Genomic DNA, 285708 nt, shown 5'->3' on the forward strand with positions numbered 1-285708 from the left:
TGTTCCGCTTTCCTTCTTCAGGATAAGTATTCTTGATCCATCTCAAGAACTTGTCCAAGGGCCAGGAACAATGGGTGAGAGGAGCTGGGAAAACCAACTCTGACAAACTCCTCTCGACTAATAGAAATTTCATAACAGAAGAGCTCAAATGAAAGGAACATTGGTGTTAAGAGCTTATTAGTCATTTTCTAAACTAGTGTGGGATGAGAGCTGGAAAATATTTCTCTCCAAATTTGTATGAATAAGATGACTAAATAAATCTGATTTTGGTTATTCTTCCATGGTGATCCTACTGGATGAATGTAAGAGGAGCAAAGCTGGGGATAATATTGGCTCTTGGTGGATGGCTGTGGAAAGTTTGGTATTCGTATAAAAGAGATGATTTGATTGACTGAAGGATTAGGCATCTTCTTGCATCAGCTAGGTAAGGAGTCTGGGTGAACACAGAGCCCACTGGCTGTTGGAAACTGAGTGATGAATGGGACACATTATGGCTGTCTTTGGATAAACCAGTGATGTCCTGAATGAGATTTTCCTTGATTACCTGCATTTGTGAAAATTTTATCATAAAGACAACTGAGTGGACAAACAGCTCACTGGAGTTTTACAGAGTGGCTGAAATAGTAACCCCAGCACAGACTATTCAGCCTTGGGGGGCCCTTCCCTGTGGTGGATCCCCCTGTCACCTTCAGCATCACTGTGACACCCCCACAGCCTCTGCCCCTGCAACAAGGCAGCTCAGAGAGGACTCCACGTCCCCAGATCTGAGGATATGGGATAAAGTGAAAAGTCACTGACAGGGACCAAAGCAAAGCTGTCACTGCTGTGCCATGGCACTGAGGGTGCCCCGGGCAGGTCAGGGCACAGGTAGGTATTTTTAGGTGGGCTTGCCCTTCTTTTAAATGCATTTCTCCTAGCAGCAGCAGCAGGCGAGTGGGTATTTGAGGACCAGTGGGACATATGGATGTACAAGTGTGTTGGAGTACCCCTGGTGCCTCTCCTCTCCCTGTGGGAGAGGAACAGGCAAGTTGGACCCATTACCAGCCCCTTACCAGCCCTCAGCTTTCAGCCGTGCCTCTGTGACTGCCTTTGTGAGGGATGGATAGGAGGGGCAGTCCCAGTGGTGAGGAGCTCTGCAGCCCAGCCCGGGACCTGCTCCCTCGCTCCTTCTCTCCCCCCCTCCCTCTACGGGCCACATTTTGGGGACACAGCTGGGGTTACAAAGCTCCCGGGTCCGGGGGAGGCAGCGGCGGGGCGGGCAGGGGGTGCGCGGTCACCGGCGGGGCGGCGGCTGCCGGCGCGGCTGTGCGGGGCGGGCGGGCGTGTGTGCGGGTGTGTGTGTGCGTGTGTGTGTGTGCGGGTGTGTGTGTGCGGGTGTGTGCGTGTGTGTGTGTGCGTGTGTGTGTGTGCGGGTGTGTGTGTGCGGATGTGTGCGGGTGTGTGTGTGCGTGTGTGTGTGTGCGGGTGTGTGTGTGCGGGTGTGTGTGTGCGGGTGTGTGTGTGCGGATGTGTGCGGGTGTGTGTGTGCGTGTGTGTGTGTGCGGGTGTGTGTGTGCGTATGTGTGCGGGTTTGTGTTTGTGTGCGGGTGTGTGCGTGTGTGTGTGCGGGTCTGTGCTGGCGTGCGTGTGTGCGGGGCGGCTCCCGCGCTGCCAGGGCACATCTGGGCGCCGTGGGAGCGGCGGGGAGGAGGGAGCCGGGGCTGCGGGCGGCTCGCAGGGCGGGGGACGCGTCTCGCACACGCACACGCGCGGCAGCCCCGGGACCGGCGGCTCCTCCCGCCGCATTAAAACGAGCCAAGTTCCCCGCCGGGGGCAGCGGCGGGTCCGGGCGGTGCGGCCGGTCCGGGCGGTGCTGCCCGGCCCCGGGGATGCACCCGAACGCCACGGCCCCGGCCGTGCCCGCCGGGCCCCTGCACCCGCACCCCAGCGGCTATGCCAACGCCTCCAACCGCTCCGACCTGCTCCCCAAAGTGCCCGACGAGGAGGATCTGGACGTCAACACCGACATCTACTCCAAAGTGATGGTGACCGTCATCTACTTGGCTCTTTTCTTGGTGGGCACCGTGGGCAACTCCATCACGGCTTACACGCTGGTGCGTAAGAAGTCGCTGCAGAACCTGCAGAGCACCGTGCACTACCACCTGGCCAGCCTCGCCTTCTCCGACCTCCTCATCTTCCTGCTCTGCATGCCCATCGAGCTCTACAACTTCATCTGGGTCCATCATCCCTGGGCTTTCGGGGGGGCCGTTTGCAAGGGCTACTACTTTCTCCGGGACGCCTGCACCTATGCCACGGCGCTCAACATCGCCAGCCTCAGCATGGAGCGCTACATGGCCATCTGCCACCCCTTCAAAGCCAAGAGCATCATGTCCCGCAGCCGCACCAAGAAGTTCATTAGCTGCATCTGGATCGCCTCCTTCCTCCTCGCCATCCCCATGATCTTCACCATGGGGCAGATCTACGCCAAGGACCAGGATCCCGACTCCCTCATCTGCACCACCATCGTGGACACCTCCACGCTGAAGACGGTCATCCAGGTGAGGGGCCGGGAGGGTCCGGGCAGCCGCCTCCTCCTTCCCGGGTCGGCCAAACTTTGCGGAGACGGGCGGGGCAGGAGGGGGAGGCTGGAGCGGGGGACCGGCTCAGGAATGGGGATGTTCCGGGCAGCCCTGACGGGACGGACCGGCCCAGGGTGCGGCAGGAGGGATTTGGGGGCGTCTGGGCTCCTCCTGTTGCGCCCCATCCCGCACCCCCTCCTGCCCCACCGCGCCGGGTTGAAACCTTGCGCCGGCGTAAATCCTGCTCCGCGATTAATCCTCCCCGGGGCCGGTGCAACCCTCCCGTGCCCCCCTGAGCCCGGGGCGTCCGGCTACGCTCCGCCGTGCCGCTCCGGGGACGTTCACCCAAAGGTGGCAGTTCATCGCCAGAAAACCCCAAATCTCCATCCTTTCTCTGTATCTTCTGCGTCTCCTTCCCTTCTGCTGGAAAGCGACCAGAAAGATCAGGGGAATAAACCCATCTCTCCCTCTCCCCCAGTTCCTTGTGTTGATCCAGAGCCCGTTTCCTCAGTGTAGTGACAGCTCCTAATTTCAGAAAGTTTTGGACACAGGGTGTAGCACAGGCATCTGAAAAGGAACTGCATCGTCAAAGCCCGAGGCTGCTATTTTTGCTGTTTTGGGGAAATCCATAGCTGGTTTAACTAGCAGCCCCTCCTGACTTCAGCAAGGCTTTGCTGGTCTCCACGCACTGCTAAATCCAACACGCCCATGCGTGGAACGGATTTCAGCATCAACACTTGCTGTGCTCCAGTGCTTTGACAGGTTGAGGCATTTGTTTACTGAAGCATTAGGCTTGAAAAATGTAAGAGACACGGAAGGAGGGACAGAGAGAGCAAGACACCAATCTCCATAGTCCCTTTGCTGCCAGGCTCGCATGTGATAGCTGCTCAATCTTTTATTTGGAACATGAATTTCAGGTGGGGTTAATCAGCGGGCAGCTGGAATTTAAAGCTGCATGTGTCCTGGAGTGGCTGAGATGTTCCCAGAGTCAGAGGGAACTTAAAGGGAAAGGAATCAGAACGTTTTCTCCTACTAAAAGCAGCCGAGGGTACATGCATTTAGATTTAAGCCCAGAGCCAGTGAATGTTTAGACGTGTCTCTCCCAGTTTCCCTCTGTACTATTCCAGGAAACCAAAATCTATCCCCCACAGAAGCCCTGGATTCCTTCTGCATTTTGTTGTGGTCCCTAAATTTCGTCTGAGGTGGTGGGGCTGCATTTCTCCTGTAAATGCTTTGAAGGTTTTGTCAGCAGCAGCCCAGTGTACTTAACCCAAATTCTCCACTCTCTGAGGAGACATGAGCCATCTGATTTGAGAACAATGGGACTGAAATGCATTATTTCCACTCATCTTCCTCTTAGGATTAAACTGATGCTCATTGTTACCATGGTAGGGCTAAAACCAGCGGATTACTTCCTATCCATATCTTTGGAGATTACAGTTTAAACAATTCTCAGTGTATTTTACAGTCTTGCAATTCAGGCTATACCTTATCCCATTAGCCAAGTAAGGAGTAGGCAGACGTGAATGCACAGTATGTGAAGTTCACCTGTGGGCTTTCCTCATATATATATATATATATTTAACTAGTGAATTAATTTAAAAGTAAAGAGGCAGCTGCTGGGAAGCGAGAAGGAGCAAAACCCCGAACCGTGCAAATCTGTTCTTCCTTGGGGGATCTGGCTGCAAAAGTAGATTTGCCGAGATAGGAAGGTCGTTTAATGGTTTCACTCCATTCCCCCAAGCACAGGGAAGCAGCACACAATGTGATGCAGGGCCCTGGACTGGGGAAGGCTCCAGCAAAGCAGCTGCAAGTCAGGTTGGAAGTGCGTTAATGGAAACCATCGCACAGCGTGTGAGCCGGCATTCTCACGTCGTAAGCTGTGCAGAGGTATAAAAAAAGACAAATGATGGAAGATCTGTGACTGAAAGGGCAGTGGTGATGTGGAGAGTGACGTGCAGATGTCTTGCTGGTTGGCAGTCTGGAGCCCTGGTCTTTCGTGGTGGGTTCATGCTGCTTTACAGCATCTCTTTGCATTCGTTTTCCGAATGATGCACTTGCTTGAGCTGGCAAATCATTTGTAATAAATCACTTGACAGTTTTCACTCCTCTTCCTGTTTGGCAAACTGTCTAAAGTAAATTGGGAATTTTTTTTTTTGGAAGCCATTAGTTCTCCAAGTGGTTTTATTTGTTGACTGATTGAAAGTCAGTCCCAGAATAGGGCCACTGTAACCATCTATATCATCAGAGCCCACTGTGAGCTCTGGTTCTGCTGGGATCATTGCAGGAGAATGCTTCTCCCTGGACTGGAACAAGCTTCCCAGACTGAATATTTCACAGAATCACAGAATACTCTGAGTTGGAAGGGCCTGTTTTTTTGTAGCAATTTAACATTTCTGATTTTCAAAAAGTTCCTCTGTATTTGCTTTGAGTATTTAAATTTTAATGGGCATTCCTGAGTGAAACTAGACTGAGTGAACAACCAGGTTTCCTTGTAATAAGAAAAAAAAATTATTATTCAAACAGCACTCGGCATATTTGATTCTTGCACATATTAACTTGCACCACTTAAGCTCCATAACAACTGTAAGAAGTAATTACTGATATTCCTCTATCAATTACAAATTGTTCAGGGCAGCACACACTGCTAATCAGGAAAAGCAGTAAGTGAGATGATCTTCAGGGTGACACTGTGTGTCACCATGCTCTGTACTCCGAGCACATCTCTCCTCATGCCATCGAGACTCTGTGTGGCCCCTGACACAGAATCCTTTAGAACAGTACTATTGCCCAGTTTTGTTTGTCACTGTCTCTGCTGCTGCTTAAATCAGCCTGTGAATCTGGTTTATTATATATTCTTCATTGCTAAGCTTGCCTGTTGCTTCTGTCAGTCAGGGATGTCTGGTTTGGATATTGGCATCCACATGAGATCTGGTAACAGCAGTAAGTCCATTATAGCCACATTATTCCGGTCTAGTCAATGCTTTAGCTGGCAGACATCCTCTGAAACACACTGTAGCCAATTTTAGGTTCTTTTTCCACATAGATTAAACACCTCTTAAAGCCATACGAGTAAATTCATGCTTTCATGGTTGCACTTAAAACCTCCTCCATTTCAGCCGGAGAGGTTTTAAAAGCTCCTCGTTGTGGTAGCAACAGATAAGAGAGTTCTGAGGCAGGATGAGATGCTTCCCCTGTTCACTTGTGGGTCAGTACCTGTGGGTTTGGTTCTGGGACCAGTTCCCTTGAAACAGGAGACTGCTGAGTGTCCTGTCCCACCACGTGCAGCCCTGTGTGCCATTAACATTGTACACTCTCAGCCCTGATTTTCATCAAGGTCTGAATTTTAATGGCCAGATGCTGTGCAATTTGATTTTCCTTTTTCACTTCTTACTTTCTTACCTTCGTGCCTGTTTTCTGGAGAAAAAATAGTGGACCTGGGGAAAGAGGGAAAGCTGAAAGAAACACCTACAGTCTTAGTGCACCATCAGTTCCAACACACGGAGTCGGCAGCCCCTCAACCTAAAAGCTCGGAATTTTATCTGAGCCAGGACTGGGCACACACATGAGGGGAGCCTGGGTGTGGGCAGCTCTCTGGCACACCGTAATTCACAGGGGAGAGAGGGAGGTGTTTTCCCACTGTCATGGCACAGCCTGCACTTGAGTGGCTCTGCTGAAAAATGTCCCCTAAGTTACAGCAAGTGCCTGGGTAGAGTGTCTGACACATGCTAATGTTTTATTTGCACGGACAGCTGGTGTGAACCCATTTATTAAAACACATGGCAGCAGGCCCTGAGCCTCCAGAAACTGCCACAGCTCCACGTTACTCATTTGCTAGGGCAGCACATGGGGAACTGCTCTGGACCTCCTCAGCCATTTGGAAAGGCTGCTGTTCCACTGAGGTCCTGCTCTGCATCATCCCACCCTGCGTGGCTGCAGCTCATCCATCCCTCCAGTTCCCTTGTTTATTATGTTTTATGAAGCCTGCTCATAGTTTGGATGATTTGTACAATAAATAACTCTGCACATGAAACAACCGCTTGCCCAAGGGGCTCCTCTGCTTTATTCCTGCCTACATTTCTTCTTGCAATGCCTTCGAAGGAAGATGCAAAAGAGCCTCAGGTCTGAAGGGAATGGGAAAGAAGAACCAGGTGTTGGAGCTGGGAGACACAAGGTGCAGCCTGTCCTCTTGGCATCCATCACCATGCTCTCTACACACTTTTCCAAGGTCTTCTATTGAATTCCCATTAGTCTGGGAGGCTTACAAAGTTATTAATTCCGTTCATGTTGCTGTAGACACTCCCTTACACCTTCCTCTGGTGAGGAGCATCTTGGTGGGGTGGTGTGATGTGCTCACTGTTCTGGTGCTGTGGATGGCAGGGCTTTGCCCACCGTCAGATCTGTGGTGCCAGGTAAATAAATATGACAAACATCTCTCCATAGTACACAAAAATAGCAACCCATAAAACCAAATGGATGAATTCTCTCCAGGTTTGCTGGCAAATCCTATCCAGGATTAGTCAGTGGCTTCTGTTCAGGAATCCTGTGTTTATACTGGTATTGACTAGAGGAATTGAAGTTGATTTCTTTTCCTTAAGTCACAGCCAAATTCCTACTATGGCTTTTAATAACAGTGCTGTTCTAAATCACTCTCTACATCAGAGAAATCCAGGCTTGGGTGCACTCATCCCTGTGACAGCACCACAAACCAGCACCTTTGTGGCAGGACTGCACCCCATCAGGTCGTGGTGCTGCCACACCCTCAGGTAGACGAGAAAATGAAAACACTGGTGTGTAAATGTGTCTGGATCCATCCCCACAATGATGGTGAGAGACCAACCCTTGCCCCAGCATCAATGCCCATCTATGGTGTCGGGAGAATCCCTAAAAGCTGCCTTTTTTCATGGACTATTCAGGGAACTCAGGGCTTTAACTCAGCATATGCACGACAGCCCAGCCTGCCTAATCCCAGCCCGTTTACACTCTGGTCTGTCTCGCAGCTAGATCTAATTTAAATAAGCTCTTGTGTTCATTGCTTTACATAACCACTTGGCCTGCTGTGTTTTGCCAGTTCTTACATAATTTCTTCTCTTTTTTTCCCCCAATTGATTTTAATTCACTTGATTTCCTTTTCCCTCCCCCTTCCCGAGTTGTCAGCTGGAGGGATAATAAAAGAACTGGGGAAATGCGGCTGATCAATTTAGCTCTTAGGTTTTCCTCTTAACAGCAGTTTGCAAAGGCAGAAGAGGTGAAGGTAATCTCGTAGTTGCTTTTCCCAGAAAAAAAGAAAAAGCCCAAACCTGCAGCTGCCTTTAATCTTCTTCCAGATCATTTAAAATAGCTATTTAATTGTCATCTCCCTACTTCCCCCCTCCTTTCCCTTATAGGCTTTCGTCTCTGTGCAGCATCTGCTCAAGACTCACAGATGGCACTTTCTCTTCCCGACGTTTAGAAACGCTCCTGTGTCCTGCCCGAGGTGTGGACAATGAGCAGCATCCCTCTGTGGGACATGGGGGTGCCTGGGTGGGGGACAGAGGGGAATTTGGGCTTCTGTGGTGTCCCCATTGCCTTTTCCCTGCTGTGGAATTGCCCCGTTCTGAGTGGCACAGGACGGTGGGTGAGCAAAGGTGTCTGGAGGGGCTGAGGAGCGTGAGGGGGTCCTGGGCTGGTGAGGGGGGGAAGTCTGAATATTGCGACCATCTACCCCTAAAGCAGAGAGCTTAGATGCCAAACCCATCAGTCCCAGTGCTGACATCCCTCCTTTCCCTTGCATTAAGCAGATGAAGCTGGGTTATTCCATTCCCAATCTGTCTGGTTGCTCTTTGCCCTCCAGTAGAAGCCACTCACGCCGTGTGAAGCTGGAGATGCTTCCAATGCCCAGCTAACTCGTTGTGCTCCAATAACACCACCCCTGTGTCTTGCTTCCCATGGATACCACCTCTTCTATCCAATTTTGAAGTCTCTTAGGTGTGGGATTAAAAAAAAAGAAGTTCATGATAAATCAGTCGAGCTGATGAGTTATTGAGGAAACAAGTAGTAACCCTAACAGGGTAGCAAATTTCTGAGCTGATGGCTCTTTCCCAGTATTTTCCTGCATTCAGAGTACCAGTTTTTAAGTTTTGCATGGGTGGGAGGGAAATAGTAGTAAGACAAATTTGTATCCCTATACTCAAGGGCTATCCTGATACGTCTGTGTGTGGAGGTCCATCCTCCTCCCCCCTCCCTGGGGTACCAGAAGCCTGTCACCACCTCTGCTCCTGCCAGGACAGAGGATGCTGTGGGACAGGGCTGTACCTCGACAGAGAATGAAACTCTCATCTTTGACCTTCAGAGAAGATGAACCTGGAGGGCTGAAGGAGCTGGTCAACTGCAGATGGTTTTCACCATGTGAGATTTGCTCCTTATCTCCTGGCTTTTTCACTTCAATAATTCTCAATGCAGATTGCATTGCTGGGCACAGTTCCATGGGGGCTTTTCCTGTCCCAGGAAAAAAACAATAGAATGAACAAGGTCTTTTTTGCTGAACTTTTGAGAAAAAGTTCAGTAATGTTTCTTTGAAGCTTTTGAGTTCTCAGGAACTAAAGACAAGTGACAGTTGCAGACAGAAATCAAAGAGAAAAGATTCTCCTAGTAGAAATGGAAAAAAATAGCAAGGAAAAAATGTAAATTTTCACAAAGTCTTTAGCATCTGAAAGGGAAGAAAAAGCATCTCTTATGCAAAATGCCAGTGAAAAAGCTGGGAATACCTCTGAACTGGAAAGCCATGCACAGAGCTAAAAGCATATTCAGTATCAATAAATCAGGGAGGCATTGGAGGGGCAGCTAAGCTGGAGGATGTGCCCTGGGTTGAGTGATGTTGCTTGTGGCCGTGTTGTCATCCCCAGTGGAGCAGCTCCTCACTGTCCTGTACTCAGGTTTCTGCCTGCAATGGATGTATCTGTTGCCTTCTCATCCCAGGCAGCTCAGCCCTGCTGATGGGTCTTCTCCTGCCCCTGCAGGCTCAGCCTGATGGATGCTCACCACTGCCCTGGCTTTGTGAGATGTCTAGTAGATGAAGGAGCAATCTCATCCATTAATCATTTCTTTTTCTTCCTCCTTTAACCTTGAAAAAAGTGGTCTACCAACCTACCAGCTTCACCCAGACCTGCAGAGCAGATCAGCTGAGAGCACTTTGATTCAGGGTGGCATTTGGCTCAGCAGACCCCTATTTTTGATCAGGACTCCAAGGAGCTAATTAATATAGTCCTTGCAATGCCACATCCTATTAATTTTAACTTAATCAAGAACAAAGCAGGTCTTCAGTGCTGAATTGAGTAAATGTGGTATTAATATGTGGTAGGACTGTTGTACCACCTTGTTCCCTTGGAGAATTTGTTTAATAAGTATGTTCAAAAAGAAATAAACCCACTTTTCCCACCTATTCTATGATTTTTGCAAAACCACCTTATAAAAATGCAACTCAGCTGCTGGGAACATTTAGTTCATTGCTCACATCACTATTGATTACTCCTGTAAAGACTTGACATTTTATCCTCACAGGGATAATTTATACATTTCATTCAAAAAAGAAACTCAAAGGATTGAGTCCCCCTCACCAAAGTCCATGTTTCATTTTTATATCACTGTCAGTCATGGGCTTGTGACGCTGTCATACTTGTTCCTGAGATTCAAGTGTGTCAAGTTTCATAGAGCACAGGCAGAAAGAGAAATATAGGTTCAGACTAGTAAATAGATATTTGACCTCGAGATACAATGATGGGGAGTTGTGTATGTTCCAAACACTTAATAGACTGCAGGAGCAAACTCTACCCCAGCCTTTTGGCAGCTCACAGGTGTTTCCTGGCCAGCACAGGAGAGCTGTGAAATGGAAAATCCCTTGAAAGGGCAAAAAAAACCAGCAGGACTTTGGTCAGAAAGCATATCAGAGTGCAGCAGTCCAGAGGAGCAGGGCACATGGCCAGCCTGGCAGTCTGGGGCTTGCCTGGAGAACAAGTCATGCTGGGGAAAAAAAAAACCCTGTTATACCTGAGACTCCATGACGCCAAGAGGAGCTGCAGCAGAGAAAAACACTGAGGAAAAGCATCAATAAAGTAACCAAGAAGTTCACTGCCCCTTTGGGTTAAGCCTTTTCTTTTCCCTTTGAAAGTCTAATTGAATTTTCTTTGCTCCCATCCTCAACACACAAGAGGATGCTCAGTCACAGCCTCCTGCCTGCGCTGTTTTTGTGGGGAAAATCCATAAGCAGAACGTGGGGAGAGGAAAGAAAAAGTGTCCATAAAACAACCAGCACTCCTAGACCTTGGGCTGGCACCACAAACCTCATTAAAAAGACGTTAATTTTCCCCCAAAATGAGTTTCTCAGGGCACCAACAGTGGAACATGCCACTACCAGCAAGTCAGGCAGATGAACAGACCTGGGCAGTCCACTGTCAGGACTCTCATGCTTGGGTCTGCACTCAACAGGGGGATGGTGTTTGACTTAAATACCCCCTTTAATTTATGTATAACTGCATATACTCCACTCAGTATCATGTCTAATACAAATAACATTCAAGTGAAATCCCTACTGAGAGGCACATTATGAAGATTAACGGCCTGGATTTTCTATTACTCTGCTTTACACGGTGTTGATTTGTGCCCTGTGCTTTATAGGCAAGTGTTAACAATATTTGAATCCAGAAATCTATATCCAAGCTTGCTGTTTTGCAAAAATCAGTGCCTGAGAACCTGCTTGTGACTCCACAGCCAAAAGAAAGGGCTGGAGGCATAAAAACCTCTGGGAAATGCTGACATCCAGGCAGGTGAGAATCTCAAAAGGCAGTATCTGCTGGTCACGCAATGGGCCATCTGAGAGGGGTCTATTTCTTTTAATTATATAACCCACTTTTCTTTTAAACAAGCTGTCAGGAAAATTAATCTCGCCAAATTTAAGATCATACTGAATATATTTATGCCCTGCAATTATCTGGAGCTGTTTAATTCCTTGGTATCTTCGTGTGGCAGATTTGTGAGATGTAATGCCAGGGGCTCAGCACCTCATTGTGGAATTTATTAATAGGTTTGTGTAGGTTTCTGTCTGTTTTGGATCTTCTCCATCTCTCCCACTCTACAGAGAACAAAACACCCTGCTCAGGTCACTGTTCACCTTTCATGGAGGAGAAATGTAACCAACATCACACTGTGGAATGTAGCCAAAGTCATTAGTTGCCCTGGTCCCTGTACACTTGGTCTTGCACAAACAGCATTAAAGGGTGGTGCAAGGAGGTATTTAAAAGATGTGAAGATGTGGCACTTGGGGACACGCTTTGTGGTGGGATTAACAGTGCTGGGGTAACAGTGGGACTTGATGATATCTAAAGGTCTTTTCCAACCCAAATGATTCTTTGATTCTGTGTGCCAAAGAGCTCACAGAGCAATGCCACTCATTCCCTGTGTCATTGTACAGATACTGTCTCTGTTCCTGGTGTACTTGTTGCTTGCTAAGAGCTTGTCTCCTGTGGCAATGGAGAAGGGAAACCTCTCCCCCTGTTTCTCCAGGAGGGAGTCAGGCAATGATGATACTCCCAAGGGAGCTATTGCTTGAGGGAAGCACTGGGGTATCAGAAGGGAATAACCAGCCCAGCTTTAACTAGAGATGGGTCAATGCAATGGCAGCATGGCTAGAAGCACTGCCTGATCTGCTGGTTCTTTTCCAAGGGCATCCTGGAGCCAAGCAAATATGATTTATTCTTTAGCATCTAGTAAGAAAGGGGTTTCATGTGAAGGTAGAGCACTAGCAGCTACAATAGCCATTTTTCTGAGTCAAAGGAAATGGCAGAAGCCTATTAGACCTTCTGTCTCAGTGCTGAATACGCTCTGCTCGGGAGCAGCAAAAAGCTCAGAGAGTTTCCAACTGAGCTCCATTATGGATGCATTTTCCCTCGGTTTATCCAAGCCAGAGCACGAGGGTTCCACTGACAGCGACCCTCAGGGCAGTGCTGCCAGTGAAAACAAACCCACCATCACCACAGAAATGGACTTCTAAAAGGGGTCAGGGTCGAGAGGGGGTAATAACAGCAAAACACAAAGAGACTGTGGCACCCAGCGTCCAGCTGCCCACGTTCAGCTCTCAGCCACAAATCCTCCCTGCTCCTCCCAGATCCCACCAGTTCCCGTTGGTGCTTCCCACAGTCTCGTCCTGTTTCAACAAGGTTTTAGCTTGGTGCAATCCCTTGTCAACCTGCTCTTTAAAGTCCCCCTCTCTAGGGTGGCTCCCACTGCATTAGGGGCAGGCTGGAAGCTACAGGAGAGCTTGGAAGCAAGAGGAGTGTTTCAGGTTACAAACATGGATATGGGGCTTTAGGGTAGTGTAGCTGAGCTGTGCCCAAGGCAGCTGCTCTGCTCCTTTACGAGAAAGACCAGCATCTTGTTCACTAATGATATTAATGTTAGGGGTCCTCTAGGAAAAAAAGAAAGAAGATGAAGCATGGCAGGAGCTATTTCTTTTGAGAATGAGATGCCAGGTGCATTATTGCTTTCCAGCTCTTGTCTCTTCCACCAAATGAGTATCCCACTCACTCCTGTCACTCCCTGCCTAGCCCAAGTATCTCTAAAAAGGGCTAAAGATGTGATCTGCAGAGAATGGCTTTGTCATAGGGAGATGAGACAGAAGGTTTTCTGCTTTCATGAATGTTTTTTTTTCCCCTCTTTCCCCCATTATCAATGGAGATATTTCATGAAAGATGTTACAGCCAGAAATGAAGCTGGCTGGTGTTTTCATTCCTTCGAAACAAATGTGTTTGGGAAAGGGAAAATTGCTGGGCATACTCCAGAGGTTTTCTCATATCCTGCACTAAACACTATCCCTTAAATATTGCCCAAGCAAAAGCTGCTTTTAAGGGCCCTCAGGAGGTGCCCCCCTCATTGCAAGGTTATGTCTCTGTGCTCTTGAATTAACCAAGTTTAAATAATGTTTCTATTTTCTGTTCTGAAGGTTGCTGTTTTCTTCCTCGTGAAATAATGGAAAACTTTGTTAAACCCATCAGCTGTTTAGGGGAAAATGCAATTTACTCAGTTTCAATTAAAACAAAAACCTAAAAGCAATAAAAAACCTACTGGCAGTCTGTAAGAGGTAGAAGCAAAGAGACAAGGGCAGAAACAGGACAAGAAATGACAGTTTTATAAACCTCCTGCTGGGTAGGGATAGAAGAAGCCTTTGTGCCTGCAAAACAAAACTGTTTTTTTGTAAAGAAACTATTGACTGGAGCTCCACAACTACAGCTGGAGCCCTGCACAGAAGGAGCCCGCCTGCGAACAGACTGATTTCCTCACATCTGCTCACCCTGTGCCCCTGCCTCCCAGCTGAATTCAGAAAAGACAGGGAATGCTTTCCCTTGGTGCTGTAAATCAGAGCTGTACCTTCTAACCCAGCAAAACAAACAAACAAACATTCCAGGTAATTTTGTTCAGGAGGAGTTGGTTCAGGTGATTTGCAAGACTTTTCCTATTTTCCTGTTTTGCAGAGCTGCACCAGTGTGGCTCTGCCAGGTGGCTTTTGCTGGGGCTGTGTCTGTCAGGATGCAATCCCTGATTTCCCATGTGGATTTGCACTAACACCTTTGCTGAGCCAGCCTCCTGACAGAAGAGAGAAGCTTGGTTAAAAGGCCATATGTATCGATCCAGCTATAGAGATTATTTTGACTTGTGATCTGTGGGTACAGTTGATACAAGATAGAAATGCAGCTGAAAATCTTCTGGGCATTAATTCCTTTTCAGCAAAGGTCTTCTCTCCTCTTTGTGAGGCTGGTCTGCACCCCTATTCCTTATGCTTTTGGGGGTCTGACTCTTCCCCCAGGCAGTGATAGGACAAGGGGAAACGGCCTCAAATTGCACCAGGGGAAGTTCAAGTTGGATATCAGGAAGAATTTCTGCACCAAAACAGTGGCCAAACATTGATGATTCTGTGAAAACCTTAATAGATAGCAGATTTCTCTCTATTTCTGTCCTACAATTTTCACATGAGCACACTTGCAAAACCTGCTAGTGCTGCACGGAGCCATTGCACGGACTGGCTGGATCCTCCTCTTCAGACCCAGCATCCCTTTAGGAGCAGTGCTGCTCTCCTGCCAAGACCTAGCCTTTTCAGGTCCTTTCAGGTCAACATCTCAGCAGTGGGAAAGCACTCAGGTGGAGAAAGAGGGTTTCTGCCTGGCTGCCTCCACTCACAAACACACACGGGCCCCAAACACAGGGTTGGTGTTGCAGCGGGGTGAGATTGGTCTCCTTCCTCAGAGCTGGGTGATCCCAGTGCTTCCACCATCAACCCTGTGTCACCTTGTCAAGCTGCTTTTAGTGAGCACCTGTGTTACACCAAGATTTTCATAAATCACGGGCACATGGTGAACTGATAGGGATATTCTCGGGAATCAACCAGGAATGTGTTTGGCAATCAAAGACCTCTTCTCTAGTGGGGAATCATAGAATCACAGAATGGTTGGGGTTGGAAGGGACCTTAAAGACCATCTGATTCCACACCCTTCCATGGGTAGGGATACCTTCCACTAGACCAGGTTGCTCCAGGTCCAGGCCAACCTGGCCTTGAACACTGGCTGTGCCCGGTGTCCCAAGAGGCTGATGGGGAAAAAATCTCCCAACCCTTTCTGGCAATGAACTTCATGAAAATTATTACCAGCAAATATCAAGAAAGAAGACTTGAAACATTACTTTCCAGGCTGTGACAGTGATTGTTTTGACAGAATTGTGATGCCTTCATTCAATATTACATTGAAGCTTTGCAGGAGAAAAGCGATCTCGTAGAAAACAGAGCTTTTGTGTCTGGTCACAAAGAATGAATTGCAAAGACCGCTGCAGGAAGTAGAATAGTTATCCAAGGAGACAAGAAATTCAGCTGAAAATAAGCATGTTTTTTTTCATTTTTAATTCTAGCTGCAACGTGTCAGAAACGTGTCTCCACCCAAGATGATTGGGCTGGAAATGGGGCAAATCAGTGATGAAATGTGCACTGGTCACCCCTAAGAAAACAGCTGTGCCAAGACTTACTCAAAAAATCCTTCCAACTTCTCCTTCTGCTCACAATGTGGCGTGCAACAAAAAAATAGGATATTTTTTAGGAGCACGTGGTTATGGTGGTAATATAGATGTGAAATAGAGCTGCTGCCCTGCCAGCCTCTCTCAGCTGCTGGATGAAGTTTTATGTTTAAATTGTTTTAAGGTGAACAATTCAAACTTGCCTGGAGCACAAGCATCAATCCCAGTAAAGCCGGACTGATTAAATAAACAGAGATTTCCCTGTTATTAGTGCTGTTTAGATAACTTTGAAATGCTTATTTTTCAAAGTAAATGGATTACATAACCTTTTTCCCTATTTTTGGTTCAAGAAGGAGTCAGTGAGTTTTCTGTTTCGGAGCAGAACATTTGTGCTTCTCACCACGATTCAGGGAAGAGTTTTGTACTCTGAAACTGGTGTGCAGATGATTCACAGTGACACATTTTGTGTTGGCAACAGGCCTCATCTCAAAAGCCTCAATAAACCACGTGGTCTGGCTGTGCCTCTCCAAACTTTGAGCTTTTAGTTCCAGTGACTCTGGGGGAACCAAGTTTATCCCTGACACCAGAGTGCAAGTTGGCATCAGAGTTGTCTGTGACAGTCTTACTTGTTAGAGTCATTCTTGTGAAAAGTTTCATGGGTCACGTTATTACCAGGTTTTCCTTTCTTTTCTTCTATTTTTTAATTTATTCTTTTTTTTAAGCCCTGCCTCATACATACAGTAACTCCATTGCTTAGCCCTGGACAGTGCTGAGTGTGACCACCTCCCAGCATGACCCAGCTCCTCTTTTCATCACTGTGGCTCCATGTCAGACCATGACTTGATGATCTCAGAGGTCTTTTCCAACCTAAACAATTCTGTGCATCTGTGTTCCTGCACACGTAGATTTCCATCATGGTTTACATGTTGTCCCCCATTTTTAATGCTTTCTGGGCATCCTTTGGTTTGGAGTTGTGGGGCTTTTTTGCTTCTTTTTTGAAGCAACACAGGTAACTTGGCAGGCAGGGATGGAGTGAGGGCTGGGTCTGCTCCCCAGGAGGCTGTCCTTGCTGCACTGGAAGGAATATCATTTCCCACTCTAGCTGTCCCTGGCTTCTATCACTGTAAGTGAGAAGAGACAGAATGGTGCAAAAAGTGTTGTGGAAACTGTGCTGTTTAACTCTCCCTTTGGTGTGTTATCTATCAAAGTAGTTACACATGGCTCAGAAACCTCATACTGCTGCAACAATATCATTCTCCTGTAGCTTTTCTATTTCCATCTAATTAAAATGTTATTGTTTCATTCATGTTAGTTTGCATTTTAAATAAGGAGATAGGGACAGAGTGGCTGATTGGTAACTTAATCTCTGCGTGGGTAAAGGTAAGCATTAATCACCCTGTCATACTTGTACTTTCCTTTTCCTTATGCATCTCAGATATCAAATTGCAAATAAAAGGGGTCTTGATGACACCTGATTGGCTTCCTCTGTTGGGTCTCAGGGAGGGCCATGCCCTTGCCCGCTGCCTGCTTCGAAATTTAATGGGCTTCCACCTCCTTTAATTTTTGCCTTTAATTTTTGTTTTGTTTTATCACCTTCCTCTTCACTGTCTCAAGGGAGGGCAGGGAGGAGAGCAAGACTGGGCATGTACACAAACCTCCCTATCAGAAACATAACTTGAAATAATCTTCACCATAAATGACGTGGCACAGCTCAGCAGCCCCTCAGAGCCTGGATTTGCTCCTGAAGCAGCCAGCAGGCAGCAGGCACCATCCTCACCACCTTTGGGAGGCTCAGCAGCTCAGGCTTCACCAGCCTTTCCCACTCCCTGGACACAAAGCCCGTCAGCCACGGCGGAGACGCTCAACGGAGATTTGGGCACATGAGGTGGGAGCAGAGTTGTGATACCCAGCACAGCTGGGGTTTGGGGTGGGGAGCTGGAATCTGAGCATTTAAAACCTCCCCTGCTCCAAGTGTTTCTGCAGCCCTGGAGCACGTGTGCTTTTGTAGGGTATTTTTAGCAAACTTCAGTTTACTGAGGGTCACAGAGAAGTAGAGCATCAGCATCTGGAAGAGCTGTCACTCCGCTTCCAGTCTTGCAGGAGTAACACATTGACTTATTTATGAGAGCAGTCAGCTCCCTTCTCCCTGTGTGTAACAATCTGCTTTACCTCTCCCACCACAGAGAAATAATTTTATTGCCAACCACTCTGTGCCCTTAATAAAACCTTAAAACAAGTTAAGGAAGATTTGAGGGAAATGGAAATGTTCCCAGATTTTATTTTATTTTTTTGTTCTTTCCAAAAGAACCCATTCTTTCACTGTCTAAACCAGCAAACAGTAATCACTGCTCTGACCAAAAGGTGGGGGAGGAAATTGCTTATTTTGCAAGACAACATCCAAATACTTTGCACCCAGTAGGAGAAGCTGAATCTGTTAGCTGGAAAATGCCCGTGTCAAGAATGACTAATCTAAGACCAAACAACACCTGGAAAACAAAGATATTCAATGCTCCCTGCAAAGATCCATCAAAATGACAAGACAGACTGTTTCCTCCTCATTTGTTTCAGTCCAGATGAACTTCCTTTCTTCCAATACTAGATTTCTATTTGTTTTGTTTGGGTTGCTTTGCTTTGGTGTTTTTTTTTTGTTGAGGAGGGAGGAAAAAATATTCTGAAGGTGCTGTTGATTTACACTTGAAAACAAGGTTGTCTTGTCATAACTTCTGCCCCCACATGCTGAGCCTCACTAAAGCACTGGTGCTTTGGGAGAAATCTTGACCTTCTGTGTGATGTTAGGAGCCTGGAGAGATGTTGGATAAGCAGGCTCCACGTGAGATCAGAGCATGTTGCACAGAAAGGAGACACAAAAACCTGGAAGAGAGTGACTGTACAGGGCCAGGAAGACCTGTGACATTCATCTGCAATATCCAAGGAATTTTTGAAATCTGATGGTGGGTTTTCTGCCTGTATTTGTGTTTATAGGGATTCTGGCTTGATTTCATTGACAGGACTTTGATGGTGCATCAAACAATGCTTGCCATGAGTGTGGATGGTCCACAGCTGGTCATTCAGGGTCCAGTAGTTAGGACTGTCAACCATTAAGATGGGCTTGGCTGAAAAGCCAAAGACTCTAAGCTAAAATGTCCCTGTGCATCATCAATATAATTATTTTCATGAAAAATTCCAGTTGTTATTAACCCATTACCTGTCATGAGTGTCTCTAAAGCTGTCACTACTGAGAAGTCCTCTGTCATTTTTCTGAGATTTTTCTGCCTAATTCTGATGAAATTGCCCAGCAGAGCTACAGAATACAGAGAGCCCTGGGGCTCAGAGAAGGGTGATAATCTCTGCCCTGGCTTTCTCCAGATGCTGGTGTGGTCTTTCCAGGCTGCAGCAGCAGGAGAATTTGGTCCTCCCTATTGCACTTGTTCATTCATGAGTGCTTGTCGCAGGAAAACTGGGATCCAAGACTGTGGAGATGCAAGATGCAAATTCTTGCCCAAGCAAGAGCTGCTTTCCTGCTTCCAGTGCTCATGGGCTGGAGCCACTATTTCTCCTTCATCCTCCCTTTCCACTGGAGATGTTCCTTCTGCACTTGGGAGAATGATGGGGTTTGGGGTTTCACGGTGAAATAATTCATTTTCAAAAAAAAAAAAAATGTTTGGGTCAAGCCAAGAAGAATGAGATAAACAAAGCAGTTAATTTGGGGTTGACCTAAAGCACATTGTGTTCAAATAAAACTTCTAGTTTGAGCTGAGGTGGGTCACTTTGCTTCATTTTGGGCTTATAACACATCATTTTCTTCTGTATTTTTTAGCTTAGGATAATTCTGAAACAAAACAGAAGTTCAGCATATTTCCTTATTTAATATTTTGAAATGAAATGTGTTAGTGTTTCCAGGGAGAAAACGAGTGTTTATTTGAAAACACTGAAATAGTTCAACGTTTCCCTCTTTTTTGTCAATCCTGTATATTGAATTATGACAAGCAGCTTTTGGTTTCCTTCCAAAAATTCATTTTTCGTGAAATTCACCATTCTCATAAGAAGATTATTTGTCTGTAACTGCTGCATACCTAAGCAATGTGTATATATAGATATATATATATGTCTGTCCTCTACCACCCATCCCTCTGCATGAGCCTTCACCTTGTATGGGCTGCTGAAGCTTGAACCAGGGACCTCCAAAACTACCAGCCCAGCATGTTATCACTCACTTTAGAGGCTTCATTCTGCAGAAGGAGTCTGAAAAGACACAGCTTTTGCTGTGAGGGTGTGTACAGCAGCTACTCACAGGTCACAACACAGGTGCAAGAGGCTTCAAGGAGCACAACATCTGCTCTTTCATTGTTTCATGGCAAATAGAACTGCTTCAACCATTAGAAACTCCTTACAGGACAAAGACATTTTCCTGTTGTTTTAATTCCCTTACAATAGTGTGGAATATATCCCTAAATGCACAAAGCTTTTAAATTCTCCGAACAGATCTTGCTGGTAATATTTTTGTGGAGCTTTCACTGTCTCACTGTGATGAGTCAAAGCAAATCTGATTTGGCTTCATCACACCCTGAGCCAGGTTCCATTTCTTTTAAACATTTTAATTAATGCATAATAAATAAGGAAACTGATACACAAATTGTCCCCTAGAAGTTAGGTACAATGTTCTAGGCATTCTCTCGTGATTCATTTTGTGTAAAGTGTCTGTCTTCCAGTGTGTCTTTTGGGGTTTTTTATTTTGTTCTTGCTTCTTCACTGCTAAAGATCGAATGTTTTTCCTTGTCTGTGCCAGGTATGTTTCAGGGAGATCCTGGAGGAGGAGTGTTTAATAAGATCTCTAACTGGCTCTAAATAAATTAAACCAAATAGCACTCAAATGGCTGGTGCCTCTCCCTCTTTCTGTTTGGTTCAGGCTCTTTATTTTGGTTCTCAAGTTGTGAGACTGGCTGTATCATTAAAGATCAGACAAGTCCCTTTTTATATCTATATGATCCCTGCTTTACCAAGAGTTGTGCCACAAAGCAGAACTTCTGAATGCCTTTGCAACAACAGGCAGGTCTTCACCTGTAAAACATTTTGGCACACTTGAATTAGGTTTGACCTCTACCTTTGGAATTAAAGCTGGTCCTGCTATCACATGCATGTATTTATACAAACAGCCATTCTTCATGCAAAATGGTTTTACAATTCCACTGAAGGGGCTTTTGCAGAGGCAAAATCATCAGCTGCTTGTAATAACTGCAGCTGCAGAGACCTGGATGTACCTGGATGTCGATGGGTTTGGGGTGAGTGAGGAGTGACCTGCACTTCTCAGGTCCCTTTATAAGCTGTGAATCTGTTTGGTCAAAGTTGGCATCAACCTGTAGCTATGAAGTACCAGGAAATAGAAGGTAAAATGAATAAGAATTGTAAGTAATGGAGAAGAGAGATATTTTCAAAAACAGGCTGGGTACCCTCAGAGAGGGATTGTAGCATGACTGGAGCCGGGGACGGAAAGTTGCTGTATGAGCAAATTAGAAACAGAATATCAAATAGAGCCAGATCTGAAGAGAGAGTAATGAAGGTAACCAACTCAAAACCTGAAAGGTTCAGATGGTCAAAGGAAGCTGATGAGAGAAGGCAGGAGAAAGGCACCTTGGTGTGGAGATGTCTGGATCTAGGTAAGAGAGTCATGGTGCCTTGTCTGTGTCAGCAAGGAGAACCAGTGTGTTTAAACCATCCCCAAAAGGAAAACATCCACAGTAGTGATAAAGGGATGCTCAGCAATCCTCTGGGCTGGCTGACACCTGGCTTTGGCCATGGTCCTCAATTCTATTACTCACATGTTGATTGTAAAGAACAGCTCAGCAGGGAGTTGAGTTTTGGCAACATTTAATTTCTACCTTAAATAAGATCAAGTGATGCCTCTGAGCTGATAATTCAATACAATCTAAATGGAGGGAATGACTCACTTTGTGAGGCCCTGGCACAGGTTGCCCAGAGAAGCTGTGGATGCCCCATCCCTGGATGTGTTTAAGGCCAGGTTGGATGGGGCTTGGAGCAACCTGGGACAGGGGAAGGTGTCCTTGCCTATGGCAGAGGGGTTGAAATGAGACACTGTTTAAGGTCCCACCCAGCCCAAACCAATCTGTGATTCTGTGACTCCCACCAACTTTACCTGCAGTGCTTTACCTTTACCAGCTCCATTTAACTGTAGTAGACACAAAGGAAGCAGCATTTGCATCCTTGTGTACACCTATTTTTGAAACCACTTAAAAGACAATCAGAAGGAAATTGTGCCACCACTCTTCTTGCTTTGCCCACACTCTCACCTCTGCTGAGCCTGGCTTGCCTGAGACACTATGACCCATTGCTACACAAGAGAGCTCAGAGTTCAGGGTAAAATAAGCACTTCTGCTCTTGCACACTCCGCTTTAACATCCCTCTTCCTTCTTCAGCACTTTCAGTACCAGTGGAATAATTGAGAACATGGATGTCTTAATTTCCATGACTCAGTTTCTGAGTTGGCAACACACAGCAAATAGAGGAATCACTTCTCCAAGGTACCACAAATTCCTTTAAACAACCATGACCAGGCTAAATTATCTCTGCATCAGTGAAAAGGCAGGTTTTGTCCTGAAATCTAAATGTTGCTTTATTCATTTATAATATTCATGCACTCAGTCTGCCAGCCTGGCTTTTCAGGTCCCCTGTGGATGTTTTTATTGCCTTTAGTCAAGGCAATATTACACAGGAGTTAGATTGAGGTATGGAAAGTCAGACTCCCCAGGGTCACTTGAAGGCTTCATTTAAAAATAAACCTTGCTAGAAAACAGAGAAAGTCACTGTGAAAATGCTTGGTATGAAGAGGTTTAGACTAGATCTAGTCATTTGCTGCCTCCATTTATTTACCTGAAAAACAGGAATAATAAAAACTTTCTTGGACCCAGAAGGGAATGGACAGTTTTGCTTAGTGAATCACTTAATGTCTTTGTCCATAAAATGATGGATAAATGCATCATACTTCCACCATTTCAGTGCTGTGTATCCTATTCTCTCTCCATGAAAATTCATTGCTGTACCTGAATGCTGAGGGCTAATGAGAATTGTCTGCACTTAAAGGGCTGAAATTAAAATCACACAATTATCAAACTATCTTCCATTAGATGGAATTATTTATGAGAAGATGTCTTTTAGAAGACTCTCAGTTTTTACAGAAGTAGGTGTCTATGCTTAAAATTCATTCCTTGGTTCAAGGGTAGCAAGGGTCACTGTTTGTCTTGATTTTTTTATTAGCCTTTTGCAAGTAGAAATGATTTTGAGACAGGAACAGTGATAGTACTGGTTCTCCATCCCTGCCTTATTGTTGAAGGGAGAAAAAAGACTGGAGATATTAATTACATTTGAAAGATACCAGATATAAAAAAAGAAACTGAAGAAGTCATCAGTCACTGAAATGAGGAGAATATTTCATTTTGAAGCCAATATGCCCTTTATTGAGACTGACGTGTGCAGGTGCTTGCCTGCTGTATTGCTCAGCCTTTGGCTGTGAGGATCTGAGCCCTCTTCTTGACATATGGACTGATTCTGACCCTCTTCCCATCCCACACTGACCCACATTCTCACAGTACCTTGGAGAAAAATCGAGTATCTTTAAAACATTTTGAGGCAGAAATCAGCCACCAGAGAGACTCACATCAGGAATGGCAGGGGCTGGAGCATCTCACCTCTTCTGCTTCTCACCTGGATTCCTGCCAGCAGATGACCCTCTGCACAGGGAAGGTGAAGGAGGTTTGACACATCACCCCTGGAAGGCTGCCAGAGTCCTGGTGAAGGAACTCAGCTTTCTCCTTAGTCAGGGAAATTGTGTCAGAGACTGAATGAATGGCGGAGCTGGAGAAGAGCAGCAAGGGGACACTTTGCCATCACTGCCAGAGGGGACAAGGATCCTTCTGGAGCTGGGAGCCTCCTGGCTTTAACTGGGGTAGTTGTGAGCAACATGCTTAGCCTGACATGCTGTCAGGGAAGGGTCAGTGAGCTCACAGGGCGAAAGCCAGGAAGCACCAAAAAGGCTCTTTCCCCCCAGTCCCTGGGCATCCTTTCAGCAGCCGTCTCGCCCGTGCCAAGCTGGGGTTTGTGCCCACAAGGGACAGCTTTCAGGGCAAGCCAAGCATGTTCTGTTTGTGTAACTGTGAAAGCCTAAATGCTCTGCCTGCCCGAGAAGAGAGGCCAGGCACAGCAATGCCAACGTTACAGCACGTGGCAGCGGATTGTGCCGGCAGCTGCCGGCCGCCCGCGGAGCTGCCTCTGTGGCTTGGAGTGCCCTGCCCTGGTTTCCTGCAGAGATGGACGTGGCACATGCCAAAACAACGGCAGTGCTGCGCGACAACTTCCACAGTAAAGTAGCTTTTTTGCGAACAGATGTAGGGAAAAGGATCAAAGGATGATTTCGCTGTCAAATTTTGTTCAGCAGCGTCAAACAGAAGCGTGATGTGTCGGTTCACTGTTATGTAGCAAAGCCAGATGCTCCTAGTGCTTCCAATGAAAGGTGCTTGGTTTCGCTCCTTCAGCTTGTTCCGAAACCAGTTTTTAGTAACGAATTAAAAATTTAAAAAAATTAAAAGGCTTAATACTCAATTTTTGGCTATGAATATTTATGGCAATATTGGACTTGCAAATCAAAGGTAATTTAAATGTCAAAACTGGTGTAAAGTCTTTCCTTTGGAGGATAAGTCGGAAAATTAAACTTGATTACAAGCCACAACATTGGGAAATTAGCATCTTAGGGTATCAGTGATAAACACTTCTGTACATCCCCTTTTTAAGTCATATATTTTAAAAAGATGAGAATTAATTTTAATTTAAAAAAATATCCCCTTAATTAACGGTGAGGTAATTAACAGGGGAATCCTGGTTGCATTCATGACACTGCGATTACTTCATCTCGCTAAATCACTTCCTCTTCTGCAAGGAATCTGCCTTCACAACTATTTGGAAAGGAATGGTTTTAACCTGAGACAGTCTCGTGTCTGGGCAGCCTGCCCTAGGGATAAAAGCAGCATTTTTTTCACTGAAATTCTTGTGCTTCAAAAAGGAAATTATTTCAGTTAATGCACGGCAAAGGCCAGTGTTAAGTAAGTGCCAGCAACAGCAGCTGCAACTTCTCTGTGAGCAGAGGGTGATGTTACCAGCAGCCAGGCTCAAATCCTTCAACAGGACCATGAGATGCCTGCAGAGATTTAGCTCCTGATCCCCTGCATTGCAGAAATCAGGACACTGGATACCTGCTCCAGGTCAACATTCTCAGCCATCCCTCCATGGATCTTTGTGGTTTTGAGAACTGCAAATCTGAAAACCAATCCTACTCTTGAGAGCCTGCGAATTGCACTCCAGGAATTTGAACTGCCATGGGGAAATAGTTAGAGGTTCTTCTAAACCTGTAATCAGAATTTTGATTTCAGGAATAGCAATTCATATCTTTGCAGGCAGCTACAGCTCCATACAGAATCCAAGGAGTCACTTAATCCTCAAACTTCCCTTATCCATCACAGTTTTAGCCAATCTCAAATGCTGCCTACAGACAGATGTGTACCCCTACCCTTTAGGGTAAGGTCCTAAGAAATTTATAACAGGAAAGAAGCCATTCCACAGGCAAAACATCTTCCTCATGCCAGTCATCTGCTGGCTGGATTATGCCTTAGAGCAAAGCAGGTTACATAAAGTCTGCATTCAGTAATGACTCCTCAGCAGAAACAAATCTGACATTTGGCCTATTAGCCTCATTTGCAGTCTGATCCGATAGCATTTGGTCTCACATGTTCATTTTGCACTTTAATTTGAAAAAAAGAAAATCAATTTTGAGAAATGGGAAAGCATTGAGGAGTTGTCCATGCCATGGTTTACAGTAGAGGACCACGACCTTCTCTATCTGTTCTGCCTTGAGTTCATTTTCTGAGAGATCATGTGGATTTGGGGTTATGGTGCCTTCCAACTATCCAGTTAGGCTTTGGACCTGCACCTTATTAGGACCTGACCTGTTCAATGCAGTGGGTTTTAATCAGCACACAGAGACACTGTCACCATGGATGGATGGCTCATATCTGCTTTGCTCTCTGTCTATGCTAGATTTAGGATTTCTCTCTCTGCTGGTCAGTTGAGCCAACATGTACTTCCATAATGTCTCCACTGCATGTGTATTTACCTGCTGATTTACCTTCCTGTCTCTGTGAGGTGGCAGGTCAGTAGCCTGAAACCAGTAGATCCCCTGAGCTCCTTGGAGATGTCAGATCTCTCTGCAGTCCCTCTGTCTCATCTCCCTGGCAAAATGGCTTTTCTCCAAAAATATGTTCCCCCCCCAGGATGACACCTGTAATTCTACAGTAAGAGCAGCAGAGTGCACAGTATTACTGTAAAAATATTAAATAGGCCCTCTTAAGTAGTCTGAAAGCTTGTGCATGAATAATCCTCCTGGTTTCTCCTCAGGAGTTCATGGCTTTCCATACAATAATGTTTCAAGACCCCAGGTGATGTCTCCACAGCAGCCCTGAGTGCCCATGGTAGCCCTGAGAGCACAGGTAGATCCATGTGGAAGGTGGTATTGGCTGTGGATGGAGATGTCCAGGTGACTTGTGTCTTCCTGGGAATCTCTCACAGCAGCTGCTGTTTTCCCTGGAAGCCCAATTGTAGTGCCAAACTCTCCAGACCAGTGTCCACCCTCACATCCCACTGTGGCTCCAGGTCCTGGCTGATTCATCTCTTGTGTCTATCTTGAACAGAGAATGAGCTGTCCCAAAGCTTCAGGCAGGGAAATTGCTCCCTCAAATATAAATGCACAGTTTCATCCAGTTCTTAAGCCTCCTTTGAAAAAAAATTACTCTGAGCATCTCTCAGCATCTCTGGCTATCAAGCTTTCATTTGCATCCCTTTCCACATCCATTTGAGCCATTTGTATTTTTTCCTTACAACACAGGAAAAAAAAAAGGGAAAAAAAGTGACAGACACATCGACTGAGAGTGAATGGGATTTTTTTTCCACCCTCTGGATCGATAATCTTTACTTTCCTCCTCCAGCTCTTCACATCCTCAGTTCTCCATCTCTCTTTTGCTGAAAATATCCTTTACAATGGATGGACTCAGAAAATGTGCTGAGGAACACACAGAGCTGTGGATAAACCAACAGCCACACTCAGATCATATTGGCTGGGCTGAAAAAGCATCTAAAAATGATGCAGATTATTAAAGGTCCTTCCCAGAATGATAAGCTGTTCAGGATGGAGGCTGTTTCACAGCCAAGAGCTGCTGAGGATGCTGGAGCCAGAAGCAGGACCAAGCAGCAGCCACCACCTTGAGTAGGAGCCCTGGGACATCAAGGGGACACCGTTTCCTTCTGACCTCCCTGTCTCCCCCCAAGGAACAGTCTCTGGATTTGAGTGACTGTGATGTGCACAAATTTTCTGCTGCTCTGTTTTTTCAATAACAGCCATGACAAGTACCCTGCAAGTAAAGGACCTCATTTCAGCTGCTCCCAAAGTCAGCAGGAACAGACCTGAAAAAAAATACAATGACATCTCTGGTGATTTAAGTGGTATGAAAAAAGCAAAAGTATCAACACATTCACATTCAACTGGGAGCACGAGAGGACCAAGTTGCTCTCATTTCACATTGTATTTCTATTTTTTTCCCACTGGCACTCAGTTTAAAAGCTGGGGGTTGAAATGTAATTAGTGGGTGACACACAGCTAGTGTGTGATAAAGACAAATCTGCTTTTGTGTTCAATTTATGTCTTGCCCAATGCAAGAGTAGGAAAAACACAAGAGGATTCGGCCAGCATAAAGGAGGTGCTCCCTGAAATACAAATGCACTTTCTGAATTCAAAGATAGAAAAATGCAGGGAAGTGAGTGAGATTTCTCAAGTTTAGTAAGATCATGAAGAACCTGAGACCTTCATGAATAGTCCCTTAATCAGTAAAGTCCCTAAATCATGAATAGTCCCTAAATCAGTAAAAGAAGTCTATAAACAAAATGTGCTTCTTGATTTGCCTTGGTCATGCTGCTCGAGTGCAACAAAGGCAGATAATTTTAGTCGTTTCTCAAGACACTACCTACATGTTTTCTTGGGAGCTCATCCAATCATCCTGATTAAGAGGTGCATAGTTGGGTCTCTCAGAGCAGTAGGAGAGAGAATCAGGAGAGATGAGCCCACACTCGGCGCTACTTGACATCGCCTGTGTTCGAGAGGTCAGCTGCATTTCCAAAGCAGAACATCTTGAAGGAGAGATGCAGATCTCTCCAGCCCACTTCAAAGCCTGATGAGGAGAGGGACAGGTACTGCCTCCTGGGACAGACTGCTATGGAAATAGGCATGTCAAGAGGGTCCTACAGCATTAACTTACTCGAGAGAAAGCTGAAACCTCAGGCTGCTAAATGTCACCACTGTGCCAAAGCCTTTGTGTCACTCGGCTGTGAGAGTAGGAGAGAGGTGCTGGTTGCTGCCTTGGTTGTGGGGCACTATTTTAGACTGCAATTAATTTGTATAAACTGGAAAGAAAAAAAAAAACCAACAATCCAAAAGAAAGGAAAAAGACAGAAAATCCACACTGCAACAGCTTAATAAAGCAACTTGGGGAGGAACTGTAGCATTTTCTCTGTAAACTGAGGAATGTTCCACACTTCAGCTTTAAAGTTCAGACCCCCAGAGAGATTGTTAGATTTTAATTGCTACCTTAATCAACATTTATTAGTGCTAACCAAAGCTCCTCATGGATTTAAAATTCAACCCAATTGTCAACTACTAATTACTTTAAGTAGACAAGCTGTTATTTTACCAGCTGTATTAATGATACTTTTCAGCATATGTGAAATATTACAAAAAGCTTCAGAAAATTTGATCCTGAGATGTATTTCAAGAGATTTTTTTTTTTTTTTTTTGTCATGATGTTACTTGTCTTTCAGACACCTATTACCCTCTTCTACCTCCACCTCACCCGGCAGAAATGCAAAACCGGAATTGGGGCCAGTGTGTTTTTCAACAGGAGAATTATTTGTTCTTTCCATTTGTTTGGGGATTTTTTTTAAAATTAACTCTCCTTTGAATCCTTGTGCAGCGTGTGCCTCATGCATCAGGTTGAAGGCTGCGGTTGCTGGCTGGTTTATAACAAAGTCTCTGTCTTAAATCTTCAGTATCATCCTGGAGATGGAGCTGGTTTATTAATTACCCTGCACTCTTACTCTGAGGAGTGTGTGCTCGCCTGTCACCCAGCTGCTGGTTGCATCCTCATTTTTTTCCCCACAAAAAGCCAGAGGGTGGGGGCACTGCAGCTTTGCCCATCCACCCTCTGGCCCCAGGATGGGACCTGGCTCAGACACCAGCAGCAAAAGGGGAGCTCAGAACCCAACTCCTCCGTGCTGGTGCTCAGACACCGTGTTGCCACAGTCCAAGTGGAAAACCAGAGTCTGACAGGCACCACGTGAGCCAAACAGACCCATATTTTCCTCTGTCATGATCCACCTACCAAGAGAGTGTGGGAAGGAAGAACGCAAGCACCGCTTGATTTAACTGTTTACTGCTCTTCACAGTCATAAATCTTTGCTTATTGTACTCCCATGCTTGTGTCTTTGGCTTTATTTTAGTCATGAAACAGACTGTTTTAATTAGGTCCCTGAAAGTAAATGATTTCATATCTATGTAGGCAAAAGCTTTCCATTTTGATTACCAGGGGTGAAATGACTCAGTATTGCCAGAACAAGAAAAGCTGGGGGATAACTGACAGTCACCATGGTTTGATTTTTTTTTTTTTTAATGTTGTCTGTGAGTGAATCCATATATAACAGTCTCATTCATGACAACAACTATCCCCAGCAGGAACCAAAGAATTCTGGATCAAAAAGGACATGTTAGAGAACCAAGGATCTGGGTATTAGCTCACAAAATCAGCTGCTGTGATTTGTTTTACGTGGTGATACAGCCCTCAGACACATGTACAGTCTGTGCTCTCCTTAAGGCTGTGGGGGCTGCCCCTCCTACACCCACCCCAGGCTGCAAAACCCGCACAGCAGGAGTAGGAGCGTCAGATGTGCTGAGCACTTGCAGTTGTGCCCAACAGCACAGCAAAGAGGATGATTTTCTGGGTGGACAAGGAGATCATTAGCTACACTCAACAGAAGGCATCAGCCTGCACCATGGGAGGCCCTTGAGCCATGGAGACATTTTCTTTGGATGAATGTCCACCACGTGAGCTCCCATGGCTTGTGCAACTCTTGGTGGGAAAGGAGAAACAGAAGAGGACAGACAGAAAATAACTGCAAAATCTGGATTAGGATTACTCAGATGTCAGGACCATTAGGCACTGTATGAACATTTATTAAATTATTTAGAGGGCTGACAAGCAGCAGAACTGGAGAACCCCAAATATATTGTGATAGGAGATGGGCAATATCCCTTTGGCAAAAACAAGTAGGAACCAAAATACCAGCAGATAGTGAGAACTGAAGTCCAACTGCACTGGTAAATTATGTAAAGCTTATTTCCAACCTGTCATTTGAAGCTGAAGTATTATTTCCCCTCCAGTAGAATATAGCTGCTGGGGAGGGTGAGAGGGAAATAGTGACAAAGATCTGCGTGTTCAAAGGGAAAATCAAGAACATTATTCACTGAGTTTTTGTTCAACCAAAAATATTGCCCTAAATAGTGCAATGGATAACTAGATCTGAGGAGCAAGGCAGAGGCCAGCAAACTGACAGCATACAAATTGACTTTATTCTTTTTTGCAAACAAAATTGGGTAAATTGAATTAATTTACCTTGTAGCTCGATGTACCAATCACAGGAAATGAAGAAGGAAGATTTCCTGAAGGAGGAAAGGGAGAAGATTTGCAGCTTTCAGATTAATGATGACAAGATGGAGGGTCATCACTGTTGCTTTTTCTATCCTCCCTCACCAGGTACAGGAAGATGGGAACCAATCTGTGCCAAAATCCTTCCATTGTATATTCCACTTATCCTTCTTAAATCAGTGGCAGGAGGCCCTAGATCAACTGAAGAGAGATGTACAAGACCCAAAATCATCATCTTCATCAAACATAATCCTAGAGAGAATTTGCATTGGTTTAGGGTTTTTTGTTTGGGGTTGGGCTGTTTTGATTACTGGTTTACTCTTCCATTTTTCTAAATAAACATTTATCTGTCAGTTTTATCAAGGGAAACAGCTGAATATCCATGATATACATGGCATTTCCAGTGCACAGAGGTAAATCTTAAAGCCTTCTCATTTGCCCATTCTCCAGCCTATTTTTTTCCAGGATTCCTGAACTTCACAGCTTTTCTTTCTCTTTGGGGTCTGGAATCAGCAGAACCATTCAGATTTGAGATTGCTGGCCAAATATCAGGAAAGCAGGAATTTTCCTCTTAAGAATAGTTATGATGAAGTAGTTTCTCTGGCATTTAGGGAGGTAATGAAGAGCTCTGAGGTCCCTGGGGATTTCCATACTTAGGTATTACCCTTGTGTACAATTGGGAACAATAAGCTTTATATAAATCACTTATGGATGAATCATACCTTTTGCTATTACTTGTGATAAATCTTAAAATACTTTAGGCCACAGGATTGTAACTATGCATAGAAATGAGCTTAAATGGTCCTTCAGGTATCTAGTCAAACTCAGGAATGACACCATTATTCAGTGCTCTGACATCTTTGCCAACCCATCATGAGCAAGACACCCATTTAAGTTGTTCTGCATCAGATGTTGTTTTTTATGTACAAATGTTTTCTCCAAAGAGGGAAGTTTATGAATGGGAAAGCTGGTGGAATGTTTTTGCCATAGATATGATGGATTTTTTTTGTCTGTGTGCAATTTATTTCCATCTGTTCTGCATCTGACTAACTCCTGTGGAGTATGTGATTAACTCAACTTCTCGAGATCATTAGCTGCTCTGCATTTCTATTATAGCTCATCAGCGTGGGACCACACACAGGCTTGAAAATGTTACACGTTGGTTACTCTTAATACCCTAATCCACAGTGCCTGGTTATTCTCTGTGTGGTGACCATGGATCTAAAGAGAGAAGCCAGGAATGCAGCAGGCACAAAATGCTAATGAAAACAGAGTTTAAGCAGATCCTCATTCTGATCTCAGTGCTAGAGCTAAATTAAGCCCTTTGGAAGAGTTCATGGCTGGTGTTATCCAGCTGGAGACAGATCCAGAGGCATCCAGCCAGCACAGAGAGAGGAGAGGACCACTGTACTGCCCATTGCCACTTTGTACTGAGCGAGTCCTGCTTTCCACCAGGTTGCAGGTACTTGCACCTTGTAGAGCTCCAAGTACAGCACAGACTGCAAACAGTGCATGCTGTCACCCATGTAGTAACATGTATTTTCTTCTGATATAAATATCTACCAATACAAAACCCGAAACACCTTCAGAGCATCAAGCAGCCAGAGCTCAAGTACAAGTCTTTTGCATCATCCTCCGAGTTGTCTTTTAAGGGGTTTTCCCACAGTGAGTAAGGCCAGCAAATGGATGTGTCAGTAACAGATGCTCACATGCCCTTGCCATGCAATTAATTGAGCTCCAGTCTCATTGACATTAATGGCTGCAGGGCAGCAGCATCATGGGGACAGGAACTAGTCCAGTGACTTGGGATCATCCATCAGCTCCATCTAATAATTTATCTTCACGCTTGTCTGCTCTCTTTCTTCACCTAAGCAACGGTACCTGCAGTCCCCAATTCCCAGACCCATCCAAAACCAGAATAAAAATGGGACTCCTGCAGAGGTCTGAAATGCAGAGATTTGACTGATTCCAGCTCCTGTGGCTGAGGTCAGGAAAACCTACTGAATTATTTGATCAGTTATGGATTGGGCAGGATGCACCTGTGTTCCAGGCTTTTCTTTGGTTTTTTTTTCCCCCCTGAATGACACCCATTTGGTGTCCTGCTCATGCTGGTGTTTAGATCAGGCTCACACACACATCACTGCCCCAGCTCCCCGAGGTTGAGCCGCTTGTGACTGCCATCCATCCCCCTGCCCCCACACAGCCATGCCCTGGCTTCAAGCTTTGCCTCTGTGATTCATAGCTGATCACACACTTCGGCTGTGCGACCTCTGTGACTGACAACATCATCTCACATCATCGTAACCTTTCTTTGAAATGTCTGGGTTTGATATTCAACGCTTTTGAAAAGGTCTCCCTGAGGCAGAGGGAAGGTGCTCCTCAGTCTCTCTGAGCACCTACAGCTCCGGGAGTTGAACAGGGGAGGTCTTTGAGATGAGATTAGAGCAATTCACACGTCCACATTCTGTTCCCTTGGAGAAGATGTATGGAATGTGTACTCACCTCTAGCTGGATAGAAGAGGTACAGGGTGTACCGTGAGATAACAACCAGGGGGGTTTGCAGCCATTTCTCAGGGTGCTTTAAAGAGGAAAATATTCACTGCGTTTTGATATCCTGTCTTTAATTATCCACTGAGCTAATAATGGGATAGAATATCCTATCACCTGGATCTACACAGATATTTGCATACTGCCCCTAATTAGGAGGCAATGGGAAGGTCATTTCACCCAGCTGTGTGTCAGGACAGTGGGGTTTGTGTCACACTGTCTGGTGCTGTGAGGGCATCCTGCAGGGATGCAGGATTCAACCACACCTCATGCAACTGCCAAGTGAGGGCATCTAGTGCCACCCATCCACGTCACCAGCCTCTCTCCAAGGGTGACAGCTGTGTCACACCATATCACACTGTCAGGGCTGTTGGAGATTGCAGCCACCAGAAATAAAACGTGACAGGCAAACCTGCCTGAGTTAAAACTGGCAACGAGGAAAGGTCAAGCTCCTGTTCAAATACACTGTTAGAGCTCCAGATCCACACACAGGCTTTGGCACTTGGCCCTGTTCCTATTTATACAGGATCTGTGCTCCCGTATCAGGATGCACTTAATCAAGCTAAGGATTGGCACCAATACCCTGCAGTACAGGTCCCCTCAAAAAATTCCAGAAGAGCTGAATTCCCTTGTAGGCTGCAGTTTTCCAGCGTCCACATTTTTCCCTGTAACAGTTACTGACTCCAAAATCAATGGTTATTTTCTTCCATCACTCACAAACACAAACCTCTCCTGCCCCATTGGATCTAAGGAATGGTACTTACCTGATAACCACGAGATACTTGGCACGGAAATCTGGAGAGCTATGCAAAAATGGGGTTTAATTAGATGGTAATTTATGGGGGGGGGGAAGCCTTTGGATTTTTCATCATACACACCCTGTGTGCTAGTGCCTTTGCCAAATGCCCCCTTTGGCATCCCAACACTATGCACCTTCCCCTTTCCTGCTTTGTCTTCTGCAGATTGCCATATCCTGGAATGCAGTACTGTGCTTATTAACAATTGAAATTATCCACTGGGTGGTTAAAAAAATGCTAATTCTGGCTACTGAGTGCGATAACCAGTAATTTTGTAAAGTACATTTAGTCAAATAAGATTTTTTGGCAGCCAAATGTTGTTGTAGCAGAATGTGCTTTCCTGATTGACATATGCTAACAATACTGCCTCCCCAGTTGGGGGGGGGGATAATTTACTTTCCATTTCCATTGGAAATGAGGTGAAACAGAATGTGGTCGATTGTTAAAATGCAGCTCTGTGGTTTAATAGATTTGCTCAAAACCACGAATCAAACATTGCGCTGCACCCTCGGTCGTCTCTGTCATCACTTCCAGGAAACCAGCAAGGACACACCTCCTCCTGAGATAGTTTTCTGCTCCTTTGGGGTTTCTCAGCCACTTTCCCAGGCATTTCCCCAAGAGCACCTGCACTGAGAACCCTCCCCAGCAGAACATGGGAAGGCTGCAACCATCTCACAACATTCCCCAGGTGTGTCACAGGGAAATGAAGTATGAGAGAAGCTTAGTCAGACCAGGTGAGGTTTTACCAGCTCTCCATCATCCACACTTCTCTCCATTTTAATTGTCCTTCCCACAAGCCTGAAGAGGAAGGGGAAAAAAAGTTCCTCTGAGCATCCCAGCTCACTACTAGAAGGGGCCTTGTCTCCAGAGAGGTTGCAGTGACAGAGACCAAGGATTTGGCTCTGCTGTCACCTCATTTATCAGGCAAAAAGGGAACAACTCTGATCTCCGCCACAAAACCCAGGGTTAAAATTATCTCTAAATCTTAGTTGCCCCTGATGTCCACTCCAGAGGCGTTGCTCCTGCTGGGAGGGCATCCAGGCTGCTGCTCCACGAGAACTGTGCTGCTGCTGTGACTGGCTCTGCGGGATTTAATTTACTTATTTAGAAAAAAGGCACGAGGGAAAACACAAGACACATGTTCAAAAATCTTTTATGAATCTCGAGAATGGAACATTTTCTCATCAAAACTTTTTCAATTAAATTATCATGAGTGGTTCTCTTTCTTGGCTGTTTTTATCATAAATACTTCCAGTGTTGAATTTGCTCCTCTATCTCCAGAAGAGCCTTTAGCCTAACGTTTTGCATTTAACCACTTAAGTGCTTCAAGGCCTCACTCATCAGCCTCTCCAAAACCATGTACTGATGGACCATGGGAACAGTCAGCTGTAGGTGGCTCAGGTGATGGAGTTTTGCTGGGAGCAAAGGTTGTCCATAAATGCCTGTAACAGGTGTAATATTTGTAAATTTTCCCCTCCTCCTCTTCGGATACATCTAAGACAAAAGTCTGGGCTTGTAGGAGGGATGGAAAAACCTCTTCTTCCAAAGTGGTCTTCAAGTCTGTGTTTCTCCAAAAGTCAGCTTGGAGCACAAAAGAATAAATCTCCACTAAACTTCTGATTGACTGGACTTGTTTAAGCCCTCTGGGGAGTCCCTGTGAGAAGTTCTGTGCTCACCTTCTCTATCACGGTTACAAGTGAGCTGATGGCTGCTTTCAGTGGTAACCCAGGGAAACCACACAGTCAAATAATTTGAGGGACAGCTTGACTAAAGTGAATCACGTCAGCATGAAGCTTGGCAGAGCCAGGGGAGCAGTTTTCTGTACATAAGATTTAGGAAGAGTCTCAAACCTGAGAACTGAGTTCTGCTTTTGTGTCCCTTGGTTTTCTGGTCCTTTCCCCCCTGTCTCTCCCACGTTCCTGTTTGAATGGAAGATGAAAACTCACATCGTGCTGAATTCTCTAGTCTCATGCAATGTCTGATTTTTGTTGACTATGAGGCTGATAGCTGCATTTTTTTCCCTTCCAGGAGTTTGACTTAATTTCCATAAATTTCCATTTCCCACGAGCTTATGAAGCCCCATGCCCAGCTCTGCTCTGTCTCCTGTGTCCTGCAAAACCCTGCATAATTTTAATGATTCATATTTCATTTTAAAATCACCTTTGGCAATAGAGGGCTAACAGAAAGCTGGCACTAATAGTGCATCATTAGAGAGCCAGGAAGGCTCCATGCCTGGGTAGGGCAGGACCCCCACGGCCACTAAGATGGGGCAGCTGGAGAAAAATGATTCAGGCCTCTGGCTGTCACTGCTCAGGCAGTGCTGGAAGGGAAGGTTGCTGTTCTGTACGAGACAAAACACAATTTGGTCCTGAGGACTAATCCCATCCCACAGATTCTGCCAGACTGGTGCTTGAACGGTATTTAGGATTGCACTGATTACAGGAGTGACAGCAGCATGGAAGTGGGTTAGTGTTTCATTCTGTCCTGCCAGTGACAAACATTGTAGTATTGGATTTTCTTCTTTTTTTTTTTTTTTTTTTTTTTTTTTAATGAGGATTTAGCACTCAGTCATGGGGGTTGTGGTGTTGGATTTTTTTTTTTAGGCTAGAGAGCAGCCAGTGCTAAGCCTTCACATGCACAGCTTTGGGCTTCTGCACTGAGCTCATTCTGCTGGGCAGAGACCATGGGACTGGTGGGTTCACACTGATGCAAACACATCAGTTTTGAGGGGGAGCAGAATCAGACTGATCTGTACTTGGATAGGGCACAGATGAGGCCAGACCCCTCTGCCTGTGCATCCAAACAACCCTGAACACAGAATTAGTGTAGATCCAGCATCACACAGACTGTCCTTTCCATGGTGAGGCAACCTAAAGCCTGAGACTTTCAAGTCAAACATGAGCCTGCACACTGCCTAAATCCTCCTTCCTGGGGCCAGAGTGATCTGTAAACATACATAAGGACCCAAAGGCTCCCATGGCTGTTCACTGACAGTCATAAGGACCCAAAGGCTCCCATGGGTGTTCACTGACAGTTGTGGCCACCTTAGTCCACTGATGTTAGGAGACACTGTAAAAAATTCCATTAAACACCTCCACAAGTCTTCCTGCTCCTGAGCTTTTGCAAATGTAGTCCTGAGATCCCAGACCAGCTTCTCTTGAGCAAGTGGGAAATTTTCCACTGACTTTGAAGAGTTGTTTGAGGCACCAGCTCCAGCAGTGTGCAAAGTCACCTAAAATGAACTGTTGCTGCATTGATGTGCACAGTGTGCTGGGGTCTGGGCTCATGCAGCCCAGTAAGCAGCTCAGCAGAAAAACATGAAATACAAGGGGTTTGCAGGAGCAGGATTGGCTTTTCTAGTCTTTATGGCCCTCAGGAGTTTGTGTTTGTAAATAATTCTTTCAACAAATTAAAGCATTCTGCTACTGGGGAAAATATTGATTTTTTTTTTTTAAACTATATGAGAGCTGTGGTACAAATCAAGACAGGGTAAAAATCTTTAAATATAGTCTTTGATAGAAAGTATGCAATATTCACACTTTTACCGTAACAATTCATAAGAGGGAAAGTCAATGCTATTCTAGACAACTTCCCAAGCTCCTTAAAGACTTCCCAGTGCAATTATGGAATGAATCAAGGCTTTTAAGAAAGCTCAGGAAAGACTTTCTGAGTTCTGCAAAATTATATTAAGCAAGACTAATTTATAGCTAGGGCAAAGTTTTTTGAATGAAAACCAATAAACTCTGAGTCTCGGGTAACAAAGCGAAACGTTTACAGAGTTAAGTGCTGCATTTTGCTGATGTGCAAACATTGCTCAGCAGTGAGAAAGAAAGGCATTTGGCAGCTGAAGCCACAGAAATAAGAGTGAGAACTGCAGGGCTCATTTCTTAGTCTGACCTGGTAAGTCTGAGCAAGTTATTTTACCCCTGTGTGCACCAGCTCATCCCAGCTGCATCATGAAGGTTAAGCTAACCAAGAAGGTTCTTCACAAACACAAATTGCTCTCTTTTTTTGTACCAGCTGAGTAGTTGGTCCTTACTGCTTAATGATCTGTCTTAGCCTGTAGACAGGACTCCAAAAGATAACTCTTCTTTATACCAAGGAGGCTGTGATGTCTTTTGGAAGCTTAGAAAACTGCTTTATATTTAACAAAAGAGGTCATTAACAGCTTGTAATAGTGGGGTGTATCTAGGAATTCACTCAGTCCAGAGGAGCTCTATTATTAGAGGAGAGAAGATGTTCCCACCATGTGGGTTGTCAGAGACAAAACCCAGCTGGTACTTTTGCTTAACACATTGAGGTCTGAAGCACAAAGCTGTAGGGACACTTCATGCATCTAAAGAAAACTTTGGCAACAACAACACTACCTGTCTCCACCTAAAGAGGAGTGGCATCTTCAAATTTATGGATAGAGAAACTGAAATGCTTCTGATTGCCAGTGCATCAGCTCCCATATGCTTTTGTGCTTCTTCTTTCTTTCATAGATCCCCTGTAGCATCTTGGGGGTGTGGGTGGATTGTTTCTGTTCACCTCTGGCATTTCTGAATTCCTCCAGAGCAAAGAGAGCACAAATCTGCACTAGACACTGGGTGTACAGCAAATCTTGTCCACTCTGGAGATGGGTCAGCAGGGGTGGGTGGGTGGAGAGGGGTTGTCTCCATCCGAGCAGATGGAGCGCTTGTCTGTAGATGAGGGTTTGCACTCTGAGGAGGATTCATGGTGTTGGCTTGCAGTGCAGGGTTGCTTCTGTGGTTTAGATCACTGAGGTGCAAGATAAGTGGCTTGGGGAAGAAGTCAGAATGCTCTGGAGCCCTACCACCAGGCAAATCCCCTCTTGAGTTTGGTAGTTTTATCTTTCTGTCATTTTATCACTTTTAATACAATTGCTTCAACAGCAATTTGCAGCACAGTTTTATTCTCACCAATATTTTGAAATTTTAAATATTTAAAGGGCTTTTGATTTGTCCCACACTCATCTGAGCGATGTGTTAAGTCTCCTTCTGAGCCATACAGCAGAGAGGATGAGCCCCTGGGGTCAGCAGAGCAGCTCACCATCCCACCATGGCAGCTTTGCCACAGATGTGTAGGCAAATCCTACTCGTGCCTGTATTTCCCTGGGCTGCCATTTGTCAAGCTCAGTTCCATTGAGGTTTCTAGACAGCCCAAAAGGCCCTCACAAAGCTTTCCTGCATTTGACATGAACAGTGACTTCTACTTGATTCAATCACTGTTTAATTTGATCCTCCATTTAATTTTATCAAAACTGTAGTAATCAAATAATTTGTACTAAAAACATTACAACTTCCACTTGTTTATTCTGATCAATTTTAATCCTCTAAGGAACAAGGTTTATTGGATAACTTAGTTACGAGATAACAAAACGCTGTCATTAAATCTACAAGGAAAGGACAGAACACCAAAAAAATGAAAGTTAAGAAGATCACAAGGAGTGCTCATAATGCAGCAAAAAAGACAATAACACACTGTTATTTAGAAGTCATGCTACGCATGATGAAAGCTAAGCAGCATCCTGCTGTTTGTGAGATGGGAAGATCAATGGCATGTTTCAGTTGAGACATTTCAGGCAATGAGCTGCGCTGAAAAGGGAAAAGAATGTAATTGGATGTGAATGAATTTGCCTTTTTTGAGTGTTGACCCACATGAAAGAACATGCGTCAGTGATGTTTGAGTTTTCTCTCTGCGCAATAAACCTTCAAAAGCCAAAACCAGCTGAGTAAGAGGAAGGGAAAGATTTCCACTGCAGGCTGTTCCTCCATTGCTTTGAGAAATTAAAACACTAGAACCATAGAATCACAGAATCAACTGGCTTGGAAAAGACCTCCGAGATCATCAAGTCCAACCCTTGATCCAACCTCACTGTGGTTCCCAGACCATGGCACTGATGCCACATCCAGTCTCATCTTAAAAACCACCAGGGCTGGTGAATCCACCACCTCCCTGGGCAGCCTGTTCCAATGTCTGATTACTCTCTCTGTAAATAATTTCTTCCTGATATCCAAACTAAACTTGCCCTGGCAGAGCTTAAGATCGTGTCCTCTTGTTCAGCTGCTTGTTCCTGGGAGAAGAGGCCGACCCTCACCTGGCTACAAACTCCTGTCAGGGAGTTGTAGAGAGTGATGAGGTCTCCCCTGAGCCTCCTCTTCTCCAGGCTAAACAACCCCAGCTCCCTCAGCCTCTCCTCATAGGACTTGTACTCGAGTCCTTTCACCAGCCTTGTTGCTCTTCTCTGGACCTGCTCCAGCACCTCAGTGTCCTTCCTGAACTGAGGGCCCCAGAACTGGACATGGCACTCAAGGTGTGACCTCACTTGCACTGAGTACAGGGGAAGAATCACTTCCCTGGTCCCACTGGCCACACTATTCCTGATCCAGGCCAGGAACTGATGCTACCTCCTGTCCCGCTGATCCTTCTCATCCCCTGACGGTGCCGCGTCTCTCCCCTGCAGGTCAACACCTTCATCTCCTTCGTGTTCCCCATGGTCGTCATCTCCGTGCTCAACACCATCATCGCCAACCAGCTCATTGTCATGTTCAAGCAGGCGGCCCAGGAGAACCAGGTGTGCACCATCGGCGGGCAGCAGACGATGCTCAGCATGTCCATGGAGCCCAGCCGCGTGCAGGCCTTGAAACACGGCGTGAGGGTCCTGCGTAAGTACGGGCTCCTTTGGGCGGGGGGCTGGGCCAGGGGTGTCTGAGTGAACGTGATTCAGACAGGAACAAGCTGAATTTGGCGAATGCTTTCACTCAAAACGTCCTTTTCTTTTGCCTTCGCTCGTTGATACACAAAGGTAAAGAAAAGAACAGACCTGTTCGCATGCAGAGACTCTCTCTGAAAAAGCAAAACCAGCATTTTAATGATCTGGTCAACAGTAACTTAAGCCTTGCATGTGTCACTTCACTCCTGTTGTTTTTCTGCAGAGCTTTGGTTCAGGCAGAGCTTAAATAAAAGATTCTGCACTCAGGAATTGAGCTCTTTTGCAAAATACTAGACAGCTTGATTAAGTAAGCTGAGGAAAAGACCAAAGAATCTGGTAGCTTAAACTTACAGATGATAAAGCAAAAGCTGTTCTAAAGTAGTACCCAAAATAGCTAACAAAGTGTGTCTGTACTGGTTTTAAACATTACATGGTGAGAGTTTGTTAGCAGAAAGCTTTCTGGCTGCTGTTTAGAATGGTTTGGTTTGGAAGGGACCATAAAAATCACTTATTTCCAAACCACCTGCCATGGGCAGGGACACCTTCCACTAGACCAGATTGCTCAGAGCCCCATCTAACCTGGCCTTGAACACTTCCAGGGGTGAGGCATCTTGGTAGCAAAAGTGCTTTGCCCAGGGCCATATTTCCAACAAGGAGAGAAATCCCTAGAGAAGGCTACAAGAACCTTCATGAGATTTTTCCAGTAGTTTTTCACAAGGGATGCAGCCCATACAGCACTTTATGCCCATGCCATAAATGAGCCACCACATGCATCCCAGCTTCAAACACTGCACTGGGAAACACCTACTGAGAAAAGGGCCATTAAATTCCCCATAATTATCTTGTTGGACCGTGTTTATTTACTGTCTCTGCACCCCAATGGACTGTTATCCACGGGGGGTTGAGGAGGGAGCCTTGCTTTGGCTCAGAGCCAGCAAGGACCCAACTCCATGCTATCCTTTTCTGTTTCTTAACACTTCTGCCTGCTGCCATTAAGTGAGAAGCTGCCTTTTCTCACTTTGCTACAACACCTCACACCTCTCTCTCCTTTTAGCATTGAATACTCTTTGATCATCAAGAAGAGAGAGCTCTTCAAGAATAATAAGAGAGAAGCCTAAATTTACACCTGGCATTGCTTGGCAGTGGTGGAAGTGCACCCTTTGCCCACAGGTCCACGTCTCCTCCAAGGCACTGAAAAACAGCTCTTCTCTCTCTGATCAATGAGTGTAATTTTCTTTTTCGTCTTCTTCTTCTCCAGACAAATTTTTGCTTTTGTTGTGTACTGCAAAAGCTGAGAACAGGTGGCAAAAGCGAGAAGCCTGAAATGGTGCAAAAGGGTGCACCATGGGGCCCCCCAGGCAGTGATGCCCAGATATTCCATGCATCTTTGCATCTCTGCAGGGCCAGCCTGGCAGCAGGACTGAGCTCCCCTCCCTGCTAGGAAGGCAATGAGAGGGTGGCTGCTTGTTGCTTTTCTGTGCTGAGGAAGATCCAGCAGACGAAAAAACCCTTGCTCAGTTTTGTCTGTGATTCATTCCACTCTGCAGAAAGGCTTTTTTTATCCAAATGTGAGTGAAATCCTGCTGCATCTCATTTTTCAAATGCACTTGATTACTGGAGGTGCTTGATTCCCATTTACTTTTGTCATCTGTTCCTCACGACTTTTTTTTTTGATAACCCAGGCTTGTGAGCTGTCAGAAAAGTAGTAAAAAATACACAAGGATGCTCATGATTTATCTGGGCATCCATGGCAGCCAAAGTCATGTACAGGGTCTAGGCTCATTTATGGAAGAGGATGGGAAAAGAAAAATGACGCTTGTCCCCACTATTAAAACTGTTGGCACGAAATCAGAGCTTCACGGGGGTCAAAGTATTTTCCATTTCCAAAAGTGAACTTTGGCCTGAAGAACAAAGAGGCTGATTTTGGATTAATGGTGAAATGTTTCTGAACTTGTAAAACTAGTGCTTAAAAAAGAAATTTTTGCAGCTCATGGTGTGCAGAGCTGTTGGATGAGATCAGAGCAGAAAAAACTTCCTTGCTCCAAATATACTGAGAGTGGGTATTTGTTTACACTGAAACAGGAGCTGAAGGTGATCAGGCTAACAGCTTCATTTGAAACATCCACAACATCCTCTTTGGTAGCATTTCTGTATTTTCTTGGCTCTTTCTGACTTTAATCATCTATAAAATAATGAGGGTGACTGGGATCAGGGTGAGGAGGAGAGTGGTCATGTGTTAGCCCTGTTGCCTGGAAGCCACCTCATTAATTCAGTAAGTATGTGATTCCTGATTGTAATTCCCTCTCTGCTGTCAATGTTCACCAGGTGTGAGGATCCAAATTCAGTGAGTTGCAGGCACTGGCAGCTTCCCAGCTCTTTTATGAAGATAACAGGGCAGCCAGTTCTGCTGTTAAAAATACCTCACACCAAGAGATTTCACACTTTCCTTCCTCCATCCAATTCCTTCCATTTCTCCAGCTATAAACCACCTCCAATTTGTATTATTATTCCTTGGCTATATTACAGTCCTGGGATGCTGAGTGTCTCAGAGCTGTGTGATGCTTCACAGAAAGTTGAATATTCTCTGTTTGCATAGCCTGATATGCCAATAATTTGATAAAATTCTAAATAATTCTTAAACATTCACATGCACACACCCCCAACAGAGAATGGTTTGGGTTGGAAGGGACCTTAAAGACCATCTTATTGCAATACCCTGCCATGGGCAGGGACGCCTTCCATTAGACCAGGTTGCTCATGGCCCCATCCAACCTGGCTTTGAACACTTCCAGGGATGGGGCATCCACAGCTTCTCCAGGCAACCTGTGCCAGTGCCTTACCACCCTCACAGGGAAGAATTTCTTCTGGTCTAACCCTTCCCTCTTCCAGTTTGAAGCCATTCCCCCTTGTCCTATCACTCCATGCCCTTGTCCAAAGTTCCTCTCCAGCCTTCTCAGAGCCCCTTTAGGTACTGGAAGGCTACAAAAAGGTCTTCCTGAAGCCTTCTCTTCTCCAGACAGAAGAACCCCAATTTTCTTAGCTGTTCCTCACAGGAGAGGAATTCCATCCAACAAGCAGCTTTCAGTGGGTAAAACCTCATTTACTCTCTCAGGCCACTGCATTCTGTATGCAGACATAGAGAGCCATATAAACCTTCTCCACCTCACCACATTCCAAACAGCTGCTCAAAAACCAGGGTGTATTTGAGGTTGGCTCAGGATGGAAGCACTGTTCAGCCAAAATACCTTCGTGAAAGGGGTCAGTTTTATGACATGGATTTATATCCCTACCAACACACCTGCCTGGAGCCCGTTCTCCTCCGAGCAGCCCTCGGCGCCTCCCTGGTGCCTGTCAGATCAGTTCCCGCATGGATGGAGGGAAGGAGTTATTGAATGGCACAGCTGAGCTCTGATAACGACGTTGAGACAAATTGATGGACATCAAGGGGAGGCTTTACATGTCCCTGGATGGACGCTGGCTAAGCCTATTAAAATGTAATCAGTTCCAGGTAACGTTTGCTCTGTTACAGAAGCTGCTTAGTGAAAGCAATTATAAAGCACTTAGAGGTTTAACCAATTAAAAGAATATCCTTCAGTCTCCCACAGCTGGCTGGGTGATGCCTCAGTAAAATGCTTTTTAGCAGATGAAGTCAAACCATGTTTTTTTTACTGAACATCTATGAATTTTTAAATGATGATTTTGGGGTCTCTGCATCTCTTCAAGTAATACAGGCCAAGAATTAATGATGTATCCATGCATTTCATTAATTTGTGCATTAATAATTCCCCTTCTGAACAAATACTTTGAAGAATTCATTCCTTTCTCCTCACTGGTGCTGCAAGTCTGAGTTATCCATTTCAGAAGGAGAATATTACCATGAGATTTAGTATAAGCATCCTACAAACAGGAATAGTAAATAGCTCATACTTTGCAGCCACAATACACAGAAGAGCACCAGCCTAAAAATCATTAAACAGATGTGTTTCAGAATTCCTATATTCTAAGGGAAACAGATTTATTTATTCAGGAATAATATCTTTTGCAAGAAAGGAACAAAATTCACAAAATTCTCTAATAAAAGGTCTGAGCAGCTCCAAGTGGAGTTCAGCAAAACCCCCGTGGCATTAAGCATAAGTGGAAGCTGAGTTTTACAGCTGAAGCGTCACACTGAAATTTGGGAGGATAAATTACCTATTTAACAGTTGTATATATTTCCCGGAGATGTTTGTACTTGTAGGTTTACTTTACAGCCTGCCAAGTGACATAAGAAGAAGAATTGGAGCGCTCTATAAACACCATCCGAGGAGCAAAAAAAGGGGTGCATCTCTTGGGGCAGGGAGGCTCTTTTTTTCCCCTCTCCCTTTGCTGGCACCACAGCTTGGGCTGTCACAGCTTTCCTGCTGGGATGCAGGCTCTTGTGGCTGCATCTCTGCAGACATTTCCAAGACCAGTCATGCCCTGCAAGCAGATTTTCCAGGTGTTAAACCTTGACAATGTGAGTGTTTGAAAAGTTAACTAATGTGTTTTTAAACATAAGGTCTGGCCAGGACCGTTAGCCAGTGTAGAAGCACGCAGTGAACACAGCTCCAGGGTCCCTTTGGGAGGAATGAAGGAGATATGAAACTTAAAACTGGAAGGGAAAGAAGAAAGGGGCTGCAGAGGAAGCCAGTTGGGGTTATACCTGATCTTACCAAAAAAGAAAGAACCTTGAACCTGGTGAGGAGAAGACAGGAGCCCTTACCTATCTTCCAAAGGGGAAATTTTCTTCCTTCCTTCTTCCTTCTCCTCCAAACATCCAGACATCCCCAGGGGGAATGGCATGAATGAAGTTTAAATTAAATCAAGAAACTTCTTTAATTTCTGAAAAAGTAATTGTCTTAGAAGGAAACTTGGGAAGAGACCCCAATTTGCACTGGGACTGCAGATGTGCTGCTTTCTGGAGCCTGTTCTTGGGCCAGTTCTAACCAGTATTTTCTGCCTTGCTCCTGATGGATGAAAGTGGTACCAGGGCACGATTTAACCAGCAGCATTGAGCTGGGGCAGGAATTCACATCTATTTTCAAATCTGTCATCTGAAGCCATTGAAAATCAGGACTGGAGAATATAGTCTGAGTAAAATATGTTGATTTTGCACGCCAAAAGTTTTTTGCATTAAGTGTGCTGTCTCACTTTCAGTAGTAAAGAAGTACTTAGGGGAACATGGCTCCTTTCAAGCAAGATAGCATTGTCTACCCACCAATACAAAAAAGAGACAGTCAGACAGACACAGAAGAAAAAAAAGCAGGAAATATGCTAGAAATGGAAATTAAGGAATCAAATCTAATGTTTACACTTATCAATAATATATTCAAGAGCACTGGGGGATTGTATCCAGCAAATAATGTGTGTTTTCAGTGGTGTCTAAAGGAGCTGAGGGTTCCCCAGGCTCATTGCTATTCCCAGATTCTTTGTCTTTGCTCTCCTGAGCACTCATGGTGCATTCTGGTGATTCCCAATTTCCGCCAACAATATCAACTTTTATGGAAATCCTTTATGCCAGAGCCTTATGACCCAAATACCAACATAATTGGTTTTAATTTTACTGGGTTCATACCTATCCTTGCAGCCTCTGCAGTCCCACTTTGGGGCCCACTGATATAAATATTGCCTATGGCCTGTCAGGTAGAGGAACATCATGTTAACATAAACAGTGCCTTGAGGTTTAACTTGGCAGTGCCAGCTGTGTCTACACTTGGCCCAGTTTTAACCACCTCTCATATCAAACAGCACTTTGAGAGAGGTTCTCTTGTAATGGCATTGACTAAATAAGTATAAAAAAACTGGGAGCTTGGAGTATACAAGGATTGTTTCTCCAAAAATCAGGATTACCCTGACATGAGCCTCCATAACCTGTCATACACCTGTCCATAACCTGTCCATAACCTTATTAGTACCAGCTGGTGTGTGTGTGTCCCTTGGGCAGTGTTGGAGACACATGGCCCTGATGAGCTGAAAGACAGAAAAGACTGAGAGCTGTTGTTCAGGTGGGTCAGTACCTCCCAAAACAGCTCCTGCCTTTGCCCAGGAATTCCACCGTGCTGTTCCCCATCTCTGTGTGTCTCAGCTCCCTGTGAAATGCAGAGAAAAAGAAGTAAATTGGCCAAAATAGTCTGAACAAAACCATCAAAGAAAGATGGATCTGAACTTCTCTGGAGGCCTTAGGAACAGCAGAGCTGGTTGTAAGAAGGAGCAGCAACTGTTTTCTGCCTCTCCTGGAGAGACAGGAGAAGGGGACAGAGGGATACCCTCACTGAGGGCCACCACGGAGGCACAGGACTGTGACTCAGCACAACCCCAGAGGGGATAGAAGAGATGAAGTGAGGAGGAAAACACCAGCCAAGTGCTTTTTTGTACTGCAGCAGATCCCTGGGGTCCCGCGTGAGTCAGCAGCAGTGGCACCATACCCACCAGTGTCCCAGTGCTCTGAGTCACTCTGAGCCTCAGATGGCCCCAGAGAAGGGACAGGGGGATGGAAACCCCTCCCAAGCATCACTCCTGTGCTCAGTCAAACCATCCACCGAGCACTTGCTGTGGTTTTCTTACACATGATAAATTGCCCCCTGCTCATGCTGACCCAGCGTGGGTGTTCGAGACATTGGTCTTGGAGAAGGGCTGTCTCCCAGGATACACACAGGGTAAAATAAAATACTCAGTGTGAACTAATACAATTTAACTTCCAGGATTACTTCCACATCCAGTTTAGTCTGAAAATCAAAACTGGCACAGTTTAAATTTTCTTTTGCTCAATGAAGAAGATGTCACTTATAATTGATGGTTCCTTCTGCAGGACTTCCTGCTGGATAAACAAGCCAGAGCTTGTCCCTTGCTGCTCCTCCTTCCTCTCCCCTTCTTCCTTGGGATGCAGTTCAAACAGGCAGAGAATTATAAGGCAAAATAGAAAGACACAGGATGCAATAATCCAGGATTTAATACACATTTAAATTGGTAGTTTGATTTAGAAGGGAAATGAAAATATATTGGTGGAGGGATCATTCCCTGGCACCCACAGCACAATAGAGTCACCTTCCTGGGGCCCTCTCTCCACTCCCCAGCCCTGAGGTTTGGCACCTCATTTGCTCAAATATGGGAAATATCAGAAGCTCATGGAGCAGCTCTGCTCCTATTAAAACCTCATTGAATTAACTAGAAGTGAGGGATGGGTCTTGGTTTTTTTTAGTTCAAAAAATAAAGGCAGGAAATCTCTGACCTCACAAACACCACCCAAGACAGTCACCTCATCACACACTGGGTTGAATTCTTCCCTTGCAGTGCTCAGTTCCAGCAGGCTGACCTGACCCATTTTACTCCATCAAAAAAACCCTGTGTCAAGATTTTAATGACAGAGAACACATCCAAGGAGCTGATAACAATAATAAAAATTAATTTTGGCAGTCAATTTGTCTTACATCTCTTCCATTTTGATAGGTACTTACTCAGGGAGGAACAAAACAGCAGTAAAAGGCCCCAGATATGTGGGAGAAAAGGATACTTTTATTCTGTATTAGATTAAAGCTAACACATCCCCACATTTCACATTCCTCCCTGGGGAGGGAACCCAAGAGGGCAGGATTGCCACCCTAATTCTGCTTGATTCCTTGTACGATAATATGGAAACATAAGGATTAAGGGCGACAAATACAGGTCAGGTTCTCCTAATCTGCGTGGCACAAAACTGCAAGTGTGTTACCCAGCTGGGAACTTCCAAATCAGACCTTAAGTGCCTCCAGTGCACTTTGCTACATGTTTAATAGAATTTTAATTGCAGAGTGATTGGATGTGATATTACAGAATTACCACAGATTACTTAATTGCTGAGGCTAAGCAGATATTTCTCTCAATATGTGTTTTTGCTGCTATAGATCCCTGCCTTCATATTATTTGGCACAGCATTGCCTGAGCAACAGAAGCAGAGATCATTAACCAGGACAAAACCACTTTTATTTAACGTGTTGGTAAATTTAAGAGGCAGATGTGTGAGATTCTTAAAACTGGCTGTAGAAAGAATCCGGATCCTGCCGTTCTTAAAGAGCTGCACGCAGGGGTGAGCAGCTGAGAGTGCCAGTGCATGGAGATTTTTGCAAAAATTATGATGTGCCTGAATGAACTTGTGTTTGGAGCCATTTGGGAAGCTGCTTTCACAGCCTGAAAATGCAGCTAATCCTGTGCAGGCGCTGGGAAACCAGATGGGCTGGAGCTGTGATGTTGGCTCATTCCTGTTGTCCCGAGGCTGACGGTGGAGGAGGAGAGGCTGGAAAGTGTTGCTTCTCCTGTGGCCTCTGGAGGGACCTCCTGGAGAATCATGGAGGGACTGCTCCATCCAGGGCAAACCAAAGGTCTATCCAACAGAGAAATTAATTTCTGGAGGTGGTCAAAAGCAGGTGCTCAGAAGTGTGAAAGAGCAAGGCAAGCATCCACGGTCCCATCGAGCTTCCCAGTGGATCTTCTCACCTCTCCTGTGCCACACATCATGTAGGGCCTCTCCCAATCAGTTCCATCAAAGCTCCTCAGGGAAGGATAAGACACAGGTCAAATTCATTCACTTGATGCCATCTGAGGGGCTGCAGGCTGTCTAATGATGAATTACATCTGTGATCACTATGGCCATAGAGCAGCCAAAAATACTCAGTTTGAAAAAACACGTTCACTTGGACAAGAGAATAAAACCAGACCCTTCTTTCCAAAGCATGTCCCTTCAGTTGCCTAAATCTTTATTGAATAAATGGCTTTTGCAGCATTCCTGGAAGATGCTGTCATGCATCATGCAGGCTGGTGCTAAAGGAATAGAACCCTCTCCTTTGTAAGTTATGTGTTTAATAAGAGAGGGAGCACATGGCATTGTGCATGAAGTAGGGCTGTGATTATGGAGCTGGGCGCCAGGAATTATTTAATTTCTGTACAAATTAGGCAGTGACTTGACTAATGATGACACCCACAAAAATAGGGCACAGACTCTTCCCTCCCCACTCCACTACTAAAGCCTCCCCTTTGTCCCTTGGCTGATGGGGAGATGTGACCACAGCCTGACTTGTTCCTCCTGGACTGCACTCTTTGAGGGAAGCACACCTTCTGTACATCTTCTCCATGAGCTACAGCACAGTCCCTGAGGGATGACAGAGTCTGGGTTGCCGACATATCCACATAAATATTTTGAATCCCAAGGCAGAAGGAAAAGCAGCCTTTGGCTCCACTTGCCAAATCCACGTTGCACTCATGGTACCTCACTCTGCAGGAGAGCTTTGCTGCTTCCCAGGCCATTACAGGTCACAAAGAGGACAAGAGTTATGCAGCCCTTGTTGTCCGTAGAGAAAATTTGGGATAAAAAATTACCTTAATTATTATATTTTCTTCTTGCCTTTTATTGTGTTATGTTTTAACTGAAATTTCTTTATTTCCTGCTAGGATTCTGCCAGAATCCTGTTGTTCCATACAGCGGTTGAAGTGTATATTAAAAAAGGAAACAAATCTTTCTCTTGATTGTCTGATATATCTCCTTTTTAATCCAGACTGACAAATGCACTCTATCAACAGCACTTTTACCCTTCAGATTTGTTGCATTTTGTTTGCATTCTTTGACATCCCTCAGCTAGAATCTGGAAAGGAAAAAAAAACCAGTGTCTTTCTCTGCTTACCCTTTAATGAATCATTTTTATTATGGCAAAATCCAGACCCAAAACATGTTGTAATCTCAGGTATTGCACAAACGTAGAACAAAAGGACGAGCCCTGCCACCAGAAAGAGCTCCTGAGGCTGTTTAATGATCCTCAGCACCGTGAGGACTGCAGCCAGTGGCTCCATGTAACAAGCTAATGGGATTATCATGTCCCTGGCTCTCTGTCTACCTGGATGAAAAACACACACTAACTGTCTCTATGAGTACTTTGGACAAGATAGCCAGTGCTACAAGGGCATGAAACACAGGGGACAGACGTGAATAGAGTTTCATTTAAGCTGGTGTCTGAACCAGGCATCTGAACCAGTCCTTCATCTGCACCTTCTGTCATTCACCATGTCGCTGCCCCAGTGCTTTTGCTATTTTCTGTTACTCCTGTTATGCTTGATTTTGCAGGCTGATTGTCCCTCGGGGTTATTAAATTCTTTGCACAACGGCAACAGGAGAACAACTGGGGCTTTAGGAAAACAGTTTACAGCAATAAAACCCACACAGACAGGTCCCTTTTTCACCCTGATGATAAATTTCTCACAAAGCAAAGGGCTTTTTTTCCATGCCTTGCAGGTGCTGTGGTGATCGCCTTCGTGGTCTGCTGGCTCCCTTACCACATACGGCGCCTTATGTTCTGCTACGTCCCCTCCAGCCACTGGACAGAGTGAGTCACAGCGTGGGGGACAAGGTCCCCCCGTGCCAGGATGGGGTTGGGAGGGTCAGGCTGGAGCTGGAGCCGCTGGGGCACCCACGGATGTGGAGGTGGAGGAGGGGATCTGGGAGCAAAGGTGTTCTCCATGCCAGGGGTTAAAGCCTCAAAACCCTCATTGCTGTTTTGTTTTTTTTCTTTTGGATTTCTCGGTGTTTACCAGCCAGATTAAGACTCTTAGTTTTACCACATCGATCCCCCAGACACGGGTGAAGGAATCATTAGCTTGAACCAAAATGCATCATCAGCCCCTCCTCCTCCTGTGGGCTGCAACCACAGGCTCACCCCTGTTGGACACAGCCAGGGCTGTTCACCTCTGACAGCCCTTGATGAAATGACATCTGGACAGGGAGGTTTATACATCCCAAGTGGATTTCTGTCTCTGTGCTGGAGATATCGATCCTCAGCCCTAAGATGGATCACCTCCCATCAACACATGATTTAGCTCCACAAGGCCACATTTCTTCAGTGACAGGAGAGATCACACAGGTGGAGGAATAACTGTGCTGCTTACTGAGGCTCGGGCAGGTTGTTTACTGCGTTTTGCAGGGAGTGGATCAGAATTAAATACCAGCAGATGCTGCTGGTTAGAAAATGCCCAGATTGTCAGAGAATTCTGGGATATGTGCACACCTGTGCTGAACACACGTGTGCTGTTCACAGATGTGCAAGGGCACCCCAGGAGCTCCCTTTCTGCAGCACCAGGCCAGGTTCCTCAGCAAAGCAACAACCAAACCAGTTATTCTTTCTAAATATGCACTTTAACACTAATGCTGTCTGGGGAGCCTGAGATGCCGTGGGATGCACTCGTGTGTCTGCCATGGTGTTACATCCCTGTTCTCCCTGGGACCAGGTCTGTTTCCTGCAATGAACAGGAAAAGGAAAGATAATCTGCAATGCTAAAAATCAGAGCAACTATGAGACATCAAAATTTCACAAACTCCCAAACCAAAAAATAGTTATTTAGGATATAGCAATCTACTGAATGGAACTGTACATCCATCCATAGTAAAATCCCAAATCTATCTTCAGTGATGAAAACAGAGCTCTAAGCCCATACTGGGACAAACTGTTGTCTCTCCTTTGCTTTCCTATATGAAAAGCACTTAAAGCAGCATTCAATTATGTAATGACTGCATTTGCTTTGAGCAAGAGGGGTAGAGAAGTCTGTCTGCAGTTAGTGTGAATTTATGCATCCTGGTTGCATTCCCATGTTATTTTTTTCTCTTTTTAAAAGCCAAGGGCAATTTTAGGAAAACGTTGAATTTGCAGGCATGTTATGAACGGTGAACTATCAGTCTGGTGGTTAACTGAGAGTTTGCAGCAGCTTGACACATTCATTTATAAATGCATGTGCCTTGCCCCTGAAGAACAGAAATTTTTCCTATATTAATTCTTCACAACTACATGGAGAAACTCTTCTTGTAAGAGCTGGATGGGCCATGTAGTCCTTGGCAGTGCCAAGGGGGTGTGGAGGGGTGGGTGATGAAGTCCAGCACATGTCTATTTATCTTTTGTTAGACACTGCTCAGGCTAGCACAAAGTTCTGCAATTTCCATCAAGATAAATGATTCTGAGTAACATCTTGCTGAAAATGAGACCCACAGTATTTGTAAATGCTTTACCAGCTCAGGGCTGTTAATCTCAGTTGTCCCGAGGAAAGATATTTTCAAAAGTAAAAAAAGGTAATTAAGCATTTTCAATCCGTTCTAGTTGAAAACATTATATTGTGGTGCTCAGGATGTGTTTCAAAAACATGCTACCATCAACTTGCCCCCAGAACAGGGAATGCTATCCCAGATTACAGACAAATCCCAATCCAAGGACCCACCAAATGAGCTGATGTTGCTTTCACTGCCTGGGGGGGGGGGAGGACAGAGCTGCATCTGTCACGGGGGTTTGGCTTTTCTAAAAGCTCTGTAGACCAGAACTGCAGCCAAAAAAGTCAGGCTAATGTATATGTGTGACACGGAAACAAATTTCCATCTGGCTTCTCAGTTTCCAGAATGTCTATTTTCAAAGACAAAATGAACACATGAGGAAAATATCATCTCTGCCCCCAGGGCAGTAAGTTTTTAACTAGTAGTGATTGGGGTAATATCTTCAAAGTGGCATTTGATCTATGTTTGACCAGTTCCAGTTCAGGATATAGATGCTTTTAGGTGGCTTATACACCACTGGTAAGCTCATGTGCCCAGCCTGGAAAGGTTGGCTGAAAAGCAGCTCATGTTTTTCTCAAGTGTGTACATTTTACCTTGTGCCTTTGAATTTTTTCAGCTCTCCACACTCAGAATTTGTCTTTCATCTGTTCTTCCAGTTTCCTTTACAACTTCTACCACTACTTCTACATGCTGACAAATGTCCTCTTCTACGTCAGCTCAGCAATCAACCCCATCCTCTACAACCTGGTGTCGGCAAACTTCCGTCAGATCTTCCTCTCTACACTCACACTCGTGTGCCTGCCATGGAGGAAGAAGAAGAAACGACTGGCCTTCACCAGGAAATCCAACAGTATCTCCAGCAACCACACATTTTCCAGCCAGGTCACAAGGGAGACCACATACTGAAGCCAAAGGAGGAAGGGAAATGCAATTCATCGTGGAGTCAAAACTTGAGAGAGGCCTCTGTGACTCTCGTGCATGGTCTCCAAATTCACGTAACACAAATGTGTTTAGCAAAGTCGTTTTTGTTGGAAAAATAGGCTTTGTTCCGCCAGTAACTTTGAGGTTATTTTAAAGCATTGGCCTTGCCTCTTGTGAGTAATGTCTACACATATTGTAACTTCAGTCTGGCATAAATCCAGATGTGGTGTTAACTGGGAAGCCAAAATATGTTAAACTTAGGCAAAACCGTACTGCATTTCATCCTTTTCTCAGTGCAGAGATGCCGTGTTCACATCCAAGGGTTTTTGAGATCACATCTCTTGGTGGCACCAAGCAGAGAACCCAGTGAGGAGAAAGCAGTTTTGAACAGAGAGGGATGTTTTTGGAGAATGGACATGCTCATCTATGGGATGTCCAATGGACAAGGAGTGGTGGACAGGGAGCCGGGTGGTTACTTTAGAAATATATCTACACTTTGAGTAATATGACCAAGGTGCTCAAGAGAGCCACTCTGGCTCCTTGAAATCAAATAAGAACAGACGATGCCTTACCTAGGCTGGGGTGGCTGTGGCCTGGGGGAATGGGGGACATCTTTGGCTTTAGGGCATCCATAGTGCCTGGCACAGCAAACCCCCTCTCTTGCTGGTTTTGGTGTCACAACACCAATAAATAGCAGAGTCTCTGGCAAAGTCAAGAATGCAGAGGCTGTGCCCAGCTGGAGTGCTGAAAATGAACAGAAATGGAAAATCTTATTCTTTCCATACAGTCAAATCCTATTTTTTACTATGGAGAACAGTTTGCTGGCCTGCATTAAGAGGTGAGAAAACTTCAAGGTCATGAGTGCTCCGGGCTGCTGAGGTAAGAGCAATCTGCTCCAATTCTGTGAGACCTTCAGATTTTTCCCATTCTTATTCCAGTTTTACCTGTTTCCTCACTGTTTCCACACAGCTGATGTCTCATAGGTTATAGCAGCTGTAGGCAGCAGGGCTTCTTGTTTTATCTTTTCTTTTATTTCTTTTTACTGCCAGACCTGTTGGCACACTGATCTGTACCCAAAATCTTCAGGTAGTGCAAATGGAGAACACAAGAAGGTCTAACATGAGGAGTCTTAACTCTAAAACAACTTTTTTAACAAGAAATTTCTCAGTTCAGGACAGGTGGCATGAGCTTTTCTCCCATATGGTTCCACCTCTAACAGCCCTTTAACTATGTGATACAGCATGTTGTTCCAGAGTCTTTAATACCAGAAATCACAGGGCTCTGGGACAAGTTGAAGGGCTTTCCCTGCTGTCACATCACCAGATGTGGACAAACCTGGAAACAACCTATCATCCTGTGCAACCTTTGCTGTCAGTGACCTTGTGTCCCCTTTCACAACACAGTTCATTAGGAGAGCAGGACTTGTCTCTTTATGGTGACAAAGTAGAAGAGTCACTTGGCTCAATTCTGCTCTCCGGGCTTTGCCCATCCCATGTCACTCTTCAACTAACGATCACCCCTGGTACCTAACAGAAATCTCAGTGCTGGAGGTGTGGATCTGGCCCCAGTGAACTGTCACAAAATGATGGAGACCAGTTACTGAATCACTGGGTGCTGGTGACTTCTCCTACAGGTGTCATATCATAGAATCATAGAACATATCAAGTGGGAAGGGACACAAAAGGATCATTGAGCCAAACTCCTTGGAGTTGTGATTTTAGGCCCTGTTGGGCTCAGGACATAGAGAAAACACCCATGGGGCATTTCCTGTGAGTTGCTGGTGATGACTGAGTACTTCTGAGGCATTTTATAACCTGGCAGTTGTACAGAGCTACCATGGTAGACCATCAACCGACTCCAACCACACCAGCCAGGGATGGGAGAGGATTTTAATGCCTTGTACAGAACCACTCCAAAAGAAAGGGCTCAAAATAGAAATCAGTGGGGCTTTAGTTTCTTCTGATTCAACCAAACTGCAAGCTTGTTCTGTCATGCCTTCTTTTGATTTCTTGTCCTGGTTGTACCAAACAGAGGGCAGAGATTATATTTGACAAAGCACTTTTGTTGCTTATGGACTATTGACTCCTCTTTGACAAAGGAAAACAGGTAGTGGGACACAAATAAATAAATTAAAAAAAAAAAGGCAAAAAAGCGACATCTCTTTTGAAGGAAATCTGGGATAAACCAGCAAATATTATCTATGTGTTTGTTAGAAATTGTTTGGACAGGTTGGAAAAGGAATCTTTAGGCCTGTTCATACTGCCTTGTGGGAAAGTCCTGGTACAATGAATAGGAGAGGGGAAGAGTCTTCCTTGAGAGGAAGAGGAGTCAGTGTCACACACTTAATGTTGGCCTTCCATGCAAGACACTTCAAATGTTTCTGGACAGAACCCAGACTTTTTAACTTCACCTCTAAACAGAGTCAACATCTGGGAGGTGGTTTCTGAAACTTCCCACAGAAGCTGGAACTGTGTGTTGCTTTGACTTTCATCACACTTTAACACCCTGCATGTCTCAGTTGCTTCTGATATATTAAACACTTTTACTAGACTTATTCAACACCAACCTGCTGAAATGTGCTCGATTATCTTAGAAAACACTGTACAGAAGTTGTTGTTTCACATATGATGCTTGGCTTTGATTTTCATTACCAAGATAAACTGACAGCTTACAGAATATTTGATCACAGCTCAGAGAAACTGGTAGGTGTATTTTTGGTTTGACATGACAATGGGAAAAAGCTGGATTAAAAATGTACTTATCATAAGCTCTTAAACTCTCACTATTGTTGGGCCACTCAAGTGTTGAAGATCTGGGGGAATTTAGGGGATTTATCCAAGTGGTTTGCTGACTTCTACAGCTCTGTTCCCTCAGTTTAATAGGAAAGCAGAGCTGGGTCCGAGGCCTTAATCTGAGATTGCAGCTCAAAGCTACCTCTTCCACTGGCCAAATCTGACCACCTTGAGCTGAGCAGTGTAAGTCACAGCTGATTCCATTCTCTCTCCCCTCCTCACCTAGTTTTGGTATCTCTGACCTAGAGATGTGATTCCCTTGAGCTCAGAGAAGTGAGGATAACTCACTGCAAACCCCCATGCTTTTCACAGAATCACAGAGTGGTTTGGGTTAGAAGGGACCTTAAAGACCATCCAGATCCAACCCCCTGCCTTGGGCAGGAACACTAGACCAGATTGCTCAGAGCCCCATCCATTTCTTTGTAAAGGAAAGCACGGTACTTTAGAGAAGAAAGAGGTACAAACTGCGCCATGTGTACCAGAAAAATGGTTCTTTACACGCCTTTTAACAGTGATTGAACTACTAACTCAACAAGGTTTAGCTTTAAACCTAATGGGGTGTGAGTGGCTTTTGCCATTATTCAGAACACAAACTCCCATCCACTGTGTTCTTGTCTGAGCTGAACTCTTCACCAAGGCAGAGAGGAGAGCACTGGGGTGGCACACTGTTCATCTGTGCAAATTTCCTGTTGGGGTTTTGAACTGTTTGTTTTGACTAAAAAAATAATAAAATCTGTTGAACCCACAGATGTGAAGTGCTACCAGATGGGTCTTGAGAAATTCCCCTCTGAAGAGAGTCTATCAAGTGACCTCTTCAAATGTTATTTTGAGGTTTTGTTTCTTTTCACAGTGCTCTTGCCAGGGCCATCCATTTGTCAGAGTGTGAAATCAGGTTTATAAAGTCATTTTTCTATTCAGAAATTTCCCCCAGACAGGACTTTCTCACCACAGGCCCAGTACATCAGTGTTGGAATGCTCTGCTGAGCCTGTCTTCTTTGTAAAGTGCATGAGACCTCACTTCAGCGAGGGTTTCAGGAGAAAACTGAGTGGAAAATGGGTGAGGAGGGTTAGCAGGACACGTGCTGTAAACATGACAATAGCAGGATCTTTGAATTCCCAGCATCCAGCGTTCAGTGAAATAATCCCCAAGGTGTGCTGCTGCTGCAGACAGCTCGTGTGGCAGGTTTGAACCCATCATCTGTGCAGCTGCATCGCTCCTGCCCTCGGGGAGCACAGACATCCACGGGGCGTGGGAGCACTGGTGCTTCCCTGGGCAATGCCACGAGTGTCAGTCTGGTGTCCTCCTGGCTGTGTTGCTTGGTAGCTGTTTGACCAAAGCTGTATCTGCCAGAGCTCTGTCCGGTTCTTCACATTCCAGCTCAACCAGTTCTCCTGTTCTCAGTCTGGATTCGTTTAGTATGAAAACAGAAATTGCTGATCCAAAATTTCATGATGCTGCGTCCTGGCTTTGTGATCCAGAGTCCTTCCCCAGCTGTGCCACCTGATAGTCCTGCACATATTGTATTTATGGCAAATATTTTTTAAAGTGCACCTTTTTTATTTTTTCTTCTGAGATACAAAATGTTGGTATGCTTTATTTTCTGTGGCCTGTTGCTCAATGGGGAAAAAATGAATGTTAAAGTGTGTCAGTGTCTCTTTTGTAATATTTTCTGTGACAAAGGGAAGGAAGAGGGTGAGAAATCCTTTTGGGTAGCAATGGGAAACACTCTTTCAGTGTAACATGCTATTATTGATACTGTATGTACTGATCAAAGTGTAATGAAATTGTTTATTCCTGATATAGCCTTTGTACTGTATGGTATTTTATTTTGTTATTCATTGATCCTATGAAATAAATATCCAAATTTAAGGCTTGGACTGCTTGTACTTGAAGTGGCAGGTGTGCCTTTATCATACATCCTGCTTGCCACTATGGGCATCCTGGTTGGGGTTTAAACTGGTGAAATCCCAGTGGCCTTGAACTGGACTTTGCATCTCCACTGCAGCAAGGCCCTGAGTGCTCCTATCCTTGCACACACTGACTATCCAGCACAAACAGCATCCAAACATCAGCTGCTGCTTGTGTCTGCAGGCTGGCAAACAAATGGAGGAAAAGACTAGCTAGGTTTGAAGGAGACTCCCATCAGTGATGTTTGCCCTGAAAAAATCCTTCCTGAGACCTGGAAAAAGCAAAGGATCTGTGCTGTCCTGCTCAGCTGATGGGCACAGCAACAAGAAGTAGGTTTATTCTGTCTTAACAGTAAGATTTCCCTTCTTACCTTCCCATCTTTTGCATGATCTGCTTCCTCCCTGGCACTTATTTTTCTGACATAGAGGTAATTTTGTCAGAACAGAATACTTGGTTATTACCCACGATATTAAAGTGTCCTCACACTAAATGAGGAAAAATCAGTCACCTCCATCCTCTCTGCAGGTCCTGGTTAATGTTCTGCTGAGAAGTAGCTCAGCTGAGCTATAAAATCATCACAGTTTTTAGCCGTTCAACCCTTTTTTTGATTTCTGGTAGAGGCAAAGTTTGCTTGGAAAGCAGCAACAAAATAAAATTTAAATATTTGGAATCATTCATGCCTGGAAAATTCATCTTCTAAAACCTAGCTCAAATGCACTGCCTCTCTGAAGGCTTTTTGGTGCTGCATCCAGATGAGAAGAACAGAAGCCTCCGTTGTCCCCACATGATCAAGTACTAAAAAAACAAATCATTTATTTTATGGATCCTTTCATGTGGTCTGCTATGCTAAAAGGTTTGTTTTTCAGTTAGCTGCCTAAGGAGCTGCAGCTCATGTCTTCAGCAGTGAAAATCCCCAGCACATGGCAGCATCCTTGTTTTCTGGCTGCAGGAGGTTTCTGTGCTGGGCATGGTGCTCCCAGTGGAGCCTCCATGGCTTATGCAGAAATCCAGACCATGTTCAAGCCAGACTGAACAATGTTGCCCTCTGCTCATGACTTCTCCAGCTCAGGGCTGACTCCTTGACTCCTTGGGCAAAGATCCTCACTCCTCCTGAGCCACCTTCCCACCCGGTATCACTGCACCACATCAGGCCCCACCAATGCAAAGGAAAACAAAAGCCGTGGAGAGTCAAATAATTCTTTTTTTTCTTTGTGAAAGACACAAAGACTGTGCCTCCAGCAATGAGGAATGCTTTCCATTTGGGCCTTATTTCTCATTTCAATTATAGAAGTAATTTCCATAGTTCACAAGGGGAAAATTTCAGGCACCTTTCGAAACAAATGTTACATTTTGGTAAATGGCTTCATAAAACTTAATAAACATCCATCCAGAAGTTAATTTATTTAAAATGTCTTTAAATCCTGCTCTGCCTTATTGAATTTGTTTGAACTGTAGATCAGGATGGAGTATATTCATGAGGGTATTTAAGCAATAAGGCAGCGCATCACGGTTGTTATTCCAGGTCTCCTGTGGGCTGGCAAGTACAAAGTACAAATCACACAAAGTGATTTTGGGCACTCAAGTGCAAAACCATTCCAGAAGTGCACAGGCACAGCCCTGAGTGCTGCGGGGTGGCCAAACCACGTTGCTGGGGTTGTTTTCTGGAAAAAAATCATGCCAGGGGAGCACAGAGCAGCCAACCCAGCCTCCATCCACTGCCAGTCCAGTCTGGGGCTCACTCAGCCAAAAGCCAATGGGAAAGGCCTGTAGAGTTATAGAATGGTTTGGGTTGGAAGGACATGGGCAGGGACACCTTCCAATCCCTGTCTAATCTGGCCTTGAACACTTCCAGGGATGGGGCAGCCACAGCTTCTCTGGGCAACCTGGGCCAGGACCTCACCACCCTCACAGGGAAGAATTTCTTCCTAACATCTCATCTAAACAGAGAAGCAGCCAAGTAATTAAACATCATGTCACTGGTGATACAAACCAGCCAAGCCAGCCAGGACTTTCAAGAAAGAGGAAGAGAAAGACTAAACATTTTTAGTGAGTGTATGCACATGTGGGTGTTGTATCCACACCTGTGATGATGTTTTGCTCATCTCTGAAATGTTTAAGTTTCATTTAATTTTTTTTACTCTTCCCACTTATTTTCCTTTCACTAAGTCTCTCTTTGAGAATTAATAATTGTATTTTCTTTCGCTTTAGTAGCTGCAGTCCCTGGTGGGTTCAGCTGACCTGTCCTAAACTCTATAACCATCCTTTGACAGGCTGAGAGAGTTGGAGCTGTTCAGCCCGGAGAAGAGAAGGCTCCAGGGAGACCTTAGAACCCCTTTCAGTGCCTAAAGGGGTTCCAAGAGAGCTGGAGAGGGACTTTTTACAGGGATATGGAGTGACAGGACAAGGGGAGATGGCTTTAAACTGAGAGAGGGTAGACTTAGATCTCATCAGCACCCTAACATTACACAAACATAACCCAGATGTAGTAACCATTGTTATCAAGATTTGGTAGCATTAGCACACTGCTAACAACCCAGCACACTCCATACCTTTGTCACTGCGAGGGTGCTCTTTTTTAGGGATAGGTTTCAGGCCCTGAGAACTTCAGGGATTCACCCAAGGACTGCAGTGAAATCTTGTAGACCAGAGACTCAAACCCCAGTGTTTCCAGCAGTCAACTCTGCTTCATCCTTCCCTTCATGCACCCTGAGCAGGTAGTCCATGAGCTATATTAAGCCTTCGTTCCAAGACACATATCATCAAAACATGCCAACATTCAACCATTAAAAAGCAGCTTCTCACTGGTTGTCAGCAACAGCAACATCCTTGTCACAGCACTTGGCAGCTTTCAAAGTGTTCCTGGCGGTGCTGTTATCCTTGGTGTCTGCTCCATACAGGTCGAAGGAGAAGGTGAAGCATTTTGTGTTGAATTTAAAAAATACCCAAACAGCAACAAAGTCCTTTAGGTGGGAATGAACTTAGCAGTGCTATGGAGAACTGTAACGAAATCTGTGACACCTGACATTTTCAATGTTCTGGTCACCCTGTCCAACTGAAAAGCAGACTGCCAACAGCATTATTAGTACAGCTCCCACGCAGAGCATGAATTCTTACAAAGTTTCACATTACTGCAATAAGTCATTTTTTTTGGTCTTCCTTCAGACTGGCAATTGGAATAAGATTAATTTCTCTTTACCATCAACACAAGCATGAAATTACATTTTTCGTGACCCATCCAGAAAAACACCTTATGTTGCCATTGGTGTTTTCTGACTCAGAACTTTGAGACTTACACCTCTCCTCCCTCTGGGCTTGAGCTGGACTGGGGAAACCAAATGGTACAGGGATTTTAAAGCTGGTCACCAATGACACCACAGCAGGGGGGCCAGACTGGTTAATTCTTTTGCCCAGAGAAGTGAGCACCCTTCCCGAGGAGGCTGATCTAGCAAACTATGTAAACACAAGTCTATAGGCTTTTGGGATGAAAAAAATACATATCTGTGGAGCATTTGTTAGCCTCAGTGAAGGCCCACTTGTACAACCAGTATAAATCAGTTTGCATCTGCAAAGAAACCCAGGTTCTGTTTGTAAGTGACCAAATCTAGCTTTGTTTGTTTCTGTTTTCTGAGGCTTTTTTTAAAAAAAATATCATTTAGCAGGGGAAAATGAAGCAGTTTGTTATCTTCACAGCTCCTGTCTTAAATGCCAGAGGTGCTGATCAGATTAAAACAGAAATCGGAGTTTATAGCTTGTGTCTGGAAGGAATAAAGACTCTGGTCCTGATTTTCATTGAATATAAGACAATATCTCTTGCTTACTGTATATATTACAATGGCAGTGGGGGAGAGTGTTTATCCCAGATGCCTCAGTATTTTTTAATGTAGTGTTCATCATATGGAGCTCACTGGCATTCACAAAACACCCCTGCAGATTTCTCTTGGTATCCTAATAAGTTTTCATGGGATTTGGGAGACAGAGAATAATCCATGCTGCCAGTCTCACACCATTGATGCACCATTAAAATCAGCTCCTCATGACTGAATCACAGAATCACAGAATGGTTTGGGTTGAAAGGGCCTTTAAAGATCATCCCATTCCAACTCCCCTCCATGGGTGGGGGCACCTTCCACTAGACCAGGTTGCTGAAAGCCCCAACCAACCTGGCCATGAAGAGCCTCAAAGAGCAATGTCCTTGTCTTAGAATGGCTAACCGGTAAAAATTCCTCTCCCCCTGCCCCAAGGTGATATGATTTCTGTGATATCAGCCAAAAGCCACCTTGTTATAATCTGATCCTCGGGCAAGAAATGCTGTGTTCTACCAGGAAAACATTTCATTGGTAATGAACATTTCAACTGGCAACAAAGAATAAGTGTGAGTGGCAGCTTTACACTTGTGGTGAACAGGAAAGCCAAAGCTACCCATAGCTGAACACTGGAATAGAAATTGGGGAGGGCTATCTCTGCTCCACTTCTCAGTCTGGAAGGCAAATGCAAAATTAATGAATCTCTGTACAGGGAGATAGAGGCAGAAAAGGTTTCTGCAGAGAGTGGATCTGACTTTGTTTTCCCCCCATTGAAATCCGTGCCAACCCAAAAGCTCTGACTTTTCAATGCTCTCAGCTTTGAGGAAGATTGTGCCATATCAGCTTAACGATGTAGGATGAAAGGTACAAAGGATTCTAAAAGTCTTCAGAAACTGTGGGCGAAATAAGGACACAATGATAATAATTCTATTTGCTTTCTGTGTTTCTACATACATCATGTCATCAAAAGGATTTGCAGACGTTTTCCAGAGAGAAGACAGTTGTGTTAGCAACATCAGTGTGTAACGAAAAACACCGGAAAATGGAAAAGGAAAAAAAAAAAAAAGAAAACCTTCTGCTCCTGTCTGATTTTCGCATCTACAGATCAGTCAAAAGCTTTTCTCTTCAACCAAAACCTCCCTTCCACTTGTTTGTGACAATTCATCCCCCTGTGCTGTTCATTTTCTTTGGAGATTGGCTGCAGGGCTCAGGGTCTGCCTGGTTTTTTATATCCATCTCTCCAGCAGGCACCATGGGGTTTGAAGATTGGTTGTCTTCATTCACAGGAAAAGGCTGTTTTCTGTAAGAAGGGACCATGAGTCACAGCAAGACTTTGATGAGCCCAACAGACTTTCTTAGAAGTTGGCACCAGAGTGCTGGAGAATGAGGAGCTGTAGGACTGCAACGAAACAGTGAATCAGAGGACAGGATGGGAAAGATGTTTTGTTGTGGTGATGATTGATAAAGCTGAGGATATTGCATATTTATTTGAAATTGAGCTTATTTCTTGCAATGCACAATATAGAGTTTCTCAGGAAGCTGTTTAACTGTGCACAGAGAAATACAGAATAGGATCACGAAACAAATGAGGGGAAAGGGATGGTCAGGTGATGCACCCACTGCAGTGGGATGAAGGAGGGGCATGGGTATAACCCTGTTAACCTGCTCAGTAAAGCATCCCCCCCCCAGCATCAGAGTAAAGCAGAGAAACAAAGAGTTAAGTTTGTTCACGTTCCCAGCAATGCCTGTTCCCACAATCACTGTCAGAGTGATTGGCCAGAGTTCTGTGTTTTTTAGCTGTTCTCAACTCTCTTGTAGAGCAATTATTCCGAAGTGCAACTGAGGACATTTTCCCTCCTGCTCTGATGAAATTCACTTCTATTCAGTTTGGAAGTAGCTCCTTGGACCACCTAAAAAAATCACCTGCCTTTAGAGTCTTACCTGTACCTACCCAACTATGGGGAGCTGCCAAGACACTTGGGAAGTCAGTGGGAGAAGAGAGCAGAAGGGGAGAAAGAGGATTGGAGCTGGTGCTGCAGGCTGAGAAATGGGACACTCACCTGGCTTACAGGAGAAAGAGATGTGGGATAAAAAGGAAGAAGATAAACATCAAAATCTGGGAAAGTTTTCAGGATTTCCTGCTGCCCAATACAGCTCCAGAGCATGTCAAGCTGCATCTTTACCAGCACCCCACTTCCCACATCCATATTTTCAATCAAAAATGTTTTCACAGTCATCCTTATTCTCCAAATATTAAATTTGGAAAAAGCAATCACTCACAGACCCTTAAAATGAGCTTATGTTTGATTTGATTTGTTTCACCTCTAGTGCAAATATTTACATCTTTCCAACCAGCTCCTTTTGTTTAGGATTAACAAGTAGAAGTTTCACTTGAGCAGCTGTGGCTACACCTCATGAATGTTCAAATTGAGAATAATTTGTGTTTATGTTCATATCAAAATATCTGGTCTATAAAGTATCTTGGGTCAACTCTATATTTTCACTGTTTGTGGGCAGAAATATTTCTGGCTTATTTGCATTGTGGACAGCTTTGTTCCCAGCTTTGTTTTCTTTAATAAGACTGTAACTTTAGTAAGATTTTAATACTGAGATTTACACTATACAAATTTCAGATAAATTTGTTCACTGATCAAAGCACAAAAGAGAAAATATGTTAAATAAATTGAAGGTTACTTTCTATCTACTATTCTCCCAGCAATAATAAATTGCAATCTAAAATACAATTCAACTCTAGCCATAAATATTCATAGCTAAAAGTACTTATTTTCCCTTAAACTGTTCTGTGCTACTAGAAAACCTAATGTTTCAAAAGTCAAAACACAGAGACCTCGTCATAACCAGATGTACCCAGAAAAACTGTGATGCAGAAAAGTGGATTTCATTTCTAATAAACCAGGAGCTGTGGTGGCAGCAGTGCTGTATACTGATATGTGACATTTGCATAGACACAGAGAAAGCAAATCTGAGACAGGCAAAACTGGGATTGCACAACCAGCATTGGGTGAAAATACTGGGATACCACAGACAGACAGAGTAGTCCCATCATGGGGATTGTGAGCAGCCATGTAGGAATGCTGCATTTGCAGCTCATCTGAAGGACAGCACACAGGTAAGCAGAGACCAGCTGCTTTTCAATGATCATTTTGAAAGAGGAGCTCACTTTTTGGGTGAAAATGTTGCTGTCTTTACCACTCCAAGAGCCTCTAGTCTTGGTTTCCCATCCCAGACCTGATTCTGGCAGACCCCACTGAGTTTCAGAAGTGTCACAACCTCCCCCTCCAAAGTAGCTGTAATAGAGAATAAAACAGTCACAGAAAGCAGGGAAGATGCATCAGTGATTTGTAATTAGAAAAAGAGAGGTTTCAAGTTAATGTTCCCACACCTGTGTGTGAGCACTCCACACATACTGTGCCAACAGATTTTCCCCACTGTCAATAAACAAGGACCAGCCTTGCAAACACTACATTTACCACTGGCAACAACGGGGACTAAGCTGCCAACAGCCAGGGTTTTGGCCAGTGTACCTGCGGCTGAAGCAGACCTGCAGCACTGGGAACCACGAGGTGTTAGTGCCTGTGTTCAATGTCTGCATCCAAGGGCAGCATAAGCTCACATTCCCTGTGGCATTCCTGAGCCACCTCTGCCTGCTCGCTTACTGCGTGACAGCAGGGACATGTGGTGTCAGGAGTGCCAACCCCATCTGTGTGAGCCCAAGAGATGGAAAAATAACTGGAAAAGGCCAATTCTAGTTCTGTATCTCAGTCTTGTACCACCTCAAGAGGTGATCTATCCTGGTACATGAACCTTACATTTTTTCCTCTCTGCTCCCACCTCCTTGTCTGGCAGCTCAGCTTTCCTTCTAGACCACAGCAGGAACTTGCAGTTTGAGATGCCCAGGAAGCAGGTAGCTGGAGACCAGGACATCTTTGACCAACGCTCCCACCTTTGGATGCAGAGCCAGAGGCACACTGGGCACTATTTGCTAAGAGTGTTCATATTGCACAGCAACAAAGGGACAGGAAGAAAGGGTGTCTCATAAACCCCATGACAAATGGGAAGACAAAGGAAATTCAATTACTCTGCACAATGATGTTACCAAGAAGGATGAGGAACTTAACTAGATAATTGTTTATCCTTTGTTTTCATTGTTGATTCAAAACTAATACAATTATTTCTGCAGGTGATGTCTCAGTTCTGATTCACATGGGGGAACGGCATTTCTTGTGCCTTATGAACTGTTAATTCAACATGACAGGCTTGATCTGAAACACTAATAATGTTGTCGTCTCAATTGTCTGTTGGCACAAAGCTGAACTGATATGTTCTGTCTCACAGGCTCAGGGAATTTGGGGAATTCTGTGGAAGCAGAGATCTCTCAGGTGACAACTGAGTACAAGGGGAATTTCTTTCCTGTTTCCCTTTTTTTTTTTTTTTTTTTTTTACACAACCACATTCCCCATAACTTAAAGTTGTGGTCTTCTTTTGCTTTGGTTTCACCACTTAAGTCTTTCCTATATTACAGCTCCAATAAGGGAAGTCATATGAGCAGGGAAGTCACCTGCAGAGTAGGCTTTGGAGTTCAGGTAGAGAGCATGGCTGTGGCTGGGTTGTTAACTCCTCTGCCTTCTACTGTCAGCAAAAGGCAACTGTTTCCTTTCTCCCTTAATTATCCCTGTCACTTGATGGCAAAATCCTTGCTCACAGGTTTTCCAGTTGCTCCTTCCCATGAGAAGAGGCAGGGCTTGTGCCAGGGACCCTCCTCTATGAGCAGCCCCAGTTTAAGTTTCCAAACATTCCCACACAGCCCCTGCCAGGTGATCCCATTGTTCTAAGCTGCATCCAACCACATCCACCTACGGTACCTGATACCACAGACCAATGTTGTGGTTGCCAGGACTTTCTGGACATGGGCGGATCATCCCAAATCTGTGCAGAGCTGCGAAGCTGTTGTTAAAGCACCAGCACATCTCAGAAAGAACTTCAGCCTAAAGGCTGGGATATGGATCACAGCAGATTCTCAACAGCATCCCAAGGGAATGATTCCCAAACAAAGATCAAACACAAAATATCAGCTAGGAACCAAAGCCGTGGGATGTCTCTTCTCACAAACTCCTCCACTCCTGCTGACAGCGGATGCTGAAATAAACCTGCTCAGCTGTCACATTGGAGCCTGGAGATGGGCCAGTGGGGAGGGAGGACATGTGGAGGTGGATGAGGGAGAAGGATTTTTTTCTCTCTGTGAAAACATCCAGTTTCACCACTGACAAGTCTGACAGGTGGAAACCAATTAAAAAAAAAATTCCTACTCACAAGTGCCTGGCTTCTTTGGAGAGGTTCCTCAGTTTTCCCCCCTCCTTTGTAGTAATTGCTGTGTGCTGACACAGGGCAAGCCTTGCCTCCCTGGTGTCGCTGCCCTCTTGCTTGAACAGGGACTGGGATGAGGTCTTTGACAGTTAATGGGTTAACATGGTCACAGTCCCTCATTTGCACATTTTGTGGGATCATACATCAATCACCCCGTTTGGAACAACACTGCAGAAAGGTTGACTGCAGCCTTTGCTCCCATTTTCCCATGAGATACCAGCAAAGTGACTCAGAAACACATAAGCTATTTCAGTTTGATGCTTGGCAAAGCAAGGACGAGGATTAGCCTATCTTCAACGTTCCACTTTCTATCACATACTGGAAAGGATCTAAATTAAAATATCCATATCAGAAAGGCAGGTCCTGCCAATTCATCATTGCACAGGCTCGACAAAAGAGCAGGTTCTTCACCTCCAGTGGTCAAGTTTGAATTTAAACACATACATGCCTGACAATCTGCATCAGAGATGCAAAGAAGCTCATAACAGGACAAAAAAAATGGGCAAACAATGTTATTCAGATACATTTACAAAATCCCCAGGTAAAATAAATGTGTGTTTGATTACTGCTGCAGCATCTCTGAATTGCAGGCACCTCAATGTTTTAAAATTGCCTCATGAGCTTTGCTCTGAAAGCTACTAAGCAAGTTTCCCCCTGTACCCTGAAGTCACTAAGGGTGGAGAGCTGCCAACATTTTGTAGGATAAAGTTTTCCTGAGAAAAGCTTTTGCAGAAAAGCAACTTGCTTTTTGTCACTTGTGCTTCAGAAAATCCTCAGGAGATCTGCAGGCCCAGGCACAAGCAGAATGGGTTTAATGTTCCAAGAACAGATCAGACACCAAGAGTATCAGCTCCTCTTCAGCTCTGCAGCTTTGGGAAACCTGTCACCATGGGCTCTCTGATTGTGCTGCATTTCCAAGCCTAGCTGCAAATTGAAATGCAAAAACTGTCCACCCTTTTCCAAGGGAGTCTCCTCACAGAGTAAAGCTTGATAATGAACATGTGGGTAACCTCAGCAAACATGGTCAGCTGGCCAAGGCAGTGCACAGGGTTTGTTTTTTTGGTACTTAACATGATGGACTCAAAACCTTTAATGTCAGGAGAAATAAAGCCATCATTTTAATTTCTCTTAATGTTAGGACAGGAAGAACAATAGTGCTTGCAAGTGTGAGAGAAGCAACACCACTGTGAGTTGCTCCTTCTTCAGAAAGTGTTAAATTAGCTGTGGAGACCCTGCTGACAGCAACCACAGCAAGCAGCCACTGGCTTTCCTTGGCTGAGAGCTCACTTCAGTGATGCAGTCTCAAATCAAGCAGAGGAGGCCCTTTTATCTCCCTCCAATGTTCTTGTCACAAGCTCTTTTTTACAAGTGTTTACTCAGGGGTACTCATCTCTCAGGATGCTGCCCACTCGTAAATCCATGACAGGTCTCATGCTATGGAGCCTTTAAAAATGTTTTCTCCTTCATGAGAGCCACTTCTCTGCAAGGAGCCACTGTGCCTGGTGATCAAAGTCAACATCCACCATCAGACAGAGCTGCACAGTTGTATAACCCACCTCACTGCAGTGCAAAGATCATTAACACAACTTGCCTTCATCACTGGTCGTTACGTGAGGGTTGGCATTTGGGAATGCTTGCCAGATCACACAGCAAGGTCCCCTAACCCCAGCTTGCCCATTCCTTCCCTAAAAAAAGTATCTGCAGGGTAATGACTGACAGAAGGTCTTATTTGCCAACGTCTCTTAGGCTGCACTCATGAATTTTCATCCCGACTCCTTCCTCATAGGACTTCCCAAAAGTCAGGCTGATTTTATTGGATGTGACAGGAGATAACAGTGCCTTATAATAATTGTGCCTTTTTTGCCACAGTGAAAACTATATAACACAGCAGCCTCCAGCTCACTGATGAGCAAAGGGATACCTTCCTAAGTCACAGGCTGAAATGTAAGTCTACTTGCCCTCATTCCATCCCACGCAAAGAGGATGACCCAGGAGGTTAACGCTGACGTCCAAAGCATCTTATGATTCAATTAGTCCCCTTATGGGCAACAAAGAAGAAATTAGGATAGGAGCAGAAACACACTGGAAAGCACTTCCCTTCTGAGGGACATCCTGCTAAGAGAGGGAATGAATAAAATAGCTTGCCCTACCTTGTTATTTTAATTTATTCCTGGAGACAGGCAGTTAAATATTGAATAATGCCAACAAGGGAATCTCCTTCCATGGGCAAGAAAAAGCCTGCCTTCATTTGTGACACTCAAGGGAATCGGTTGCAAAAAGTTATCCAAAGTCAGAGAGAAGATTTCTGCCTGCAACATCTGTCTCTCTGAGATGGGCATCATCACCACATATCAAAAGGACGGGAGATGTAGCAGGCTGGAACCTGGAAGTCTTGGGAATAGAGGAACTGGATCCACATGTGCTCATATTGTGTGGTTGCCTGTCGGGCTCTTGGCTGCACAGTGGCTCCCAACAGTGGCTGCAACTCGTGCTGCAAGCACAGAAAAAAAACTGGCTGCACATTTTGCTAGAATAAAATCAGGCTGTTTGGTGAAGATGAGAGCCAGGGCAGGAAGCAATATCATTCCAAGTTCTGCTTTTTGCATAAAACCACTGGTGCAGAGATATGAGTATCCTAGAGGAACGCTCACATACTTCATTTCTTCCTTTCAGCCCCATCATTCTCTGATGACTCTCAGTTTGTCCCACTTGTAATTTTTTTCCTCCACCAATAATGAAATCCAAGCTATTTTCATTATCCTTCAATTTGCTGCACATGCTAAGTAGCACTCTTTGATACAGGGAATGAGCTGCTGTCATTTGAAAGCAAGAACTGATTAAGGGCCCAACAGCCTTCCCTCAGGTCTGGTCCTTGGCTTCGGGCAGCTGACATGTGACAATGGAAGGATTGCATTTGGAAAGGGGAACTTGGATATCACTCCTACAACCTACAGCACTAAGGCTGTAGAGGCACAGGCATGAATTTCGTGAGATTGGGTTATTTCATGGCAAGGGTTACGTGCATGCTTCAAAAAATACACATGGATTCTCCCAAAGGCATATGGCAGATTGGCTTTCTGACTTGTCCATGCCACAGCCTTGGCCTCTTTGCTCTTCCCACTTTCCCATCCTTTGCTTGATATGGTGGAGTTTCACCTTGATCTTAAGAAGGACTGGTGAGCTATGATGCTTTTTCCTCATAGCAGCTCTCTGCACCAGCCTAACAACAATAAGGCAAAGCAAAAGAGACATAAAATGTTTCTGATATTAGGCAGATTTCAGACTTGCAGCTGATTCCAGGTGCACTCATCCAGTAAAACATTTTATGATGCTGCATGTGAAGGACATTGTGTGAAATTAATTGTACTACATTTAATTAGCTCTCTGTGTCTTTTTCAGGTCTGCTACACATATATTTCCTTTCTTCCTGTTCAGTTACTCTACATGCTCTCTTTCAACTTGTGTTTTCATTTAGCGGTGTAGCTAATTCTGTAGCTGGTTGTTTACTTAGGAAAGTGGAACTGAGGCCATTTGTACAGGGAAAAAAAAAGCCCTTCTGTCCTACAATCTACATTTCTAGTGGCAGCCACAGACACAGACTCTTTCTGCCTTACCCTGCAGATCCCAAATAGCTAAAATTACCCCTGACTACACCAGCTGCAGCCCAGCTCAGTTCTGTGCCATTCCTACCCTCTAGGCAGCATTTTAAAATCAGGAGGAGCCAATGTCCATGGCCTTCTATCAAAGTCATACATCTGTCCACCTTTGGATAGAGAATATGTCTGACTAATTTTCAGCTAAATACTGTGTGCAGTGGAGCTGTGTTAATCCAACTATTTGGGCATTGTATCCTGGTTTGGATTTGCATAAATTCGTATTCCTGTGCTGGAATGATAACTATTCTCAATACTTGTTTTTCAGTTGTAAAGTGGTGTTTTTCCCTAGACAGAAAGATACCTTGGCAGAAGCAGAAGCAGACACAAATATAAGCATTAACACATCTCCAAACTGATGCAGGAACTATTGGCAGCAAAAGGACCAGAGAAGCAATAATCCAAAGATCATTGGTAGCCAAGGGTTTGGATGAGCAAGCTCCAGGAAGGTGGCTGATGAGATGATGTGTGCAATCAAGGACAATAACACATTAACTTCTACCATCGTGGGCAAATACTGGTTATCAAACATATCCCAGTGTCTATTATTACAGCCCTAGAAGCAGCTCAACCTGCAATCATCAGCATGATATTGTCTCATAAACTGATGGCAAGGAAACCTCTGCAGCTTTGTTTCCCCTCCACAGTGAAACAAAGGTCTGCCCCCCTCTGAGCTCTCCCTCTTTGAAAAATTATTTTGATGGGACCTTACCTATTTCTGCCTTCTCTCTGTTTTCTAGGATTTCTTAGAGATTTCTTTGACCCGTCCATACTGCCGTAACAACCAGCCCAATCAACCCTCAGTGAGCTCAGATGTAAAGCCAGGCTTCCAAAGTTAGAACCTGTGCACAAGGGCAACAGGTATTTGGAGCTGTTTTTTCTAGAATCTTAGCTCTGATGTGCACAAACACTGAGTGTATTTGTCAGTGAAGAAGAGAAGTGAGTCAAGGTAGCAGTACGTGAAATTGCATCGACGCTCTCTTTTCATTGCCAATAAGAATTAAAGCTTTGGCCCTGAGGTCTATTCTTCACCTGATTTCATTTTGTGGCCTGGATTCAATTGTAAGCATCCATTATCAGCTCTATTCATTCTCTTCATCAGGCTTCTGACACACACATAAGGTCACACACAATTGCCTCCCCCTGACACTCCAGCTGTCTCCAAAATGCCGAAGCACCAGTTTTCAGGGCAGCACCAGTGGCTCCTGGGATGCCAGAGGGCAGCTTAAATGAAGCTGGACAAAAACATCTAGCCAGTTAAAAACCTGCCACATGATAAGTCACATAAATAAATGTTGATGTGGCTGGAAGAAGAACGTGTCTAACATCAGGGTGTAGAGGAGAATTAAAAAGCATGAGGAAAGGATCTGTTACTGACAAGCCAGCCTGGGAAAATGATCAACTCTTCTTTACCCAGTTTCACCTACAGATCTGCTTTTTCACTGCTTATTTATTCCTCAGCTCTATTATGTACTTCCTGCCACATCCCTGGAAGTGTTTAAGGCCAGGTTGGATGGGGCTAGGAGAAACCTGGTCTATTGGAAGGTGTCCCTGCCCATGGCAGGGGGTTGGAACACAATGATCATTAAGGTCCCTTCCAACCCAAACCATTCTATGATTTTATGATTAATCCTGCTGCCTACACACCATCCCATTTTTTCGGGGTTTTCTCTCTCTGTGCCCTTACCACCCACTTTCTGAAGTCCCCATCACAGGCTGGGACCAAATGAGAGTGACAACGAGATTTTGTAACACACAGTTTCATAACGAGCCCCTTCTCCCACACCATTCCAAGCGTACGAATTCAGAAGTGGCAGCCTCAAAATAGCACCACTGCCACAAGTTTGTACCAAATACTGAGGCCAAATACTTAAGAGGTCTTTATTTATGAGTTCCAGTAACTGTTATTAAGCACTAAACTTCAAATCCAGAGTGTAAGGAAAGCATTTGGAATACATAAATACTCCTGGTCAGTGGCACTGACTGTGGTACAAATGTGTCTGTGAGAGACCAGCTTGTAATTCTGGGTTAGAGCCAGCTGAATTCAAAGGATGATTTCCTATCATCTCTGATAGGCTTTGGGATCAGGCCCAATTTGCCTTAAATCAAGCATCTGGCAGTTAAATAAACTAAAAGGTTTCTTAGTTTGTGGATTTCCAGTCAGGCTAGCAGCAATATGTTGTGCAAAGAGAAAGCTCTTTTGCAATATTCCTTTGTCCCAAGATGACAAATTGTTTCCAAATAGACTCATATTATATAATTCTATTGTAGATGCTCTGTGCATGTTTCATGATGGGTCTTCTATTTCTGTAAATTCCTTCCGGAGGCATATTTTCTATTAAGTATATTGATGTATATATGTCAGAAGCCATATGGTTAAAGGAAAAGGACAAAATAAGTTTCCTTCTTTTTTTAAAAAAGGAAAAAGAAACAGGAAATCATAGAAAATGACATAGTTGTAGTATGTTAGGGTAATTATCTGCTGAAGGAAGAGATAAAACCTGATCCAAAGAAAAGCTCAGGTTGATGGTAACATATTACCCACTCCAGCATGAAATTAGCCCTTGTTTTATCTACAGACATGTCCTATCAGAGATTTGTTTGTTCAGTTGAAATCTGGCTTCTGCTCAACCCTGGGAAAACTGACCAAGCATTTGGGCACAGATGGTGTGTTCATCTTGGCCAGGAGAAGGTTGTCAGCTGTGACATGAAATACACGGTCGTGGCTGACCTGACGATCAGAGACTCTACAAGTAGGAAGGATCTTGACAAACCCTCCTGACACTGCTCTTCCATCACCTTCTGACAGCCTCTGGGGTTGGTTCTTTCTGTTCTTCTACATGCTGGACATTCAAACAGTCCCTCAGCTGCTGTTGTTCTGTTAGGAACAAAATGGCACAGCCTTGGTACAGGAGGTATCCGCCCTTTGCTGCCAAGACACTCATCTCAGTTTGTGTATCAGCAACCTGCACTTACTGGCTGCAATTCTGGATTCGTTGGGATGTGTGGAGATAGAAGACAGAAGCAAAGCCAAACTGCTCAAATTTTCCAGATAAAGTGGTCTCTCCACCTAAGCTTTATCTCTGGAGAAAAAGGGATTATGGGATTGAAAGAGCTATTGACAGAGCTGGGATCTACACAAGCCATGTGACGTGTCAGTGGTTTTTACCACAACGACAACATAAAAAGTTCATCATCCTCTCCTTCCTGCAAAGTGAGTTTGTCGTTTCTTTGGTTAGGAAAGAAAAAAAAAAAAAGAAAGATGGAAATGCTGTTCTGCTCTTGTAGCCCATCTCCTAAAACATCACATCTGATGTGATAGCTGTGAGTGAAAGTGGGTCACTCAGCTACAGCAAGTGACTTTAATTAAACTTCTTGGCAGGATCCAGAAAGGCACTGTGTTCACACCTCTAATTTAATCTTTTTTGGGTGGTTGCCTATGGCCATAGGGTCTCCCTTTCTCTTTATCCTCTGCTGGCATCCTCTCTGCCCTTTGATCCCTCTGACTCAGTCAGCCCATTTTCATATAAAAGCTGTCAAGAGAAAAGCTCACTGAGCTCTCTGGCTGGGGGCTGGACTGTGGGGGTACTTTCAGAGTTCCCCTCTGGCAGCCCTTCTTTCCTTGCTGCTCTTCTTGTGGATGGTCAAGAGAGGACAGGGTGGCACGGAAGCCACCCAGCCTGCAGGCAACAAATATATTGGGCTGGGAGATTTTGGTGGGAAATGGAAGCTTTTAAGTCAGCCCTCTGCAAAATTTGGCAAGAAAGTCCATCCTGGTATGAAATACTGAGCTGTGCCGTGGTGCCTCCTCCCTCACGTTGGATCAGATTAAGCTCAGCAGCAGGACAGTGCATTACACAGCATCATGGGGTATTAACCTGAATTTGTACTCAGTGTATGTGCATCATATGATAATGGTTTGCTGTCAGCACAGGTTGTTGGGGAAAGGAAGACTATTAATACAGACATAATGAAAACGGAGAGAGTGGGAATAATTACATTTCCTAGTTCTTGTTAGAGGTGTAGTGGGGCTCAGGGAGTGGTATGCACAGCCTGAACATGGCAACAAAGGAACAATTAAGGGAATTCAGAAGTGGGGGGAAAAGAAATATTGCCACAGAAATTAAGACCTTAAGAAATTAAGATAGATAGCTTTTCTTCTTTTTAAATTAGGAAGGATCCTCATTCTTTTCTTTTCCTTTTTTTTTTCATGAAACTATATACCACCCAGTAAACAACTACTCATGGAGCTCTCTAAGGAAACAGCCTTATTTAGAAGCTCTGTCCCTGATAACAGACAAGCATTTGTTGTGTTTATAGGAAGAATGAGATGTTTCTTTGGAAAGGTCTAAAGTTTCAGCCACCTTATTTATGTCTTCCAGGCTTCTCATCAAAGGAATCAAACCTGATTTAGCACTGTATTGCTGTCCATGAATCACCTGTAACTTAGCCATCATTGATTCAGAGAGATATCAAGCATAAATGGACATGGAGTAAAAGCCAATGTACAACTGAGACTTTTTCTATCAAAGACAGTAATTTATAATATAGAAAACAGACACAGCTGATTTAAAAGTCATCTCACTCTTGGAGAAGTAGTGAAAAACTTGTTAAACTCCATCTTCTGCAGATATATATTTTCAACATATATACTCAGAAGTCCCTGGAGGAATGGATTAAATAGAACAGGGTTTTAGGATGCCACCTGACAAGTGAGTCTTGAGATCAAGACATTAGACTGGGAGTTGGAAGAATGCTTTAGTTTCTGGATCTGCAAAAAGTGATTCCTGTGACGTTTTAAAATCTCATTTATTCTCCTGCTCTCTCCAAAAAAAAAAAAAAAAAAAAGAAAAATCTTAATATTGTTGCCCAACCAAAGGTACTACAGTGATAAATGCATTTGTGCCTCTAAGGCACTCAAGCAGTGCCATGACTACAGCCTAATTAGAACCAAGACAGATGCTTCATGCCCATCACTCACCTGTGGGTCACCAAGTCAATCCATACCCTCTGAATGGAAGTGACAGTCCCACGATGAATTGCAGGGCTGTGGGAGGGATGAATGTGCTGTGTGCTTCTGACCCCATCGCTTGCCCTCTGCCCACAAATCCATTTGTTTCCTCCTTCCCCATCTTTGCAAGCTCCAACCTGCCAGCATTTGACAGCTGAATCCTGGCTTTGATGCAAAAATATTTAGGAACTGCTTTGTGGTAGCTGTGAGATGAGCAACATTCTAGTTTAAGGGTGCTCAGATATCCATGTACATGGATCCATGGTGGGAAGTGTCTCCCATCTTCTCTTTAACTCTAAATTATTGCTTTGCATTTGTTAACACTCCACCCCCAGCAGTGTTCAAAGCCAGGTTGGATGGGGCTCTGAGCAACCTGGTATAGTGGAAGGTGCCCCTGGCAGAAGGGTGGAAATAAAGGGATCTTTAAGGTCCCTTCCAAACCAAATCATTCTGTGATTTTATGATTTAAAGAATATTCAAATGAAAACCCTGCAGTCACCAACAACCAATTTAATTTCCAGTGTCAGGGAATAAGTTACCACACATTACCAATAAATAGAGGGAGAGGGCAATAATTCTAGTGAGAAAAGTTGTTCCAAAGCAGCTCGAGTGGACTCAAATGGAATAATACAGCACAAAAACATCACTGTGTGTACCCTCATCACCAGCTACTTGTAGCAAGCACGACATCAGCAATAGCACCCCAAGGCAGTCCTGTCAGGATCAATGACATCTTTAATTAATCCAGCCAAGACAAAAACAAAGAAAAGAAATCTCTGTATTCGATATTTTCCTTGCACTTTCTATACATCACCAAAACGAACTCTAGGGAGGGCAGCGTAATTAAGGCATTTTGGTACCCAGACATCCATCAGCACTCCCTGCACTTCCAACTGCTTTGCAAGTCATGCTGAGATGGGAAACAGTTGTCTGCATCACAGAGGGATCTCAGACTTTTAGCTTCTAGCCTCTTAAAAGCCTGATTAGCCACAAAGATTTTATCAGCCCTTTGATAAGGGCCGACCATCAAATCTGGGGTGTCACACCCTCCTTATGAGAATATTTGCTTGTGTTCATTCAGTGCCCGCTCTCTGCTTCAGCTCCTCTGAAGCAATCTAATAAAATATATTAATCTCTCAGTCTCTAGTTCCCATCTCATAGTTTTAATTTTCTCCTTTGCTTTGTACATGGAAGGTTTGAGATTGAAGCTGCCGGGGGCCACAATTTAATTTGGGTGGATTATTCACCTAAGCAGACCTGAGAAGCAGGGTACTGGCAACACCACCAGTCCAGAGACAATGCTGCAGATAGTTGTGTGACCTGAGGTAGACCAGATTGTTATTAAACATGATCTGAGTGCAGCTAATGTTTTAGAAACTAGAAGTTTATTAGGCTCAATATTGACATTCCAATCTCCAGCAGTTGACAGAACAAGCACAAATTCATCTTCTGGCTGACTGGGCAACCCTCTGCTCCTCTCACGTTGACAGACTCAGCTGAAGCACATTTTCAGTTTTCTTGGCAGATAAGTCAAGGCTTTTTGCCATCTGAGCTGTCTCAGGCCAAATGAATTCACTGCCACATCCTTGCACGCCCAGCTCAGGACATGGGGCACGTTACCTTGATGCCAGGGAGAACATGCTCACTGATGGGTAAAATAGGACATCTCAGGCCCAGGTGACCCTATGACACTGCCAAAATGAAAGTGTGGATCCAGTCCTGTCCAGTTGTGGGCACTGAAAACATGCAGATATGTGTTTGTGTGTGTTGGAGTCCGTCCATCCAAATAACCTAAGCAGAAAACAGAGCACTACATTAAAGCTGATGGGACTATGAGGAAATACTGTACACTGTGCTCATTTGAAAGAAAAAATTAAAATAATAGAAAGCATTTTCTCTATTGATTCAGCCTCTCTAAATGCCTTTCCTGTTACTCAGGGGACTCTTTTATACTGTATTTGGAGCTGTAGATTTCTAAGGATTTTCTTCATGAGCATGAAGGCTACAGGGGGACTCTGTGCCCCTGTACTGTGGAGCTTCATGAATGGTGTCAAGACCTTTCAGATAGCTCAGATGGCTCCAGGTAACACACCAGTTCCCTGGGGTACACAGCAATTCAGAGTCTGAGGGGTTGAAGGAGCTTCTCTGCTTTTAAACATGATCGTGCTTTGCCAGAAGTAGCACCCTGTGCTTGTTATAAAGCAGTTTAACAAACTCTATCTCAAAACCCCTTTTGCTACTCCACTTCTCACCTCGTTTTCATGTCACACAGGGTCACTGGATGAAGTAGGGCTCTCTCAGACTCCCTGGGTGGCTGTGATTCCTCAGGAGCAGGCAGAGAAGCAGATCTCTCCAGAGAGAGCACACGCAGGAGGTCCAGACAAGGATTTGCTCATCAAGGGAACTGCCTGCTGTGCTTCTGCAATGTTCACTGAAAATTTGTGTAGATTCTTCATAAATTAATATGAAAGAAGATGCAAGGCAGACATCAACCGCTTCTCATTCCAATGGAAAAAAACTCTAAAAAGCTGTGAATACTGGCTGATCACACAAGTGAAAAGGGCAGCAATTCAATTAGCCAGTCCCTTAATTATTAACACAGTATCCATTTCTTCACTTTTCTGAGGACATGCATAAAACACTAACATGAAAATCAAAATGGATGATAAAAGCAATCCCTCGGTGTGTATTTATCAACACTCACTTTCTAATTTGCACAGAGCTGCCACCTGTAAGAAATAAAGCCCTGTCTGAACCGCACTTCAATCAAACCCACGCGACGTGCAGAGGGATTCCCATCCTGCTGAATGTGGGTGTCTGGCAGCCACTTAAGCTGGTTCCACTTCCGAACACCTGCTGGTGCTTCCAGCTGCTTCATCTGCAGGATTCTTGGCTGACTGCTTGACTGGGTTTTTACAACTTGTCATCGCTGTGAGATGAGGATGGTCCAACCTGCCATGCCCATCTGTTGGAGGCTCCAAGGCTCTGTTGTCCATTCTTCTGCTTCTCACAGCACAAATTTGTGTAACTTGGTCAATTTGCACCTTTCCTGCATTCCCTGTGTGAATCCCATAGTGACAGTCACTGCACAAACTCTTGCTGAGAGGCAGGACCTACTGAAAACACGTTGCAAGCTGAAGGCAGGTGGTCCAATGACTCTTTCTAAGGAGGCATTACAGTAATTTTGTGAATAGACAATTGAGGTGGGGAAACAGGGTCTACCATCTCCCTCAAGTTTTAAAGAATTATGGAATCAAAGAATGTCTTGGATTGGAAGGGATCTTAAAGACCATCTCATTCCAAACCCCTGCCATGGGCAGGGGCACCTTCCACTAGCCCAGGTTGCTCCAAGCCCCATCTAACCTGGCCTTGGACACTTCCAGGGATGGGGCAGCCACAGCTTCTCTGGGCAACCTGTGCCAGGGCCTCACCACCCTCACAGGGAAGCATTTCTTCCTAATATCTATCTAAACCTACTCTCTTTCAGTTTAAAGCCATTCCCCCTTGCCTTAAGATTTAACTTTAAGGCTGACCCATTCCTGGAATCCCAGCCCAGGGTCTTGCCTGAAACCCATTTTCTGAGCTGTGGCTGTGAAGGGATAACTGAAAAACTACCCTTTTGTTATTGTCATCATTTTGGATCCCATTCTGTTACCTCTCCCCAGACAGGACAACATTCAGCTCTGTGGTTCATCTCACTTAAACTCTGGAAAGAGCAAGTCACTAATCAGGCCAAGAGCAGCCAGAATCTGGCCTTTAGAAGGGGGTGGAATGAAAAGGGGAAAGCAGAGGGTCTCCAGGGAGTTTAAAGTGTCTGTCAAATACACACCAAAGCTCCAGTTAAGTGGATTGTGGAAAATTTAAACGAGTGGCATTATCCCAGACTGAATTCATTTGCTAGTGTGTAATGTTAATGAACCTCGGCTGCTCTTGCTCAAAATAGAGCCTGGATGTGCATTATTTTGAGTGTATGCATTAGCCACCACTAGTGCCTTAATTAGTTTTTCAGAGACTGTCTGAATGGAAAGGTTATGGAATAATAAGTGATAATGGGCTCTTATTTTATTTGGTGCTCTTTCCTAATTTAGGGGACATTAAATGAATGGTGAAGACAAATAATTTCTTTTCATTGGAGTTATCCATGTTGTGGGTAAAAATGAAGCATGTCTGTATTTCACAAGTGATCTGAAACTCTCAGGTGCAGAGAAGTGCAGCTTTGATGGAATCCCCTTTTCATGGGACAATTTGCCTGCCAGAAAGGAGTATTTTTCATAAAGCCTTTGGAACCTGCCAGCTTCCTGTAATCCACTTGACTGGTGCTCCAGTTCTCTTTAAAGAGCAGATCTGCATGTAAAATGCTTCAGATGCCAGGACAAAGGGAAATTCCAAGAACTGAAAGCTATCAAGGCTTTCTGGCAATGCATTGAGGTTCATGAAAAGAAATGGACCTGGAGCTAAGGCAGGTTTTCATGAGGAAAGGGGGCTGATTGATGGAAACACAAAAAAGGCCAGGGTCTTAGACAAAGACAGTGTCAGCTTTCCTGTAGAGAATGGGAACAGTTCTTGAAAGAGTTTATTTTTACTAACAAAGGTCTTTGCATTTTGTTAAACCAGATTATAGAGCAGTGCTCACAAAACCAGAGAAAAGGATCTGCCTGAAACAGGAGACCCAAACCCTTACCACGAGGCAATGCCCTGTCAAAGGGACTGAAAGACACATCTCTTCTTCCCTTTCTCCTCATGGGGAACCTCATTATGGCCTTTATTTCCACGCATGAGGGAGAGATCCCCCTTACTCCCATCCCAGGGCAGGAGTGGCTATTTCAGTTTACATGAACCTCTCTTCTGCATCAGAGAACCTTGAGGACATGCTAGAAATATGTGAAATTCAGGTCCATTCCCTTGGTTTGTTATAGCAGGTCTGTCCACATCCATTTCCTTCACTCTCACATGTAACCTCTTTTACCTTCCCTCCTTCTGCAATCAGCTCCTCATTATGAACCCTTGTGAAGCAAGCTGGGGTTTTTGAGTTTTTTTACAAAAAAATGTAAATTTCTGTGTTCCACTTAATTGTGCCTCAACTTAATTTTGCAAGGCTTGATTTTGCTCATAAAGGATCTATTTGAACACAAAGACTCCCTCCCTTAACTATTTCCCTTTGCTTTATTGCTCAGAATGAAATGTAAACACTCCAGTCCCTGTGTGGTTCTGCATTTCATTGTATTTCATTTCCTTCGAGTTTCCTAGCAAGTCACACTCCATGATTTATAGCAAAAGGAAAATATGAGACTAATCTGTCAGCTCTGTCATTGAAAACCTGACATGTTATAATGTCTAGAGAATTGCCCATAATCAAACAATTAGTTAAATTGCAGTGTATTTAATTATTGGTAAACTTACCAGAAACTGTTAGCACAGAACAGTCAAAACCCCTTCAGAAATCATTTTTCGTTGGAAAGCTGCTTTCTTGTGTCAGGATAATATTTGTCATGTTCAAACTTTTCACCCTGGATTAGTAGAGTCTTTAATGTAGACAAAGATTACTGTGTTATTTGCAAACTTATTCACCAAATACTGATGCCATGATAACACAAACAATATTTTCCTCAAAGTCTAGGGTATAAATTAAAGCCTGAGGGAGACTAATATCATCCCAGGCTGTTCTGAAGATCACGAAGGGACAGTGAGGCTTACATAGATGCTTTTTAATTTCAACCAGAAATTTAATTTTACAGAACATTAGAACCAATCTCTGAAAAAAGCTTTATACAAGCTGGGTTTTTTCTGCTCCTGTGAAGGTTCCACAGAACCAGCTTTTTCCATCAAAGTTGTTTTTCACCAGACTGGCTCACAATCATGTCCCAAACATATTTAAAGAGGAGAGGGGATGCACAGTATTGTTCTCAAGAGGAAAAGCCATTCACAGCTCTGTCTGTCGGCAGGATGCAGAGCATCCTGAAGTGCCTGGCTATCAGGAGTTTAGAGATGAACCACAGCACCTGGACCTGGAAAGAGAGAGGTTGAAGCTATCAGATTTAAGGATGAAGAGCCCTGCCTCAAGCTTACAACCCTGCTCTCATGGTCAGGCATCCTTATCACCCCAGGCAGCAGCTCATGAGCCTTTCACTCCTAATTTGACTTTAATAGAAGAGGGGAGAAGAAAGGTTGGAAACAGGAGATTTAATGAAAATCCCATCTTAAATTCAGTGATTTATGGATAATACTTTGTTGAGGTTCTTCCTTCTTCCACCTGTCAAGTAAAATGCCAGTGAGAAGTATCAGATGCTTTCTCCCAGAGTGTAAGGACTGAGAGACACAGGTTTAGTGCTTGTTCATACCCAGCTACAGAATGTCCTGTGCTGCACCATTTTTTTCTTCTTTTGCCACACAGTAGGGAATTACTGGCAGAGGAATAGTGGAATTGCCCAAAGCTCTCTTTGAGGGTGACCATGGTGGGCCATCTCTGCCATCTCTGACACCTGATGCCTACTTGGCTTTGGGTTTCTGTCCCAGAGGCACAAGAAGACTCAGCACCTGAAAAGAGAAGCCAGACACTGCAGTAGAGCAAATAAAACCTTGTGATCTTCACACTGATACTGGGTGTCTTCCTAGGCATGTATCAGTCAAAAAAAGGCCAAAAGCAAGGTAAATGGATGACATTTCATGTCTGTGAGGTACCTGAAAATAAAACAAAAGGATCTGATTCCCTTCTGGCTTTAAGCTCCATAGGGTTGTACTGCATTACCATGACCATAAAATAGTCCTTGGTCAGAGCTTTTGTATTATTTCATGTAATACCATAGTGGTGCCCAAAGGACTTGGGGGATATGAGGGACTTCAGTCCCTCAGGATCCTGTCTCTTAGTGCCTTCAGCAATATCTCTTTAACAGAAAACAAATTTCATTTTCTGAAAACTGACTGCTGTACCTTTTTGGTGTGCAATGCTGAGAAGGAAGGAAACATCTGGAAATTTCATTTAATAAACTTAGGAAGGTAGGCTGTTTTTTGGGGCTGTATGTTCTCACTGGAACATCTCCAACTTCTTACTCAGAGCTCTTTTGGTCTCCTCAGGGGAAACACTATAGCAGTACGGATGTTCTGATGGATTAGACAATTTCTTAATAATTAATGACAGTTTCCCTGTGCAGCTTGGTCAGCATCCCATTAAACAGCACAAAACAAATTAGGTAACAACAAAATAGTTAACCAGTAGGTAACATGGAGCAAGAGCTCTGAGTCTCCTTTAATTTTGTCATGCACCTTCCAATTCTTAGTGAGGGAAGCCTGTTTAGTGTTAAAATAGTGTTAAAGACCATCAGGAAAATGAGTTTAACATTTTTCTCTTAATAAAATCCCCTGCAGTACTGTAATCTATGTTCCTTGAGTGCACTATTCTGTAACAACCCAAATCTGAAGGGCCCTCATTCCCTGTCACCTGAGGGAACGAGGGCCCTTCAGAGCTGTGACTGCAAACCAGGACTGATGCTCCTTGCACCTTTTGCTGTGTGACCTTGAGCAGAAGGTTTGGCCAATCTCTACTGGTATCTCAGTGGATGGGAGATTTCCAGTGAGGAGAGCTGCCTTTTTTGCCTCTTAAAAGATTTCCCAAATTCTCTTGCATCACAGGTGCCTACATTGCCGTCTCATGAATAAGTAAATACAATAACTGATTAAGCACAAATACTAATTTCTTTCTATTGTTTTGGCAACCAATTTTCTGAGAGTGTTGGGACGTTGGAAGCTCGGTAGGAGTTTGATTAAACTGTAAGTGGAAGTGCTGAGCACCACCACCAAAAATCTCCTTGCAGCTGTAGCCCCAGCTAGCACTCAGTCAGGTGTTCTAGTTAATCAGAACTACAGAATTTATCAATTGGAATCAGAATTCCTTGTTCCCTACACAGTGGTCTGACTGACAGTCTTCAAACACAGGAGATGGAGAAGAGGCAGGTTGCTCTGCAGACAGATGGAGGGAGGGATGGATGAATGGGTGGAGCTGAGCTTTTGCATTGCCACGAAGGATAGATCCCTTCTGTGGCTGTAAACAGGGTTGAGCTGGCTTTAAACCACTCCAGTACTATGAGCACTGCAGAGATCAATGGGGGCTGGGAAACCCCCTGGGGAAATTAAGGACATATTGCAGCTGTCAAACAAATTATATATTGGGGCAATGCCTCCAATTACTCCTGATTTAGCTACCTAAAAAGTAACCTGGGTGGAACTGTGTGACCTGACAATTTTAAGAGTTAAAATATAATTAGGCATAATTAGGAAAAGATGCCAGCTGGTAGGTGTGATTTAAACAGGTATCAGCTGAAGCTCTCCTGTGTAAGAAGAGAGCAGTTCATGTCAGTGAGTGCTTTGATCTCTCCTTCACACTGGCTCTTTGCTCTCTGCCATGGACTCATCTCTGCACTGCGCTGGACTTTCATACTCCAGTTTGCCCAGCTCACCTTTGAAGTCTTGTCAGTTCTGCTGTAGCTAACTAAACCCACGGGATCCAGAGGCTGCCCTTTGTATACTCCTGTTCTGGAGATGAATCCTGGTTAGTAGGTACCATCTTGGGATAGAAAAGGAGATGAAACAGTGAAATAAATTGCCTTGCCCCAACCTTTGCAATTTGCTGTAGCTTCCACTGTCTGTGGGGAGTTGCCAGCACTGCTCTGGGAGTGATTCACTGTGATTGATGGTTGCTGGGCTCTGCTCTCTGGGGCAGGAGATTTAGGGGCATGAACACAGCACTAACCAAAGGGGCTGAAGGGGTTAATTCACGTAATTGAAGAGCCCTCCCCTTGGCTGACTCAGGAGTGATGCTGAGAGGTTGGTAATATGGCTCTGCCCAGCCACCCCAAGCCCAAAAGTGCCAGTCCTGGGGAAAGATTTCAAACCAGGACCATGAATTATGGCTGGGGGGACAGTGTGGAGAGTCCTGTGGCAGATCTTGGAGGAGCAGAGAGAAAAGAAAAGTTTCTAGTGCTGTTCATGAGGCAGAATAATCACAGTGAGCAAGAAGCCGGAGACAAAGATGTGCCCTGTTCCCATGTTCAGTAAGATACTTGCTTCATAATTTAAAGACTTTTTCACAGGAAGAAATACTGCACAGTGGATTTTACAGCAGTCTATAAAGAAGCAGAAGGGCATTGTGCCTTCCAAGGTCAGCTGAGAAACCTGTACTTAGACAGAAAACTTGTCTAACTGGGCCTGCTTTCTGCTTTCACCATCAGATGTCTCTGCCCCAAGGAGCTCACTTGCAAAATCAAAGTGCTTAAAGGACAAGAGATGGGAAAAGAAAACTGGATGCTCCCAGGACATACATAAGCATTGTTCTGTGAGCAGTGAAGTCTGGTACCATGCAAACTGGTGTCTAGTGTTTATTAAGGCATAATTTTTTTTGTCTGAAGCCTTCCCCAAAGATTGCAATAATCATAACAACTCCTTGTGTGTTGGCTCAGATGTCCACTAAGGGCTGCAGTCATTCTGCAACCATTCCCCAACAAGCTGGATGGACCCTGAGCCACCTGGTCTAGTGGAAGGTGTCCCTGCCCTAGGCAGGAGGGTGGAACAAGATGATTTTTAAGGCCCCTTCCAACCCAAACCATTCTGTGATTCTGTGAAGAACATTAACAAAGTCCACCCCCTTGCCAGGCCTCCTTCTGCTAAGAGGTTTTTCTGACACTAATTGCTTCAGGAACTCTTCCTTTCATATGAAATGAAATAAAAAACGACCATTTGGGACACAAACTCAGAGTTTGTTTCTACAATAATTCCCATGGAAAATGAGTTAAAAGCTGAAATATTTGAAATATCTCTGACCCTCTGAAAGATCAGCCTTTCTTTCTAATTTTGTGGCACACCTAAGGCTCTCCAGTCTCACAGGGCAGCTGTGGCTTGCTGTAATACTTGGCTTTATCCACCCTTTTTCTTTCAGGAGTTATAGGCTGTAAGCATTTGGGACAGAGTCTGCTTGTGTAAGATACAACTACAAATGCCTGATGCAAAAGGATTCTTATGGGATTTTCTGGCTAGTAGCACAGTAATAGAAAGAAGAAATACATCTGTACATTGAACAAAAATCCATGGGACTGGATAAGGCCAAATATCATTTTGAGTGCAGTTGGGGCAAAACAGATTTAGTACTTGTGAGCTTTTCATTTTTTTTAAAATAATAAACACTTTCTTACTCTTTCCCTTCAAAAAATAAAATCACTAAAGATTTTGGAAAGTTTCTCTTTTGCTGATTGAGAGTTGCCTGGTATTGCCTCAGGGTAAGACTAATCAGAATAGAGCATTCTGTAAATGACCTCAGGAAACTTTCCCCAGGACATCTCAATGCATTTTTTTGGACCAGTGTTTTCAGCTTCCCTGTCTGTGGCTCTGCATTAACAAGATTTATGAGGTTCTATCTTGTCTTGAACACTGGAGCCTCCTCTGCTCATCCATCACTGCTTCTCCCTGAGTAACATCAGCAGCAGCAGTGGGTATCCTGTGCTGTAGGAAATAATGCACTTTCTAGTCCTTCATGGTGTTAATTCACCAGATAAACTCAATGAATCCCCATAGGGACTGAAGTGTAGCCAACAGCAGCCTAGAGAAAGAGCTCTGGTACAGAAAAGGGCACTTCTTGTGTGAATCCATGGCTGCACTCTGTACACAAGATAAATATTGCTTATTTGGCTGTCAACAGCAATGAAGACTTTCTCTTCTGCAGGCCAGTATTAGTAAGTGTTAACACATCACTGCAGCATCTACGGTTTGTTGGTCTTTTTTTCTGGTTTGTTTTTTTTTTCCCTGATTTAGAGGGTTTTTTATGGGGTTTTTTTTGTTGTTGTTGTTCATTTTTGTGGGTTTTTTGGTGGGATTTTTGTGAGTATTTCATTGTTGTTTTTTGGGTGTGTATTTTGGTTTTTCTTGTGGTTTCTGGGGGTTTTGTTATTGTTTTGGGGAGTTGGGAGGGCTTTTTGTTTGTTTGTGGGTGTTTTCTGGCTTGTTTGGTTTAGGTTTGGTTTGGTTTGGTTTGGTTTGGTTTGGTTTGTTTTTTGTTTGAGGTTTGTTGTTGATTGAGTTTGATCTGTTGGGGTTTCTTTCCCAGAAAAACCTAACAGAGTGAGAAGGTAGAATAAATACTGGCAGCAGCCAATATGGAATTGAGTTTAGGACAAGTAAAGGGACGGATAAAGGAAAATCCATGCTGAGGATGACACTCCTGCTCCTGTTTTCATTGACAACATCATTCTGGGCACAAACTGAATAGACTTACTAACTACCAATGCTGGTATTCAGTTTGCAGAAATTATAGCATAATATGAGTTAACCTTACATCAGAAAAAGCAAGATAAATGTATACATATCTTTCTAAAAAAGACTACCTAATGAGATCTTTATAGCATTAATTCAGGGAAAAATTGCAGGACTGTTTTGGTTCCAGGAGAGCTGCCCTTGACACACCACTGGAAGCCACATGTGCTGTTAGAACAGTCAGAGATGTCCTTTTTTTAAGCTTTTGGAGGAATCCCTCATGTTTTGTAATGTAATAGCTACACCTTAAATGAACTTCTGAAATCTCTGACAGAACCAAAGGACCTCATTGTCTGTTCATTTTTACCAGTAGGATCACTTACAATTTATACTGATCCACAAAAATAAACAAACCCAGGCTGTGCACTAACATTCTCCAAAGGCTCATTAAGCTAATTATGGCTTGATTCCAGTCTCACCTCCTGGTCTCTAAACCAGCACAGCCAGGGACAGCAGAGTTTGTTTTACACACCCAAAGCCAACACTGAGATAAATCCTACAGGAAAGCAGAGTATAATGAAATGCAGCCCAGCAGTGCTTCCAGTGCTACCACACTTCACTCTTTGGATCTGCAAGAGCTGCAGCGTATCCAAAGCACTCAGTGGGACCATATTTCCTCCAAAAATGTTTCTCACAGGAAGCCAAATTACGTTTCTTTATTCAACCGCACCAGTTAAATTTGCATTTGCAAAATGAGTCTCAATTTCTTCGTGTTTTTTTTTGGACCTCAAAGAGAGATTTCTTGTGGTTTGTGCAGATTCCTCACCCAGAGCTGTGGCCGCTGAGTTGCCACAACCTTGTGCACAGAGGTCAGTGCACAGCTAATGGAGAAACAGCATTTATAGCACAGATATTAAACATCCAAAAATGAGAGTTAGTCCGAAATTCAGGATCCGTGTACCAGTAATTTTAATATAAATAAACAAAGGTGACCTGTTTTAGTGCATCAGCTCTTCCCTCATGTAGATGGTTCTTCCAAGATTTCTTTTTTGCTCTGGGTTAGAGTTCAACCTCATTACACAGGTGTGACCACGGATTTACTAAAGAGATCCATTAGCAGTTATCACACTGATCCTAGTAAGAAAATCTGGATTGAACTGACTGGCCCAACGTGGCACAGTGGATTTGTGACAGAGATGAAAAGAAAATCCATGAGTTCTGCTGTTCTCCTTCTTACACAATGCTTTGTTGCATAAAACTTTTTCTGAGGGAAAAAAAAAAAGGAGGGGAAATGGAAAAAATAACATCTTTTTGGTTTTAAGCCAGTTTTCTGTATCAACATGGCAGTAGCGTGTGAAGTGAAGCAAGTTTTCCTTATAGCACCATGTGACAAAGCTAATCAAAATAAACATTCAAAAAATAAAGAAATTAAGGATGAGGTAGCAGACTGTGGGGAGAGCAGATGGTTATTTAAAATAACAGCAAATTTTCCATGCTGACTGCAGCTATAGCTCTTGTCACAAAACATCGTTGTTAATGGAAAAGGAAAAGGCAGAAACATCACCAGAGTATTTTTGTGGGGCTGGGGAAAACAAAAGGAGCAAAAATACTGGGGGAAGAGGGAATTTTCAGCTGTCTGCAGAATCTACTCTAAGTATCAATGGCACTAGAGCAGAGACCAGAAACAAAAATGCAGCACGTGTAAGGAACCTCAGATTGATCAAATTTGTCACAAAATAGAAAACATTTCTCACAAGCCCAAGGATCAGACACTCCGCTGAAGGAGAATTTTGTCTCCTCAGGAGTATAAAACCACAAAATCCATAGTTTATAGTAGTTTGAAGCACAGAAAAGAGGGCCCAGACACTGAGAAAGGAGCTGGGAAACTAGGATTGTCCCAAGACCTTCACTCAAGTTGTGGTTCAGCTCCAGCCACTCGCTCCCAGCCCCAAGAACAAATCCACAACTTGAGTTCAAAGTCATGGCTTTGGCTACAGGTTTTGCTAATCCTGACATTTTAAAGGCTCTTGCTATGAGGAAGGGTTCCCACCTTCAAAGGCAGCGTATTCACAATCATGTGCTTTCTACAAATTCAAAATCCAGTGTGCTGCTGGAATCTCAGCTTAAAACAGGGAGATGCAGCTTCCAATACAGAAAGGCTGCTGGAACCAGATGCCAAGAGCATCTTGGGTGTCTCGGATACATTGGAGGGAACCTGGGAGCCTCTTCCTCTGCCCACTTTATACTGTGAATTCCCCTCTAAGGCTGAATAAAAGAAATAAAAATCAGAGATTACAGATAAATTGCTACCTCTCTACAGTTAAAATTTCCAGAAGTGAGCTGTCAGCACATTGGAAGACTGGAAAGCAGCCGGCTCTGCTCGGAGCTATTCAGTGTTTTCAGCACACCAGACACTTTAGGATCTTGGCACAGTGAGAAATAAATGCAGAAGAAGCATCTTTTCTGTCTCCTGCAGAGAAGGGGAAGTAGAAGGACATAGTCTAAAGCCTCAGAAGCTGCACTGAGAGTGACATAGAGGATGCAGCTGGATGATTTTGCCAGGGATGAGGGGTTCCCATGGAGTTCACACCACACACCATATGCAGTTGTGTTGATCATGGTGGTGCCCACCTTGGTCTGCCTTCAAATCTGGGAGACCTGGGCAAGGCCCCATCTCCCTTATCATCTGCATGTTCCTATCCTTCCATCCTCTTTTCTGTCTGTCTAATATAAATGTTTGTGTTTTCTGTGACTGTGAGACAGCTTTTCTAGTAACTATTTCACTTTAGCAAAAAGTAGGGTTCCTGAGTTTTCCACTGAATGGCAGCTTCAGATCTGTTGCATCAGCTTCTTCTCACTCAGATACATCTCCATTCTTCTCTCTCACAACTTCCTACTTAAATATACAGTTAGCAGCTCTCTCAGGAACAGAAGGGACAAAGGCAAAGGTTTGTTGCCTGCCCTGAAACACTGAAATGTTCATCTGTCCATCCTGATAAACTATTGCAGCTGAACATCAAGTGAAATTAAAGCACTTTTTAAATTCTCTCCCTCCTAAGTGATTATCCTTGTAAAAAATTAACTGCATGGATGCTCACAGTATTTAAGATCATGGTCTGCTCAAAGGTGTTTTCTGAAGAGAAAGAGAAGTCTTGCTGAGAGTCTTCATTCCTGGTGACTGGACTGGTGCAAAATCCTTCTGCAGCATCATCCAGATAAATCATAGCTCTAAATTTCCTCAGAAATCATGCATCTTTGTACTGGCTTTCTACACCCTTTTATTTAAACACTCTGATATTATGCAAGCATTTTATATCACCCCTCACCAGCACAGTATCTGAACACTTCCCACATACAAACTGAGAAGGAATATAAACTTCAGCTAATTGTTGGTATTTCTTGAACATTGGGGTAAAACTTCAGCTTTGATGGCAGCTTTATTTTTCATTTTAAATGTTATAACTAATTCTTAACGTAATATTTCTTGATTAAAACGGATTTACTAAATAGAAATGTTGTTTCCTAAAGGTGGGACTCAGGGCAGGATAAATCTCATCATCAGTAGTCAGAACAAGGTTGTTTACAGGTTTATGATACAGAGGTGGGAAAAAGTTGCTGGTAATCCAGAGAAGAATCCTAGAACCCTGGTTTGTGAGGTAATTGAACATGGTTATAAGGACACAGGACAAAGAGCAATGAGAAAAGCTTTAGGAGAGCTGACAGAGGCAGTGTTGAATCCAGTCAGGAAGCCCTATCTCCTGTGTGTCAGAGGCAGATGTGGTGAGTCATCACACTGCTTCTGGGGGAATGAAGTTATAGCTACATATAGATGCATCCTAATACCCAATTTTCTAGTTCCTGCAAAAGCATTTGACTAGAGCTTTTTAGTCTGTTTAATTCTGTTTTGCAAATAAATCCTACCTCAGTGGTCTAAGGAAACCAAACTTCACTCATTGCCAAGGGCCTTGAAATTCAGCACAGCCACTCCATCCCAGAATCAATTTGTCAGATTACATTAGAGTCCTTCAGGCTTAAAAATTGGGCACCTGCTGAGCCTCTGTATTACACTGGCAAAACTTCTTGCACTTAGCAGCATTTTTCAATAAGTTTCTTTGCAAATTAATTGGCAGTGTGATTAGATTCTTAGTCAGGTGCTCCATACAACTATTCGAGTGCCCATGTGAATATGTAATGAAACATAAGATTAGACTCACTATAGAAGCAGAAGGGGATCAGGGACTGCCATTTTTTTGCTTGGTTTTCTTTTCCTTTTGAAATTAAAGTTCCTGCCAAGTTTTACTACCCCCAAAATCACACATTTATGCCTCTAATAAACAGCTGCTAAATGGTTCTCTGAACAGTCTGTTCTCCTTCTGCAGAAACCAGGCAGGAGCCCACCTCCAGCACGACTTGGCTGCTTCTCATCTTGATGTGCCCTTGCACATGTAGCTCAGGGAAGCACAGAGGTACTCAGGCAAACAATTCTGACAAACTTCGTCACAGACTTCCATTTAAGGATGTGTGGGATTAACTTTATAGGAAAATGTATACATCAGGGGTCAGAAGTCTTGGGTATTATGATGAGAAGAAGAACACAGATAATGAGAGGGGAAGCACAGCATATCCCAGAAAGGTTGACATTAGCACCTCTCTTGCAGCTTCAAGGCATGACCCTGCACATATCATGGGGTTGTTGGACTGATTCAGCCCTGCCACTTAAACTGGAAAAAAAAACAAAAAAAGCACCACTACTTCTGTTATTTCTAAACCTCAAAAAAATTGCTTTTTTTTCTGATATAAGTGGTCTTTTTCTGTATGAGAAGTTTAAGAAAAAGTTGTACAAAGACTAAGATACTAATCCAATTTCCCTTTTGAAACTGTCTATTTCTATAGACCAAACACTTTGAACACGTTGTTTGTTGTTTAAAACAGTTTTATTCCAAACACTTCTGGCTATATGAGTGTTAGCTCCATGCCAGGATTTTTCCCAGAGGTAGATTTAAGCATGAGGACTTACATCAGATCTTTTCTGATGTTAGAGAAATTTGAGTCCAAACTGTCTGACTAAAATCTATTACAGCAAGAATACAAGCCAGAGTACAATTCCAGATCATAAACCAGTGAGCCAGGCATTTGGATTTGTACCCCAGATTACCTTTTGCAGTTCAGTCTCATCCCTCAAAATCAGTGAACAACCATATTTTCTGAATATAAGGCAGTGGGTGGAAACAAAAGACACGTAACAAGGTATATTAAAAAAAAAAAATCTTCAGTCTGGATTAGCAATCCTTGGTCCCCAGAGTGGGGAGTGGTAATCTGTGAAAAGAGTAGAGAACTAAAACAGTCAGGCTGGAAAGTGCTACTCCTCTGCTCTGTCATGTGCAGTGAGATCACAGAAGGGACACAGGACCTGCAGGGCTGCACTTCACTGCTTGACTGCTCTGAAAACAAAACCATTTGGCAATATGAAGTCAGAGCTGTGTTTAATTATTTATAAAGTTACACTGAATTCTGAAAGGAAGAAACAGTCAGTGTACCAAGAAGCCAAGTAATTAGCCTGCCTAATCTCTGGTTGCACCCATTCCTTAAGGAGACCTGACTTTGTAAACTATGTGAGCTCTGAATTCTGTGTAACCACTGAGTCAAGCCCAGGGGATTACAAAGAGTTTTCATTCTGAGGCTGAATGCAAAGGCACAAAAAACAAATGATGATTCTGAAAAACATTCAGGTTTCCAGTTGTTGACACCAAAAAGGTTTATAAAACAGCAAAAAGGCAGCTGCTTCCATCGAACAACATCATTTGAGATCTCATGCTTGATCCCACTTATCTTAATTATATCCTTTCATTAACTGGATAAAGAGAAAAACAACTTTAATATAGTATCTCTTGGCAGAAGACTAAATTGAACAGCAAATTGAGGAAAAATGTAGACTCACAATGCAGTTAATAGCCAAAATGAAAAGCTTTTTTCCTCAGCTGCCCTCTCATTATAATAGGTCACAAAGTTTTAAAATTTCATTATCTTCAAGGACTGGTCATTTTTTTGCAATGTAAATGGAAATTGTTGTTTCAAACTGGAAATTAAAATGTAGGGTTTGGTGACATAGGAAGTTTCTTATATTAAGACATATTAAAGAATTAGGAGTAGCTCCAGTGACTGAACTTTGTAGATTTAGCCCAAAGCCATAAAACTTCATCATGTGAAGTGTCTTGGTTTAAAGTACTGTTTGTTCATAACTAAAGAGTAAAGGGAGCAGCACAAATGGCATATTCAGTGTTCCAGTAAGTTTGTGATTTTCATTTTCTAGAAATACGTTTGTCAACGAGCTTCCTACTATGAACCTGATTATTACCTGTATTAGCAACAGGAGCCTCAAAGAGCCCTTGTCAGAATTCATTTCAGAAATTGGTCTGGAAGACAAGTATAAAGACATTTAATCAGCAATCCTATCCAATAAAAGTGATTAGAAGAGCACAGTTTTGCATGAGCCCACCTTGATCACAGTGAGAGCAGATAGCAAGTGTTCTGAATTTGAACAAATTAGCAGCAGTCCCATCAGGGCACAGAGATAAGGTAATATACAGATATGAACTGCAGCAATAAAAGGTAAAGTGAGAGATTAGATTAGTTTTCTTAACAACTCGACTAAATTGATCCAAGAGGAATAACTGAAAATATTCGAAATGGTGAATGCAGATTATTGTGGTCTTGGGTTCCTCTTCCAGATCACACTGTAGATGCAGAGAAAAATTCATCAGCTCCCCCTAATTCCCTTGAAGATAAAATACACTTCTGCACATGTGTACATAAACACCTTGGACGTGAAGCAATTTTCTAAGGGTGGGAATATTCCCATTTAATCCCACCTTTGACCATGGAAATTATTCAGACAGAATCAGCCAGACTCCCCTTCAAGGAAGAGCAATGAAATGAAATGAAATGAAATGGATGTAACAGCCAGACTCATGAAAACAGCTTTAGAAGCTGCTATACACAAAATGAGGAGGAACTGCCACCGTCCTTGCTGTGCCCAGGGATGAGATCAACCACGGATCATCCCAGCTGCACACTCAGAAAGGCAATGGCACATGAAACGATGTCCTGTGCAAGGCTAGAGCTTCTGGAATGAGAATACCACCAAAATCAGCTCTGAGGATGAACATTTGGCAGCTGTACAAGGACAGCAGTCATGTTAGACCCGGGGCTAACTCTACATCTGGCTTTCTATCGCTTTCACTGATGAAAATCCTTCCCATAAAAAAATACAAAATAAACACAACAAAACACTAAAATTATGAGACTAGTTTAAAAGGCACCATTTAACAGAGGCAGTGAATGACTCGATACATTAAATTTGCCACAAACATTACTTTTTCCAGCTCTTATTTTAGGTCTTTCTCCAGCTGGGCTATCGAGCATTTGGTCTTCAGATTAATAAGTAAAGGGAGGACAGCAAAACCAGATATTGGGGAAAAAATCTAGCATGAGACAGGCCAGCATAAAAGGGAATTTCTGAGAAACTCAGCTTTATCAAAGTAGATTCGGTGGGAGGTTCTTGCACTCAACAGAGGTGAAGGATTTTGTCCCTTGACCAAGATCAGGTGGTTCTTGTGAAGTCACACAACCCTTCTTTTAAAAGCATCAAACAAAACATTGGTAGATGCAAGTTCTAAACATACCCCAGCTGTAGATATTTTCTAGTGGAGATTTAGTCATTCAAATGAAAAATTGTGGTGATTCTGTTTAACATCACCAAAAGCACTTCAGGTAATAGCTTCCAGGGAGGGGGAATAAAACACTGGGAATAAAGCCATCCTTTAAGTCTTGTACATATTTATTCTCATTGCCTGAACAATTCAGAATTCTAGTGTGTTATTTTAATAGGACCTCTTGTAGTTCACCTGAGCCCAAAATTTCCTGCTGTTAAGGCAAAAAAGATTTTTTTTTTTAATTCTTATTATTTTCTTAAAGTACATTGAACTCTATTATATGGCAAGATGCATCTGCATTCCAAACAAACTTCCATCTGCTTCTAAAGGTGAATAAAAAAAGAAAAACTTTGGAAAGCCAGAAATATAATGTGATTGAATAATTCCTATATTGGCTCTGCTAGTGAACCTTGGGCCTACATTTAGTCTCTGTGAAGTTGCAGAAAAAGAACTTTCTAATTTTTAAGGTTTTGGTATCTCATAGCAGCACAGAAAGCTGGAAAAAGAGCTGTGTTCTGAAATACTTGGAGTTAGCTCTGAGATAAAGTTTGGCAAATACAAATTAAAGACACCAAATTTTCCTTCACATATATGCAGTCCACAAAATAGAAGGTGCATAGATAAATGTGACTTAAAGCATCCCTCAGTGAGGATGGCATCAGTAGTTAACAAATGCACTGATTTTGTGTGAATGAAGGGTCAGCTTTGTCTCTGCCCCATCCAACCAGAACAAAACTCCTAGAAATAGGAAAAAGAGAGTGAAGAAACATAAAAAAAAAAAAAAAAAAGAGGATTTTTATCCTCACTATTTCTTTCCACCATGCAGCAACATCTCCAGTGTGCTAAAGGAAAGGCATGAAAAGGGTATGAATGGGATAAGAGCAAAAGATACTTGATTGCTCTTACAGGCACCAGAGGATGACTCAGAAACACCAGGATGTGTAGGTGGGATCCAAAGCATTGTGTGCTCCTGAATATCAGTCTCTCATGCCTCCCCTCCCTGTTCTATACAGAGATAGTTTGTGAGCTTTTAGAAGTATGACCCCCAACACACACGATAAAATCAAATAGATATTTTTAAGTTTCTCACATAGTTAAATGGTGAAGTTATCTATTATGAAAGAAATTGGGGCCTTCCTATCATTTAGATGATTGCTTAAATTTGATACTTTACCTCTGATACTGTCTCAAGGAGCATAAAACCAGCAAGAATGGCTGAGGCAATTGAGAAATCCTGAATAGGAGGAGAAGCTCTGTCTCTTTGAAAAAAGCTCACAGCCACAGCTTGCTGGGAAAAGCTGTGAAATGTGCTCCCGGGCTCTGTCCCTAACATGATTATGCAAAGTAGATGATAGTAATAGTGCTGCCCTGCCATCACTTACAATGCATCTGTTTTCTTTCAATTTTATGTAATTTTCATTGAATTTAGGTCCATCAGGTTGCCCTGCCACAGGATTCATGTGAAAATGAGATCCTTATTCTAAGCAGCTGATGCAGTTGAAGAAATGGGAAGTGTTAAGGCTGCCATCCATTATGCTAAGGGGGGAAAATTATTCCAAAAATGCAAAGAGATAAAATCTATTTAAATGTGCAGATTTTCAGTTTCTTCCATTCCAGGAAAAAAAAAAAAAAAAAAAAAAAAAAGAGGCTATTTTAAATAAGAGATCTGTGCATCACAGCTGTCCTCAGAATACCTGAACATATGTGTTCAGGTGGGAATTATGATGTATGTGTAACACTGCTTACAGACCTGACAAAGGATGCATTCCATAGGAATCTGAGTTGGAGTTTGGAGTGAACACTCACTCCTGCTACCTTGAAATAGCAGCTTTGGGGTAGAGGCTGCTGAGCAAAATAAATAAGGGATAAAGCAGGCCCAGGAATTTAAAGATGGACAGTGACCTTAGCAAAGTAGTAGAGCATATTGGCCAAGTCAGCCTGGGTCAATCCACTTTAAATTCCTCCAACACCAGAGTTTAATGATGTGATGCTCCAAGTAGGGAACAGTGCAGAAGGTGGTAATTAGAATTCTGGAATGCAGTAGAGAACTGCTGATCCAATGGGCAGGTTTATGCAATTAAATCCCTCATGAAGATAACCTACATAATTTGCCAAACATCTTAAGCAATCGTTCATTGGCATCATTGACTTTTACATCCAATTTTATCATCTCACTGCAATTTATAAAATCCCTGAGTTTTGCCATACAAGCAGCAATGCACTGAAATAAAGTTCTGCCTGCTGAATAAGAGACCAGCAAGTGGCCAAGTGTATCAGTCCATAACAAAAACAATTGCACATTTTACCTTGGTGATATTGTGAGCTGTTTCTGTTCCTTTTTATGGGAACAGATTGATATATATACATATTTTTTATGTATATTTTTATATAGTGATGTCAGTCATGACAGTGTTGTCTACAGCCTTTCTTTAAACCTGTTTATTTACTTGAGGGGTTTTTTTCCCCCTCCTGAGATGCCCTAGGCATGCACATGGTGAAAAACTGACATTTTGTTGGCTATGAAGATGGAAACACTTCCATGCTTCAGATCTAACCCAAATACTTTAAATTACTGATATAGTTATTTTGGCTTTTTTTTCTGTGTTGTTTTAGAAGAAATAACTGGCTTTGCAATATGTGCTGTAAATTACAGCAAAAAAAAGTAAGTCCTAGGCCTGAAATATAGTAACCAACTGTCTCCTCTCTCCTCTTACAGGTGTCTCCTATACAACAAATAAACAGAAACAAGAATATAGTCCATATGGAATTCCACCTTCACTGAGATCAATGGATTTTTTTCCCCTTTGATTAACACTTAAGCATAAGACAACTTTTTTTTTTTTTCCAGTCAGTCTGGTTTAGTGCTATTAAAGATAGTGGTGGAGTCATTGAAAATGGTGAAGGACAAAACTCGGAGACTTTAGGCAACACCAAAGCTGCTCCTGATTCAGGACCATCCACCTGGACGAAGACAAACTGACCCACGCTAAGAACAGAACCACTGCAAACGTATTGATGATTTCTGAGAATCCAATTTCTTTTCAATGTGATGGACAGTGAGGAATTTGGTTCAACAGATAAAGCTCCATGATCAGATAGGTTGCTTTATCAAGCACTCCCTACTTTGAGTAATTATATTCTTTGCCCATCAGGATAAAGACAGAATTACACAGCTCTGTAAATCTGGAATCAGAACAGAAGTGTTTGTAAAACAAAACAGGAGACAGGACAGGACTGATTTCTATGACTGTTGAGGAAAAAAGATCCTGTTAGTTGCACTTTGTGGACTCTTGTTTCAGAGACAAACTGAATCTAGAGACATATGTCTACAAACCAGACAAATTCAGGCATCCTTTGACAAGTTACTTGGCTTAGGCCTGGCCGGTGCAGCTGACATCATCATTGCAACCCTAATTTCAAACTAACCTGTTCTTTTCACAGCTGTCTGTGCCAGCAGCATTGCCTGGCTGTGGCTGTAGTTTGTCCCTAACACATCCTTTGCTCTGCTTAGGATCCAGCCTAGGAAACAGCCTTAAACATCACCTACGTGTTGCAGCCTAGATGCTGCTGCTGCTGCTGCTGAAAGGTACTTGTGAATACCCTCAGGTAGTCAAAACTGAAATGCAAATGCAAAAAAAAAAAAAAAAGGATCCTAGCAGGATCTCCCAAACCTGGTTCTGTCGAGGTTTATGTGTTTAAAGGAGTGCATGTGCTTCATGAAAATCTGCTGCCACCCTCCGCCACAGCGAGAGCCTGAGTGTAACTGTCATTTTAATGTCAGCTGGGCAGGTTTAGTGCTTCTCCTTCTGTTCATGCTGGTGCTTTTTTTTGATCTTAAGAAGCAGTATTTTTAACTTGAAATATAAATTTTTAAAAATGCCCCAGAGAAGAAAAGGTTGATCTGAACAATCCCAGTCACAAAACTAAAACTGCCAAGGAAGGGAATTCCTTCCAGATTTATGCTGGGCTGGTGTGACTTTAGTTTGGCAGACACTCAGGTACTATCAATAAAAATCACCTTCAGTACACCATGCTCTGGTCTTCTGATGTTGGCTTGGGACAGCCAGGGATTCAGGAACTGATTCTTGTGCTCACCTTGAACTGGTTCATTCTAAATCCACTGGCTCTTCTTTATGCTTCCCTGTAAGCCTGGAATATGATGGATTTATTAAACTGTAAACTCATTAAGATGGCTTTTTTTTCCCTCACTCTGCACTGGGATATTTTAAAGCATAACAGCAGCAGTAACAAACCTCTGTGCGTGCTTAGAGATAATTATTTGCACTGTTTCAGTCAATTTTTCTAAGGTTTGCCATCTGATGCCCTCCTAACATGAAGCCTCTCTCCGCTGGGAGAATGGGCACAACGGATCACAAGGGAAAAGTTCAGTTCGAGAACATATGTCTGAGCAAACAGGATGGATCTCCTGTCTGACAGCTGCTGCCCTCAGCCCTGTTGCTTCACCCTTAATTTGATTTAAACTCCACATTTTGCACCTGTAAGAAGCCATGCAAGGCAGATCTTGAGAGGGAATTCTCCATTCGACTCTCTTGTTTAATATAATTGTATAAACTTGTTTAATATAATCACCTTTTTGGTGAGAAAAAAGGTGGGAAGAAAGGCAGAAAGGTGAGAAGTATCACCTTGCCAAGCACTGAAAGAGGCTGTGTGATAAGACTTTAACAATGAACAGCTTTATCTTTTTGGTTATTCCTCCTTGACAGGTTTAACGGGGAGAAAACCATCTCTATAGCAAAGTATCTCCATTAATTTATTAAAAGATATCCAAAATGATCAAGCACCAACTGTTGGACAACTCCTTGTTAAAGCAAAACTTCCCACAGATTTCACACTGAAAAAAAGGGATTTTTATAGTATGGCTAAAGCTCACAAATCAGATCAGAATTCCTTTTTTCAAGAGGTCCTCATGGGTCACAAAGGACATTATGTTTGGAAAGACTGAAATATGCCAAGGTACTGAGATTACCTATTTTGTAGGAGGATTTATGGACCTGAGAGTAATTTGGTGCAGGAAGGGGCCCCAGATATGTATTCTGCATGTACTTCTTACCTATGCAAGAAAAATCCTATCAGATTCTATATCAAAGATGCACTAACACCCCCCACCCACCCCCCAGCAAAGGTTAAAAAACTGGGATTAATGAAAAAGGAACCAGAAGATATTCTTTTACAAACATTCATGAGGCATACCAAAAATTATCCAGGACTTGGACTGAAACTGTTGCTTTGTTAAGGGCACTAGCACATGGTGTTCTAAAATAATGACAGAAATAGTCGTAGCCATATTGCTTATCCCAGAAATCCAACACTTCTAGAGAGAATGCCAAATGCCAGGCAGATTTCTCAGTTGTTGCAATATCTTACAAAATATCAGATCATTTTCTGGTTGGGGGACAGGGTTGAGCACCCTCAGGTGATACAACAGGCAGTGAGGTTTCCAAGGCTGAAAGAGGGGGAAGAAAAAGAGAGGAACAAAATGATGCATGTCTTAGCTGGAATCTGCTTAAACCCAAAAGTGAGATTTAAACTTGAACAAGAGGGTTGTAAATTTTTCTGAATCTGAAAAATCTGTTCACCAAGTGAAAAAAAAAAAAAAAAAAAAAGCTAAAATTTAATGAGGGGAAAATTAAACTCTGGTCCGAATCCAGGTGGAGGCTGTATGTGGCATTATTATAGACTTCCATATGTTTGCTAGAGGCAGTGAAGTGACAAGGGAATTTAGATAGAGGGAAATATAATTATTTGTGATTGAAACAAAATAGCAGCCAGTTTATACATATACTCTTCCTGCTGAATTAACATTATTCTACTGAACTGAATTATTTTCAGATGCTGTTATACTTTCAGAGGTAGCCACAGGTTTTTTTCACATTTTTCATGTACTGTCATTAGAACTTAGTGATATAAAAATTACTATCTGAGCTGACACAGTTATTCCCTCTTGATGTCTTTAAGTAGGAGCATAATGTGACAGATGAGAGTGCTGAAGCTCAGTGTCTCACACAGACTTAAAAATAATAAAAAATTATTCCTGCGAAACTTTGAAAACTATTCAACAGAGGAACAATTTTTATACTCTGCAATTTATTTGCTTTTCTCTCTTCCTTCATTTTTCTGTGCCTAGAAACATGCACAAAAACAGGAATTTAGTTGTTCAGGAACTCATTTCCTTCTGCTGTGCAGCCATCACAGGAAATCATAACCCTTTCCCTCAGTACCAGCTGAAGAGTAGAGAGCAGCATAGACTGGATAAAGATTAACCAGGTCTGAGATTTAGGGCTGGATTTAACTGTAAAAACATGTATACTTGCATTTGAGATTGGCAAAATCCCACTGATAGGTAATTTTGGCTCGAAATGAGGAAAGAAGTGTGAAGCCTGGGCTCTGTAAAGGCAAGTTCAGCACAACCAGGGCATAGGTACAGCACTGATGACAGCAGGCAGAAAGAATATTTCTGGAGATTCCTGTAGTCTTGATGCAGAGAAGTCATTTCAGTAAGATAGCTGTCACTCTGGAGCTCTCACAGAAAGCTATTCCTGGAAAATTTCACCAGCATCTAAGCCAGACTAGAGTCACAGGCTTCTTTCCATTCCAAGAGGACAGTCTGAACCCTGCTGGAAAGGAAGATTTATATCCAGGGTTCACACTACCAAACTTAGCAAGGCTTTACACATGAGGTTTAGGGTTTAACTAATTTCAAATGTTTATTTAATGTTAGATTAACCTGTTCAGGGTATAAGCACTACATCAAGCCCAAAACAATGATACAAGTCAAGTTAACCCTTTGGGTATCGAAAGGTACACAAAGTTCAGTTTCAGAAAATTGCATCTTGCCCTTCCTGCTTTCTATTATTTGGATAATTTGCATTAATGTCTCAGCTTGTGAATGTTTGTCCCCACTGTTTTATTATTCACTCAGAACAGTTGTTCTTTGCATATGGTGTCATTGCTATTTGCTATTGAAATATTTTTGATGTCACAAAATGGATTAAATCTTCAAGTGAGGAGTGAGCAATCGGAAAACCTGATCACCTAAGCAACAGCAGTCCCGTTTCATGCCTGTGTGTCTAATTATACCTAACAAGGCAAAACCCCCTTATCTCTGAGGGAATGATACATATTCTTTCTTCCCAAACAAAATTTTTTTTTACGCCTTAAATGATTGGCAAAGCTGGTGGGTTCTGAGTTTTGCAACCAAGCCAGGCGTGGTTATTTGTAAAACATCAATGTCAGGCTGATATTTCATACAGAACAATCCTGTTGTGACAAGGAGGGACTGTCTGGGGAGGACTGCAGTGCAACCTTCCAGCGTGGCAGCTCCTTGGGCTGGAGGAAGACGGGCCCAAAGGGCAAACGCTGGACTGGCCAAGACTTCCCGGGCCAGGAGGGTGAGCACTGGGTTGACGGAGGGTTCCTGGGCATCAGGGCTGACCCTCAGCCCTGCTGTGACCCCGCAGTGCTGCCACCCCAGCCCTGGGGACCCCAAAATCAGCAGAACATCCCTGTGGAGCCCATTGGGATGGCGGCGGTGCTGCCTCCAGAACTGTCCCTAGAGACCCTGAGACAGGACAGCGGTCCATAAGGCTCTTCCCACAGGTCCTTAAGGCTATTCCCAGAGGTCCATAAAGAAATTCCCGGAGGTCCATAAAGAAATTCCCGGAGGTCCATAAAGAACTCCTCGGAGGTCCATAAGGAACGCTCAGAGGTTCATAAGGCTATTCCCAGAAGTCCATAAGGCCCTTCCCAGAGGTCCATAGGGCCCTTCCCAGAGGTCCAGAAGACTTTTCCTAGGGGTCCATAAGGCACTTCCCCCAGAGGCCCACGAGGCTGTGCCGGGCGGTCCCGCTCCGGCCCCGTCCCTCAGCGCTGGCTCCCGGTGCCCTCCGGCGCTGCGAGCCCAGCGCACGCCCCGCAGAGAAACCGCTCCGAGCCCGAGGGAACCCCCGAACCTCCCCCGCCCCCGGCGCGGTCCCAGCCGGCTCTTTGCCCCCTCCCGGCCGGCAGGAGCCGCTGCGGGCTCGGCGCGGCGATGAGCGAGGCGGAGGGCGGCTCGGCCGCCGCCGTGGAGAAGCCGCCGCTGCCCGCGGCCGGGCCCGGGGCGGCCGCGGCGGTCGCTGCCGCTGTTGCAGCCGCGGCGGCGGCGGCGGCCGGGCCGGAGCCCGGCGCTCCGGCCGAGGAGGCGGCGGTGGTGTGGAGCCCGGAGGTGGAGGTCTGCCTGTTCCACGCCATGCTGGGCCACAAGCCCGTAGGTGAGCGCGGGCCGCGGCCTCGGGAGCGGCGGGAGCCGGGGAGGGGAGAGCGGCGGGCGGGGGGCTCCGAGAGGCTCCCGGGGGTCCCGGGGCTGCGGCGGGGCCGATGGGGAGGGAGGGAGGGAGGGAGCGGCGGGCCCTCCCTGCCCGCTGAGCCGCCCGGGCTGGGCCTGGACCGGCCCCCCGTCCATCAGGGACCTGCTGCCTCCCGCCTGCACTGAACCGCCGAGCGGGTCACACAGAAAGGGGCCGTCCCAGAGCACAAGGCACGGGATTGCGCCCAAAAATGCTCTGGGATGTCTCCAGTGAGGGAGGCTCCACACCCGCTCCGTGAAGACCTGTTCCAGTGCTCACAGTAAAGGAGTTCTTCTGTTCAGATGGAACTGCCTGTGCGTGCCTGCCCGTTACACCGAGCAGGGCCTGGTTCCATCTTCTTGGCACCCTGTCTTTAGATATTTATACACATTGACGAGGTCCCCTCTCAGTCGTTTCTTGTGGAGGCTGAACAGGCTCTGCTCCCTCTGCGTTTTCTCCTGAGAGCGATGCTCCAGTCCCTTAATTCCCCTCCGCTGGATGTGCTCCAGGAGCAACCTGTCCCTCCTGTACTGAGAAGCCCAGAACTGGACACAGCACTCGGGAGACGTTCCTCCACTTGTTTCTTACACAGCCCTTCTAAAAGCTCTGGCTGTGTGTCTGGAGCACCCTCAGCCCCCTCTGGAATAGCATCTGCAGTGTAGGGTGAAGGATCAGCCTGCCCAGGTGCCACCTGTCTCTCCTGTAATGTCTGGATTCCTTGTAACAACACAACACTTTTTAATGGTGTCATAAATAAATAAATAAATTTATGTACTGAAATCTATCTAGTTGGCATAAATAAAACTGCACTGAGTTCTTCCCCCCCAGGTGTGAATCGCCATTTCCACATGATTTGCATCCGGGATAAATTCAGCCAGAATATCGGACGGCAGATTTCATCCAAGGTGATTTGGGACCATCTGAGCACCATGTATGATATGCAAGCTCTTGTGAGTATAAAGGGTTGATGCAGCCACGTGGTTATTTCGTAGAGTTCAGAAGTTTTGATAGACCAAAATCACTGGGTCTTTTGTACTTTTTTATCATACTGAGAATTACATGTCATTCTTTGGGTTGATGGGGTTTTCCCTGAATAGATGTAGATTAGGTGGGAGACAATAAAACCTGCACTGGCTTGTGGGGGGGTTTTGTTTGTTTTTTGTTTGCCTAAACGCTGATCCAGCAAATGTTTACCTAGATATATAAGTGTCAAATGAAAAAGTTACAGTGTGTTTACTTAAGAAATTGCCATGTTTGGGTTCCAGAAATGATCTCAAATGGTCCTAAATCATGACCTTGGGTAGCTTGACTTTAGTAATTAGTTTGACATCAGGAGCCTCCTGGTTGTCTAACATCTGAACTGTCTTGATAAGAATTATTTAGCTACTAATTGCATGTAAAACAGAACTGGAGATTGCATTTCTAAATTCCAATTAAAATTTTTACAAGTGACTCACAGAGACCATTCTTTTCTTTCTAAGCATGAATCCGAGATTCTTCCATTCCCTAACATAGAGAAGAATTTTGCTCTTCCTGATGAAATGATTCAAGAAGTGAGAGAAGGTAAGATGTGACAGCAGTCTCTGCTTCTTGGTTACTCTGATCTCATCCCAGAATGTTTAACAAAACTCTCCCCAAGAAAGAGTGTAAGATGTTGATCCAAGGCCGTTCTTTCAGACTGGTGTGTTTGGTGCAGTGGGAAAAGGGAGCGTTAAACAGATACAAGTTTATCTCCTGAATTTTTAATCAACTGACTGAAGGAACTGTCAAGGAAAGGATCCTAGTTCTTGTGCTGTTCATATCCTTGTTACCAGCCTTTGTGATTGACCATTGCAGGAAAGAGACACCTTTGGTCGGGTTCCACACAGAATTTCTCAAATTCTTAAATATGAAGTAGATGGGATGCTAATGTAGCACAAACAGGTTCCATTTGTACTGTTTAAATCCAGCTTTGCTTCGCTGATACCAGTTTGCAGAATGAAGGCAAAATGTGGTTCCTTCAAAGGTGATTTTTAGCTTATTGTGGGGTTTCTGCACCTTGTTGAGATGGTTGTAGTATTATATCAGACCATACCTTTGGTAAAATAGATGATCTGCACATTTTAAAATGTACAGGGGTATACTTACTGAAAAGCTGCAGTTTCAGTAGCAGCAGAAGCTTGCTTTTGGCCATGGGCTGTACCTTCTGCTGAAATAACTATCTCATTTTTAGGCTATTATTGTTTTTTCATATGGTTCATCTGTCTTGTTTTTAAAAGCATTACCGGTTTTTAATGCCCAGTGATAGATTTTCATGAGATTTTTTTTTTTTCTGAAGTTGCATTAAAATTGATTGAAAACAAAACCCATATGAAATGTTTAGAGGCTTTTTTTATAGATTCACAGTGGTTTCATTACCCTGTGAAATCATCTCTTTGTGGTTTTACCTTCTTGGTGTATAACTGTGTGGATTTATCATGAGTGAGAGAGATTTGAAAAAAACTGTCTGTATTGTTTAATCTAATAGAAATATGCAGGAGTTTGACAGAAATCTCAGGTTGGGCAGTGAAAGCTGGATTTTGAAAGTTTAGCTGTATGTGTGTTTGTTGGTGCTGTTATCCAAGGTAGGAGTTAGGAAGTTCAAGCATCTGCCAGAGGAGCTTTTCCAAATTACTGCTGAATGTTGCAATGAATATGTGGTTCTTTAAACCCATCTAACCATTGCTAACAATCCTTTCTGTAGGAAAAGTAATGATGGAAGAAGAAGTGAAAGAGGAAATTTTAAAAGAAGAGCTGGAAACGCATGCAGGTCCAGAAGAAGGTAATTTTGTAACTCTCTACTGTGTAATACGAGATTAAAAACCAACTGTAACGCTGAGAAATTAATGTTAAAATGTAAATCCCAAATACAGTGTACTTTGTGATTTGTACTCAGACTCAGCATGTGCTCATGCCAAGAATTAGAATAATTTAAGAATGCACAGAGTAAGCAGTTGCTTATCGAAAAGATTTCTTCTTTGCTCCTAATTCATCTGTGCAGGTTGTACAGCTTTGGAGATTTTTTGGTTTAATATGTACTTGACAAACCCCTGGGAGTCTGAAGGAATCTGAGGATCTCCGAGAGAAAGTTGGGTCCAGTTTTATTGAACCTAAATACTCTGTGAAAGGAACTTTGTAGTCATGGGGGAAATAGGGTGTATAAATCAAAAAAGATTGTAAAATTGTGTACTTAAATGGGAAGGCGGGCAGAGTTTATTTTATTTTATTTTATTCTCATTATCTTGCTTCTTTTAAATAAAAGGCTTGTTTTCCTAACACTTTGCTGTAGAACAAGTCAGATGTGAACAGTAGAGATCCTGCTATTTACATTAACAGACCAAGCCAACTGCTAACTATATAATTTCATCATATTTATATCACTGAATAAGTGGTGTTTAAAGATTGTAATAAAAGATCTAAACATGTATTTAAAAATATATTAAATTTCACATTTTGGGTGTTCAGTTTTAATATCTACCTATGATACCAAATGTAATGACCGTTGCTGATTATAAATTCCATAGATTGGTCCTATGTTCTGTAAGTGTTCCTATTAAGTATTTTAATATTAAGTGCTGTTTAATTCCACTTAATGAATTCGATTTTTAGCCTGTGAAAACACATGCCTGTCTTTAAAGCAAATAATAAAAGCAAGATGTGCCTTTCTCAGAGAAGATTTTTCCTTTAGAAGTGAAAGTAATACCTAATGGTGGATAAATATGCTGAGAGTTGATTGTTTTTGAGAAGTTTTATGTAATATAAAGAAAATTTGATATCACTCTTGTTTGCCTTTGTGTGTGACTCTGATCTGGAATCATTACTTTGATCCTATTTCAGTTTTTGCACCCTCTGGAACTTTAGGAAAAGCAACTGAAAAGCCAAGCAGCAAAGAGAAAGAGAAAACTTCATCAGATTCTGGATCCAAAGAAGGATCTGATAAGAGGAAGCGCAACAGAGTCACTGAGAAGGTGTTAAATGCAAACAGTAACCCTTCCAGTCCCAGCGCCGCCAAACGCCGCAGGACGTAGAGCTGTGAGAGAGGAGTGACAGACTCTGGGATGGGAGGGGGGAACAGCAAAAACAAGTCACAGGATAGTTGCTACAGAAACTCTTTGAGGAAGGAAAAGATGCCCGAGCCAGGCGTTTGAAGAATCCGCACGTCGGCTTTATACGCGCAAGACACTCTTGGCTGGTGTGTTCCCTGGCTGCCTTCTGGGGGCCTGGGGAGCAGGCTGGGAATGTGGAGAGTGGATGTAACAGTGCCAGTGGCTGCATTCCCAACCAGCAACACGCTCTGTGGCAGCACAGCTCATGAAACCCGTGCCCAGTGCAACACGGGGCCTTGGATCAGCAAAAGCAAAGGCGATTCCTGTAAATCTGGGATTGTGTTTTCTGCCTTTGTTGCCGTCTGTGAATATCACAGACCATCTGTGGGTAATGTTTTGGCCATTTCACTTGCTGCAAACATAGCACTTGTATCAAATGTCTCAATTTGTTGGTTCAGTACAACTAAAATTCTTTTAAATGCAGGTAACTACTGAGTTTAAGTGTTCTGTCGCTCTGTTGGCTGGAGGAACCTCATTTGACCCTTAGAGATGTAACATTTTTCAATCTTTCTAAGTTTATATGCCATAAGTGAAGTGAAAACTGTAATGCCCCTAGCCAGAATAATTAATAAGTGTCCTAAATAAAATATCTGGAGATGTCACATTGTTTTGTAAGGGATCAGTTGAGCTGTGCATGAACCTGGAGGTGTTGCTTCATCCATTTGTAATACACTAGTGTAAAACAGTGGGGTTTGTACTTAATTATTTATTTTTTTAAAGCAGTTTTAGTAGATGTAAATGGAATTGGTTTTCCAAAATGTTCATTTTGTTCTACAGCTGAAGAACCTTACTGACATTGTAATGCTTATCTTTTATATGCTAGGATATTGAGATTTGATATTTTTGTGCTGTGAGAAGATGGACCACAGTCAACAAACACCTGTTACATGGTGAATGAAGCAGGTTGAAATGGTACTGAATTTGTTTCATGATATTAACTACTACCAGTTAATAAAAGGAAGAATTACTTCTTAATCTGTCAGTATTGCCTTCAAGGTGAGGCACTAGGAGTCTACTACTTTTTGCTTTTATTCTAGGTACGTAGCCAAGTTCTTGTCTGCCTTATTTTCTTCTCTTGTTTTATACCAAGAATAAATTTGACTTGTTTTTATTTTAACTAAATGGTAATTGTTGTGTGACTTGATTAAAATCTGGCCCATTTTATTTTGGAACTTATTTAGGTACCTTGTGCCTTTAGTGGCATTGGTCAAAGTGCCTACCTGGGGGTTTAGGTTTGGCTTTTTTTACTAACTTTGTATGAACCCTCTTATTTCTGGATGATATTTGATAAAAAATCCTGGCCTGCTGAACACAATAGATAAGTTGCTGCAAGCTTCCAAACTTGAGGATTTACCAGAAGGTACAATTATCATGAATTCAGTGCTTTAATCCTTGGAGAATGTCTGGTGAGATGCCACCAACTGGAGAGCTCCTTGGAGCTCTGGTTTGTGGGAGAGGTGCTGTAGGAGCCTCAGAGGTTTTCTGAGCAGGTGGGAAGTGACCTTTTATAACCTTATGTGAGGAAGCTCCCCATTTTAATGTTGAAAAACAACTTATTTGGTACAATCAAGTTCCTAGAGGTTGTAATCACACGTCACTTACAGATCTGTCACCCAGTGAGTGCCCAAACGTGAATGAATGTCTCTGTTAAGTTCTGCTATTCCCTTAAGAAACTTTGTCATGATCTACGCAGGTTTTGGCCGTGAAGTGCGGATTCTGTAACTCTCCAGTCTCACGGCCCTGTGGGTGTAAATCCAGCTCATCCAGGTGATGCCCTTCCAAAATGTTTGCTCTACCAGTGACATGTTTTTATAGCTCAAAGGAGAATTGTGTCGACAACAACGTGTACTGGTGCGACCTCGCAGCGCCAACCTCGTAGCAGGGAAAGCCCACTTGGGATTTCACGCCCAGTCCCGCAACGCAGATTTTTTTAGGAATTTTTTGGACGTCAAGTTGAGCATTGACAAATGTAAATGTAAATTTAAATGCTTTAAATGACCCCAGCGCCTCCGCGCTTTGCCTTGCTCCCCAGCTTCCTTGGGACTATTGCTCTTTCGCTCATTTCCCAGCAGGATGACCATCTCCCCATCCCCGGGTGCCGGCGCTCCCGGATCCCGGCGGAGGAAGGAGGGAAGCTCCCGGTGCCACCGGGACCGGTGCGGGCGGGCGCAGGAAGGGGGCGGGGCCTGCGCGCGCTTCCGTTCCCCCCCCCACGTGGCCGTGCTTTGTGCGCGCGGGCGGGCGGCGACCCCGCCGGCCCTTCCCCGTCCCTTGCCCGTCCCTTTCGCTTTCTCTTTCCGTTCCCCGCCGCGCTCCATGGCTTTCTCGTACTCGGAGCGGTTCTGGGAGGAGGAGGGCAAGCCGGAGGACTACGACTCCACCTGGGAGGGAGAGGAAGAGGAGGACGAGGAGGATGGCGGCGGAGGCGAAGCGGAGGGAGCGGAGGCGGCAGCCGGGGAGGAGCCGCAGGATGCGGGGGAGCAGCCGGGGTCGGGCAAGGAGCGAGACTGCCGGGTGGGTGCGGGGGTCCCCGGGGCGCGGGATGGGCTGAGAGACCCCCTTCCCCTCTTCTCTCCCGGAGCACCTTCCCCTGTTCCCCCCGTGCGGAGCCGCCGCATCCCTCGGGGCTGTCCCAGGTGCGCTCACCTGTGTGAGTGATGTTGTTCCTGCCTTCTGTGCTCTCAGCGCGTTTGGCCTCCCCTGTCAGGTACTTGATTTGCTAAGAAAAACTGGGGCAGCTTGAAATACTTACTACAAGTCAAAGGGGTTTTGCCCTGGCAGCGCTGCCTGGGCATGTACTTTGTCCCCATCTCGAGGAAGCAAATCCTCCGGGAGAGGGGACAGGGATGGGGATGGCAGAGGGATGCTGTGACTTCACGGCCCCTTAATATCCGTTAGACTGCCCATGAACTGGGTTTTAATATTTTCCCCCACCATTCCCTGTGGTCTGGGTATTTGTCCCATAAATAGAGGTTCTGTTTTCTGTATGTCACCTGCCTGTTCACCGCATGGATGTGACATTATGGCATTATTGTTCTCCTTGCTTTTAAGTTTTTGGTTGGTATCTTCAGCCTTTGTATGGTGGCCTTCCTTCTGCTCTTTGATGCCATTAATAAAATGCCATCACATAAAATCTACTCAGTTTTAAAAATGAGCTGTAATTTTTGATTTCTTTTGGACATGTTTTATTTTCTAAGGAACGTGTTTAGAGCAACTCTGAAAACAACAAAATACACACTGTTTTAAAAACTAGAGGTACGTGTGCAGTTATGAGTGAGGTGCTGCAAAACATGAACACCTGTGCCTGGTGCCTTAATGTTTAGTTGAAATAAAAGGAACTTTTTAGTCTTATCTGAGGTCCCTGTTTTTAGCATCAGTGGTTTTCAGTTTGACATTGAGTGTCAGTAGTTTCTTCTCCAGCATTGCTTTGGTAAATGCAAACCTGTTTCTTTTTCAGTATTTCCTGTCAGTCAAAACTACAGTCCTTTGACTCCTCCCCTTTTGGGGAAAAGGAAGCTAATTCTTCACTTGACTTTCATTTCAGCAACTCTTCCCTTCTCTTAGAATATAAATAGGTAGATAAAGCTATCCAATGAATACACTTTTAAAGGAGTATAATATTAAGCTTTATTTTTTTAATAAGCATTAAGATATTAAAGTACCACTTTACAAAAAAATTCTCTGTGCACATGGAAAGGTGTTTTGGGTGGAGTAGTTGTAATACTGAATGGAGGAGGCAGGGTTTTCCTTTGAAGTGTTTTACAGTGTTGGAGAGCATGCTGTCAACTTTGTTTTGTGCATGGCTGGAGTTCACAAGTTTTAATAACTCCAGAACATTCAGGTTATTCTGTTTGCGTGTGTTTGTTCTTCAGGTGTTTGTTTTTTTTTTTATTTAGAGCAGCTCTGGATTGTGACAACTGTAAAAGCAAGGACCATTTTTTCACTCCAGTGGGTGGACTTTTCCAGCTTTGCCTTACAAAGGAGGATGTTGTCCCTGAGACTTATGGCCCCTGGAATACTGTTCTGCATTTTTCAAGAGGAGCTCTTCCTTCAGTGATGAATGTGTAGTTACCTCTGTCTGACAGTGCCTTGAAAAATTATAAGGGCAGTGAGAATGAGTGTTCAAAGAAACAGTAAATCTTCTGCTATCCATTTGTGCCTTTACAGCCTGTCAAAGGCATGAATCAGTTTCCAAAACTAGTTCCTACTTCTGCTTATTTTGCACTAATTCTCATTCTTCTCCCCTCAGTCTAGATGGTATTCTTTCTGGCTGAAGCTGCTAGTGTTTTTATTCAGTACTGAGGTTAGAGTTTTTTATTATTATTTGCACTGTGCACTTTCAAAATCAACTTAAAATTCTACTTTTATCTTTGCATTTCACTTGTCTCTGTAACTGCTCCGTATTCACAGTCTGAGGTTCCTGCAGGTGCGTCTTTCCAGCTCTTTTGCCTGGCAGTGCCTTTAGCTTCTATGAGTGAGCTTTGAAAACTTTATGGTTTATGTTTATTTTAAGAAGAAAAAGGCTGCAATAATGCCCGAAGTTCATGTTTTAATAACAAATCCCGTAGTTCTGCTTTCTCCTAAATTTCAGTCAACAAAATGTTTCAATTCCTCTTCTGGGGTTGTCATCTTTCTCATTGCAGTGCCTGGTTCAGAATCCACACCTTCTTTCATCCCTTTTGGTTACAGCTGGTTTCCAGCTGATTTCTCAGCCCAATCCTGTTTGTGTTCCCCTCTCCTGGCTGTGTTCTCTGCTTCCCTCACTCTTTGAACACTGATGCATGTTCTGCCTCCAGGTTTGGAGGGTGAAACCCACTTAGGTTTCCTGGCAGTGCTGTGAGACATAAAGGGGATTGATTTATACCTGTGAGTTTCAGCCTTGCTGTTTAGTTTGTGTTTCTTACCTGGAAAGAAAGGGAAGGTTCTGTTCCTGTGTGGCTTAAATAGAACTTTATAGAGACCCAGAAGCAACACCTACTTGGAGAACCAAAGCTGAGTTTTGCTCTCTTTGCTTCCTCATCTTGTTCTCTTTGTTGCTGGGCTCCAGAATGCCTTTTCCTGGATCTAGCTTCTTTCTGGACAAGCCTTACAGCCCCTTGCACCATGGCATTGCATCTGGCTCTGTGGCTACACTGGCTCTTCAGCAAACCAGTTATTTTCTAAGGTGGGAGCCAGTCTGCTTTTATCCTGTCCCACCTGACTGCGTCCAAGGATGTTATTTTAGAACCTTAAGTGTAAAGAATATCTGGAAATAGAATATTAATAATTGATTATATTAAAACAATGTTTTAGTTAATTCCTTGTAACAGTCAACAGGGCAAGTGAATGGGTGACTTCATTACAACAAGATGTTAAAAAAATGTAGTCCCATTCCAGCCTCAATTATTAATGAACCAAGGATCATTGTTCATTAGGAAGTGGTTTTATTTTTCTCTGTGCAAGTGAGGTTACAAAATACCAAATGAGGTTATTAAATAACTAGGGAGAGTTTTTGATGCTTCTTTCTTCTAAGTTCCTTACAGTGCTTATTTTGCAAGAGTTTGCACATCTCATCCCCATTTCCCAGCATTCTTGTTCTTGCTGTGAGCTGGCATTGAACAAACTGACTGTGCTGTGCTTTGCTTTGGGGGCCCCTTTATTCATGAGCAGTCTTGTTCATTTTGGTGGTTCTAAATTGACACAACACTGTTAAGTGCTTTCATGGTTTGGGACAAGATGATTCAGCACTCAGCAAGATTAAACTTGTCTGTGTTGCTTTGAAGTGTAACAAATTCCCTTATCACTGAAGTAATCCACTGCAAAAAATAGATAAGTAAAAATCTATATAATTCAGTTAAAATGCATTTTAAACTAAGTCATACTTGCAACTTCTATTTCCACAAATTTCAGAGGAACAGATGAAGCTGTTCTTTTGTGATTTCTGTCTAAATGTGACACTTGAAATTAATCTTGCACATCTGTGTAGTGAGGAGAACCTGGCACCTGATTGTATGGCACCACAGGTTTTTCTCTGTAGCAATTTAAATTATGAATAATATAAAGTGAATTCAGCTGTAACTAGATAAATCTGTCACTTGGCAACTAATAGGGATCATGTGAGTCACCGCTGTGGGTATTCTCATTTTGTATCTATTTTTTATTTTATTAGTGAAGTTTGATTTCAGAATGTTCCAACGAAATGCTTTTTATTTGTAGGAGCAAAGCTCGAATTCATCACGGCAGTCTCAGGTAAGTTTGGTTACATGGAAAAATGAGTAATAATTAAGATGATGATTGGAACAGAAGTCCAATAAAATAAATATCTAATGTGACCATGTAGCTCTGTTGTTGTTTGCTGTCTAGATCAGCATGATGCTTAATCAGCAAGGCTGATCTCGAGCATAAAGCAAAGATGAATAAAACTTTTTATTTCAGTAATGTCTACAGGGAATGAGAATCTTGAATTCCAGGGATATTTCTACATCTTAAATTCTCCAATTTTAAAGTCTGACCTCTCTCTTCACTAGGGTTTATAGCAACTCAGAGATATGTCTTCTTTTAAAATCTTTTAGTTAAGGGGGGAAAATGACATTTTACTGTTTGGGATTTCCAGCTAGTTCTGACCATTTCCATAAGCAAACCCAACTGGGGTACAAGATAGGCATGAAAATTAAAACCTTGATTGATAAGACTAGAAGGGAAAAGAAGTGTTTTGGTTAAAGGATAAGGCATGAACTTCTTTTAGTCCAAAGTCAGGAATGCAGAGAAATGACAACAGTAACAGTCTGGCTGGTTCTGGGGGTGCTGGGAGTGCAGGGCACATGTGAGAGATGCTGAATTCAGTCAGTGGGTGATTCTTTTTTGCAGAAAATGGCTTTATTGTGAATCTCTGATGTGTCTCTTTTCCGCAGTTCAACTGGAGGCGCAACTGCACTGCAGCCAAAGACATGCAGAGATACAGACACCACTACCCAGTACGTGCTCAGGGGTGGGGAACCAGCTCCTGGGGCTCCTCCTCGTCCCTTCCTACCTTTAGGAACACTTTCTAGATTTGGAACACCCTTTTACCTTTACATTTACGGAACCTTTGAAGGATTCATTTGTGAGGGGGAAGGGATGATGTGGGTGCGTCAGAAACAAGCTGTTACTTCCCAAAACACATTTCGAGGATTTAGCTTGAGAACGTTTATGAAATGTGAGGGAAAGCAAGGAGAAACGTTGAAGTGAGTATTGCCTTTGAAAAGATTGCTGCTTGTTGATTTCTTGTTCTCACCTCCAGGGTTTGAAAGAATCAGAAAATGAGGATGAAGAAGAGATGTGGAACTTAAGCTTTTATAAAAATGAGATTTCTTTTATGCCCCAGGGTGAGTACGTTGTGTGGTGGCTGTTTGATGCAATCTGCTGTAGCTGCTTGAATTGGTGAAAGAGCAGCTTCATCCACGTGGGACAGCTAATAAAAACCAAACCAAACAAACAAAACACACGACCAAAACAAAAACACCACCCAGAACAAAACAAACAAAAAAACCATCAACATTTCCATTTCAAAACCTCCTTGTTCCTGCTGTATTTTCCTTCATTTTCTGTTTGGTGGTGGAAAACTAAGGTATTTTTCTGGCTTACCAGGTTGTCTAGTTAGAGAAGCTAATGCCTGTGTGCAAGCACCTGGGTCTGGGTAATGAGCCACCTGGGGTGATTGGCTAACTTTAATTTTAATTTGGTGTGGTTTCTTACCTGACCTTTTCCTTTTCCTTGCAGGTGTGCCTATCGAAGATCTGCTTTCACGTTGGTGGGATGACTATGAAATTCTGGAAGAAAACCATTCTTACATACAGTGGTAAACTGTCTGCAGGAACAGAGTGCCTCTCTTTAGTTGTGCCTCTTTTAAGTGTCAGGTGTATCTGTGTTCCTGAAAACAGCTTCATAAAAGGCCCAGCATCACTCTTGATGAAACCTTTGTTCACTTTAGCTTTATTGAGTTGTATTCTTCTGGAAGCAATGCAGTGGAAGTCCTGAAGGACCTGGGTTTCTAGTGCAGCTGTGGCAATAGAGCTCAGTTATGCCTTTGAGCACCTGCAGAACAAAGTTAGGGCAAGGAGAGAGATCCACATAAGCAAAATGTGTTGCTGTTATTGATGTAGACACTGCTTTTATGGGAGGGATTTATTTCTCATATAGTAAAACTACTTCTATGCCCGTAGGGATGTGAGGTCTCCAAGAGGTACCTGTGTGGTTGGATGTCATCTTTGCTCATCTGGGATTAAAATTTCTTTTGTTTCAGGCTGTTCCCTTTACGTGAACACGGGATGAACTGGCGTGCCAGGCCACTCACCTGTCAAGAAATCCAGGTATTTATTGAAAGCTTTTGTCTTTTTTTTTTTTTTTTTTTTTTTTGAGCTCTGAAGTATGTTAGGATTTTCCCTAAATGCCTTATATTTGAAGTTGAGTGGGATTTTTAGCTTCCTTGGGTCCCTGGTGTGCACGGAGCTCCCTGTAAGGCAGTTGTCTGTCTTGTGGCTGCCAGTAGCTCCACCAGCAAATGAAATACTTTAGTGACACAGTCAAACCTTGTTTAGAATTCAGGTGCCACTTAAACTGGGGCAGGTAATTAGGAAATTGCACCTTTTACTAATTGCTCTGTCTTGTTTTCAGGCCTTTAAGAGGTCCAAGGAAGTTATGGAAAGGTTTGTACGTGCTTATGAGCTCATGCTGAGATTTTATGGAATCATTCTGGTCAACAAAGAAACTGGAGAACTTAAGAGAGCAGAGAACTGGGCTGACAGATTTGAAAACTTGAACAGGTAAGTCTCAGTTTATGCCATTGATCATATACTGCACCCAGGCACTTCTTTGGGGGGAAAAAAAAAAGTCCAAGTCAAGGAAATCCTCGGTCCTTGAGGAATGAAGACTTTTGCTGATAAACATGTTATCTAGCGAGAGTACTTTTAGCTTTTATTCTGTTAAACTACAAAATAGGAATATTTCCATCCCTGATTGTTTATAAAACTGCCTCAATGTGTGTGTAAAGTGCTTTGAGTCCTTATTTGAAAAGTGCTCTGCAAATGTGATGTTTTCATATTACTGCAGGTGTTGCAGAGATAATAATGTTCCTTCTGATTCTCATACCCCTGATGATATTAAGAAGGGCTCTTAAAAGGACTGGGCATAGTCACAAAAGAGAAAATAACTTGAAGATTGTCAAGTGTTAAAATAAAAAAGGCCAAAAAAAAGCGATGTCTAGCCTAAGACATGAATTTTTGGCAGCAGCCCTGCATGCCTGTGTTCCTAACACTACAGGCTTCCCCTGAAGGATCTCTGTCAGGGACAAGATGTTAGGCTGCATGGACTTGTGTGTCTGACTCAGTGTGGGTGATTCAGAAAGCCAAAACCTTTCCAAGCAGTTGAGATGATGAATTTTAGCATCTCAGGAAGGGCTTAGGAAGGTACTGCTGAGGGCACACAGCAGCTACTTAAAGCCCACCTGTGCTCCCATTTGCGTTGTCAAATATAGTCTTTAACAGATCACAGTCAGTCAATGACAAAACACTTTGCAGATACCCCAGAGGTTCACAGTGGCTTGTGAGACTTTCCCTTGACAGCTTTGCTTGTCTGTTCCTGTTCAGGTTCAACCACAACAACCTGCGGATCACTCGCATCCTGAAGTGCCTGGGGGAGATGGGATACGAACGCCATCAGGTGCACTTGGTAAAGTTTTTCCTAACAGAAACTCTCGTTAAGGGGACGCTCCCAAATGTCAAGAGAAGTGCCTTGGATTACTTCCTGTTCACCGTCAGAAGCAAACGGAGGAGGAGAGAACTAGTCCACTACGCTTGGCAACACTTCAAGCCTCAGGAAGACTTCGTGTGGGGGCCAAAGGAGAAACTCCAGAAGTACAGACCCCGCTCTGCCAAGCCACAGCTGCACCAAAAGGCTGAAGATAGACAGGAAACTCCTGGTAAAAAATGTGGTGGTTCGGTGGGAAAGGATCAGAACCGGTCTCCAGAGGCAGAACAGAAAGCTGGAGATGCTGTGAACTTGCAGCCTGAAGTGAGCGATGAAGATGTAAAAGAGAAGATAAGCAAATGTGTTTTGAAGGGAGGAGATGATGAAGAGGGGAAGGAAGCTTCATCTGCCCAGCTGGAGGAGAAGGATTTAAACAGTGAGGCTGAAGAAGTGCAGGGTACAGCAGAGAATGACTGCACAAAGGAGAGCAAGAAGAGAAAACTGGATGCACATATGGCAGATGCTGAAAAGGTTGGATCGCTGAAAAGCTCTACTGATATTGAAAACATTTCCCATAATCTGGGAGAATGTGCAATTAATGCAGAAATTCCCTCCTCAGGCCCACCCTCACAAGCAGAAGAGGACCAGGAAGCACTGAAAGATGATGATGAGAGCACTAAAGGCTCAGCAGCGCCAGAGACCACTGATGCAGCCGTGAAACGGAGGAAAGTCGATAAAAGAACATCAAAAACCAAAACAGTCAACTTGGCCATAAACCTGAACATGGGGCCCTCAGCCTGTAGTGCCAAGGTAAATCCATCTGCTGAGTCTGAGGCTGAAAAAGAAAATGTCAGTGAGAAAAATGCAACTGTGGAAGTGAGAAGTGAGAAGGGGGGTGGTGGTGATGCAGATGGTGAGGCAGTAAAACCCCTGGCTGGTTCCAGGCTCCCCAGGACTGGCTCTACTTCTCCAAGAAGTGATGGCTGTGAGTTGAGTGGAGATCAAGGCACAGTGAGGAGTGATCAGCACAACTGCAACAGCACACTCCTGGGGGGTGAGAGTGAGGTAGATGGGGTAGAACAGCAGAAAAAGGCAGAAAAAGCAGACGAAGAAGGGCAAGCAGAACCCACAGACAAGAAACAAGCTCCAGAGAGTCTTGAGCAGAGCACGACACCCACTTGTCCTGAAGAAGACAGTGCTGAGCTTGCAACACAAAAAGCTGAGAGCTCTGAGCATGCAGCAGAGCCTGGTGGAGAGCAGGGAGCAGCAGAGTGAGAGCAGCACAGCGAGTCCTCGAGCAAGCAGAGATGACACTGCCCCAGCTGCAGGGAGCCAGCTTGGATAAGAGAAGTACATGGAAAAATAAACTTCCTTTGGGATGATCCAGGCTGGCCCCTGTCTCACTTTCACTCTGTCATGCTTTTTTTAATCATCTGTAGTAATTTCACCGAGATCCAGCTCTTGGTTACCCTAAAGAGGAAAACTTTAATTTAGTCATCTTCATGGACAGGCCTTGTCCTGTTCCTGGTTTTTATCTGATGTTCAGGGCTATCTTGGAGCAACGGGGATTTTTGCACTTTGCTTTGATTCTGGTATGTCCCTTCTGAAAGAGAAGAGGAAAAATAATCTCTTTCCTTGTTTGAAATAGTTAAGTATTTATTAAATACGTGATTTTTAATGTAAGACAGCATGACCTAGTTTACCAGGCCTTTCTATGACCATGTAACTTCTGTTTGTTATTTTGAAAGGCTGTACCTGTCCAGGAGTTTTTTTCCTGGGAAAAGTGCTGTTTCCCTAAAATAGATGAGTATCTGGATTTCACATGATGTCAGAGTGCAGCTGCCTCTATAAAGAAAGTAGGTTTGGCTTTAGACTGGGATAAAATGCATAACCAAACATACCTCTGATCAGTATGAACCTTTGTGTAGATACTGTTCTGAGGTGCAAAGTGCTGAGTAATTTGTTCTCTTCATCCCCACAGAGGTTGCTTTGTAGTTCTTAGAGTTGTTAAGAATATGAGTTGTCTACTAGTTTCTAAGAGAAAAGCCTTCAGATTTTGCATAAAACTCTAGAGCTGCTCTTCCCCAGGTTTTCCCACCACTTTTATTGTCTTCCACAGATATCAGTGTCCATGACTGGTTCAAAGGCCTTCCTTTCTCAGTTGCCAAAACAGCACAGATTTTTCCCACTGCATTTTTTTCAGCCTTTGCTGATAATTTGCTGTGGCCTGTGGGGCTCCTTTCTGCAGGCCCATTGCGTGAGGTCAGATGTGTCAGATCCAACCCATTTCCCAGTTAGGGCAGGATTGGTTTGCCATTAATGGTCAGCATGTCAGACAGTGAGGGCATGGCCGAGTGCAGCATGTCTGGAAACCACTGGGCTTTGTGGGGCAGTTAATTGAAGCTTTAATTGGAGGGGGTACGCTTGTCTGGTTCGTTTATTTACAGCCCTCAAGAATTCACTTTCAGACCTTGCCAGCTATTTGCCTGCATTAGTGTTCCTGACCTGCCTGTCAGCTGTTCTGCCTGACTTACACCATATTCCACCGAGTCTGAAAGAGCATTAAACAGCTTAGCTCCTAAAAGTTGACAACAGGGACCCGTTTCATGAAGGAGGGGAAACCGTTCCCAACAGCCAGAAGGTCTGGACTTGCTGTTTGCTCAGATTGTTTGGTTTGGTTTTGGGGTTCTTTGGTGCTGTTTGGTTGATGCAGCAGCCTGTGCAATGTTAATGTGTTTCCTCTCTCTGCTACAGTTCTTAAGAAGCTTCATCTTTCAAGGAATTTGATGGGTGACTTGCCTTCCCAGACTGTAGGTCCTGAGCCAGCATGCCACATACATGTGTGTGGGAATAAAAGTCTGCAAGCTCAGCATCTCATGTTTGTGGTCACACACGTGCTGGAAAAAGGCTTTAATGTTTTTAAATTACTTTTTTTTTTCTTCTTATAAATAAGTGGAGTTAAATAGCCAATAAGAATACACTTAACTACAGATACAAATACTTGAAGACGTTGAGTGAAAATTCTTTCCTAAGAGATTCCTAAGAATTGTTAATTGTGGCTTTTGTACAGATTTATAGTAATTTTCTTATTTAATGAAATTTCCATTGTGAATATGTGCTCAGTTGGGGCATAGATCATATATCTTGTTGTGGTTTGGTTTTGTGTTTAATGAGATTTCACTGTGAGCCCCAGCCTGGAGTGAGTGCTCAAACCAAACCCTTCCCTCTCATACCTGGTTTAGAGTTTTGGCTGTAGGTGTGTGTGGTGAGTTCACAAGATGTTTCCCAGCACTCAGAGTTGTATCACAGAGTCTGTTATGTTAATTCCCCTATTAAAGCATGACTTTATTGCATACCAGTTTCCACTTACTTTTTTTTCATCTTTGAGGGCAGGATGTGATCATTTACCCACCACCACCCACCCCTCCTGTCTCGTGGTCCCCTCCAGTAAGTGGGTGCAGGGGGCTGCCCAGCATTCCCAAGCAGAGCTCTGCTGGGCTCACCATGTGACACATTTGCTGCTTGTTCCATGGGGAGGTGATGCCCAGTCTTCCTCCAGCTCTAAAATATGCCCAGTGAATGTCTGTGGGATAAAGATACCCCTCAAACCCCCTGCAATGGTTCTTATTTAATTATGTACTTGGAAATCATAGAATCATGGAATGGTTTGGGTTGGAAGAAGCCTTAAAGCTCATCTCAGTCCACCCTCAGACACCTTCCACTAGACCAGGCTGCTCAGAGCCCCATCCAGCCTGGCCTTGGATGCTCCCAGGGATGAGGTGTCCCCATGTTTCAGTATGTTTTGGTAGGTCCTGACTTGCCTTTGTGCTGCCATCCTCCCACAGGTGTCCTGATGCTCTGTGGGGCAAACAAGGGCTTCACTTCAATCATCCCTTGGGGCTCCAGGCAGGAGAGCACCTGCCCAGCCTGGCCATGGGGGTTCAGTCCAGTGGGTCTTTTCAGGACACAGGTACAGGGGTGTCTGTGTGGTAAAATGATTTTTGTGAGTCACTGTGTCCCTTCAGCTGTGCTGCCTCTGCCTGGGGATGTGGAATGAGAGGATAACTGGGTGTCCTCTTGTTCCACAGGCTGGGCTTGAAGGTCAGCAAACTCCATGTGCAGCAGCCCTCCAAGCCCAAGCTCACTCTGAGTGAGGTGTGGCCGAGGAATTTAGATCTCCTCTGCCTTCTGTCCTGCCATCAGTTGGTCTTGTGTGGAGGAGGAGGCACAAGCTGTGCAAAGCAGCTTGTGGGACTGCACTGCTCTCCCTCTCTGGGGTTTGTGGTGTCCAGTAAAGCATTCCAGTTACTTTGAAGCCATCAGAAGCCATACAGACACACGGTCCCTTTCTGTCCCCAGCTGCCTGTTCCACAAAATCTTGTAGGAATTTTGTAAATCTGAGTCCCTTATCCCCCTCTCAAGGTTAGTGGAATATTGACTGCTGGGGAGCTGGACAGACACACACTGTGTGCTCACACAAACCTCCTGCCAAGGGATGCCAAACCAAAACCTGGTATTTATTTCATTTCTTAAACTTTGCTTTTCCACTTCTGCTCTCTTCTTCTTAACCGAGTGAGCTGTGTCATTTCACTTCTGTTCTTCTCCACTTCCAAGCCCTGCTTTGGATGAAATTGTCTTTAATTGATAAAAGGAAGCATGAAGCTATTTACAGAAGATACATCTCCGTGAATATGTTGGCATTTGGGATCACCTATCTGGGAATGGTTCTCCTGTTCCTTGCTTCCAATATTTCAGATATTTTCTGTGGCTTTGAGAATGTTTCTCTTTTTTCCTTCCTCCTTGTATGTGTCTGTGACTATCTGTTTTCTGATCAGGATTCATCACTTTTCCAAGAAATCATTTGTTGTTCTTCAGATCACTCTAAAAAAAACCCAAACGAGATGTGAATAACAAACTAACAAAGCACCTCGTGAAGCAGTAAGGGCATTTCTCTGTGGTGATCTTGCACTCATTACAGGTATATTAATGTCTCTACTGAAGTTAGGTGGCCTCAGGCACTGAATAACTCACTCTGTTGCTTTTTACCTGTCCAGCCCAGAGGTGGTGATGGGCTTTGAGAAATGCCCTGGGTGAGACCTCAGGAACAGCTTTACATCTCCAGCTGGAGCAGCCCAGTTTTGCTCCTGTGTCATTGTCTCCCAATCCAGCTCTTCCATAGGCTCCTCTCTGCTTGCTGCATCCTGGGGCTGCCCAGCAGGGCATGAATGGGAGCTGCTCTGGCTGCCTGCTGCTCCCCCTCCCTCTCCCACCTCCTCCTGAAACCTCCTCTCCTCAGGCTCAGCCCCTCTTGCCTTGCTCCCGAGCTCTGCCCCTCCAGCTGGAGCCACAGGTTTATCTGGAGGCAAGGAGTCTGCTCTGTAAGCTGAGACCTAAGAGGAGGAGGGATCTGCTGGACCCTGGAGGAGAAAGGGTTTAGCTGCCCGGGAGGAACTGAGAGAGGCAGAGCCTGGGCACCATGGCCGGATTCTCCACTCTTGGACTCCTCTCCCTGTGTCAGTTTTTAGTCACAGCATCAGCTCAGGTGAGAAACCTCATTTGTGTCTTAATGCTCAAGGAAAAAACCTGCAAGGGTAAAAGAGAGTGACCTGTGTATGTTGTGCCTGTGGGGTGAAATGTGGCAATAGGCAGATTATTAGTTTAAAGTTTATTAAAAGTGTGCGTCTGGGTTTGTACCTGTGTGGGTTGGTGTAAAAACCACTGCTTTATATTCCCATGAAAGTGTTGTCTTCCTATTCAGGACTGCAGTTATGAGAGACAAAGCCTTGGGAGAGGGGGAGACCTGTGAATGTAAGAGAAACAGTTTTCTTTTACACTGAAGTAACAGGTATTCAGTGAGACTGATCTGATCTGAGTCTTTATTTGAATCAGAATCTCTTATTTATTCCTTCAATCAATTTTCAAGTTTTACACTTATAAAGAAGGATATATAACTCCATTCACTTCGGACGTGGAGCTGTATTAAACTTCCCTGTCTGGTGTTAATATTGTTGTGTGGGGAAGTGACTCCTTGGTGAGGTTTTTCATTGTTAGTGAGGAATTTTTGCAGCCTGGTTTGGGAATTCAGAGCTGCCCTCATCTGCTGCAAGCAGAGCTACTTCTACAATGAAACCTTTGTTCCCTAAAGCTACAGCAAGTTACTCTCTGGAGCCCTCTCCATACAGAAGTCATTTATTGGACTTTTTTTTCCTTTCCCCACCTTTCCAAAATCCCAGATTTTCAAACGGCATCCTGCTCAGAGAGGAGACTTTCCCTTTCTCCTCCTGTCTTCGTTAGTGTCTGCCTGGCTTTTCCATCACCCCATCAGCCTGGGACTATAAATTAATTATTACTCCCAAGCACTTGGCCCCTATGTTCTGTGGGCTTTGCATTTCCCCCTCTGCCCAAACCAGAACGTGCTGTGGGCAGGGAGAACCATACGACCAAACCCATTTGCTGCCCAGCGACCAGCTTTGATTCCCAGGATAAGCCACCAGTTAAATGAGCTGGGGAGCCCTGAGGATGTGCCCAGTCAAAAGAGGTTTTCCAAAAAGCCTTGCAGAGCAGCTCTGAGCCCACCCTGGCTGGCAGGGGGCCCTGAGGGAGGGAGGGTCAGTGAAGATTTAGGGTTAAGCTGTAGGACTCGGCCGTTGCTTTCAGATCCAGCCCATGTGTTTCTTCTGATGCAAAAATAAACTCTTGTCTCTCATTTTCCCCTAGTCCCTTCAGAGAGTAGGACCACAAGGCCCTCCTGGACCACGAGGACCCCCTGGACCGTCTGGCAAGGACGGCATTGATGTGAGTGATGCACGGTGGGGGCAGGCTCAGGGTGAGGGGTGGGGCAGAGGCAGAGCCAAACAGAGCAGAGAAGCTGCTCTTGTTCTTCTTTGGACATCCTTCAGGGCTGGGCAGACCTGGAGAACCAGCCTCCTCATAAGAGACCTCGTTTTGCAAGAGCCAGAACAGCGAGTGGAGGTGCTGAGTGGCCTCAGGTTCTTTTCAGGATAAATCCCCTTCTCAAGGGAGAGCTCAGGGGTTCATGACCCTGCCTGCAAAGTAGAATATTTCTCTTTTGGTGTTAGGATCTGTGTAGGGTTGAGTGCAGGGGTACAGTGTGTGCTGGGGTTACTGCACGTTCAGTAGTTCAGAGAGAGGTTTATGTGATGCCTCAGAGCATCCACATTTTTAGAGAGGCTACAAGAAAGTCAAATATGCAGCACTGGACACTGCTCTTTTATTTTATGTCAACATTTTCAGCATGGTTATCCCTAATTTTGGCGCAAGAGATGTCAGGATTTGGCTCGTGTGTTGCCAGACATGAGTTTATAGTGGCCCAAAAGGCAACTGAAATGGACAACCTTTGTCTCAGCAGGCAGCTCCTTTCAGTACCTCCCGTGGAGGTAGAAGACCACCTACCCCAGGACTTAATGGAGGAGAAAAGCTTGTTCTGCTAATTGTCATTGATGTTTCCATAGAAATGAAAAATACTGTTTCCATATATCTGTTGGATAAGGACTGATTTGTGCCCTGTAGTTGGAAGCGGATAAAATGAGCATCAGAGGGACCTTCAACAAGACCACATCAAATGCAAAAGTCTGGGTTTCTGCTTCGATTTCCAGTCTGAGTAGTGCTTGTCTGAGCTGCTAATGGATTAGTTCAGGGGTTTTTAAAGCTGGTCTGAAGTACATTTATGGAAATTGGGCCTTTAAGCAACCTTGAAAAAAATCTATTCATTCCATGCAGGTCATTTTCTTTTGGATAAGGAGGTTTAAAAAAAAAAAGATGTTTGAGTTCCCTGGAATCTGGTGAACAAGGAGTGTTTGTGTCTGCAGTGGTGAGCTTTCCCAGTGGTTCTGTGAGCCAGGCTGGTCTGAAGAGAGAACCTCATTGATTTCCAGCCGGTCCCTCCAAGTGTCCTTTCAGCTAACAGAGGCTGTTTTACTGGGAATCTCACTCTGGTTTTGTAGCATGAGAAGTTCAGAGCTGGTACCTTGACAGCTTCCACTGTTTTTCATGATGTGACAAAAGGCTTAAGGGGGTGCCCTGGAAGAGGGTAAAGGACACGTGTTCCCATTCACAGCAGTGAGCCTGTGGAGTCCCTGCAGCTGGGCATCCATGTGGCCAGTGAGTTTTGGGAAAGGCTGGCATGATTCTGTACGGAGGGAAAAACAAGAGTTTGGGAAGGATGAAGCCCTTCTGACTTCAAGTTTCAACTTTTGCAGAGAGGCAATTGGAAAGAAACCCGTAGTTTTTCAGTTCCTGCTTTCTACAGAGTATTTTGGACTTCAACTCTGGAACAGCACCAGCATCACTTCCGATAGCTCTTGGAAACAGGAGCCCTGGGAAATGCTGATCATGTGAACCTACACCATTTTATCCACAACCAAAAGCTTTGGAAGGCTCCCTGTGGGACAGAACCGCATAATATCTAATTAATGTGAAGAATGTTGTCCTAATAAATCAAACAGCTGAGTAAAGTACTTAAGGTGCAAAGTCCTGCAGTCTCAGTTTCAGCCTGGGGTTTTGGCTGTGAAGGAATACTCTCACATTTGAACAGACTTGAACTCCATCCCTCCTTTGGATATAGGATGTCAGGTGTCCTGTTCATGTGAGATGGTCTGGCTTCCCAGGGTCAGACACCAGGATGGTTCCTGTTATTCAACAAGACACTGAGTCCTTTCAGGAAAGGCATAGGAGAAGAGATACAGGGCTGTGGCTGGTGTTGAGCACAGTCACACAGCCTCCCCATTTAAGGGTTGCCCCTTTTTTGTCTGTACCCTCCAAAAAAATGATGGTATAAAAAAATCCAACACTGCTCTGCATTTTCCTAGTGCTGCTTGGAGAGGATCATCTGGATCCTGAGTGGCAGCATCAAATGTGCCACTGCAGAGTGAAACCATTATTTTATTTCTTTTCTTTTGGTGATAAGACTTTTTAAAAATTGCAATCAGAAATTTTCTGGACTGTATCTGTGCAGCTTTCCTGAACTCTGTAAGCCACTCCAGCCAGGCCACCTTCACAGATGGCTTTAGATGAATGCAGTGTAGGAAGTGTTGCTGGGTGTCTCTGAGCTGGATGAGTGCTGCCGAGGTGTTCAGCCATCCCTTACCATCAGCTCTGAGCAGTGAGAGATGCAGAACATGCAGCTGAATTATTCAGGATGTTTCCTTGGATGAACCCCATCAGCACAATTTCTCAAAGGTCCTGCTTTCATTCCTGCCTTTCAGTGGGAGCTGCAACATGAAGTCCCCCTGAAATATTTCATAATTGAAGCCTTTAACACGCTTCACATTTCAGACTCAGTAACAAGAAAAATATCTCTCTCCCAAGAGCAGAAACAGCATGTTGTGATCAAAGGAATTAGTGGCAAGTTCCTGTGAATTATTTCTGGGGATGTAATTCCCCAAATTGCTAATAAGCAATTGTCACTTTTCAAAAATCAAGGATTTTTTTTTTTTCTTCCCCTGCTTTCTTTCTCTTGACTAGACTTGCTGAGAAACAGTAAACTTCCTTCTCTCTCACACAGCACCAGGAGAGCATTTCCTTTTGCTGACAACCCTTGCCTCTAATTCCCAGTGATCTGGCACTAGGGGTATAAACACTGAGTAGGCTTTTGATTCAGCTCTCTGAAGTCCTGGTGCTCCTGCAGAGTCCCCACAGGGGTCCATGATGGCAGGATGAAGGTTTAAGATGGTCCCCAACAGCCTTTGCTGATGCTGTGACCTTGCTGTGCAGATTTGCCATCACACAGGCAAGAAAAAATTGCAAGGGGCTGGCAACCTCAGGTGATGGAGAAGGGAGTAAACCACCTCTGCTGCCATTTCCAGATGCTCTTTCATTTAAAAAGAAGTGCCCCTTTCATCTCCTCACCAAAGGACCTTCCCCACCTATGATACTGATAACTATTTATGGAAAAGCTGTAGGCAAAGGGTAGTGAAGGAGTTGCTTCAGCAAGACAGAGCATAAAGATCCTTCTGTTCAGGGACCCTCTGGTCAGTCCCCCTCTGCAGTACATAAATCCTTGCCTGAGCAACTCAAGGCAGCCAGTCTGGAAAGATTTGCCCACAGACTTCACAGTAAATATAGAAACATGCTATAAATTCCACAGCTTTGCATCCTGCCTCCTGGCTCCTAATTACCAGGGCCATGGTGGGATGGTGTTATTTCCAGCCTTGCTCTGTTAATAACCACCCATTTTCCATATAGATTTTCTTCTTCCAGGATATCAACATGCCCCTTCCCCTCTGCTCACCCACAATCCCTGAGCTTCTCACAATGCTCAGTGCACTTATCCTAAAACCAGGAGGGCAGGGTACCATCTAGGCTGGGACACAAAGTGATTTTCTGTGGGATGAGTTGGGAAACCAGCTCCAGTGAAGCTTCTGCTGTTTACAAATGTTTGCTTCTTTTGGGGGACTAACAATAAAATGCAGATATCTCATTATCTGGGGTCTGAACGATGTTGCAGCTGATTGAGCTAGAAGTGATTAAAGACTTTTAAAATACCATCTCCCAAATGCCTTTAATGCTGTTCTTAAAAGTAGTTTTCCATTGGAATAGGGAAAAAAAATGAGTGCTTTTGAAATATTTTACAAAAATTGTATTTAATCAAGACTGTACAATTGGATTAGGTGGAAATCAGTTGGGGGCTTTGTTCATTTGCTTTTCCTGCCCAGGTTTAGTCATACGAAGAAAATCATTGTAGACAGTTTGTTCGTTCTTCACTTTCTGGTAGTCCCCAGCTCCTGGCAGTACCACAGTTTCATACTGTGCTTGGGATACCTGGTGCTTATCCCTGTATCCCTCTGTTTTGTCAGGAAGGTGTTTGGAAGCTTTGATAGCCTCCAGCTTCCTCGCTGCCCCGCTTGCACACAACCCCAAGTGCAAATAACTTCTGTGTCTGGAAAAAATTGGAGATGCTGGCACCATTGCAGAGCACTGGTTCTCCCTGGAAGGCTGAGGATGTGGGTTTCACTAAATTTGCTGTTGTGGGTGTGGAAAAGGATATCCAGACTCATCCTACCTAGGGGGTAGCAGGATTTTAGAGCATCAGCTCCATAAGACTGAGTGGTAAATCTTGGAGTGGGCACAAAGGAAGGTTTGAGCTCTGTGACAGTTGGGAAGAACACTGTTGGAAAAAGCCAGCAAAGAGAGTTTCTGCACTAACACTGACATCTTTTCTCTTTCATTTAGGGAGAACCAGGCCCTCCTGGTTTGCCAGGCCCACCAGTAAGTATTTTCTGGTAGATATTGACTTGTTCATCCTTTTGAGAGGGACACAGGGCATGAGCTGACACTTCCTGCCTCACTTTCCTCTTCACCTGCTGCAGAATTACCAGGAGGAGTACACAGGACTGGGGATGCTCAGCACTTGTCCAAGGGTCTAACACATTCTCCTACTTCATTGCTAACTGAGGATATAAATGAAATAAAATGAAAATTAAACAAATTAATGAAATAAATAAATGAAATAAAGCATCTGGTGCAGCACTAGTATAATGAAACTGGCACCAAGCCAGGTATACATGGCTATTTTTGGCATTGGTCTGAGTCTGCCTCAGCTCCTCACTCTGCCAAGGGGTGCTCAAAATTGTACCTGCTGGCACAGCTTTGGCCAACTGCTACATCCCTTTCTAGCCCCTGCTGAGAACAGCTTATGAGTATGTGGAACTGAGCCAAAGCACTGACATGAATTTAGGATTTGGATATGGATTCATAGCAAGATTCATCTCCTTTCATGGAATTCTTCCATGTTGCACGGTGTAAGATTGACACATCAACAAATGAGCTTCCCTCTTGTAGCCTGTATCAGTACATGCCACATTTCTGTTGTTATTATGTGGAAAATAATTGCCTGTTTATCTGATGTAGGGGCCAAAAGGTGCGCCAGGGAAGCCTGGAGCAGCTGGTGAAGCTGGATTGCCTGGACTTCCTGGAGTGGATGTGAGTATTTCATCATCTTCTCTTAGGTCCTTTAAATATTTCACATAGGCACAAGTGTTTTCCTGAGGTGTCTCATCAACTTTTCTGTTTCTACTGGAGAAGTAAAATTGGTCCTGGATCTACATATATGTGTTGCATATCAGGAGCAATTTTAAGAGTTGAGGGCATCTCTTGATCGAATTAAGGAGCGTGAGAAAAATTTTGAGACACATAATTGACATTGTTTTGATTTTTTTTTTTTTTATTTTACAGGGTTTAACAGGAACTGATGGCCCACCTGGCCCAAATGGGCCTCCAGGAGACCGTGTGAGTACCACATTAGCTCCTAAATACCTTTAAATGAACATTTTTCCTGATCATACTGACAATTTTCTCATTCCTATGTAAACTGGGGACATTCAAGTGTTGATTCTGATGTAAACCCTTGCAGAACACTTGGACCCTTGAAATGAAGCCCCAGGTGGCTTTTCATTAGGCAGGGCATGAGACCCACCTTTCTTTCACATGGCCTTGAACAGGCTTGAGTTGCCTCAGTGTTGGGAGTACCAGTGCAGAACAACATCCAGTGATATTTCAAGTATCCAAAAAGTTTCTTGAAGCAGTCAACAGACTTAATTATGAAGTTTGTCAAAGTGAAGCTAATTTAGCCTTTATTTGCAGTCTGAGTAGGCAGCTCTGTTATGTTTATAATTACTGTTACTGTGGATTAATTATTTAAACTTTTGCCTTTTTATTATTTCTGGGGCTGTCCATATGGTTGCATTATTAGTTGCTTGGCCATAGTGTTCCCCAACCAGCTTAGCAATAAATAAGAGTTTTTTCTGCTTCCTGCACATTACAGCTCTGCTAAGGGGCACCACAGGGATAGAGAAATGACTGCCAGGGATGCTACAGATGTCCTTCAGATCATCCACAGTGGGGCCAGAAAGGTTCTTAGGCCTCCTTGTGACATTAAGGACTAAACATTAATGAGCCACTCAGCACAGATTGTGGTCCAGCACGGCTGTTCTCCTGTCTCCCAGCTGGGAAGATGAGGCTTGTATCCACAGCTGGCTTACTGGCCTCTTGAACTCGGGGCTGCAGCGATGGGCTGGATGCAAATCACAGCACACAGAGGTTAAAAAAGGTGGATTTTGCTAACATGTATATCTCAATAATCTGCTTGTCGCCCCAAGGAGTTGCTCAAAGCACAAAAACCTATGGGCTGTCTCGTTCAGTCAAAGGGATGAGTGATACAGGCATGTATGTTTGGAATGTTCTTCTTCCTTTCCCATGTGCAAGGTGAAGTTTGTGTGGCCACTGGGAATGTTGAGTGGCAGGACCCAAATATCTTGGTCACAGCTCCAAACATCTTGGTCACAGCTCCAAGCATCTTGGTCACATCTCCCAGTGTCTTGGTCACAGCTCCAAGCCTCTGTTCATCACCACCACACTAAATCCCACTCCTTTCCTGTCCCTTGTGCCCATATTTCTCTGCAGAGATCCAGAGCTGCAAAATCCTGGCCACTCTCAGACGGGCTGTGGCAGGAGTCCAGCACCTTCTGGGAACTGATTCCTGATTTCTAAAACAGAGAAGCTCAGGACCACACACAGTGGGCAGTTCTGTGCCCCTGTTCTGTGCTGGGTGGCCGTGTTTGCCCATGCCCACGTTAGCACACAGCTCCTGGCTCACAGGGTAATTGAGCAGAAAATTTCTGGGCACCAGAACTTCCTCCTCAGCTGTTTGGTGGGAGCACCCAGACAGAGTTGCCCTCGCTCCATGCTCTGCTTTGATGTGCTTTCCCACGTCCTGTAACTCAATCTGTCGGCATGGGGCAAACCTGGGACCTGCCATCATTCATGGGAGCTTTTCAGGGTCAGTGGTCCATCTGGAAAATTGTTTTAATTGGTCTAATAAAAACCTGGAAGAAGGAAAAACCTCTAAAAGCTTTGGCACTCTGAATGGACAGCGTTGTTATCCTGATTTCCTTTTTTCTCCTTGTCTTTTAGAACATATTTCAGTCTCACACAACTCACTGAAATAAGGTGTCTACTTGCTGTTGGGGGCTTGAATTCATGCTTAACACAGTGATATTTTTTTCTAAATAAGCTTATTTTTCTGGACTGGAGTGTCTGAGAGTGAAGCTGTTTAGGGAAGTGGGCTCGTGGAAGCCAGTTTTCAGTAAGACATTATTGCCCAACGTTTCCTTTCCTCTCTCTGTCACATGCCATCAGTCCAACAGTGATTCACATCAGACCAGGGACACAGAGCAGTGCAGGCAGCACACCAAAAGGGTTTTTATCTTAAATATCTCCTGTTGTTCTCAGCATCCATTAGCTTTTCTCATGGTTCTGCTTCCAGACTGATCAGATCAAGCCTTCTTGTTTTTCCAATTTTAAAAATCCTTTATTTTCAGCTGGGAATGAGCTGGGTTCTTGCCTCTGTGCTAGATACTGGTGTCCTTCATTGGAAAGTTTTTGAAGGCCATTTTGAAATTTGTAGCTTTGCACTGTAAGCAATAAGAAAAACATAATTGTTAATTCTTATTTATGAATGTCATAATAATCAAGTCTTTTCTATGCTCCATAGTTGTGTACTCACGAAGTTTATTATTATAAAGTGAAAATTATGATGATATTGTTTTCTAATCAAAAGAGAAAGAACATTGTTACCAGGAGAATGATTTGAGTCAGACAATGTTATTAAAATTGAGATGTAAATTAGAGTCTCTCCTCTGAACTTGATGCAGTTGCATCAACTCAGGGACTTGATGATCTCTAATTGTACCAGGAGTGTTCACTGCTGGATGTTGCACTTTCTACCCTCCAGGATATCAAAATTAGGGAGTGTAAAGTACCAACATTTGGCATTTTGAGTGCTCTGCCAACCTTTTGGCACATTGGCCAAAGCAGAAAGGGGCGATGCAGCTGGTTTCAGAATTAGGGTATGAGTCAGGAGGTGCCAGGAATTCAATGTTTTCTTTGCAGGAAGAGATCCCAGCTTGTCCCTTACAACCATCAGTAGTTGTAGGGACTTTCAGCCTAAAGATAAAAGTGGCTGGAGGACAAGCAGAGTAACCTGCAGCAAGAGAAATGAACAAGCTGACATTTGCCCTGGGATGATTTTTATTGGATTACAGTCCCCTGCTCACAAGACCACTCCTAATGAGGCCTTGGGTCCTCTTTCTCCTTGAGTTTAACAAGGCAAAATATTTCTAATCTCCTTTGGTACGCAGAGCACTGGGAGAGGGCAGATGTCATCCCTGGGATCACAACAAGCAGCAGTGTGTGTTGGGATATTTGCCAGGTCTGCCCATCCACCTTGTTCTCCTCATCCTAGGGGTAGACACCATTTAATTCTGGTTCAGGACATCCTTCTCAAGATGTTTCTGTGCAGCATTTTGAGGATGTTTGGAAAACAAGGTTTGGGCTGGCAAGAGGCTGAGGGAGCCTCGTGCTGTCATTGCTTTGTCCCTGGACAAGGAGATGTCCCTGCTTTGTCCCTGCATCCCTCCAGTGCTTCTTTCTTTTTTTTTTCTTTCCCTTTTTTAAGTTTTTTAAAGGAGTGACCAAATCACTCTGCTCTCACCAGCTGCCTGCCATGGCTTTTTCAAGGAGGGTCTCAGACCTGAGAGCATCAGTCAGCAAAACACACCCAGTGTCTCTTGGCCGGGTCAGCCCCTCACACTGGAATTTTTGTTTTGTTGTTGTTGTTGTTTGTTTGTTTGTTTGTTGTTTGGTTTTTGTTAGTTTGTTTTTTCATTTGTTTGTTTGTTTGGGGTTTTTTGTTGGTTTGGTTTTTTTGTTTTTTGTTTTTTTGTTGTTGTTGTTGTTTGGGGTTTGTTTTGTTTTGTTTTGTTTTGTTACTTTTGTTCATTTTTACATTTCCATTCACTGGGGATGGATGAGGAGGTGACTGAGATGAGTCAGGGGCAGGTTGGACAGGGCTTGGGGCAGCCTGGTCTCATGGAAGGTGTCCCTGCCCGTGGCAAGGGGAGTGGAACAAAATGATCTTTAAGGTCCCTTCCAACCCAAACCATTCTGTGATTCTGTTTCAGAATTACTACCTAGAATTAATTTTACAGTCTGGCAGCCAGCTGGCAACTCTGCAATACAACAAAGGGGTTAAGGAGGTCTCTCTGTTGTCTTATCTTTAGCCAAGCAGGAACTTAACAACTTAAGAGTGACTTAATTCTAGTCTAAGACATAAGATCACCAAGCTCTAGTCAGGCCTAAGAGTAGGAATGCAAATTCAGAAAAGGAGATGGGGATTTGCCAGAAAGGAAGCTCAGGAAGAAGCAGAAGCTGCCAAATCTTTGCCTTTGCTTGAAGGGAAAATGTATGAATTGATAAAATTCACTAGGATGAGTCCAAATTTTGTGAATAGTTTCAGATAATTTAGTCATGGGACCAACAATAGGAATGTGTTATGAATGAGAATATTTCAAATAGATATAATTCAGTTTATGAATGTTTAGATGTTCATGGAGACTACTCTGAGGCCAACTGGGACTTCCAAAAGTGTCTCTTTAATCTTTTAGGAGCAAATGGTGAAGAAAGTTGCTGGGGCCAGTTCTGAACATCCGTCACCACTATCTTAAAATGTTCTTTAATCAAGCAATTAATCAGGAATGGCAGTCATTATTATCCATAAATTTCTGTCCTTATATTTGTGAATTCAGCTGAGCATCTCCAGTTGTGTCCTGTTTCTGCAAGACACTGCTGGAGTGTCCAGTCAAAGATCGGTGTCAAGGAGAGCAGGTGTTGTTGACCACCCATATGGAGGTGTCTCTTTCATTCCTGCTAATTTGTATCCTGTTTTATTCCCACAGGGTGCATTAGGACCTGCTGGGCCACCTGGACCAGCTGTAAGTACCTCCCTGAACAGCACAAGTAATAGAAGTGTGTAATATTATGCCAAAACCATCACCAAGACATCCCAGACAAAGGGATCAAAGCCTGAATGAGTGAATATATTATTTCAAATGTTTAAATATGTATGTATGACCTGTTCTGGTAACACAGGGCCTGTTTTTGGTCTCTGAGATACTATAAAGCAAACCAGCTTGGGATGCAGACTAACATACTAAATGCTATTGAAATTATTAGACATTACCTAATGTCTAATAAAAATTAAAAGGAAAAAAAGGAGAAGCAGATAAACTAGAATGTTGTCCTCCTAACTCTCTGTGTCCCTCTATCGTGTCCCTGTACGTTGTTTTTCTTAGAGACATCTTGTAGGTAACAGCAGTGTAAGGGGAATACAAATTATTAGAGGCAACAAAAGGATTCATCAAGACACGAGCTCTGCTCTGATTGCAAATTATAATAATTAGGGACAGGGGAGTGCTAAGAAAAACTTAAAAGAGAAAAAAATTAAGCACCATTTTCAGAGGTTTTCCTTTCCTCCTGTGTGTTCAGTTTCTAAGTGTTCTTTTACTGTTTTAAATGTTGTTTCCAGGGCAAAGGACTACCAGGACCTCCAGTAAGTAATAGGAATATTTTTTCAAAAAAGAGTTTTAAATTATTGTTTTGGCTTTATTGGATACCCTGAGTGTTACAAACCTGCCCCAGGCCTTGGGTCCCTCTCCTGTGCCAGGCAGAGGAATGTGGAGTCCTGCAGGTCACTGGCCTTGTGTGTTTTCTATCCTTGCCCTTACTCTGGGAAAACTGGTAAATACAAGGCACAGCAGCCTTGTAATCACTGGAAGTGTCCAGTTCTGGGGTAGCTTTTGTCTGGTGGGTTTCTGGGGCATTCCAGGGCTGCTCTGTGTCTGAGGGATGCAGACTGGCAGTGCCCAGTGGTGCCAGGAGTGTGTTCCATTGATGTTCACTGGTAAGCTGATGGTCTGGGTGCAGGAGGGAGCTCCTTGAGGGGACTGGGCAAGTGGGTGCAGCCAGACTGTTTGCTGGGCCCTGGGCTTTGGGGTGTCAAGGTCAGCATGGGTGTGAAATCTCTTCTCTCTGTCCAACAGGGACCTCCAGGACCCAGTGGGCTCCCGGGTGGACATGGATTTCGGGGTCCTTCTGTGAGTTTCTCCTACCACTTATTCCTCATTTTCTGAGTGTGTCACAACCACAGAAGAGTGAGGTTCACTTCTGGTCTCTTACCCCACTCTGAAGTGAGATGCAGAAGACACTACGAGCCCCACAAACGCCCATGGGCTGCTGTTCTTGTGTCAGCTTATGCAGGGTCACCCCAGTCAACCACTGCAATGACAAGGATGTGCAGCCATATCTTCCTTCATCAACTGGGAGTAAGGACAGAAGAGCAGCCAGTGTCACCAGAACAGGGATTAGATACCAGCTGGTGTGTACTTTCAGCATCCTCAAGGAAGCCACTGCACAGAACAGGACTGGTCTGGGTGACCCCGTTCTGCAGAAGCACAGCATGTTTTTGGGTGCCCACAGCTCCAGTGGAGAGGTGCAGAGCCAGTTGAAGCAGGGATATGCCCTTCTGTCCTAATCCCTGTTCTTCCATGTGCATCTGGTGCTCTCCCTGCAGTCACAGAAGCCTCTGCAGAAGGAAAGGTGCAGTTTAGCCCCATTTAAGATATGTTGTCCCACATTCAAAATATGCACTGGTATTTGGTATCCACGATTCACATCCCTTTACATTTCCCTTGAAGGGGAATTCTTATCATATTTCTCTTTCTTTAGGGACCTTTTGGTCTGCCAGGATTCCCAGGACCTCCTGGACCACCTGGACCTCCTGTAAGTTGAGACTTGCAAATAAATGTGAGAAAAGCCATGGGGGGAGTCTAGAATTTTCTCCTTGCTTCCATAACGTGCCCTTTTTATTTGCTGCCATCGCCATGAGCATTCAGCAGCCCATAAACACCCTGCCTTGAGGAGAGCAGTGACTTTTCCTTGGTTGCACTTGGATGTGTTGATCTCCTGTTTATTATTTGTGCTCTGTGAGTGGAGGAACCCGGTGACACCCCAGCTTTGCCCCACACCGAGCACAGGGTGGGCTTGCTGTTCTCTCAGGGAAGGTTTATGTGGTTGCTTGGATCATGATCTGTTCTTGTAGGGCCAGCAAGTGAGGCTTGCAGCCAGCAAGTCTCTGGTTTGGGTTTGCTGTGGCCTCTCTGGGGGGTTGAACTGTGGGATCAGGAGGTCTTTCCCAAGGAGCTTTCCCCAGGCCAGGAGGAAGTCAGGTACAGCTGCTGCTCTTTAATTGCTGCCTTCATCACCTAAGGCTGAAGGCTTTTAACCAAGCCCAGCTGTGCATCTCCAGAGGATGGTTACACCCTTGATGTGTCTGTTTTGGGGGACTGGTGCAGCTCATAATGCTCCAGGTTCAGGCTGTAGGTGGGTCTGGGTATGTGTCTCATGCTGATCCAGCTGAGCTGGGTCTGTAAAGTGCCTTTCCTAGGAATTGTGTTTCTACCTGGTGTTTGTCTTGTTGTAATTAAAATCCCACATTTCCTGAATTGCAGGGTCTTCCAGGCACCCTTCCTGACGGCGGTGGGGACCTTCAGGTAGGTTTATTTTATGTAGCATGAAAATGTGCTTTGGTTCAATCTTTGATGTGACTTTTGGTTGTCATACTTGGATGAGTCTCAGACCATTTAACACACATTTAGACCTGCAGATGTGGGTCTAAATTACCTCACCACAGAATGCACCAGAGTGGTGTGTGTATTTACAAGATTTAAATGTTTTTTCAGGGGGGTAGATATGCACTGGAATAGGTTTCCCAAAGAAACTGTGGCTGCCCCATCCCTGAAATTGTTCAAGGCCGGGTTGGGCAGGGCTTGGAGCAACCTGGGATAGTGGAAGGTGTCCCTGCCCATGGCTGGGAGGGGTAGAAGGAGATGAATTTAAGGTCCCTTTCAACCCAAACCATTCTGATTCCAGTGCTGATTTTTTTCCTTGATCTTTGCCTTCCAAAATGCACATTTTGCATACATCCTTCATTTACAGAACAGCTTCAGCATTTGGTAAATGACAACAGCTTTTCATGCATGTTTCTAGTCCTGCTTTGCCACAGAAAGGGTTGTGTGTGTGGCACTGTTTATTTCCATGGATGGTGGCACCGGGTTCCTATGGGCATATGCTTTGGTCAGGCTTCTTTCCTTAGGAGAAAGCCTTGATTCCTTTCTTTCAGGGGAATGAAAGGAGTGTTGAGCCCATGAGCGATGGGAGTGACATTTGCAGATTTCACAGCTGTTGTTGTGACAGCTTCTTTGGTTTTCTAATTGATGTGCCCCAAAAAAAGCTCAGAGTCACTTCAGACTGCCTTATGGCACATCACGTGGAAGTTAATAGAAAATGATGCTATTTCTGCAAGTTTAATTTAAGTTACTCTGTGGAATATACTAGAAAATTAAATTTCTGCTACTGAGGTGTTGCCTGAGGTTTTATTAAAAGGAAAAAAACCCAACAAACAAATAAAAGAAAGGCTGTGGAAGAAAATCTCATTCCCTATTTATGAAGTTTTTAGAGTATGGCCCTTTTCTCCATTAAATTTCCATGTATGTTCTGATTTGTTCCCAGTCAGAGTTCCCACCAGGGGCTCACCCACCCCTAAATATCTGCAGATACCAGCTTATAGGTATTGGAGTTATTTTTCTTCCAATAAACTCTAATACTTGTCGTTGTTTCACTTAGGGAGTTGGAAATCAATAGGGGTCAATCGATGCAGAGGACTAAATATGTTCCTAGTGATTTACAAGGCACCAATCCAGATTCACTGGGGAACTCAAATTCTTCAGCATTTTTGATTGTGGATCCTGTGAACTTTCAGAATGTCTCACAGCCCATGCTCAAAGTGAAGCAGTCCATTCATAAATTGTTATTTTATGGGTTACTGGGGGCCTGAGACCTCTAGGACCCCTTTCCATAGGGAAATGCTGGTCAATACATGATGCTATGATTCCATCAGATTTAGTGGATTTAGAGCCCAAACCCACATGACCTTTTCACCTCTCCCTAGTGATGAAAGCAGCCTCCCTGGATGTGCTGTGTGTGTTTGCTGAACCAAATTGTCTCTGTTCCTTGCAGTGCCCAGCTCTGTGCCCACCGGGTCCCCCAGGTCCCCCGGGAATGCCGGGGTTCAAGGTAAGGAAACATCACCTGCACGAGGATCTGTCTCCCAAAATAAACCCCACTATGAACCCCTGGGGTTGAACTGTTGGGTGCACAGTCCATGTCTCCTGTAGGCTCCACGCCTCCCAAACCAACCATGCATTTGCCTGATTTATTCCTACAAATGAATTAACCCTTGGCATAGGGTGAGCACGGATTAAAACACCCTGCAAGCCCTGTGGGGCACAGCTGATGGACAGAAGCAAGCGGAGGCAGCAGTTCAGGGCTGCCTTTCCAAGACCTGAGAGCTGTAAAAATCTCACCAGTTCTGAAACTGTGCTCACAGGGGAGCAGATCTTACTGGAGCAAAACATAACTTATATAATCAAATACAATTTAATTGTTGTTTTTATAGCCAATGTACCACGAGGCAGCTTTCTGTTTATGTTGTTGGGCTCTAGTACATAAATTCAAGGTTTCAACCCTCAGGAAATCTCCCTCAGCAGTCAAACATCTCCTCTGTCCTCTCTTCACATGGAGTCTGTGCAGTGGGTTACACTCCTGCAGTGAGACAAAGTAATGACTCCAGTTCTTTCAGCAGGATTTAGAAGTTGGCAAGGAGCGGGACAACTCCTGGGAAATCTTCTCAATTCCTCTTGAACTGACCTTTCTTGGGTCTGTTTGGTCTCTGCACTGAGTCATAAATATGATTACAAGTACACAATATTTAGGGCATAACTACTCAAAATTCATAGCTCATGAAATGGAAAAGCCTGAGAAGCTTTCCAGTTATGATGCAAATGATGCACAGGACCTTTTTTGTGGTGAGGAATAACATCTGCCATGGCTGAAGTTAGTCTGCTTCTCTCCCACAATGATAGGAAGGGAGCCAAGATGCAAATTGAATCTGAGTTTTATATAAAAGATTTCAGTGAGACTTGTATTTCTTTGCAAGCTTGATGATGGAGATATTAAAGATGACGTAAAAAAGGAGGTTAAAGATGCAGAATGGGGTTTTCAGAAGTGACTCAGCCCCATTTTCAGAGGTGATGGGAACTGAGTTCTGCTTGCTGATCTGTATTTGAGAATTGCATCTGGAGACCTTTTGCCTGCAAGTCACTTTGGAAAACCAAATCTGGGCATTTCCTGAAACTACCTCAAAACTGGTACCTAACATAGGAATGGTACATGGATAGCCACCCCCAGAAGTGATCTCTGTGCACACCTATAGTTTATTTTCCCCATAACTTCTTCATGTTATGGGGATTTAGGTCTTACAGCCATCTCACAAAATTTAAATTTTGAAGCAAGACTCTCTTGGGATGTGAATAATCATAACTCTTATTTCTAGGGACACACTGGTCACAAAGGGGAACCTGGTGAAATAGGAAAACAAGGAGAGAAGGTAAGCTTCGATTTAAAAGGGATGGGGGAGGATTTTTCTCTTTAAAAGCTCCATAATAAGTGATTTTTCAAGAAGACAGGGAGAAATAAGGCAACTGGCTGAACAAGGAGAAGTTACTATGTCTGAAGTGTGTTGACTTCCATTGCTGTGCCTGTAGGACCATGTGCTACCTCTCCAGGAAAATTCATCTTCCTAATGATCATCATATTAGGATCAGTTTGAGTTAACACCTGTCATTTCCCATGCAGGGGTGTCAGCTCAGGAAAAGCCCTGCATTAATCACTTGGATAAATTCCTGACTGATCCAAATGTTCTTGCATGTAGAAGAAATTGCCTATAATTCTGAAGAGAAATCTGGGAGGGAGGTCCCTGGTTGTGTGTTGAGCCTCTCTCTCCTCTTTTCTAATTGATTTTTCTCTCCCAGGGTAACCCTGGCCCTCCCGGTCCTCCAGGCATTCCTGGCAGTGTTGGCCTGCAGGTAACACCTCCTCTTCTGCCCAATTCCCATGACCTTTTCACTGTGGAACTCGATGGAGCCATCAATCACCTTGGTTACACAAACAGCTCTTGCCTCTGCAGAGTTACAGATGTGAAAACTGATGCTGGTGAAAAAACAAATTGTGCTGTTTCACTGAGCTTTAATTTAGGTCCTGCTTTTGGTACCTCACCTTGGATGAGAACTGGGTTCCTGGCAGAGCCCTGGACACCTTTTTGGTGGACCTGAGCTCTGGGCTGGCTTGAGAGCCTGGGAGGTGGGCTAGAGAGCACAGGGATGCTGAATGTCCCACGTGGGCTGTCAGCACAGTGTCACTGCTCAGGGGTTGTCACCAAAAGGGTGTCCTGTTTGTGCATCAGAAAGTTGAGCTTTCTGCTGTTCCTCACTATTTCTGAATGTTTCCTGTGTTGATGAGTTTCCACCTCATGCTGTTCTGCCTTTTTGTGTTGAACAGTGGTTGAGTTTTAACTGATTTGCTTTCTTAATTAGGGCCCGAGGGGACTAAGAGGCCTCCCTGGTCCAATGGGTCCAGCTGGTGACAGAGTAAGAAAAACCTTCTGTTTTTTTCCCCTCCAGCACCAGTTTGTCTTGTAAGAGGTGCCATTTGCACTTATCCTTACTGAATTCCACTGGGAAACTTGTGCAGGTATAAAGTGTGGGCTGTGCACCCCCCCACCAGAACAACCTTCCAAAGTCAGGAGAATCCACATTTCCAGGGTACTGGCGGGGTCAGAGCAGCCACATTGAAATATTCCAACCAGAATGACAAAGTGCTGTCCCTGCAAGGCTGACAGTGCTAAAGAATCTTGCAGAATAAGGAAAAAAAAAAAAGAAGAAGGTTTCATTTCACTTTCTGTTCTGTCTCTTTACAAGAAAAAGCCAAAGAAACACTGATGGACAAAGACTTTCAGGACATGAGAAGTCTCCTCAGTGAGAACAGGGTTAATCTCCACATCTTCATGGCTTTGGACTCTTGTCATGGTCCCTTGACCAGCAGCCTGAATGGTTTTGAATTTGATGAAGTCATGCATTTATTTAAGAATAAGTGTGTTACCAAGAGAGCAGGGCCATGAATGGTATCAGTGTATCAGAGAGATAAAGGTGGGGAGATCCAGAGTTAAAACCTGTTGTTCAGAGAGGGATCTTTTGCAAGTCTGTTCTGCAAACGAGGAGGAAATACGGGGTGTCTTTGTGTTTTGTCAGGCTGAGGTACAAGGTGGGGATACTGTTACTTCATCCTCTGCCAACCACAGCATTACAGTGATGTCTCTTCTTTGCAGGGTGACATTGGTTTCAGAGGCCCACCTGGAATCCCAGGACCTCCAGGGAAAGCTGTATGTATCCACTTCCCAGGCTCTCTACGGCTCTGACTTCCACAACCACAGCCTGAAGTTTATTCCTCCTGCTCTAAGCCCTGCTGCCAGTGAACAGGAGGGTGTGCTGACCACCTCCATCAGATTATTCCCTTTGCCCTTTTCCCTCCAGTGAGAGCAATGTTGTTTCACCTGGTCCAGACCTCGTGATGCCTTTCCTCCAGCTGTGCCCCACGCCAGAGCAAGTTCCCCTCGTTTCCATTGCTCCCTGTGCTTCACTGCCCTTCCCTGAGCATCAGCAGCTGGAGAGGGGAATATGTGTTACTTTTGGAGGAAGAATCAGCATTATCCTGAGCTTACATTCTTTGAGCCTGGTCTGTTCCCAAGTGCTCACAGCTCACAAGGATTTTTGCTACAAGCAGGAGTAGTTGTGAATTGAAGATGGAATCCTCATCCTTTTGCCAAGCTCTGGGGTGAGGTGTAGGAGAACACCAAACCTGCACATTGGGCAGACTCCTGTACCCTCCTTACTGTAGCCAAACAGGACCTGAGCTGCACCTGCAGCATTGTAGCCTCTCTAAGAGCATTTTCCACTGGCCTGTCTGTCTTATTGTGGATATTATTTCCACCCTGTCTATCGTATTGTGGATAATAATGGCTTTAAGCTGAATGAGGGTACATTTAGCTTAGATATTAGGAAGAAATTCTCCCCTGTGAGGGTGGGGAGGCCCTGGCACAGGTTGCCCAGAGAAGCTGTGGCTGCCCCATCCCTGGGAGTGTTCAAAGCCAGGTTGGATGGATCTTGGAGCAACCTGGGCTAGTGGAAGGTGTCCCTGCCCATGGCAGGGAGGGTGGAACTAGATGGTCTTTAAGGTCCCTTCCAACCCAAACCACTGTAGGATTCTATGATAACATGGCATCTGCTTTACAGCAGGTACCTCCACCTGCCCACAGCAGCCAACAGACCACACTGACCCTGAGGCAATCCTACCCTCTGGGGACCCCTCCCTAGTCCTTGCAATTATAGATTAAATTCATCCAAACTAAAATAAAATCAGGCATTTTCTCACCAAACTTTTCATTATGCCAAACAGTATCTAGACAGTGAATATTAAAGTTTTTCGCCCACTCTATTTCTGCTTAATGAAATTGCTTCATTAAATGAAGGGGGAGAAGGTCCCTGCCCTGAGGGATTGTTGGCAAAGTCCCTGCTGCAAAAAGTGTGTCAGGAATCACAGAGTGTAACTGAGAAAGTACAGCTGAGCTCCTGGGGGAATGTGTGTGCTCACACCTCTGTTAACACCAACAAACAGCACAGAACCCTCCTCGTTCCACCCTCAAAACCTCAATCTTGTCACCGTGTGATGAAGGTGCTGAATGGCTTTTCCTCCTGTGTCACAGGGAGAACAAGGAAGCAAAGGACCTCAGGGATTCCGGGGGCCCAAAGGAGATACTGTAAGTGCAGTCAAAAACCCCTCTGCTCTAATATGGGATGTGACATTCCAAGGAATCGTTTTCACAGGTTTATTGTGGCTTGTGCCCCCTTGGTTTGCTTGAAAGGGAGGTGAAAGTATCCTCTCAAAAATGAGGTGTTTAACTCTTATTAAAGATGCCTGTTTAATAAGGTGTCAAAATGCTGCTACAGCCTGGAGCACAGGGATCAGATCTTACATTCCCATTCCTTGAAACAATCAAGAATTTTCCCAAATGTTGCAGCCAGCATTGGACCAGTTTCCTGGTGTGTCCCAAAAGAACCTCCAAACCTCTGTGAACAGGAGAGGAGCCAGCCCAAACTGAATGAAATGTCCCTGGAGAGTTTGAGTATTATTTTTGTTGACAGATGGTTCTTAAGAGTTGTGTCCTGACTAATTCAGGATTTATTGTTCATTTCTAGGGTAAAGCTGGACCAAAAGGAAACCCAGGAGCTCGTGGACTCATAGGAGAACCTGTAAGTCAATTAAACAGGATACAGGTCTCACTGGTATCTTGCTTGTGGATCAGGAGATAAAACATAATTGGAAAAAAACTGTTTTTTACCATCTTTGCTGCCAAACTTGTGCTCTGGGTCTCTGTAACCTCTAGCACAATCCCAGTTGGACTAAACTCCAGTTGTACTGCTGTTAATGGAAATCCTCCCAGTACAACCCAGTGCCCAGAGGTTCTTTGATGTGATTGAGTTTTGCAAACCACAGAGTCTCCTCCTGACCTTAACATGTGCTGTGCATGGTTGCAGGGCATTCCTGGCAAGGATGGGCGGGATGGAGCTCCTGGACTCGATGGTGAGAAGGTTTGTAAAGTCCTACTTAAAACACTGCAGGAAAGATTCCTGTGACTGTCCCCTGAGTGCTGCAAAGCCACTGATCAAGAAGAGCGTGGCTGGAAAGCTTTTGCTTCTAAAAAGTTTCCTAAAAACGTCAATAGTGAAGGAGAGTGAAGTTGCTTCTATTAATTGATCCCAAGGAAATTCCCCAAGTGAAGAAGATGCACACATGATGTAAGCTCAGCTGTGTCCCTGTATTTAGTGGTTCCTCCTGGCTGACTCAAGGCCTTCAGAGATGCCTTTTCAGAGCTGTTGACAGAGTCATCTGTTTATTTCAATTGCCTGTCAGGTACTCATTGCCTGGTTTTTGAACGGTGATCCCTCAGGAACATGGAGTGTGTGTTGCCAGGGAAGGCTGGGAGCTGCAGGGGGTAGGGAAACACCTGGGAGCTCATGTCCAGTGGGTGCTCACCTCCTGTAGGCACAACAGCTCTTGGTCCTGGGGAGGGAGAAGAGTACAAATGCCTGTTTGGGAATGTGTCCCCTCCCTGCGTCAGACTATTTCCCAGTGCTGGAGGATCCCTCCTAACCTCTCACCATCCACAGGGTGATGCAGCTCCAATGGGTGCTCCTGGAGAGAAGGGGCCAAACGGACTTCCTGTGAGTATGGAGCAGGACCTGCCACCTCTGGGGTTCCAGCAGCTCAGTCTGCCTGCAGAGATCCCTCCTGGGGAGAGGGGAGGGTCATTTTGTGTGTTGTTTCACAAGGGGCTGCAGTTAAGCCAAGAGGAAATGCCCTTTTCCCACCATGCAGTCAGGGAAGCAGTGTATAGGACAGAATGGAGAACACCTGGAGTAGCCCCATTTTCTAACTCCATGGCTGTTGGCCTCTCTGATTCTATTTAAAATCTAAATTTGAGAGAGATTTTCTCTTTCACATGCCAGTGATGTGCATTCCCTATGCTGGGAGGTAAGATCTGGGGTATAATATCCTGAGCTCTGTCCTTGGTTTACTACTGTTTGTTGAAAAAATGTTCCAACTATTTAAAAGAGGTAAAGTATTCCTTTCTTCCTGTATTACACAATATTTTGAACAGCCCTGGAGAGATGTTTCTGCTTTGCAAAATGTTGCTGCTGTTGGTCTATTTGCATATTCTTCCTCTTTGCTCTAATGCCAAGGATTAGTGTTTGCAGAGCTGCAAGGGCAGTGAGCAGGAGAGAGATTGAAGTTGTAATTTGCACAGTGAAAGCTGCAGAAATCTAAATCCTCCATTGCTTCAAGCAAAGGTTGCTCCTTGTGTGTCAAATCAGACCAGAATAACAAATTTAATTACTTCACTTCTTCTGACATTGCTTTAATATAATTTTTTTTTCCAGGGACTGCCTGGAAGAGCAGGTATTAAAGGCTCAAAGGGTGAACCAGTAAGTGGATGTCTCTAATGATGGGTTTTGGTGGGGAAGCTGGTCACAACAAGGCCTTTTAACTTTAGGGTACTGGGAGGACATACCCCAAAGTGGTGGTGTCAGCATTTCTGCTGGGGCTGAGCCCCCCTGGCAAGCGAGGCTCTTGCCTCTCATTCAGTGAAGACATAGCAGGTGCACAGGAGGGTCATCAGTGGTTCAGTAAACCTCACCCTTTGGTCAAAGTCCCAGGAGCATCTCTGGGAATCAAAAGCCTGAGCACTTGCAAGCAGGAACAGGATTCTCTCATCTTGCCTTCTGGAGACTTTCCCCCCACCTCAGGATAAAACCTTCCACGGAACTTTAGATTGGCACCTACCTGTGAGACAAAAGAAAACCTCAGTCAGACAAAGCTATTCTGAAAAGCATCTTTTTTTTCTGTCCCTCCCCTTCTTTCTGAATTTCCCCCTCTGCACCTGCATCATTATTCCTGCTAATCCTCATGCAGGAGAGCATACAGGAAGGCATTTCTCCTGACATGAGGGTGATGCAGGGGTGAATGTGATGGGATGTCCTGAACACACCTCCAGAAGAGCATCCCTGTCTCACTGGTCCCCTTCAGTCCCATGAGGGACGTGGTGACGCTGCCCTGGGGCCTGGCAGAGCCCTCCCTGGTCACTGGTCCCAGGACAGAATGTGCAGCTCAGCTGTTCTTTACATGTATGGGGTTGGGAGTTTTGTCTTAAAACTGTAAAAGTTAAAAGCTGTGTTTATTTCCTGACCCAGGTTTTAACTCCCTCCTCCTTTTTTGCTTCAGGTAGGACAGAAATGACTCTCTGAAGTGATGCCCTAACTGAGTGTTTGCTTTCTCCTCTGCAGGGCAGTCCTGGAGAGATGGGAGAGGCAGGTCCCTCAGGAGAGCCAGGCATCCCTGTAAGTATCCCATGGTTTGTATGTGGCATGAGCTCTGCTGAGTGAGTTTTAAACCAAACTGTGAAGCTGGAGCTCATGTGCTGCTTCCCTGCACAAATAATGATGCAAGAGGTACTGTGCTGCCTGCAACACATGCAATCCCATGGGATTGAGCACTGCAGGCAGTCCACAGGGGTGTGGAGCTCCCCAGGGAGCTGGACAGGCAGACACCTCCGTGCACAGATACTGTGCTGCAGCAGAGGGCAAAGCCCAGCAGGTGTGGAGGAGAAGATGGGCCAACAGGGCAGGGAGTTTGGGACTGAAACAGCCTGGCATCCAGGAATGCCTTCTGGCTTTGCAGTGGGGAGGGAAGGGTGGATTCATGGCTCCTCAATGTCACAGCTGACTGTGGTGTTCCTGCCAGGGCGATGTTGGTGTTCCTGGTGAGAGAGGGCTGCCAGGACCCAGAGGAGCAACTGTAAGTACAGCACTGCCTGTAAATCACCAAAATAGAGTTTGTGTATGGGGTTACTCTCTGACTACAGCAAAAGGCCACGTTCTCTCTGGAGAGTTTTGGCAGCAGAGGAATATGTCCCCCATAAGTGAGTCAGATCCTGTTCTCACTGACAGCTCCGTGCAAATGCCAAGTGATCCCTCCCATTTCCCTTGGCAAAGGAAGCTGCACTTGTCCAAGAGGTTTGAGGAGCTGCTACAGTCTGACAGGAGAGACTGGACAGCCAGCAAGCCCCTCATTGAACAGGAATAGTAAGGCTCTGCTTGTGCTGAAGTGAGCCACTAATGAAGCAAAGCTGCTGTGAAGCTGTTGCAGTGTACAGTGAACCCTCCCCATTTCTTTATCACTGTCCTTGGAGCAGGGAAGAGGGATTCACTGCAAAACCTGAAGCCATACACACAACAAAACTGAAAATATCTGCATGTCCCCCTGCCATGTCCCTGCTCCAGAGCAGAGATGATAATCAATAATATCAGGATGGCAAAGCCCTGATTTTGATCACAATACTAAAAACACCTGGGTACCTTTTTTATCTTGTCCTCCCCAGCTAGTGCTGGTGCTGGGGTTGTACCTGACATTCCAGTGGTTTTGTTGGGCTTTTTTTCTTTTTTTTTTTTTTTTTCTCATCTTAAACTCATTTTGAAATCCAGGAGCCTACAGCAAGTCTAATATGATTTCTGGTATGTACCACTTGGAAGGAATTGAACTGTGTGATTTATTGTTTGTGAGCAGCTGCTCCTGAAACTTTCAAGGAGAGGGAAATCAGCCTTAGAAATAAACTCTAGTAATAATGTTTGCTTTTATGACTGCAGTTTTTCATCAAAATACCTGGCCCCACAAAAGGCACCACATTATTATAGCCAAAAAGCAACAGTAGTTGAGCTAATTGCATTGGTGCAGAGTTCTGACAGGGGTTCAGTAGCAGCTGAACCCATGGTTATGTGTAACCTGAGCTCCTAATTTCTGATTTGTGTTATTAGAATAATGATTTATTAGTTAAGACAGTGCTATTCTAAGAGAGTTGCAGGATTTTTCTAGTGTTAAGGCTGTTTGGCTCAAAACAATTTGGGAGTTTTCAGCCCGGTGTACCAAGGGTTTCTCCCCACTCAGAGCCTGTCAGGTCCCACCACATTTAAAGGCACCAGCACAGCAGAATCATTTTTGATGCAATTTAACTTAACTTTCCTAGAGCTCTGTATTTATAAATAAAGTTCCTTAAATGAAATTAAAGTTCCTGAATAAATTACAAGCAAAAAACAGAAGTGAAAACAGTAACCACAAAAATACCCAAGCAGTTCTATAGCCTTTGGAGGACGGTGCTGCTTTATTTCAGTGGCCTGTTTGGAGCTTATTTGTGTCCCTGAACACTTCACCCCTCAGGGATGGCTGTGAAAGGAGGCAAAGCTGCAGTCCCTCCTCGTGACAGAAGCTTGCTGAAGGCATCTGTTTCAAGAAGACAGTTTACAAAATGGGATTTAGGTGCCTAAATTACTTAAAGGGTTTTCTTTCATCCCAGATCTTTATTGGATATGTGATTTTTCTCAGAAGAAAGCACTAGAGACTCCTAATGGTAATAGTCATGTTCTGTCTGGTGAGCTCCTAAAAGCCCCTGCACTAACAGCATCAGCTGCTGCTTTTTTCTGTGTTGTTGGGACCAAGTATGTCCAAGCAAATGGATGCAATTGCCATTTTTCATCTCCAAGGGCCTGCAGCACATGTTTTGCAGTAGTTCCTTGCAATCAATTCAAAACATAGTATTGGAATAGTGGATCCCCTTTAATGGATATTGTCTATGCTGCCACATTTTGCTGTCATTGATCTTCACTACTCATCAGTGTGGTATGTTATTTAGCATTAATTATACAAATAAGCATTTCTGTTAATAATAATAATAATGCTGAGAAAGCTCAGTGAACACCAGACATCACTTTACAGTGGTATCAGCAATGCCACGGGGCGAAGTGCTGCAGCACAGAGCTGCACACTGTCTCTCTGCCAGTGTAACTGCACAAGTGACTTATCTGGCCCTGAATTTGCTCCTCACCAAAGCTGATCTTTCTCTTTTCAGGGACCACTCGGTCTCCAAGGCCCCATAGGAGCCCGTGGTGTCCGAGGTTTCCAGGTCAGTGTGCTGACAGAGGTAATTTAATGGGCGTCGTGTTTGGGCAGGTCACTGTTTTCTGCAAACCTCTGGCCAGAAAATTGTGTGATGGCAATGAAGGGTAGGAAGAAACGTCTTTCCATTTGCCACAACTAGTCTGATAACTTTAGGAAAGAACACAAGCCCAGATAAGCTGCCTGCCAGAACAATTTATGTTTAGCGCTTGTTTGTAAAGGAGGAGTTGGAGTTTTGAGCCCATTCTTGAGCACAGGTTGCCCAGAGAAACTGTGGCTGCCCCATCCCGAGAAGTGTTCCAGGCCAGGTTGGACAGGGCTTGGAGCAACATGGTCTGGTGGAAGGTGTCCCTGTCCATGGCAGGGGTTTGGAACAAGCTGAGATTTCCAACCCAAACTGTTTTATGATTTTTCAAGTTTGACCTCTGTAAAGATACCTCAGTTTCTCCTTGATCTGGGCCACTCTCAGCCCGTATTTCTTCAGTGAACTCCTCCTCCTCTCTGCTGCACTCACTGAGGACTCCCATTTTTCTCCGTCCTGTCTCCAAGAGTGGGACCTCCATGCTCCATTCCCCACTGACACTGGCACGTGGTGCTGCCTTCAGGGAGCATCACTTGGTGGCATCACAGGTGTGATTTACCAGTGACAGGCCCAGGCCAAAGGCTGGAGCACCTTGGCAGGTGCCTGACCTTGCCTGTGGACCAGGACAGAGGCTGGAGTGAGCTGTACCAACCAACACAAGTGGTCCCAAGGTCCTGGGGGAAAAGGAAGAGAGAACATCCAAGGCAAATAACCTTTTTGAACATGTTATGGAGACTGGTGAACTGTTGGGGTGTTGAAGCATGCAGGGTTTCCTGGCACTGGAAGCTGCAGCTTGGTTTTTGTTGTTTTCCTAACAGGGTCCCAAAGGTGCCAGTGGTGAACCTGGCCTTCCTGGTCCAACTGGAATCCGTGGAGAGGCAGGTGACAGGGTAAGGAGAAGATATCTGTAACTAATTCCTGTTTGGGATATGAAACTAGAGCGTAAGGGGGGCCCAAAACTTGGTGTAGCTGATGTCACCCCAGCAAACACAAACAGGTTTGCACATTTGGTGTCTCAGTCCCTTCTCTGAGGCTGCTGTGTGCCCAGGATGGACCCTATGACAGGTAACAGGGTTTGTGCATCCTGTCTCTTCTGTTCCTGTCCTTGTTTCTGTTTCACTTTAGGAACTCCCACTGTTTTTAGACAGCGCTTTCAGGTCCCATCCTAGCCAGAATAGATGTTGTTTGGGATTTTTCCCTGCTCTATATGCTGCTTCCACCAAAGCCTCACTCCCCATGAGCACAAGAGAGCTGATTTCTGCGTTTTTGTTACTCAGATGCTTGATTAGACTTTCTGGTGGTTTTTTGTTTTTTGGTTTTTGGTTTTTTTTAATTACAGTTTGCTCAATGACTGATCTTTCTGATCAGCAACACACCTGGCCGTCCACCTCAGAATAAATGAGACTTTTTATTTAAATTAATTCATTCTCATCTAAAAGAAACCATCAGGGCAAAGTGAACAGCATTTGTTGGGGGCTTGCAGGAGAACAGGAGCCATGTGTTCACCAGCTCCCTCCTCTCCAGCCTTAAGGTGAAGTTTCTGTGTAAGCAATCACAGCAGGACCACGGGGGTTCCACAATAGCCCTTCTGTGCTGGCTCCAGGCAGGTTTAAAAAAGCCTCTTGGAATGACTGTGAGCTGGAAGTGTGAAACAGGAGGGTTATTGTGGAGCTGAGGGGCTCTGGCTGCATTCAGGGCTTCGCTGCGGTGAGAATATGTATGTTCAGAGGGGAAGAGGCCCCTGCACGGAGCATCCAGGGAGCTGCTCTGAGCAGAGAGAGGGAAAATGTTTTGCTTAAAGCAATAAAAAATGATCTAGATTTTTTTTCTGGCTCCAAAGTCAAGCGCAGTTACTCTAGGATGTAACTGTTGATTGTTCAGAACGAGAGGAAATGGCCTCGAGTTGTGCCAGGGGAGGTTTAGATTGGATATCAGGAAAATATTTTTCACAGAAAGGGTTGTAAAGCATTGGAACAAGCTGCTGAGGGAAGTGATGGAATCACCATCCCTGGAAGTGTTCAAACATGTGGATGTGGCACTTGAGGACATGGTTTAGTGGTGAACGTGGTGGTGGTACTGGGTTGATGGTTGAGTGTGATGATCTTCAAGATCTTTTCCAACCTGTGATTGTTTCTTGCCACCCCAGCACATCAGCAGCTTTCAGGAAAGTGGGTGTAGAAGGTTTGGATAATGCTGGAGACTTTCCACCTTCATACATGTGGCTGGTGCTCAGAGTAACCTCCATCTGCCCACCCAGTCCCACTGGTGTCAGTGACAGCAGCGAGGGCTGTGCCAGCAATCACCACGAGATGTGGGCTGAGAAGACCCTAAAACCTCAGAATGTGCTTTTATAGCCTTAAAAAATGGGCTTTGCTGCTGGGGGTGATGGCACTGCTGGGACACACACACAAAGAGCCCAGCAAATCTGCCCAGGGTTTGCTTTACTTGACATGTATAAAGAGAACTGCAGACACGGGATCGATACAATTACACCATCCCTCTCTCCTGAAATCAACTGTGGCTTTTCTATAAAAAAAATCCCTTCAAGCCTAAGCTAACAGGTCCTGACAGGCTTTTTCACAGTCCTTGGACTGACTGTGGCCAGGAATACAAACCTGCATGTCAGTGTGTTTGCTGGTATAAGAAATATGAGAGATTTGGTGCATTTGACTGTAAGATCTAAGACAGCATTGAGATTAAATATATATAAACCATCTTGTTGGAGTGGGATATGGAGAGGGGAAGGATTTGATTGTTGTTGCTGACTGAGGTAGCAATAGACGAATATTTTTCCTAAGGGTTTTTCTTAGGATCGATTTCCAGAGGATTCTGCATGCCAGCAGGCACCTGGGGCAGTGCCCCTCTCAGCTCTGTACTGGCATCACTGTCTAGTGATAATATAGATAATCTGGTGATACTTGGCCAAAAACATTGGTTGTGTTTAACTGACACACACTGAGGGCTTGGAGCTGGCAGTCCTAAACTCCTGTCACTTGTTCCTGGTGCTTGGAATTACTGCTGCAGTAATTCACAGTTTTGAATGAAAATCCTTTGGGCTAAGCTGCTCTCTAAGGGAGTGTTCCTGGCAGGGCATGGTCTTTGGTGACTGAACTGTGTTTCATTGCCATAAACTTTCATGGAGCCTTGGGACTCTGTGAAACCAGAGGTGTAAATCTAGATGATAATGTTCAGAAAAGAATATATTGCCTTTGTCATCAGCAAACATAAATTGGGAGTTATAAATAGCTGTAGCCACTTCTGCATTTCTATGTTTTGCTGACAGTTATTTTCCTTTAATAGAAATCCCCCCCTTTTTCCAACTTAGTGCTTGACTTGAGCAAAATGACATGTCCTTGTTCTATGTGTTTGTCCTCCTCGAAGATTCTGTTCTGCTGAGCCATCTCCAGATCTAGTTAATAAAACAGGATCAGTTCACAGATGCCAGATGGATGAATGTCCTGTAGGAATCATCTTTCAAGGGTAAAATGATGGAATTTCCCACGTAGATTTTGCAGTAGAGAAAAAAAAATTGGGGTTTTCCTGAACTCCTTGTTGGTTCTGCTTTGTGGAGCAGAAAAATCACAAATAGGGCTGAAAATGTCTCTCTCTGTGAATGCCAGGTAGGTAAAGTTGGAAGGATTTTTCAAGTTGCCTGGATTATTCCTGGTGTGATAGTCAGTTCATCATCTAAATGTATTTTATTCCTATGGCTGTGTTGTTCCATGAGTCTCATAATTGGGAACACCTAATTCTAAATCCCACAAAAACTGAAGTCTAATGAAGCCTTGAAAAACCATCCTGACTTTTTGCCCTTATGGTACAAAAATGGTCTTGTCCATTTTATACTGTGAGTAAATCCAACCCCTTGCTGAATGAGTGTCTGACTACACCGGGAATTCACAGGAAAATAACAGTTTGAGCTCATTTGCCTTCTTTCTCTTATTCACAGGGTCCTGTTGGTGTTCCTGGTCCCAAAGGTAACCAGGTAAGTGATAACTTTTGTGCTGTTGTCAGCAGAGGCATTTAACCCAAACCTCAGGGACAGCCTTAGAACAGTACAAACTGCTTTTTCTCCCTCAAATGAAAATATTCTGCAGCAGGCACCAACAAAACTCTCTTTGGTCCCATTTTTCCTGTTGGCACAGATGCAGGCTGTTCTAATGGAGACTCATGAACATGCTGTGATAAAAACACTAGACCCTTGCTGTGTGTTTTGTAGCCACGAGGCATCTGTGTAGGAGCTCCTCACATCACATTCCTCCTGAGTTAAGTTTAGAAGTGCAGCTTTTCCTTGAAATCCATGTGGCTGATGAGGAAGATTTTGTCCTAAACTCAAAGCTTGGCACAGTAATGGACCAATTTAATATTTTACTTTTTGCTGCTCAACTTCCATAGTCAGTTTAATCTCAGCAATGAGCTTTTGAGCCAGTTTTCTTCAAATATATGGCTTTCATTAATGCATGACTGTGTTTTTACAGAAAAGGAGGCTTTTCTAGCAAGCCTTGCTGGTTTTGTTTACCGATGTCAGTGTCTGTGTGGTCTACGTTTTGTTGCTAAGGGAAAGACCAACCTACTCTCTGTTTGTCTTGAAATTATTTCCTTTGGAAAGCCATCGAGTCACCATAACAAGCTCATTGTCTGCTCTAATTGTGGTATAATAACCCAGCTCTGTGTTCCCCAGGGGCAGTGCCCCAGGGCCGGTGGCAGCAGGTTGCAGTGATTTATGTCCCCCCCAGTGATGTTCAAATTGCACACACTGCTGCTGCTGAGTGGAGGGGATCAGCAAATTGATGCTCCTCCTCCTGGCTATTAAAAGGGATGTCACCAGAGCTTTAGCCACTCTCACAGTCCCCAGACAGAGGAGAGGGAGGATCCTCACCAAGTGATGATCACTGCAGTTTAAGGGTGGGATGAAGATGTTCTGCAGCTGACTCTGCTCAGGAAGCCTAAAGAACAAGGACACTGAACATTTGGCTGTGGCTGCAAACCCACATTTTCTATGAGACATAGAGCTGGGGAACCTGAAATTAGATTCACTATTCAAGGACAGCCTGTGGGTCTTTCATGGCCACCCCACCAGGGATCTCATCTGTATGAATTCAGCCTTTCAGCCAAGTCCCAGCCTGTCACAAAGGGCACCCAGTCCTTGTGCCACCTACTGTGGAGTTCAGCCTTGGGAAGAGGGAACTTCCTATTGCTGGAGCAGCTGTATAATCTGCAAAGAGACCCCATCTCCCTTAGGCACTGAGGTTATCCAAGTCTCAGGGTGAGCCTCACTGTCAGCAACACTGTCCTTGTGCATCAGCAGGTGCAGTGTTAACTCTGATCTCTCCTTTTCAGGGCATTGCTGGAGCCGATGGCCTCCCAGGTGACAAAGGAGAGCTGGTAGGTGTCCTCAAGTTCAGCAGGATTGACTCCTCAGATAACAGAGGGGTCTAGAAAACCATGTATCAATATGGTCAGTCAGAATTAATCATCCAAGATCTCCAACCCTGCTGTGAAAAGGAGAAGGCAACCCAAGCCTTGGAGAGCTTCCTGCAGCTTGGGAGGTTGGGCTTCAGAGATGCATTTGCTGAATGGATCATTCTTTCTTATTTCCCTTTTCTTTCTAACAGGGTCCCTTTGGTCCCCCTGGCCAAAAAGGAGAGGTATGTGTCAGACACTGAGGGCTCATGCCCCAGAAGGTTTGGAAGTAAACATGACTATTGCATCTTTCAATGATATATGTCAATAAGTTAAATTCTGATGCCATTCCCTAGAAACATGTTTTCCTCACAGTCATGCTATAGGATCTGTGAGAATGACAGGGGGTTGTAGCATTCAAAATACTGGAATATGTTTGATGATTTTGCTGCAGTAAGGACTGTTTATGTGTAAAACCACCCACAGGATGTAAGAATTGACATATCAGCCAGGTCAGTCAGGGAAACCTGACAAAAGGCTTAACTAATGACCAGGAGAAAACAATGGATCATATCTTCAGTTTTCAGTGGTTTTTGCCTTTTTTGTCTCGTTACAGCCAGGAAAAAGAGGAGAACTTGGTCCAAAAGGTGCCCAAGGACCTAATGGGACAGCTGGAGCACCAGGAATCCCAGGACATCCGGGGCCCATGGGCCATCAGGGGGTGCAGGGTGTTCCTGGCATCACGGGAAAACCTGGACCTCCTGTAAGTGTCCTCTGCTTCTAGGGCACAGTCAGGGAGCCTGTGAAGTGAATAAATGGATCGTGGGGTTTGGATGTATGTTCAAAAAATAAGGTCCTGTGTTTCAGCAGGCAAAAGTAAGGCCAAATAAGCCCCAGATTAAATATCTGACCTAACATTAAAATTAATCTCTGCTGTTACTATGACAGAGTTCTGAACTGAAGCTGTCATCTTTTGAAGAGGGGAAAGAACCCACTCCTCTCCATGTGGGATCCTGTGCTTCTTCCTGAGCTGCTGGAAATGTATTTTGTGTCCTGAAGCTTCTGCCAGGGATGATTATTGATAACATGATTTGTACAAGGACAAATTCTTCTGTTAATTGCAGGGCAAAGAGGCCAGTGAACAACATATCAGAGAACTCTGCGGGGAAATGATAAATGGTGAGTATCACTGAGAGAAAACTGATTTAATTGCCATATTAGCTGAAGATGAGTAGATCCTGAACATAAGATAGCTCCTGAGATTTGTTAATTTTCTGTCTGGATAAGAAAAAATACTTTGACCTTTAATGCAGGGAAATTATTCAGGAGGTCACCTTGTTTCTGGGATGTCTTTCATTGTTCTAAAATTAGTATTTTTCAATGATTTATCTTGGCAACAGACAAAGTGCACTGAAAGCAGCTTTGATGACATGACTATTGTGCCAGCACAGGCTGTGTGAGTGTCTGCCTGCCCTAACCTGTGTCATTCTGGACTTCAGCTCCCACCTCCTCTCTCTCCTCAGTGCACCCCATCTCCTTGGAGCAGAGCCCCCCAGAGTGTCCTTCTTCCTTCAGAGCTACTGTTCTGCATTTGGAGGTTATATTCCCCATTTGGGATGAGGTTAAACTCTGAAAGTTTGCTTTAGAAAACTTGTTTTAATTATTTAAGCATCAATTGTTAGAATACTTGATGTCGTTTTAAAGTGGTTTTGGAAACAGGAAATATCAGTGGCTTAAAAACCTGCAGATTTATGATGAAAATCCCTCTGTGTAGTATAAAAAAACCCCAAAAAGCTACAGGTGGGCTGAGAGGAGACTCAGTGTTTCCTTCTGCCAGAAGCAGTAAGTGTGTGGCAGTGGCAGGAAGATCTTTGCTCAAGCAAAGAGTGAAAATGTTGGCCATGCAGTTTTTCATTGTGTTTTTCAGAGCAAATTGCACAGTTAGCTGCTAATCTGAGGAAGCCCTTGTCCCCTGGAATGACGGGTCGGCCTGGCCCAGCCGGGCCCCCAGGTCCTCCTGGAGCAATGGGAAGTGTTGGGCATCCTGGTCCTCGTGGTCCCCCTGGATACAGAGGGCCAACAGGAGAGCTGGGAGATCCTGGTCCCAGAGGTAAGTTAAGACTAAAGCAACCTGCTTCTCTTTAATGCCCACCGAAATAAATTGCAAAACTGTACTAAATTCAGCAGTGGGGGAAAGGAGATCAGGCCTCCATGGAGTTCTAGAGGGGGGTTTGCATCTCTGGGGATGCCCTGTAAGCAGAGATCCAACTAATGTCCTGAGAATTTTTAGCTCCTCTTGGTCTCTCCCCTTCCTGTCCTTGGCTCCAGTGCACAACTCACTGTTGAAACTGTTTATATTCAAGGTGACACTGGTGAAAAGGGAGATAAAGGACCTGTTGGTCAAGGTATTGATGGGCCTGATGGTGATCAAGGACTTCAAGGTAAGGCTGTGCAAATGATTTAACACTCCATCACTAAAGCAGAGGCTTAAGAATCACAGACTGTTCTGAGTTGGAAGGGATTCACAAGGATCATCGAGTCCAACTCCTAGGGACAGCTCTGCATAGAGCTGGCAGTAGATTATCATCACCACTCTTCTGTTACTCAGAATCTTAATTACAACTTGACTTGAGGAGGTGCAGTGAATTGAAGCTGCTGAAGGCCACAGCCTCCCACTGGGGAACAAGCTGGTGACAAGGAAGGAGGGACAGTTGTGACCACACCTACTGTCACAATAAGTAAGCTGTGAGCTCACACAGACAGGACACCCCTTGACCAAATTATTCAGGCATAAAAAAAATGCAAAACTTCAGATTCAGGGTAAATTTATTGAAAACACCTCATACTCAACAGGCCATAACAAGTGTGATGTACAGACACTCAAAGTATATTAAGATCTCTAAAAGCAACACATATATACATATATTAAAAATAAAAATTTAAAAAAAAAATAAAAAAAGAAGAGATGGAAATACTTCATGTAATCTTTCCCCCTTTCTTGTTTAGGACCACCTGGTGTGCCTGGAATTACTAAAAACGGCCGTGATGGGGCTCAGGGTGAACCCGGCCTGCCAGGGGATCCTGGTACTCCTGGTACTATTGGGGCTCAGGGAACTCCAGGAATATGTGACACGTCGGCTTGCATGGGAGCTGTTGCTGCATCAATTTCCAAAAAATCATAAACCAACAGTACAAGAAGTGAAGAAGTGACTGAATATTTAAATAAACAGTGCATTGTAAGAAAACAGAATCCTCCTAGTGCTAAATGGACAGATGCTCCTTCTGTTAAGTGGAGACTTTGACACAGTTCTATGAAAAAGAAAGCATCAGGTGAAAACTTTAATTAAAAGATGCTTTATGAGTATTTTTCCTCCCCCCCAATTATTTTCCAGACTTTTTACTGCTAAACAACCTCACCTTTCCTTTCTCCTTTTGCTCAAGAGTCCTGCAAGAGGAAGCATTGTTCCTTTTCACCATCACCCCCCCATACACTAAAGATCACGACTTCTTGCTATAAAAGTTTGAGCCTTTCCAGTTGAATCCCTTGGTGCTGCTGCAACTGATTTCAGTTCTGCAGGTTTGTGCACAAAGACACACGTTGTTAAGGTACTCAGGCACCAAACTTCCTCTTCTATCAAGTGGAAATCATGCATTTAAATATCCTGTATTTTAATATCTTAACATTCTGGCCGAAGTAATGACCATCACTTACACATATGCTGTCACTTAGCAATTTTCAGATTGCACCTCAAATATTTGCCAAGACTAGGAAACAATAATCCTCTTGCAATCAAATTCTGCAAAAGGTGTAATGTATATATTTAATTTTGAGGGAAGAATTTTTGTATATTTCCATATGATAATAAAAGAAATGAAGTAACAGCATTTTCATGACCTCTACTTAAGCTATTTGCACAGTAATTGTGATGGAACCCCATGTAAGAAAGGATGCTCTTCTAAAGTCCATCCAAAACCACCTGCAATGAACTGTTGTAAAAATAAAAGGAGATTTTTTTTAACCTTTTCTTTGTGATGTTGTGTCATTTACACATCAAGTTAACTCAGCTGAACTCCATTTTCCAGAACTGGTTTTACTAGGATTGTTTGGATATAAATTGCTGCAAAATTGTCCTTATCCGTGATTTAAACCAGTATTAATTGTGGTAGACCTTTTTATACTTTAAAACTTGCTAGCATCATCTATTTTAAAAAAATTAATAAAGCCACTCTCAGCTCACACACTGTTCTATTTCTGTCCTATATGCCAAAGCCTAAGAACAAAGTGTCATATTTTTCTTTAAATATAAAAATAGTTTGTGCATTTAAATATCTACTGTTTACAATATGCCACTCTTGGTTTAACAATACAAGAACCTGTTGGACAGTTGTGTGACAGACATTAAAAATAATACTCTTTGGGGCCAAGTATGTTAAATATGTGTGCAAATGGAAAATTCATAATATGCACAATTTAGAAACTAAGCACTTGCTCAAATATCTAATATAACCTCTACATTTTTAACGGGAAAATGGTCATTATAATATGGTAACCTTAGTTTTTCTTTGCAGTGGAAGAGTATGTTTCCATCTAGCCATTCAAATAACAGGACAGATGGATAGTCTATAACTCTGCCTAACTGTACTGGATCATATTTAAAAAAAAAAAAAAGCAAAACCAAACAATTAAATAAAACCCCAAAGCAGGATGACAAACCAATTTTGTAAAACTAAAGGGTAAAAATACTTTCTTGTAGCTTCTGGTCCCAAAGCCTCTTGAACAGGGCACTAGTTTCCCTTGCTGGGGGAAACTTAACTTCCATTTCCATTTTCAATAAAGAACATTTTCTTTAAAGCTCTATTTATATATATTTACAAGTTACATTTCACAATCCATATTCAGCATGTAAATGGAAAGAATAAAATACAGTTTGGACCATTGTCACACAATTCAAGGTGGTCAGGGCTGACTATTTGGTCTCCATAGCCGTGCGGTTTTCCTGCGCTGGACACATTACACATGAGTCTGGTCTTCCTATTTTTAGTCTCCTGCCTGTTTTACCACAGAACACAGTCTCAAATTCCTAAAAAAAAAATCAAAATACAAAGAATAAATAACAACTACATTTATTGTAAATATTTACTTGGGATGGATGTTTTTGTTTCATCGGTGTTTTGGAAAAATAAAGCTCTTCAGTAGGAAGTGCTGAGGGCTATATCAGGATCTAGACAAGCAGCTTTTCCAATAAACACTCTATGTCTTAAAATTCTTGGCAGAGCCAGAATTACTCTGGAGCTGCAACTACTGGTGTGGAGCATGGGAGCTTCTTATAGGACAGGTAACCCTTTACACTCACCTACTCTGAGACAGTGTGGGCATGTAACTGTAAATCCATCCCTGAACTCATAGTTCATAAAAAACAATTAGAAGACTGTGAAAGTGGTAAAAAATAGAGAAAAGGAATGAGGGGAGGAATGACTGAAGAGGACCTTAATTCTAATATTGTTTTCCAAATAGGATCACGCTCAGGAATTGGGTAGCTAAAAGAAAAAAATATTGACTTCAAAATCTGATTTGTAAACCTTGACTGAGGACAGCCTATCATTTCTCACTAGTGAACTGAACCAGTAAAAACCCAAAAATTTAAAGGAAGGTTCAAGGTTATGGTGGATCCTTCACAAACAGCATCAAGAATAAGCATTCCATATACGTTAGACACTACAGCTTTAAAATATTTCACATTTTCCACAAGCTCAAAAAATAAATCAGATTTCAAACCTGCTTCAGAGAGTCGCCGTGCCTTTCCTGAATGTACTTCAGGAATGCAGTTGTCCACTGCAAAGTTGTTGCCTTATCAGTGTCAATCGTGCAGAATGGAACCAGGAGATTCAGCTCATCACAACAAACCCGGATCCTGCGCCTGCAAACATTGGAGGTTATCAACCAGGGCCAGAGGGAAGGGAAAAACAAAAACAAAAGGAAGACTACCAGCCACGGACTTCTTTTTGTTTGCTACAAGCTTCACGTATCAGTCATGCTACACACAAGTTACCTTATCTTTATAGAATGGGTGAAATGTTTTGAAATCTCTCTCTGTTTGTTTAGAGAGTAAAAACACAACAAAGACAACCACAACGAAACATACACGTATTTTCCCTCTAAGGAACACCAAACCCCCACCACCTGCTTTGCTTTTTTCTTGGAGCTAACATGAAACATGTCACATCCGCGTTTACTCTGGATGATCACAGTATCAAGGTTTCAAAAGCCTTTGCAAGGCCTCAGCTCACAGAATTACCTTCTGTCTCTCTCCAGGCGGTTGTGTCGTTCCCTGCGCTGAGCACTCCCATCCTGTGTTCCACTTGGGACACTGGAGCCAGGCTGTGCTGACTGCCAGGGGCCCTGGGCAGCTCCACTGCCCTGGCTGTTGTCCCGGGCATTTCGAATTTCACCGAGAGGTTTGCGATCCATGTTTGGATCCAACGGGTTTATTCGGCTGCAACTTCTGTTTATGGCTTGCTTGCATAAGGTGTCTTATTGGGAAAACAAAGAGGAAAAGAACCAGCTATTTGTAACCCTCCCACTAACATGAAAATAGTGATCGTGGAGGGGTTTTTTTGTCGCTTTATTTCTGTGGAATAATCCTTGAAGCTTTATTGCCAGCCTAGATTGACTCTTACAAGTCCTTCAGAAGCCCTAAGGCACTGCTTGCTATTCCAAAATCCACATAGCTTCTATTTTCTCAGAGAGCCCACTGAGACTGTGCCTGGTGAGCACCTGGGGCAATCCTTAAAATGTCCTTTAGTTTGGTACTGACTGGATCTGCTGTATCAGCTCAGGGGTCACAAAATGTGCCCCTTTGCCCTGTGGTTTGGTGGTATTTGGTCAAAGGTTGGACTTGATCATCTTGGAGGTCTTTTCCAACCTTAGTGATTCTATGATTCTGAAGAAACCAGTTGCTTACCCAAGGCCCAGATTTTCAAAGGTACTTTGTAACCTTGACTGTCCTCACTTCAAGCTAGAAGTGCTAAACAATTTTGAAAGTATAGCTAAACTAACAGGTCTTGAATTTTTCTGGAAAAATCTAAGTCCCATATTGCCCACAGCACATCTCTGCCATAAAACCCTCACCTCCTACATCCTACACTAAAATCATATTCATTCCAGAAAAGACACAAATTCAGGACAAAAATGAAGATTTGAAGGCCAAGAGAAAGCTAAGTGAAAAGAAGATAAATGATTTACCTCCAACTTTAATCCAAACTTCCTCAGGCAAAGCTTTATTTATAGCACCTACTGTCTGTTTTGTGGATTCAACTTCCTGATAGAGGAAAGGGAACGTCTTGGGTATCCCAAGGTCTTGATGTTTGGCAGCTTCCAAAATAGTGCAAGATGTTCCACAGGTCTGTGAAAATCAAAAAGGAAATACAGGACTATATCCATTAAAAACCCAACCAAACAAAAAAACTCCAATCAAAACCAAGAAACAAAACCCACCTATTTTGATATGTTCATGTTAACTTCTTAAGTTACTTCTTTAGCCAGAATAAATCCCAAATACTTCCACATGTAACCATGGGATTTTGATAGACTGGTGATTTTTGGGGATACCTCTGATATTTCTGAGTGCCATTCTATCACTTTTGCTTCAGAGGTTACTGCAAGTTGTGGAGGGGGAAATATTTTTATCATCAAAATAAACTGTAGAAAATGCTACTAAATGGCTGCTTCTTGTCTTGCACAGATGAAACCGATGATAAATGGATAAACTCCAGAAAAAAAGAAATCTAATGGCCTACTGCTCATTACTGGGATGCAGGTAACTACTAATTACAAAAAATTACAAATGCCACACAACTGACTTGAGTATATTTAAAAGATGTTTAAATTAACTGCATTACAGATCATTCTGATCATCCCTATTCAAAGCCAGCCACACTTTACCCCAAACCTTCACAATTATTTTACACCTAAGAAGTTAATATTATCAGCATTTGAACTTGGCAGAGTAGAGTTACCTGTGCTTGGGAAGGATTAGCACTTCCAGCAGCAGAACATGCATTCATGGTAAAGAACGGGTACGTGAATGGCAAGGAATGTGTGGCAGGTGCAGCCTTATTTTTCCCAAGTGCAGCACACCTGTTCCCTTGCTGGTGAAGAGGAACACCCACCACTTCTGAGGGCTGGCGAATCAGTGTCACTAAGCTTAAAAACAAAAACAAACAAACAGAAAACATACCAGGCTGACTGCTTGAAAATGAGTGCAGAAAAATGTACAGCTACACATCTTTCTAGTAACTACCACTAAGAAACCACTTCCATTTACTGTAAACAGGAATCACTGTTATTGCCATATTGCCCACTTCAGGGACCAAAGAAAGAAAAGGGAAATCAGCTGAGAAGATATTTTATTCTGTGCAATAACAGTTCACTTCACACCTCAATACAACATTTATCAGCACACTAAGACAGTTACAGGGCTAGATTGTAAAACAACATTTTGGCTCAAAGTTTTCCCCCTTGTCAGGCCTCCACATTGTAACACTAATCAATCACTCTTATTATAATGATCAAAAATCTACTTTGCTTTTAGCAAGCTCCATATTAAAACTAGGCATTGTTCTCTCGCCTTTATTTACAGTACATGTTATCAAGAATAAAGCTGTAAAGTAATTAATTTTGGAACTACATGCTGTACCATTTATGCAATACACAGAGGGGCCTAAGCTGAGCTCAGCAGAGTTGCATCCACGTTTGATGGCACAGTTTAACAAAGCCCAACCCATCCTCCTCATGTATTAAAAAAAGTACCGTCCTTAGGTTTCACTTAGAAAATCAGTTTTGAACTATACGATACATAGTTTAACAACATAAAGTAATTGCAACACACTTGTTAAGAGTTACTCCAGATTCTTGGGGTTCTTGACATCTGGGGTTTTCTGTCGGGCTGCTGTTGAATCTGTCTTCCAACCGAGCTCTGACTGCAGGTTTAGATCTAAGCTCTGGTGCCAGTGCCGAATTTTCAACAAATATGTTTTCTTTATTGTCCCCCAAGAAATTTTCACCCTGTTTAGCTTTTACTACACTGCATCCTGAGACTTCTACAGAGCTACTGTTGGGTGCTTTCTCTCTTTGGTTCAGAGGGAGGTTGGACTCGCTAAGCAACATCATTCTGAGCTCCTGCAAGTCAGCATAGCCCAAGTGTGGGTTAGAACTCGGCCAATAGCTGTCACAAGGTAACCCTGACTGGCAGGTAACTGGGCAGACCGACTGGTTCCCAGAGCTGCTGGACGAGCCCCCGTCCTGACTGGTGCTGGGGGAGGGCTGCTGCAGAGGGGGGTCTGCAGAGGGACCAGGCGAGGAGAAAGCGCTGAGCCTGGCTTCCACTTCACCTTCACTACTCTGGGCCTCCGTGTGCGAGCAAAGTATGTGCTGCAGCTGGGTGTACTCAATGTCCATCATCTCCACCAGGCTGGCCTCAGGGGTGGCGAAGCCAAGGTTTTGCTCACCAAAGGAACTGTCACTTGAGCCTCCAGGTCCGACAGCAACGGGAGCGGGGTCAGGAGCACTAGCTGGGCTCTGAGGAATGGTCTGAGGCTCCTCGGGGGCTGATCCTGACATGGCTACAGCAAACCTAATCAGTTACCAATGTCCCCTTCAACAGAAAACCACACCACCTTCAAGAATTGTGCTATCCATTAAAAAAAAAAACAAAGAAAAACAAAACAACAAAACAAAACAACAAAAAATTGCACTTAACACTGATTCGCGAGGTTAACAGGGCGGGGACCAAGCTGCCGCTGGCGGGGTACCTGACACCCTGACCATGTCTCCCCCCCCGAAAAGGTGAGACCCGCCCTCCCCCTCCAGCACAGCTGCTCACGACAAACGGCCTTCACCTGTCCCCGCCCCGCGGCCTCGGCGGGGAGGCTGCGGGCAAACTCTGCGGCCTGGCACCCCCCTGAGGCGGGGCCCGGGCGGCGGGAGCGGGGCCCCGGCGTTCGGGGGGAGCCGGGGCGGGCAGGGCCGGGCGGGGGCGGCCGGAGGGGACGCGCGGCCCCCTCAGCGCTGCGAGCGCTGCCCCGAGCGCGCCGCGCGCCGCCGCCAACGGCCGCGCGTAACCGCCACGGCCCCGCGCGCGGCCCCGCGAGCGACCCTCAGGCGGAGCCCCCCCCCCTTCCCGCCCCTCAGGGGGGGCTTCGTCCGAGGCTCAGATTAAAGCCCCGGGCCTGGTAAAACCCAGCACTTATCGGTGTTGTGAGGAGATAAGGAAAGAGAACATGAGCGTGCAGGGCGTGTTTACATGCGTATTTCAGGTTCCGGGCGCACGCTTTGCTATTTGAGCTGACTCGTGGCTGCGCTGGCCGAGCACACGCTCTTAGCCCACGGGGGATTTAAACGAATTGCGACTATTTACTGCTCAGCCTTCTTTCATGCTAATCAAAAGTTTAGACAAAGCCAGAGAATGGTTTTTCTCTCTGCTGCGATGCAGGACAGTCATCCAGAATCGTTTGTTTCATCGTTGCTGGATAAAGGTTTTTTTCCCTTTCTCAGGAACGTTTCTGTGAAGCACTGAGGGGCAGCGGGTTCCTTCCTACAGCGGAGTCCACAGACCTGAATTTCCTGCTGCAAGATTATGTTACTAAATTATAAAGGCTTAAATAGTTCGTCAGTGTTTAAAAAGTGTCTTTTGATAGTAAGTTATTCCAAAATGCCTTTAAAACCTTTCACTTTTCTGGACTTAAAAAGTGGTCCTGTCCCATAATTTCAGAATTAAAACCAGATGCCCATTACAGAAGACACATCCTAGAAAAATCCTAAAGCATGAAAGGCACAAAAATGCCACTCCAGCTCACAACCAGAATAAACCCTCAGCTTCAATACTTTATAAAAACCTTATCCCCTTCGGGTTAAAAAAATAAAATGTTTACTGCATATTCAATCAAGGCATTCCCATGTCCAAGTGTACCATATTCCATGAGGTGTAGCCAAAGTCTGACAGCCTCACTGATGACTTTGACATTTTAAGAAATTTTAAAAGAGTTTTGGGCACACTGAACTCAATACACACTTTCCTCCTTCTCTAATCCTCCTGCACGTTCCCCTTTACAATGCTCACAGTTGGAATACTACAGCCTTTTACAGACATAATAATAGTTCTGTTTACATTGTTCTAGACCTTCCAGAGGCTTTTACAGAGGAAAGGTTTAGCAAAATACTCTCGGGAAAGTTAATTTAGCTTAGTACAAACATAGACAAAAGCTCAAAATAGTGAGTTCTTTCATGTTAATCAGAAGTTTGGACAAAGAGAATTGTTTTTCTCTTTCCTGCAATGCAGGACAATCACTCAGAACCATTTTTAGTCTCTGTAAATTGAGTTAAATTGTTGTGTTGGTTTCAGCCTGGCTTTTACTGACTGCTGCAGTGGAGAAGACAGGAATCTTGCTGCAAAATCCAATTCCAGCTCCTTGTAAACTATATAAAGCTGTGCTTTAAGTCAGTTACTAGTGCCTGTCTATGCTGTTGATTTTTTTGCCACTAGATCTTTGGGTGGATGTATTTACTGTTCCTAAATCATAAAGAGTCCCCAAACTCCCAAAGGAGAGTTTCTAGAAGATGAAAAGCCACACATCTATTTCATAAAAATGTAAAGTCAAGAAATAATAAACTACGTGAATTAAGTTTTTCTTAAGCTCAAAGCTGACCTGAATTAATTTTTTTTTGTTTTCTTTAGATTTTTTTCTGTAAAATCTTCAAATCATAAGCTTCCTGACTCAAGTTTAAAAAAAAAAAATCAAAATAAATTAGGGGATGCTTTAGAACTGAGAGAAGAATCATAAGCATAGATTTTGGCCTGTTTTTTAGAGGGCCCACAGTCCAACATTGGTTGGTAGTGATGTCCTGCAAAACATCCAAGACATCTCTTGTTAAACTGTGAGGAAACAAGACCCATGTGCCATCAGTCTCTCATGGTTTGTTGAGATGTAGCAAGATATAGAAAATAATATACACATACATATTTAAGAAATGGACAACAGCTCTCTGTAGATGTTTATTCTACTTACAGTAACAAAAACCTGTGAACTCCCATATTTTAATGTACAGTGATATATTCTGCCATATAAAATACAATTTACAGAAATTTCTATCAAGGAAACCTAAACAAACACACTTACTTTTGCATACTTTTAGGTATGTCTTTAAATTAGAAACATCTCGTTAAGAAAAAAATCTTACACCGTAGTTGATGTTTGCATTTCATACCATTTCTTTGCATGTTACCGTTTTCCCTCGGGTCCAGAGCACAGATCATCTCAGCCAGCAAACCCTGGATGGACAAGGACCTCAAAGATGCACCAATGTGACTGTGGTGACAAGCAAGCTACCTGTGATGTAACCCTCAAGATAAAAACTGTTTACAGGAATCTAATTTTACATTTCCAAAACTACTTTATCAAAAAAATGAAAATATTTACCCGACTGTTAATTTACACCGTCAAATAAATTAGCGGGGTTTCATTTCATACTTTAGAATTACATACTTGAGGACTACATAAAAAGTAGCATTTGACCATGAAAAATGTCCCTCTTCAATCACAACATGATGTACCACAATAATTTAAAGTTTAATGCAGCTGTATCTTTTTCAGTGGAGAGTTTTATATACGCTGCCAGTAACACTCATTTTTCAAGAGCCCTTTTAGAATGAAAGAGTACTTTTAGAATGAAAAATTCAATCAAATTGGGACATTTCTTAAGTTTGTGGCAAAATTCTGCAAAACCAAAACAAAAGCAAAATTGCTCTGCCAGATCAGTTCAACTGAAGTAAGAGATTCAGTGGCCTATTTAATCAAATTTTTTCCTGCCTTTTGTTTGCCAATTTATTTGCAGTCTTCACCTTTTTCAAATAAATGCCAGATGCTTTTGTAAGTTTTGCTGGTTATAAAAGTGCTACTCTTGTATGTTCTTTAATGACAGGCTTGTAAAAATGGGATATTTAAAACATCATGAAAAATAAACTAAGTACAACTTGTCTCTTTGCTGTACACCGAAGAGATGGATTCCCAAACCAAAACACCTGCATATAAAAGGAAGATAGTGCACTTTAAGCTTATAACATTCCATTTTCAAATCCTCCATCAGTCACAAGTAATTACTAACACTGTTCTTCTGCAGTCCTTTCCTAAATACACGACCCTTCTGTTGTAAAAGAAACACGACAGCAACATTTTTAAAGTGTGTGCTGTAGGAACAATTTTGACACCAAAATATCACGTAAATGGGATGTAAAGGTATGGCTCCTCAGGTGTGGATTAAATTCTCTTATAAAATTACAATTCAAGTTACTGGAAAACATAACTTTATAATCTTAAAAAGCAATATGCTCTTCTTAGACTTTTTTCCATTTCTGTACTGTAAATGGAAACTTTAAGATAAAGATGCGAGTAGAAAAAAACAAAATTTCAGTACAGGTAACATTGTGAATTTTTATAAGAAAAACATTATGCACAAAATGCAGCAAGTGAAAGTCCAATATGTTCTTGCTTCTCATCTATCTGATTATTTTCATTCACAGTTGTTCAAAAATTGCTAACTTGTCAGTCCATTGGGTAAGGCTAGTTTTACAACAGTATTTTTGGAAAGGTGAGAATATATACAGTATATACAGAAGATGTGCAGTCCTTGCTGTGTTGCAAAAGTGGGATATTTGTGGGAAGTACAATATCAGTCGTTCTATGACTGATTGCTGGAAGATGAAGCTTCAGTTTCCACCGGTTTCTGAGTTTCCTTCGGTGTTTCTGGCTTCGGCTCTTTCCCAGTTTCCTTACTCTTACTCCTGTCTTTGCGATCTTTCCCTCTTTCCCTGTCGCGATCTCGATCTCTCTCTCGATCTCGTTCCTTCTCCCTGCTCCGATCCCGGTCCCTGTCTTTCTCTCTGTCGCGATCCCTGTCTCTGCTTCTCGATCGCTCTCTGTCACGTCTTCTGTAGGAGTCTCTCTCTCTGTTTCTTGTCCTATCTCTGTCTCTGCTTCTTTCCCATTCCTTACCTCGCTCTGAATCCTTGTCTCTGTCTTTGTTTTGGCTCCTATCTCTGTTTTTATCCCACTCCTTGTCTCTGTGTCTCTCCCAGTCCCTGTCTCTGTTCCAGTTTCTGCCACGGTCTCTTTCCCAAGGTCTGCCGTGTTCTCGATCCCTTCGTCTGTCCTCGAAGGCTCTGCCTTGGCGATTGTCTGCTTGCTGAGGCTCTGGCTGATCTAAACCCTTGTCTTTATTTCCTCCCTCATATCTCTGTCTCCCTTCAAATGTCTGGCCTCTATATTCAGGATTTTTGCCTTCTCGGAAGTCAGATGTGGACCACTGTCCTTCTGACTCAGGTCCTTGTCCAGACATATTGGAAAGAGATGGAGATGGTCCAGCGTCCTCCCACATCTCTTTTCTGTGGGTTGGTGGATGGCTTGGAAGGTCCAGGAGTGGTCTTGGTGGTGGTTTCATACCTTGTGGTGACTGACCCTGGAAATGAAATCTAGAGGGGGGAGGTTCATCTTCCTCTGGAAACATTGCAGGTGGGGCTCCTCTTGGTCCCCCAAACTGATGTGGTGCTGGACCTCTCTGGTTGGAAAATCTGGGTGGTGGGCTCCCTCTCCGTTCTTCATATGGCTGTGGCAAAAGTCCCCTTGGACCAGGCATATGATTTGGAGCTGGACCCCTCTGCCCTTCAAATTGATTTGGGTGAGGCCCTCTTGGTCCCCCAAAATGACCTGGGGCTGGACCTCTTGGCCCTCCAAACTGAGGGCCTCCTCTCTGTCCTTTAAACTGAGCTGGTGGAGGTCGTCTTTGACCTCCAAAAGGAAAAGGTGAAGGTCCTCTGTTTCCCATAAATGGAGGGGAATCTGGTCCTTCAAACTGTCCTGGAGGCCCCATCATTTCATCATATTGGGAATCTGAGAATTCCCTTTGTTCCATGTGAGGTTCCCTGTGATCTTCAAAATGAGATGGTGACATTCCTCTTGGACCACCATGATAAGGGGCAGGGCCCCTATTATCACCAAAAAATGATGATGGTCCATGCTGTGCAGAAAACAAGGAAGGAAGGGGACCCTTTTGACCTCCAAATCTTCCAGACTGAGGTCCTCTTTGCCCATCATTATTTGGAAAACCGTGCTCTTCAGAGAACTGTGGTGCTGGTTCTCTAAAATTAGGTCCATGAGGCCCTCCAGGTGCATTGAGCATCAGTGGAGGCCCTCCTTTCTGCCCAGACAAAGAAAACGCCATGTTTTCCTCAAAGTGCTGTGGGGGAGGTCCACCCTCACTCTGAACTTGTGGGGAGTCAGTCTGTTCTACAAACTGATGAGACTGAGGATTTCTTTGTTCATCATATTGCACTGATGAAAGACCTGTCTCTGGTTCAAAGTGACCAGGTGCCTTTTCCTGAGGAGGAAACATTGTATTTGAAAAGGATTCCATTCCCATTGCTTCCTTTGACTCATTTGACCATGACACTTGATGCATATCTTGCAGGGATGGGCTGTCATTTGATGTGGAGAAATTAGGCTGAAAAGATGTAGCTGGAGGTGTTGGAAGCAGCACTTTACGTATAGGTTTAGATCCAGAGGGTTCTCCAGAAGCTGTCTGATTCAGGTTTTCCAAAGTAACTTGAATGGTGTGTTCAAATTTGCTGTTAGTAGTCTCCTTCTGGGACACTGTAGAAGCCTGTTCACTTGAAACCCAATTGTCAGCAGTAAAACCAGGCTGAGTAGCAGAAATTAAAGTATTATCTTCCTTACCAAGTGAAGTCTGCAAAGCATTTGGAAAACTTGCTGGAGCAACTTCTCTTGTGGATACCTCATTCTGTACCACCTGTGGCTTCATCCGAGAATCAACAGTGTCATTAGTCTCTGTCACCATCCTTCGAGCCTGGCGAGGATCTCTGTTCTGTCGTGGGTCACAGCCCTGGTTTAAAACTTGTGCTTGCTGATTTAAAGATGAAGGTAAATCTACTTTTTGTGTAGCCTGCTGGTCCTGATGGAATAATTCAGTCTTTATTAGGGAAGCTTTCGCTGGTGGTGGTGACATTAAAGCATCAGACACTGAAAAATGAGCCATTGAAACACCAACAGCTGCTCTTTGTTGCCTGAGGGCTTCTTCTTGTTCCTCTAGTTGTCTTTTCTGTTCTTCTATTTGTTTGTTTAATTCTTCCAACATTTTCTGCTGTTCTACCAAGGACGAGGCTGCAGATAAATCAGGCACGTATGAAGCAGGTGTTTCTGAAGAACTGTTTTTAGTGTCTGTGTACATTTTGTTGGGTAAATCATCAACTGTAACTTTTGCTTCTTCCAAGATAGTTTCATCCTCTGGATCATAGGCCTCATCCTCTAGTTCTGCTGCATTAGATGGCTTTTCCACATTGTATCGCTTTTCACTTTCACCAGTCTGCATTTCAAAGGCTTTTTCCGGGCCGTACTCTTCCTCAGGATCATATGGTCTGTCATCCTCCTCCTCTTCTATAGCTCTGTCCTTTGACATCTGCCCAAACTGCTGCACAATGGGATCTAACAGTGGAACCGCTGACATTCCGCCATCAGCAGCAGCTTGGCCTTCCTGACTTGAAGACTGAACAGTTCCAGAATCCTTGGCAAGTGGCTCAAAAGTTTTCTTTTTCCCAAAGAGGGTCTGCAGGATGTGCTCAAGGGGCGTGGCAGTTTTGGAGGATGCCGAGTGCGTGGCAGTGCCACTGGCAGGAGCAGCAGTTGAAGCCAGTGGGGTCACAGTCGCTGTGGGTCCACTCTTAATGGACGACAGGATTTTTAATACTGAAGGTGTCACTGCTGAGGTGTCTGGAATGGGTGGGGGTGGAGGTGGAGGCGGAGGAGGAGATCCAGGTGGTGTTGTACTCACGGACGAGTCTCCTGAATAAAGTGTGTATTTTGGAGCTTTCTTCTCTTGTGAAGCTGCAGCCCCTTTGGAGAACAGCGACGGTTCAGGCTCCTCATGGGCTTGAGTTCTGCTTCGCTTCTCCTCCATCTTTTCTGCCTCAATGCCAGTGGCAGGACGCTTCCCTTTCTGACAGATAACCAATCCAAGAATCAAATTTGGCCGAGATGACTCAAGACCTGAAAGGGAACATAAAGATTGCATATGTAAAAGCCTGATTTTTAATGATGCTTTCAGTAAAAACTTACTATGTTATATAGTGGCAGCTAGAAAAGTCATAAAAGTAACAGTTTTTCTAAATTCTATCAGATCACCTATTAGCAATTTTTCATTAGTCCACAAGCATATGCATTTATATTTCTCTCTCTATATATATTTTTTATATAATAAGTTTAAATTCCTTCTTTGATATCTTTAATAAAAGATTGCAGCATCAGGTATCGTTGTTAAAAAGTATTCCTGCAAAAGTTCAAACAAAAGAAAGTTGTTATATTTTTGTACTTTTACATTGTTTCTGCTGTTCAACCACCTCCACTTCTCCCCCTGAAAAATCAAATATTTATGTTTAAATAGTTTACAAATATGCTGTATACACAGGGATATTGAAAAGTGAAAAAACCTGCCTTAAACATTGCTGTTTGTGTTATAATCTGTGCTAAAAGTCCACATTGACACCAGTCTATAAATATTTTGTCTGTCTCCAGGTTAAACAAATACCAGTAATGGCTGAAAAGATAACATTAAACAAACTGTGCTTGGAAACAGAGTTAAAGCTGGTAACCTACTCCCAGCTTCTTGGTTTTTTTTCCCAGCTAGACATTTTTTAAAAGGAGATGGAAGCAGGGAAACTCTGATTTACCAAACAAGCACAGGAGATGTGTTTGGTTGGGCAAGTAATGGTGTGCAGGGGTGACTTGGCCTTGGAGCCTCTGCTGCAGAACACAGAGTGATATTAGGCCTTAATATCTGAGAGAAAACATGATGAGCAGAACTGGTCCTTTGTGAAGAGCTTCAGACTCAAAGCCCCGGAGAAGTAGATCAAGAAATGATAGGAAAGTTTCTGATAAAGAGGAAAAATGCAAAGGTCTGTAGGCTTGTTTCCTCTATTGCATTTCTTCCTCTTACATGCACAGTTCCCACTGGCACTTGTGGCAGATAAACATGGTTAGAACGAAGGGCAGGGAGTGAATCCTTTAACATAAAGTGGTGGCAAATGTAGAAAATCTGTACAAAGAGAGGCCTTTTTAACTTCTGGATTTAATGGCCTTTAGAAGGTCCTCATTTGAGGGCCACTGTCTTTCCCCCATATGTGCCATTAGTTATTATTTGCATCCAGCAAGGAAGTGGTAATACAGAAACACAAAATAACCTGTGAAATAAGAGATAATATTCACTGTGGTTAAATTACCAGCTGAGGGCTCTGACCCACACTGACCCTTCTATTCAAGATCCCAGAAGTAAGAGGGTTTTATATATATGTTCCTTGTTCTTATTAAACCAACTGCTCACTGAGGAATAATTTTAAAATATCTAATTATTAGCACTGAAAACTTTTTGATAGCAACGCAAAACCCCAAGCCCCGTAGTAGCAGATACATTCCTCTAGCAAAACACATCACACATGTTACTTTGCTGAACCAACTCAAAGTTTTACGGGGACTCTTAAATTTATCATCTAATGAGAAAACCACATCAGCTGTTTCGCTAAATTTCTGTTCACGTTAGTGAACAGTGACTCCCCAGTTGGTGGGTGTTGACCAGTGTAGAGTATCTCACAAACTGGTGTTCACCCAAAAACTCCCAGTAGGCATTTGCTGTCCTGCTATTGTTAATGTTTTGGTTGTTGACTTTCATGCAGAGACCTGTGATTTATGCAATTAGTTACAATGAATCTCAAACACTGAATAACCAAAATAAACAGCTTTTAAAAATCCATCAGGCAGGATATCTCATAAACAGCATTTACCAAGAAATCAGGTTTGAATCCCTGTAACAAACAGAGATCACGTCACTAATAAAACAGGGTAAAATTTTAATATGCTTTCAAGGCAATAAATTCCAGGAGTAAGTTAATACCATTAGTTATAAATTATTCTGTTTAGAATTTAGTCATGATAGAATAAATGCATTAAAATTTTACCATTTTTTATACGGGAATTTTACACAAATACAGAAGTTTTGCCTAACCTGGCACCTACATTGACTCAGTTCAAAGAGATCAAATACTAAATGCTTCTTGGAAAGGAGACACGCAGCCAGAGCAGCTTTCAAAGGTCAGCCCCCTTCTATCTCAATATCCATAAATAGGTTAAGTGCCTAATTTTAGGAACAAGAAGATGTTGGCTGCAGTCTGCCACTATTGCTCAATGACTGCCTTTCACAAACACACATTCTAAAAGTGCTGCAAGCTGTGCTGGCAGAGTTAGAAGCTTTCAGTGCTAAATTATTTATAACAGTTATTATCCTATTATGCATTTGAAGTCCACATGCTGGTTTTATTGAGTTACACCCTGTAACTAAAGCCATTAAAACAGGATATACTAAATATTAGTACTGGATTAATATTTGGTTTTCTTAGCCTTAAATGCATTTTTTTTTCCAATATATCAATTTTGCCATATTTATGTGTCTATTGGCCACATCTTTCCCTGTCACCAGCAGCTGGTAAGAAGTGACCTGCACTGTTAAAGACACACCCTCACTTCTGCCCACCCACGACAGACCCACGGGAATGGACGAAGCACACCCGTGGTGAGTTTTAAACTGAAGAGACCCATAAAAGACATTGTATTTTATCAATGCCATTTAAATCATTTGTCCCAATTAATCACGGGAGCAACGGACAACTGTCATCAAATTAGTGCCCCTGAACCCAGGGCTCCAGGTCACTCCCAGCACTGTGACACTGCTCCACGTTCACGTTCCTTTGCTGAGTGGAACTGGCTGGCACAGAAACCTGGGTTGGTAATGCCACGTTCTTCTACAGCTGCTGCTTTTCCTAACGAGATCTGCTGAGATGAAGACACCAAACTCCATTCACAGTTCAGTTAAAATTTTGGTCCTTTTGTTGCAATTTTTAAGAGCATTGCAAACAGCATGAGGAGATTTCATGCCTTTGTACTTTATGAAAAAACACAGTCCCTATTGTAAACTGCCCAAAAGATGTATCAGCATTTGTGGAATCCTTTGCTGATAAATGGCTCTTGTAGTAAAATTCCTCTATTTTAACTATGTAAGGCAGTTGTTACATTCCCAACATTGCCACTAAATCCCTCAGTAAATCACTATCAGTAATTAAACCTGATTGTACTGTTTTTTACAAATGAAAATGCTAAATAAAGTGTGTATGTGAAACAGAAAAGTGAATCCACATACAGTAAACCACTGCAAAAAGACAGTGCAGAAGAGCCCATGATACATAAAATCTGGTAATAAATATCTGAGATTAATTAAATATAAATCAGGATAACCTTCCATTTTTCTCTGTTTTTCAGCCACCCATGTCAAAGTTTTCTGCAGATCTTCTAGGTATTAAATGCAGTTCAGAAGTCCTCAGTTGTGTTCCAAATCCAGTCCATTAGAAAACAGAAGAAATTCCTAATCCATACTGGAACTGGCTGGTAAAGCTGGAATATCTTCTAACTAGAATTTCTGGAGTGGCAGGGTTTGATTGTCCTCTCCCTCCTCCCCCCTCAGCTCATATTTATCAAACCATCTAAAGGTAATGCTTTTCCAGGCCTTGCTAAACTCTACTGGAAGGCACACGATTAAATTTAAGGAGACCATGACCACGTTCCACAAAATATTTTTATTGATTGTCAAAGAAAGAAAAAACAGTGAATTCCATCAGATGTCATTAAAAAGTGTGGATTACATGCTGTGGTTTTCAAACATACACAAACCCAGATGAACAGCTTACCTGATTCTTTTGATCTGGTTTTAAAACACGAACACAACTTGGCCCAGCTGTGAGGTAAAGGCAACCATGGGAGTTCCCAACAAGTCTGAACTGATGTCAGAACTCTAAGTGGGTCTTCTGTGAAACTGTTCCATCTCATGTCCTGCCTGCCCTTGAAACCTTGTTTCTGCTGCTAGTATTTAATCCATTTGGCCTAAAAATTTGAAAACCTGACTCATAAGAAACTTGGCAAAACCAGGCTGATATTACAAATGCCTCTACTAAGAGTAAAATTTGGCTACATTTGCCAACCTCCAGTCTAAGGTAAACAGTTTCATTTGAATTGAAAACTATAATGGAGAAGAAAAAAGTGTAAAATAGAAAGCTGGTATTTTCACAGGAATGCAAGAGGCAACAATAAGAAAAATGTCTCCCTAAAGCAGGTTATTTACCAGACCAGCTGACCTTTACAGCTGATTCAATGGCCAGTCCCACCCTTGTACTACTGCCCAGAAAGGAGGGTATTTCTTTTGTTCTGCCTGGAAAAACCAGCCTGTTAAGACTCTACCACCTATAACCTTGTGCCAAGGTGTTCTGCACTTGGTGTTTTCAATTCTTGGCTATGAAATGGCAGTAACAGTTTTTGCCTACCTTTCAAGAATTCTGTGAGTCGCAGACTATGAGGTGCTGAGATTCGACAATTCTGGCTATATTGCTATAATTTAGACACCAATAATCCTGTCTTTTTAGCTATTGCCTAAAAACAACCACCTAGACTGTGCACTGCTCAAGGATGGATAAAACAGGCTGGGAGTGTATGAGGAAGATCTTGTTTGAGGATGCAGAGCAAGTGCCTTGGCCATCGCATGGAGGAAGGGAGAGCACTTAACTCATGTTTCACTTGTTGTAAGTCATGAAAACCTGTTCCAGCCCCTGTTTCTCCAGCATATAATCTCTGAGAATGCTTTATTGAGTTTAGTGCTACACTTGTATTTGAGTAGAGGACACAGCTTTCCAGAAAGATCAGCTCCTGTATGTTGGTTGTTTCATACCCACCGTTTAGTGCCACCCATTGCCACGACAATGGAGTTCTACCTTCACTGGAACCTGCAGCTCTTCAGCTTCTCAACCTGGCATTTTCTATAATCCAGTTTCTCAAGTTGGCATTTTCTATAATCCCTCAGATCCTTATTTGGAAATTAAGCATATGGACCTCCTCCATCCTCGGATGAAGATGACTTCAAATTTTGTAGGTGAGGGGTGTTTCATGGTTGAATTCATTCTCAGTTCTTCTGTCACCATGTTCACCAAACATTACTACAGGTAATTTTATCCAAAAATATATATGCCTATACCAACTGCTGTCTGCCACCTACTAATTCTAAGAAACGGGAGTTTTTTAGTGTTTTGGGGGTTTTTTTAATGTAGTGGCTGTTCCATATCCTTGATCTTACAGGTAAACTCATTCTCTCAACAGCCTACGGGCATCTTGTTGGATTTCCAGTTTCTCCTATTTATGTAGTTTAAAACTGGTTTTATATAAAAAAAATTAAATAATGCTTACATTAAATATTCAACAACTTGTCTCAGATTGCCTTTTGTTTTGTGATTTTACCTAGCATTTAACCTCCCCTGTTTTGTGCTTACCTGGTCCCTCAAAGGGCAAGAGTTTGGAAGGAATTGGGTCCTTAGAACTCAGGGGGATCAGGTAGAGATCCTTGACATGTCTGTTGTTATTAGCTACAACACCAAAACGACCACGACTGCTAAAATAGGAGTAGAGAGAGATATAGGCAACCTCTTCTTCTTCTGTTGCAGGATGGAAGCGAATCAAACACAATTCCTGGAATACAAAAGCAAAGTAGAAAAAACTCAACCTGTAACATAACAGCAAATAAAATGGTAAAGGGCAAATTCCAGGGGTAAAAATAAACTGTACATTTATCACTCCAACTTTGCCTTCAGGGTAACACTCTGGCTTTAAGAGCCTACTGCTGTTCAATTTGTAACATTAAAACAGAATTAGGTGTCATTTTCAGAAACACAAATTACTTGTGTATCTTACATCAAACTAAACAGCCTGAGGCTCAAATAAAAAAGAAATGGAAAATTCTTAGTTTCATGATTATCTCTATACACTGTGCATCACTTTTTCACATCTGAAGTGATTTTAATATTAAAATCTATTACATACATTAAATGATAACTACCTTTCCTTTAAGATTTCAATTTCAATCTTCACTACTTCAAATAATAAATAGTATGAAGATTTGACTACTGTGCAGGAGAGAGAGATTAAGAAGATTTGCAGCTCAATAAACACATTTCTTCAATAAATCAAAAATTTAAAAGAAGTGGTTTTGGTAGTTTTCCAGGTGTGATCTATGTCAGTATTTGCTGTTTACTACTCTATATTATAAAAAGTTGTCATTTTACATTGCTGTATATTTCTTCTGGGTTTTGCAAAGGATTTTAAATGAATACCTTAGAGAGTGAAGATTTGAGTTTGCCAACATAATCCCAGACCGTCTTCGGTGAGATCCTCCCACCAATATGAATTGTATCTGGTAAATCCTAAACAAGAAGCATTACATGGTAATATGAGAAAAACCACAAATGAAAATCAAAAAAAAGCAGTGCAGGTTGCCCCATCCCACTAGCCCAGTGGACAATGCACAATTATATTTAGTAACTTTTAGAACATAATTTTCTGATTTCAGACAGGCTGTTCCTAAATTCAGGTGCTTAATTAGAATTCTAGTGAGCTTCCTGTCATGAGGACAGTGAGACTCATTTCAGCAAAAGCAATACCCAAAAGAACCACCAACCCTACTAATAAACTCCTAAAACACAAATTTGTGTTTGAAACTTCGTAACAGTCAGATAAAATGCCCTTCAGAGAAAAAAGAGAAAGAAAAACAAAAGCTCACTTATTTCAGTGTAAACCTTTCTACTGCCTCATTATTTGAATGTACACCCTCCCAGAACCATATCATCCAACTGGTTTTATTTGAAAGCTGGTAAAAAGGATGATATTTGTCATAAACAGCCAAACATAATTTTCTAACTGTAGAAAATGACCCATCTAGTGTGAGAACAGAACAAGGCATCCACTTCAAAGCACTGTCTCGAAAACAACGAAGCTGAAATAAAGCCATTATTCCATGTTAGATCCTAATATGTTGAAAGACGTTAGACTTCTTCACAGATTTGTGAGGAATTTTTAAAAGGCTGTGTTTTTTTCCTCAGCTACTTTTCCTATTACTGAAGGGATGCCATTTACAACTGCTACAGTTCTAATATAACTCTGTAAACACACAGTGCCCCCAACCTTTCCAGCACCAGGAACTGCAGCACAGATCCACTGCAAACACACACACACATCAGTGCTAACCTCACTAAGATAATCAAAGCACCCAGAGACTGGATATGCTTTAGTGACAAATTTGGCCACACTTTGCATGTTAATAAATCCTTTCCAAATGGTGTTGAGACGAGAGAGAAAGAGGGACGTGTCGCTGTCCTGAGGTGAGCGTGGCTCTGCAACACTGCAAAACAAATCCAGACAGAAAGGTTACACAGTGCAAATGAGGATGAACCCTTTTTTTTAAATTTTCTTCCCTCCTCCTACTGATTCAATACTTTCTTTTAAACAAATAACAAAATTTTTCCTAAATGCTTTGTTAATGTTTTCCATTAACTTGTTATTACTTAAAAATGCAACGAGTAACAGAAAATAAACTTGTAGCTGCAGACAGATAAAGAGATGCCAAAAGACACGACTTTTATAAAATTAAGTTACTACTATAACTGTTGTGATTCTGACTCCATAACAAACTATTTGGAATTACAGACTTCCCACTAATTAAGTTAAAAATATGCATCAGAAAGATTCTCAAGCAAAAGAATTTGCTATAAATAAAATTATTTCAACTGCAATTGCACTAGGATATACTCAAGAGTATTTGTTTTTACTATTATATGTACTCAGAACAGGAAAGAAATCCACTTCCTTCCAAGCTGATCAAGTGGTTAACTTAAGTTCATATTCAGATATAACAGTATTTTAATACAGGATGAAAATCTAGAAATGCCTTTAAACCATCTCCCCCAGTGTCAATATACATGCAAACTTCTAAGTCTGCATAATACCTCCAGTTTCATTTCCCTGCTGAAACAGTGTAGAATCTTTGCTGTCAAAATACACTCATGCTCTGAAAATTTTATCAGCTAGAGAAGGCAAATGAGAGACGGGAAATGAAAAATGTGAATCAGGCTACCTGAACTTTAAATCTGAACATGCCTTTTAACTGAGGGAAAGGGGATGGGACATGGGACTGTGAAGAGAACCACAGGAGGGATGTGGCAGCCTGGCTGGCTGTGGAGGATACGCACTTGATGTTGGGTGACTGATGAACCGCCAGGTATCTGGGATCCGGTGAGGAGGACGGTTTTGTCAATATGGATTTGGGGACAGTCATAGCTGGTTTGGAAGTTTCCTGTTTGGTTTCCCCCGCTGCTGAGACTTTGTCAGCTGCAGGCCCAGAACGCTGTGCCGGCGCCGCGGTCCCGGAGGAGCTGCTCATGGCTGTCCTGGGGTCTCTGCCCGAAACCGTCACGGTTGTGACAACTGGGCCAGCACAAGAGGCAGGGAAAGCAGAGACCTCTTCAGGTACAGCAGAGTCTGTGCTGTTCTGGCTCTGGCTTGTAGGAATGTAAGTTCTTTCTGCAGTTGGCTGAGAAACTGTTTCTGCTGCTGGTTCAACATCGATGTCCATGGCGTCCTCAGCGACGGGCTCTTTGTCAGGCTCTGCTGCCGGGGCTGCTGCAGGACTTTCATACTTGGGCTGGACTTCTGGCTTTGATTTCTGCTCCACCTTTTTAGCAGAAGCCCCTGGCTTCATCTTCTTAGATGGTACCTCATCTTCAGATGCTGAAATCTGACCTATACATTTATTTCAAAAGCTTGAATTACTATTTAACAATAAAATAGTTTGGAGAAACTATTTCAAAAAAAACAAATAAACAGCACTTAACGTAAAAGTTCTTTTACTTTGCCCAAGGTCAGCATTGTAAATACCTGTACAGATTTTGCAGTTCAGGTCAAAAAGATGGGCTCGATGTTGACTTGTTGTATCCTTCAACATGCTGCTAAAAACATCTAGAGAAGGAGCACTGTTCACATTGGGAGCAGTTCGGGTTGACTCCTGCTGTTCCTAAAAGTGAAGAAAGCAAAAAAATATTCCAGTTCATCATTAACGTCCACAATAAAGAAACACTTTGAAATCTGTTAATTAACTCCAGTTCTCTAAAATAAAAAAATATTAAAGGCCTTGGTTAAGGCATATCATGTTAGACAGAGTTCTCAAATGATATTTGTCCTCATTTCATTCCAGAGTGCTTTGAAGTAGAGAGCTAATGTTCAGAAATAGAAGATTTCTCTGTAAATTGACAGCAAGGGCTGAAAAACAGGCAGCATTTTTGCAATGCCTGCGAAACAGGCTTATCGTTGCTTGCTGCACTCCTTCACACTTAAAGAAAAATGCTCATAGCACACCTACTAGGCTGTGATATCCCTACAGTTTAATGAAACAATCTGCACTCCTGATGACAAATTTGAAGCCCTAGTTGCCATTTCTCCCCCTCAGTGTCCTCGTGCTGAAACAATAGCCCCAGTACTTACATCAGAGTCAGACACTGGGGGAGAATCTTCCATATTGACAACTGGCACATGTTCCCGCTTTACAGCCGTTTTCTTGACTTCCTGAGATTTGCTTCGTGACTCCACCAACTGAGAGAAACAAAACCACAATGGTAAAAAGTCCATACATTTAATTTATTATGTACTTTGTTATTGTTTGGCACATGGTAAAGACTATTGAAACCGAGCGTTATTAATTTAGTACACGTGTACTAAACTACAGGGTTGGCAAACTTGTATCTAAGGGCACAGGGGAAAAGATGTTACTTACTGCCTTAGCTGGTTTCTCTTTCCACACAGATAGTTCTTTAGACAAAAGTTCCTCTGGTTTCATTCTCACTAGTTTTGACAGTGAGATTTCCTCACGAAGGACACGATGAAAAAGTCCCTGAAAACAGAAGAATTTTGCTCATTATCCTCAATAACTCCCAGTATAACTGAATAGGAATGTCAGAAATTGAACAGCCACTCCCCTGCTTCAAATCTACTGTAGAAATTAAAAGGTTTCAAGTGTTCTCTAGTGAATATTTTCATCTGTACCAGCAGCTGTTTTCTTCTTTTAAAGCACAGATATGAGGTATCCAACACATACTACAGAATGTCACAAGAGGAGAAATAGATGGAAGTCTGTATTTATTTTAAGAAAGCCATTCTGTAAATAAGTATTTCACACCAAATGCCCAAACTGAATAAATACCAATGACAAACAAAAGTAAAATCCTTTGAAATCCTACTTGGATAAAGCTATTGTTAAAAAGGTTTGAATGGCTTCATGATAATATTTTATAGTTTAATTTGTAAATCTCTATCTTGAAGCTCTGAATGTTGAGGGTAGAGTCTGACACCAAAGTACATTTCTGGATAAGTTCACTGCTTAAGAAAGTTCCAAACCTGGTTTTTGGGGTCCTTGAGATTGAACATGATGCTACGGTATTTACTCTTGTATCTGTTGTCTGTAACTTGGAACAAATTAAACATCTCCTTTTCAATATTGAGTGCCACTTTCCCCACTTCACTCTCTGTCATGACCAGGTCATCACTGTCATTGACTCTGTTGAAAACAAAAGCAGGTACATGCAGTTATGTCAGGTGTGAACAGTCAGCTACAGTCACAAAAACTAACTTTTCAGAGCTGACCTCGGCTGCTCCTCACCCAGGGAGGGCCCCAGACTCCTTAAAATGACACCAGGGACCCAAAGTCTATTTCAGGGCCTTGAACTCAGGCAAAATTTAATTATTGCCCACAGATGGCCATGGAAGATAAGGCTTTGAGAAACCAAGTCAGCCTTTATTCTTGCTCTTGGCACTGCAGTCAGGAGTTTCTCTGCCAGGAGTGACACAGGGAGCCCAAGCACTTGAGTTTTGGTCCTAAATTCTCCACTGTGACCAGCATTTCCATTTCACAGAGCAGTGCTCTATGATAAGTCTTGATGGGTGGCATTACCTTAAACAATCATTGTGGGAAAATATGCCTGTGGTTTTTTATTTCCTTTTCCAAGTGATAGTTGCCCACTGACCAGAATTTCTTGTTGATTTTTATGTTGGGAGCAGAGGGAATCTCCCCCTCACTGAGCCTTTAACCTTTCACTATGATATTTCCTGTACTATGTTCCCTACAAATCTACATCTCCAGCACTGCCACCACGAGATTTTAAAACTCAAGAGCACCTGCATTATAAAAGCTTCTATGCTGTAATTTAATTCTTCAACTGTAATTGCCTCAATATAAATGGGATAGTGAGGTTTCTTTTTTTAAAGGCTTTTTCACATACACATTTACTTTATATCACGATTTTTTATTTCAAGTATAAACCTGAAATGCCAATTGTACTTGTAGTAATTTGTAGCATAAATTCAATCCTTCAAAATTCTTTATCAACACATAAAAAAACCCCTCTGCAGGCTAAACATTTACTTCTAGTTGTAGCATCCTACATAAAATAAGTGCTTTGAATTCCCACCTCTTCCATAAAATTTCTTTCAGGGATCGTCGAATATTTTGCCGAATCTGAGAGTTGGGCTGTGACTGGACAGGGTTGGCTGATGCTTTTGTTTGACTACTTCCAGCTGCAGCTGACATGGAAGGCAGTGAAGGCTTTTTGAGCCCTCCACCCAAACTGGAAGATGGAGCTGGTTTCTTGGAAACGGAAGAGCCATGAGAGAGAGGTGACTGTTTGGAAGGAACACTGCCTGATGAAGCCCAAGGTTTCTTGGGAATGACACCTTTGAAACTTCCAGCAGGTTTCAGTGGTGGTTTGGTTAGTGTCGTGTTAGAGTAGGATGAGGACTTCTTGGAAGGCAGATTTTTGGGGAGAGAAGGTGACTGTTTCTCCATTATAGACACAATGGTCTTCTTCGATGCCAGGGAGGACTCTGCTCTATCTTCATTCCTTTTCTCTTCCCTTTGAGCTGTTAAAACAAATTAAAGAATACAGTATTAAAGGCTTAACTTTATAACTTCCTACTCATGAAGACCAGGTACCAATCTATAAAGAAAAATCTGTCAAATGCCATCTCCAGAGAATAACTGCAAGCAGGCAGTTTAAGCTATTTCCTCTCACTTGCTTTCTTAAAAGTGATTTTAAAAAACATGCCGAGGTCGATACAGGGTTTTTTTGGTTCAAAATTTTGCTTACAAGAAAAATGGGGGGGAAAAAAGGCACCACCTTCAAAGATTCTGGGAGGGATTTCATGGTTAAGCTTCAAAAACTCTCACATGAAGAAAAAAAATTGAAAATAAATATAAGGCAATACAACTCACCATCTACATTTAAGCAGAAAAATTCTCATAGCACCTTACAGAACCAGTTTATCACAGAGGTTGACCTGATCACAGAGTCCATGAATTTGAAACTGCACTAATATTACCTTTAGTATTATTGAAGTTTGATAAACCTATTCAGTTCCTAGCTAAATTATAGATTTAGAGAATACTTAAACATTAATACTGCTGCTTAGGCTGTAGTCATCTAATTCCCACCATTCTCAAACTAGTGCATTCACAGTATTCAGATTTTTCATTTAAACTTTTGTTACTAGAATAATTGATACACATCATACACAAGAAAATTTATGAAGTCTTAAGTAAAAGCTCCAGTTTTCCCACATGTTGAAGATATCCATCCATCCGTATTCTGGCACTGACAGGAACAATTCAACACAGTAAAAAAAGTCAGAAACACACCCCACCCTCCAGCAAACAAAACATCATTTACAGGACATCAGTCACAGTGGGCAAACAACAGCACAGAGATCTTGAGAGCTCAAACAAGGATGAGTTCTGAGGGAAACCACCAAAAAGCAACTCCTAAAATAGTTGTTTCAAATCCCGTTGAAGGTTTTTAGATGAATTAGCCCATAAGCCCTGGGTGCAAAGTGCAGGATACTTCCTGGGCCAGATCTGGGAGTTTTAACTTCCAGTAACTTCACCAAGGACCAATTGGTCCCCCTTCACCTTCCATATCTGCTGAGAGCAGAAATCACTAGGAAGGATCTAAACCATCCCATCTGTCTGTTCTAAGATGGACTTGAAGAGAACAAAGCCCTCCTGGAGGGTCTGGTTCAAGACACCCCACATATCAGCATAAGCTTCCAGTGGAATTATCCCTCACACTGGGGAAGATCTGGAATGTTTAAGGGACATGTGATACTCGCTCACTTCAGGAAGAAATGGCCTTGTAGCCTGAAGTTCAGGTACCCCTGGACATCAGCATATGCTTCCAGCAAAGATCCTCCTCACGCCCTGGCCCTTTAACTGGCCCTCACTGCTGGCCCCACAGACACCAGTGGGAGACAAACCAAGAAATTATGCTGGACTTGACCTTTTGTAAGGTGAAATACAAGGGTGTGTGCTGAACTTCTGCTGGAACACAAGGAGAAGCAGCAGGACATCCAGAAACACTGTATCTTTACCCTGATTTTTTTCCTAGAAGCATTTTACAACTGAGGGTTACTTCTGGGAGAGATTTAACTATTTATTAGAAGTGTAAAATAAAACCTGCTGCCACAGTACATTAAACCATTTCACAGGGTGTGATGATTTTGCCATAAAAGAGATTACAACCATTACCCTCATGCTATTCTCACAGTTTTCCTTAGAGGCTGGCTGTGGTTCCTGTCTGAGACAGGGAGACCTTTCATATGACACTCAGTGTCTCCCCACATGTCCTCCCTCTCCCCTACCCCACTAACACTATTCCAGTTGTCAGGAGGACTCTGGCACTCCTGTGAGGGAGGAAGGGGATAAGGAACTACTGCTGATGTTTTTTGTTTGGTCCAATTTGGTCCCCAGAACCTGAGAGGTCACCAGCCAACCTATTTCAAGGTCAGTCTTGAACAGAGCAGAGGCGAATATCCAAAACGTGCGCACTGGTAACTCTGCAGGAATTACTCTACTTCCATTCTCTTTTTCCTGGTTTATTTTATCTTCTGCACAGAACAGTTCCCTTTTGGGCAGGTGGGACAGCAGCACATTCTGTGACTTATCACGGAAAGGCAGGACAGCACAGCTTGGCTTTCAAAGCAATGACAGCAAATGTCAGTTCTCAGCACTAACACATTCAGTTCTTTTTGGTTTACAGCAGAAGTACAACTGTAAATTTGTACTTAATCCTATATCCCCTCTCTCTTTAATGATTAGTTCAACATATTTAACAAAGACTACATTGATAAAACTAAAAATAGCAGAACCAAGATGTATTATGTCCATCAGATGTTGCATATGAGAACTATACTCACACCTCACACCTTTCTGATACAAACAGCTGTATCACAGTAAGATTATGAACTTGCAAAATAAATAAATAAAAGGTACTAGTACAAAGGTAGATTGAAGTTCCCAGGGTTAAAGGTCAGCCGAATGTGTAAGGTCCAAGGAGATGCAGAAGCATCCTTTACCTTTAGCCTGCCAGATAACATTATGACTATTTAGAAAGGATTCTAAAGGTGTGTAATTCTGTGCTTCTTTAGCCAATAGAAAAAATGCAGATAGCTCATAAGTGTCATGCAGGCCAGTTTCAAGCTACTATATCCCAATTACAGGTGTCTCCCTAGCAGGGCTTGTTGACTAGAGAAGTGGATGGTAGATTCTGCATGTACTAAGTCACACGTGGTTCCTTCAGTGCTTCAGAACTACCAAAGACCTGCCCCAAGGGACAGGACACAGCAGTATCTGATGGACACTGCCCAATCGTGTGCATGTTTTGATAAAGAACCCAGGCTACTTAAATCCTACATATGCAAATAACCTGTGACAGCTGTAGATGAACCTCATCTCAACAAACCCTCTTACACTGTTTTGACTATGAGAAACCAGAATTTTTGTCCTGTCAAGTTTTGGTTTTCAGTGACAAGATCAATGTGCTGACACATAATTAGCTGAAGGAACTCACTGTGTCCTGACACAGGTCTTGGATCCAATGCCCAGGAGCACCCAGAGGACAGTGGGGAAGGAGCAGGACTGGCTCTTCAGGTGGCAGCTCAACCTCCTACTGACCAATCCCCAACACAAGCACAGCCCAAAGCTTACAGCACCTCCTGACAGGAATGGGAACATTGCTGCTGCGTGTTTGGAAGCAATAACATATATGCTCTTTCCAGAGAGCAGTATTTCAACACCAGGGGAATTTGACTTCTGAACAGATGCCAGGGTTGTTCAGCAAATGGATGGGACATATCATGGACCAGGGATTCCCTCAGACCACGATTTCAAAGTGCTTGGCCGTGAAGTCCACGGGCAGCTTGAGAAGGCGCAGCCAAAGCTACTGTACACACCAGTCATTGTATTTTATAATGTGGGGGTTTGCTCCTTTCCATCAGCAGCTCCAGTGTACCTACAATAAATGCTCTTAAACAAATTTAAAATAAAAGGATGAGAAAAACACTGAACATCAGCCTACTCCGGTCAAGAGAATAACAGGGAGTTCCAGCACAGGCAGATCAGTGCCAGAATAAGAAAATTCGTGGCTCTTCTACTCAGCACTTTTAACACACAGGTGAAACTCCTTGGTTTGATGTTAGAAAGTAACCATTAAACTATTTAAAACAAAACATTAATTCCTATTTGCCCCGTTTTGTCCCATGGGCCACTTGTTAGGACAGGAACCGGATCCTTACTGACTGGAGAGAGGGGTGGGCAGAAGGGCCCGAGGTCCAGGTGGAGCTGAGCCAGCTCATTCCCAGGGTGAAACCCAACGAATCCTCTGGCAGAAATCAGCGCATTCCTCCCAGGCTTAAGAAATAGCATTACTGTGGTACATTCACTACAGACAGCAGTAGAACCTCTCCCACCAGATGTCAACAGACACAGAACCCCTCCCCTGAGGAAATTCCCTGTGCAGCAAAGCCATAGACATTACAACACACAGCAGGACAGAACTGCCACATCATCTGCTGTGCAGACGAGCCCGGTGCTTACAGGTACTTGTGAACATCTCAACACCGTGTCTCAGCAGTGCCATGCAGTTGTGGAAGCCCAGTTCAGCAGGATTTCCAGTGTAGGGCTCCTTAGCTTTGCATAAAGGATTTGCAGGCTCATATCACGGTCCCTAACTGACAAGCAGAGGCTGTTTTACACCACCAGCATCCATATTATCCAAAGGAAACTTCGCTTCTCCTCTGATCTTTTAAAAACATTTCTCTATAGCATTCAAGCCTATTCTGGTTCTTCCCCCTTTCCCTCTCCACCCAGTCTTTCTTTGGAATAGTAGCTTTTGAAAGCCACTTCAAAAACTACCCCACCACCATCCCTGGTTTCTATTTAAATTATCTCAGTTGTGATAAGCTGTTTTGCTGGAGACATTATTTAGTATTTCCAGTTTTTAAATACCAGTAGAAATGTGCTCTTCCTTTTCTCTGTATAGTTTTAAAATTATTCAAATCACAGTTCTTCAAAAAACTTTTCTGGCTCTAGCTGACACTAAAACTTTTAAATGCAGTGTAGTTAAACCACAGGCTGTTACACCTGAAGAGCCCATTTCACAACGACTGGTAAGGCTGGTTTTTGCTGGTTTAACTTTTTTTAGAAAAGATTACAGCTACTACTGCAAACATTAAAAAGACTGCTGTGAAACATATCTGGCAGCCATGAAAGCTGTTACAGAGTACTATGAGAAGTTTCTGTACAGAATTAAGATTTTGGCATAAGGCTGTCCATGCCCTACTGTCTCTAGTTCCACCTTAACATTTCCCTGTGTTCTCTTCCATCTACATTAATCTACTTTTTTCTTCCCCCAGGATGACATTCCTCCAGGCAGTGTGTGAGGAGCCGACGGCTGCATCGCGTCCAGCTTGCACAGGACCATCCACAGCGGGAGCACAGGCCCAAGGGAGCAGGACGTCAGGAATCGATCCCTGGAGGAGACACTGCCCAGCACAGAGGCAGCCCAAGCACGTGTGGGTTTTACTGTTCTTTTTCAGACTTCTCCATCACTAGAGTTTTAGGGACAAAACAAAACCAAAACCCCACAACTAGCTTTCAGGCTTATGCACAGTATACGAGTTTGTGTGGCACAACAGTAAGAAAGCTGGTAATTAACATTTTTCTGTAACAATAAAAATAAATCTGTAAAATTCCACAGTAGGAATAATGAAACCTAAGAAAGAGAGAACGGCTCCTTGTGATCCACCTGTCCAAAAGTGGATCATTGACTACACTTTGAAGGATTTGCATGTCCTTAAAGGGGGAGGGGGGGTAAAATCACACTAATGCAGCATTGCAGCTGTTAAAACCCCCAAAATACCTGTTAGAAAGTACTGACACAGCCTGTATAAGGCTGGACAGCACTGAGCAATTATGTACTGTGAGAAGAGCTGATCTTCACAGAGAGGCACCTGCACTGGCCTTCACAGCAGCTCAACCAGCTGAGAGGAACGCGGGTTGCAGAGCCCAGCAGAGGCAGTCAGTCACCTGCTCAGGAACTGCCCTGCCAGCACTCTGGGTGTCACACACGGCTTGGCCTCAGAAGTCCCGCTCGGTCCTGTGGCTCCTCTGGCTCAGACACAGGTGGCTGCAGTGGCCGTCCCTGCGCCGTCACTCCAGCGCTGCCACGTCCGGTGCAGGTGTAGGGGAGGTGAGGGCAGCCTGCTCTGGCACAGAGCACAGCACAGCAGCACAGGCTCCTGGCCTACAGAAGATGAAATAACTCTCCTGTATTCACCAGTTACCTAAGAACTCCATTTCTCCCCTCTGTAAAACTGCTGAAGCAGAGGATGGGCAGGATTTGTCAACCTTAGAACTGATGTTCTTCAACAGCTTCCCTGTGCCACTCAGCCTTGTCCTGAGTGGACTTGTCCACGCAGGTGTGGCCCTTCCTCTGTGACTTGACAGAAATAACCTGAAGAGAGTAGAATTTCACCAAACCCCGTCACCCCAATGCAGAGGCTGACACCAAACTTTAATCCACGATTCTTCCGACGTGAAATCTTTTGATGCATTACCCAACTTAAAAACCTGAACGAAAGACACGGGTGAGCTGGTGCTTTAGCTGTCAGTCCTAAAGCACTCCACAACGGGAAGCTACTTACCAGCTCCGAGCCGTCCCCCGGGAGCAGCTGTGCCCAGGCCCGGGCTGGGGCCGTGTGTCGCAGCCGCTGGGTGCCCCTGAAGCCCCCTCTGGTGGCACCAAGCACCGGTGCCCGTGGCTGTGCAGGTGAGGGGCTCTGGAACCGCTGCAGCTCCTCGCCTGTTCAACTGTTCTGACACCTGCTTTTGCTGGACTTTTGGTCATTTCCCTCAAACACTGCTTACTGCTAGTTCTAACTCAGAAGTGCTGAACTACTCTTAAAGCAGTTTCAGTGTTAGTTTTCCCTGGAAACTGCCCACAGGTCTGCTTCCACTTTCAAGACCAAAATTAGTTTATTGAACACTCGTATCTGAGGTGTGCTGCCTGCCCTGCTGCTGTTCTCCTAAAGACTCTATCAGTTCTAATTTGCACTGCAATTAAGCTGCCTGTGTGCCAAGCCTTTACATTCAGGCACACCAAAGAAATTAAACCTGTCTTTAATTTAGGAGACTCAGAGACAAGAGCCCGCTGTGTCTGTTGTGATTTCTCTGCATTCAAGCCAACCTGTAACTCTAAGCTCATGCAAATCTGTACCTTTGACATATAGGCTTTATTTTAATCTACATGAGATTATAGTGATCTATCTGACCTGTGTCAGACGACTGCATTTTCAATACTACCCCGCACCCCGAGTGAGAGAGAGGCACTATGTGCTGCTGCAAAAAAAGGGCTCATTTTCCAGACTGTTCATGGATTGGTATCATCACTCCTTGCAGGGACAGGCCATCTTCAGGTTCCAAGTTCAGCACAGATCGGACACAGCAAATCAGCAGCAGACTTGACTCAAAATGCAAGTGAACACCTCAAAAGAACCCTTTTATTTGGGGACTAGCAAAGAACTTTTTCACTGGCTATGCAGTCAAGTGACCAAGTTCAAAGAACTGAAGTAAAATTAGTAAAAGAAAGCAAAACAGCAAGAGGGTGGTGAGTGTTTTTAATCAAACTTTCATCACTTTCAGTGTTGATGACAAGAGATAACCACCCTCATATGCATAGTGCCTCTGTAAGTGATACCAGGTTTCTGTCCCCCAACCCTTCCCCTCAGCAATGGTTCCTCACTGAAGCCAAGCACCCCTGATGGCAGGAGTGCTGGCCTGCTGTCTCCAAGTGCCTCGGGGGTGTTGGGTGCTTCAAAGGCAAAATAGGAACATGCCAGGAGCAGGGACCAGCCTTCCTAACTTAAAGAGACAGGGCAAAAATCTTCACAGGGCTGAGCCACAGGGCAGGTGTAACATACCTTGCAGAGCAGAGACGGGGAGCTCCAGCAGTTCACAGCCAGGAGATGATAATGGCTCCCCAAGGATCCCACTGCTCCTTTTAACTGGCTGGGTCCCAGGGGATGTTGGCTTCAGCAGCCACTATGGTCTGCCTCACTCCACAGGCAGGGTTCAGGCCCTGAGCCAGCCCCTGGGCCAGCAGAGCCCCAGGCCAGCAGAGCCCTGCCAGCGCCACGATGGGAGTTCAGCACTGGAGCTGCCGTGTTACACCAGCCACTCCTGTACTATGACCCTTCCAAAGCCAGAAGTTCTCCAACATGAACTCCTCAGAAGTTCTGGCAGACTCATCTTGGGTATGCTCGTCATTCATTATTTGGTCTTGCACCAGCCTTCCTGAAAACTTCTCTAGTTACAAAGCTTTAGGCCAGGCCTACACACAGGGCAGCCACATGTCCAAGAAAATGGCCAGTAACAAAATAAATGTTACATTTTATTTCCCTGGTACTATTCAATACTTAGTGCCTCTCAGTATGGACCTACATTGCAGAATATAGTATTAAGCAAAGACACCTTGGCTTTGTAGGAGTTAATTCGGGTGCCAGAAGCAGTTCAGTTGTAAGAGTATGGAACCTGGCAGAGCCTAGTTTTTTCCATGGGGTAGCAGTCAAACCCAGAAGGCAGCCAGTTTAACTACAATCAGTCCCTGCAGACAAACATACGTATGGCTTAAGAAGCAAAGTTTAAGTAAAATATATTTTAAACAGTTAAGTTAAACCAAGAGCAGTATATCCACATCCACTGCACTCAACTGAGTCACAACTTCAGCTGGTACAATCTTGCCCAAAGAGCAGCATTAAATTGGCACCAGCCTGTGTGCAGACAAAGCTTTACTTTCTTCTCTTCACAACAGTACTTACAGCTCCCTACACCACTTTCACACTCTGAGCCATAACTCCTGTCTTTACTGCACTCTATTTTGCCCCTGCTCTCTTTAGAGTGGTATGTTTTCTTTCTTTCCTGCTCTTATTACAGAGAGGAAGAGAAACAGATACAAGAAAAAGCATACATAGGTGATGCATGCTATAATCCTGGCATTTCAATATGCACATTTTCTGTTGGTGGGGTAACCCAGTATCACTGCATTCCCTTTCAAAGACTCCATATTTTGTTAGAGGTGTACAGGAACAAGGAGTCCAAGATCTTTAACTATACAACCAAACACTATTCACTCTGTGAACAGCTTGAGTGCAGAAAAGTTCAGCTGCAGAAGAAATGAAAAAACCTGAAAGGGGATAACAACAGAAGGCAATTTTTATCACCAGAGTCAGGGCTCCCACTTCCAGGAGGTGGCAGCGTTGTTTCTTCATAATTCCCCACTGGAAACCAGGAGTGGGATCACAAACACTGTGGTTTTCTCTGAAGGAAACAGTCCCACTCATCACCAACTTCTGTGAAATACTGGTGTCAAGTAAGATATCACCATAAATCACTATAAATTCACACTTTCCCTGTCTGCAGTTACGTAAACAGAAGTTTAGAGGTTTGGTGTGACAAGTGCTTTTTACTCTGAAGTTCTGCCACAAGAACAATAGGAAATACATTTAATGTTAGGGTTTTTTAAATCTAATAAACCCTGCTCAGTCTCCTGTATGCTTAGTTGCTTTTCTCAATAAAAGCAGTTAAGATGTTTTAGCACCTGAATTGAGTAACTTATTAGTTCCTGTATTCTTAAGTCTAATAAGTCAGGTGAACTTCAAAGTGAATAAGTGGTACACTTATGATTGGTTAGTTTAAAAACTGGGATACTGCAAATGTTTACCCTCTTCCTCCCCCCTTTTGGATACATTTTCTATTTCAAAACTGCAGATACATTTGCTGCTGATTTCTATTTGAGAATTAACAGCAAAAATACAGAAAAAAAAACACCTATTTTCCAAGTGTTGCTCTGTCAATAAAAACCTGAGTTCAAGTGCTTCAGACACATCCACTGATGCTGCTGACAAACACCTGCATCAGCAAACTTCATGTCTGGACTGTTCCTTTTCTCCATTTCCACTGGGCAGCAGTGAATGCAATGGACAAATTTTGTATTAAATGCAACATATGACACAAAAGCCCTCAGCAGAGCCAAATAAGCAGTGGACACAAAACTGCTTTTATGGTTCCTTTGTGTAAAAAAGTGTTTGTATTATGCTGCTTTAAGCTTGTGCTCTGCTAGTGTAATTAAAGATAACACTTCTATTATTCTAGGATGCCAGTCTGCAAGCAAAACTGACACGTTTCAGAAATCATGTTGGGTGGTGCTTCCCCAAAAACACCACAAAGATCTTCCTAGATAAACCAGAGTCTGGTTTGCTTTTATCTCCTGTGACATGATCTGAATTCTGATCCTGACAAAGTCAGGATTTCTACCATAACATGGACCCTTGAATGACATTCATAGATCTCAACAATCCACACACTTGCATCAATTTGGAAGCCAGGATGACTTCTGAAATTGAGTATAAAAGGATATTAAATGAATTCCAATTTTCCTAATGGAAGTAAAAGTGGCTCTTCTGGAAGGAAATGTGGCTCATACCCAATTGACTCTTTTATGTGTAGTTCAAATACTGCCTGCAACTTTAAAAGTACTTGTATTTAATATTCACTTATCAAAGCAAGTTCAAGGTATTTCCCACTCTAGTTACTAAATGAATCAAAGAGATTATTTTCACTGGGCACATAAAGATGGCAGACAGTGGGATTAACCAGGCACCAAGTTTTGGTGTACAAAGTCACTTCCAAGTACAGCCCTAACTCATCCCCCTAAAAAGCCACAGAAAAATTAAGAAGAAACACAAGCTAATGGAGTAACAGAAGAAAAAAACCCAACACTGTTCTGAATAACTGCACAGCACTAGCACTAAATATCCCTTTTTTTTTTTAAATAAATGCAGAGAAGGTTGGGAGAAGAAAAGTGGGTCTGGTGGTGGGCTTAGATACAAATATACTACATGCTCCTACCACCCAGTACTTCTTTAGGAGTGGCTTGATTTTCTTCTTGGTACTACTTAACAAAGCTGTTGCCTCATGTAATAACAAAATCCTTTCATCTGACAAGTACAGAGTAAATGTATAAAGTAAATCCATGTCAGAAATGATAAACTGACTAATGGAAAGAGTATTACAGAGAGTAATTCTCTAATCATGTTAAGTTTCCTTAATTCCTAAAAGGCCTCATGCACTGAAGTTGCAAACAAGGATTTGCTGAACATGGCTGGAAGCTCTGGGAGAACACAGGCAGCACCTGAAACACTGCATTTGGAAGGATCCCATCCTTTGCCTCCTCTGCTCTGCAAGTCCTTCATAACCAATGTTCAGAAATACTCATTTCTAAACAGGGAGTCACTTTAAGATGTGTCTAAACCAGATTATATGTTTGGTCCAATAAATGTGTTTTCCTTGGCAGATTAGCTCAGACTGAAAGAGTTCTTGCTTTCAGATACCTGAAGAGAATTGAGAGGACTCTCATGAATTTCCCTAATGCTGTAACTTCTAGGTTTTGAACAGCTTATAAAGATTTCTTAAATAAATAAAATCTGGTAGAATACTCTTGTAGATGATGCACTGGCAGCTTCTCAGGAAGATTACAGTTCAAATTCAACCATTAAAAAGCAGGACACATTTTTTCACGAATATATAAGACTGTTTAACTGGGCATTTAGCACAGAGTCCCCACATATCAGTGCAACTTACCTTAATAAAAGCAATCTCAAGTTCTTCCTTGCATTTGGTATGAGAGTTCTTCATCACACAAACTGGGTTGTTCTCTGTTTGTTACTAACACATATATTTTGGAACCAATTTAACTATTTAGCTACAGGAATCCGGTTTTCTATTGCAATTGGTTAAATCTGTAACACGTCCAGTGTGGTAAAACTTTAAAGCAACCTCCCCTAAAAAAACCCTCAGTCTTTGTGTCTCAAAACCTGTATTCCTGTCTACTGAGGGAAAAAACCCAAACCCTACAGCAATAAGGACATTTTAAGTGAGATGGTTCTATGGACACCTGTAATTGCATTGAATAGTCTCTCTCCTAATTTTACTTTTGTTTAAAACAGTATATTTTTTTCTAATAAAAAAAGCTAAAGTTTCTTTAATTAGCCTGCATTTTTTTAAGATTCTTTTAAAGTATGTACCTTCAGGGAGTTCACTATAAAAGAGGCACAAGGCCTAAATAACAAAATACTTAAGGAAAAATTATAACCTGATGGGGGCAGACAACATTAAAATATACCTGGTATGTCTACTATGTACTATGATAATGAACAGAAATTAAGGTTTGGCTGGTGTTCCCTCAATGTTTAAAAACTGTAACTAAAAAAACCTCATCTTAAATATGACTTAAAAACTTATCAGTAACTTTACATATAAGTGTTCAATAACTAGGTTTACTTCTGAAAATAAAATGTAAATTGGCTGAGGTGTGGTTACAAAGCAGTGGGAACTGAATTTCTGAATTCATTAATCTTCAAGTGAACAAACATGAGACACCAGGTCGTGTGGTTGTAACTGTGATATGTCAGATTCCATCTGACGTTTCATAACTGCATTATAAAACTACTTAGATGAAGTCAATCAAAAAGTGTCATAAGCAGAAGGACTTCTTCAGCTTTCAAAGCAGTATTTACTTACCTTCATATGAGTTACAAGGATGCTATTCAAAACCTGCAAAAATATGCAAGGCAATACCTCTGCCCAACATCCACTTGAGATGTGTTCTTGTGTGTGTGGGTAACGTGTGAAGTATGAACAGAGAAACGGAAAAAAAAAGAAAAAGATAAAAAGAGTCCTGCCTCCCCCCAACATAAAAGTAAAGAATGGTCCTTAAATTATTTCATGTAGGGAAGAAAAGCAGCAGGAATATACTTGACAGTTAAAAGCTGTTTGCAGAAGTGTCAAGTATCGTTGGACACCACGTTGGAGATTTTTCATTCTCGGCACCAGGCACTGAAAATGCAAGACCTGAGAGACAGGTGCCAAATCTAAATTACAAAAATACAATTCAAATTAGTACAGGCAATTGCTGATTCATGGTGCACACTGCACGGCCTTCTGGTAAAACTTAACACAAATGTATCAATACTTACCTTCCAGATTAGAAACAGATACTGTCTCTATGGGAAAAATTTCAAGCTTAACCATGTAGTTTTCATCCAGAAATCAGCTGGGTAGATCAACAGGCTCTTAATCATACAACTGTCATATGATACATATGAAACTTCTAAAAGTGTCTCTCATTTGTGTGTATCTGTGTGCAAATCTTTGAAGGTGGAGAAAGGTAGCTTGGTGCCATAGTAAGGAAAAAAAAACCCCAAATCCTACACTCCCTAGTCTTGCAGAGCCAAGAATGGATGGGTATTCAAAGAAAATATGATTATTCAGGAATATCCCTATGCGATACATACATTTGAACAACAGTGCAGGTGAAATGGCAGCAGTCCTTTCAGGCTTTACAGCATTGTAATTATGATCGCTGGCCCAGGACGGTGTCACGGGTTCTGCTGGTGGCTCTCTAGCAACAGGTTGAGTGTTTGCCTCAGTCTTGGCCACTGTCACAACAGTCTTCTTCATGTTCACCTCTCTTTTCTCAGGCAATTGTCTCTTTTGGTTGGAAAGTGGTTTGATACTCGCCTGTGTAATTAAAAGAAGTTTGATTACTAATAATCATCGAATATATTGTATTTGAAAAACAAGCAGAGATATAGTTACACACACGTAGAACAATTTCTTTTATAGTAAACTCCAGAGAAGAACCTGAAATGATGTAATTTCACACTCAAATTTATAAAGCAAAGGTGATATACAGGATAACTTCAGGAAAAGGGAATGGTAAAGAGACCACTTCAAAACAACAATTTATCAATAGACTGGGGGGTGTTTGTTTCTCTGAAAAACTACCATCTACTTTTTAGTGGTTTCAACAGTAAAAGGCTCTGTTTTCATCTTTGCTCTTCACAAAGCACACATACAATACAGTCATGTTATTACAGAATTCACAGTAGTTCCAAATTACTGTCCAAACCCCAGTAATTTAGAGTTTAAAAAAGTAAAATTAATTTGAATTAAATTAAAATAAAAAAATATGTACTTCTTATACTTTTTTTAAAGGTAAATTAATTCGAAATTAATTCTTTTTTTTAAAGTGCATTGCCAGCTAGAATACACTTGCAAGCAACTATCCCCATCTAGAGGCAATTATTAAGATTGTTTTTTAAAAAGTGATGGGAAAATATTTTACTGTCAGAAAAATTAAAACAATGTTGGTAGCACAGAAAAAGGCAAGAGAACAACAAAAGAATAATAAAAAGCTCCTCTTCAATGCAGGACTTGGCAATTTCATTTGACTCAAAAAAAGAGAGCACAGGAAAAAGCCACCGTGCTTCAGGACAGCTGTTCTGGATCAGGAACACGAACTTACCTGCTGCTGAGATTTTGGCATGCCAGGTTTTTCAGATTTTGGTTTGATCTTCTCTTTAGGTTTTGGTTTTGCATCTTTGCCAGAGCTTAGAATCTTCATGGTGGCTGCAGCGTGTTTGAGAATGCAGTCGTTGCTGCAGTACACGGAGTCGGGCTGAGCCACGTTGAAACAGCCGGGACCGATGCACTTGGATGCACCAGGAGCTTCCATCACCTACAGGGTGAAAGGGAGTGAGCTCAGCCTTCAAAGAGGAAATCACAGGAATGTGCCTTTGGAACATGGAGAAACGCTTACACGCCGCCAGTGACCTGACAATGGCCAGTGTGAAAGCAGCTGTCACTCAGGACACAACAGAAACAACCCATACAAAGGTAAGAGCTTCGCTCTTTTAACGCGTTATTTTCAGAACGTGCTGCATTATCAAGTTGTTAGTCTAGCACTGAAATAAAGGAGACTGGCTTCCTAAATTTTCAAATCCCATAAGCACACAAATGCTTTTTTCCTGATCCTCTGCATCACGTGAGAGATCTCCTTAATAACTCACAACTGGTTTCTCCTGAGCAAGGTCTCTAAAGTGCATTTTATTCCTATATCCCCATCAGCTGCTGTCCTCAGCCATGCACACGTGCAAGAGGAAAGCACTCAGCTATTCAGGTGCAGAGATTATTCTTGCTCTAGAGATTTACCAATTTTAAATGGAGAAGACTCCAACTTACATTAAAAAAAAAAAATTCTCCCTGATAACTTTCCACAGCCTCCTACTTCTTACACATTTAGAGGTTTGCACATGCAATTTCTATTTTTTTTTACTTCAAAATTGCTCTCCATTTATTACAGAAGTGTTACATATGAAACACTTCCTCTTCTAATGTTAAGATTCAGAAAATAGCACATTCCTTGAAAACAGGGTACATTATGCCAAAATCCAGAAATAATTCAAAGGTCTTTAGGCTCCAACATATTACCTCTGGATATTATGCTTTAATTTCTCTTCTAGTTTACTCATAAAAGCGACACAACTAACCTAACAACATTCAGAACTACTGTAGTTCTAGACAGCCTCTCCCCATCAACAAACTGTCATTTGTAATTACCAAAAGTAAGTTTTTCATTAATATTTCCAGTTAAATAAGTATTTGCATTGTGGTTTTCCCCAGCCAAAGTCAGTAAGATAGCATTATCTGCTGCAGTCTGATAAAAACCTGTAATTTAGAATTTTCCCCAAGAAATTGTTTGCTTTAAAGTACTTTTCAATCATGTACACACTTAGCTGATAAAGAATTATCAATTCATGTTCCCTAAAAAACATCTGAAGTTTATGACTAACTGAGCTGCCATTTCTAATTAAGGGCATTAACTCAGATGATGACAAAACTTTAAGTGTTGATATCTGTACTTAGAAAATTTGTTGAGTTTTAATCACAAACCAAAACCCTGCAGCTATAGGTGCTTATGGATAGCAACAAAAAAGAGTCTTTCTCGAGAATTCTGATGTAAGAGAACAGATAAACTGAGACTGTCAAATGCCAAAAGAATACCTAAAATACAAGCAGTTCTTCCACAGGAGGCAAGGAGTTAATGATAATTATGTTTCCCTTTCACTAACAGAGACACGGCCAACACATCCACGTACCTGGTCAGCACAGAAATACCACAGAGATACTCAGCAGCAGAGCCAAGGCCAACAGCACTGGACTCTTAAAAACTTTTTTGTGTGTACAAAGAAGTACAAATATGTTTGAAAACATTTGTGAGAACACTGTTTTCTGCACATTTATCTTAAAATTGTAACATTTCTACATTGAACTCAAACTGTTTTGGTCTGTACATTCATCTCACAGTGCTGCTATGGACAGCTCTGATATTTATTCTAGGGATGATTTCAAAGCTTAAAGATTAGACATGAAAGAATAAATTCGTAGAGAAAAACTATAAACTGCTGTAGCATTTTAACAGCAAATTCACTGAACATGTTTTTCCAGGCACAGTAAGAAGAAAACGGAATTGTTCAAGATGTTGGCATCACTACAGCAGCTTAGGCAGGACAAAGACACGGTAGCATGAACTTTTTTTAATTTGTGTGCATTGAGCTGAAGAAGCTTCTATGCCTTTCCCAATGGAAGTTATTATTACAAAACTTTAATTTATTTTAGATTTTGCAATAATTCAAGATACATATATTTAGATTAAAAAAGGCAGTATAAAAGAAGTCTCTACTTGCTAATAAACTAAAGCAGCATAAGGATAAAAATCAGAATTCAAAGACTAATTGGAAGTACAGCTGGAATTAACTTCAACAGGCACTTGCCAATGTTAAGTAAAAAGTTTCACTATCATTGAAAATGTCCAAAATTGTTTGAGATTATTTCAAAGACCGTATAACCCAGTCCAGATTTCTAATATTTTTATTAAAAGAATTATTTGGCTTCCAAAACAGTATTTAGAAAGGGCTGAATAGCAAAAACTATTTCCTTACCCCTACATAAAACTTTTAAATCCCTCACTTGAAACTAACAGTTGTAATTCCTGTACTGACAGAACTATGGATAAACTTTTGCTAAACAGCACTTTAGTGGGCTGTTCAGCTTCATGTTTAGCTTTAAAAAACCACTTCAGATTTATAGCTCTACAAGTAACTCATTGTCTCAATGTACTCTGTGAAACATTAAAAATAAGAAAAACTTAAAATACTTACAGGTTGAAATATCTTTAGTTTTTTCTTCCCACTTGGATTTGCAGCTTTTTCAATCCTACCCTTGATCCCTTGGTCCTCAACTGATTTTTGTTCAATTGTTCCTATGCTTGTGAATTCTGTGCCATCCACATTTCCTTGCTCCGCTTTCGCTTCCTGCTGGTCTAGTTCTGACACAGGCTCATCCTGTCCCTGGAGAATGGTGCAGTTTGGACAGATATAGTCCTCACCATTCCTTTCCAACAATCGCCCTCGAGCCTCAGAAATACCCACGCAGTCACCATGAAACCATTCCTCACATCTATCACAACAAATCATAAACCTGGAAAAAAAAAAAACAACCCACCAAGGAACAGTAAAACACTGTGAAATGAAAAAACAATTAACATTCAACAGATATTTCAAGCAGCAGGACGTAAGCACTCCAACAAAGCACCAGTGCACTGTTCTGCCTCACTGGTCACTTCTATATTCCTTTAACCTCGTTTAAATATTTGTTATAAACTCCCCCCCAAACTTCAGCAAACCCAACAGTTCACTCACATGTACTCAAAAAGTAAGCATGAGTATCTGGTTTCCTTTTTCATCACAGAACAACTCCAGCTCCTTGCACTGTGTCTCCAGTGAACCCTTTGCCTACCTGTTGTTATGAGGCTGCCGACAAATACAGTACAGAGCGTTTGGGTCGTAGATCTCAGACTCGGGTTTGCTTTTGGGCTGTTCTTCAGGCTCTTCATCTGTGGCCCCCTTGGCACCAAGGGCAGGCTTTTCCTCCTTCTGATCCTGGACATCTTCAGTGTCTTCCTCAGACACAACCACCTGACTTGCAATCTCAGTGCTGTCTGCAGTCTCAGGCTCCTGCTTGACAGGCAGCTCAGACTCAGCCTGCTTTTCAGCTGGGACACCACCTGTTTGGGTGGGATCTCGTTCTGAATTCCTTTTGTGGTTCTGTACATCCTTCAGTGCAGGTTTCTGTTCAACACGTTTCTTTCTCAGTCGATTCTGGAGTTCCTTTAGTGTTAACCCATCGCTGTCACTATCAGAGGTAGCATCTTCATCTTCCTCCTCTTCCTCCTCCTCTTCTTCTTCCTCTTCCTCCTTTGCGCGTCTGCTTTTAGGGCTTTTCTGATCCTTACAGCTCCTAGTGCAGATCCTCCTAGTGACAGGTTTTGTATCTGGGGTGCTCTCAACACTATCTTCAGAAGCAGTTTCGGCATCTGTAGCTGGACCAGATGCTGCCTCACTTGAGTCTTCCAGAGTAGCAGGAGCACTCCTCCTCCCTCGGCGCCTCACTGTGGTAAGGAACTCTTCCACCCTCTCCGTCCGCTTTGGCTGCCGCCCGCTCCGCCGCAGGTTCAAGCCTTGCTGCTGTTGTTGTGGCTGCTGGTCACTGGAGTCCATGTCAGCATCTCCTGCCCCCTCTCGCTTGGCAATTGTGGTCCTTCGAAAGCCCCAGGTTTTCCTGAACTCTTTACTCGTGGGCTTGATAGACTTTTGTTCCTCCTCATTGCTTTGCTCACCTTTATCATCCAAAACTGATGCTAAAAACAAGGGAAGAGTTACTAAACCAGTGGTGAGGAAAGATGCTTTTCCTTAAAACCTTTATTCAACGTGTTATTTATCTCCACCTCATATTATGACCCTCAAAACATAAAATGTTTTCTTGTGAATGCAATGCAACAGCAGTAGCAATTAATATATCACTGATCACTGTGCCAACACAATCCAGCTATTACAAACTCTTTGTTACTTAAAAATATATGTATATACATGTACACACCTACAAAATGCATAAATAAGCATATTTTCTGCTCAACTGGAAAGGAAGAACTCTTACCAGGAGAACTGTTTTCCATGTTGTCAGTATTAGGTTCAGACTCTAATGGCTCTGTGTTTACAGCTTGTTCCATAGTACGGGCAACACTGTCCTCCCTCTGAAACACTGAAGAGAAACATAAGGTTCAAAACTCTGATTCAAAAATATTTACAAGCCTAAGTAATTATTAAATATTTTGATGTAACCTCGTGACTTATTCTAACAAACACTCTACTTGTATTTCAAGCCACTGATGTTCTTTCAACGTAGTAAGTTACAGATGTGGGTTTGGATATTGTACTGACATTTTATTGAGTAGCCTTAGGATTTCTGACATTTTTCAAAAAAAAAAAACCCTTCATGGTATGAACCCACTCCCTGGGGTTTGTCTGGGAAAAAAACTCTATGGCAGTTCCACTCCTTACATGGACATGGGAACAATGCATGCCCCAGTGTCAAGGAGCACAGAGCAAGGACTCATCCAAACAGACAGTATGGACTCAGTTCCCTTTCCAAAAGTGAGGATGGTATTTGATAGGAGTAACATTCTCTGGTAGAATGGAATGATTACCAACAGCAGATCAGGAACAAGGTAGAACCAACAGCCAGTTTTAGGAAACTTAAAGGTACTGCTGCTTAGATAATACAGGTTTTCCCAAAGAATAACAAGCTCTTGGATTTTAAAAATGGAAATACCCTAGCCTTCCTTGTTAAAATAAACTAGGTCTATGTCTTGCCTGTTAAACAGTTTAGCTGCTATTTTTAGGTTGTTTCATAAACACTGGTGGGTATTCAGGTTAAAGCAACACTTTACCTTCACTATTTCTCTAACAACATTTATAGAATAAAAGGAATTATACAGGAAAGAACAAAATAAAAATCTTCTCAACTCCCTGCAAAAATCTGTGTGGACTGAAACTTAAGAATGGCTGTTCCTTGACATGGTTACTTACAAAAATGTCTTCAATCTATGTGATCTACCAGAATGACCCCAAAAAAAGAACAGATTCAGCAAAGAACGTCCAACTGCTAGAGATGGAACCATAGGAAAAAGAAAATCTGTGCTGACAACAAGGATCCTTTTTTTTTTTCAGAAGTCTTTTCCAGCACACGAGGAGACTCTCTTATTTGAGAAGACAAAAGAAAGTTAGACAAATGTAGGATCTGCATTTTAATTAACTAAGGAATAACCTGGTTTGAACAAGTATTCAGGGTATTTCAGATGAGCTGCATGTCATGGAACTGCTCCCAAACCCAGCAGACACCGAGTTCTGCAGCCACTGCAATCCCACTGCTCACATGAAGCTGCAGTGTGCAGTACTAAGAACAGCTCAAAGAATGGCCTAAATATGAACAGTTATTGAAAAACAAAGAACACCCCAGGAACGTTTCTGGAGTAGTTATCTGTGTATCCCCAGCTAAGGAATTGCAGAGGTAAGCCAAAAGTGAATATTAACAGAATTCCTAATTAACAGGTATTTCTACCAACTGTACAGATCACAGATGCAGAGGCATCATTCAACAAACTTCTCCCAGGCTTGCAGTGGGTGCTGGGGATAAATGCCTCCTTATTTCATATACTGTTCTGTCTTCACACAATCCCTCTGTAGTCCAACCCCTCTGCTTTCAGTATTACATTTATTACTGCTACAACAGAAACTTGTAACAGGCAATGCTATGGAAACATAAACATCCATGTAGATATGTTAAAAAAATTAACACTTCAGTTGTAACTTCGGTATTCCACTTCAGTGAGATACTATAAATGTCACTGTAAAAGCAGCAGAACATCAATTTAAATAGTAATGATTACTTTTAACATTACAGACAGAATAAAAAGTGAACTTTAAGCCTGTAGTACACAGGTAAAAAGCTGAAGCTGATTCAATCCAATATGAAATTCCACTAAATTCCTCCATAAAAAAAATCATTAACTATAAATTTTTAGTTTGGTTTGGTTTTGGTTTTAAACAGCACTAAAATTATATTCACACCAGAAAGGTTACAACAGAAGTAAGGGAACAAGTCAAAACAGTTAATGTTTACATCTTTGTTTACCCTGGAAGATGAGGAAATGTTAAAAAGTTGTAAGCAGAGGTAATCCAAATTCTGAGATTTAAATTCCAGATACAATGTAAAGAACTAAGAAAGCTCTTCCATGTGCTCTCTGTGCTTTACCTGACACAGCATTAGAGGTTCGAAGGGTTTCTCCTTGAAGGGCAGAGCCAGAGGAGGGCAGCACAGGATGAGAGTCATTCAGCATCATCCATCCAGCACATGCTGAAATTCCTGACTCATAAGTGCCAGACCGAATCTCCAAGTTGTCAGCAGGTCCAAATGCTGATCCAATCAATCCTCTTTTTCCTGCTGGCTCCTGGAGAAAAAAGAAGGAGGAAAAAATAAGGCACTGATATATTTATTAACTTATCTTACTACTGTAAAAAATTAAGAACTGTTTTGCCTCTACTATATTATAAAGCAAATTCCATTATTTTGTCTTCGACAGTTTTGTCCTTTCAGAAAAACACTGCAACTGGAAAGAAAAATCAAAGTAAAGCAATAGCACCTCCCCACTTACCCACAGCTGAGACCTTTGAAAGAAATACAAAATACAATTGCACTCCCATGAATTTGTTCAGATCCCATTAAGATTTTCAGAAAAGTAACAAACTGTAATCAAGAATCTATTCCATGTACAGTACTTAAAAGCATTCTGAGAGCGGAATTTACTAAGCTCCTACTGTGCAATGAAAATACAGAAATGTTTTTAAACTCCATCAGCCTGGCCTGGGTTGCATAGGGCAGATCTACTGGTTTATACAAAATTTTATCACAGAAGACACTGCAGCTTTGAGCACGTGAGCCTGAACGTCAGTAGGAAATGCCTGCATTAACCCCAAGTAGTCTACCAGGCTACAAGAACACTGGAAAAGGATCTGGGAGGAAGAGGAGGACCAGCTGGACAGGATGAACTGGACTGTAAAATTAGTGAAGGTAAAAGAACAAAACTGAGCACAGAGCCTGTGTGTCAGCATTCTGCAATTAAAGATGCAGGGGAACATACACAGCAGGTGGAGGACATAAACATTAAAAATTCTTTCAAAGGAGTAAAAACTGTTCATAAACACTCTAGGTCAAGAGATTCTATCTTAAAACATATTAGATAATCCATGCCAAGACACAGTATGACTTCGCCTTTTAAAGAATACCTTCCCCCCCCAAATCTCTCAAGTCCCCAACTCTTAAAGCATCTTTGCTCTTTAAAACCACTTTTTTACTCCCTGAGCAGTGATCATCTCTAGTGTTCTCCAAAGCCATGCCACTGTCCCAAAAATAAGAACTGGGGGAAGACAAACTCCTCTCCAAATCCAATTCTCATCACTGGATCACTTTATTATTTCATGAACAATAAGTCTCAAAATTTGTATGACTGTGGCAAAGCAGAATTATGAAAAACAACACTGAGTGTGGAGCTGGATCCACATCAGTAGTTCCTTCCCCTGTACCTTCTCTATAGTGGATTATGTACATTATGTACATTCTTTCCCTCAGCCTACTACTCCTACTCCTAATTTAGGAGGAAAAAAATTAACAATAACAAAAAAGACAACAGAACAAACTAATTATAAAGCCCCTGGTGCTATAACTCATGGCATTGAATACCTGCTCTAATCTGTATCTTGCTCCATTGTCTGAATCAGTGATTACATCCAGGGAGTCTGTCACTGAGTTTAAGGTGCCTTCTTCCACGGTGCAGCTCTGCAATAACCCTTCAATCTCCCTGTTCAGAATCTCCAACTGATCACACATCATGCAATTTTTAAGTGATATGCCTAAAGGAAGAGGGAAAGTCAGCTAATCACTTCTTGTTTAACTCTGTATCAAACTAGGAGACAAACTGTGCCTCTGGATCACACAAAAAGTGGAAGAACTGTCCAAGGGACTGTTCCTGTACCTGGGCATTCGAGGCCCCGTGTGCAACACACTCTTTAAATTATGTCTGAGTCACGGAGCTGTGTCACCACAACATTCCAAAACCAGAACCAGGGAGGACTGGCTGAACACAATGGACATTTTCCAGCCTTAGTCACTCCCCACCCAGTGGCTGCACAGAGCACAGCCTGCAGCTCTGACTGAGCATGGAGCAGCATTAGCACCAAGCATTAACTGAAAATCAAGAGATTCTACACCAGAATAATTCTTTTTGCTTCAGCAGCTGTTATCTCATTGCTATTTCCTGTATCATCTTCATTATCTACAGGAAAAAACTTTTGCAGAACTGAAATTTTAAAATAATTTCAAATTTGAGACATATAAACATAGAGTATACTTAAAACACCAAAATTACAGACTCCTTGCATTTGCTGTAAAATGCTTGGTCCTTTTTTATTATTATTTAGTATCTCCATTTTTTCCTCTGCCACATTTTTCATGAAAGACAGGAAGTGTCAAACTTATTTTACATGAACCTGTTCTTTCAGAACTGCATCTTAATACAGGTTAAACTTAAATGCCTAAAAGCAGCTGAAAAATCAAATATTAAAACATAGAAGGATGGAAGTCTTAACTCACAATTACACTTTGCACTTCTAAGTAAACCGTCTACTAACTGCCTACAAAAATATTTAGTACTACAGTAGCTTTGGAAGTCTTCAAATACTTGTTTCTCTTCCAAATTCAGTGGGACTTTTTGTTCATTTTGTTCTCAAGTTCACTAAATCACTATTCAGTTGCAGCTGAGATACTGTCAGAAATGTTAACTGAAGCAGCAAACTGGTCATCTTGTTTTAAAGGAACTGAACATCCATGATAACTTTTACTTATTCTTCCTAATACAACATATTAATCATGTTTCTGAAACTGTAAGTTCTAGCTGAAAAATGAGAATTATTGTATTTCCCCTAATAGACAACTCCCATCAGCATCATCCTGTCTTTTTGCCACATCTCCTTTAGAAAGAATGTTCTGTACCTCTGAAAAAACTGAGGCAAGAATCTCTATAACTGATGGGACAGAAAGGAAAACTAATATTTAATAACTGCTGCTTATTCAAAAGGCCCTCTGCTTTCTCCTGAGGTTAACAGTTTCTGGGAGAAAGTCTCCAATGTGCAAATATCTAAGTTTCCCAAATCAACTATAAGTGAATTTAAAAACACAAATCAAGAGTTGCTGTGGTAGCAGGAGCATTCTAGTGAAACAGAAGAGTCCCTTATCTACAAGTGGAGCATAAAGCTGATGCACAGTATCAGGAGAAAGAACATTCAGTTAAGGAAACATTTAGTCCAGCTACTGTAAACACCCGTGGTTTTCAGTAGACACGGACTGAAGAAATTCCAGAGCAGAGTCAGCAGCCAATTTAACAAGAGACAGAAAAGGAATTCCCAAATTTCAAATCTTGCTACTGCAACACCTCACAGTACATATTAAAAATCTCTCCTCCAACACACCGTCATTAAACAAACAAAACCACCACTCACAATCTCACTCCACTTTTCGGTAAATATATTCTCCCTCTCTCATTCAGACAAAACCTCACACAAAGCACAGTTATCTACAGCTTCCCATTGTAACCCAACACTTTACAAATCCCAGGCAAAAGAGGAGAGAGATTATCTCTGCCAGTAACACAGAGCTGAATGGGAGGACCTGCAGGGAAGACACCTGGATCTGCTGATGGTGACTTCATTAAACCCTTTTTAAGATGCCCAGATATAGTATCTTAATCTGACCATGACAGAGCAAAGTTTTAAAGAACAGCCACCTTTTTTATGTTTGTATTTTAGATAAAGGCCAATTCAATAAATCACCTACAAACAGACATTCAGATCAGGATCTCCACTTCTATTTTTTTTCTCTTATTTCCCTGAAGAGGAAATAAAAGCTCAGTGGGTCTTCTGAACACATAAAGGTTTTGTCTTTTCTAGAACTCAGCATTTTAACTGCATTAAGAATTCCCTGCCTCAGTTAACTGGGAAGATTTCATTTAAAAAAAAAAAAAATCTTGAAAGGTATCTTAGTAATAAAATGTTAAATGTTTAACTTAATTTCTCCTTTATCTGAGAGCTTATGTACAAAAAAAAGTCTGTCAGTATTCAGGGTAAATTCTTTAGCTCCAGCTTACTGGGGGGATTTTATTTAGTTTCCTGAGGAATGTGTATGAAAGACTAGTGATCTTTATTCCCTCATTAATGTCAATTCTCATGGTCACAGCCAGGTAACAAAACAGGTTGCAGCTCACCCCTGATCTTGGATGTCAGGACTCTCCAATACTCAGCCAATTTGCTGTAATCTGCACCCACTCTGGTATCTCGTTAGAGATTATACCAGCCCCTTGCATGAATACTTTAATCCAAATGATTAATACCTGACATCTATTAGTTTTTGATTTTGGAATATTTCATGCATACTTTCATACCAAGGCTCCAGTTACTGTTTTAGATACATTATGGAAATTCAATGGTCACGGCAGAAAAAACAGCCACAACAGACAATATAAGGTTCTGAACACGAGGGTTAGTGAGAAGACTTAAGACTCTTTGGATCTGCAAAGAAATTCAAAGTATAACAATCTTATAACTTCCAGGTATTCAAGGCAGGTGTTGTTTGTCAGTGATGAATTTCATTTCTATGTCCTTACAAAAATCCAGTCTATGCCAACATTTGGGATACCAGCTTCAATTAGGATGACTTGTAACTGCCCTTTCAGTGAATTTCTTCAGAATCAGAAAATATGATATGCAAGGTATTTGGCTGGAACCAAAATATCCAGGAGAGGCTTCTTTAAGAAACTACAGGATGTTATGAACAGGGCAGAAAGTATCCTTTCCAGAATGATGTAACAGCTATTCTAACCACAATTTACACTGTCTGCTGACTTAACTCCCTGTAAAAGAGACACTGGGCTTGGTCTATGACAGGTTCCTTAAAGTGTTAAAAAATTCTTAATAAGAAAATATAGCAATATTACATTATAAAAAACATTATTGCCTGAGAACTCATATAAGAACATAATTGCTGATGCAAACCAAAGAAATGCTGGCATGGCTTAGCTCATGTATTCCCACTCAGAAGATTGATCCCATTAAAAATTACTTTGCATCCCTATTTGTCAAAAGTGACAGCTGGGAAACCTGCACTTTCTGCTAAGCAGCAACAAAATTAATCCCTTACATCAACAAGCACTACAACAGCAGCCCAAAGGATGCCAGTAGGGCAACACCTACTTTGTACATGAACAAGCAGTTCCAGTGAGACCATGGACAAAAGGTGCAACACGCTGACCCCAAGAGCAGCAGGGAACAGGTTCTGCCCTGGCACTGGGGACTGCCACGTGCACACAGGGCTGGGGGTGCTCCCTCCAAGAACAGACAACTCTACTTGCATGGAAAGCAAGAGGAAATCAGATACCCCACAAAAACTGGCATATGGTCTTTCATTTTCATATAAAATGTATGCACTGCTTACTCATTTAAGTATCTTATCAAAGAAGGGAAATACCTTCCAAACAGTTGTGAAATGGGAACGTTGTGATAAGAGGCAAGGAGAGTTGAAAAGCTTTAGGACTTATGACCTCTCACTTAACTCTGGATGTTGTGGACAAGAAAATTGTTGTGATCCTGAACTCCTCCCCTGCACTCCAAATAATTTACTATCTCACTACTTGACTGCTGCAGACAAGCTGCAGTTCAAGGTCAAAGTCCAGGCATCTCTGGTAAATACAAAAATTTTATGCCAGAAGTTTACATTTGAAAGATCATATTAAAAATAAAAGTTGCATAAAATCAAAGTCTTTCAATGGCTATAGTTAGACCTAGAAGAATAAAACCAAAAAGAAATAACACTTCAAAATCTGTAACACTTTTCTGTAAGTGCTTTGCTGGCTATCATTAAACACAATTAATTCCAAGATTACAAACAAAGCTACCACCTCATCTACCCACAATACTAACAACACAGAAGTGGCAGTTTATTCCTTCCTATTCTAGAGTTGATATATTATTCCCATTTAAAAAAATTAACAAGCTTTTAAATTTGCAAGATGCAGACTGAGCAACACCTAACTCAGTAATACAGACATGTTCCTCAGGAACAACAGAGACTAATTTTAGAAATGTGCACCCTTCTTAAATGGCAGGAATAATTCCAGGCAAATATGAACAGTGTTACAGCCAAATTAAGACAAAAGTATCACCAAGATCTAGTTTTAAGGTAGCTTTCACCATCAGAACAGTAATTCATCCTCTGATGCACAGACACAACGTGGCATTAATTTGTCAGGGATGGCACCACAGACACCCACAGGACAGTTCCACACCTCACATCCACCCAGGCCTGCTGCTTCTGCCCTCACCTCCCTTTAGAGACTAGCTCTAGTCCTTGTAAAGACTCATTTTTCAGTGTTGGGGTGTGGCCATCAAGTTCCTCCCAAAAGTAATGGAAAAGAACTGAATGGATTAGCCTGGGAGATCAGGCTGCCCTAGGATACAAGTGGTTGAACCAGAGGACAAAGACTCCTCACTCTTTGAAGGTGAGGGAAAGAAAGGGTGTGATGTACCCACAGCACAGAGGGAAAAGCTCCCCAGAGACACCTGAGCACACCAAGATGATCAGATCTCCAGATGGGGCCAGGGAAAAAATTTAATTCAGAGGCTTCTACCCATCTGTTGAGATCTCCTTGCTCAATCTCACTGACATTTTTTTCAAGAAGTCTGTGAGAGCCCAGTAAGTGCACATTTACACGACAGCAGGTACTACCAATACATGGTGCTGACACCAATCAACTAATGAGATTTAAAATGTGAACACTAATTACTTCCTTTTTTTAACTTTCCAAAGAGGCAGAAACAATTATCAATTTTCTTCCAGATTTTTCTCTCATGAAAAATGAGATTCAATACATTCGTAAATTTCCCAGGATCAATATTTTTCTCAAGTCAAAAACAGTGAAGAAATATTCTAAATTAACAAAAAAAGCTTTACAGTAAACCAACTTGGCAGCTTACTTTTTAAAATAGGAAAATGGATGAATTTCAAGAAGAAACAACTTCCCTTAAAAAGAACAGACACATTCACTTGGTCTCTGTACTTGTAATAATAAACAAATAAACCTTTCCAAATGAATATGTCTCTAGTCACACATTATTATAAATCCTCTCTGCTGTGTGTCTGAAACTAAAACACACATCATCACACTTTCCATGGTTTCTGTCAGGCTGCTCACTTACCTTCTGGAAGCCTCATAAGAAGGCCAGTGCCTCAGGCTGGAACCCTGTGCATGCACAGGACAGGGATCCTGCACGTTTGCAGTGAATGTGGGACCTCCTGGAAGTGATGAATTTAATGTGTGTGCACAGCAGCAGATTATCAGATTATCAGCACACACAGACTGGGCACAGGAGCAGTCAGAGAGCCAAAAACAATGCAAAGACAATGTCATACTCCACAGTATGACAAATACTCCAAGCAAAAACACAGAGCAGCTCCCTGGTTTATGCAAAACAAAACACGCACACTGAAGTTTCTTTTGATTTCTTTCAGGCCAGAAAAATCATCTTCCCAAGCAAAATATTTTTTAAAAACCCTCTTATTTCAGATTGCAGCACAAAGGACCAGAATAGTCACGAAAAAAAAAAAAAAAATCAAGGAAAGAAGGGATGGACAACTGGGCAGGTCCTGTTGCATAACTAGAACAGCACCAGGTATCAGAGTAGTATGTTGTTCTGGATAAGTAGCAAAAAGTGCTTCTTTGAACCACACTGAAGTTCTCAGTTAAATTCAGCTAAATAGCAATTTTCATAGAAACATTCAAGGCACTTTGGCAGCAGGCCCATCAGAAATCTGACAAACATTATTTAATAACAGGTGATATCTATACACTACAGATGTTCCCTGTCCCAGCTGCCCAAGTCAGGAACATTAGTTAAGGGCTACAATCCCCAACCAACAGAGCCCTGCTGGCATAAGTGCTCTATTGGTGCAATTCCACCTGCAAAGCTGTACTTTTACCTGTGTGTGCTGTTTGCAGGGTGGGGCAGGTGAGCACCACCCCAGTGCAGCTGCACACAGAACCACAGCTCCTTCACAGACCGGCACAGGCCCCTCCAAGCAGGAAGCAGCTCATCTCAGGGGGGCAAAAAAGACTTTGAGATTCACTCAAATGCCTTGAAAGAAAAAGTTACATTAGCAAACGGATTCTATGGTATCTGTGTGGGCAGGAGAGGTTTTGCCAGCACAGCTCTGTGCCAGTAGCTGGGGAGAGAACTGTGACAACTGCACTGACAGAACTTCAGCAACCCTTAACACAAGGCACTTACACTGTCCCATTCTCCAATATAGGGGGCCCTTAACTGCTTGAGAAGCAAAATTCATACTGATTGTAGTGTTTTCTGCATTTGTAAAATGTAAAATTAACTAATGTTGAGAGGAAAGATAAGTATTATATACATGTAATTTTTACTTTCAAGTCAGAGCTCCATGGGTGGTTAACAGCCCAGGCAGACACTGATTTACTAACAGACTTTCTCCATTTTATTACTCCTGCAATACCTTCTGAAACCTTTACTCACATCCTTCTGAGTAGGATAATCCCACACCTGCCCTAACAATGAAAATTTACCCCAAATCAAAATAAAACTGAATTTTTGGGTCAGGTTTACTTCTGCTCTCAGGGTCCAAACAGTATGAGCAAAAATCAGGTAACAAACAGATTTTGCTCATCAGGGAAAGTTGTGAGCAGAATCAAGGCAGCACAGAGAGCTCTGCTGGTTTCTTTTTCCCTTTTATACAGATTAAAAAGCAAAGGCGGCAGCTTTCCACAGTCAAAAGCTTAGATTTAAAAACCAAGCAAACATCTATGTAAAAGAAACCTTCTAAAGGCCCCAGAACTCACCAATCTTGTGATTACAACTCACAAGCTGTGGTTGTAAGTTTAGACAATAAAACTACCTCTGATGGGGTAAATATCTTTACCATTTACCTTTCCATCACTTTGAATGAAAATATTTAGCAAAAACATACTATTTATTTACCTAATGTTCAATTTCTGCTACTGAACTTGATCTCTTCGGCAAATGCCCAGAGAACACTGCTCTTTGGGAAGGAGATTCACACCCTCTGGCAATCCTCCACACCAAGGCCGTTAGTTCTTTATCAGGGCTGTTAGGAACACTCAGCTGTAATCCCAACAGCTAAATCCAAGAACCTTACAGTTTAACTCTTTCCCATCCCACAGTTTGTTTACTTTTAAATAATTCATCATTTCTGACCCTATCAGTACAGCTGTTGAAGAAAACAAAATCATGTGGTTTTACACTTTTTCTTCTTATTTCATTTGTAAAAAGGGAGCTAAAATATAACCTCTGAGACCAGCTATCATTTTTCTTCTTATTTCATAAAATGACCCCATTTAATAAAGTAAAACAGAAATTAAGTTCTTGAAAATTTGGTGAAACACGGCAATTACAGCACTCTGATTATGTTGATAAAGATGCAGTAAGCACAGCTGAGTTTCCAGTTTTGATTAGGCTTTACTGGGAGAACACACATAATGCATATTTAATCCGTGTGTCTAAGCTCCCTAACTGGAAATTTAAGCTTTTTAACCTAAAGGTCTATCAGTGGTCTTGAGACCATCATCAGCTGTGAAGTATCCCCTGGTCTCAGAAGCTGTGTTAGATAAAAACTTCAGAGCAGTTCAACCCTCCAAGTGTTAATTGGCAGCTGATTGAAGATTCCCCAGTGAGGAGACAGGCTTGGCTGCACAAACAGGAACCAGCTCTTGGGTAAATCTCACTGATATTAACCCTCCTACCACTGCCCTGCTATTTGTAGCACTACAAGAGAAAGTGCACCAGAGAATAAAACCAGTGCAGACAGACATCACCACTTCTGTCAACTAAAACCATCTCATCTTGCTCTTGACAAGTGCAGGCCCTCCTTCTGCTTCTATCAGTCACATTTTGTAACTCCCAGCCCAACCCCTACAACCCTTGCCCTTCCTCTCCCCACTAACATCTCCAGCTAAGTTTCAGGCTGTACAGAAATAAAATCCCACCATTGTAAGTTACAGCTATAAAGACAATTACTATCTTAAACCAGAAACAAATTATGTAATCAACTGCCAGAACAATCTTAGTAGTGGAGCTGGATTAAGAACAAACATTGGCTTTTGGTGAGTCCACCAGACACTGAAAAAGTGTTTATTCAATTTTATTTACTAACCTAGACTTGATTTGCATTGCTTTGGGGAGTTTCAGGGGTTTGGTGTTGTTTGTTTTGTTAACTCAAAAGACATCTCTTAGGTACATGAAACACACCCTATGAGGCACTGGGTCAATTATATATATTATATATTAGTTTATATCGTATATATATTGGTTTATATTATTGTTTATATTATTTTATATTGATATTATATTTATATACTATACCACATTATGTTTCTATTTTATATTTAGATATATATTATATATATAACTTTATATATTTATATATTATATTACAACTATATTATTTATATATAGTTTATATTGTTATTTTACATTTCAGCAGTTTTAAAATCTGTAGACATTTTTGAAGTGTACATATATTTGCAGCAGAGCAAAGCCTTCATTTGCATGCCAACAGAAATCAACTAAAATAGCCCTTAAAGAAACAACACAAAAACTTTGTAAAAGACATTATTTACAGGTTAGTCTTGAAAATACCAATTATTTGATTTGCAAATCACTGGAATCTTGCAGTCTCAAAGGAGGCTGAAGGCCTACATGAGCCTTTATCATTCCACCAAAGTGCATTAAAACACCTTTATGTGTGACATGTTTCTGGAACTGTCAAGGGAAAAAAATTTAAGGCCTAACTGAACAGCTATTTTGAGCTTACTTCTATATTTACTCCTATAGAAAGTTCCAAATGTCACGGAATGATAACAAGCAGCTGGCATACATAAAAGTGGAGCACAACCTAAAATATCTGTTACAATTAACACAGTGTATGCTACACTTGTACAGTAACTACACTTCATTTTTCATTGACCAGCAGTTAAATTGCTTAAACAGCTGGCAAATTTTGTTTGTAGAAGTAGCACCAAGACGGCTGAAGCTAAACTAATTCAAATTACAAGTTGCAAGGAAACTGAGAAAAACAGAAGGACAAAAAAGTGAAAAAGTCCTCATAAAATACAGCAAAATATGGTTGAGCATCAGCTGCCAAAGAATTTACTTAAAAAAAGGCTTTGATGACTAAATATTCAAAAGAGCTCTTTCTAAAGAAAAATCTCAACTCCATTATCCAGGAAAAAAAAATAAACCAGGGAATTTAGGAATGCTATATACATCCTTTTGAGTTAAATAAAAGGAATCAGCATTTCTTGTCTCCCTGAAGTTCCTGGAAAGGAAAGCCCACGCAAGAAAAACACCGTGTTACACTGTTTCGAATTACTAAACATTAAAACCGAAGGGAGAGTGTAACACACATTCATTTTATAACACGACTAGACTCTAACATTCTTTCCAAGCTAAAAATTACAAGCTCAGATGGTAAGATTTTCATAGCTAAAACACTGCCATCACTTGGAGATATAAGTTATTCTAAAAACTATTTAACTGTACGAAACAAAATTTGGTTGCCACCAAAGAATGGCTTTTGCAAAGCTAAATATGCAGCTCCAAACTACCATCACCTCCAAGAGACAATATTTAAACATATTAGTGCCATTTAAGTACATTAGTGCCAGAGATAGAAGATGGTTATTGAAAATGAACTTATTCAATATTTAAAACGAGCTCACAATTCCCACTGTCTAAATATTCACACACACCCCCCCAAAATAGTCAGCAGAACACGATGAAGTTCAGCTCCTCGTGTTTAACTCACCCATAAGGAGATGCCCAGGGAAAACAAACACCTCCCCAAGGCAGGTCAGGTTCAGCCTCCCCCCCTCGTCCTCCGGCCCGGGTGGGTTTCGGTCGGGCTCGGTTGGGTTTCTGGGTCCCCAAGGGCTCTGCCCCTCCCCGGCCTCCCCCGGACCGGAGAACCGCCCTGGAGCGGCGGGTACAGCCGGTGGGGCCCTCCCGGAGCAGCTCCTCGGCGTCGGCTTGGCCGTGACGGCGACGGGCTCCGAGCACACGCGGCCTCTGCTCCGCTCTCCTTCCCCCCAAGATGGAGGAGCCGCCCTCAGCCCGCTCCGCCCGAGGAGCGCCCGCTCCGCCCCGGCCCCGCCGCAGCGGGACCCAAGGGCTTCCCCGGGGAACCCGCGTGGAGCCGCCGATTCCTCCGGACCGGGCCGTGCCCGCACCCCGCTCGTCCCCTCAAAGCCCCCCCCCCTCCACCCCGGGGCCGCCCGCCCGCCTCCATTTTAGAGCGAGCCCAAAGGCGGCCGCGCCGCCTCTCCCGCGACCTCCCCGCCGCCGCGGCGGCCCCGCTCCCGCTCCCGTCCCGTCCCGGTGCTTCCCCGTCCGCCTCCCTCCCTCACTCACCGCGGGCAGGGGATGGGGGTCTCGCCGCCGCCGCGGGTCTCAGCCGAGCCGCGCCGCCATTTCCTCCTCGCACCGCGGCAGCGCCGGGCGGGGCCGCTCCGCCCCCGCCGCCACCGACACCGAGATGGCGGCGCGGGGCCCAGAGCGCCGCCCCTGGCGCGCGGCTCCCGGAGGACCTGGGCGGGAGAGCGGCGGCGCCTCAGCCCAGGCCCCTCAGAGCGCTGCTGTCCGGGGGCTCCCCGCACCCGCACCGTGCCCTTCTGCCGTCACCGCCGAGAGCAGGAGGCCCGACCCGCTCCCCTCACACCTGCTCCCGGTTCTCTTATGGCAAACGCGGGCTGATTTCACCTCCCGGGAATGGCAGCTTTAAGTCATTACACGTGAGGGTGCGCGGGCCGGAGCGAAACCACACGGTTTTATTAGTGCCAAGCGGTGTCCGCTCACGATGAACTCCCTCACGGGGTGAACGGGGCAGCGGAGCTGCTGCAGAACCCACCTGCTCAGGGCAGCTGTGCTCCCCACCTGTGCTCGCTCCACTGGGGTTTGCTTTGATTTTCCTATCCTACTCCACCCGTTTTAGAAAACCAAATGGCAAATTGCCGCTGCAACGCTTTCCTCTGGATCCAAGCTGTGGATTGCTGTGAGGGGAACGTTCTCTGGATCTGCCCATCCAACGCATGGAACCTTTCCTAGGAAACGCGGTTAACTGTGATTAAACTGCCCAAACCACTCTCCAGGATCCAAGCTGCTATAAATAGCTACAGAGAGTTAACTCCCATTTACATGTTTTGTTCCTTCTGTCACCTTTTGGGACACTGGCACCCAGAAACACCCACACCTTGTGGTCTTTGAGGGGTCCTAAGGACGACAGGAGACCCCCGAGGCCACAAGGACACACCTGAACTGTGCACCTGAAGAGCCTTTAGGCAGCTGGATGTGTGAGGTTTTGACTCCAATTCTGCACATTTTTCCTCATGAGTTGGTAACATGGATTTCAGTTGGATTCCAGACAGGTGCAGTGTTTACTGAGATGGATTAAGGAATGAAAACACGAGGAAACAAAAACATACTTTGTAATAGTTCTACAGAATTACAGAAGTCTATCGAGTAATCTGATTACATCTTTTAGAAATCTAAATTCTATTCACAAAACTTACGGTGGTAAAAGCTCAGGATGATATTGGAAAAGCTGCTATTGGCATAGTCAGCCCCTTTCTCAACCTCTAAAACTGGGCAGTTCTAATACTTACTTCACCCAGGAACACCTAGAGGTAAAAACCCCCAACAGATTCCTGTGCAAAAGTAGAAGACACCATGATTATAGGCAAGCAGGAGTTCAGGTTTTGTTCTGCCAGCTCCAGAGCTGCAATAAATGAAATCACGTGGAGGGGAAATACCTTAGGTTTTGGTAGATCGAGCTGCAATGTGACTTATGCTCTGGAAAAAGCTAATAACATGTTGTTAATGCACAAATTTTGCATCTAGGGGCTGCTCCAGCCCAGGAATTACACACCAAGGGAAATGGAACATGCAAAAAAAGGAACTGCACACCAGCAGCGAAAAGAGGATGTCTGCCACAGGGGATCCTGCCATGAAACAGGTATTAAATTCCTCTTACACACATTTAGTAAGAGGCTTACACCCTCTTAACGTAATGCTGATGCACTTTGCACACCCACTAAACACCTGAGCACTTTACACTTTCAACCACAAACCCCTACACTTTTGTGTTAAAGCCCAGGTTGGAGGATCTTCCTTTGCTGACTAAACACCTGTGTTACCTCTACCATCAGCACCTCAGTTCTTTCCCTGCCTCGTTCACTTCCTAATTATTTTCCTGCTGGAGCCTAATTTCCTTTAACTTGGGAAATTTACTCCTGGGTTACTGGTCTGAATTTACACTGTCCTGGCAGCAAGCAGAAGGAGGGTTTTTTTAGGATCAATATAATGTGAGTTTTGTTTCAGTTTAGGCCTCCTCTCTTATAACATGATGGTAGTTTGAGCTGAAAACTCTGCTAGGAAATCCTAGCAGGGATTAATGATTATCAATCAGCTTTTAAAACAGTCTAATAATCACCTTATCTGTGTCCTAGTTAGAACAGCTGGGACCAGTTCATCACTGTAGGGGTGTAACCCAAAACTGTGTATTTCTATAGCCTTCCATGCCATTTCCCAGAAACTGTTATCAATGAACCATTTACACCATCTGCCCATAGAGCCTGACTCCTTAGGCTATAAACTGGGTGTTCAGAGGCCTGTGAGATAGGAGGATGTTCTTGTCCTCCTACCCTTTGTGGAGCTCCCCGCCCTGAGGGAAGTGCTGGGCATTCCTGCCTGAACTGGAGAATAGATAATCTTGGAGTCTTGGGACTTTTTTAGCCACTTCCAAAGGGAGACCGCAGACCACCACCCTCTTCTTCTTGGTAACTTTGTGGTCAGAAAAAATGCCAACTCCTAAAAATATTTAAAAAACCAAACCAAACAAAAAAAACTCCAAACCCCATCATAATATTTTTCATGGCAAGCAAAGACACAGCTCAGGAGCTGTTTTTTTAGCCCATTTTTACTTTTCTTCAGCTCAAGCTCAATGAAGGGGTGAAGGCAAACTTCTGTTGCAGTTGGTTGACCATCTCAACCTCTGAAAACCAGGTGTCAGCTCCACACAAGCTGCTGCCAAACAGCAGCTCCCATGTTTTTACCGTACTAATTCGATTTATTATTTTACTTATTAGAAAGCAATTACACCTATTCTTTAATTTTTACCTGTAAATAGCAACTGTGGTATGAATTGCCCTCTGTTACCTCCTCTCTGCTTGAGGTGTGTTTCCCTCCCTAGACAAGTCAGGAAACCCTCCCAGAGATGGACACGCTCTTCCTCTCTCCCCCTTTATGGAAGTGTCCCAAGAAACTCCACCTTTTAGGGAGGAGCTGACACAAACAGGTCAGGACACCTAAGCCAGAGAAAGATTTACAAGGCTAAAGGTTCAAAAATAGTCTGAATGTTTATGTTTCCCAATGAGTCAAATTCATTGAGATTGGTTTTTAGATGAAAACCTAGGAAGAGCCCTCTCCAACTGACAGGAATACTTGCCAGGATGTAGCTTTCTCTGTTACATGGTTACAATGAACAGCATGGATTACTGAATATTTGAAGCTCTTTGTCCAAAATTATGCATGGTTTATAAACTTGGAGCTTTGTTTGGAGAAGCAAGTTAAAATAACAATCAAAATAATGAAATAGTAATTCAGGCACTGATCTCTGCCCTCTGTGACCATAGACAGGACCTAATAGAGTGGCTTGAGCTGTGTCAGGGGAGGTTCAGGGTGGATGTTGGGAAAAGGTTCTTCCCCCAGAGGGGGTTTGGGCACTGAACAGGCTCCTCAGGGCAGTGGTCACAGCCCCAAGGCTGCCAGAGCTCAAGGAGCATTTGGACAACGCTCTCAGGGACGGGGTGGGATTGTTGGGCTGCCCTGTGCAGGGCCAGGAGTTGGACTTCAATGATCCTTGTGGGTCCCTCCCAACTCAGGATACTCTGTGATTAATAAATAAACAATCTATTACATTGTAAGTTTTCTCAGTTTCAACGTAAGCACAATTGTAATGAAAGTGGGTTTTGGAAGCTGGGCTTTATTGCACAGTCACAAAAACAAGAGTGAAAAATGCACAATCATGTCCACATTCCCAGTCTGTGTGAGTGCAATTGCATTTTCCTCAGGGGTATCATTTGCAGCATTTCACACATAAAAGTATATATTTTAAGCCTGTTCTCCCTTTAAATTTACAAATCAAGGTGTTGTTGCAAAATGTGGACTATGTAAAGTTTTCTTAAGAAAGATTGTTCTTTGATGTTTGATCTTTGAATACTTTCAAGCCTAAACAACAAGAAAGGAGATTTAATCCGTGAAAGAGAGAGCAGCCAACAACTCCAAGTGACGTCCAGGTGTTGGAAAGACAAACTACTTGTTGATAGAATTGCCTTGCTAAGGTTTAGGACATGACCTGCTTTAGTGATCTCAGACCTGGGGGGAGGTTAACAAGGCTTGGGAAGGATGTACCACTGACAGTGGACACAAAGAATGCAGAATTTACGGGCCACAAGGACACCTGGCAGAATTCCCAAGATAAGGAAGAAACTGATAAAGCCAACTCAGCAATTGTGCTGAACCAGCTCCAAGTGGGTAAAAGGTGATTCTGGCACGGGCAGATCGTGACCATCGACCCAAGAAACCCACTGACCCAAAAGATGAGAAGGATAAGCATTGCAGTAATCAGTATGAGAAGTGACTCATTAACCAATAGAAGGTAGAATATTAATTAAAAACTGTGTAACTTGTACTCAATGAACACTAAGTCCTTTGTTTGCTAAAATGTGTAAATAGTAAAAAGTTGTGATAGTTGGCGCGCTGGCTTTGTGGATTTGCCACCCAGCACCCGTTTCTGTGCAGAACTGTAAATAAATCAAACACGTCGCCTCTGCCTGTGGATTGGCCTTTGCACAGCGGGTGAAACAACCCATTTTGGCAGCAGCGCGTTTTCTGCAGAGTGACTCACAAACCCGCAGTGGGTTCACCAGCTCCTCAGCAGCCGCTACACGTTTGACGGAGATCATCGATGCGAGCCCTGAGCCCACCGTTATCAACACGGGCGGAACCTGGCGGGACCGCACAGGACATCGCAGGCCGTGCCCACAGAGACCCTCTCCCCGGCAGACGGATCGCGCCGTGTCCGTGCAGGAGCCGCCACCGCCTCACCCGGCGGTTCCTGCGCACCCCCGGCCGGGCACGGACCGGACCAGCCTCTGCCTCGGCTGTTGGCGGCGGGGCCGCGCTCGGAGCTGGCTCCCGGGCAGGAAGCGGCCCCGGCCTCTCAGCGTTGCCCCGCGCCCACCGTCCCCGGGCCGCCCATCCCGCCGCGGCCGCTCCGCCCCGCGGCGCCGCCGTCTCTGTGGTACCTGGGCCCGACTCGATGGTCGCGCGTCCTCGCCCCGCGCTCCCCGCGCGCTGATTGGCCGCTGAGCCGCGGCGGCGGCTCTCGCGAGACCCCGCGCGCGCCTGCGGCCTGGCGGAGGCGGCGGAGGCCCCGCGTTCGTGCGTCGGAGCGGCCCCGGGCGCGCGCGGTAAGATGGCGGCGGGGGGGGCGCCGCGCCGGGCCCGGGGCGCGGGGGGAGCGCGGCCCTGCCCCTCACCCTCGCCCTGTCCCTCACCCTGCGGAGGCGCCGGGCCTGTGGCGAGCGCGGCCCACCGCTCCCGTGGCCCAGCGCTCCCGTGGCCTGGACGCGCGAACGGCCGGGCCAGACCGGGCCAGGCCAGGCTGGAGCGGAGGGGAAGCCCCGGAGTCCCCAGCGGGCGGGGGTCGGGCCGCGGCAGCAGCAGCGGCGGTGGCGCGGAGCGGCGGGAGCGCCGTTCCCGCAGCGTGGTTGGGAGCGGCGGAGCGCGGGGCCGGCAGCGATCGCGGCCCCCCCCGGGGTGGGTCCTGCCCCGGCTGTCCGAGTTCCAGGAGTTGGAGAAGGGAGAACCTGTTGGAAGCGGCGGAGGAGGCGATGAGGGGTCGCGCTGCCGCTCGTCGGAGAGGGTGATCTTGTCTGAGAGGATGGCGGTGCCTGTTGCTGTTGTTGTTGCCGCCTCTCCTCCCCCTGTCGCTGCCCTGTGGTCGTGACTTGTTGGAGGCAGAAATCGTTAAATGGGCCTTTGGTGAAGTGCTTTGCGTGCGAATCTAAACAAAAATATTGTCCAGAAAAACACCGGGAGACATCAGTTCAGTAGCGTTGACAGGAGAACTTTTGGGGGCAGCGAAGCAGAGCTGGTTGTACGTTCAGTTGTACATTGGGTAAGGTATCGTGGACAGTTTTGTACCTGTACAATGTATGCAGCTTTCCCAGGTTTTGGTGACAATTTAAAGCAAATACTGTTTACATAGGCATTGCTTTACGTGTTTGTCACAGTCTTTCTGGCTGGCTGTCAGACTCTGATTCATTTGTTTCACACGGTGATGCTGCAGGTCCTGTGTAAGTTCTAAGCGAGATTTATAAGGAATGGTTTTAAGAGTAAGTAAAAGGAGATGGTATTTGAATTTTCTATTCTGAGATTGCTGAAAGCAGCTTTTAGAGCCTGGTAAATAGATGTGAAAGAGTGCAGGAACGAGGAGGAGAAAAATGTAAACCTGTGGTTTGAGATAAAAGACTCTCTTTTGGATTATTAATTTAAAAGAGCTCATAGAAAACTCTGAAGAGGGCAGTAACACAGTTCTTACACACATTAAACACATTTCTTCTTGAATCACGTTAAATGAGATGCTTTTCTTTTCTTGTAGTTAGAGTCCAGGATGAGTTATGCAGAAAAACCTGATGAAATCACGAAAGATGAATGGATGGAAAAACTTAATAACTTGCATATCCAGAGAGCAGACATGAACCGCCTTATCATGAACTACCTTGTCACAGGTAAAAATGAGTGGAGATGCTTGGAGGATCTTAAATAAATCTACTTTATCAGACAGTGGGCTAGAATATGGCACTGGATGGAGGGGAATTAAGGGCTTTAATAAACTAGTTATTGCTCTTGGCTTCTCTGAGCAAAGTCCAACTGCTCTGGTGTTCTCTTAGCTGGAAGTTGACAAAGATTCAGATTCTGTGGAACAGAAATAACATTTACAAACCTGAACTCTTGACTGAAAGAAAGAGAAATCAAAGTGGTTTCTGCAGTGCTGTAAATAAATATGACTTGCTTCTCTGGGATGTCTTTTTTTGTGCCATTAAAACAGAGCTCAAGAAAAGCTGCTGTTGTTAAATAACAGTCTGAAGCAATATCAGAAGCAAGTTTTAACTGTGCAGAAAGATAAACTCTAAAAGGGAACTGTTAAAATAGTTTGAGACCAGAATATTAACCCCTTCAGCACATGGCCTTACTTCATACTTGGAACACTCCAAACCCCTTGGGAACTGTTCCTGGCAATTAGGCTGCATGCCTAATTCCCAGGAAGTTGTGCTAGGGCGGAGGTGTTTGTATCCATCTACACCCCTGTTTATGTTGGGGTGGAGGTGAAGCCTCTGGGTTGTAGGAAGAGCATCATAGTGGGTGGTTTAAATCAGTTTTGTGTCTAAATAGGGGTTTAAAATAGCTGTTAGAGTGTTAAAAAAATAGGATGTGAGAAACAAAATTCATTTTTCTTGTCTATTTTCTTCTCGGTAAAACTGCCAGATCTCTGTAAACAGATCTGGAGTTTGGAGGGTGAAGCAAAACCACACAGGTTTTGAAAATGTGATTTTAAGAATCCCATTTTGTAAGAAGTGCAGTGCTTGATTTAAGTATAAAATAGGCTCCCAAGTCAAGAGGTATCGAGCTACAAGTTGCATCTTTGGAGGATGAGGACACATGACTTCAGAATGAATGAAGCATTTACATTTAGGTCTGTGTTGGATAAATGCCTTCTTAAATAAAGCATTTCTCAGAATTTCAGATTAATCTTTAAACCCCCAAAGTGCACGAGCAACACTCAAATATTTTCATCCAAGCTGATGGGTTTTCTTTTAAAGCATTTCATAAAACATATTTTATGGGTAAAACTGTTTCTTTTTCAGAGGGCTTTAAAGAAGCAGCCGAGAAATTCCGGATGGAGTCTGGAATTGAACCCAGTGTTGATTTAGAGACTCTGGATGAAAGAATAAAGATCCGTGAGATGATATTGAAAGGACAGATCCAGGAAGCCATTGCATTGATAAACAGCCTCCATCCAGAACTGCTGGATACAAACAGATATCTCTACTTTCACTTGCAGGTGAGGACAGGTGGCAAACTATCTTTGTTTTAGAGAGAGCGGAGAAAGTAGCGAAGATTTAAATTTAAGAGTATGTTGGGAGGTGTGTGAACATGGATGCAATTTCAGGTGTTCCTGGCCTTGTTTTGTAGTGATAGGAAACTTTGTGGCATGGTTCAGGAACTTTCATATACAGTTATTAACCTGAAAACTTGTAACAGCAGCTGTGGCCTGTGAGCTACCAACTTCCACTTGCTGTTAGTCTGAATTCCTGCTAGTTCCTGTAGTAACCCATCTTTTCAAATCCTGTTACTCAAAAGCACCAGGTTCCCTTTTTCAGTAGATTTTTGCAGACAAGTTGCTGTTCCTTGTCTCACACATTGAGAATTGACCTCAAACTGTCACGTTAAGGATTAGTGTTTGCCTCAAATTACACGCTAATGTCTCGATCTTGCACTCTTGAAATAGTGAGGATTTGTTAATTTGTGTGGCTAATGTTGCTTCCCTGTCTTTCGTGTGTAGCAACAGCACTTGATTGAACTGATTCGGCAGCGTGAGACAGAGGCAGCTCTGGAATTTGCTCAGACCCAATTAGCAGAACAAGGGGAGGAGAGCAGGGAGTGCCTGACAGAAATGGAGCGCACGCTGGCCCTGCTTGCCTTTGATAATCCCGAGGAGTCACCATTTGGAGACTTGCTTAACATGATGCAGCGACAGAAGGTAGTGCTTTCTCAAAGGGAATTGATGTCTTTTTATTCCTACGTTATGAAAATAATGTCCAGATATTTTTGAAATGCTTAGAGAAGGCATATATAGCAGTTTGCAAAAGAAGCGTTTCTTGAGCAACAAAAACCCCTGGTGTTAGGTATTCAAAATGTATTCAACTGCTTGGCTCTCTCCCGTGTTTCCTCCAGGCTCATAATCTGTGGAGCTTTGCCCTGACCATTTCTGAGGAATTAGCACCCTAGGTGTGATCTTCTCACTGTCTGCGTGACTTTAGCGGTGTTAATCTTATGAAAACTATCACTGAACTCCAGTATTTCTTTTCCAGGTGTGGAGTGAGGTTAATCAAGCTGTCCTAGACTATGAAAATCGTGAATCAACACCCAAGTTGGCAAAATTACTGAAACTACTACTGTGGGCTCAGAATGAGCTGGACCAGAAGAAAGTGAAATATCCCAAAATGACAGACCTCAGCAAGGGGACGATCGAAGAGCCCAAGTAAAATGTGTGCAGATGGACATCAAACAATCTTAGTACTGCACAGTATACATTTATATCAGTCTGTGACTGAAATATTTTTACTACAGTACAGCACTCAATTCAGATTTTTCAATGAACATCTAATTTGAAGGGAGAAAAGTCCCTTTTAAATGCTGCAAAAACTGCATTGAAAGGCGCTGTATCTCTTTGAAAGTCTGACTTAGGCTATGCACTATAATACATTTTTAAAAAGAAACAATTAAAACAGGACAGGAAAAATAGCATTTTTAAAAGTACAGAACTCAAGCTTTCTAATTGGCTGCTGATGCCTAGTTTAGTGGCCAGTGAGTTAATATGGAGTTATATTGGCAACTGTTCAGTTCAGTTTAACTGTCTCCTGTTTGAAATGTGTATATAGAACAGTGAATATTTTCTACCTTTAAGTTATAGCCAGATATACATTCCCCTTAAAAGTAACTGGTCAACTTTGCGGTAAGGTCAACCTTTTGCTTAGGAAATAGTGTACAGACTTGTAAATCATAATTTAAGGACTTTAGGTTTTTGGTTTTTTTTTTTTCTTCCTTGTTTCAGACTTCTTGGTGCTTTATATGGTGAGAGCTATGTTCATAATGGATCAGTGACCCATCTTTTCAGGAGGAGTATTGATGGAAATAAGTTTGTTTTCCTTAATTTTCGTGAATGACCAAAATGGCCCCAGAGGCATTTGAGGGTTTTTGTTGACAGGGGCCTTTCCCCCCCATGTTACATTTGCAGTTGTAGACACTGCAGTGGTTCCAGGTGGCTGATACAGCTTTAAAGGCCACTGGATGTCTGTAGGATGAAAGACTTGTGCTGGGGAATCAAGTGGTGGGGAGAGATGCTTGTTGAAGCCTCTGATGCATCATCTTGTGCAGGATCTGCCTTCATGCTTGCTGAACTGTAGTTTTAGAGCTACTTGGGCTGTATTTATGCCTTGAGCTGAGCAGAGCAGGGCTGTCTAATACCAGAAATTTCCATTTTCTCACTTCTTCCATACCTTTCTGAAGAGATGCAGTTCATCTTCATCTGTATTCGTTTACTGACTGTCCTCACTCCAGTTAGAACTATAGTTTTAATGTTTTACATGTGAAGTCCAGACTTTCAAGTCAGCAAATTGTAATCTTCTGAGTATGGGATGTTCTGGTCGACTGATGGCAGCGCTGCACACTGGGTTGTACCCAGTGGTAGGAAGCACTAATCTTGCCAAATCTATCTCTAGATTTTTAGGTCTGTATATCAAGTTTTGCTGAGCAGAGAGCGAGCTGATGAGTCAAGTAGCTTAACATCATGAGACACTGGCAGTTGTCACACCAGTCCCATACTGTACATAATCTAGTCTTGTATGGTAGATATTACCCTGTAGAATGAAACTTAGTTTTCACCTAATTTTAACGCATTAAACTGTATAAAGCTTTGCAGATACACCTGGCTTAAGGGAACTAACAAAACCTGTTACTGATTGCATTACTGTGAACACTTTACTTGTGTAGCTATTTTTGGGGGTGGGGGGAAGCCATTGTTTGTTAAGCAGCTATGAGAGATGCAGAGCACCAAGGTTAAGCGAGATGATGGATGCAACAAAATCATTTGTTCCCATTTCCTACTGATCGTTCTGTTCTCCACTTTGAGGCATTTGTGGTATGGAGGTCTTAAGGTTTATATGTAACAAACAAGCTGTCAGTAGCCCCCCAGCTACAGCAGCAGCCTGGCTTTCCTTCAGCCAGGCTGGTTATTCTAACACCAAACTTTTAACAGTTGTGGGTTTGGTTGTTTTGTTTGGTTTTTTTTTTAATTTTTTTTTTTTCTTTTTGAAGTCGGTTGATGTCTGAAAACCATGTATAACTTTTAGTTTGTGAGAAACTGTATGGTTAATGTAACTTTGTTTAATAACAAACTGCAGAAACAAAACTGGAATAGCTCTACTTTCTTCATGCAGAACTGATCAGCTTTTCCTCTGTTCTGACACTTGTGTTGTTGAGTCTCATGTCAAGCTTCTCCCGGCTGAAGTGGAAAGTGGTGCGGTTTTGTGGCATGACTAGCATTTTTCTCCATGAGAAATGCAGTATTACAGCCCTGGGTGAGAAGTTCACTGTACTCCTAGAACTCTGAGTTAATTCCATAGAGTATTTGGGCAACGACTGAGCGTAGATTTACTTGAATTTTCACTAGCTTGTTGGTTTTTTTCCATTAAAAAATAAACACGTTTTTTAAGGGGGTTTAATATAAAATTAGTCTAGAACTATTTCACTTTGTTTTTATGAACATGCCACATTGATAAGCAGCTTTAATCTGTAAAGTTTTTGGTAACTGCAAGAAGATATTCGAAAGCTATGCATTTTAGAGAAAGCATAAAGGTAGTGATATTGGTACTTCTAAGGATCTTTATATTAGTGTATATAAAATAGTTTGCATATACAAATATAATATATAATCTGTTTGAAATATTCTTGAATGGTAGGGGCTGTGAAACATATTATAATTTATGGAAATATTGTACACAGTAAACAGACGTCTCAGTACACGAATGAACTTTTGTCATATGCATGAGAAGTGTCTTATTTGGTGACTACTAATGAATGGGCTTTTGTTAACCCATTTTTGTTAGATAACCACTTTAACAAATATTATTAAATGCCACTTTGATCGGTTTTCTTTAGTGTAAAAATACATATTTTGTTCCACTGAATTTAAAACAATATGAAAATCACTTTTGTAAGAAGATTTGTTCCAAACTCAACGGTGGCAGACAGATCTGGTCATTAAGGGTGGTGCACTCACTCGTCCTCCCCCAGCCTTGCCTTTGGTGAAAGCAAATCAGATTTTTTTTTTCATTAATGCTTTGTATGTGAAGCAGTTGGGTTGTAAAATATCCTGTCATATGCCCCTGCAGAAAGGCTGCATAGCAAGTGTGTTTTGATTAGGCTACAAATCTCCCTCCTTTTCCCAAAGCCATCACCTCCCCGGTAACTGTCTTTGCTGTTCCCGTGTTTTGTTTCTGCCTGTCAAATCTAAGCTGAGCTGTGGTTGCTTCTGTTGTACAACGGAGGGATTTGTGAAGGGTGGGGGATCACAGGCTTCCCTGAAGATAAAGTGAGAAATACTGAACTGCTTAATTTTACATAGCTGGAAAAGCAGAGGCTGCTGCACAGAAACTAACAGCAGAATTTTGAGTAAAGCATTCCCTCTCAAGACTTTTGAAGAGGCAAACATACACCTTGAAGCCAGGTGAAGTACCTCTCTCTCTTTAAGATGATTTCATTGAAACACTTTCAGCTCCTTCCACCCGCATTGAAAGAAAAATTGAAAAGCATGTGGAGAGCATTTATGTAGCATTTGAGATGTGTGAAATTACCTGGAAAGAATTCTGCCTCCTTTCCGCTCCTTGTACATACAGGGGAAGCCATTACATTATTCTAGGGTGATTTTATTGTTTTTAATTTGTAAAATTTATGCTTTGTATGCTTGAGTATAAGCTTAAAGGCGTTACTTAAAAAAAAAAAAAAATCCTTGACTAGATGAGTGTTGTTTGACTTATTTCAAACCTCCTTCTGTCCCAGTTGGTTACAAAGCTCATTAAACGGAGTTGGAGCGTGATCCCTGTGTCGTGTCTTCGAGGATACCGGGGCTGCTGCTGTCAGCCATGGCTGAGAGCATCCTTCAGATCCAGCACAGGAAAGGGGATGGAGTCAGGTTTTGCCCTACATCTGCCTCTAGGCTACAGGTTCTGACCTGCACTGTAGATCTCCCTACCCTCAGAAGCCCTGCCAGCATCAGTAATTGTTTGTGCTCTAATCTCCTTAATGAAGAGGGACCAGGAGGGTTTTTCCGCTGTGCTGAGCAGTGGTGTCCCCAGCCCTGTTCCTGTCCCCAGCCCTGCTCCTCCTCTCACTGCTTTGTGTGCTCAGCTGAGCACAGAAGGAACACAAAGCTCACGAGCAGCACCCTCAAAACGATTTGTACTTCCCCGTGGACACCTCGAGGTGCTACAAACTATTTTCATTCCTTTCTGCTCCCCTCCTGCCTTCGTACAATAAAATTAAGGACAAGGTTGGTCAAACTACTGGTGGGCTGTGTGTTGATGCGTCCAGGCACCTTGGATGAGAAAGCCCTGTGTGTTGTGCTTTTCATGTTACATGGAGATTCACTATCCTGCTACCTTATACCCCCCTGGATGAATTTTCTTATTTTTCAGTGTATTGTTGTCTAGCAATTTTGCAAAGTTGGATTATTTAGCAGTAGAAACCCACATGTGTTTTCTTTATTCTGTGGACAGGTTGCTTGAGACTGCTCTGGGTTAGCAGGGAGCTTTCAAGCTGCAGCCAGCCTGTCCTTTCAGGAGACAGCAATTGTCCTTTATGGAATGTGTGAGCCTATTGCTCCTTTCACACCCCTTCAGGATTTGCTCTTGATCTGTGCTTAACTTCATAAAATCTTCAAATAATTCAACCATTGTGTGGATAAACTACAGTGATAGTAAATGTCAGGTCAAATATTAACCCAATAATCTTTTGTTTGGTTTAATCTTTTGACAGATTAAGCTGAACACAGGAAAAACCAGAGGAGATTATGTTCTTGTGTAAGATTATTTTTATTTTCTGTAGTCAGCACCTGTCTTCTGAGCTGATTCCATTTGCCATTTAATCAGCCTGGTGGGAGGTTTGCTTCCAGCAAATCATACAGCCATAAAAGGAATTATGTCTGTGTTTTTACTTTTAAAACTTATTTATGTGCATGTGATGGATGTTACACTCAAACACTTCTTTCAACTGCAGCTGGTTTTGACAGTGAAAGTAGCTTCTGATTTGAGAGGCAAATTAGTCAAGCTCCTAATTGAAGAGGTGACACTGAGTAGTACAAGGAGAGGAACCAAAGAGTACACAAAGAAATAAAACTTGTGCTTGACTTCCAAATTGACTACTCACTAAAATTATGACTCAGTGTTGCAGTGTCAGTGTTGGAGATGTTTGCACCCCACAGCTGCGAGACTGAACACAGCATAACTCATACCTGGGTATAAGTTTTCAGTATTTGTCATTGCTTTACCGTGCCCAAGACCTTTTCAATCCTTTTCTGACCTTATTACATGCATTTCACTCATGCAGTTACATCAGTGCTTATCTCCCCTCCTGTCTCAAATTAACTGAACTCCAAACATACACACAATTAAAAAAAATAAACAAACAACATACTGAACAAGGGTTTACATGTTTGGATGCAATTTACCATGACTTGGCTCCCTCTTCTGGAAACGGGCACAGTAGCAGAGTGAATAAAAATACTTCATAATTTTGTTTCCTGCCCAAATAAAGGGAGGGAAGCCTACAACCAGATAAAGGCTAACCTGTGGTTACTACATGTGGTTCCCCTCAGTAAAAGCTTGTTTTATTTGTTTTCTCTGTCGGTAGCAGAGACCGTATGTGACTGCCACAGGCCTTTGGGATAGATCTCTCTCTTCTGAGTAAGAAATACCAAAGCAAAAGATAAAGTATGACAATGATTTTTGCTTTTCCTGCAAACTTCTTCTCCTGGAGCTGCAAAACCCTTTTGCTATTCTACTCTCAAAGGTTCAGCTCAATAATACTGTTCTCCCTCATGACTTAAATAGCAGACTGCTCATCAGGGACCTGCCAAAGATTCACGTTGGGAGAAGAATGTGTAAATTACCTAAATATTAGTCTGCTAAAGGCTTAAGAACAAGCATTTAGAGGTTGCTGGCAGCAGGAGCAGTAGGCAGGAGGTGCCTGCCCTGCACCTGCGCGTTTTGGTGCAGCCCAGAAGCTCAAGTACCTTTCCCAAGGGCCACGTACGACCTTGCTCAGGCTGTGCGGGAGCTCCTCCATCCTCTGCCGAGCTGAAGTTTTGTCGTGCCTGCATCCAGGCTGCTATCGGCCACAGCATCGCCCGAACGATGTCTTAACAAGGCTCCTCCGCCTGCTCGTTCATGTTCTTGAAATGAGTCACGAGTCCTTTTGTTTTGGACTGAGATAACATCATTTTAATTATTTATGTCCATAAAGGAGCCTGGTTATCTCTTTCAGATACTTACAACAAGGCAGCACTTCTAACCAACAGAGTTAGATCAAGCTGTAAGAATACTTACCCCTATTTAATTTTTCCTCAAATTCTTCGGATGGGAATACCATACTCTGTTTAAAAAGCAGAGACTTTTCAGCCGGCAAAGCTGCGAAAGCTGCGGGAGCGGGGAGCGGATTCCCCTCCCAGGTATCGGAGGGACAGGACACACCCCGGACAGTCCCCTCCTTCCCTGCCCTCCACGGGGGTGTCAGTAATTACCGGAGGGGGAGGAAAGGAGCAGATCCCAGCCGTCCGTGGGGGCTGGAGCGGGCGAACCTCGCTTGCCCCGGGCCGAGCCCTGCGGGTCCGAGGCTGCCCCGGGATAGGGACCGGGGCTGGCGGGACTTCCCGGAACGAACGGCGGGCGGGGGCGGCGGGAGGCGCTGACACGTGGCCGGCCCGGCGGGGGAGGGAGCCCGGCAGGGGAGGGAGCCCGGCGGCCGCCGCGATGTGAGCCGGGGAGGCGGAAGGCGCTGCCCGCATGGCCGCGGGGGGCGGCGGCAGGAATGTGCCCGTGGGCACCGCCGAGCGCGGCCCCCACGACGGCATGAGGCGCGATGGAGACCCGTACTGGTCCAGGTAAGGCTGGACCCGCTCCCGGGAAAGCCGCTCCCCTGCTTGCGGGGCTCTCCCCGCATCCCGCCGGCCGGTGCCCTCCCGGCCCCGGGACCCGCCGCATCCTCGGTGCCCTCCTCTCACAGCTCCTGGGAAAGAGGCGGGTCCTGGATGGAAGGGGTCTCGCCGCGGTTTCGGTGCTCCCCGTCGGGCCGAGACCCTCTCCCCGGCCCCGGCGCTGCCCTCCGGGGGTGCCGCAGGGACGGGGTCGGGGGACATGGTCCCACCCGCTGTCTCACCCCACCAGCCTCCAGCAGAGACGGTAGAAGGAAGGGAAAAGATAGGGAATGGCTGTGAAACACGGGGGAAAAACGTCTATTGAGTTTATTTCTGGCCTGTTGTCAGTGAATCAAACGCAAAACCGCTGTCAAGTTCTTATCAAAATGTTCCAGCGGGGATGTTTGTACTGGCGATATTCATTCATTAAGATAAAGTCTGGAATAGTAGCTGGGCAGCAGCTAGACAGCTTGAATTGCTCTTTAAGTAAAGTAATTAAAATACTTAAAAATACGATTAAGCCCCAAATGACCACTTTTAACAACAGGGACATGGGCAAACACAGGGTGCTCCAGTGTTTGGAGCAGAAACTGGGACACTTGGGACAGGGCTGCTCCTCTCTGTCACCCTGGGAATGTCATCCAGCACCTCGACCTCAGGATCTGCCCCTTCTCCCACCGAAGGTTGGATGAGATGAGGATTCCAAAGTACCAGTGGGGCAGCTGGAAGTGATGGTCAGAGGGTTTTCCAAACTGGGAGTCCCTGGACTCCATGTGCTTTTGAAATTTGGCTCAGTTTAACAGTGCCACGAAGAGGAACTGTCTTGTGGCTGCCACTGTGGTGGTCACCCCTGGGGATCCCCTCTGCCCCTCTGGGCTGGTGTGAACCCGTGGGGAACTCGCCTTGGCAGGAGAGCAGAGGGGCAGCCACAGGGTAGGTGACAGCAGTGCCAATGCACGGGAACATGTGGCCAAAGGGAAGAGTTGCCCCTTCCAGCTGCAGTTAACCGTTGGATAAATTGGTATTTATCATCAATTGCTTCCTGCAGTGGCAGCAGGTCCATAGCCAGTTTTAAATTGCTGTCCCAAGGGAAACTTTTCCTGCAGTCAGAGACTGGCAAGTCTAATCAAACCCACGCTCATCTCAAGAGTAAGGAGGTGGGTCTCAAGAAGGCCTTTGGCGCTTGGGGTGCTTAAAATTTGAAGATTCTTTCCCCCTAAAGCACTTAGGAAAATTCCTACTCTTTGTCTCCCTCTTGCTAACTTTTCCCTAAGTCTTTGTGAAGTGGGAGTGGTGGGGGGGGACCCCACACCAGATTTTTATGAAGTAAAACTTTAGTTTATATGTTTTTCCTCTAGAAAAAAAAATATATTTGACCAGAACAAGCCCTTCAAATCTCCTCAAAAAATGCAAACCATCGATAACACTTTCCAAACCAAAATGGACTGCAATGAAAACAGCCTGTTGATTAAGACATACCTATTTTAAGTGATTCTGACCATCTTAAGTGCTGCTAGTAACTGTGAAAAGCCTGTTAATGGGAGGGAGCAGCAGGATATCCCTAAAGCCCATCAGATCATTATCTATATTGCTGTCATTCACAGAAGCTGAGATCATGTTCCAGTTGTTTGGTGTAGACACACCTGTGGTCACAGCCCTTATTTGGGGAGATTTTATGGAGGTTTTATTGCCTAAGTAAACTGGGCAGGTGGAGTGTGGGACAGAGGGAGCAGAAAGGGGGAGTGATGCACCAGATCACTCAAGCAGGTTGCTCGAGTTCTCTAAAGTACCTCACTGAGTGGTTTGGTGGACAGTTTTGCAACAATTTCCAAGTAGTGAGTTATTGCCATGGAGGCAAGGTGTTAATAAGTGAGGGAAGTGACACAGGTTCTCCTTTCATGCTCCAACAAAAGGTATGCCAGGCAGCCTTCCAACATCAGTCCCCACCATCAGTGCAAGGAGAGATAAACTCTTATCTTGGCAGGTTTCTTTTTCCATCTTTGTTCATGCTGCTGCTTCTTTTGTCCTCCCTTTTTTTCAGATGGCTTTTCCTTCCTCTTCCACTATTCTTGCCCTGTCTTTTCTCCTGCCTTTCCCCAACTTTTCTGCAGGTTTCCGATGGCTCCTTTACCACACATCTCGACTTCTAAGAACAGCACTTGGGGATTTCTATTTCGGGCTTGAAAAAGCCCACGTGTTTATGTAGCACATCTGGACAGTTATAAAGTGCTTTTTAATGCTGATCTTAACATGCCAAAGCAGGACTACTCAGGCAGTGGATGTGTTTAAGCATCTCTGGTTTAACTGGGGGAAGGCTCGAAGCAGTGAGAAGAGAAATCAGTTGCTGAAGGTTGCACACAAAGCCACGAGCAGATCCAGCAGTGGACGTGGGGTTCACATTTTGGATGGTGCCTCCAGGAGAGAAATACAACGTGGAGAAGTCGCTGTGTCCTGGGAAGCAAATGACTCCTGAAACCGCTCTCCATCTCCCAGCCTCTGGCTACACCTGAAGACAAGGGGTGATTATAGCAATTTCTTTAAGCTCCAGAGATAAAAGGAGTCTTTCCATCGGCCACAGGCTGGTCTCCAGTCGCCTGACCTGCTCTTTGCCCGGAGACAACGGTCACGTTGTTTTTTCTGAGTTCTGTGCTCTGATCTTTTGTACACGTGATGTTGCAGCTTTATCTGGTTGGGGTTTTTTTGGTGGTTGGGATTTTTATTGTACAGGTTCCTCACCCTAGTTTTAATCTTGACCTTGCTGAGAACTTTTTTCACGTGGAAAATGTAAGCAGGACGTGCATTTCATTCCTGGCTGATCTGTGTATGTCCTCACATCAGTGTGCAAAGCACACCTGTGCTTTATTATTATGTTTTCTCACCACCTCCACCTGGACTCAACAACTATTTCCAGCTCATATGAGCTGATGAAATCTAATTTCATCTTTGCTTTTGCCGAAAGCAAGAAATGAAGAGAGGGAATAAACCCTGAGCTCTCTTGCTGAACACCACTTTGTTGCCATCTGTGGCTCTGAGGAGGGAGCTTGAGCACAGGAGGCGGACAGGAAGCCAGCAGCTTTCCCAGGAAAAAAAGCCCTGTGTCCTCTGTGCTGCTCTTGTTGGCTGCTAGCTGGATTGGGAAAAAAAAAAACAACCAACCAAACCTCCTCTAAACCCCAAAGGTACTTTTGACAGCGACAGATCATTAGCTTGGAGCCAGTCTGCAGCATGACAAAATAAACTCCAGGAGAGGGGGGGGAAACCTCTTTCCTGACAAGCATGTTAGATTTTCAAGGGAAGGAGAAGTTGTTGTCGAGAAAAACAGAGTGAGAAGTGAGAGGACTGTCAAACTGGGTTAAAAATAACTATCTGGGTATTATCTCGTCACACAGGAGTGTGCACGGCTGCTGTGTTTGTGCCATGTCAGGCAGTCCTGATTGTGTTGGAGGTCACTGTAAATTAAAGCTGTGGGGGCAGATAAGCTGGAAAAAAGGTTTTTGAAGGGTGAAGACCCCATGGAGCTGGGAATGGCTGACAAGGAGGGAAACGTTCCCATAGTGTGGTGTGACAGGTGACCAGGCACAGGGGAACCCACAGGCACTGTGTGTCGTGGGGACATTCCCCTGAAGGTGGCCTCATGCTTGGGTGTCCTGGGTTTGGAGCTGGTGGCGTGGCTGGGAGCTCAGTGCCACCACATGGGCTCATTGCCATCCTGCTCTGGGGTTCTTGCAGGGTCTGGTGAGTGGTGGCTGGGATGAGCAAGAGGGCTGCGGGCACTGGAGGTGACTCCAGTGATGTGCTTGCCCCACATCTCCCACAGAACTGTTTTTCTCTCTTTTTAGAGAGGGGAGCTGAGGTAGAGATGCCCTCCCTGGGAGGAGGGTGTTAATGCTGTGCTATCAATACCTGTGCCCATCTGATGCAGATCAGGAGCTGCAGCTCCCAATTCTTCTTCCAGTTATAGAAAACACCCACAAACATTGGAGATGGCTTCTGGCCAAGAGCTGTTTCTGGGACAGACTGTTTGTAGTCTTGCTGTCTAACACAGCTCTCTTACCACCTGAAAATACCCAGCGGTCCAGACTCGTGCCTTGGAGGGGGCCAAACTGTGATCTAATTGATTGCCTGAGCTCCAGCAGGTCCATCCCAACAGTGACCTGCAGTGTCTGCCAACAGCCCTGCACACTGGGGGAAAGGAGGGAGGCGAGTCAAGAGAAATAAAGTTGAATAAATATTTGCTCTGTGGCATCTACTGGAGAAATTCCTCCAGCAGGAAAACGCACTGCAAATAAAGATAGCCTGTGCTGCTGGCTCTCCTTCCACTGCCGGATGGCTCGGCTTGGTTTTGTCCCTTTGGGAATCTCAGGCATCCTTGAAAATCCATCCTAACCACCGTGCCCTGGGCGGGGCATCCATTAGGTTGGTGGGAGCTGGGTCCCGGGGAAATCAGTGGATGCTTCGAAGCAAAGCCATGACCACTCAGTGCCTGGGGCTGCATTTGGAGGAGGAGAACCAAGGAACATCAGGCAGGGCTGCTGCCATACAAAAAAGCCACCCAGGATGAGTCATTAGGGCTTGAGCTAATTGTTGTCTGTCTGGGTGGTGGCTGGAGGTTTGTGAAATAGGAAGTGTTTTCTGGCTGCATGACTGCTTTGCTTGGTGAAGAGGGTCTGGGTGAGGTGAGAAGGGGATGCACCTGCAGTGCCTGTCTCTTGTGAGCAGAAGGGGATGATGGATGAGGGGAGCACAGACTGGGCAGTGAGGAACTGCTGCTGTCACACAGCACCCAGTGAAGGCAATTAGGTGGCTCCAGACACGCTCCAGTGATTCACCTGCTGATGGTCTGGAGGGCTGGCCCCTCTCACGGGGTGTCTGTCACATGTAGCCAGGGCTTGGCCAGGACTGGCACAGGGCTGTGGGGAGGTGCTTGGTCCATCCCTGTGGCTGGTGAGACAGGACAACAACAGCTGTGACTTCCATAGGTTCAGATGTGCTTTGCTCTGACTCAGGGTGGTTGTTTCCAGCACAGCTTATCCCTCCCTCCCTCCCTCCCTCCCTCATCAGGGACCCATCAAATTTAATTTGTTAACATCTGCTTCTCGGATGGCTGGTGTCACCCACAAAAACTTTTGTTTGATTTGTCATTATTCCTTAGTTTTTGAAGGAGGGTTTTAATTCCTCCCTTTGTGCTAGTCCAGGTTCCTCCTGTAACCTTTGCTGTTGTTGTTTTGCACTGAGCAGAACATTGAGTCATCAGCAGCCTCTGTGATAGCTATAATTAGGAGAAAATGTATTTACAAAGCTCTTTCTTCTGATGCAAGCATGTCATTGTCCTTGCAGAGAAATCATTCCTGCCATGCTTCCAGGTGGGTGTGAGCAGCTACTGATTACATTTGACACTCTCATTATTTGCGTGGATTTTCCTAGCTGGATATGCCACCTATGGAGGAAGTGGTAGTCTGAAGATGTTGTTACAGTTCCCACTTAATTTGAGCCCAAGTCTCTACTGATGTATTAAAACATACAGGAAAGGAATATAGAATGGAGTAGTAGTCAAAGAGAACATTGAGATTGTGTCATATACCCAGAGACTTATTTAGTGCTTTGGAAAAAGAATAAAAGTCAAGAGAAAAATATTCCCTGGAGTTCTGTCAAAACATCAGCTGGAGAGGAGGCTTTTTGGGAGAACATCTCTACTTGGGAGTCCCTCTCTATCTGAGCTGTGCTTTGAGTGGTGTCCTGCTCTGCAGAGACCCACGTGGTACTTTGTGGCCCTGCTCTCATCCAGGTCAGACTTACTGTGTGGAGACCCCAGCACTGCTGGCCTGGCTGCCTCCCCCTACCACCCCAAACCCCCTTGGGTGACGCTCTCCACCTCACCAGGGCAAGAAGAGAAGCTGTGAGTCCACAGCATGCCCTCCTGTGCCTCTGCCCTGAAGCCAGAGCTGCCCTGCTCATCCCTTTTGGGGTTCAACCCTTAGGACCAAACTGTGCTCCCCCGGTCTGCATTTTCCTGGGACACTAACTTTGCTCTGTGTGAATTTTGCTTTTCCCAGTTGCAAACACCCTCTGGAGGGAGCAGACCTTGGCAATACTATAAAGAGAAGTGGAGTAGAGAACAGTTGAGCTGCTCACGTCAAGCTTACGCTTTGCACAGCCATATAGAGTTTGGGAACAAGGAAGAACTATCAATCTGATATCCCATTAAAATGCTGCTGTGCTTGCCAGGGTAACTGGGGGTTGTTATGAACACACCAGAGTGATTGGAGAGGCAGAGCTCAGCCCCACTCCAGTGAAAGCTCATAAAGGTCTCTCTTTGCTGCAGGGGAAAAGCACAGTTTAGAAAACTGTCTTGGTGCCTAAATAATAGAAAATACCTACACACATCACTGGCTGCTGCGCTTTGCTCTGTCACCTCGGTTGTTGCAGGTTCAATAGCTCAAATTTATCAGTGCTGTGCCACTGGAGATAACAGGAGAGATTATGGCCCTGGACTGGCAACAGCCCATTTGGGCAGGGCAGGCACGAGTCTGCTGCTTGTACCTGCAAACGTCTCATCCCTGAGGGCTCTCCATAACATTTTCCATGGCTGGTGATCCCACACTTGCCCTCTACCTCTGATGGGGGATTTATAAGCAAAAACTCCTGCCCGTATTGTCCTGCTGGGGTTGCTCTGACCTGGACATGGTGTCCAGGAGCCTTTGGTTTCCCTCTGCTTTTCTGTAGCAAGCAGGAGCTGGCGGAGCCACTGCTCCTGGAGCTGGCTGGGCAGGTTATCAAAAACCAGATCACCTTTGGTTTTACAGCAAATGAAGATATGAGTGAAGATACCTCCCTCTCAGGGTAAGCCCAGGAGGGACTGTGAGAGCATTTACCAGCCTGTTCAAGTGGCAGAGGCAGGTCAACCCCTGGTTACTTATTCCTCCAGCAGAAATGGGTGAGGTTTTCCAGTTCCTGTGTTGTTTTGTGCACTTGTGTGTGTGCACAGCAACGATGGTTCCAACCTTCAAAACACCAGCTGAAACCCTTGCAGTCCCTCCTGCCAGAGGTTGGCACTGAGCTGCTTATCTGCCTTGTCAGGAAACAGCAATAAATCCACCTCCAGCGGGTTCACCTGCCCGCCGTGTTCTGCTTTTCATTGTTCCGTTTGACACCTTTATAAATGGGTTTGTGCTGTGTGGTATTAACCTACATTTATCATAATTCCAGTACAGAGGAATAAATGCTCCATTCGCTATAAAAGGTGACCTGGGTTGTTTCCCACATGGATGGTGGGTGTGTTTAGTAGGGTGGAAAGCCCAGAGGTTGCTGCCCTGGTACAGGGAATTCCTCAGCCATCTCTGGAGCAGAGAGAGCCTGTTTGCTCAGTGCTTTGTGCTCTGGCCTCTGGGCATAGAAATAACCAAATGCAAATAATACCAATAGTGTGTGTTCTTACTAAGTTTTTAACTCCGTAATTCATGGGTGAAGGGGGACCCAGAGTGACACAAACTGGGCTGAGGGAAGGCAGAGGGATTCACCTACACCTGGGCTTGATGTTTGCAGCAAAATGTGTTTCTTTGCTCCAGAAGCACATCACTGACCTGGAGCAGGAGCAAATTGCCTTCCCACTTATTTCCAGTCTATATATCCTGCAGGAGCATGTTTCTTGGGGCTGAGTACTCATGCACCAAATAATATATTCTGTTAACATATTATGGCTCATGTTACCTAAAACTTCTTATCAGGCCAGGCTGAATTATTTTGCTCCTCTCTCTGAGCTCTTCAACCCCATCATGTATTGTCTCTCTAAAGAATTCCTTCATCTCTCTCCTATTTAGGAAGGGTAGCACACACACCAGCTCCCTTGGGGGTTGGGTAGGAATGCCAAACAACAAATATTTACTATCAGGATGGTGTGTCTCATGCAAATGCTTCCAGCCTCAGGCCCTGACCTTTCCTTTGTTACCCTTACCTTTTAAAGAACAGTTTCTTGTTTGGGGAAGAAAAGCAAACAAACCAGGTTCCTCCCCACCTTTCCCTCCATCCACAGCCAGTGATGTCCAAGCAGCCCCTTCCACCTTGCAGCCTGTGGACAGACATTTTGCTGTCGGTGTCAAATATTGTTTGGGCTGAAGTTAGCATCATTCCCAAAAGCCACCAGGTGGGATACTCTCTGTGTCAGAACCCTTGTGCCACAGGGGGGTTGCAGTGACCTTCATTTTATCAGGACAGACGTGGCTTGCGAGCAAAGCAGCCCGACCCGTAAGTCCTCTCTGTGCATGGACCTACCAGGCACAGCATCCCAGCTGCCCTTTCCCCATCTTCCTCTCCACCCTCACAGGCCCGAGTCCCGTGTGTGGACGGTGATGCTGCTGCTGGGGACGTGCCTGCTGTACTGTGCCCGTGTCACCGTGCCCATCTGCGCCGTCGCCCTCAGCTCCTACTTCGACTGGGACAAGAAGCAGTCTGGGGTTGTGCTCAGCAGCTTCTTCTGGGGCTACTGCTTGACACAGATCATCGGAGGACACATCAGTGATCAGTACTGGAAATCCTTCTCATGTTTTCCTCTGTTTTTTGAAGATGTGTAGCTTGGTGTTGGTGCCTCAGTTCCAGTCTTAACACTGGCTGTGCCAAGTTTCGCCCTGGGGCAGTGGTGGGGTGGAAAAGTGAAGCGTGTCCGTGGGGGAAGCTTTGTGGGGCACTGCAGGTTGCTCTGAAAGGGGTTGAGGTTTCTCTGCCAGCCTCACTCAGGGTCTGTAACACTGATTGAGAGGGGGCATGAGTAGTTTAGACTGTCCAGTTAGAAGCTGTGGAAGAGTTCTGCTCAGCCCTGGAAGAGTTCAAGGCCAGGTTGGATGGGGCTTGGAGCAACCTGGTCTAGTGGAAGGAGTACCTGCTCATGGCAGAGGGGTTGGAATGAGATGGTCTTCAAGGTCCCTTCCAACTGAAACCATCCACTGATTCTAGGATTCTATGAATACAGCTTTTTTTATTTGATCTGCACAGTCTATCTTTGTTTTCAGTTCAGCTTGTCCAGTTTTTCTATCCCGTATTGCAATCTTTTCACAAGCAAGTCCCTGAACACAGTTTCCATCATGTTTGGAAAAACCAAGTGTCTTCACTTTATCATAAAAATTAAAAACCAAACATATTCCCCAAGTGGTTGTAAGGGAAGATCTGAATCATTGCCTGCTGGAGTTCCTTTCCACAGCCACCCTATTCTTAGTGAGGGGGGCTTTCCTGTGAAATATTTTGTGAGGAGCACATACCTGGAACGAGTACATTACTTGTACAGTGCACTGTGCTATTTAGTTATGGTCCTCAATAGTTTCCAAGCAAACACTTGGAAAAACCTGAATGTTAGAAGGCAGAGATGATGAAAAAGGCAGATGTAAAACACCGTCACTGGTTAAGAGAAGCAGAATAGTGGCAGCACTTGAGTTTCTCCTCCATCACCATCAGAGACTCGAGTGTGTCAGACAGCACTGATCTCTGTCTTGGTCTCTGGGATCAGTGTGTGCTGGAGTTGGACAGGCAGCGCTGGCAGGAGGTGAGAAGGGAGGAGATCAGAACTCCTTGCCAGGGGCTAAAGACACGTAAGAGAAGAACAGGTTTGACCCAACAGTTGTTTGTAAAAACTGGCTAAACTGGGAAGGGCACTTGAGTCTTGACTGGAGCACTTTGCCCTTTTGGCCTCTCACCTTTGATAACATGTTTTCTGTCTTCCAGAATAGGAGGTGAGAAAGTCCTCCTCCTCTCAGCATCAGCCTGGGGGTTCCTCACAGTCCTCACCCCAGTGCTCACCCACATCACTTCTGCCCATCTTGTTTTTATGACCTCCTCCCGGTTCCTCATGGGGTTGTTGCAAGGTGAGACCCCTGTCCTGTGTCTCTGTGTGCCTGGGGGCTTCCCTGCACAGGGATTCATGTGCCGTACATTCAGATTCAAATCCTGTGGTTTGCAGTGAATGAACCCTTCCCCTGTGTGTCTGAGCAATTCTCTGCCTCAAAGCTGCTTCCACATCCAGAACTTCCATGGGAAAAAACAGTGACATTTCTAGAGAAAGTCACTGACAAGTCATTCCCCTGTAGAAATCTCTCTGCCAGACAGGGGCTGCTGGCTTTGGAAATCATCACTGGTGCTGTTTGATTTTCCACGTTTTCAAACTCCTTCAAAGTACTTGGGGAAAATTGGCTCTTGCCAAAACTTCTGGATAATTTGGGATGATTTTTCGTCCCTGTTGTCAAGCTACAGCACTGAGGAGGTGCCTTGACACTGATGGATTTACAGTAGCAGTTGCAGTGATGATGAAATGGGGGATTACAGAGGAGGCACAAACAAACCTTTCATGGCGATGGGTCCGCTTAGTTTATTTGATATCCCTGTTCTGAATCCACCAAGGGTTTTGCTGCTTTATCTCAGTGTTCTCCTTCTGGATTTTTTAAATTTGCTTTTGATTTGCTGACAATCCTGACTGTTCCCTGCCTTGCTCCCGTTGCTTTCAGGGGTGTATTTCCCGTCCTTGGCCAGCCTGCTGTCCCAGAGGGTCCGGGAGAGCGAGCGAGCCTTCACCTACAGCACAGTGGGGACTGGCTCACAGTTTGGGTAAGTTCAAAGACCTTTGAGCAGTGAGTGACAGTCTCTGGACATCATATGTGATGAAATGCCATTAAATAGTTGGAGGCAAAACTCACAGCCCAAAGTACATGTGGATTCACGGGTCCTCAAGGACACAGGCTGCAGCTGAGGAAGCCTCAGGCAGTTGCTGTCGTGCCTGTCAAGGATTTATGTATTGTTTTCTCTTTCTTTTCAAACCAGACTTTGAAGAGTGTTTGCAACATTTAATTACTATGGGAAACAGTTTGATTCAGTAGGAAGAGCAAGGGTCAGCCTGAGACTGGTCACCTGTCCGCTCTGATGGGTGGGGAGAATAGAACTTCCCCTTCTCTGCTAGTCTCCATCAGAATTTCCTTTCTAAATAGGAAGATTTCTTAAAAGTCAAATAGAAATATTACTGTGTTTAACCACTTAGTTTTCCAGTGTGCTTATTTCTTTTGCTGTGTTGTGCATTCTCTGAGATACTGCACACCAGCAACCTCCTTTTCTTTCGTCGTTGTCCGTGTTTCAGGGTGGGGCAGGCAAGGGTGAGGCCTCTTAGGGTTTCTCCTGCCCAGTGAGGATCTGGCCTGAGATGCCACTCAGGGAATAGGGCAGGTTTCGGAGTCACAGGGGGACTGGGCAGGTGGGCAGCACCTGCACATGCAGTGAGTGAGAAATTTTTCTCTGTGAGGGTGGTGAGGTCCTGGCACAGGTTGTCCAGAGAAGCTGTGGCTGCCCCATCCCTGGAAGTGTTCAGGGCCACACTGGAAAGGGCTTGGAGTAACCTGGTCTAGTGGAAGGTGTCCCTGCCTATGGCAGGAGGTAGAATGAGATGATGTTTAAGGTCCCTCCCAACCCAACCCATTCTGTGATTCTGTGGCTCAGTGACACACAGTGTTGACCCCAGGGTGCATCTCCCATTGATGTGCACAGTCCAGGCACTCTTGGCCAGACCAGTAAATCCAAATGGTTTCCCTTGCAGGACACTGGTGATTGGTGGTGCAGGATCCCTCCTCCTGGACTGGTATGGCTGGGAAAGCGTTTTCTACTTCTCCGGTTTGCTCACTTTGCTCTGGGTTTACTGCACCTGCAAGTACCTTCTGAGTGAGAAAGGTAAATCCCAGGCATCCCTGGGCTTGCCAGTGCTCCCAAGGCTCTGGGAACTGAGTGATTCCTCTCTGTTGTTTTCTGCAAATCCTCTGTGTTTCCAAGATCATGCCTGGTTTTGCACAAAGACCTTTTGCTCAGGTGTCTTCTGTAATGCATGCTGTGTCTCACCCAAGACCCTCAACCCAGAAACGAGGTTTTGAGCTCTTTCAATGCTGATTTCCTGTTTCAAGTCCCACGCTGGATTACATCCCTGATCTGGCTCCTCAGTACTTTTAAGCACCAGTGAAAACACAAAACAGAGCATGATCTTCAAAGTGGATTAAGCTAAAGCAGGACAAGATACTTATTCACAACTAAGAGCATCTACACATAGAGCTTTTAAAAACCCATTAATCCAGAATATCTCTTCCGAAATAACTGTCTGGGAGTAATTCTGCATATGGACAAACCATGACACCTGGCTACAGCATTATTAGTGTGAGCATGATGTGTAGAAGCCAAGCTCATCAGGAGCTGGGTGTGTGTCTGGTGCTACACAGAATTCAAATGTGGTCCCTGCCCAAGGGATTTTTGTTTATTACAAGGGGTACAAATGGGTGGAAGTGGCTGAGTGGGAAAATGTGTGGACACAGTGGAAAAATTTTGGTCAATGTAACAAGGTGTTTTCATGAGCATTCAATGGTGGCATAGCCAAAAAAACAAGACCAAAAAACAAGGAGATTAAAGGTAGTTGTATAGCAGTGTCCCAGGGCTGCCTCCAGCTGCACAGACAGTTACTGATCAGAGCTTTCCTTTGGCTGTTTTCTTCCCTGCAGAACTCATCATCCCCATAGACTATTTAACAAGAGGCCTCTCGATACCCAAGCAGACCAAAGTTCCCTGGAAGCAGCTGTTTAGGAAGGCACCGATATGGTAGGGAGCTGCAGTGGCCTCGAGCATCAGCTGGGCTGGGGAACACCCTCCTTTTTCTCCTGTCTGGGCTTATTTCTTCTGCCTCTGTAGTTTTTGTCCACTTATTTAAATATTTGGGAAACAACCAAGTTTTCTAATTCCTTCTGTATCAATAAAGAACTAAGAAGGTAAGCTTGGCAAAAGGTGGTTTATGTTCTGTCCAGAGGACTGTCAGACTTGAATGTTGCTGGCAAATCTTTCTCCTTCCCAGGCTGTTCCCCCTGGATGAGTCATGTGCTCGTCCAGACTGATATTCTCCACCGGACTCCTTAGAAATGCTGCTTGTATTGGGCTCCTAAGAAGTGTTGCACTGGGGCACTGAGTGGCACAGGCTGTGTTCTCATTGCTGGCAAACATCTTTTTAATGGCCATTTTTCCTTTGGGATACTACAATGGATATTGAAGCTCCTCCAAGCATGTTCCCAAGTCCTGTTTTAAGATGCAGGGCAATAAGCCCATTCCTGCCTTGAATAACAATGGAGCTGATAACAAAACCCTAGAAAACCCTAAACAACGCCTCTTGGAGCAGGAGGACTCTAGTAGCACTGGAAGGGACCGGTGGGAAATGCACTGGCATAATTACCACTGCAGTTAACCTTGCCTGAGCCTGGGGCTGACGTCAGGCACTGTGTGATGGGACAGCGAAGGAAACAGCGCTGCTGCAAAGGGGAGAAAGCCAAAAGGAGTTGCTATCTGTAAGAAAAATCTCAGGAAGCAATTGCAGTGCTGTGAGAGATTTCTTTATAGACCAGGAACTGAAATATTGGGTTGCTCGAGTGCCTGTTTCCCACCCAGTGTGACCTGTCACTCCTGATTGTTTCCTCTCCACTGTGTGTTTTCAGGGCTGTCATCATTGCTCAGCTCTCCACAGCCAGCACGTTCTTCACTCTCCTCTCCTGGCTGCCAACTTTCTTTAAGGAAACTTTTCCTGAGTCAAAGGTAGGTTGGCTCCAAGGTGCAGGCACTGCTGCTCTCTATTCAAAGGGGGTCGTGCTGGGTACCTGCCAAAATGGGTTGGTTAGGGAGGAAGGTGATGGCAGAGGGATTTGGTGAGAGCAGGCTGCGAGTCAGGAGGGGGTGGGAGGTTTCCATGTGGGATTAGGAGCTGTGGCACCCCTGCACATACATTTGGAGGTGCTAGCATCCTCCCTCCAGGTTGCAGAGGCTGGTTTCTAGTTGTTTGCTTAGGGATGCTGAGGGGAGGCAGAGCTGGGGCACTTTCCAGGCGGGGAAGTGCAGGTTATATTTGTGGTTTAGACTGCTTTTCTTCTGAGAAAACGACAGTTTTCAAATGGCACAGAGCTCATGACATTCTGCTGTTGCAAATAACCACCATTCACTCCTGATTTTTCACAGAGTCTTTAGCTGGACTGACACTGTACAGCTCAGACCTGCCTGCTAAAATTAAAATTACCATTAATACTGTGTGCTTCAAAAATACTACAAAAGCTTCCCTCTCCTTAGCACAAATGGTGTTCCCATTTTTCAGAAAGCCAGGCAATACTTATCTGATCTGAGAGCTGGTATTTTCATCTTGTTCTCAGAAACTCACAAAGTCTTTTCCACAATGGCTCTGTTAGGTTTTTTACAATATCCAGAGCTGCTTACAAATGCCTTTTCATATTACACATGTAAAGCTCTTTATGGCATAGTTGATATTTATATTAAAATCGTGTATTAAACCGGCAAACATATTGTTGTGACAAGATCTGTGCACCTCGAGTAATGTGCTTGTGCAGCAGTAATTTACCATCTGTTAAGCATTATATCACGGTGCCCTTATGTAAGATACTCTGTATAGTGTGTCTGCAGCTGATAATCGCTTCATGTATTTTAAAACGTGGTTCGAGGATGCCTGGTTCTAAAGGATGGACAATAATCCCTAATGTGGGAAACCTGTGTCACCTGCTGGCCAAAGTCCCTTTCTGCAGGTGAGCTGCCTCACCTCTGGCTGGGCAGCTGCCTCCAGCCCGCCTGGGTGGAGGTGATGGAGGGTTTGGATCAGGTTGATGGGCTGAGGGATTAGACAAGGTGCATTGGGATTGTCGTGTTGAGCAACCCCAGCTGGTGTTAACAGACACCAGAGGCATTGCCCCACAAACCCCCTGGGGTAATATTCTCAAAAGTGACCAAGACCCAGATTTCAAAGGCATGGAAAGATGCAAATGGGCACTGGTATGATTTCCAGGAGCAGCCGAAACAATATTATTCAAACCCAAGATTATTCAGCCCTCCCACACATCCCAAAGCCAGGCAGGAAGGGGAGATGCCTCCATGGGGTGATGGACTCTGAGCAAAGGGAGACATACAGGGGATGATGGATGGATGATGGATGCATGGATGGATGCATGGATGAGTAGGTTCAAAGGAGCTGAGATGAAGCTCAGCACAACCCACGCTGGTTTCAGCTCCTTGTGGGATCTGGGCACTGAAGTGCCCCTGAGCAGCTGTAATCCAGCTGACCAGTAATCGGCTGTGATTACAGCTGTAGCAAGCTCACTTAATTGAAAATAGGCCAAAGTATGTTACTACCCATAATGTTACCTAATCCTGCCATTAGAAAATCCAGCTACACTCCCTCAGCCTCACAGTAACGCTGCTAATGAGGTTGGAGCTGTTGGAAATTCTGGAAATTTGCTGGTGACCCACAGGAAACCCACAGTGAGCTTCCCAGGCTCTCTGGCTCTCTGCCACATCATTATGCTGAGCAGTAAACTTTGCCACGTTTAATCTCTCTTTCTCAAAGCTTTCTGCCTCTCCCCTGGATGAAGAGTCACCAGGGCAGAAGGAAAGACAGCAAACCTACAAATGCTACTGTCCTGTGATGCACCTGCCCCCTTACAGAGCTTGGAGTGGGGCAGGGTGCAGCTGAGAGCTGGCCCTGCAAATGGGGTACAGATGCTGCAACAAGTCCCAAGTGCTTCATTTTTCCCCCTTTCTACAGATACTGTGGACTATCAAATAAAATATTTGCAAACAAACTCAGCTCTGACAAACCTCTCTTGATTTTCACTCTGTTTCAGGGTTGGGTGTTTAATGTAGTCCCCTGGCTGGTTGCAATTCCAACAAGCTTGTTCAGTGGATTTCTGTCTGATCATTTAATCAGTCAAGGTAAGAGCCCTTCTGACTTCTCATCAGCTCTAATTTTATGGGATTTGGAGAGAGGATGTGAGTAGGAGGAGATGGGCCTGTTGGTAGGGAGAAGACCCAGCAAACAGACAATGTGAGGTTCTAGTACAACATCATAATAAACACTCCAGTTACAAATCCCCTCCATGTGTTTGGGGCTCGCTTTGATCTCAGTCATAATATCCACATGGAGATGAAATCTGGGCATCTGAAATCCACTTACTCTATGGTCTCCTGGCTGGAGAACAAGGAGAACCTGGTGGGCTGTGCTGAACTCCAACTCTCCCTTCCTCTTTCAGGGTACAGAACCATCACCATTCGTAAGTTCATGCAGGTAAGAGAGCTGAAGCCACAGGAGAGACACCCAAGTTACCTTCTGAGCTCTACTTACATGTCAGACTAGACCTTGTATGGAGCTGGGTTGGGGGTTATAGGTGGAAAGAGGGGAAGTTTTCTGGCTTTGCCAGTTGATTGGTGGTCTCTGTGTCGGGGAAGGGAAATCTGGAGGAAAACCCTGGCTGAGGAACAGAGCATAGACCTCTGTTAACAGTGGACTAATGGTAACATTGAGCACAGTGAGTGCTCTGGAGGGGTTTTCTTTCACAGGCAAAGGCCAACCTGTCCCTGTTGTCACACCAGCACTCTGAATGACCCCTTAGATACTGAGGAAGTAGCAATACAAGGGTGAACAAAAATAGAAATGCTGGGTGAGAACACAGTGTCTCCTTTGCTCTGCAGCAGCACATCCGTCTGGACAGACGTCTGACACAGAAGGGCAGGACACTGGGGGAAAAAAAAGGCTTAAGAAGCACCTGGTGCACATGAGCTTTTGCATTGGAAAAGGGAACAGTTTGTTCATGACAGAATTTGCTTTCTTCCTTACAGAAAATGTGCTGTGGTGTTTAATTTTGCTTTTTTTCCAGGTCATTGGCTCTGGCGTCTCAAGCGTTTTTGCTCTGTGTCTGGGCCAGACCTCCAGTTTTTGCAGAGCAATAGTGTTTGCCTCCGCCTCTGTTGGACTCCAGACCTTTAACCACAGGTAAGGAGAGTGATGGGGACAGGAGCTGTGGCCCTTTGCTCTCATCCCACACTTGGCATTTTGGGGTCTCGGGCAGGGCTGCCTCCATCCTGCCTGTCAGAACAAGAACTGGCGCTTGCCTGAGCATCGTGTGTGAAGCTGGTGGAGTTTAGTGCCTGGGGGGGTGGAAATGATCCAGCAAACCTCTAGTGTGGGAAAGGGCTTGGACCAGCCAGTATTAGAAAGATGAAGCAGGGAAATTGCATTTTGGCCCTTCTGAATGCTTTGAGTTGAATTGTTTTCCTTCTTATGCTCACCTGGACTGCTTCACTCTCAGCTTCTACTCCTTTCTTGTGCCATTTCTTGTCCAGAACCTTTCCTTGTGTTTCACAAACCAGTCTCTGTGTAAATGATGGAGAAACAGGTGTGTTCATTCAAACAGCCATTTTTTTCCCCCCTCTCTGTTTCTCACCAGTGGTATTTCAGTAAACGTGCAGGACCTGGCCCCCTCGTGTGCTGGCTTGCTGTTTGGTAAGGATTCTGTGGGCTTTCCATGCTGGAGAGGTGGCATCTGTGGGTGGGACATGGTCAAGGTTTGAGTAAGGGTGGCTCTGGGCAGTGTCTACTCTGTGTGTGCAGCTTCAGCTTCCTTCTGCAATAAACCTGCCAGTGCTGGGGGCAGGTAAAATGGCACCAATGTGCCTTTGGACCTGCACCCAGGGCTGGGATGATGCTGCATGTCAGTGGTCTCTCTCAGTTGCCCAGAGAAGCTGTGGCTGCCCTATCCCTGGAAGTGTCCAAGGCCAGGTTGGACAGGGCTTGGAGCAACTTGGGCTAGTGGAAGGTGTCCCTGTCCATGGCAGGGGTTTGGAATGAGATTAACTTTAAGGTCCTTCCCAACCCAAACCATTCTGTGATTCTGAGATCAACAAAGCATTTTGCCAGATGTGCAGACTGGGGGTTGGTGGGAGCCAGGATGAAGCTGCTCATGTCCGTGGGTTTTGAACACACAGTTTCTTTCTTTTCCTTCCAGGGGTTGCAAATACAGGTGGAGCCCTCCTAGGTAAAGTACCTTCCTGCAGCTCATCCTTTCCCAGAGAGCCCTCTCCTTGCAGAGGGCAGGATCCAGCCCCAGAGCCTTTGCATGTCTTTCTCTTCTCTTCTGTCACAGGTGTCATCTGTGTGTACCTGGCTGGTTACCTGATTGAAACGACTGGCTCCTGGATTTCTGTTTTCAACCTGGTGGCTGCTGTTAACAGCATTGGGCTCTGTGTATTCCTCCTGTTTGGAGAGGCCCAGAGGGTGGACACAGACTCTGCTTACGTGGATCTCTAGAGATGAGCCCAGCGAGCAGCCAAAGGACAGGAGAGTGTCACGTCTATGTTGCACAAGTGCCAAAGAACATTTTAACTTTTTTTTTAGGTGTTTTAACGGGAAGAACATATGCTGAAACCAAGTACATAGTGGGTCTGGATGGAACCCATGACAGAAAAAAAATGTAGAGTTTATTTTTTGCTCAGGGCATAGCTGGTGGCTTGCAGAGCCATCCAGCTCCACATCTCCAGTGAGGATATGGTCTGTGGGACCAGTTTGTCCCAGTTTGTGTCTGGTGGACAAATATCCATGTGGCCAAAGGAGGTTACCCGACCTGTCTCCCAAGGCTGCTGTGGTTCCATGCCTTGCTGAGGGGGAGCTGCTTCTCTGTGTAGGAGCAGATCCCCCCCTGCTCTGCTGTCCTCTGACTGTCCACCTCTGGGCTGCTGTGCCACGCGTGTCCTCTGAACTGTGTGACAGGGATTGTCCCAACGAATGTACCTCTGACCTTAACCCCCCCTCCCGTGCCTTTGTTTGCAGCCAGCTTGGCAGGTACCAGCCAGGTGTCCAAGGGTTGTGAGATGACTCCCAGGCTTCCCTTCAGGGAATGTCTGGCTGGATGTCTGCAGTGTATCCAGGGGCTGTGTTGGTCCTGACAGGAGGCTGCAGAGCAGAGCACTCCAAGGCAAGCCTGTCTTTGCTCAAGGACAGAGCTCAAGGTGTCCCTCCTCTCCCAGGTGGCTTTACCCCAGCCCTGAGCCCAGGCAGGCCAGCTCCACCATGAGAGCAGAGCTGATCTGCCATCCCCTGGGGTCAGGCTTAGCTGGGCTCACCTCGTGGTGCAGGAACAGCTGAGGAATCCCCCAGGAGCTGTTTTGCCAGATGCTGTGAATGTATAGGAAGAACTGGTCACGTTCTGTGCTGTAGATCTGCACCCCCACATGTGTTCTGCTGGATTAGATGTGTCCTCCATGTGCTCTCAAGGGAGACTTTCCAAAGAGCCTCACTCGGGCAGGTTTTGTTTGTTGAGCATAAACCAAATTTCTGCACTGGGGATCCATAGGGATGGGGATCCCTGTGGTTCCCCGTGTCAGAGGGAAATACTTGGCTGTAGACACCTCTGAGCCTGAATGTCTTAAGTTATTTATAAATATTTTAAAATGTAAGCACCAAATTCTATATTCTATGTATTTGAGGCCTGACTCTGCATGCTTATTTTGAGTGGTGCTCCCACCAAATCCCTCACTATTTCTCGAAGGGGAGTATCTACCAGCCTCCAGTATTTGGTTTTGTAGGATGAAGTTTAAATGTGACATTTCATATTAAAGCAATTCATTGCTTTTCCTCCTGCCCCTTGCTTGAGGCTGAAAGGTTCTGTTTGGTTTTTCCAGTGCTTACCAGAAAACTCCATCTCAGACTGACTGAGGAGCAGATTTCCCAAGGACTTTGCAGTGCAGGAAAGCTGTAGGTTCAGGTTTATTGTCCTTAAAAAAAACCCAATTATCTCCTTCTTTACCTTTTGTTTTGGCCAGATTTCTTCTTGGAAGACCTGTTGGAGCCATATTAAATTTCTGAATAGGTGGATTTGTAGTGAAAATAGTGACAGCCTTTTGATTGCAGAGACACTAATGGGTGTCACTAAACTGAGCTGAGCCACTTACTGGGCACATTAAGAGATAAAGGTGCAACTGCTTGATATCTTCTCAAGAGAATAAAAAATCAATGTGGCCTGATTAGGGACAGAGAGATAAGAAAGTATTTTTTTTTCTCCTTCTGTGCTTTTTTTTCTCTAAAAGGCTGTTTGCTACCAGGAAGACTGGTGGGAAGTCTTAAAATCGGTGGATAACACTCAGAGCAAACAAAGCCAGGCTTGCCAAAGAGGCCCGAGGCTGTGCAGCCATCTCTGCCAGCTTGTCCTTTGTCCAGTCTGAGCAGATTGCTTGCATGGCCTTTTCTGTAGTGACACAGAAAAAAAAAAAGATGTTTTCTGTGGTTTTTTTTTTTAGTGTCTTCCTTGGCTGTTCAGTGTTGCAGGTCAGGAACACAAGGAGTCAATCCTTGCTCTCTTTGCTGATTGCACCATTTCTTCTGAAAGAGTTGATGAGTTTAAATCACTCACATTCGAACCAGGCGGCTTGGCCACCCCTTGGCTCTGCCAGCTGGGAAATTTGGAATTGAGATCTTCAAAGGAAAGTCAGCGTGGCTGGCTATGCCTCCTCTGTAAATTCAGCTAGCACTCCAGTGGGCTGTCCTGGTTGTCTGTCTCTGTAACTGGCTAATAAGTATTTGACTTGAGCTTATATTTCATTTTCCTCATACCTCACTGGTGAAGTGCTGAAGCCATTTTGCAGACCTGTTCTGTTCTTTGTTTAAGCCACCTTGCCAAAGCTTGTGGTCTGAGTTTTTGTTACAGAAGGACCTGAAAAAAAAATAAAGGCAGCAAATCATTTGCAGACTGTGGTTTTCCTTTGACTGCAGAGGTGTTAATTTGTGTGATCAGTAAGGGACAGACAAGTATATTTGATGTGATTAACTCCTTAGGGGGGGCTGTGCTGGGAGAGTATCTGGGCTGGCAGGTTCTCACAGCATCCCCACGTGTACTCGTACATCAGACCCTGAGCACAGCCAGCTACATCTTCTCACTGCTTTTGGACAAATGGCTGAAAAGCTGCCTTCGGCAGAGCTGTGGTCAGTACAACATCCATGATCCAATATCGCTTGAGAGTAATAATACAAACGAAGTGATTCTTGCGTTAGGTGGGATACACCCCACAGGCAGATCACCTTCCATGTGGAGAGTGTGGTAAAAAAAAAATGCATTACCAGGTTTTTTTACATCCACGCCGATAGGTTCGAGCAGATGCCAACAGAGGGAGCTGTGAGATTTGGGAAGTGGCAGCTCCTGGCCGACAAGAGCTGCCGTGCCTGGTCCTGGCACAACTGGCACGGGTAGTGTGGCTGATGCAGATGGTTTGGCTGGCACAGCTGGAACGATGGGCACAGCTGGAACGATGGGCACAGCTGGCAAAGCCTGGCCCTGACGAGGAGCAGCCCTGGCTAGTGGCTCTCACCACCAGAGCTGCCCTGGGGAGTCCCAGGATCTGCTGTCCCAGATTTGCTGGGACCCCTCACATGGCAATTGTGCAGTTAGTGGTGGGGAGCGGAGGAAAAGTTTGAGGGGCATTTTAGAATGAGAAATAGCCACTGAAAGGAATTTTAGCACCTCATCTGTAGGGTCATGTAATCAAGAGAATATCTCTAAGTACTACAGAGTCCTCTAATGTTCTCCTCAGTGTCCTCAGAAAAAAAAACTAACATGAAACTTGGTGGTATGAAAACAATGCTGAAGATGATTTAGAGTTTGGGTGCAAGTTATCCTCAAACTTTCCTGTCCTTTTGTTCCTCTTATAAAGGTATAAACAACCTCTGACATACACACAGGAGCTATTATGACCTTTTAGGTCCTTTAGGTTAGTTAGAGCTTTTTTTTCTGCCACATTCCTTAAATTGTCTGTGTCACAGGTTGGACCTGAGCTTTCCAGCCTTCCCGGAGCAAGTAGGGACAGGCACAGTGCAAAAGGATCTGGGAATCTGTGAGTGGGCTTAAAGGCTGGTCAGTGACAGGTACATTATGTTGCTGGTTGGGGTGGGTTTGTACTTAAATTGTTTGGGAAATATTCCATAGCTGGCTGGAGATCATTAGAAGGATACTGTTTTATTGCAGTTTGCATAACACTAAATCAATAAACACATTCAAGCAGATGGAAAGCAAAACACAGGAGAAAAATAGCCCTATTTGGAGGAGAGAAGGAATAGCAAAGAGCACTTCTTGGTGATAGTTTTGCCTGGAAAACACAAGCAGATGCTCTCACAGCAGAGACCTGATCTAACATCCACCTGGCAGCTCCCCAGGGCCGGGACATGCCCCAAAGACACCAGTTCTGCAAAGGGCACCCAGTCCTGTAACAAGCAAAATATCACCGTTTATTGCAGCTGTGACCTACTGCGTGGCATGTAATGAGGAATTTTCCATTTCAAACTTTAATGCAATAATTAAGATGTCCATTAAGGTCTTTACAGTTTGGCTGCTTGTAATTAAAAAAGGGAGTGAGAGGGGGGGCAATGGCAGGGAGTTGCAGTCCAGGGCATCAATCTCTCACCAGCAGCTCTATGTGCTCTCCACTTTCTTCTTCCCTATCTGGTTTCTTTCTTCAAAATAATTTTCCTGTGTTTGTTTATAACTGTCCTCAGAGCAGGCAGTCTGAAAAACACATGAAAAACAGTCTTAGTTTCCACAAGCATAACTTGGGTTTAAAAAAGAGGTTTTCCCCTCTGCCAAAACACCTCCGAAATACTGATCCTCCTGCAGTGCAGTTTTTGGGGGTGTCTCTGAGCAAGGGGATCCCTGGGGCTCTGCAGGCTTCACCTTAGGCCAGCCTGCCCCATCCAATGGCCCTGCAGCAGCTCTGGGGACACGGTGTGAGCCAGGACAGCCAAGCTCCATGGGCACAGAGTCACAGGAATAGCCCAAAACACAATATGACCATCAGCTGCAGGGGTGGTGACAGGGGTTTTATGCTCCATTTGGTTTCCAGACTGGTGTAGCTCCTGCTTACAGAGTTCCTGGTGCAGACTTAAGGATGGGGTAGATTTTAATCCAATAATGAAATAAGAAGAAACCCCCATATAAACCCACATCTTCCCAAGTGTCTCTGCTCCTGGAAGGCCAAGGTCCCATTATCCAGTAATTAGATTTGGCCTCTTAAAGCAAGACTGAAATACTGTAAAATTTTGTTCCCAAATCACCAGATTTTTGCAAAGGATTAACAAAAATTAATGGTTTGACTGAGGAAGTAGCTGCCAGAAAAGCTTTGGCTGATCCCTTGATCCCTTCCCAAATTGCTTTCCCCTGCTCTCTACAGCTCCCAATTTACTGGTGACTTGCTCCTGTTCCTCCAAACACAGTGCTGGGCATGATCTCCTGCAACTTTGACATTCAGTATTTTCTAATAAATTTGTTTTTAATTTCAGCTCCAAAGGAAAAAAAAATGCAATCCCACTTCCATGGAAGACAATGGAAAGGTACACATGTAGCAATTATCAGGAGGACTTTACACAAAGAATTAGCAACCTACTCATGCATGTCCTGCATTCTCATTAAAGGCAAACTGTTTGTGGGTGACAGGGGATTTTCCTGTGCAACCACTGAGGCTCCTTGCAGCTGTTAAATTATTCCTTTCATGTTGGGTTTTCCCCCCCTCTCCTACCAAGTTTCAGACAAACCCACTCATTTACAAACTCTCCTGTGTACCTGTGTGAGTTACAGGTGAGGTGGATGTTCTCATGAGTCCCATCCTCAGCCCTTCAGATGCTCTGAGCTGGTGTGAATCCTGACTGGTTACAAGAGCCTTTCTGTGTTTTAGAGCCCTTTCTGGGCTCTAATTTTGCCCCACTTGAGACAAGGGATGACCTGTGCCCATAAACGTGGTGTCACAAATTTCCTGGTCTCAGTCACCTTGGTGTGGTTTTGCTGCTGTGACCGACCTGCTCTTCAGAGCCCACAGGTCTGCTCTGCCTCCTCCAGCATCTTCCTTCCAGCTCCTCCATTCCCTGCTTCAACCCTGTCCCAGACACTTTCCAGAAGCTCATTTAGCAGGTTTGGAGGAGCATACAAGGCCCCCACATGTCCCCATGCTCATGGGAGGGAGGATGTGCTCTCTTATTCTGCACTCCAGACACTGGTTCTTTAGCAAAATAACCCCCCTCAACAAGAAGTATTATCAGCAAAAGCACAAACAGATATCAGAGAGAAGGTCTTCAGATGAGTAATTTATCATGATCTCTTATTTCATTTTATTTCAGCCCAACTGTGATTTGCAAAGGTCTGGAGGCTGCAGTTCTCACTGCAGGAGCCACCTGGGCCAGCAAGAGCTCAGCGTAAACCTCCATCCTTGCAATCTCATTTTACAGCAACCTCTAAGTAGGACACTCAGTGCAACAAAGTGGTGACCCCAGAAATGTTTGCACAGCCCTGGGCTGTCCTTCCAGGAGAGCCAGTGCTGGTAGGAGATGGGCTGTTCTACACCTGGACACAAGGTTTGAACCCAGGGACCACGATAAACCCTTTCAGAGTGGTGCCTGTTCTCTGGGGGATTTTGTGCCTCGAGACAGCTGGGAGTACAAAATTCAAATTTAGCTAATTTCTTACATAAATGATGCACATTGAGGGATTAAAACTATGGGGAAACTTTGATTCACCTCCAAATCAGATTTTTTTCCTGGCTCATGAGTCTCTGACAAGCTAAGCAAAAAGCTTTAGCCTTTATGTCACCAACTCTGGATGCAACTCTTTGTCCTTTGAGCCCTCTTAGTTACCAAGTGATCTCTCTCAGCACCCTCAGATCATTCCAATATTTTCAGAAATGCACTGTGTAATTTTCATTCAAGTTAGGGTAAAAATTACTGAAATCCAAAGACAGAGACAGAGCCTTGAGATGGGCAAACTCTTCCTGGCAGATTTTGAAAATATTTCATATTAAATTGAGGTCGAAAAATGGGAACTGTTTGCAAGAGCTAAAAGATAAATATGCCTGGAAACAGCTGTATTTTAGAGGGTTTAGGAGGGAAAACACGCCTGAAATAGCATCATTAAGATGTATTACCCATAGCTTTAAATGATATGGCTAAAGCTGTTCAGGAGGGAAACTGAACCATTCACTGCTGTTCCAAAACCAGATCTGCTGTCACACAGGCAATTACCTGCCAAATTTGCTGAGGTAGTTCTGGCTGAGAGACCTACCTCTGTGGGTGTCTATGTGTTGCAGGTAAAGCACACATGGAGCAGACACATGAAAATCTGGCTTGTGAGTGTAACACCAAGGTAATGCAATTTGGGGCATTAATGGTGGGTTTTGCAGAGCCAAAAATGAGAGCATGAGTAAGAAATGACATATTTTGGCATTGCTCAGGGCTTTGGTGTTTGCAGGTGCACCTCTACCACTGGGCTGCCAGAATGTCTCACTGCTCTCAGCAAAGACACAGTTTTCTCTCTTTTCCTTAAACACAGTGCCAATTTTTTATCCTCTTCTGATGGTGTCTGTTCATCCTCTCCCTCCTCCTCCTCCTCCTTGGAGATTTCTGGATTAAAGAATAAAGCACTGAATTGATTTCCTGAACGTGCATTAGAGAGGATTATTCCAGGAGATTCATCCGTGTTTGGTGGATTAATATTTCCAGGGAAGGGCAGCTCCCATCTCAACCAATACTTCTCTCAACATACCCTGAAACATTTTTTTTCTTTTGCAGGCAAAAAGGAGCCTCATGAACATCAGGGGACAGACAGAAGAAGTTCTCAGTGCTGGTGTTTGAGCTTCGGTATCTTTAGTATCACCAGCATTCCCCATATAGATATATGAAGGGTGATTTTTGTGAATTCTGCCTTTTCTTCATTCTGCTATTAAGGAAAAATAAAACTAGACATATGCCAGGCAGACACAGAAGTCACTCCAGCACTGGGGAATCAGGGACGAATCTCTGTGCAGCTTCATTTGCCACCAGCAGCACCCTCTGAGAGAGAGGCACAGCATCCAAACAAAATGGGGGCCTGTCCAATTAATTAATTTGGCTTCCATGCCCTGCACAAACACAGGAGATCAAGGGACTACCACATTATGAGAGTGAAGCCTTTCTAGCAATGCATATCTCTGAATTATGCTTCAGAGGTAACAACTAAAGCAAAGCTAAAGCTCCCACCTTCCTTGTCTCTCTTGCACATGGAGGAGACACTGTGTATAATTGAGCAGAAGAGGCAAAACCTCTTCCCAGGAGAGGTGGAGGCGAGTCAGCCCTGAACCCTAATTGAGACCTTGGAGACCAACCTTTAGAAGTCAACCAGCTGGACAAACAATGATGAGTCCTCAGTGGTGCTCGGACAGATCAGCTGGGCTGCCCTTGAGCTCGGCTTTAGCAGAGCTCAGTCTGGTGATGGTCAAAAGAAAAGGAGGAATAAAAAAATCAGATGTTATCAGGGAGGCTAAAAGAAACAGTGAAGGAAAGGGTCTTCGTTTTCATGCTGCCTCCCAAACCGAGGAAGGCACTGAGTGTTGTTGCCACACTTTTCTGAGTCTGAAATTCTTGGTTTCAAAAGCTGGATTGATTTTTGCTTCCAGTCTCAGTCTAGGACCAGAGCAGGAAACCATGAGGTGTCAAAGGAAATCATCCACATGTCTTAAGCTTGGGGAAGGAAACAGGGCCACTGGTAGGAGGAGCTGGCAGCAGCTGAAGGGTCAGAATAGAAGGAAGGATGAAGCTCCACTTGTCTGACATGGATACCAGCATTCAGAGCAGGAGGTGGGAATGGGGGATTTTAACTCTGAAGAAGCATAGAGCTGGCCAGGAGGCTGGGATTGTGCTGTGGCTGGGAAAGTGGTCAGTGTGGGAAAGTCCCAGTGCTGAGTACATCTTACCCCTCCTTATCTCCCTGCTTTCATCTGGCTCCCAGGAATGATGTTTATCTACCCAGGGCCTCCAGGTGACACTATCCTTGGTAGAAAATCCAGAGAGAGCAGAGCAAGAATTTGAAACAAACCACAAACATAACAAATAGATTTGCATTTCCTTAGAGCCACCAGGAAATTGGAAGAATGATTTTTCCAGCTGATGCTCAGCACTGGGCAGTAAGGACACTGCTCCACGTGCCACCGCTCTGTTTGGGACACTGAAATGCAGAAACATGATCTGACACAAAGAATAAGCACAAACCACATGGTTTATTTATTAGTCCCATCACATGATGAGTGTTAGCTCATGCCTCAGCAGTGCATTGCCAACAGGCAATGCAATGAGCATTATCTTGCTCGGCTTCAGGCAGAAACTTCAAGTTGAGACACGGATTGAACATCTTGTTGTGGCCTCTCTTGTTTTCTTCCTTTATCCTTCAGGAATTACAGGAATCTCCCTTCCCTGTCCCCACACCAAGTCACTGTCTTTTTTCGCTTTCTGTAACAGATCATATGGTACTTCTCTGTATTTCTGAGTACCTAAACAATAGGGAGAGTTGGACAGCATCTTCCTTTTCTCCCAATTTCTAGCTTTCTGTAAATAATGTTTTCTTTAGAAAAGATTCCTCCCCCTCCCCAAGTTCTGCCTCAAAAGAATAGCTCTTAAAACAAAACGTTTGAGGTTCAGTATGAATATACACCACGGGAATTTCTCTTGGATTCATTTTCTAAGTGTTTTGAATGGAAAACTTCAACCAGGTGGCGCCCGAGAGAGCACAGCACAGCTCTGCAGTTTTTGGGTCTGATATAACTTCTCAACTGCAAAACAGCTTTTTTTCACGCTGCTCCTTACACCAGCAGCCTCCGTGGAGACACAGCTCTGTAATTAAAACCTGCACTTGGGAAGCTGTTCCTTTAACCATGGAAGTGAAACACGTTGCTCCTCAGCTCCCAAATATTTGTACAGGGCTGAGAAGCACTCGGGGGCCTCTCCCCACTCCCCACTGCAGTTTTAGTGTAAGAAAGAGAGAGAAAACAGGAGAGTAATGCCATACTCAGCCCTAGGAGAGAAAAGAGATGCCTGTGAGCACAAGTGCTCACCTGGGCTCGTCATAAATCCTCCCCCCTGCACAGCAGCACCACTTGCTTGATAAACGATGCTCCAGCCTGAAGTGTCAAAAGGAAAGAAAAAAACTTGCCTTTTTTTTTTTTTTCCTCCTACTTCTCTCTAGTTATTTTTGACAAGCTGGAAGAGAAGAGGGGGAGAGGGAAAGGCTGATGCATGTTTGATATACACTTTTGACGGAGCTTTTACTTTATTATGTTTAATTGAAAAGTGTTAACGTCGTCCGACATGAATATTCAGCTGATGCCTTTTGGTGCTGTTCCAGGAGTTACGATCGCCTGTGATTCCACCACGGCTTCTCAGCACGGAGCCCTGTCAAAGCCAGAGTGACAGTGGGGAAGCTATTAATTGAAATAGCTTCATTAATTAGTAATTAACAGCAGGGTAATGACTATGTCACACATCGTATTTCAATGAATGCCCTTCATGTGTTATGGGGCTTTTAATTAAAGAATATGCATTTTAATTAAAGGCAAGTTTGGCCCTTTGGCCTCTGGAATACAAAAGATGTTTCTAACTTTCAAGACTGGGAGGAGGAAAGGTTAGTGTGGGGAAAACCAGGCTGAGTGCAAGTCGTTTCAAAGTTAAATTCCTGGCACTGCCCTGCCTGGAGCGTGGGTCCTGGATCAAGGATGGGTGAGGAGCAGCCGCTGCATTTGTAGGATCCGTGTGCAAAGCTGGGTCCAAGAAAACCCCGTTTTGGCACCCAGGCTGTCACTGGAAGCTGCCCTGCACAGTGCTTGACCCAGCAGCTGCATTTGTGTCTGACTGAGGGAAAATGCAGACACTGGGGATTTTGGAGCAGCTCGAGCACAGCTCCCATCCTCAGGAAGAAAGTCCCTGTTACTCCTGAGACATGAACAGGAGCTGGAGAGGATCATTTCCATGAACCAAATGGAATAAATTCTGTCAGAATCTCGTTTTTGCATATTCCACTGATTAGGATTTCCTCCCTGGGACTGGGGTGGTCACAGTGTTGGTTTCTGTTGGCTCTGAGCACAGCTCTTTCTGGAATGATCCGGTGCGTATGCAGGGAAAGGCAACTGGGAGGTTTGAAATATGTGGACTACACAATGAGCATCAGGGGAAAACTTAGGGAAACAAATCCAAGGTGCCTGAGAGCTATTTACAGTCCCAAGTGAAGAAAACTTCAAACCCCACGAAAAAATAAAACCTCAACCCAACCAGAATCACCCACCAAAAGGGTTACTTTACATTTTGATCTAAAAAGCATTTATGTATTAAAAACAAGAAACTTCAAACTGGCCCCTTTCAAAAATAAACTCCACTCCCCTGACATCCCGATCTGAAAGACTGAAGAGAAGCTTCCCAAATGTGATGAGGATTAGATGAGTGAGACATTGCATTTCAAAGAGAAAACGGCACATCAAAGGCAGCTCGAGCCTGGTATTGAAGCCCCCACCCAGGAGGGCTCTTTCCTGGGGGACTGGGCAAGGTGGAGGTGGTCTCTGCTGCTGGGAGTGCTTGAAGAGAAGGTGGGAAGGGCAAAAGACAGCCCCACATTTTCATGAAGGTATCTGATGCCTGGATCAGGCCAACACAGTTTTTGGGAAGCACATCTGCCTCTCCTGGCTAATGATGTTGGCTGGAAAGTCCCTGCTTTGCCCTGTGCTGCTAAAATGTCAACAGAGCAATAATGACTTTTAGCTGTATCAGAAATTAATTTAATAGTGAACTAAGAGCATCTCCTGCCTCCCCAGCTGATCATTTCCAGAAGGTCTTGAGTGAGGTATCCTTTACCTTGCCCTTGCATTCCCAGCCTGTCCTGGGGATGGCCAACCACCACCAGGCTGATCCCTCCATCTGTCCCGTGGTGCCGACGCTGTTTCCCGTGAGAAGACCAAACGTTGTCTCAATTTATGGGCTGCAGAAGAAACTGTGATAAAACCAAGCCATAAAAGCCAATGGTGTCACCAGGTGAAGATAATTTATACTGCTGTTCATACTAAAATATGGCCCTCTTCTTGCACCACAGCACTGAACTCCTCCAGCACCTCTTCAGCCTCGTCAGAGTGGATGCAGAGATCTGAGAGTCCCTGACACCCAGCAGCAGTAATTGAGCCCACCCTGGGTCTTGGCATGGACCAAACCCTTCCAAACCCCCCATGGAAAGTGGGACACACACAGAGGCACCAAACTGAGCCTTGATGTCTGTGGAGCAAAAAAAGGAAGATGCAGAGGAAATACTGTTTGGAGCAGAGTGGACTGGGATGGTGAGATACCATCTGCCAAATCCCTTCTGCTGCTCTAAGGAAATCCATGGAGAAAACAAGCGGATGTCGAAAATCAGAGTTCAGCTTTGGAGGAGAAGTTGGGGGAGGGAAAACGTGTGAATCACTCAGGGTATCCAAGTATGGTAATTAATGTTAATAACATCAAATAATTTAAATGGGCAAGCAATATTTTATATTATATTTCTTTGGCACTTTTACTCGTGTCATACTGGGTTTGCCCTTGTGTCCTGGATTAGTAAAATTTCATTCACTGTGAGGAAAAACAAGGGTGATTTTGGGGTGTGCGGTTATTCCAAAGATCATCTCTTTTTTTCTGCTATTTACCAAAGTAAAATTCCAGGTATGAAATTCCTGTCTAGAAGGGAATGTGAATTGTACAGGCAGAAATTATTTATTTCCTTGGCAACAGCAAGGAATTTGTGCAATTTTGGGAAGATGGACCATGTTTCTATTTACCACTAAGGCTTCTGTGGGTACATTTTGCTGTTATACCTGCTTGGACACTTAGAAGAGCACATTTTAGGCTGTTTTCACCCTTAGGCCCTACATCCATTCAAGACCCCCTGGGTTTGGTTCCACAACCTGTGCTAAAGTTCTGACCAATCTGGAAGGGAAGGTGCCATCACACTGTGTGTTAAAAAAAAAAAAAAATCTTTGTTTTTTACCAGGATTGCTGCTAAAACGGTGGTGCTGTGCTCAGCTCTGTATAAACATGGAGAATAGGTTTGCCTCCTGAATACGGCTGCTTGAAAAGTCATATATGAATTTTTAGAAGGAAAATGGCTCCCTGTGTAAACAAATTACAACTCTTTTCAACTCTGCCCCTGGAAAGTACATCAATCCAGTCAGATCTCTGTTTAGATGGCATGCAGACAGGGGGAAAGGGGTCTGAGACATCTTGGCCATAATTTTCCTTTTTATTTGAAGACACAGCAAAAAAGTCCAACCTGGACGTGACACACCCTGTGCAAAGTTTGGGTCTGACTCAAGGCAAGTGTGATTTGGGGCTGATGATCAGAGAAATCATAGGATGGTTTGGGTTGGAAAGGACCTTAAAGCTCTTAAAGTTTCACCCCCTGCCACGGGCAGGGAAACCTTCCACTGGTCCAGGTTGCTCCAAGCCCTGTCCAACCTGGCCTTGAACACTTCCAGGCATGGGGTAGACACAGCTCCTTTGGGCAACCTGTGCCAGTGTCTCACCACCCTCACAGGGAAGAATTTCTTCCTAATAGCTAATCTAAACCTATTCTCTGTTACTGTGAAATTCTTGGATCAACTTGGTCTAATTCTGTGATTCTCTGCTTCTAAGAAAGGCAGACCTCCCCTATTTACAGGTTTAAGTGAAATCCAAACAGCCCCACAGCACCCTGAAACCTCCTGTAAACGCCTGACCTTGCTCTGCTCTCCCTCTGGCTCACAGCTCCAGGAGGGACCCAACCTGGGCCTTTCTTCCTCTGCCTTTTTTTTTCTTCCTCTGCCTTTTGTTTGTTGTGTACCACAAATCGCCTCATCACTTTCAAATCAAACGCCTTCTTCCTTTCTGCTCCCAGAAATTAAAATGTGGCAAGGTCTTTTCTACTTTTTTTTGTTTTGTTTTTGAACAGCAAGATTAAAAGTCTTTTGAAGAATAATGTTTTCCTAAGTTTTAGCTGACATTCAATTTTAATGACTTTTTAAACAAAGTAACTATTAACTGTGCATCGTTTTATAGTTTCCTGATGTCTGACAGGTGTTTTTGCCCATGTGGGAAACAGATGCTAATAACATTTTCCCTAATAGCTCATAAATAATAAGCATTTAGCATTTTCCTTTGTATACTGCTCTGTCAATAGCCAATTTACTTTTCAGAAGCCACAACGTTTTCCTGTCAATCAGTTTTAGCCTCAGGCACTTTTTGGTGATTAGAAACTCCTTAGAGAGCGAGAACTCCAAATTAGTTTTAAATAAAAAATAAGAATATTCATGCTGTTGAACATCTAAAGGTAAAAAAAAAAAAAAAAAGATCTGGGTACATAAATATCACTGGTGGGGTATTAATACTTCATAGAACTGGAGTGACCAACTGCTCTCAGGAGGAATGCAGCAAAGACAAGCACATGACACAAAGAAAGTAATGTATGCTGGAGAAAAAGAACTTTTTATCAAAAAAAAAGAAGTAATTTAGGGGGTTGCTGAAAAGCTTTACCTCTAGGAGAACTGTGTCACCTCCTCATTTGGAAAATAAGCAGCAAATCTAGCACAGTACTTGATGCCTACCACAGTGTCTCGCTCCTTTGATATGCATTGGATCTTGCCATGACATTTTGTCTCTTTCCAGAAGTGAAAAAAGGGGTAAAGTTGAAATCTCTCCCTCCAAGAGAAGAGTAGATGCAGATCTGGAAAGTCCTCAGTGGTGGGCATGAAAGCCGGGAAGTGGCTGGAGCACCACCAGGGCCACATGGAGCAGGGCCAGATCTCCAGACAATTGTCATCTGCTGGTTCATCCCTGCAGAAACCCTCCCTTTCCTACCCTCACAAGTGTCAGGGAAGGGTCCAGGTATCTCCTGTCAGACCTTTCAGGCATTACTGCAACATCTGTGCACCTCCCAGGTAAAAGCAGTTTTAATAAACCCCATTTAAATCAGCTTTTCCCCCTCAGTGATCACAATAAAGAGCACTTTGGAAGAGAGAAGAACCTTGTGCTTCAGGATTCAAACCTATTTCAGGTGGTGCTGTGTTCAGGTTGCACAGCCGTTTCCTATGATCTGACCTTATCACATCAGCATTTTGGGGGTTGTGGGACCTTGGGCAGAGTTCTGGTCACTGCTGGAGACAGGACACCCATATGGGTGGAGTTTGGCTTCAGCACAGTTTGGCCTTTTCTGCACAAATCAGCTGAAATTTGCTGATTTCACTGTTCATTCACCTTACATCATCACACTGCATTGTAATCCACGGCTCTTCTGCCAAATTTATTTTCTCACTCATTTTCCCAGAGAAAATGAAGTGATGCAACATTCACCAGCCAGTGCAAAAGCCAGATTCTGTTTCAAGAGAAAGTGGCCTCATTTATTTGAACATATTGACCTGGGACTCTGCACATGCTGATGTACCTGCAGCTGCACTGAACACCATTAAACCCCAGGGGGTCTTTGTTAATCAAATGTAAACATGAATATTGCAGTGACATAAAATACAGGTACCACAGATATGCAAGACAAAGGGTCAGACACTGGGTTGGTTCTTCTGGTTGATTTTTCTTCCTGAATGAAGGAAACTTTTGCCTTCCAATGAAGTGATTCCTCAATCCCCACCACAAAACATGACAGCAGTGACAGGACCCACAGTGCTTTCCTCCTTCAGGAGCAGCAGTGTCACACCAACTCCTTCTGAGGTGACAGCAACAAAATGGTTAATGGCAGCATTGAATGACTATCCTTGGATTTAACATCAGCGCTGAGGTGAAGAAGCCTGGATTTCTCTAAGCAATTCTGGCTACCTGGTTGCCCATGCAGAAGGCAAACATGCCTCATGTTTCAATTCACATGTGGTAACTTTCTAATGATAGGGGTGTTAATTGAGAGCAGAACAGCTCGAGCGGGACAGTAACAATTAGCTGAGGCTCCTGCTTTTAAAAAACGTACCGTGGCACATCAGTGCATAGTAGGCTGGGGATCACTTTTGCATATCTAATTTTTAAAGCTAAGAGATGGCTGTTCTGGAAGCAAAAATGGCTTCTGGCACCAGACTGGGGCGTTGCATTGGCACGCCCTGCTCCGGAGGAGTTCCAGCCCTGGCATCACCGACCACAGGGAGCTGGTTCTGTTCAACACCTTCTGTTCCATTCCCTGCTTGACAATGTCCCTCAGGAAACGCTTGCCAGGAATAGCTGGGATGAAAGCAAGGTTGATGGCTGGTACTGCTGGGATCACAGTTCCTTTTCATGATCTGGGTGCTGATGGAGCACCAAAACCTGCAAGAAGTTTGGAGACTCGCTCTCCAGATGGTGTTGGGTGGGAATTGTCAGTGCTGAGTAGCTCAGTGTTAAGTGCAAAAGGTTTGTAAGAAACCTGAAAGACTCATGACACCTTTCTGTCTGTCATTTTTCATTCATTTACTCCTTGATAATCATCTCCCACCCATTTCCAACCGTTTCAAACACCTTGTCCCTGCTGCTCAGGCTCCCACATGGGAACAGTTCAAGCCAATCTCCTTGGCCAACCTCTACCTGAAGAGGAGGAAGAAGCTCTTAAAAGCCACACACATCCCTAGGGGACTTTCTCTTGCACATCAAAATGATGGAGAGGAATCAGAATAATCCCAATGAACTATTTCAGTGTCTTTAACCCCAATTCCTTACACCCCCGAACTGCTCAAGAATAATGCCTGGTTCTGCTCTTGTACCTTCCCTCTTTTTTTGGCTCACTATGCACCAAATGCTAAACTGGCCCCAACAACTACCTCGTTAATTTTTCCTCTCTGAGCAGTTGGGTTGAAACATATGCCATTAGACCTGATGTCCCCAGTTAAAACCCCTGTCACACCACTAAATATTTTAGCAAATAAAAAAATTTTTTAAACACGCGGCCAGATGTCCACATTGACATAGTGCTTAAGGCGTTTGACTGATAAAAAGCCAGGCCCCTTGGTAAGTGGGGATTTAAAAACATGTCCTGAGGCAAAGTGTGCGATATTAAAAACATCCTGGGCTCTTTTGTATGGAGATTTGCATACGTTGAGGTTTTAAAGAGAGTGTCCATCTGTCACTGAGCATTCTCCCAATACAACAAAGCATCGATAAATATTTTGAACCACAGTCACTTTTCAGCAGGCACCAGCAAGGAAGCAGAATGGTTTCAGCTGGGATATCCATCGCTTTGTGCAATAAAAGGAGCTGCAGTTTCACTTGGAAGCAGTGTTTAATATTTATGAGGATGACAGCCCTGTACAATTACAGAACTACAACCCGGCCCTTGGGTGATTCCATAAAAAGTATCAGCCAGGCAGAGAAAAAAAAAAACCCTCAAGCTTTTGTTCTGGAAAGTCTGGATGCAGTGATGTACCACAGTCGTGCTTCAGCATCAGTGGCACCCACTCACAGCACACATGGCAGCAGGGGGGCTCCAGCATCTATTGGAGTGGTGGAAAGACTCCTTCCAGCTTTAATGAGCTCTGGACCAGGCTGGATGTGGCTGAATTGTCACCAAAGTGGATGAAATTCATCATTCTCAGTGCCAACGCTGGGAAGAAAGGGTCAAAAATTCACCTGGCTGAGGTCATGTTCAGATCCATCACATCAGCCCTGAGTTTGCCTCCTGGGATTTAAGGCAATATTGGGTTTTAAGGCTCAGTCTGAGTCATGAGAAAACATAGAGTGGCAGCAAGGATAGGGATCAGGATGTTCTCACTAAACCAGAAGGTCCAACACGTGGGAGGCATTTTACAGATGGGAAAAGCAAGCACACAGGCACCACTTGGTGCCCCGGGGAGCTGCAGTCTCATCTCAGACAGGACGGAGGGAATGACACTCCAAATTCCACATTTTTATTTAGCTTTGCTTGTCTGGGTTGATATTTTTTAAGGAGGTGCCCTATTCCTCTTATTCTTCAGCCACCTAGAAGATCTAAAGTGTCTAATTGAGACAAAACAAAGTCGGGGCACAAAATACACTTGCAGCAATTATTTTAGTTAATTAGATAATATCAGTTTAAGCATGTGTGTATCTCAACAGATTGACTATTTCAACAGATTTCCAGCCTGTTCTTCTTTGTATTTTTTCCTCCCTTTAATCTGAATCCATTTTTGAGCTCTTTCTGCCTGACCACTGACATTTCTTAAGAGCCACACAAAAAAATTTAATCATTTATTCCTCTGTTTTTCTTGCAAAGCTGGTTCTAATGGGGCAGTAACTGTGGCAGTGTTGATGGTGGGAGATGCCAGGTGGCAGATGGATTTTTTCATAGGTGAAACACGATGGTCTTGCACAGTTTATGGTTGGGTGACTGCACATCCATCTTGGCTGACACAGAGGAATCTCTACTTGCATGTATTTGGGGGTATTTCTGTAAATCTTGTGTTTAAGCTGTTAAACACCCCAGGAAAGGAGAGATTCAGGAAAGCAAGAGGCAGACAATAATAAAAAACTGTCTCTTATTCACTTGCAGAACACACATATATTTTGGAAAGGCACTGATTTTTTTCTCCTAGCAGAAAATATGTAATTACTGCTGCTTGATGGCAGCAATACTTTGTTTGCAAGCACATGCTGCCAAAGGAAACTGGCTTTCCTGTCTACAGTTGTTGGACAGTTTCTATCCAAGCAAGGGACATTTGATAGGCTTTGGGACAAATCCTGTGTGTTTTGATGGTTAAAGGGCTTCATCAGCTGTGTCAGTGGCTGTGGTATTAAATGCATGATTGCTTGGGTGAACAGGAGGATGTGACAGAGGGAAAACGGCTCTTGACCAGATTAATTTCAGACAGAAGACAGGAGATTACACAGACAAGCATATCAGCTGAAGACATTCCAGTCCTTAGGCCAGAGTTTGGAGAAAGTGAAGGCTGACCTGCTTGATTAATCTGTGCTTGAAGTTTAAACTATAACAGATGCAAACTGGGAACTCAGTGTTCTATTGCAGCTCATGAGCTTTCTGTGTGCTCTGTTGCTGGCAGCAAGGCACGAGATCAGATGGCTTGTTCTGAACCTGGTATTCCAATATTTGCTTGTATTTTGGGCACTAATTTATATTAAAAGGCCATTCTCCCACTCAGGTATAAGAGCTCAGCTGTCATCTAATAAAAGGGCTTAAATATTTTCCTTGAGAACAAGGCTACTTTGCATCCATCCCAGGGCTGTGGCACCTCACAGGGGCAGGCAGCATCCAAATCTTCCCTGGTGAAATCTGGTTCCCAAGAATTTGAGACTTGGGCTGCAGGGAGGGATATTTCCACATCCCTCTCAAACCCCTCTGTCGAGCAAACTTCTGCTTCCAAGCAGGTAGCAGTTCCTCCTCGCATTAAGCAAATGAATTTCGGCAGGTCTGCCTTGATGGCTGCTGGAAATGGGGGCAAAAATGTTTGAATTTCAGGTTTGCCACATCGAGGGCGTGCATGAGGGAGTGTTAATGCTGCCAGCACAGGCAAGAGCCAGGAAAACAAATGGTGAGTTTAAAGCCTTTGTGGAAAGTCCCAGTCCCTTTGGCAGAGGGGATGGGGCTGTGTATTGGACCAGAGTATTGACTGCCAGAGCTGGCTGGGGCACACCAGTCCTGTAGCCTGTGCAGCTGAAAAAGGGCTGAAAGACTTTCACTGATCATTTAACCACCTGTTGGTTGGCACATCCTGGATCCAGCGTGGATTGCCTGGGGAACATGCACACCATACTCGTGTCAGCCAGAGCCTCCCCTCGGTGAGCCAGCAGAGCCATGCCAAGCTGCCCTGTCTCTGACTCCTGCCAAATGGGTATGAAATGGTAATGGCACAGAGATTAAATGCCAAGTCTTTTTCTTTTTATATAGCCAATTAAAGTCAATTAGACTAATGGTGTGAGATGGGCACACCAGCACTGGGGTGAAGACAAAACAGAGCTGTGTCCCTTTCACAAGTAGAGCTGAATTACCCTCTGTTCTCCCCACAGAATGATTCAAACTAAGGGAAGAGGCACTAGCTTGGGAGAAGCATTTCAGAGAGAAAAAATCAGCCCTCACTGAATCCATATCCCATCTCCTCAAAGCTTGCTTACTGCCAGCTCCCTAATTTATGTAAACTGGTCGTGAGAGCTGAATTAAAACCTACAATTAGCAATCCAGGAGGGCACGGGCGGTAATTCAGACAGATGTGCCACTTAAAAATATTTACATAAAGCTTGCAGGATAACCAGCACTCCCAGAGGGAGCCATCATGCAAGGCTCTGGCATGCCAGCACAGCCTGGTTGTGGAGTTGGATTTGGGGGGATGTCCCCCAGCACAGCTCCACTGGCCCCGTCTGCAGAGACAAACCAGGGCTTAGATTTGCAAACAGCTGCAACCACAGCCACAGCTCTTGGGGTCAAAAAGTATAAAGACCTAAAGAAGTTATCAAGAGCCTGACTGTTTCCTGACCTTTTTTCTCAGGAAGATGCTCTGGAGTCAGTATGAATTTGCTTGAAGCTGCTCAGAAAACCTCAGAACTATCTTAACCAGCCAAGAATTCCTTACTACTTTCTGCACCATAAACATTGACAAGTATCCTCCCTACACACAGTGATAAGGGCTTTCCAAGCTGAAATTCCAGGAGGAAGTCCATGACATGGAGAGCAACTTGGCTCACTGCTGAGAGCAGGAGGACGGGATCAGATTTTTGGTGGCCATGAAAAGGGCTGGTAGCTGCCTCTCAGTTAACTTTGTCACTTCGAAGGACCAATATAGCATTTTCTTCTTGGAAAAGACTTTAGGGATTAATTTGCACTTTTGAAAACTTGGGGTTATGGACCAGATTAGAAAACTTTCACTGTGCCCTGGCTGAGAGCTTGGCTTCCACTTCTATTTTAACCAGCTTGTGCCAGCAATGGGCTTTTGTTAGAAAGCATGAAGCAGCTTAGGGGAAAAAATTAATTTGCAAATATCCATTGCTGTTATCATCCTGCATACAGCCTCAGTCATCCTCCAGTGCAACCCAGATGTGAAGGAAATCCTTGTGGATGGATGTTGGGTTTCATTTGTGGACCTCTCCCCTTGGTGCACCCCCTTTTTATCTCCCAGTTAAGAGACAAACTATCTCTGGAAAACAGCACTTTCTATGTGTCAAGATGCTGTAATTTAAAGGTTTTATCTGCAATTTCAGAGGCAGGTAAAGGATTGCTTGAAAGGTATTGTGTAGGTGGTGTTGGCATGTCAGGAGAGGTCATGGGCTTTCTCAGGAGGGTTTAGGAGCCCTAAACAAACACATCTGCCCATGTGTTTTAGGGCTGGTAAAAACAGTGGTAAGAGTCAGTTATAAAATGGGGCCAATTCACAGAGATGGTGAAGACACAGCAAAACCAATGACTAAATTGGCTCAGACACAGCCCTGGTAGAACCAAGAACAACTATTCACAGACGTCAATTTATGGAGATAAGCTTTTTCTCCCCTCCATCACTACCCTGGCTACTGATAATCACCATTTTCCACCCTTCTAGTTATAGTAGTTCACATATAATGTAAAGAAACTTCAGCCTGGAGAATGCAAATGGAAATTTGAAGGTATGTCTTTGATATTCTCTTGCTGCTCTCACAAGTACACAGTATTCCCTACTCCCTTACTGGTAGCCAACACCTCCTCTGGCACTGACATGTATTTCAAAATGATTGCAAAAACCCATGAATTCTTCTCAAATATTTATGGGAACACCCAGAATATTCACAGCAACAGATGAAAGACTGAAAACCAGATTCACTTGTTTATTAGAAAAATACAGGAAAAAAGAAAAAAAGAAAAGATTGCTGCATTTGGTTTTTATTCTAAAGGCTCAAAACTTTCCAAACTTGAATATACTTCCATTTTAAAATGGGTATGATTTACATCAAGGTTGATTTATCTGCTGGCTTTGGTGGCTGGAATATTCCAGCAACGGGTTTGCTTTGTTTCAGCACAATAGAAGTTGGAAAAAATACTGTTGGATGAGTTTTATTATTGAAGCTTTTATGTGGGACATGAAAGCGCTCTCATTTAATACAAAGTCATTACTGCAGTTAAAACCATTAAGTTAATTAATATGGACATTTATTACTACCGATAAAAGATAATATCAGGGGATTTATAGAAACAATATATCTGTATATTCTTCCTCCTAAAGTCTCCACGAAGACAGGACTTTCAGTGGGGCGGAATATATTGTAATGGCACCTGTTCCTGGGGCTTGCACTGAAGGTAGGTCAAGGGGAACACTTGCAGCAGAGTCATTAAGATAACCCCGGCCCCAAGAGCACCGGGGCTCACAAAATAAATCCTTCAACCTTGATAATTATGATACATTGAGGGAAGCAGAAAGTCCCTGGGTCCTGTCAAGCATTGAGTGGTAGAATAACCTGTTTCTTTTATCAGGAGCAACCCTGCTGCTGCTCAACGTGGGGACAGTGTCAGCTCCCGTCCTCAAACACAGAGATAATTCTGTCCTCAGTTTTTTAGCTAGAGGAAAGTCAGCAAACTCTCAGCTCTCATCCCTTTCACCTCCCCAGGTCTTCAGAGCTGAAAAACCTCGAGTTGTCCCTGACTGCTCTTGGTCATTTCCTTGTACTGATGCTGGATAACAGTTGGGAGACACGGTAATTTAATAAAGCTTTGCAAATGTAGACAACTGCAGAGTGTGATAGAGGGGCTGTATCAATCATGATAATGACAGACATTAGCAGAATGCCAAGTGTTTTGGTCTCAACAGATCTGTCACCGGTTTGCAGGCGGCAGTTGTACGTACAGGTCTGTGCATCGGCCGCTCTAATTCACTGCTGTCTGCAAAGCTGTCACTTGGAGAGGAGATTTATTGGGCTGATACATGTGATTTATGTCAGACGGCTTCAGCTTGGCTAACTTCTGTGCAACAATGGTAGTTAACAAGCAATTAAAATCTTTGGGCCATTGTGCTGGAAGCTACAGGATAGTTCCCCTGAAATCAGCGTTCAGCATTGTCTACTCTTAAAAAACCCTTATTTTGGAGGCTGGAAGAAATTGCTCTCCTTATCACAGAGAGTTTCTCTCTCTGCTTAAAATGGTGTGAATCTGTTCTTGGGAAGGGTATTTTTAATTCCAGTTTTCTCTGGGTCCACTAGATCTCTAGGTCTACTTGTTCCACAGTTGGGCTGTGGAAGTCTTTTTGTGATGAGAGAGATCTACCACTGTGTGTCTGCTCCTGAATGCACACAGTGCTGTGGCCATGGGCTGCAGCCAGTGGGGGCACCGGTAGATGGAATTGTATCATGGAATCATAAGAATCACAGGGTGGTTTAGGTCAGAAGCGACCTCAAAGCTTATCTAATTCCAACCCCCTGCCATAGGCAGAAACACCTTCCACTAGAATGACCCAAATAAGCATCACTTCATCTCGTGGCTGAGCCCAGGCAGTCTGTGAACAGACACTCACTGTGATCCCCTCTGCCAGAGAAGCTCCTCCAGGATCCCTCTCCCTGGCTGCTTCCCACTCCCCCAAGCTGCTGAGCTGGTGACTCTTGATGCCCACACACCCAAACTGCTGCTGCCAACTCATCCTGAGACCAACCTGACAAAAAACTGGTGCAATGACACCTGCATATAAAAATATAAACATTCCAGAGAAAAGATGAATTTGGGTCTGTCATTTCAGGCAGCATCTCCTCACACTGCACTTGAGCACCCGCTGCTGTCTTCCCAACACCAGCAGCTGCTGGTGAGTGGTACCGACCCCTTTGACCACCTCTGAACCAGGGCAGAGAGCCCAAGTCAAACTGCTTGGACTGGAGTGCATCCAGCCTCGCTGGTGAGCCCCTCTGTGTGCTCTGCTGCACCGAACCCTTTCAATCAGGCAGTGCTTTGGTGCTAATTAGCCTCATTGCACACACACAGCGCTCTGCCCTGAGTAATGCAGCCTTAATTACTAATGACAGGGATGGAGGTTTTCTGTCCTTCTGTTACAACCACTAGTGGTGGTGAATACACACCTTAGTGGGCACTTTTCCCCACTGGACCCTGTAGTTTTTTCCCCCCACTTCCTTTCCATGGTCTTTGAGATGGTATTTCAGAGATCAGATTTTTTTCCCACTACAAAACAGATACGGGAGGCTGCACCAGAGTTTTCTGTGTGTAGATGATGCACTCTAATATTTAGTACGTGTCTAAGTCTCCTTTCCCCTTATTTTATGTACAAACTTCCATTCATATTAGAAATAATACATTTGTGTTTCTGCACTTTTCAGCCTGTTAAAATCACAGGGAAATTTTTACAGATGAGCGACTGCCCAGGGCAGTCATTGGGAATTGCTGTGTCTCACTTCTTAACCAATAACCAGACTTCTAGTGCATTTTCCAACACTTTGTCCTGCAGGCACAGTGTTTATATGTGGCAGGTGAATATCTGATGCTTAGATCTTCCACAAAGCTTTTTCCTTCTACAGTCACTCATGGTTTGCATGCAGAGAGCCTTGACCAAGGGAAGGTGCTACAGGAGGGCAAACCCCATTGATGGGCTTAGCTCAGATTTTTGAGCTAAGATTTTTCAGCCCAGATTTACTAGTATTCACCCAGGATTTTCTTGCATTTACAGTTTTTTTGGTGTTTTTTCCCTCTCCTACCACTCCAGAGGTTGGATCCTTCCCGCCTCCCTGCTCAGCAAGTCAGGAAAACTGTGGGGCCTCTGCTAATGAAGCGTCGAGAAGGGTTTGTGCCTTTTAGTACAAGGTGCATAAAACAGACTGTTTTCCTCCTTCTCAAGGCAATAACTATACTCACCCTTCTGTCTCATCTCTTTTTTACCATGGGGCTGAATTGTGTGATCCTTTATGCACAGAACCTGGGTGTGAAGACCCAGGTAAGCTCAGAATTATAGTCAGGATCCTAACCCAGTGTGCAGCACGTAGCTCTGCTGCCTCAGACATCAGCTTGGGAAGAGACTATGCTTGCTGAAAGTAAAGCAAAACATGTATCTAAGGAACTACACAAACCCTCTGGAAAAAACTTCTGCTGAGCAAAGGTGATCTGAGCTGACATTGAGAATTGTTTGATTTACAATAACAGGGAGATAATATTTTGCTAAGGCTCCCTGTAATACAATGTGTGTCATTTTAAATTTCCCATTACACTGAGCAATCTAATAAATAAATGCCCTGGCTGCAATAAACATGAATCATTCAGTGTGGAGAAGCTCTCAGCAGCCCTGGAACACATATCTTCTTCCTAATGGTCTCTGGAAGTCACCGATTAATTTGACTTTGAGCTGAGTGTTTCTGGAGCAGAGGAGCCCGGCTGCTGCCAGGCAAGTGCTTGTAAGATGCTGGGTCAAACTCTGACGAGATTTAGTGACAAATCAGATTTACAAATTAGGGCTGTGCTGCTCTGTAAAGGATACAGCTCAAGCCTGGTGATTAGCAAGTGTGTGGTCAAATAGAATTGACTACTGGGGTTTTTCAAGGTTTTTTTTTTCAATGCTTGAAAACAAAAAGCAGTTGTTTTACATGCTGCAGCAATGACAGCCACCTTCTGAGAACAAGAAGTTCATGTCATTTCTCCCCTAATTTCTGCTGTTAATCTTTCACCAGATTACGTGCACGTGAAGGTATTTTAGCTATCTTCTGCCCTCATGCCAATATATGTTAGAATTTGGGATGGAATTTAATATGAGTAATGTTAGGAGAAGCAGGTCAGGGTTTCAGATTAACACCAATAACCATAATGAGAACAGATGCTTATATCCATCTGGAATGTAGATTTAATATGTTAAATTCATAGCTCAGTCCATGAAATGCAATCATCAGATGTTTACTGGTCCCAATTTAATGAGCGATTTTGGATTAAACAGGGGCCAAACAACAGGCCACCAATCTATATTAAATCTCTGCAAAATGAAAATTGCAAAGATTTACTTAGGGTCATTACACAAGAAAATTTAATCACAACCTCATCCATAATGTCACATCGTCATCAGACTGATAATTGAAATGCCATGTGAGGGATTATGAATAACCCTCTGTTTATGAAGATAGCTTTCTGATTATCTCTATGTCCTGTGAGTAACATAAAATATGATTTGTATTAATGTACATGGGCCTTGCCTAAGAGAAGCCCTTTGGGGATCTGCAGAAAAAAGTCTGATTTTTCTTTACCTTCACTCCTTCTGACGGGAGATGTTGTTAAATAACATTATTGCCACAGTTTTAAAGCTGCAAAGGAAGGTGAAGCCCTGCATACAGACTCACACTGTATTTCATGGGATTGCAGGAAGACAGAGCTGCAACATCCCTGCAGCTGGGTGGTTGCTTATAAAGTATTCAGCACATGATTTTAGTAAGTAAACATTGATTTGTCTAGAATCAATATTAATTTTTCAGACTGTATGTTCTCTGGGGCAGGAAATGTATCTTCCAGTGTTTACCAAACACTTAGTACATTTGAGATGTTAATAAGAGCACACTTTTGATTTTGTGCATTGTAATGGATTATACAACAGACTACAAAGAGCCAAATTTCTAATGGCATTTTTGTTTCAAAATTTCGTCTGAATATTTACTAAGGGCGTGCTGAGGGACTCTCTGCTTCAGCCCTGAAGGTGAATGCTCAGCTGAGATAATCTGGAAGCCACAGGAGTGAGCAAGAAGCTCTTCTTGTGAACCAGTGTGTGTGCTGCCAACATACATGTGCTGCTGACACACCTGGGTTGTTACTACCCTTTGCTTCCAAATTCTCACCCTTATGTGATCCAGCCAGCTGGGAGATGATGCCCTGTCACTGAACTCCTCCCTGTCCCTGGGCGTGTCAGCTCCTCCCTGTGGGATGGCACTGTGACACCAATGTATCAGGGTGTCAGAAATGACCCAAGACACTGTCAGTGGAACAGCAAGTGCCCAGCAGACAGGTTGGGGTCTCTCACTCTCTGGCTCCACAGACAAGATCTCAGTTTCAGTAACTAAATTAAGCTTTCCCCTGTCAATCCCAGGGCAGAAGAGAGGATGAACTGAGCAGCTCATCTCAAAAAATGTGGCTGCCTCCTCCTCCGAGTTGCCTGAGTTCAGTCTGAACATACCCCACACCCTGGGCATTCAACCCCATTTGCAGCAAGATCAGAAGGCAAATGGGGATGGGCTTTTCCCCTGTCCAGGCTGCTTTCTGTAGCACCTCGTTGTCAGTGCTGCAAAACTGATCACATCCGGTGTGTTTTAATTGCCCTGCATAGGAATTAATTAGCCCCTTTGCCAGAGAACAATTAGGCACTGAGCTCAGGAATAAGAAAAGTCAAAGAAGAATAAACCCCTGAGTTTTCTGCCTGTCAGAGGATGACTGTCCCCAACACATCCGAAACACAGCACATCCGAGCTGGATCATGCCCATGGTGGGGCATCCAGACAGCTGGGTCTTCCTGTCCCAAGCAAAACTTTGGATCAGCTGTCCACATCACATTTATCCCAATTTTAAACATCTTTGTCCTCATACATGCCCACATGGAGACAGCTAAAGTTTCCAGTAGATCTCAACCCGTGTTGAGCTTAACAGGGTCTAAAAAACTTTTGCATTTACTTCTTAGTTGGTCTGGGAATAACACTCCCTGCCATAAATCATTTGTTTCCAAGCAAATCTGGGCTCTTGTTTGACTGCAGTAGGCATCAGGCAGGCAGCCAGAAATGGAAGGAGGCAGATTTTTCACCATCAATGAAGTGGGAGGTAGAAGAAAGCTGCACACTTTGCAGGTGAAGGTTACACCTGGGAAAAGGCTGGCACTCCACACTGGACATGTAACTCTTGTCATGTCACCTAAAATGCTGAAAGATGAGCAATTCAGAAAATTTCTACTACCAAAGGTGCATGGCCCTGCCTGTGCCCTGACTCAGGAGAGAGAGGCTGCTGTGGTGTTCCAGGTGGGTGCCCAAAGGAGGCAAGTTGGATATGACTACAGAGCTCATCCAGGAGTGGTTAGGCCCTTGCTGCCCTCCAGGGTAGGTGGGATTCCATCAGAGATCACCGACAGATGATGGCACACCAAGTGGCACATTTAATGGCACCCTGAAATGCCACTTCCCAGCTGTCCCCTGCTGCCACTGTGGAACAGGGTCCCTGCTTTCCCAAGGCACACGTGACAGGGGTGATACGCACACAACACGCGTGGGCTCTGCACACCATGTCCCCACACTGACACACTGGGCCAGCTGAGCCTGTAAGTGGACAGCTACAGTCACTTCCTTGGGATGTGCATGTTTAACAGGCTCAGCCAGCGTTACACACCCCAGGCACCTTCTCTCCCACAGGCTGATCCATCTGAGTGTCTCAGAGCATCGTTCCACTGCCAGGCGATGGTTTGCTCCGCTGACAGATGTCCCCCTGCGATATTTGAACTCTGAGGTTCTAATCCTGCAATTACCCATTAGGGAGACTGTGCCAGCACAGCCAACCTGGGGAGAGATTGGCAGCTCTGGTTAGTCCCTTCCTCTTTTCCAAACCCAGGATCTCTCACTGAGTTTCTGTAGGCATAAGGTGCTGGAGTGGGTTCAGCTTTGTGGTGATGACAGGACGCTGTCTGCTCCTCTTTCGTTGAACAGTTGGGCTGAGTGTTACCTTCATATTACCGAGGGTAAAAAAATAATGAGTCATTACTAATGGGTGCTGGCACATGGGCAAAGCTCAGAGGTGTTGGGTGAGTGTCCAGTTACACAGGTACCCCTGGCCACACGGGCATGGGTCTCCCTGTAGCTACAGAAAAGGGGAATATAAATGAAAATACTGTGATGGGGACAAAGCTCTCCGGTGTGTAACAGGGCTGATACGGCAGAATGCTCTCCTGAATCCCATCCTGTAAAAGCCCTCATCTGAAGGTGACAGCAGCCGCAGAATGGAGGTGTTAAAGAGAACTGACGCATCAGATAAACTCCAGCTGTCGCCTCCAGTCAGTGCCTCTTCTCTTTCCCCTGCCTGGGCCTCTTCTCTTGGCTAATAGCCCTAATGATTAAGATTGAAAACATTTTCTCCTCTTCTGCTTTCAGCCTCACAGGTTGATCTTTGTTTTACTTCCTTTTATTTTTTAAACAGTCATATTTCTCAAAGAAAAGGCAACCGAAACCCAGGAAAAGCCAACGGTTTGCTGCTAGACCTGTTTTTCTCTAGGAAGCCTGTAAGAGACCTTTTGGATGCTTTTCTGTATCCCCCAGTTAAACAGTGCTCCAGACCCTGTGCTCAGTACTTTGCTTTTTCTCTCCCAACCTCTGTTTAAAAGATCAGACTTGAAGTCTTTTTTCTTCCTGCAAAAAGTCTTATAAGACAGATCAGAGGACCCCAACCCCAAGTCTCTGAGATCACGCTTGGGTCACATCATCTAGTCTGAAATAGATTATCTTTGCTTAGTTTTCTGGTTGAAAATTCAGTGAGGTGGCAGGGAGTGGTCTGCAAACAACTGAGAACTACTACAGTGGCCAAAAATTAATTGAATTGGTAGGGTCTCTTTTTTTTTAATTGTTTCATAAGGTGATTTTCTCATGGCTTAACCTTAGCCAGGGGAAAGGTGAGTCTGTTTGCAGAGTAAATCATCAAAGAGTTGAAGGATGCTGCAGAAGCAGCAGCTGCCAGTTCAGGATCCAAATACACTACCCACTAAGATCTAAAACTGGTGTTGGGGGGAAATAAGGATTGCTGTGTAGCTCTTCTGAGCTGAGGGGAAAATATAAGTTTAAGATCCCTCCCAGGTACCCAGTTTTTTGCATGGCAGACACTAAAAACATTCCTGGCTCATGTGCCAGTAAGGACCTGTCTCCTCAGCTCTCATAGCAGGGCATGGAAGTCATCCCTGCTTATATGCAACCCAGTTGTGATTCACTCTGCTAAAATTGATCCCTCTCTGTGTAGAAGCACAATATTTAGGACTTTTTGGGGCAGTAAATTTTGCTTCAGTAAGCCCAACTGCATTAAGTGTATGTGTGTATACAAGATTTCCATATATCTATGTATATATATATCTACATCTGTATCTATATCTATATAATCTTGAGGCACTGATCAATCCATCACTGTACTTCAGGATGTTGTTTTGTTCAGAGAAATAAAAATCTTTTAAATTAATTTCTACTCCTGTCTCAGGAGCTCTGTGCAAAATTACCCAGTGGTGAAGAATGTCGTATTCTGCCCAAATAAAAAGGTTGATGAGTTAATGTAAATAATCTACAGTGTTTTGCTTTACATAGACCACCATCAGCTGGAAATATCATAAAGGGAATGGATCAATAAGAAAATGTTGTAGAACTGATCCCCTGATGTTGCTTTTTTCCAGTAGTGGCTGTTTCGAAAAAATACTCTGTGTACTTGCGTGAACAACATGTAGAAAAGAGTTAAAAGTGGCACATTATCTTTCCAACGACATATTTAGCCAGTTATTCAGCCTATAATGAAGCTGTGTAATGAAGTCAATGTCCTTGAAAGTTCTTCATCAATTTTTTTCTCATCTGTCAGCATATCCACTTGCCGACACAATATTAATTAAACACAACATTTCCTGGAGTGTTGAAGTGAAGTCCCATCACTGATAATGAACAGGTTTAGGAGAGTCACATCCCAACAAAATTACTTTTTAAACCAGCCTTATTAAGCAGAAAATTAGACCTAAATCACCCTACAACATCCTCATTAAAAGCCACTGATCCTTGGCTGCTTCTATGTTCTAACATCTTTAATTAGCAAACTGCTAGTCTATCTGCCATGATAAATGCTATTAATCTTACCTTTCATTTGCTTTCTCTTAACCTGTCGTTTGCCCACTTCAGGGAGACACACACTTCCACCAGGACTCATTTTACTGTGTCTAATGTCCTTGTAGGGATGAAAAATGTGGTAGTCACGGGTTAAACGTGATGACTCTCCCCACCCTTGCCCCATCATTGCATTTCAGAATTTGTGGATATCTTGGATGGCAGACTTGCTGCATCTGAGGGCAAATTAAGAGTGTTTTCCAGTAGATATGTATGGAATATTGTTGTCAAACTGTGATAGTAAATCATGGTGCAACTGTGGTTTGGTGCCCTCTCTGCTGCCCTACTTTAACCATGGAAGAGTTATGGACATCAATTAAAAAACCTTCTGGGTGTCTATGAAGGCTCCACCCAGGGAAAAGAAAAGCTTTAAAAACACTATTGCATTTTAGAGTTATAGCTACTAAATCTACAGCCTTTGAGCAGCCTTTACAAAGTGACAGCTTCACAGTCTCCTTAATATTTGTCCACAGAAGCTCCAGAATACATCAGGACAAATAACACACTGCATCAGGCCACTCTCACATGGCATTAATTGGATGGAAGTGTACAATGCAGTGCCATACTATGCATTTCAGAAATGCATTGCTATTTACCGTGTTCCCAGGTGCAAAATGCCACCTGTGCTTTTTTCCAGTTTATAACTGTGGAATTGGGACTTTTCAATAGGTTCATCCTGGCTGATTTTTGCAGTGTATTTGAGCATCATCTTCTTACAGCAAATAACATCACCATGTTCAGCTCACAGCTCCTGGGCAACAGAGAAATACAAATTTGACCTCACTCAAAGATCTTATAAATTCAGTTTACCCGGAGGTCAGCTCTTCTCCCAAGTAGCAAGTGAAGAAGAAGAGGAAACAGCCTCAGTTGTGCCAGGGGAGGTTTAAACTGGATATTGAAAAAAATTTCCTCACTGAAAGGGTTGTCCAGCATTGGAACAAGCTGCTCAGGGCAGTGGTGGAGTTCCTGTCCTTGGAGGGATTTAAAAGACACGTGGAGGTGGCACTTGGGGACACGGTTTAGTGGTGGGTTTGGCAGTGCTGGGTTAATGGCTGGACTCGATGATCTTGGAGGGCTTTTCCAACCTAAACTATTCTAGGATTCCATGACTCAATAGGTCTTTCCAATGGGCCTCAGAGAGAGGCTCTGACCTGGATTAACATCACATGTTCTGAAAGCAGACACTGTCCACAACCTTCAGCTTTCAGACCCTCACTCTGAGATTTGTCAGCATAATTTACTCCATGTGTCCCTTTTCATTTATCTCTTTCATTGTTATCATCCCATATTATTTAGTGACCAGACATGCTTCCCACAGATATAAACACTTTCCCTTGGCAGCTTTAATGAAAGCTGCTTTTAATTTCACATTGCCTTGGGTTATTCTGGCTGCTGATGGGCTGCTTCTTATTTGGGCCAGGTTATTCTATCAGCTAGGAAACAGCAACCTTTTAAGCTCTCATTTTCAGTCCTAATTCTAGCACTGGACTGTAAGGCAGGGGTTTCTCTCTCTGTGTGCCTGTGTCTGAAAACCAGGCATGTATTCTAAGCTCTCTGTGTAGCTTCTGCAGTCAATGTCAAGAGATAAGCATCCCCAGAAGGCGACTTGTCCACCTATTCTACAGTGACATGAATTACCCTTGGGAAGCTGTTATCTATTATTCCTCAGGATGGAGACAGCCCAGGCTTAATTAGTTGTCTGACTTTTAGATGTTGAGTTAGGTACAATAATCTGACTCCCAGTGATTCTTTTTTTTTCACTCTGGAGCAGATGAGTCATGATTCATATGCAAGGATCGTAGTCGTGAAGCTGTGCTTTTCTAATGAAACCCTTCTCTCACCCCCAATATGTTTCCATTATCTTGCCATCAGGAAATAATTTTTTCTCCTGCACACGAAGACACATGACATGCTCATTTACCCACACACGTGCGAGACCAGATTAACTACTCCATAAATTAGTTAAAAGATTTTCACAGAGAAAATGAAGAGGAAAGACATGTAATTTCCACTTCTCAACTGCTGAATGAATTAAGACACTCTGTCTGCTCTGTCCACAGCTATTTAGACAGATACTAGAAATCAAAATTACTGAATTGTGAAGACCAAGTTTATGTGAACTGAGCTTCTCCAGTCCACTCCAAATTATTAATGTTTTTATCTCAAAATTAATGGCCACACTGGGGTTTTGTCTTTCATATTTTTGTTAAACTCCATCATCCCACGTCTGCAAATTTGGGGTATCCTGAATTTTAACAGTTGGACCAAGTGAAATCCCGAACTCTGTGTAAAGCCACATCTGAATGGAAATCGAGATCAGAAGTAACTAACTCAAAGTGAGTGTTTCAGGCCAGCAGTTGGAATAATGTGGTGAATGAATCATACATCAGTGTAGCAAACTGATTGAAAGTCATTAGAGAGTCATCAGAAGATTTGTGATGAAAAAATATCAGCCTTGGCCATGATGGGAGTGGTTCTGGGGCATTCCTGTCTGAGCAGATACCCCTCACATCACTACCAGGATGAGCCACTTTGTGCTGGCCAAGTCCCAACAAAACCTGCAGATCCTTGGAGGAGCTTTAGAGGGGTTTAGATTATATTAAAGTGAAAAGACAAGTGTTACTTCTATTGCAGGAACTGGTGGGAATTGCACTGCTGTGCAAATGAGCAGAGACACACCTTTTCATCTGGGTTGAATAAGATATCTTTTTAATACCTTAACCTGGTCACTTGTGTTGTCTCCTTTTAACCAGAGCACTCCTCATGCCAGTTCCACTAATGCTATTGGGTAGGTGAAAATAGTTTTTTCATTCCAGACAACTAAACCCAGCCATTAAGAGTGTTTCAGCCAGCAGAAACGTGTGTGTGTGTTGGGTGTTACACAGGAAACCATGGGAAGGGACAGGGAATAGAAATGAAGTACTAGAATTCAACTGCTGATCACAAAAAGTGAATTTCATGAGGCTGGCATTTGTTTCATTTGAAAATGAGAATACTCTCTGAAGTTAGGAAAGTGATACTGGTGTGAAATCAGCGTCAGAAATGGATTAACTCTATGGCATGAAAACCAAAAGCTGAGTGTCAGACCGGGGGGGGAATTACAGGTGTGCAAGTATAACCACCTCAGGCTGAGCGAGAGCACACTGAGGCTGGTTCAAAACCAGAGGCCAAGCAGGGATGTGACTATACAGATAAAAAAAATCCCCGTTAGAAGTGCCTGTTTTCCTTACAGAAAGAAGAACAGGAGTTGTTCAGCCAGTGATAGCACCTCCTCCTCCCACTGTATATCAGTCCTACTTCCTTCCTGGGGTTATGAGCTTTGTGCAGGACTCTGAGGCAGGAGCCTGTGGCTCAAACAGTGACAGGGATGCAGAGAAAGCAGCAAAGGACAGCCCTGCGATGACACTTCATGTTACAGAATGGTGCTTTCACAGAGAAACGATCCTGGCTGGAGCCTCTGCCGCCTCCCCCATTGCAGGGCAGAAGCGAAGGGCAGGAGACAGGAGCTCAGAGAACCAGAAAGCTGCGTTTGGCAGCGAGGGCATGCTGCTGTAGCAAAGCATTTCATAAACTCTGGCCCAGATTCTCCCCTGTGACTTGACCGTGCTCAGCACAAGACGAGGATTGGAGAACAAAGATGGCTTGAAGCCACCTTTATGCTCCTCCACTCCGGAGCAGCTGGGGACTGGCTGGTCCCCAGGGTAGGTTCAAGTAGCCTCGGGCTATTGTAGCAGCAGGAGACTTAGAAAACAGCCAAGATGTAGCTACACCTCCTTTTCCATTGGCTGTCACTGCTCCAGAAAGAACCAGGAGGTGACTTGGGTGACACCACTGCCACAATAGAGGCTCGATCTTTCCAGGGACCCCAAGCATGAGGAGAGAGAGAAAATGTCAGTGCAGATGCTGCTGGGGAGGCAGAGTAATGTGCATCTTATTTAAGCAAGCAGGAAACTAAGATCATCTGAATTCAAATCCAATGAGCCACTCCAGTCAGTGTGTGTCCATGGGCAAGTGCCTTGATCTTTTCTGTGCCTCAGGGCAAGGCAACTGGAGAAGGAAGTCAAAAGCAACAGAATTTCACTGAAACGATCAGATGCCACTTCCAAATTTGATTTAACTCCAAAACTACAACAAAGTAAATATCTTCAGACATGCACACTCAACAAGGTCAAGAATTAATTTCTTATATATTGATATAGGGACTAGCCTGTTTGCAGGCTGGATCAGGGTCCGACCGAGGGCAAAAGCATTCAGAGGGGAGAGAATTTGCAAGGATAAGAACTTCGACAAGCAGTTGAAAGCAAAAAGAAAAGGAAAAGCTCTTGCCTGACAAGGGATTTTGGTTTTGCTTTTGATGAAATCAAATGCAAGATGGTTCCCAAAGAGAGAGAAACATTTGAGAAAAGGTGCTCTTTGCACACTGCTTACCCCCCCCAAAAAGGGTATTTGTGAACTGCTACAAGCAAACACTGGAGAGTCAAGTCAGAGAAGAATAAGCTCATCTATGTTGTGCAATCTCCCAGTACCAAGATTATTCTGTACAGTGCCACATCCAATTGCAAGAAGGACCGTTAGCAGTAACAGAGCTCCTGTAACTAAAGTGTTTTCTGTCCTCAAATCTTCCAGGAAGCTGACTGAGGCACAAGAGGGAAAAAGCCAAGGGGAGAAAACTTGTTAGAAATAAAATTGTATTTTCTTGGACATTGGAAAGAATGTAAAACTGAGCCAGAGGCCTCCAAGTCAGCAGCCATTTTAACATTTTGCAAGAGATTTTCATCTTTTTCCCCTACAGCCTCAGTTCTGCTGTAAACACTGAGTGCACCCACTATGGCTGTCAGCTGCAGAGTTTGCTTTACACTGAAGCTGCCAGGAGATAAAAAATACTTAATGTAATTCTCAAATGGAAGGCATAAGGATTTCTTTGTGACATCTGTGTGAAGAGCACAAGACATGAGATTTACTTTTAGCAAATCAATAAAAATTGGATGGATGCATTTGGAAACCTGGAAAAGCAAAGATATGCAGGTTCTCTGTCGTCCCTACTGCAAAGCTGCCGACGGCAGAATGGGAAACCAACACCATGTCCTGTCCCAAGACATCACTTCTTTTTATTAAGGGTAAAATAAAATGATGAAAAATATTATTCTTGGGTTTGTTGGCTTGAACAGGTCAAAGCAATTTTTCAGGAGGCCGGTGGTTCTCATGCGATGACACTTTCTGTGCTACAGTCAAACGATGTCGCACAAAGTTTCATGAAAACATGACAAAACCAGTAAAGCCACCAAAAAAAGATGGAAAAAAGACACATAAGGTAAATAAATTATAGAATCACCCATTCATGCATACACACAGGCACAGGTGCAATATATGTGAAGACACTATACATATGAATCAACATATGCAAGTGGATGTGCATTTTACACCCATAAACATGCCCACACACAGAACCACGTTCACCAGCACAACCCAATTTTGAAAGCTTTTTTTCTTCAGCAATCAACCGGGTGCCCTTTGCTTGAAGGCAAATACAAGCACAATAAATTCCTTACTGGTAGCACGGAAGAGGAAACTCCAGACCATGGAAAAGTTCAGCACTAGTAAATTCTGCTGAACACCATTACTGTGATTACTGTTTGGGCACAGATTTGCCCGCCTCATTGTCATTTCTTATACTGCATCAAGCAAAGGCTGGTGGGTACCTAGTGCTGCTGTCGCCCAACTGAATGTGACCTTTTTTGGGTGACCGCGCTGCAGTGGGGGTTTTCCTCCTCCTCTGGGAAAGCGTGAATAAAAAAAAAAAAACAAACAACAAAGTGCAGGCCAGAGGATGCAACGTAAGGTTTTAATAAGCGCAGAAATTAAACAGATGAGCTCTTCGCTTTTAAATGTCAGCATTGTGGCCCCCCTGTCATTTGCAGCGGGAGAGGGAAGGGGCT

At 43.9% G+C, this 285708-nt stretch overlaps 8 protein-coding genes across 15 annotated transcripts; 6 read left to right on the forward strand and 2 right to left on the reverse strand.

Annotated features, from left to right (window-relative positions):
* Nucleotides 1–1681: 1681 nt before the first annotated feature.
* Nucleotides 1682–58100, forward strand: NTSR1 (neurotensin receptor 1). The gene is made up of 4 exons (XM_032705254.1): nucleotides 1682–2537; nucleotides 40199–40400; nucleotides 50721–50811; nucleotides 53174–58100. The coding sequence occupies exons 1-4, from the start codon at nucleotides 1869–1871 to the stop codon at nucleotides 53421–53423; spliced, it is 1212 nt and encodes a 403-aa protein (XP_032561145.1). The 5' UTR covers nucleotides 1682–1868; the 3' UTR covers nucleotides 53424–58100.
* Nucleotides 58101–102970: 44870 nt separating this feature from the next.
* MRGBP (MRG domain binding protein) lies at nucleotides 102971–108521 on the forward strand. Its single transcript, XM_032704854.1, has 5 exons — nucleotides 102971–103205; nucleotides 104109–104230; nucleotides 104762–104843; nucleotides 106003–106080; nucleotides 107136–108521. The coding sequence occupies exons 1-5, from the start codon at nucleotides 102986–102988 to the stop codon at nucleotides 107324–107326; spliced, it is 693 nt and encodes a 230-aa protein (XP_032560745.1). The 5' UTR covers nucleotides 102971–102985; the 3' UTR covers nucleotides 107327–108521.
* Nucleotides 108522–109616: 1095 nt separating this feature from the next.
* OGFR (opioid growth factor receptor) lies at nucleotides 109617–120459 on the forward strand. 2 transcript variants are annotated; one of them, XM_032704852.1, is made up of 9 exons: nucleotides 109617–109918; nucleotides 111654–111707; nucleotides 113600–113632; nucleotides 114295–114357; nucleotides 114663–114747; nucleotides 115142–115220; nucleotides 115665–115731; nucleotides 116036–116184; nucleotides 117007–120459. In XM_032704852.1, exons 1-9 carry the CDS (start codon nucleotides 109721–109723, stop codon nucleotides 118379–118381), a joined length of 2103 nt encoding a protein of 700 aa, XP_032560743.1. In that variant the 5' UTR covers nucleotides 109617–109720; the 3' UTR covers nucleotides 118382–120459. The 2 variants fall into 2 exon arrangements, with proteins under 2 accessions (XP_032560743.1, XP_032560744.1); XM_032704853.1 differs by lacking the exon at nucleotides 111654–111707.
* A 1981-nt stretch (nucleotides 120460–122440) lies between these two features.
* COL9A3 (collagen type IX alpha 3 chain) lies at nucleotides 122441–156500 on the forward strand. The gene is made up of 31 exons (XM_032705111.1): nucleotides 122441–122648; nucleotides 123824–123901; nucleotides 128297–128332; nucleotides 128975–129046; nucleotides 129299–129352; nucleotides 133858–133893; nucleotides 134487–134510; nucleotides 135001–135054; nucleotides 135686–135739; nucleotides 136468–136509; nucleotides 138035–138091; nucleotides 139410–139463; nucleotides 139888–139941; nucleotides 140449–140502; nucleotides 141240–141293; nucleotides 142674–142727; nucleotides 143167–143220; nucleotides 143506–143559; nucleotides 144139–144192; nucleotides 144910–144954; nucleotides 145813–145866; nucleotides 146270–146323; nucleotides 148428–148481; nucleotides 149375–149446; nucleotides 152506–152541; nucleotides 153897–153941; nucleotides 154172–154204; nucleotides 154576–154722; nucleotides 155084–155138; nucleotides 155887–156069; nucleotides 156323–156500. The coding sequence occupies exons 1-31, from the start codon at nucleotides 122583–122585 to the stop codon at nucleotides 156421–156423; spliced, it is 1884 nt and encodes a 627-aa protein (XP_032561002.1). The 5' UTR covers nucleotides 122441–122582; the 3' UTR covers nucleotides 156424–156500.
* A 267-nt stretch (nucleotides 156501–156767) lies between these two features.
* TCFL5 (transcription factor like 5) lies at nucleotides 156768–163843 on the reverse strand. Its single transcript, XM_032705112.1, has 6 exons — nucleotides 162848–163843; nucleotides 161976–162162; nucleotides 161203–161362; nucleotides 160256–160490; nucleotides 159736–159877; nucleotides 156768–159040 (listed from the first exon to the last, which is right to left on the reverse strand). Exons 1-6 carry the CDS (start codon nucleotides 163576–163578, stop codon nucleotides 158927–158929), a joined length of 1569 nt encoding a protein of 522 aa, XP_032561003.1. The 5' UTR covers nucleotides 163579–163843; the 3' UTR covers nucleotides 156768–158926.
* Nucleotides 163844–165976: 2133 nt separating this feature from the next.
* Nucleotides 165977–220681, reverse strand: DIDO1 (death inducer-obliterator 1). Of its 6 annotated transcripts, none has more exons than XM_032705156.1 (17): nucleotides 215712–215832; nucleotides 203416–203611; nucleotides 201259–201363; nucleotides 200062–200962; nucleotides 199425–199743; nucleotides 196730–196942; nucleotides 195717–195942; nucleotides 182450–182897; nucleotides 181380–181539; nucleotides 180760–180876; nucleotides 180471–180578; nucleotides 179868–180003; nucleotides 179183–179732; nucleotides 178182–178335; nucleotides 177272–177361; nucleotides 176435–176630; nucleotides 165977–171068 (listed from the first exon to the last, which is right to left on the reverse strand). In XM_032705156.1, the coding sequence occupies exons 2-17, from the start codon at nucleotides 203501–203503 to the stop codon at nucleotides 167692–167694; spliced, it is 7188 nt and encodes a 2395-aa protein (XP_032561047.1). In that variant the 5' UTR covers nucleotides 203504–203611; nucleotides 215712–215832; the 3' UTR covers nucleotides 165977–167691. The 6 variants fall into 6 exon arrangements, with proteins under 6 accessions (XP_032561047.1, XP_032561048.1, XP_032561046.1 ...); XM_032705157.1 differs by lacking the exon at nucleotides 215712–215832 and adding an exon at nucleotides 220664–220681 and having other exon boundaries at nucleotides 166636–171068; XM_032705155.1 differs by lacking the exon at nucleotides 215712–215832 and adding an exon at nucleotides 215110–215304 and having other exon boundaries at nucleotides 166636–171068.
* Nucleotides 220682–220746: 65 nt separating this feature from the next.
* On the forward strand, nucleotides 220747–228297 carry GID8 (GID complex subunit 8 homolog). 2 transcript variants are annotated; one of them, XM_032705162.1, is made up of 5 exons: nucleotides 220747–220828; nucleotides 222022–222151; nucleotides 223289–223485; nucleotides 223987–224184; nucleotides 224516–228297. In XM_032705162.1, the coding sequence occupies exons 2-5, from the start codon at nucleotides 222034–222036 to the stop codon at nucleotides 224687–224689; spliced, it is 687 nt and encodes a 228-aa protein (XP_032561053.1). In that variant the 5' UTR covers nucleotides 220747–220828; nucleotides 222022–222033; the 3' UTR covers nucleotides 224690–228297. The 2 variants fall into 2 exon arrangements, with proteins under 2 accessions (XP_032561053.1, XP_032561054.1); XM_032705163.1 differs by lacking the exon at nucleotides 220747–220828 and adding an exon at nucleotides 221273–221538.
* A 2876-nt stretch (nucleotides 228298–231173) lies between these two features.
* On the forward strand, nucleotides 231174–251168 carry SLC17A9 (solute carrier family 17 member 9). The gene is made up of 13 exons (XM_032705161.1): nucleotides 231174–231360; nucleotides 239714–239911; nucleotides 241102–241241; nucleotides 241878–241977; nucleotides 242954–243084; nucleotides 243897–243993; nucleotides 244875–244971; nucleotides 247056–247143; nucleotides 247461–247495; nucleotides 248085–248200; nucleotides 248655–248710; nucleotides 249213–249242; nucleotides 249351–251168. The coding sequence occupies exons 1-13, from the start codon at nucleotides 231263–231265 to the stop codon at nucleotides 249512–249514; spliced, it is 1350 nt and encodes a 449-aa protein (XP_032561052.1). The 5' UTR covers nucleotides 231174–231262; the 3' UTR covers nucleotides 249515–251168.
* Nucleotides 251169–285708: the final 34540 nt, after the last annotated feature.

This window comes from Chiroxiphia lanceolata, chromosome 17, assembly GCF_009829145.1.
Source record: "Chiroxiphia lanceolata isolate bChiLan1 chromosome 17, bChiLan1.pri, whole genome shotgun sequence".
NCBI lineage: Eukaryota > Metazoa > Chordata > Aves > Passeriformes > Pipridae > Chiroxiphia > Chiroxiphia lanceolata.

What these genes read in the sequence shown, in the direction of transcription:
- NTSR1 (XM_032705254.1), top strand. Translation starts at nt 1,869, where the DNA reads ATGCACCCGAACGCCACGGCCCCGGCCGTGCCCGCCGGGCCCCTGCAC. An exon ending in ACACGGCGTGAGGGTCCTGC is followed by an intron (nt 40,401 to 50,720) that starts GTAAGTACGGGC and finishes CATGCCTTGCAG; the next exon opens with GTGCTGTGGTGATCGCCTTC. An exon ending in CCCTCCAGCCACTGGACAGA is followed by an intron (nt 50,812 to 53,173) that starts GTGAGTCACAGC and finishes CTGTTCTTCCAG; the next exon opens with TTTCCTTTACAACTTCTACC.
- MRGBP (XM_032704854.1), top strand. Translation starts at nt 102,986, where the DNA reads ATGAGCGAGGCGGAGGGCGGCTCGGCCGCCGCCGTGGAGAAGCCGCCG. An exon ending in TGTATGATATGCAAGCTCTT is followed by an intron (nt 104,231 to 104,761) that starts GTGAGTATAAAG and finishes TTTCTTTCTAAG; the next exon opens with CATGAATCCGAGATTCTTCC. An exon ending in GCATGCAGGTCCAGAAGAAG is followed by an intron (nt 106,081 to 107,135) that starts GTAATTTTGTAA and finishes ATCCTATTTCAG; the next exon opens with TTTTTGCACCCTCTGGAACT.
- OGFR (XM_032704852.1), top strand. Translation starts at nt 109,721, where the DNA reads ATGGCTTTCTCGTACTCGGAGCGGTTCTGGGAGGAGGAGGGCAAGCCG. An exon ending in GATTTCTTTTATGCCCCAGG is followed by an intron (nt 114,748 to 115,141) that starts GTGAGTACGTTG and finishes TTTTCCTTGCAG; the next exon opens with GTGTGCCTATCGAAGATCTG. An exon ending in AACCATTCTTACATACAGTG is followed by an intron (nt 115,221 to 115,664) that starts GTAAACTGTCTG and finishes CTTTTGTTTCAG; the next exon opens with GCTGTTCCCTTTACGTGAAC.
- COL9A3 (XM_032705111.1), top strand. Translation starts at nt 122,583, where the DNA reads ATGGCCGGATTCTCCACTCTTGGACTCCTCTCCCTGTGTCAGTTTTTA. An exon ending in ATGGGCCTCCAGGAGACCGT is followed by an intron (nt 129,353 to 133,857) that starts GTGAGTACCACA and finishes TTATTCCCACAG; the next exon opens with GGTGCATTAGGACCTGCTGG. An exon ending in GTGGACTCATAGGAGAACCT is followed by an intron (nt 143,221 to 143,505) that starts GTAAGTCAATTA and finishes GCATGGTTGCAG; the next exon opens with GGCATTCCTGGCAAGGATGG.
- TCFL5 (XM_032705112.1), bottom strand. Translation starts at nt 163,578, where the DNA reads ATGTCAGGATCAGCCCCCGAGGAGCCTCAGACCATTCCTCAGAGCCCA. An exon ending in TCTGGAGTAACTCTTAACAA is followed by an intron (nt 162,163 to 162,847) that starts GTGTGTTGCAAT and finishes TTTGTTTTTAAG; the next exon opens with CTTAGTGACACTGATTCGCC. An exon ending in AGTTTGGATTAAAGTTGGAG is followed by an intron (nt 160,491 to 161,202) that starts GTAAATCATTTA and finishes TTTCCCAATAAG; the next exon opens with ACACCTTATGCAAGCAAGCC.
- DIDO1 (XM_032705154.1), bottom strand. Translation starts at nt 205,050, where the DNA reads ATGATGTGTGATCAGTTGGAGATTCTGAACAGGGAGATTGAAGGGTTA. An exon ending in AAGAGAAACCAGCTAAGGCA is followed by an intron (nt 180,579 to 180,759) that starts GTAAGTAACATC and finishes TGTTTCTCTCAG; the next exon opens with TTGGTGGAGTCACGAAGCAA. An exon ending in GAACTGCAAAATCTGTACAG is followed by an intron (nt 179,733 to 179,867) that starts GTATTTACAATG and finishes ATAAATGTATAG; the next exon opens with GTCAGATTTCAGCATCTGAA.
- GID8 (XM_032705162.1), top strand. Translation starts at nt 222,034, where the DNA reads ATGAGTTATGCAGAAAAACCTGATGAAATCACGAAAGATGAATGGATG. An exon ending in CATGAACTACCTTGTCACAG is followed by an intron (nt 222,152 to 223,288) that starts GTAAAAATGAGT and finishes TTTCTTTTTCAG; the next exon opens with AGGGCTTTAAAGAAGCAGCC. An exon ending in ATCTCTACTTTCACTTGCAG is followed by an intron (nt 223,486 to 223,986) that starts GTGAGGACAGGT and finishes TTTCGTGTGTAG; the next exon opens with CAACAGCACTTGATTGAACT.
- SLC17A9 (XM_032705161.1), top strand. Translation starts at nt 231,263, where the DNA reads ATGGCCGCGGGGGGCGGCGGCAGGAATGTGCCCGTGGGCACCGCCGAG. An exon ending in GGGACTGGCTCACAGTTTGG is followed by an intron (nt 241,978 to 242,953) that starts GTAAGTTCAAAG and finishes TTTCCCTTGCAG; the next exon opens with GACACTGGTGATTGGTGGTG. An exon ending in GTGTGCTGGCTTGCTGTTTG is followed by an intron (nt 248,711 to 249,212) that starts GTAAGGATTCTG and finishes TTTTCCTTCCAG; the next exon opens with GGGTTGCAAATACAGGTGGA.